General features: G+C 35.1%; 34 protein-coding genes, 3 long non-coding RNA genes and 4 pseudogenes across 49 annotated transcripts; 21 read left to right on the top strand and 20 right to left on the bottom strand.

Annotated features, from left to right (window-relative positions):
• Nucleotides 1-3,553: 3,553 nt before the first annotated feature.
• LOC114735308 (reticulon-like protein B16) lies at nucleotides 3,554-7,024 on the top strand. Of its 2 annotated transcripts, none has more exons than XM_028922998.1 (5): nucleotides 3,554-3,858; nucleotides 4,929-5,109; nucleotides 5,208-5,349; nucleotides 5,814-5,883; nucleotides 6,434-7,024. In XM_028922998.1, the coding sequence occupies exons 1-5, from the start codon at nucleotides 3,765-3,767 to the stop codon at nucleotides 6,598-6,600; spliced, it is 654 nt and encodes a 217-aa protein (XP_028778831.1). In that variant the 5' UTR covers nucleotides 3,554-3,764; the 3' UTR covers nucleotides 6,601-7,024. The 2 variants fall into 2 exon arrangements, with proteins under 2 accessions (XP_028778831.1, XP_028778830.1); XM_028922997.1 differs by having other exon boundaries at nucleotides 5,205-5,349.
• A 1,020-nt stretch (nucleotides 7,025-8,044) lies between these two features.
• LOC114735306 (macro domain-containing protein CT2219) lies at nucleotides 8,045-10,447 on the bottom strand. Its single transcript, XM_028922995.1, has 7 exons — nucleotides 10,102-10,447; nucleotides 9,823-9,871; nucleotides 9,594-9,696; nucleotides 9,402-9,497; nucleotides 9,189-9,263; nucleotides 8,896-8,965; nucleotides 8,045-8,543 (listed from the first exon to the last, which is right to left on the bottom strand). Exons 1-7 carry the CDS (start codon nucleotides 10,423-10,425, stop codon nucleotides 8,469-8,471), a joined length of 792 nt encoding a protein of 263 aa, XP_028778828.1. The 5' UTR covers nucleotides 10,426-10,447; the 3' UTR covers nucleotides 8,045-8,468.
• A 298-nt stretch (nucleotides 10,448-10,745) lies between these two features.
• Nucleotides 10,746-16,780, top strand: LOC114735304 (uncharacterized). The gene is made up of 13 exons (XM_028922992.1): nucleotides 10,746-10,876; nucleotides 10,977-11,141; nucleotides 11,488-11,586; nucleotides 11,692-11,823; nucleotides 11,952-12,020; nucleotides 12,093-12,189; nucleotides 12,269-12,371; nucleotides 12,829-13,036; nucleotides 13,992-14,105; nucleotides 14,298-14,429; nucleotides 14,629-14,709; nucleotides 14,940-15,056; nucleotides 15,973-16,780. Exons 1-13 carry the CDS (start codon nucleotides 10,778-10,780, stop codon nucleotides 16,057-16,059), a joined length of 1,503 nt encoding a protein of 500 aa, XP_028778825.1. The 5' UTR covers nucleotides 10,746-10,777; the 3' UTR covers nucleotides 16,060-16,780.
• An 8,361-nt stretch (nucleotides 16,781-25,141) lies between these two features.
• LOC114735313 (adenine/guanine permease AZG1) lies at nucleotides 25,142-27,367 on the bottom strand. Its single transcript, XM_028923001.1, has one exon. It carries the CDS (start codon nucleotides 27,155-27,157, stop codon nucleotides 25,400-25,402), a length of 1,758 nt encoding a protein of 585 aa, XP_028778834.1. The 5' UTR covers nucleotides 27,158-27,367; the 3' UTR covers nucleotides 25,142-25,399.
• A 6,019-nt stretch (nucleotides 27,368-33,386) lies between these two features.
• Nucleotides 33,387-35,804, bottom strand: LOC114735314 (CBL-interacting protein kinase 18-like). Of its 2 annotated transcripts, XM_028923003.1 has the most exons (3): nucleotides 35,643-35,804; nucleotides 33,966-35,106; nucleotides 33,629-33,888 (listed from the first exon to the last, which is right to left on the bottom strand). In XM_028923003.1, the coding sequence occupies exons 2-3, from the start codon at nucleotides 34,896-34,898 to the stop codon at nucleotides 33,748-33,750; spliced, it is 1,074 nt and encodes a 357-aa protein (XP_028778836.1). In that variant the 5' UTR covers nucleotides 34,899-35,106; nucleotides 35,643-35,804; the 3' UTR covers nucleotides 33,629-33,747. The 2 variants fall into 2 exon arrangements, with proteins under 2 accessions (XP_028778835.1, XP_028778836.1); XM_028923002.1 differs by having other exon boundaries at nucleotides 33,387-35,106; nucleotides 35,643-35,802.
• Nucleotides 35,805-36,945: 1,141 nt separating this feature from the next.
• Nucleotides 36,946-40,155, bottom strand: LOC114735288 (uroporphyrinogen decarboxylase). Its single transcript, XM_028922974.1, has 6 exons — nucleotides 39,953-40,155; nucleotides 39,232-39,353; nucleotides 38,873-38,983; nucleotides 38,586-38,774; nucleotides 37,970-38,095; nucleotides 36,946-37,640 (listed from the first exon to the last, which is right to left on the bottom strand). The coding sequence occupies exons 1-6, from the start codon at nucleotides 40,074-40,076 to the stop codon at nucleotides 37,125-37,127; spliced, it is 1,188 nt and encodes a 395-aa protein (XP_028778807.1). The 5' UTR covers nucleotides 40,077-40,155; the 3' UTR covers nucleotides 36,946-37,124.
• A 1,377-nt stretch (nucleotides 40,156-41,532) lies between these two features.
• Nucleotides 41,533-46,574, bottom strand: LOC114735289 (5-amino-6-(5-phospho-D-ribitylamino)uracil phosphatase, chloroplastic). The gene is made up of 11 exons (XM_028922975.1): nucleotides 46,349-46,574; nucleotides 46,131-46,256; nucleotides 45,810-45,878; nucleotides 45,606-45,710; nucleotides 45,308-45,362; nucleotides 44,704-44,777; nucleotides 43,731-43,814; nucleotides 43,508-43,648; nucleotides 42,771-42,836; nucleotides 42,322-42,431; nucleotides 41,533-41,830 (listed from the first exon to the last, which is right to left on the bottom strand). Exons 1-11 carry the CDS (start codon nucleotides 46,454-46,456, stop codon nucleotides 41,662-41,664), a joined length of 1,107 nt encoding a protein of 368 aa, XP_028778808.1. The 5' UTR covers nucleotides 46,457-46,574; the 3' UTR covers nucleotides 41,533-41,661.
• A 1,179-nt stretch (nucleotides 46,575-47,753) lies between these two features.
• On the bottom strand, nucleotides 47,754-50,009 carry LOC114735335 (high mobility group B protein 7-like). 2 transcript variants are annotated; one of them, XM_028923024.1, is made up of 7 exons: nucleotides 49,786-50,009; nucleotides 49,369-49,687; nucleotides 49,173-49,260; nucleotides 49,011-49,097; nucleotides 48,479-48,523; nucleotides 48,300-48,380; nucleotides 47,754-48,202 (listed from the first exon to the last, which is right to left on the bottom strand). In XM_028923024.1, the coding sequence occupies exons 1-7, from the start codon at nucleotides 49,805-49,807 to the stop codon at nucleotides 48,197-48,199; spliced, it is 648 nt and encodes a 215-aa protein (XP_028778857.1). In that variant the 5' UTR covers nucleotides 49,808-50,009; the 3' UTR covers nucleotides 47,754-48,196. The 2 variants fall into 2 exon arrangements, with proteins under 2 accessions (XP_028778857.1, XP_028778856.1); XM_028923023.1 differs by having other exon boundaries at nucleotides 49,369-49,665.
• A 2,026-nt stretch (nucleotides 50,010-52,035) lies between these two features.
• On the bottom strand, nucleotides 52,036-55,893 carry LOC114735287 (WEB family protein At2g40480-like). Of its 2 annotated transcripts, none has more exons than XM_028922973.1 (2): nucleotides 55,290-55,893; nucleotides 52,036-53,940 (listed from the first exon to the last, which is right to left on the bottom strand). In XM_028922973.1, the coding sequence occupies exon 2, from the start codon at nucleotides 53,696-53,698 to the stop codon at nucleotides 52,454-52,456; it is 1,245 nt and encodes a 414-aa protein (XP_028778806.1). In that variant the 5' UTR covers nucleotides 53,699-53,940; nucleotides 55,290-55,893; the 3' UTR covers nucleotides 52,036-52,453. The 2 variants fall into 2 exon arrangements, with proteins under 2 accessions (XP_028778806.1, XP_028778805.1); XM_028922972.1 differs by having other exon boundaries at nucleotides 52,036-53,926.
• A 9,010-nt stretch (nucleotides 55,894-64,903) lies between these two features.
• On the top strand, nucleotides 64,904-65,843 carry LOC114735285 (uncharacterized). The gene has a single exon (XM_028922969.1). It carries the CDS (start codon nucleotides 64,968-64,970, stop codon nucleotides 65,517-65,519), a length of 552 nt encoding a protein of 183 aa, XP_028778802.1. The 5' UTR covers nucleotides 64,904-64,967; the 3' UTR covers nucleotides 65,520-65,843.
• Nucleotides 65,844-70,816: 4,973 nt separating this feature from the next.
• Nucleotides 70,817-73,033, top strand: LOC114735284 (LOB domain-containing protein 15). Of its 3 annotated transcripts, XR_003739255.1 has the most exons (4): nucleotides 71,157-71,259; nucleotides 71,370-71,619; nucleotides 71,757-72,721; nucleotides 72,842-73,033. XR_003739255.1 is itself a non-coding variant. In XM_028922967.1 (3 exons), exons 1-3 carry the CDS (start codon nucleotides 71,028-71,030, stop codon nucleotides 72,156-72,158), a joined length of 666 nt encoding a protein of 221 aa, XP_028778800.1. In that variant the 5' UTR covers nucleotides 70,817-71,027; the 3' UTR covers nucleotides 72,159-73,033. The 3 variants fall into 3 exon arrangements, 2 of the variants coding, with proteins under 2 accessions (XP_028778800.1, XP_028778799.1); XM_028922967.1 differs by lacking the exon at nucleotides 71,157-71,259 and adding an exon at nucleotides 70,817-71,041 and having other exon boundaries at nucleotides 71,757-73,033; XM_028922966.1 differs by having other exon boundaries at nucleotides 71,757-73,033.
• A 5,881-nt stretch (nucleotides 73,034-78,914) lies between these two features.
• On the bottom strand, nucleotides 78,915-80,504 carry LOC114735311 (peroxidase P7-like; annotated as a pseudogene).
• A 9,178-nt stretch (nucleotides 80,505-89,682) lies between these two features.
• Nucleotides 89,683-90,429, top strand: LOC114735331 (uncharacterized; the record flags this gene model as incomplete). Its single annotated transcript, XM_028923018.1, has 3 exons — nucleotides 89,683-89,785; nucleotides 89,880-89,973; nucleotides 90,068-90,429. Coding segments are annotated over 3 exons (363 nt in total), but the record flags the coding sequence as incomplete, so codon positions are not given.
• A 733-nt stretch (nucleotides 90,430-91,162) lies between these two features.
• LOC114735329 (protein NRT1/ PTR FAMILY 5.1-like) lies at nucleotides 91,163-95,186 on the bottom strand (annotated as a pseudogene).
• Nucleotides 95,187-99,935: 4,749 nt separating this feature from the next.
• On the bottom strand, nucleotides 99,936-103,954 carry LOC114735312 (uncharacterized). Its single transcript, XR_003739257.1, has 3 exons — nucleotides 103,400-103,954; nucleotides 100,084-100,382; nucleotides 99,936-100,055 (listed from the first exon to the last, which is right to left on the bottom strand). It is a non-coding gene; the product is annotated as an uncharacterized LOC114735312 (long non-coding RNA).
• A 3,260-nt stretch (nucleotides 103,955-107,214) lies between these two features.
• On the top strand, nucleotides 107,215-111,864 carry LOC114735296 (BTB/POZ domain-containing protein At3g56230). 3 transcript variants are annotated; one of them, XM_028922982.1, is made up of 5 exons: nucleotides 107,215-107,227; nucleotides 107,626-107,634; nucleotides 109,753-110,593; nucleotides 110,775-110,951; nucleotides 111,039-111,864. In XM_028922982.1, the coding sequence occupies exons 3-5, from the start codon at nucleotides 110,414-110,416 to the stop codon at nucleotides 111,483-111,485; spliced, it is 804 nt and encodes a 267-aa protein (XP_028778815.1). In that variant the 5' UTR covers nucleotides 107,215-107,227; nucleotides 107,626-107,634; nucleotides 109,753-110,413; the 3' UTR covers nucleotides 111,486-111,864. The 3 variants fall into 3 exon arrangements, with proteins under 3 accessions (XP_028778815.1, XP_028778816.1, XP_028778818.1); XM_028922983.1 differs by lacking the exons at nucleotides 107,215-107,227; nucleotides 107,626-107,634 and having other exon boundaries at nucleotides 109,660-109,814; nucleotides 110,330-110,593; XM_028922985.1 differs by lacking the exons at nucleotides 107,215-107,227; nucleotides 107,626-107,634 and having other exon boundaries at nucleotides 110,448-110,588.
• LOC114735297 (uncharacterized) lies at nucleotides 108,023-108,772 on the top strand. The gene is made up of 3 exons (XM_028922986.1): nucleotides 108,023-108,087; nucleotides 108,187-108,280; nucleotides 108,372-108,772. The coding sequence occupies exons 1-3, from the start codon at nucleotides 108,042-108,044 to the stop codon at nucleotides 108,535-108,537; spliced, it is 306 nt and encodes a 101-aa protein (XP_028778819.1). The 5' UTR covers nucleotides 108,023-108,041; the 3' UTR covers nucleotides 108,538-108,772.
• On the bottom strand, nucleotides 111,795-115,144 carry LOC114735295 (uncharacterized). Its single transcript, XM_028922981.1, has 2 exons — nucleotides 114,873-115,144; nucleotides 111,795-113,977 (listed from the first exon to the last, which is right to left on the bottom strand). The coding sequence occupies exon 2, from the start codon at nucleotides 113,842-113,844 to the stop codon at nucleotides 112,060-112,062; it is 1,785 nt and encodes a 594-aa protein (XP_028778814.1). The 5' UTR covers nucleotides 113,845-113,977; nucleotides 114,873-115,144; the 3' UTR covers nucleotides 111,795-112,059.
• A 2,488-nt stretch (nucleotides 115,145-117,632) lies between these two features.
• On the bottom strand, nucleotides 117,633-119,437 carry LOC114735334 (uncharacterized). Its single transcript, XM_028923022.1, has 4 exons — nucleotides 119,214-119,437; nucleotides 118,538-118,663; nucleotides 118,222-118,392; nucleotides 117,633-118,085 (listed from the first exon to the last, which is right to left on the bottom strand). Exons 1-4 carry the CDS (start codon nucleotides 119,292-119,294, stop codon nucleotides 117,990-117,992), a joined length of 474 nt encoding a protein of 157 aa, XP_028778855.1. The 5' UTR covers nucleotides 119,295-119,437; the 3' UTR covers nucleotides 117,633-117,989.
• A 9,757-nt stretch (nucleotides 119,438-129,194) lies between these two features.
• On the top strand, nucleotides 129,195-132,256 carry LOC114735324 (uncharacterized). Its single transcript, XM_028923013.1, has 6 exons — nucleotides 129,195-129,295; nucleotides 129,451-129,511; nucleotides 129,854-129,961; nucleotides 130,053-130,151; nucleotides 131,068-131,193; nucleotides 131,665-132,256. Exons 1-6 carry the CDS (start codon nucleotides 129,266-129,268, stop codon nucleotides 131,808-131,810), a joined length of 570 nt encoding a protein of 189 aa, XP_028778846.1. The 5' UTR covers nucleotides 129,195-129,265; the 3' UTR covers nucleotides 131,811-132,256.
• Nucleotides 132,257-133,770: 1,514 nt separating this feature from the next.
• LOC114735328 (protein LURP-one-related 14-like) lies at nucleotides 133,771-134,409 on the top strand. The gene has a single exon (XM_028923017.1). The coding sequence runs from the start codon at nucleotides 133,771-133,773 to the stop codon at nucleotides 134,407-134,409; it is 639 nt and encodes a 212-aa protein (XP_028778850.1).
• Nucleotides 134,410-135,056: 647 nt separating this feature from the next.
• LOC114735293 (amino acid transporter AVT6C-like) lies at nucleotides 135,057-137,493 on the bottom strand. Of its 2 annotated transcripts, none has more exons than XM_028922978.1 (6): nucleotides 137,095-137,493; nucleotides 136,588-136,737; nucleotides 136,293-136,496; nucleotides 135,742-136,210; nucleotides 135,470-135,643; nucleotides 135,057-135,383 (listed from the first exon to the last, which is right to left on the bottom strand). In XM_028922978.1, exons 1-5 carry the CDS (start codon nucleotides 137,453-137,455, stop codon nucleotides 135,517-135,519), a joined length of 1,311 nt encoding a protein of 436 aa, XP_028778811.1. In that variant the 5' UTR covers nucleotides 137,456-137,493; the 3' UTR covers nucleotides 135,057-135,383; nucleotides 135,470-135,516. The 2 variants fall into 2 exon arrangements, with proteins under 2 accessions (XP_028778811.1, XP_028778812.1); XM_028922979.1 differs by having other exon boundaries at nucleotides 135,489-135,643.
• Nucleotides 137,494-143,683: 6,190 nt separating this feature from the next.
• Nucleotides 143,684-148,364, top strand: LOC114735286 (alpha-soluble NSF attachment protein 2). Of its 2 annotated transcripts, none has more exons than XM_028922970.1 (10): nucleotides 143,684-143,698; nucleotides 143,837-144,001; nucleotides 144,603-144,652; nucleotides 144,769-144,841; nucleotides 145,489-145,568; nucleotides 145,816-145,967; nucleotides 146,868-147,027; nucleotides 147,118-147,165; nucleotides 147,422-147,502; nucleotides 148,088-148,364. In XM_028922970.1, exons 2-10 carry the CDS (start codon nucleotides 143,857-143,859, stop codon nucleotides 148,166-148,168), a joined length of 870 nt encoding a protein of 289 aa, XP_028778803.1. In that variant the 5' UTR covers nucleotides 143,684-143,698; nucleotides 143,837-143,856; the 3' UTR covers nucleotides 148,169-148,364. The 2 variants fall into 2 exon arrangements, with proteins under 2 accessions (XP_028778803.1, XP_028778804.1); XM_028922971.1 differs by lacking the exon at nucleotides 143,684-143,698 and adding an exon at nucleotides 143,727-143,741.
• Nucleotides 148,365-152,657: 4,293 nt separating this feature from the next.
• Nucleotides 152,658-155,156, top strand: LOC114735290 (uncharacterized). The gene is made up of 3 exons (XM_028922977.1): nucleotides 152,658-152,872; nucleotides 153,176-154,702; nucleotides 154,794-155,156. The coding sequence occupies exons 2-3, from the start codon at nucleotides 153,244-153,246 to the stop codon at nucleotides 154,850-154,852; spliced, it is 1,518 nt and encodes a 505-aa protein (XP_028778810.1). The 5' UTR covers nucleotides 152,658-152,872; nucleotides 153,176-153,243; the 3' UTR covers nucleotides 154,853-155,156.
• Nucleotides 155,157-159,636: 4,480 nt separating this feature from the next.
• LOC114735320 (wound-induced protein 1-like) lies at nucleotides 159,637-160,573 on the top strand. The gene has a single exon (XM_028923010.1). It carries the CDS (start codon nucleotides 159,902-159,904, stop codon nucleotides 160,229-160,231), a length of 330 nt encoding a protein of 109 aa, XP_028778843.1. The 5' UTR covers nucleotides 159,637-159,901; the 3' UTR covers nucleotides 160,232-160,573.
• Nucleotides 160,574-164,790: 4,217 nt separating this feature from the next.
• LOC114735323 (uncharacterized) lies at nucleotides 164,791-174,694 on the bottom strand. The gene is made up of 3 exons (XR_003739259.1): nucleotides 173,779-174,694; nucleotides 165,757-165,761; nucleotides 164,791-164,803 (listed from the first exon to the last, which is right to left on the bottom strand). It is a non-coding gene; the product is annotated as an uncharacterized LOC114735323 (long non-coding RNA).
• Nucleotides 172,200-174,817, top strand: LOC114735318 (uncharacterized). Of its 2 annotated transcripts, none has more exons than XM_028923009.1 (4): nucleotides 172,200-172,550; nucleotides 172,887-172,956; nucleotides 173,250-173,327; nucleotides 174,691-174,817. In XM_028923009.1, the coding sequence occupies exons 1-3, from the start codon at nucleotides 172,221-172,223 to the stop codon at nucleotides 173,300-173,302; spliced, it is 453 nt and encodes a 150-aa protein (XP_028778842.1). In that variant the 5' UTR covers nucleotides 172,200-172,220; the 3' UTR covers nucleotides 173,303-173,327; nucleotides 174,691-174,817. The 2 variants fall into 2 exon arrangements, with proteins under 2 accessions (XP_028778842.1, XP_028778841.1); XM_028923008.1 differs by having other exon boundaries at nucleotides 172,201-172,550; nucleotides 173,250-173,323.
• Nucleotides 174,818-176,087: 1,270 nt separating this feature from the next.
• LOC114735321 (protein SODIUM POTASSIUM ROOT DEFECTIVE 1-like) lies at nucleotides 176,088-176,803 on the top strand. Its single transcript, XM_028923011.1, has 3 exons — nucleotides 176,088-176,214; nucleotides 176,320-176,395; nucleotides 176,475-176,803. The coding sequence occupies exons 1-3, from the start codon at nucleotides 176,206-176,208 to the stop codon at nucleotides 176,612-176,614; spliced, it is 225 nt and encodes a 74-aa protein (XP_028778844.1). The 5' UTR covers nucleotides 176,088-176,205; the 3' UTR covers nucleotides 176,615-176,803.
• Nucleotides 176,804-178,016: 1,213 nt separating this feature from the next.
• LOC114735317 (arogenate dehydrogenase 2, chloroplastic) lies at nucleotides 178,017-180,539 on the top strand. The gene is made up of 7 exons (XM_028923007.1): nucleotides 178,017-178,325; nucleotides 178,405-178,573; nucleotides 178,663-178,818; nucleotides 178,911-178,993; nucleotides 179,085-179,154; nucleotides 179,485-179,559; nucleotides 179,675-180,539. Exons 1-7 carry the CDS (start codon nucleotides 178,150-178,152, stop codon nucleotides 179,759-179,761), a joined length of 816 nt encoding a protein of 271 aa, XP_028778840.1. The 5' UTR covers nucleotides 178,017-178,149; the 3' UTR covers nucleotides 179,762-180,539.
• LOC114735315 (protein RETICULATA-RELATED 5, chloroplastic) lies at nucleotides 180,459-186,638 on the bottom strand. 2 transcript variants are annotated; one of them, XM_028923005.1, is made up of 8 exons: nucleotides 185,851-186,638; nucleotides 184,844-184,973; nucleotides 183,718-184,239; nucleotides 183,099-183,206; nucleotides 182,444-182,992; nucleotides 181,738-181,851; nucleotides 180,822-180,969; nucleotides 180,459-180,739 (listed from the first exon to the last, which is right to left on the bottom strand). In XM_028923005.1, the coding sequence occupies exons 1-7, from the start codon at nucleotides 186,588-186,590 to the stop codon at nucleotides 180,823-180,825; spliced, it is 2,310 nt and encodes a 769-aa protein (XP_028778838.1). In that variant the 5' UTR covers nucleotides 186,591-186,638; the 3' UTR covers nucleotides 180,459-180,739; nucleotide 180,822. The 2 variants fall into 2 exon arrangements, with proteins under 2 accessions (XP_028778838.1, XP_028778837.1); XM_028923004.1 differs by having other exon boundaries at nucleotides 180,487-180,969.
• Nucleotides 186,639-187,544: 906 nt separating this feature from the next.
• On the bottom strand, nucleotides 187,545-192,962 carry LOC114735316 (biotin carboxyl carrier protein of acetyl-CoA carboxylase, chloroplastic-like). The gene is made up of 9 exons (XM_028923006.1): nucleotides 192,745-192,962; nucleotides 191,454-191,660; nucleotides 191,221-191,294; nucleotides 190,757-190,810; nucleotides 189,893-190,153; nucleotides 189,731-189,793; nucleotides 189,186-189,254; nucleotides 189,059-189,104; nucleotides 187,545-187,938 (listed from the first exon to the last, which is right to left on the bottom strand). The coding sequence occupies exons 1-9, from the start codon at nucleotides 192,776-192,778 to the stop codon at nucleotides 187,877-187,879; spliced, it is 870 nt and encodes a 289-aa protein (XP_028778839.1). The 5' UTR covers nucleotides 192,779-192,962; the 3' UTR covers nucleotides 187,545-187,876.
• Nucleotides 192,963-196,672: 3,710 nt separating this feature from the next.
• LOC114735327 (uncharacterized) lies at nucleotides 196,673-200,079 on the bottom strand. The gene is made up of 2 exons (XM_028923016.1): nucleotides 199,208-200,079; nucleotides 196,673-197,309 (listed from the first exon to the last, which is right to left on the bottom strand). Exons 1-2 carry the CDS (start codon nucleotides 200,077-200,079, stop codon nucleotides 196,673-196,675), a joined length of 1,509 nt encoding a protein of 502 aa, XP_028778849.1.
• Nucleotides 200,080-207,057: 6,978 nt separating this feature from the next.
• On the top strand, nucleotides 207,058-208,245 carry LOC114735303 (PRA1 family protein B1-like). Its single transcript, XM_028922991.1, has one exon. It carries the CDS (start codon nucleotides 207,219-207,221, stop codon nucleotides 207,864-207,866), a length of 648 nt encoding a protein of 215 aa, XP_028778824.1. The 5' UTR covers nucleotides 207,058-207,218; the 3' UTR covers nucleotides 207,867-208,245.
• A 3,593-nt stretch (nucleotides 208,246-211,838) lies between these two features.
• LOC114735301 (probably inactive leucine-rich repeat receptor-like protein kinase IMK2) lies at nucleotides 211,839-213,947 on the top strand (annotated as a pseudogene).
• An 8,277-nt stretch (nucleotides 213,948-222,224) lies between these two features.
• LOC114735302 (laccase-5) lies at nucleotides 222,225-224,970 on the top strand. The gene is made up of 6 exons (XM_028922989.1): nucleotides 222,225-222,380; nucleotides 222,491-222,642; nucleotides 222,770-223,014; nucleotides 223,179-223,307; nucleotides 223,542-224,501; nucleotides 224,607-224,970. The coding sequence occupies exons 1-6, from the start codon at nucleotides 222,270-222,272 to the stop codon at nucleotides 224,735-224,737; spliced, it is 1,728 nt and encodes a 575-aa protein (XP_028778822.1). The 5' UTR covers nucleotides 222,225-222,269; the 3' UTR covers nucleotides 224,738-224,970.
• Nucleotides 224,971-226,519: 1,549 nt separating this feature from the next.
• Nucleotides 226,520-228,636, bottom strand: LOC114735326 (cation/H(+) antiporter 15-like). The gene is made up of 3 exons (XM_028923015.1): nucleotides 228,394-228,636; nucleotides 227,360-228,233; nucleotides 226,520-227,061 (listed from the first exon to the last, which is right to left on the bottom strand). The coding sequence occupies exons 1-3, from the start codon at nucleotides 228,634-228,636 to the stop codon at nucleotides 226,520-226,522; spliced, it is 1,659 nt and encodes a 552-aa protein (XP_028778848.1).
• Nucleotides 228,637-230,601: 1,965 nt separating this feature from the next.
• On the bottom strand, nucleotides 230,602-233,325 carry LOC114735325 (cation/H(+) antiporter 15-like). The gene is made up of 3 exons (XM_028923014.1): nucleotides 233,083-233,325; nucleotides 231,956-232,963; nucleotides 230,602-231,849 (listed from the first exon to the last, which is right to left on the bottom strand). The coding sequence occupies exons 1-3, from the start codon at nucleotides 233,323-233,325 to the stop codon at nucleotides 230,602-230,604; spliced, it is 2,499 nt and encodes an 832-aa protein (XP_028778847.1).
• A 2,452-nt stretch (nucleotides 233,326-235,777) lies between these two features.
• LOC114735299 (SNF2 domain-containing protein CLASSY 1) lies at nucleotides 235,778-242,419 on the top strand. Its single transcript, XM_028922987.1, has 6 exons — nucleotides 235,778-235,989; nucleotides 236,078-236,328; nucleotides 236,946-239,324; nucleotides 239,518-239,664; nucleotides 240,006-241,960; nucleotides 242,215-242,419. The coding sequence occupies exons 1-5, from the start codon at nucleotides 235,935-235,937 to the stop codon at nucleotides 241,920-241,922; spliced, it is 4,749 nt and encodes a 1,582-aa protein (XP_028778820.1). The 5' UTR covers nucleotides 235,778-235,934; the 3' UTR covers nucleotides 241,923-241,960; nucleotides 242,215-242,419.
• Nucleotides 242,420-247,937: 5,518 nt separating this feature from the next.
• On the top strand, nucleotides 247,938-249,111 carry LOC114735300 (abscisic acid receptor PYL4). Its single transcript, XM_028922988.1, has one exon. The coding sequence runs from the start codon at nucleotides 248,020-248,022 to the stop codon at nucleotides 248,680-248,682; it is 663 nt and encodes a 220-aa protein (XP_028778821.1). The 5' UTR covers nucleotides 247,938-248,019; the 3' UTR covers nucleotides 248,683-249,111.
• Nucleotides 249,112-255,547: 6,436 nt separating this feature from the next.
• Nucleotides 255,548-259,773, bottom strand: LOC114735298 (protein trichome birefringence-like 33; annotated as a pseudogene).
• A 55-nt stretch (nucleotides 259,774-259,828) lies between these two features.
• Nucleotides 259,829-262,135, top strand: LOC114735292 (uncharacterized). Its single transcript, XR_003739256.1, has 3 exons — nucleotides 259,829-259,912; nucleotides 260,582-260,585; nucleotides 262,126-262,135. It is a non-coding gene; the product is annotated as an uncharacterized LOC114735292 (long non-coding RNA).
• The last annotated feature ends 495 nt before the right edge of the window (nucleotides 262,136-262,630 follow it).

Raw genomic sequence — 262,630 nt, 5'->3', positions numbered from 1 at the left:
GTTAATAAAATTTTATTACACAGGGAATAAAAATAAAATGACAAAGAGGTGACATATTTACGATTTACTTTTCAGATTTTTATATAAGACCTATTTAACTAATTTGATTAAATAAAGAAAGTTAGGTAAGTTACTCTTTTTATTTTTTGGTCAAAAAAAGTTTAGGTGAGGTGAGTCCCGGGAGCTCACAGACTAGCCAGGTAAGTTACTTAATTATGATAAATATAAATATTTTTCCTAAAATACCATAATCATCTCTCTTAATATTCCTCATTTTTCTACTTGATTATGATTGAGGGAATATCAATTGAGACAATTTAGAAACAATTTATAAATATGAGAAATAATTTTTATATTTAAAATTAAGATCAACTCAATAATTAGTTTTTATATTAAGAAGAGAGAAGCATCTAATTGCTATATATTTGATTGAGATTTAACAATATTTGTCTGTCGGCACTCAGCCCATTTCCAGATATAAAAGTCCATGAGGTATAATAATGTCTGGGGCCAAATTATCATGAGCATAACCATTCTTTAATGCAAGTCATCTAAGATTAATGACTTTTTTTTTCCTTTGTATGTATATTATAGTTGAGAAGTATTAATAATAATAATTCTAAAAAATTATTAAATATGATAAATAAATCTTATATTTAAAATTAAATTAACTCGATAATTAAATCATATATTAAGAACCAAAAAAAATAATTACCATATATTTGATTGAGATTTATAAATATTTGTCTGTCGGCACTGGGCCCATTTTAGTTATAAGAGTCCATTAGGTATAATAATGTCTAGAGCCAAATTAATATATTATCACGAGCTTATCCATTGTTAATGCAAGTCATAGACGAATTGATGACTTTTTTCTTGGGGGAGGGATGCACTCAATATTCTGACCCACCCTTCAAGAATTACAAACCAGACACATCTGATAGAGTCATGATGCAACCCATATGGATAGCGATCCTACTATTTACGCTGCTAAATTCCCAAATAATCAAACCCGTGACCCTTTGTTAAATGGAAACAACTCTTACTAGCTGATCTACGTGCTCGGTGGTAATGGTTTTTTTTCGTTTGTATCACTTATAAACATATTTTTAATTATAATTTACAAAATACAAAATAAGTTTACAAGAGAATTTTGGTCTCAACCTACATAAAAATACTTATAAGCATTTAAAATAAGCAAATGCAACAAACTCTAAGTTTATCAATTCCCTGACCAGGAAAATGCACTTGGTGCCAGATTTTTTCCTAGATGTTCTGAGTCTTTTCATGTGTTCTTTTTAAAAGGTGTGGTTAGAACTTTTTTTTTTTTAAGGATATATAATTTAAGTTTCCATCCTATTTCTCATTGTGTTCTCTAACCGATCTTTTTAATTAATATCTGTTTGTCTTCTATATAAAAGAGGAGAGAGTCATACATCATGTCCCGTTCATTATGCAAAAGTTCAATAAAAAAGGGTAAAATGAATTACTAGAAATAAAATGTCATATGTATGGTTTTTTTTAAAAAAAAAAAAAAAAGAAGAGCAAGCAGTCACAGTCTCAAGTTACAAATAGCAGTAAACCTGTCATATCCTGCTTATAAATATATTCTCTTGCATCACCCAAAAAAAAAAAAAAAAGTTCTCTTGCTGTTAAGTGATAAGGCTACTGGATACATGTATGTGTGTGAAAGAAACAAAATCGATCCAGTGTGAATGATAGGGATTTGATTCTTACCTCATGGAATAACTTAGTCCTAATCTATGACTTAACCTTGTGCAAATACGACGATCACTATTATTGCGATGTTTTAAATTCTAATGATCTTTCAGTCAGTTTAGCCATATATTCTAAACACGATTCATGCGTTTTAAACCCCAAAAAAAAAACCCATGTTAGGTCTATTAAGAGCTAGATAACTAATTAAAGATATAAAAAAATTAATTAAAATAGTTATTTATAATAAATAAATTTTGTATTTCTTAAAATATTTTTGTCAATCATGTTTATATGCACCGAAGATAGAAACTCCTAAACATGTGCAGTTACCATAAAAATTATTGGGAGACAAAATGAATAAATAATTGAGATCAAGTAGATTAAGATTTATATTTAAAATCAAATTGAATTTGTAACTAATAAAAAATATTGTATATTATGTTGTCCGTAGTTCAACTAGGTGCTCTTTTCACAATGCTGAGTATAGTGGGAGACAACCCCATGACCTTTTAAAAGAAGAAAAAAAAAAAAAAAGAGATTTGCACAATTGACCAATTCTCCATAAATAGAAGTAAAATTTACATTCCAATTCTTAGATGGATCATGGATGGCCAGTTTTAGTAACAATTCCCATAAAAAAGAAGATCTTTTTTCAAAGTCCCTTAAAAATCATGCTAATGGCTTGTGCGCAATCAAGTCAGCCATATTTGACATGATTTGAATTCATTATCCCACAAATTCAAATTCCTAATTGCATGTGTGTCATTATGAGTTGGCCAAAAAAAGAAAAAGAGTGTCATTACAAACTTCTAAAACCACCACTTTGATTATTAATATAAGTGACTTGCAACACAATTTCTTGTATTAAGAAATATATTAAATTAAATTTAATTTTTTTTTCTTTATTAAAGTCTTCTCGCTTTATATTTATAAATCATTCACATATATCTCTTTTTTTTTTCCCTCTCTTTTTAATGAGGATTAAATAAATAAAAAACTAAAAAAATTAAATATATCATAAATGACGTATACTTAAGATCAGAGTTGTGTATCATATTTATTTTGCTGAACCAAACTCACTTCTCATATTTCAATGCATCAACTTCATTTAAAGTTCAAATCCTATGTTTAATTATACGATTCATATAAAATATAAGAGGGATAAACATGATTTAGAAAGAAAGAAAACACACGCTAAAATAATCATGAATTTTAATTCGAGATCAAAGACTAAACAGAGTTAGATAAAAATTTTAAAAAAAAGAGTAAACAAAGTTCAAAATAATCAATCCTATTCAATTAGGCTTCCTTAACTAGGAGTTTAACAATGTATATAAATCAAGAACACAATCATGGCCCAAAAAAATAAATAACACAATGACCACACTGTAAAAAATCCGAATCATAGAGGAAAAAAGTGCAAGAAGAAAGTTCTCAATGTTCTTAAATAAATGATTACATGCTCATAGAAAATCTGTATTGTTAAATATTTGTTTTATATTATTAAATATTATGTTTTGGTCTTTGAGGGTAGGCATTATGAGAAATCTGATTTTTTCCTTAAAAAAATATTTTATTAACCACCTCCTCTTTACTGAATATCTTTCATATACCACAATGTCATTGGCTCATTTTTTAGTTTTTACATTTAAGAAAGGATCAATCTGGTCAAATTTATCAAAAAATAAAAAAATCAGGTCAAATTAAAAACTAAGAACAAAGGCAGTCAATATCCGAATTAAATTCAACTATAAAAACAATTAATAATTTAAAGTGGAGGGTGCCTAATCACGTTTATAGTAGCTGACGTTACATCTGGGCCCTTCTCGCGTTGAAAATCCCCTGTCATTCGATGAAGTTCTCGTATTAAAAGTTTCGTTGTTTCTGGGGGTTCCTCGAAGACACAGAGCCAGGACTCTCGTGAGTCGTGACAGTTTATTTTTCAACACTTGTTTCCGGCGAATTGTTCAACATAACTCTCAAATCGTTCTGAAAGAGCGAGAGCAATACCAAAAATTTCTTCTTGTATTTGTGATCTCCGATTCATGGAGAACTCACAAGACTTGAACAACATCGAGGGGGATGGGGACGGAAGGAAGTCCTCTGCAACTTCATCGCCGTGCAGCTCCGTGGGATCAGGTGAGCTGCTGCCTTTTGACCTACCTTCTGTGTATCTCTGTTTATGTCGAATTATCGCAATTGATCTCCTGATCTCCTACTGGGTATCTTCTTTGTGGGATTCTGTTTGGGTTTGACATTCCAAAGTTGTAGCTCAAGTCTTTACTGTTCAGTCCTTAGAGATTCCGAAGTTTATAGCTTTCTTTTCTTTGAAAGAATTTCCTTTCGCCGTCATATCTATCACTTCTCCGGCTGTTAGTGACAAATGAACGAAACCTTCTTAGTAGGCTAAGGCAGGTTACTTTTGATTTAGGCCCGTCTTTTGGTCCCAGTGGGCTACTAATCTGTTCAGCTCGCTTATTTTTCTTTCTAAGACAAATGCTATGTCGGGAGACCCAATTTAGTATGCCAATACTACATATTGATGGTTTGAATTCGAAAGTGAAGCAAAAGATGAAACTATGAAAGCAAGTCACAAGAAGGTAAGATGCAGCAATTGTGATATTTGAAGTTACATGGAGCAAGTGAAGCAGATTGGATTAAATTTTTATAGCGAGGTGATAGGCAATTTTTGTAACGTAAAAAATTGAGAAACCTGAAAATTTCTATGCATAATTTTCATCCCTTTTAAAAACAGGAAGCAAAAGGCTCAGGAAAATGAAAATTTTTCTGATGACGTTAATGCTTATTTCTGTGCCTATTCACTACCCACCAACTCTCGTTTATGCTACGTTGCTAATGCTAACATTGTAGAGGCAGTTGTTCTTGTTAATGTACTTTACAAGTGATTGATTTTGAATCTTCTGCAATTCCAGTTAAAATGGTCTCTCTGCTTCGTTTTCTAGCTATAGTTACTCATGTTTGATTTATCTTCTTTGCATATGCACACGTTGCATTTTATGGTATCATCTCTGGCCAGAATTTTGGATTTGAAATATTGGGTTAAGGTTTTACTTAGCTTACATGGTATTGGATCAAACATTTATTCATTTTCTCCCCTTTTGCTGGAAGAGCATTCTTGTTTGCTTGCAATTCAATGGGGATATGCATATTTGACTCCTGCTTTCTCCCTTTTCTTTTTTAATCTCTAGTTGCTGATATTCTACTGTGGAAGAGGTGGCATATTTCCCTTGGCGTCATCGTTGTTGCAACAGTTGCATGGGTCCTACTTGAGTGGACCGGTTTACCATTTTTAACAATTTGTTCAGATGTCTTGTTGATTTTGATCGTGCTATTGTTTCTCCATGCAAACTATGCTGGCCTTAGAAACAAGTATGGCTAAATTCCCTTTAAGTAGTTATGTATGTTTCTAGTTTATAATTGTTGTTGGCACTAACAGTGTTAATGGGCACCTTTTCCTTATCTAGCAGACAACCACCGGCATTACCTGAGTTAGTAGTATCAGAGGAGATGGTTAATAATGCAGCAGCTTCCCTTCGGGTTAAAATCAATAATGTGCTCCTTATGGCTCATGACATCACTTTGGGAAAAGATTTTAGAATATTTTTCAAGGTTAGTTTTCTATCCGTTCAGCATTTTGAGAAAGCTCAGAGCTCTATACTTTAGGCATTATGACTTGGATAATGCGGTCTAGGCCGTTAGTGGTTCTTTTTCTAAAGACGGATTTTTGTCTTCATAGATAAGAAAACTAGGTTGAGTGTGACAATGGCCAAGTCCCCATCAAGAACAATAAATACTTTTTTAGTCATTGTCATGGGACATCTGATGTATGATTACTTCCCGAGAGCCTTCACGGCTGAATCAGGTCATAGTAATTTTTCATTTTCTCCCAACGGTATCAGGCCACAATCTGGCCCCATAACCCATTTTATATAATTCGTATCTTGTATTTTTGCTGGATAATTGCAATTTTGTTTTTAAACAGGAGATCATAATAATCCTCTGTAGTGTTTTAGACTGAAATAAATAATGAATCAACAGAAAGGTAAATTAATGAGCTGTTTTGTACTTGACAGGTAGTGGTCTTTCTGTGGCTCTTGTCTGTCATTGGCAGCACCCTTTCTTTTTTCACTCTGGCATATATCGGTATGCTTTCTCTGTAAATCTGTTGATTAAATGCAGCTTCCGGTGTCTTCCACTGGGACTTAAGATTCTTAATAGGTTTTCCTGTTGTTTTCTTATTATTTTTACAGTTTCATACGATGCAATGCAAATAGATGTATTCCACACTCTTGTGAGGTTTCCTTGTTTTTCTCTGTTTTCACTTGTTTTTGAGGGGGGACGATGGTGGTCAGTTGTGTAGAGGGAAGACATGCGCCGTACTATAGTGTAGTAGATGCATGACCTTTTCACTTTTCAGTCTCTTGCTCCTTTTCCGTGGTTTTCAATTGAGCTGATTGGATGTTTAGACGCTCATAAGTATGGGCAGGTCACAGTTGACTAATCATGATCTATTAGCAGGTCTATTTGATATATGAGATTGGACTGAGTCATTTGCTTTAATGATTTTATTGAGTAGCATTTCTATTGTATATCTTTTTTCCCCTTGAAAGTTGATACGGAGGAAGGGATCTACAAGGTGCTTAAACTATTTTAACCATCTTATTCACGGTTATCCCTTTTTTAATGGTGACAGGAACACTTATAGCGTTTATTGTTCCAGTACTGTACGGCAAGTATGGAGGTTATGTAGATAAATGCTGTGGGATAATCCACAAACAATTTTCAAGACATTACAGAATAGTAGATGAGAGCCTTTTCAACAGACTCCCGCGGAACGCACCTAGAGAAAAGGACTCATAATTCAAGATTCACCTACTTGTATGTTTGGTGTTTGGAAATCAGCTAGTTCTCCATGTTGTTACGGTTGTTAACTTCTTTCCTTCTTTTTCACCTCGCATGTAGGAATCATTTTTTTGTAGTTAGATGCTATTCTACAGCTCTGGATTCATCTGTAAGCTGGGTGCTTTCATTTGCTGGATCCACGACTTAAGAGGAATGTACATAGGCTTGTATTATAGATGGTTTGAGAAGTTAATGGGCAGATTTTTTGTCTTTTATTTTATCTTATCTATTTTTGGGTAATGGAAATAGCAGGAAATTGTAGTGTTTTTCATTGGCAGTGCAGTAAATTGCTCAAATTTCACCGTTTTTATGATCTAACGGGCTAACGGCTTTAGAGGAAGATGCCAGTTTAATTTGCAAAATGTGTCGCTTTGTTAGTTGAGCTAAAGGGAAGATATTGCATTTGCTTCGCCTTTGTTTTGCCATTTGAGATTTTTTTTTTGGTCAAAAGTTTTGCCATTTGAGATTAGAGTCGCATACTGTGTGACTTCGATTTCCTCCATTTTTGAACATCAATGGCTGCACATTTAATCTCTAAATTACACTATCGATTTCTCGTCTGTTTGTATATTGAAATGTGACTCGTCCCACTGTTCCTGATTTGACATCGAAGCAGTTACCTCCTTGTCATTTGTATTCACCATCCCCTGACAGATGATCATTTTTTCGTCTGAAAACCCTTGTGCATTCAATTGTTGATTTTTCTATATTTCGTAAATTAAGTCAGATTTATTTCCAATTCCAATAACCTCGGCCTATACAGTTCGAGAGAGAAGAGGATAGTTTATGAGTCAGGAATGTCTTTAACCTTGAGCGCTTTTGTCTAAATTCGGATTCACAGCCCCAAATGGTTTCCAACATCATCCAACGCGCGTTTGGTTTTCCCGAGCAAATGTGGAGACTCCATATTCTAATACTAATTTTATTCTGCCTGTACAATAACAATCTTAATATCTTCCATTTGTTTATATGACTTCTCTTTGAATCTGAGTCACGAATGCAGTTCCTTGGGGTGAGTGACTGGCGATTTTAGTTAATGGTGTTTTTGAGGAGTAACATGACAGCTTTTTTCAAAGCCATTGGACTGCATGAACAGTGGAGATTTGACCAATTGACCGAACCGCACCTCTCCGGCAATCACCTCTCTGGCAATCAGGCGATCCACTTCTAATCATTACTCAATAAGATTAAGATCAATTTAAAAAATCCCATAAAAAAGAAACTTAAAATTACTAAATTTTAAATAAAAAATTCCTACAAAAATATATTATTATTTACGAATCTAGTGCAATAAAGAACCATTAACATCTAACCACAAATGATTTAAAATTTAATAATTTCAACCTTCTTTTTGTGGGATTCTTTTCTTTCTTTTTAGAGCCATATATGACATTCCAAGTTCAGAAAATCACTTTTTTCCCAACATTCCTTTTATCCTCCCATTCCATTTCACAAATCAAACATGCAACAATAAGAAAACTCTGTAGAAGATAAAAGAGCATGAATTTTCATGAAACAGAAAACTGATGCTCAGTTGCCGAGTTTCTACATAACAGCATCATGAACATAGGAGTTCAGGGAGGCTCCAGTAGGTCTTGTTTACAATACCACAAACCATCGCACAAGGTAGCTGCCAGCCAGCATAACACCAATAAAGTCCAATTAAAGAATCCATTCTCCCTCACTGGAAAAGCAAAAACCAAATTCCCAAGTATAAGGTCCTTAAGCTTCAAGTTTCGTTTTTCTAGTAAAGAAACTTCTGAAAATTGACAATGGAAGCAGCAGGTCTCCATATTATTCAGGTACTCAATAGTTGATGAATCCCACTACTCTTTCAGCAACTCGCTCGCTTTGTTTATCCAAACATGATAGATATCAGGCGAGAACAGAACGAAGTGAACCTGAAATCAACATATCAATATCAACATATAAAATTAAAATAACTGAGCATTATTACTACAATGGTCATTTATAGTACTGCTCATTTACTGATGTGATTCTTTTTTTTTTTTTTGTAACAACTCATTTTCATTTTAAATTCAAATATTTTTTTGGAAGAATTATAAAACCAGTCCGGATAGTGCACAGGAGTCAAGCCTGCCACACTGTAAATAAGATTCTGGAAAATAGGCCCCATACAATCATAAATACAGGATGTTGGGAGTGTGAAGTTTTACTACATCCACAAAACCAAAAAGTGCAGGCCTCAGATACTGATACCGATAAAGAAATAAAGCGAATTGGACTTAATACCTCCTTCAAGTCATCTCGAAACTCTCTGATGGTAGATATTGCCACTGCGGCAGCTTCATCAAAAGGATATCTGAAATTAAGTACCAGTCTAAATGAGTTACAAACTTGCCACAAAACCTCATTTCCAAAGTTCTGACTCTCCGCATAAACTTAGATTCATTCATGAAACGACTATGATATTAAAACTCAACCCAAACTACCAACACTTATAGTCAAGAACTTTCCCGTCGGCCTTGCAGTGTGATCATTATTGATAATCAGGCATGCCAAGGGATTTGTTTACGAGAACTCACCCATAGACGCCACAAGATATGGCTGGAAATGCTATATACTGAATATTGTTCTCTTTTGCAACCTTCAAACTATTCCTGTAAATCAATTTGAAGATGAAACATATTTACCATATAAGAAATGAAATAAACTACGGCTGATAGCAAAAAGAAGAGTTGATTTGAGAGAAAAATATGGAAGATGAACTGCAGTCTTTATGAACATAATAGAACTACCTGTAAGCACTTGCTAGAGATGCAGCAGCATTACTATCTGAAGTGTAGACTGGTCCAACGGTATGAATAACATGAGAAGCAGGCAGCTTAAAACCTCTGCATATTCATAAGCACAAGGCCTATATCACGCAGACAGAAAATGATGGAATCTTAGACATTATATCAACTTAGAATCGAAAATCTAGAACTTACGGTGTGATCCTAGCTTCCCCTGTCGGACAGCGAATTCCAGGTCTAACTTCTGGAACATTTAAGCACGCTTGAAGAAGATCTGGCCCAGCAGCTCTGTGAATGGCTGAAAGAGGGGTAAATAGTGTTAATTGTTTCAGTTCAATTTTAGATTGATTGGCCTTTCCGGTTTGGCGGTTTTACTTTTCTCGGAAAACTACAGTACAAAATGAAGCAGTTATAAATAAATCACCTCCATCTGCGCCGCCACCTCCAAGCATTCTCTCATTTGCTGGATTCACCTACGAGATATCAAACAAGAATATTCGATTAAATCATACAAAGGTACAAGGTTTCTCCGATTTACTTTAACTGATTCAAGCCGCACAGTAGCAAATTATTCGGCCCACCATTTATTAGATATCAAAGAGTAGAAGGCCAAATTTTACTGATCAATCAGTTCATAAAGTTCATATAGGGCTACTTTAATTTATCATATTCTTCAAGTAAGAGTATAAGGGAAAAAATATACTATTGCGTCGGAGGAGCCGTTGATAGACCACTTGGTGATGTCTCCTTTCTGAATGACCAAAGCATTCGATGGAGACAACGGGAAGCGAACAACATCGTCCCCTCCACTGGACTGAGTGGAAACCCTAGCTGTATCGTCCATTCTACAGAGTACAGTCGAAGGCGATTTCGATCGAGATGATGGGCAAATAGTTAGAGAAAATCCAAAGTAGGTCCGAAAATTTCTCGCGTTAGAGTTTCTATTTGAATAGGTCCGGTTATTTTCAAGAAATCTGAAACCCAGAGCTGCAACAACACGAACTGTTCTGCAGCAAATATTCACCATCCTTCACTGGGCTTCTTTTGTAGTGCGAGGTCTGCTCACTTACTCAGAAGTCAGCACTGACGAGAATGGCGAGCGAGAGGATTATGGTGTGGGTGAGAGTAGCTTGCGACCTCTACGTGGAGGGCTACGATTTGTTGATTTCGTTGAAGAGTTGGGCGCAGATCACATGCGGTGACTATTCGTTGCTACAAAATTTATCCACCAATGTATTGCCACGTGGATCCAGGACGTTGACCAACTGGCTAGCTTCCGACACAGAGGTCCGACTATGGTATGGATCTTTGAGGATTGAGGCCGCGCCAGCGCGGCAGTTTCCTTCCCTTCCGAATAATCCATTTTCAGGGGAACGAAAATGGGACGATCTCGAATAGATGCGCTCATCTCCGTGTTCGTTACAGTGCACCCGCACGAGACCTCGGCCCTGTTCCACTCCTTCTTCTGCTTCTTCTTTGTGAGCCTTGCCTCGGCTTTCCTTTCAATGAGAATGTCCTTGTTCTTAATCTGTACGTGTATTTTCCTTATGGTTGCTGAATTGTTGATTTTGACCGCAGATTTTGAGTGCCTATTTTGTGGTTCTTCCGTTGCGGGATGAGGGGGCCATCTCCTTAGGCTTGTCAAATTTGCCTGGTCTATTTGTGGGATCTTTACTGCTCACTCTAATTGCAGCGCCTGTTTCAACCCTCATATTCTCTCTACCTAATCTTTCCAAAAACAAGGTATGAATATACTTCTGGAGATGATTCCTTATTGCCGCTTATATAGACTGAAGTGAACTTCTCTCCATTAAGTTGTTGGGTTGGAGGTGACAAGGTTAAGGTTACCTTTACTGCGTTTGCCTGAAACGATGAAATGTTAATGTTACAATAAAATGCAACCAAAGTTAACAAAATATAAGAGAATAGAAAATCACTGACATTTTTGTTGCATGCATTTGATATTTGACTATTTCCATTGTGGTTTGTCCACGAAGAAGCATTCTTTAGAAGAGTCAAATATATAGGCCTATTAGTTTATGTTCTTCTCACATCATGTTCTTTTGATTGGTGCTCGTGGGAATTCCAGGCTTTGGTTTTGATACATAGGTTTTTTAGTGTATCACTTGTACTGTTCTTTTTCCTATGGCGCTCCTCATCAGCTGGATATTCAGCCTCCAAATTGATGGTATGATAAGAATCTCTCTGAAAGATAATTCATCGTATTTTGTATTGCTCATGCAAGATTGGTTGATTGTTTGGTCCTATGTCAAATTGCTCTTTTTGTTACCAGGAGCCCACAGCCTTGACTTTATCCTTAAAACATGAAGGTAAGGTTGATGACCAAGGCAACTTTTCATCTTCAACAGGTTGGGGAAACCATGGATGGTTCTATATCACTGTTCGAATAGGATTGTTTCTTTGGGTAATGATATGTTATATTTTATTATTTTCAATTTTTTGGTTTTAATTTATAATTTTTTTAGTTTCTATACCCTGTTACTAAATACTTGAAAAGACATTTCAATGATACAAATTTCTGCTCTTGTGAAGGTTGCTTTGCTTAATCTGATTACAATTTCTTCAACTTGGGCTAGGGTAATTGATGTGACGGACAGTGAGGTTTGTACAGAGCTGCGACATTTGTTGTTGTGTGTAATTGTTAGTTGCCCATTTAACTTGTTTTGTGTTCAGTCAGGTTCAAGATTATTTGGGTTTATTGGTGCTGGTGCCACACTTGGCCAGCTTTTTGGGTCATTATTTGCGACAGGAATGGCTTGGTTGGGCCCATGTAGGTTTGCATGCTCCCTATATGGACTATCTTCTTCTTTTATTCCGTAGGCTTTAAACTAAGGATTCATCTACTGCAGTTCTGCTTTTGTTTGCTGCATTGTTAATGGAATTAGCAGCACAATCTTCAAAAGGGATAAATATGCACATGTTCCATCTCCAAGAGGAATTAACTCCCATCAGGTCATTATAAAATTTTGTATGGTTTACTCTATTGAATACTGGACATAAGCTTCGAGTTTTAGGGTTCCTTTGGCGTATAACAATTTTCTGAGCTGGTTACTATCTGAGTCTTAATGAGAAGTTTTCCTGTGTAATAAAGTTCACAGGGTTTCTAGTGCACTCCCATCCAATTTTCAATTCACCTTTTCAACATCTGAGATAAAAATGGAGTATAATTGAGAAATTACTTTTATTGCATCAGTCCGTGTTTTAGTAGATTGAAACCCTATCAAAATGCAAGCTTTATTTACATATTATTAAAGGGATTATATTGCCAAATGTAATTGATTATTTATGCTACTTGATATGTTTAGATTTACTTATAAGGCATGATGTCATTTTGTTACAAATTTATATTGTATGGAAACTATAGGGTTACGTTTGTAATTTAATACTTTAATTATTATTTTGAATTTAGAGAAGCTGATCCTGACCATAAAAATGAGGTGCATGAGAAGAGTGAGCATACTGTCGGAAGTTCTCCAAAGTCATCTACTTCTGCAGCAAAGCTACAAATTTGGGCCATTTTAGATGGCCTCAGGCTTATACTGTCATCAACTTATCTGTTGCACGTGTCATTATTCCTCTGGCTGAGTGCAGTTATCTCTTCATTTTTCTATTTTCAGGTAAGATATTCTGCCATGTGATCCTAGCTATGTTTTTCATGATCCTCATTTGGGTCAAGTTGTATGAAGGAAGAACAAATGTGTTTCTGTGGACTGCCCTTGAGTTTAATATTAAGTGCACGCACCCCCGCCTCAAACCCCCCCCCCCCCAAACCACAAGAAAAAAACAAAAAAACTACACAGATGAAGGTGTGAATTTTTGCCTCTTGACTTTCAGTTGATTCTTTCCTCTGGACTTGCATCATTTTATCTTTCTTTCCCTCTGCAACTTGTTACATAGGGCCAAAACTGATATTTACTAAATTCATGTATATTGACGGTAATCCTTAGTTAGGCCTAACATTTGGTTTTGGGGGAAGAAAAACAGAGAACTGTCTAGCATTACTACCCATGACTTATGAACATTTGTTTCATTCTTCCATTGAATAGGAAATTCTAGAGAAAGTTTTCCATCCATTATTTGAGGTAAAAATAACTGGAAAGAGAGAGATGATGCAAAAGAATGCTTTTCTTTCCCTTCTCCGATTTAAGAATGTAATATTTGTACAGCTTGTAGCTGCTGACGAGTTTGGCAACAGTAAAACCAGATATTTGTTTCCTCCAAAATTCTTGTCTGAAGTACATGACGGGACAATTTGATTAGATGAAAGTTTTGAGGTGTTCCTAAGTGTTGAATAGGGAATGATTCCCATAAAATTCAAAAGTCCGCATGCCTAAATGTAGACCTTGTGTCTTCACTTATTTTCTATTCATCTTTTTTCTAGCTTGTTTTGGAGGGGCATTCTTGCAATTACTGTCATTTTCACCCCTATCATGATCTCAAAGTTGTCCTTGTTTTCTTTCTTTGCCAAGAAAGTTGTCCTTGTTGCTACTTGGTTTTATGACATTAAAAACACACACAAACATATGCCCATATCATGTCTTTACTAAACTTTCCCCTTGTCTGCAATAATAGAAAGTCACAGTGATTGCCGCAACAGTTACCAGCTCTGTTGGGAGAAGAAGATTGTTTGCCCAAATAAATAGCTTTATTGCTGTTTTTATCCTTGTTGGACAACTAACCTTAACGGTATGCAATTTTCAAAAGGACTTGGTTCTTTTTGCTTGGTGTTGAATATCCTTTAGGGTTGATTTTAGATCTCTACTTTAAAAAGTAAATAAATAATTACCACATTTTTTATGCAAAAACTATTACATTTTTGTATTTTTTAAAAATTATTTGTAGCTTGACTACATGTATCTTTCCCTTAATCTACTACAGGGGCGCATTCTAACTGTTGCTGGGGTGACTATAGCTATTTGCTCTGCTCCTTCTGTTGGCTTTTTAAATTTGGTTGCTCTATTTATCTGGCCAACTTGGGTGGTTGTTGCTATTTGTGAGACGCTTAGGAAGGTACTGCCAGGCATTTCTTTCTGTTTTTTTTTTTTTTTAATGCTTATTGATGCTATTGTAATGTGTTACACATTGCATTCATCTTTTGGATTTAGTGACTAACATTATTTGTTGGGAAATGCCGATTTGGTAGATAAAGCAATCATCTGTCCAACTTGTGTTTATGTGGGTTCCATAGTATGTATCTATAATTTTCCAGGTTGTTTCGTATGTTGTGACGAGGCCTGCTAGAGAACTTCTATTCACTGTAGTGTCACAGGATGAGAAATACAAAGCAAAAGTATGACCTCCTTTTCTTCTCTTTAAATCAATGGTATATAGTGGGCATCTTGGATGGCATCTTCTCAGCTTGTAGGATCTGTCATTTATTACATTTTAATTTTTTAAAGCCAAATAATGGCTGTTACTGGGATATTTTTCTATTGCATTATTAAATTTATTTAGCATGAACAAAGAATTCAATGGCCAAATTTGTCAAGAAAGCACTTCAATGACTATATGGTGGTGCAGGTATGCATAGATGTGTTTGTTCAAAGACTTGGAGATGCTACAGCAGCTGGAATGTACAAGCTGCTACTTGGAGCTGTTGATGGGAAAACATCAGCCGTTTCCCTTTATGCCCTGCCTGTATGTGTGAACTTATCCTTTTGAACGCCTTCTCATAAATAGTTGACATGCTTATAGATAGGCTTGGCCTACACAAAAAAGGAGGGAAAAAATAGACCGAACTAACTAGGGGGAGAGACATTCAAATATGCCCCGAAACTTGTTATTGACATGTTTACATCTAGCTTGACTTAGGGCCAAAAATGAATTGAGCTATTCATGAACAGTTAAGGCTCGGCTTGTATAAAGAAAACTGTTTCAGTTCAGCTCATTTATTAAATGAATGAAATTGAGCAATATTAAGCTTTGTTCAATTGAAGAGCTAAGCCTGAAATCCTGATGCCTGGATAATTTATTTCACAAATAGTTGGTTAAATATAAAGCAATATAAATATTCCATTGTTGTGTGCTTATATGTCATTATATTTATTCTATATTCTGTTAAATATAAATATTTTTTTAAGTGTCATGAAAATTTATCAAGCTCATATGGCTAATTTGTGTATTATTTTAAGCGAGCTAATAGAAGCCAAGTCTGAGTTCTCATTTAAAAAAGCAGGCCCAACTTGATCATTTTTCTTGGCCCAAGAAACAACTTGATCATGTTTTTGAACTTGTTTAATTTCACAATCCAAGCTCAAAACAACTTGTTTATCAAATGAGCCAAGGTTGATTACATGGGGCTCCGGCTCTGCTCTGCTTTGTTCAAATCTTTAACTTGACCTACTCATCTGAAATTGGGAGGGCCAATTTAAGACTTTTCTTTTCTTTTCTTTTTGATAATTTTTTTTTATAACAATAATTAACTTAATTTTTTGGTTTCCTTATTGCTTTAGCTTTCCTAGTTATATGAATGCTCTCAAATTGTAAACACCCATGACTTTTTAAATTTTCAATATCTTATTCCTGATTTTCTTTTTCCTCACTTGGTCTTCAGTTGTGTTCATTGTGGATAGTCACGGCATTTTATTTGGGTCATCGGCAAGAACAACTTGCAAAGCCCCAGACTTCCTCCGCTTCATAGAATTCTTTGGAGGGTACATCTACTGTTGCTGCTATATACATAATCAGTGAATCTAATGTGCAATACTTTAGTCATGATACATGTGATGAATGTTTAGATAGTTGAAAAGTCCTTGCTATCAAAGTTAATTTCTGCATACTCTGTGATCCTTGATTGGTCCAGATGCATAGAATGCGAAAATTGACTATAGCTGCGAAAAGAAGTGCTTGGTATCCCTGCAAGTATCTCGCTCTCCATGTGAGTAAGATTGGCTTTATCATGTATGCGCTTCTGAGATTCTTCTTTTTCAATTGAGAAGGATCCCCACGAGGAAGCCAAGGTAGATTTTGGGTTAGGTTGATTGTACTGTACATATATATGTTGATTTAACATACCTTCAGAGGCAGATCTATTTCCTAATGTCCTATTAACAAGGGAGCTTCAGCTTTAGGATATCTCACTGCAGACCAGGCATTGTTATCCGAAGAAGTCCAGAATTATGAGGAGTAATGGATAAGACAAATCTAATATATTTCCGGTTTTTTATTCATTACATCAGAAATTTGATATTGCCTTCTGTACATGATCAAAGAATCTCCCTCCTCTTTCGTTATAGACTCTTGACACAGAGAAGCCTGTAGCTGGCCAGTCATGTACAATTTTTACTGATCAATTATTAACGAAAATCCTGTGACGGCAGCTTGGCAATTATCAAATCATATTTGGTCATAAAATAAGGAAATGGATATGACATTGAGTCCCACTGATTCAATTTGTGCTGTAGAGCAAAATAATGATTGTTGCCCCTCTAGTTTACCCTTTCTTGTAAAAAAGAAATTGGGGTTTGGGATCATTCTATTGTACTGCAGAATTAATTCAGAAATTTTCAGGGGGTGGAAGACACACTTTCAAGGCATTCTGGGTCTTGCCTGTGATCTTGTCCTACACAAGAAAGCATTGAACCACTAAGCTAGAGTGTTTCTCTATAAGGATGTTCAGATTACAGCGAAACATTATTAAGATAGATTTTTTTCCCCCATTACCAGACGTAGATATTGCTTTGTCGCAGGTCCTTCTTTGTGGGGACTATCAGGAGCACACTACAACAATTCTTTCTTTATCTCAGTAATTTGTCTTGACACGCCAAGACCTGAATGAATAAACTATCTCCTCCTGTTTGAGTCTGATATTTTGTGAAGAATGAAAGCAAACTGAGGAATCTATGATATGAACGTATGTAATGTCTATGGAGGGGGATAGGATTCCTAATCCCACTGTCTGTCTCTCTCCCTCATGGACATAGTGACAGGTAAGCAAGCACTAAGAGCCTTGAAAAGCTTTGTGCCTTACCCCACTCTTGAAATTTGTACCATTGTGCTCCTAAAAGGCGTTGGCTACTTGGTGCCAGCGGTAATGCCTCTGTTCTTCCTCAGGCCGTCATCATATTTATAACTCAACATCCTTTTCAATCTTACTTGTTTACTGAGCGAATGATGGTTTTATCCATTAAAAAAGGTGAGAGAAAAAGAAAGGGAAAGAGCAATTATGCATAGTACTCGAAGCAGAAGGTCTACGTCGAAGCACTCAGCAGAAAAGAGTTGCCAGCACTATTGCCATTCCCCCCCCCCCAAAAGAAAAAAGAAGCTTTTTTCTCCTTTTTAACCATTTTAAAGTGACCCCGAAGTTGCTTTCTTTATCGTCATCACCTGCTACATTGACATGGAAGCTCATGAAGCAAAAAGAAATGAAAACGGACCCCGCATTGCTGTTACGACTACTATTTCTTTATCCATTAACTCTCTTGTGTTTAAAATTTGAAATGCTGTATTTGTTTAAAAATTATTGCAGCCAGACGTAGTTTATTATATGAAGGTTCATTCAGTTGCGTGAAGCATTTTTCCAGATGTGTCCAATATTTCGTGATTCAAATGTTTTCAGGTGTGCAGCAATTTAAAATACTGTCTCAATATCTTGAAGTATTTTTCCTAGTGTGCCGGCGTTTTAATGATAAAATTAAATCACAAAATATTTTAAGATGTTGAATGTATTTAAAAAAAAAGCTTTAAGATGTTGGATAAATCACAAAATATTTTAGAATACTATATACTTGAAAAAAATATTTTAAACTGCTAGAGAATCAAATAATGAGTCTGAGCTCCATAAAGTGGCAGAGCGATAAATTGTAATAAAGTTGTTCCGGGTGATAAGAAACCAATATAACTTTGATGTAATTTGTTTGAGACTTGAAAGGGGGGAAAAATCACCGAGAAGAAAAGGTCTATTATAGACTTTACAAAGTGATGATATGATGGGGGCAAAGTGTTGTAAATAATAAGAGCCAAGGCGTGTGTTAGAAAAGATGGTGTCATCTCAGATAAGAATCGGAGGAGGCGTCGCTATGAGCAACAAAGAGGCCATCCCCAAAACACCCAACTGTGTGTCCAAACAGAGGCTTTCGTGGTTGAATAAGCTAGCGACACGTGTGCACACACGTCTCATGCAAAATCCCCAATTTGCATTTGAGATCATCAACTAACCAAACTGGAATATGTCCCCCCCCCCCAAAAAAAAATTCCTTCCTTTCTTTTAATTCTTTTTATTTTTTGGGGGGTTAATTTTCTTTTCTTTTGTTTTGTTTTCTGGGTGTGGTAATGTCAAACACAAAGACAGTTGAGTGACAATGCAATTTGATAAGCCCAAAATATCACACTTGGTTTTGAGGCCAACGAGGGTGATGAGAAGGAGAGAGAATTATATGCATATGCCATATCTCTTTGTACCTAAGGTACGTGTTCCTCTTTCTTTCTTTCTTATCATTTGCATTGCCTCATGTCATGGCTCTTGTGTTTTCCTTTGGTCACAGAATCCCATTCACCTCACCTGCTTGGATGGTCTTCATTTCTTTGCTTGACTTAATTTTATTATTGGCCCCCCACTAACGTCTGTCTCTATCATTTTTTTGACCCAGTTCACACTATAAGATACTTACTCTTCCTGTTCTTAATATAAGATTCATTTTGTAATGAGTCTTACATTTAAAAACAGGAGAGTACTATATAAGTGTTTCAAGGAGAAAAAAGGTGTTAATATATTCATCTTTTCTTAAATATATGAACTAATAAAGGTGTTTGTTTTGGTCTTAAACATATATATACACTTTATCTCAAACTTATAATTTTTTCAAACTATCCTTATTGATTGCATGTACAAAAGAAGATTTTCATTCATGAGATAATGATCAACAGGGGTATTTTAAAGAAATTAAAATATATTTATTATAGATAATTAACTTAACCATGTTTTGATCTAATTGTTATATTTAAAACCGAAAAAAGTATTCCTCCTTTTACACTACAAAATGGGTTTTATATTTAGGACCAGAGGAGCATATTATACGAGCACCATGTTCTCGGCTCCTTTTAAGCGTAAAACTACTTCTCATGCTGCAGGAATATTCATATCTTCCTTTAACTTTTTATTTTCCCCCTTTTAGTTCTTAATGCTACCATTCTTCATCAACACCAACATATATAATACTCCTCCTCTAGTTCCTAACATAAAATCTAATTGTTGAGTTGGTTTTAGTCCTAAATGTAAGACTTAACTTATTGTTATTAATACTTCTTCAACCATAATCAAGTAAGAGAAGGAAGGAGGATATTAAGGAAGATGATTATAGTATTTTAGGAAAATATGTCATATTTTTTATAATTAACTAATTTATCTAACTTTCTTAATCTAATTAAATTAGTTAAATAAGTCGTATATTAAAGACGAGAAGAATATCAATTATATAACAAATTTTATCATAGTTCTCTACCAAAAATAAAATTGTATGATTCGTAGTTTATAAATATTACACTTTGTTTTACAAATTTTGTATCTAACTTTTTATGAATTTGTGGGGCAACTTCATTTTCCCTCCCGGTGTTATTTAAGCAGCAAATTGCAAATATCTCAGACCAGCCAGTCTCTGGTTCTCTCTCTCCCCTTTTTTTCTTATCTTTCAGACTTCACAAGCTAATATGATGATTTAGATACTAATGTTTTATAGATATATTATTCATTTGTTAAATTTTAAAATAAATAAATAAACAGTATGAATTATTATAGTTGATTCGAACACTCTGAAACTAGAATAAGAAGAAAATGTAGACAAATAAAATTAATTCCGTTCAACTCAATAAAAGAATCCAGCTTTTTCATTGTTATAGGATTCCAGTATGATCTTTGTTTTTATTTTCATTTCTAGTTTCTATTTAATGTTTTATATACTAAATAATTGTTTTTTTAATATATCACACATTCTGTTCATATTTCCTTTTTCTTCCACATTCTGCTCCTGAGTGTCGTTTGATAGAGAAGAAACTTGACAAGCTCTGACTTCCAAGGGTCCCCTCACGTAATTGGAATATATATAAATATATATATATATATATATATATATGCGCGCATAAATTAAGAAAAATAATGATTTTTAATATAGCAATTTTTTAAAAAAATACTAATTTTTTCTGCTCAGTATTCTTAATTGATTATAAATTTTCCAACTAACAACTTTTATTGCGGACAATTTTAATATTTTATGAGAAATAACTAAGGCTAAAGTGAACTAAGGAGTAGTAATCACTATTCCAATTTTTCATTCTTGGAGTAGAATTAATTTACAGGGACCACAAGTCAATCTATATTGGATAATGATAGTCTACCCTTCAAACCGTCTTTATCTTAATTAATCATTCAGTGGAAGATACTGAACACGTCTCTGAAATGAAGTTCTAATTTGGAATAATCAAATGGTTTAAATTAAAGATTGTGTGATCCCAAAAATTAAATGTCAATTTATCATTTTCACGAATGTGGGTGTATTCATTTGGACTCTCTGATTGGTATTAGCTTTAGTCATGATATGCATTGCTTACCTAAAGCTGAGGTGTTAATTCAGCCACAGAGCCCATAATTTTTTTTTTATTTCTGTTTTTTTCCAAAAAAAATAATATTGTTGATTTTGATCCGTTGGTTCTTAAAACTTACTTTTTATATTTTAGGAGTATTTAAGTTATAAAGTTCCACATATATCAGAGCAAGGTTGTAAACTCACGAGTTTAAACAAACTCGTGATAATGTTATAAACTCGAATCATAAATTTGGATCGTAAACTCATAAGAGTTTACTTTTCTTAATAAACTAGTATTAAAAGTATATAATCAAATAATTAATATATAAAAAATGACAACGATTTCATTTACATACGTTTTAAATTTAAATAATTAAAATTATGTCCATCAATATTCATAATCTATCACATTCAACAGAGAAATTTCTATAAAATTCATATATAAAGTTATTAAACAGAATTAAATTCAAAAATTTAGCACAAGTTTAAGAACGAGTTGACATGATTTTATAAGTTAAAAATGTAAAAACAGTAAACTCGGTAAATGAACTCGTAAATTTAACCGAGTTTATAGTTATCACGAGTTTAAGAACAAATCAACACGATTTTGTTAGCTGAAAATATAAAAACATTAAACTCGAAAAGTCAACTCGCAAGTTTGACAACAATACATCAAATATTACTTACTTTCTATTTTCTTCAAGTCCATAAATGATTAGACTATTGAATCACAAATATATATTGAATTTCAAATTCGTATTCCTGTGCATGAAGATTCAGATATGAACATGGGAAGCTTTATAAATGTTGAGGCTGATAATTCATGCATGTAATCATTTTTGTACAAACATTTATGTATTTTTTTGGTGAAGCATTATGTATTATATATACAATACTTATATATCATTATATATTTATATGTCCTAACAATTTAGAATATCAATAAAACCATGTAATTATGTTTAAATTTTTAGTTTTTAAGATATTTACTTGATAATTGTAAAATTTTGAATATAAATATATAAACAACACACATTGTTTCACAAGGGATTATCCAATTTTTAATATAATTTCAAACTGCTTGGATCACGTTTTTACGCTGCAGGCCAATTTATGTTTTAAAAGATAAGTAAATCTAAATCATTAAATCAAATATAAGCATATCATGTCAGTGATCCCACTAACAAAAGAGTTTTTTTTAAAATGGAGAGTCCAATGGTGGCCATTTCCCTGGCATTTGGAGCTTGCTATGAAAGGAGAATTTTCATCTAAATAGGAAAAATATTTATTTTTGAAATATTCATTTATTTCACTTTTCCCTAATCATCTCCGCAATTAAAGCTGAAAAATCATCTCACTTCGCCAAATTTCTATTCCCACGTTATCCAGGCTAAACTACCTCTCTATTCCCTTCCCCAAAGGGTCAGTTTGATATTAAAAAAGAAAAAAGAAGAAAGAAAAATTTTAATGAGCTCAATTTAAAAAAAATGAAAAAAAAGGGTTATAAAATTTTGATAAAAAGAAAATGTGAGATAAAAAAATTAATTAAAAATTTTGCTTCCCAATTTTCCCTCCATTCATTTTTCTCAGAGCAAACATGGGGTAAATCTTCCACTTTCCACCGTCCCATTGGTCACAAACTTCCTTTTTTTTTTTTTCAAACTGATACAACTAGACTAGTTAAATAAAATGTTTGGTGATTAATAACAAATTTCTTTATATAAAAGGTAAATATTACATTTCTTAATATTCACTAACATAGACATATAGTACCTTTAGTCATATCATTACTTGTGACTAATCCCTTCTCATGCTTAAAGATGGCTTAATACATTTTTTTAGTGTTTTTTCCCTCCTTAGGCTCGAATTGTTAGCCTTTGATTATTATTGGCACACGAGCTTTAACTTTGAATTGTTAGCTAGACTAATATAGCCTCTTATCAACTAGATTGTTTGCTTAAAATGAAAATTTTGATTTTAACCGGAAAATAAATCTTATATACATATATCATACAGGGAAATGATATGGTTTTGAGTTATATTGTAAAACTGATAAATTCAAAAACAAAATAATCAATAAAAATTTTCAATATCCCTTTCACAAACAAATCAATAAAAATTACAGTCTGCGATTGAAGCAAAAGCATTAGCAGGTAGTGTCATACTTGTCACTTCAAGTGAAATAATTCCAAGGAAGAAAGGGTTATTAATCAAAATTTTAGTCGTCACAAAATCAAAAATGTGACGGCAAATTATTATATGATGCAATAGATGGAGAAAGTATATGATATAATGCAATATCCTTCAACGAATCATAATCAGAATTACTATATAGCATGATTAATTAAGATTACCTCTATTTCATTATATGATTGTAGCACATCAGACATAATCCAATCAATAAATCATCAAATTAGACTAAATGTACAAGGATGCAAAGGCAGAGGTGAATAATAACAAAGTGATGAATGTCAAGGATCTTGGCTAAAAAGGCAGAATTGAAAATTCAAACCATTTCAATATTAAATTTTATTAATATACTTTTTTTCAAAGCTCTGACAACATATTCCTTATAAAAGTTGAAAAATCATAGTATCAAAGTAAAGGGATTTTATAAAAGATAAATCCACCTAGTATAATCTTAGTAAAACTAAAAAGATGTATTTGTATTTATTCATACATTATATTAGCCAACAACAGTATAAAATACTAATTTCAAAAAACTCTAATAAATATGGTTATGTTCATTAGTTGTAAAAATATCAATAATATAGTAAATTACTCATCATATTGAGCATAATGCAAAACATAACGCACACCAGCATGTTTGTGCATGATTAAGATTGATTTACGTCATGTTGGAAATTAGAATAGTTCACAAAATTCAAATAACGTGGGAATATAACCATCCTCAATATTGACACATCAGAATAATTGAAGAAATACGGAAGGCTTCGAATAGTTAATTGCTTTTAAATGTCATTTTCATTTTTGTGTCATCTCAAGAGAATTCCAGGGCTTGACAGCTTTCTATTCCAGTTAACCAATATTAAACGAAAGAAAATATTAACTGCTTTGTCTCATATTATTTTTTTACGACCTAAAACAGTTAAAAGTCATAGTCCCTTGTGTTCCTATTCGGGATCCATGGACTCTAGAAAGTTTATTTAATTTGTAAATCCGGATTTTATGATCTGATTGAGAGGCAATGATGTTGGAGAAATTGATCAAATGATATAAAAATAAGAGGAAAGAAGGCAACACAAATGTCACAAGTTGTTTTTGAGTGATTTGTGGAAAACTATGATGAAAGGCTCAACATACAATTATGAACAAGTTGGTAAATTTTTAAACCAATATGATGGCGACAACTTTGAATATAAGCGTATGCTTGTGATGTAATTTAGGTGGCTCATTTGACCCAAGGTTTCCAAACACACTCGAGGGAAAATTATCAATACTTGTCAAATTTTGTGAAATCTAGATTGGAAAATATTAACATTTATAATTATCTTAAAAATTAAATCTATTGACATTTTTATTAAAAAATTAAAATGAATTATTTCAAAATAAATGCTCCTTAATATTCCATAAGAAATTAAATTTGGTCTTTAATTAAAGATAATTATGTTTTAAACCATTTTCCTTCAATATATGTCCTGAGGTGTAGTTTTTCTTAAATTCAAAACTTCGAGATCTAAACTAATGATATCACAACATTTATTTGTAAATCAGTCCGATTTTTCCATATTTTTAATTAACAGATAACTCGCTTACAATTTTCATTATAATATAGTAATTATATAACTATTAACATGTTTAACTTTTATATCATAAGCATGATTGAATTTCTCCTTATGAAGAACAAAGATTGATTGAAGTACACAATAACTGGTACGGCATATATGTTGTATATTTATCTTTTTAAACTCTGCAAGTCTACTTAATATTCATCCAAGACCTATGTGGCTAGCTAGCTCCTGAAATTTTATACATATTGATTTAATTCCAAGCCAATTAGTCTAGTCCAATACTATATTGAGTACCGGTTTAAAATAATTTATAAATAGTTTTTAAATCATAATTTATAGAATATAAAATAAATATATGAAAACAATTTTATCTCAGCTTACATAAAAATTATCTATATTTATATTTTTTAATGTCATCCAAACAGGTCCTGAATAGAAATCCATACACCAAGGCTTATCTAACTATGTGAAAAACGAAGTATAACTTTGACTTCATTAGGGTCTGACATCTATCATGCTTTGCCAGCTACAACTTGGAGGGGGGAAAAGAAAAAGTATTCATACTTACATAAACTCCCAAAAAGAAGAAGGGAAGGGGAAAAAAAAATGAAATGTGGGTGAAATTTATGTATGAGCCAACAATGAGTAAGAAGGGAGAAAGAAAGGAAGAAAAAGGAAAAGGTACATGTTGTTGTTGTCGTAGGGCACTGCCCTAAACTTCTAGTGCCTTTGGGACTGCATCATTATCAGGAAGTTGATGAACCCCATTGGTGGCAGTGACCCCAGAAGCAGGAGATGGTGCCTTACTTTTTAGGACCCCAAACTTCCTCAAAAGTTCTTCTGCCCAGTCCCAAAGATTCAACACTATGAACGTCCCGATCCCTCCGATCAGCCCATATGCTATCGAATACGTCAGCGGCATCAGAATCAACGTCATGAACGCCGGTATCGCCTGCTTCATGTCCTCCCATTCTATCTCCACCACCGACCTCATCATCAGCACCCCCACTAGGATCAACGGCGGTCCCACCGCCCACGCCGGTATTGACGCTAGCAACGGCGTGAAGAACAGCGCCATGAAGAAATACGCCGCCACCGTCAGGGCCGTTATCCCTGTCCTGCCTCCCTCGCGAATCCCCGTTGATGACTCTATGAACGCTGTTACTGGTGACGTGCCCAGAAGGGACCCCACCACGATCGACGTGGCGTCCGACATGAAGGCGAAGTACTGACCCTCGAAGCCCCCTTTATCGTCGGAGAAGCCGGCGAATCGGGCCATCGAATACAACGTGCCCGTCGTGTCGAGAATATCGACGTAGAGGAAGGTCACCAGAGCTTCCCAGAAATACCCTTTGCCTATGTCCTTGAAGCTTAACGCACCGGCCGTGCTCTTTATAGTGTGTACGTCCACGACTTTCTTGAAATACTCGTGGGCCGAGTCGCCGGAGACGGTGTTCGGGAACGCCGTCACTTTGGTGTTACGGAACCACGACACGACGGTGACGAACAAGATGCCGTAGATCATAGCGCCTTTGATGTTTTTGACCAGACAGTAAGCGATGATAACGAAGCCCACCACGCCGAGCCATAATGTCGGGCTTTCCATTCTATCTCGCAGGCATAGGATATCGCCAGAGACAGTCCCTCCGGGGAGCAAGCTAATGGTGCCGTTAGCGGCGGTCATGACAGGCGCGAGGGAAGCCCGGGAGGAATCGGGGCATCCACCGAGGGTGAGAAGGGTGGACGGGCTGTACCCAATTAAGCCGATTCCTTGATTGTTCTGGAATCCGATGAATGCGAGGAAGAGTCCGATTCCGGCGGAGGAGCTGATTCGGACGGGTTTTGGCACGAGTTTAGCCAGTCTAGCGCGCAGACCGACTGCGGAAATAAGCAAGAAGATCAAACCTTCAATGAAGACGGCGGCGAGGGCGCTCTGGTAGGAGATATTACCCGACCCGTGAAAGCCAACAACGGTGTAGGCGAAATAAGCGTTGGTGCCCATACCCGGTGCTAGACCCAAAGGAAGGTTAGCGAAAGCACCCATTATGATGCAGCCAATGAGGGAGGAAGCGGCGGTGGCGACGATCAAGTCTTTGCGAGTCTTCTCGAGGCAGGCGGCGTAGCCCGGATTAACCGGGTCGAATTTACAGGAACTATCGGGCTGAATGACACGGAGGGACGAACCAGTGCAGTTTGAAACAGGGACGGTCGGGTCAGAACAGAGAGGGACGCAGTCGGAAACAGAGCAAGTACCGCCGGAATCAGTCAGGATGGAGGCGTTGACGGCTAAGATGTAAGCCATAGTAAGGAAGGTGGCGGTGCCGGCTCGGAGCTCGGTGGTGAAGGTGGTGTTGCGCTCGGAAAGCTTGAACTTTTTGCCTACTCTGCTATTCGCCACGTAAGAGTTGAGGCGAGACAGAGGCCTGGGACGAGAGTCCACTGGCAGTGGCGGTAACGCCTCCATCTCCATGAAATCCCAGAGCAGGATTGATTTCCTAGGCTTTGTACTTACATATCCATATATATATGTGCGCGCGCGAGCATGATTCCCGATAATTTCTGATTATATCGGATCATGGGATGGTGCGATTATTTTAAACTAGAAAGTAGAAACAGAGTGGATTTACAGAGACAGAAAAATGGCAAGTTTTGATCTGTGAAAAATATTTTTCTTTAGAGGGGATAGATTCCGGGTGAAGGGTATCTTTTCAATATGGAGAGGTATCTTCTCATGGGCAGAGTCCTAGTTTTTTTTTTTATTATTATTCTGTTTCTTAATTATCTGATTGTTTTATTTATCTTTTTTTTTAATTATATGCTCACAAACGTGTGTGAACAGAGATGGACGTTTCTGAATTTGACATATCGATTTGTTTATTCTTCTTTATCCTAATTTCTTTTTTGCATTATCTATTATTAACCGTTGGATGAATAGTGCGATAACCAGAGAGTGGACCACATTGGAGATACTGTTTAGACTAGACGACTTGTTGCGGCTTGCTGCCTACTTCCTTGATGGGTTAGGTTTCATGCATTTTGACTCTGACTTTCTTTTCTTGCGTGTTATATATTTATTTATATATTTATTTGTTCTCTCAACCAAAATTAATGTGAACGTTAATACAGTGTTTCTCGCTAATATATGACTTCAAAAAGAGACGAAAACGTGGGACAATACATAGGCTACGTTTACAAGGGATGTGTAAGAGGGAAGGGGACAATTCAGAGCAACATGTTTAGTTGACTTTTCTTTTGTTTTGTCCATCTATTTTGTAGGTCGAGGTTTTTGGTTTTTATATACAGGAAAAGAGAGAGGGACTTTGTTCTGATTCGCTGCTTGCGAGGTAGTATTCCATATATGACGATTGATCCGAAATTCATGGTCTTAAAAAAGGGCTTCCTATGTTCTGTTTCTGTGTTCTGTTTCAAGTACGTGCTGAGAAGGAATGGCATTATTAAAATATGGGACACTTTTCTGTCATGACGTGATTAATCAAATATGATATATGGCTATTTCCCCTCTGGCTTTGATAATTAAGCAATAAAATATAAGGGGTCAAACCCAAGAGCACATGTTGATGAGTTCTGCGAGAAATGTGTAAAAAGAAGACAACTTTAAATTGAAGCGATAGTGTGAACTGTGAAGAAGCAAGCAGCCGTCTCTTATTGATAATTGTCTTGTTTATTTTCAGGAAATTAGAAATTATTAAAAAAAATTACAAATTGTATATGGTGTGGATATATCATACTTGACGATCTTATCTGGTTAGGAAAGCATTTATTGTGAAGAGATACAATAATTGAAAAGGGGGCAGTAAGTTGAACTACAAGTGCCCCATTGAGGCAGGCATTGTAGTTTTCAGAATTGAATCTTGCAGCTACTTTTGTACATCAGCTAAGGATTGGTCTGCCCATCTCTCTGCTTTTTCTCATCTGGAAAACTTTTCACTCACATATCTCATTATTAAGTTTGATCGCTTTTTAACCCAATAATATATTAACTGATCCTTAATATAAGAACAAATTAGAGATTAAATTTTATTTTAAATATAAAATATTAATCTATTTTGTTCTCCTCATTTTTTAGTTTATTCTTTAAATTATCTTTATTAATTGTATATGTTAAGAGATTTTCATTCAAAGACATGATTAAAATATATATATAAATAATTAATTTAACTAATTTTTTTATCTATCTAAATTAATTAAGTCATTTTTATATTAAAAAGAGGAAGTAATATGTCACAGACCTTAAAAGTCTACTGAATTGGATAAATCATACCCAACTGGGACATCTTTTTCTATTCAATTAATTGACCTTTTACAGTGCAATATTAATCTACTCCTATTTGGCAAAAGTAACATTATTTGCTTACCAAACCCCAAAGAATCCCAACATCAATAAATGCTGAGAAGCATAGGATCCCAAGCCTAATAAATGAGCAAAACCTAGTAACATTGCTGTTCTCCTGCAAGATCCATTAGGCTTTTTATCCACTTGGTTAATGCTATCATGTATAATTTTTTTTTATACCAACTTTTCGTACTAATTTATGGTAAAAATTACTTAATAAACAATTCCCAAAAAGGAATGCCCTTGAGAAAGTCTCAATGTGAATTTGGTTCTAATGAGTACATGTTTTGTTTCAATCCCATATTAAGTTTCAGCGGCTGCTAAACTGGGATTTGAATTTGAGCCATATAGTTAATTACATGATTTCCAGTTTTTCCTCCGACTTTGGATTAAGAAGGACATTGAAAGAAAGTAATAAAAGGGAAGCGAATTTATAATTTTTGATATTTCATTCTTGTCAGTCTTCGTTCCAATAAGAACTCGTCAACAAGATGGGTCTAGCTACCTCCTTAGATAAACATAGGTGAGTCGGAAGATTTTGGCTATTGGAAGAAAAGATGAACCAGAAAAGAAAAAGACACATGCCAACCACAAGTGTCAATTGGACACCCGAGATAACTTATTTTAGGAGCGATGGTATTAAAGTTATGGTTATTCTGTTTTTTTTTTTTTTAAAGGGTGTTTGTTTCGACTTTCAAGTAGCCATCCAATTATATCTCTGTCCTCAAACGGTTTGTAGGCTTCCCTATCCTAACTTTATTGATGGCAGAAGGTATCATAGTAATGCAAAATAGTAAAATATTATGGATAATCCCTCCAATTAATTCTGGTTCCTCATGCAGTAGCTTGCTAGTGCAAAACTTTCCTCTTATTGATCATGACGCGCACAAGGCAAAAAAATCTAGAGAGATTCACCAAAAAGTAGAAATATTTTTGTTGAGCTTATTTCAAGCCATTTCCCCCTTAAAATACGATTGGATAGGCTTTTAAAAGTTATATTAGACACTGATTGCTATTAGAAATTTAAAATACCTGGAAAATAAAAATAAACTCAGTTTAAGTTGTTTGGACACTTCCTTTAGAGTTATTCTTTCACACAAGATAAAAGTATGTTAACTCCCAAAGATTTAATGAACTCTTATTGCGAAAAGTTAAAAAAAAAAAAGAAAGAAAGAAAGAAAAAACATCAATAGGGAAGAAAAAAAAACTAAAAATTCAAGGGCTGGCTTGCTAGCATCATATATTACTCACTTGAATTCTCTTGAGAATAAGCGATGTGACACTTTTACTGGCATATATCACGCGTTAAATGCAACGATTTTTCTATGGAAGATTTTTTTTTGGACACAATACACAGGATAAATACAACAACTTTAGATCCGGTTGGAACATATATGGATATAAATTTTTCTAATATATCTCTATTTCCAAAATTTGAGTTTAATTTGGAATCTCACATAAGAAGATTGATCAAGCGTGGAACCACTCGTAAGTAAGATGGGTTGTTTGTATAATTTCCAAAAGCGGGTGTGTCTGCACTAGAAAATGTTGTATATAGGCTGGGTGGGGGTCATGGTGATCTAGAATTGGGACAAACATCTTCAATTAGAATATCTTTGGAAAGTGATGGTATTGGAATCAAGAAAGGTTGTAGGAAGCAAAAAATCACGAATTTGAGATATGATTAGTTCTTGCCAACTAGTTCATAATCATGTCTTTAAGGACGTAAACATGCTTCTCATTTGTTTTTCTAAGAACTTAATCATTAATTTCTCCCGCTTTACTTGACTGCTTTTAATGCATGATCAAGTGGGATCACTTTTCTTTTCTTTTATTCTTTTTTCTTTGCCCGTCTCTTTCTTAATTCGTTTATTTTAACACTAGAGAATTCACTAAGAGATTTGTTGTTACCCTAGTTGAAAAAAACAATAACAATAAACAAAGATTCGAGTATGATTAAATGGGATCTTTTAATTTCTCGAGACATTTCTTATTCCTAAATCATGAGGGGTTTCACTGAATCCCTACCAACTTTAGACAAAGCGAAAAAGATCCCACTTCAAATCAAAACCCAATATGAAGGAAAAATGATAGTTTATTCTGATAAGTGTGCCCCACTGTCTTTGCGTTGTGGGTGTTTGAATGGTCCTCAAGCAAATCCAAGCAGCATAAGGGATTAGAAGCAAGAAAATTTTAAAAAAGGCTAATTCCCCTCCCCCCCTTTTCTTTTCTCTTTCTTGTTTGCAACTAATTTTTCTAACTTTCATTTTTTTTTAAAATGAAAATTTAGGCCAGCTGAGTTTTATGGATTCACAAAACAAAAAAAACGAAATTGGATTTCATGATTCAAAAAATACCCATTTATAAATTACTCATCAACGACGTCCTCATAAGTGTGTATCAGACCAATCCTTAAACCAGCCTCTGGTGCCACTAATACTTCTGGCTTTACTTAGTGAAAGGTGATGGAGGTGGCGTGAAAGTATGGGCTGGCTTGAACCCTCTTAAATCCATCTATCATGTGTGTGTTTGTGTCCATCTGAAAAAAACCAAACTTTCTTTCTTTCTGGATGTAACATGAATTGGTGAATCATGTGAAGTTGGAGATGACTTTAAGGTCGTTGTCTTTGGAGTAGTTAGATTTGTACCTGTGAGTGCTTTATATCACCCCTAGAATTCCATGGATGCTAGTAGTCAATTGAGTGAAAACAAATCCCAGATTTTGTCACAGTGATGAAGTTGTACCAATGTTCATGATCTTGATTTGTCTTCTTCTCCACTCAGTTAGTTACCATCAAATGTCAAGCTGATGAGAGCTTTTTCCTACAATCAAGGAATACAACAAGGGATAACACAGAAACTTGATAAAGTTCAGTTCTTTCTCTGCCTAAATTATTTTTCAACATATGTGATACGTATTGAGAATAAAATAATAGAAAACCCTCCTTTCGGCCCATCAAGTTTCAACTTTTACATCTTTTGCCAGCTACCCACACTCATACAAGTGCAATGTATATTAATATTTTAGTCTCAAAGGAAAACAGTCCACTTTTTTGCTGAGAGGATTGTGCAATTAAAACGCTTCTAATAAAATAAAAAATGGCATTTTAAATTTGTTTAAATAGTCAATTAACTGTTAATTAGAAAAATGGGAGACAATAAAACCAGCTCCCACTAAAGCAGAGTCTGAGTTTGGCAATTGACAAGTGGGGAAGACTTGACAAATGGATTTTATACTTTAGATTTGTGGTTTTATTGGTTGAAGGGGTACATTTATATATGTGGAAACAGAAGGAGCACCAAGGGAAAAAGGGATAAGTTGGAAAATAAAAAGAGGAAGAAGGGATATGTCTTTGTCATTTCAAAGGCTTGGCAAGTGAAGGGGGATCCAACGGTTCAGGATGCTTCTGGGGTTAGTGGCATACAATCATCCCATTAGGGATCACATCTCTCGTTCTCTGCCTCTTATTTTTCTTTCAATGTGGGCATATACAAGAGAACATTTTCTTTATTCATTTATTTATTATTCTCCAGGTATTTCTCATCGTTTTAAGGACATGTGGGCTCATCATTACTTCCTCTGTTTTCTTAAACATTATCACTACATTTTATCAGCAGAATGGTTCAGTACTGCTCGCTTACTTTTCAATCCACGATCAATAATGGAACATCATATCAACATATCAAATGATTAAAGAAATTATTTTGTTATTATTTTCAGAATGATTTAAATATTCCCTGTGCAATACACAGGAGATTATTCTAATTCAAATAACTTCTGGTTATCTCCTGCACTATTGATTGTGTTTTTAATTCGTTGACTGTCTTGACAGTGTTTTCCTGGGTCTGGAATGCCAACTTTGGTTTGGGAGATTGATATGTCTCGCACTTTTGCAATGGACTGAATAGATATCAAACAAGGCCCAAACTTGGATTTTGACTTGAAGTAATCAAGAAGGTATAGCGTCCTAAGAAAATGCAACATTAAGGCCCTTCTAGTAGTAAGGATTTATTTTGAATGTTATCATTTTTTTGGCTTAAAATAAGGAAATGATGATATTTTTCAAAATTTCTTTTTGTTCTACTCTCGATTTGTATCAAACAAGCCAAATTTTAGAACTTCCACAACCAAAAGTTTAATTTCAGCCTCCAAATACAACAGATATGGAATCCTTTGTTAAAGACCAGAAATTCAATTCTGCCAGTCACACATGTGCTCAGCTTCATGTTCATTAAACGAGTGATGATTATACTATGCGTAAAAGATGATCCGCCCTTGATCTCAAAACAACAGAGAAGATTCAATTAAATATTCAAGAGTCTAACTCAGTGATAAGGATATTTCAATGGCTCAGTGATATTTCACCATTCAGTAACCCATAGACAATGAAAAATTATGTATACTGTAAATATCAACCGATCCAGCAAAACAGTAACCTATTGTCATAAAGATTAAAACTGATCCAGAAATTGAAACTAATGGCATCATGAAAGAGTATAAAACAATGGTTGCCACTAACTACTACTGTTGCTGTTCATCTTGCCAAGCCCATACAATTTCTCTGAGAGCTGGTCTGATCTCCTCTTCTAACATCTTCTGGTATTCTACTGTGTTACCACTAGATTGCTTCATCTCAATCAAATGGAAAGATGGGGTAAACTCAAAAATTTCAGCATCAATGGACAGAGGCTCCATTCTCCCTTCACTAGATTTCTCTAAATTCAGCAACCCTCCATCTATTTTCGTTATCTTCAGCCCCATAACATGAGCCATACCCTCTATCACAGAAACGATAGACAAGGCAGAGTGCAGTGACGTAAATTTCACATCTTTCCTTTCCTTGTTTCTTGCAAAAAGCCCAGACAAATCAAATCCAGCTGATAGAGAAATTATATCAAAAGCATTCAAATTAGTAGGTTGCACCAATGATTGCTTAGCCTCAGAAGTAGCACCACTTTCATTCTCAGATAGACCAAGACTTGGATCAGCCTTGACTGGATCCTCCACATCTGTAACTGATGTTTTCATTTTATCAGCCTTTGAACTGAATCCTCTTTTAAACCAAGAGCTTTCCTTAATCTTTGATATGGGAATTCTAGTATCGGGGTTAGGGTCAAGGATTCTGAACAACAGCTTGCGTGCTTCAAATGAAAACCAGATTGGACATCTGTACTTTGCTCTGCATATTTTCCTGTACAATTCGATAAGATTCACATCACGGAATGGCAACTGACCAGCCAATAAAACATATAAGATCACCCCACAAGACCATATGTCAGCTTTCGCTCCATCATAGCCTTTTTTGTTTATAACTTCAGGAGCTACATATGCAGGAGTTCCACAAGTTGTGTGCAGTAAGCTTCCTTGGCGATGAGAGTCAACAAGGGCACTCAATCCAAAATCTGCAACCTTGAGATTTCCATTCTCATCCAAAAGTAAATTCTCTGGCTTCAAATCCCTATGATAAACCCCATTGCTGTGGCAACAATCTATCGCGCTGATCAATTGTTGGAAGTAATGCCTTGCCAAGTTTTCATGGAGTCTGCCCTTGGCAAGCTTCTTAAAGAGTTCACCCCCTTTGGCATATTCCATGATGAAGTAAATCTTGGTTTTGGTGGCCAATACCTCATAAAGTTGCAGTACATTTGGATGTTTAACCAGTCCCATGACTGATATTTCCCGCTTTGTTTGATCAACTAGCCCAGCTTTTAGAATCCTCTCCTTATCAATCATTTTAATGGCAACATTATCACCAGTTCTAAGGTCCCTTGCATGGTAAACCTTTGCAAAATTTCCTTGACCTAGTAGCCTGCCAAACTCGTACTTTTGCATCAGCACATTCCCCCTTTTCTCCATTTCAGGTACCACAAAAAATAAGACACAATTTTTGTCACTTCTGTGTTTGTTAGCTAGAGATTCTCAAAAATAATTCTTTCTTCACCAGTGATATCTGCCAGCACGAAAGGAATGCTGCCAGAAATTCATCCTGTATTTGCAACTAGAGAGTCATCTGACTGTTTCGAGCCTTAATCTCATCAAGATGCAGTATGGGCTGCCTCCCAAACTGAGATGACCAAAAAGGCGTATTGAGATGAGAAACTAGGGAAATTGCGAGGTGAAGAGAAAAAATACTCGAAACAAAATCAGAACAGGAAACTTTTCATAATCCAATAGCATGGAGCATTTAAACAATCAGATGGGTGGTGATCACACAATCCATTCAAGATAAAGAGTAAACAAAAATAGAATGAAACTCAAAAAAAGAAGTAATAACAAAGAAAAAGAAGTACTCCAATGATCAAACAGAATCACAACAATAGAAATTCCGTAAAGCAATCACGTAACATGTAGAAACACTCAGATACGCGATCATTATAATCCCACTGAAGGAAACAAAAGAGAACAAGAGAAAACCACAAAATTTGACGTGACATGGAAGAACCGTCAGGATCATTAAATACCAAGCAAAGAGAAACAGAACCCATCTAACTCTATGTATGATCATCCAAGCACAGTCTAACCATGAAACTTTGACAGCAAGCATATAAAGTTAAAGCTACAAAGATAGAGAGAGACGAACCAAAGAAAAAAAAAAATTACCGTTGAAGGAAAGGAAAAGGGTGGAAGAAATCGGAACGAAGGATGAGAACAAAGAAGCAAAAACCAGTGCCAGTATATTGCATCTTGGGAAGCCAAAAACTTAAACGTATTAATGCAATATGAATTTGTTCTATAAAAGGAGAGATATGTTTCAGGTAAAACGAATACGGTGAAGGTGCCGTGCGTGGGTAGGTCACCGCACTGAGCTTTCTCTACCTTTCAGAGGTTCCATCATTCGCGGAATTTGAAGGAATGTATTTTATATAATTTTTAATGCGATTAAGTGTCCATTTTTAAGGGTACATGCCCCAAAAAATAGTGTTCCGTGAAAAAGGGGGGACAAAAAGGGAAAAGGCCTTTGTTTTTCTTCTCAAAATACAGGGAACCTCTTCTAGGGTGTGAAGTCACCACCAGATTGCCATCCTCAGCAAGTTGGATTTTTGAATTTCTTCTTCTATTGCTTTTCTGCTGTCCATGTTATCTGCACGTTTCATTTTATTTTTATGATTGTTTTCCCTTCTTTTGTGTTCTTGGTGAAATCTTGTTCTTCTTATATGCTATTGTTTTTTTTTTTTTTAGCACTGTTCTTATATGCTATTGTTGATTACCCTTTTTACCAATTTGCATAGATTTCAATGTCCTTATTAAATCAATCAAGATATGTATAATCTTCATGTGCAAATCCTCATTTATTTTTTTCTTTTTTTAATTATTTTAGCATACACTTCATTTTCGTATCACATATTTGTAAATTTTTATTTACGACAAGTTTTGAAGACCTATCTTATCTAATTTTTTTAGTAAGAAAATTTGATAATTCCTAGATCAAAATTTTAATGCTTTCTCCATTCAATTAATTTTTCATGCAGCTTTGGGAGTTAATTAACCATTAATAATTTTTCCCAAATAACCACACATGATTATCAACTCGTGATGAAGCCATCTGACCTGTTTGTTTAGTTTAATGATAAGTAAATTTCATATTTGAATAAATAATGTGTTGTTTACAGATCGGATGAAAAGTATAAGTTATTTTGCATTTAGTCAAATCATTAAAACAAAAAAACATTTTAAGTAGAAGGTGCTTCTCAAATAGTGACAAGGTACTCAAAACATAAAAAATCTCTTTTTTTTAAGATTGCAGTTGTTTTTCAGACAAGCATCGAATATTTTGTTTTCATAAGTACACTTTTCCCTACAAAATGTAAGTGATTTTTCATTTGGAAAATAACCTGATACAAACGGATCTACAGTCTACACCGAGGCATTACATGATATACGCGCGCGTCACAGAGAGAGAAGGTAGGCCTCAAGAATTTTTCTTCTCTTTCATTAATTCTAATACTAAAAATACAACCAGATTGATCAATGAGCTCGCGGATTTCAAAGAATAAACCCTTACCTAGTAGTTTCCTTCCTACAAGAAGAATGACACAAGAAAACACAAAGTTTAAAAAAATAACAATAATCAAAATTTGCCTCTTAGTATCTGATTCCTTTGGCAACCTCAAAGAAATGAGCAACATTCTCCTCAGGCGTACCTACCCTAATGCCATGACCAAGATTCAATATATGTTTCCCCTTGCCAGCTTTTATCACAGTGTCATTAATACGCTTGGTGATGAAGTCCTTTGAACCAAAAAGAACCCCAGGATCAACATTACCCTGAACTGCTATATTTGGTCCCAATCTCTTCCTACCATCAGCCATGTCAACTGTCCAGTCCAAGCTAACTACATCAACACCTGTCAAAGCCAGCCTCTCCAGCAAGCCACCCGATCCGCTTGCATAGAGGATTAGAGGAAGTTGGGGGTGGGTTTTTTTCACAGTATCTACTATCTGCTTCAAGTAAGGCAAACTGAATTCTTCAAAATCCGCTGGACTGAGCTCTGTTGCCCATGAGTCAAAAATCTGAACAGCTTGAGCTCCACTGTCAGCTTGGTATTGAATGTATCTTGCCATTGATGTTGTAAATTTTTGAAGTAATGAGTGGAGGATCTGTCAACATGTCAAAGTTCGATATAAATTGAAGAATCTATTAATTTCAAAACACAATACGTGATTTGTCTACAGAGATAGGTAAAGTTATCAAGTGATAATAAGATTCCCAAGCCTAAATCTACAGTACTAGACCTCTCTATCTGTTAGGGAATATCACCCAGTTTTACTTGATATAGCTGCAGCACCAATTAGAGTGGAAGGGGTTGGTAATGGTCAGTACAGTTTTAGTATGTCAATTAATGAGATAAAAGAGGCACAAGATTAAGGGCCCAATGCAAGTAACGGTTTTAGGCCGGCATAATTACTAGAGACGGTTAAAAGATTACCTCAGATTCTGAGAAAGCCAGTCTCTTAATTTTTGAGAAGTGTTTTGAAGAACCACCCTCAACTACATATGAGGCTAGGGTGAATGGAGCCCCAACAAACCCAAGGACTGCAGCTTTGTTATCAACCTGAAAGCAACACTAAGGTTGTCAGATTAAAGAAGACAATAAAAGAAAAGGGCATTTTAAATTCATCGGTCATACAGAATAGCTTTAAAACAACAATGATATAAATTAAACGGTTAGATATTTGAAGTCTCTGCTAAGCTCCACAAATTACTTTCGAGACATGCAACAACAACAAATTAACACCAGTGAGACAGACATACAGATTCAACACATCATCTTGATAATAGCCACATGCAGAATGGATAGTTCATTTATTGTTCATCACCTATACCCTTATAAGCCTTTAATAAATATTTTAACGCACTACATCCCAGCACTCATGACAGCCATCGGTCATTCATACAATGCAGTGTGTCGTATCCTCAAATATACATGAAGAATTTCCAGTACATGACGAAACTAAAAAGCTTTTGTCATTAAAAGAAAAGTAGTGAAACGACAGATAGCAGGCATCCAAAGATGGAAACTTCGAAGAAAAGATCAGTCAGACCTCTTTCCTCAAAATTTTGAGTGCCTCTCCAACATAAGGAACTGACTCTTCAGGAACAAAGTCTCTCAATTGATCAACCTGGGCAGCTGTGTGAATAGGATCAAATATGACAGGACCCTTACCCTTCACAATATCAAAGGGTATATTCATTCCAGGAAGCGGGGTAAGAATGTCTGAGAATAAAATCACCTGCATTAAAAAAAGCCAAGGAACTTGATGTAAGCAGAATCCTAGCAATTACCCAAAAAAGTATAGATACATTAATGTGAGCCATAAAACCATCTTACCCCATCAGGCTTGAAAACATTCCATGGTTGTAGTGAAATTTCTACAACAAGATCAACATTTTCTGATCTTTCACGAAATGAAGGGTACTTCTCACAGATAATTTGGTAACTCTGGTTAAAAAAGATTGATGAATAAGATTTGTTATTAGTAAGGAATATGTATATATGTCAATTGTAAAATGCAACCACAAAGAGCAAAACACCTAGAATTAAATTTGGTCGACATGGATGATATAAAGTTAATATAATAAGCTGCTGTCTTTCTAAGTGTTCCCAAAAACATGATTATTGAAAAACTTCCGAACAGCCAAGACCCAAGGTTATTTATACAACCAGAACCGTAAGCTGCGCAAACCTGCCTTCATGTACCTCCCAGCTTGCCTCATGAGCCAAACCGGTGGTCTTTCAACATCTATCCCGCGAACAGCATTAAGCAATAGCGGTTCGGCAGCAGATGTTTCTTTTGGTTCAGCAATTGTCCCTGGATGTGATTTTCCAGAATTTAGCTCAGAAACTCAAACCAATATGCCTTGTGAAGGGAATAATTGATATATTAATACAAGTTTGATATAAACTAAATGATAGTTGGAATGTACTGAAAACGACAACTAAGAACACAAGGGAAACTGAAATAATATGTCTATGCAACTACGGTTAGCTGCATTATGTTATATAGTTTATTTTTTGAAAAGAAATCTTGAGTTATTAATTAATCCCAGGACTATTTGATAGCATAAGAAATTTCAAATAACTTCCTTAGACAATGGTGCCCGGTCCCATTGGCATGAGTAAATCATTCACTTAGTTGAAAGCCTAGGAAATTAACAGATCGAATTAGTGAAAGGAACAGCTTTTGGATAATAAATATACGTCATATCAGATTTCGAATAAACTCATCACTGAGGGGAAATTCACAGAGCTCTAAACTGAATGTTGATGTAAACATGATTTAGTTGACGGGGACACAAGTTCCAAATATCCCGGAAAGGGGGGAGAGGATCAATCAGAAATTACAATGGGCTTTCTCATAGGAGCGCATTTCAAATCGCGAAAAGGGTCGCAGCGCAAACAAAATATTACCTCTCAGAGAGCAGAGAATTGGGGACCTGGATTTGGAGGAAAAAGCGAACCGTGATCCTCTAAGCGTAGACGAAGGAACAGAGGTTGGTGTAATGGAAGCGAAACTAGTGTTGATGCAGGACATGGTTGAAGCTGAAGCAGGACGCGAAGTGTGCTGATTGCATTTGGGTCAGCTTCTTTCGAAGGCGCGAAAGAGGTCAATGAGAAAACAGGAAAGATAAGGGATATCGCTAACCTAATCCCTGTAAGAATCCTTGAGACAGTGACCTTCGCCATGTCAGCAACATCATCAACGAATTGAAATTAACCAACCCTTTACGCTCTCTAAAGTCCGTTTGGTACGAAGAAATATGAGAGAAGAGGTGGAGGAAAAAAATTTTAATAAGCTCGATTTAAAAAAATTAAAAATAAAGTTAAAAGTTTTTAATTTATTTTTATTACTTTTTATATTACTTTTTCTTTTTATTAAAATTTTAAAATTTTATTTTTTAATTTTTTAAATAGAGCTAATTAAAATTGTTTTCCCTTCCCCTTCCCTCTATTTTCCTCATAGTAACAGTAGTTTGGGGAAAGGTTATGAATCCCACACAGTGTCACCCGTAAATGAAACAAGGATAAAAATATTCATAAAGTACTTATGAATCTCCTCAACCATAACACTTTTGACAAAATGTTGTTTTGGGTATGTCAAGAGGTGGTTGGCCAAAAAAAAGGTATGTTAAAATGTAGTTAAAATTTGCATTTTTAATACTACTTCCGGTTCTTAATATAAGACCCTGTTTGATTTCTATTTTGATCCTAAATATAAGACCCCAATTCACTTCATCTCTCATATTTATTCAACTTTTTTCAAGATAGTCCTTTTAATAATTATAGTTCTAGTTAATACACTTAATTAGCAAGAATATTTTAGAAAAAACAACACCTATTTAGGACAAATAACTAACTCAACTTACTTCCTTAATCTCCTCAAATTAGTCAACTGGCTCTTATAATTAGGACGGGAGGTAGTACATGTTAAAAATTAAGTATTCCTAGTTATTATTAACATTAACTTTTCATCGTCCTTATAATAAGCATTGGAATGGGACTATAATGGCTACTAATTTAACAGTAATAATTATTAAAATAATTAGTAGAAACTAAGTAAAACGTCATAAATAATTCTGCTTTTAAAATATAAGTGACTATATATTGCTGTTAAGAGCAACTAATTACTAACATATATATATAATTAATAAACATCAATAACCCCCCTTTCAAAAGTCATCGCCACTATTACAAACGACCATTACTAACATGAATGCATTTAATTTTTTTTAATGTGGATAATAAATTTTGCCTAGTCTCTCTTTCCCACTCACGCACGCGCATCTTTTATTTGTGAGTACAATTTTAGCATTATTCCTTCCCCATTTATGACCCCACCAAAAAAAAAAAATTGGAAGATGATTTATGGAGAGACTATCAGACTACGAATGTTTAACATTCGCTCTTTCGTTCCCCGGAGGCCATGTCAGATATATACCTGAACCACCACATTTCCCACTACTAAGAAGCAAAGTCAAAAGAAAAAAACAGAAATAAAATGAGTCACCTCAGACCGAACCGATTATTGCAATAGAATCAAAGTACATTTACATGAAAAACGAAAGATCACCACTACATAATTACAAAGAAAAATTTCAGGTTGGAGATGGAGAAAAATATTAAAAAATGGTGTCAGTTGTGAGTTTCCTTTTCGGAGGAGCATTCTCTATGAACTGCTTCTGCAGATCCATAAATGAGGAACCCTTGTTAGCAAACAGTCTACGCAAGTTGATCACAGAAAGTTCACTAAAGCTAGCAATAGCAAGATCAGCCTGTCCCAGATGATACCTGCAGGGTGAAGGAATTTCCAAAAGCCGCATGAGTAATCTCATCAAAAGTTTCAGTAATGAAGTGCTCAACAAAATGAAAACTGTTAAGTGTTTTTCATTTCAATGGGACAGAAAAACCATATCATAGATTAAATTTAGTCCTTGCATACTGATGCTGACCCAAATACTAAATTTGAATACGATCTAACTCCCATGCATCAAAACTCTATATGCGCATGCCTGACATGTCTAAGGAAATTAATTTGGACAAAAGTTTAGGTATAACATTTATGTACCTGCTATAAGTTCTCTAATAAAAAAATGGCAAGTAAAAATTTCTACAACTTGTATCATGTGATTGAATCTTTTAAAGAATCCCTCCATTGCCATGTATTTTATTAAAGAACTGGATAAAAAATACCTCAGTAAAACTTTATCCAAGTTTTGTGCATTTTACTTTTGGAGGAACATCTTGTTAGCTACTATTGTACATAAAAGTGAACTACTCACGCAGGATGTGCGCCAATCAATGCTACAGCCATCATGGTACAGTTATGGGCAGCAGTTACTCCACGAGGATCATCTTCAAAAACCACACATTTTGAAGGTTTCCGATCCAGCTGAAAGACATTTACTCAAGCAGATCAAAGACTAGCAAAATATTGTATCAAGAATGAGAATATATTCGTTCACATTGCATGTTCACAGTTAACCTCCTCAATTATGACGTTTAACTTCCCTAATTATAATGTTGTCGCAAAGTATAACACTTGCAGACTGACTATGAACAGAAACTGTAAGATTAGTTTCAGGCTGCCATACTTAGGTAAGTTGCTAATGTGTTCATTGTTAAAATAAAAACAGGTAATAATACCTTAGTATCAAGGTACTAACAATAATTAAAAATGTTCCGAGCCTCAAATGCTTTATCAGGATATAATCATCAGGCTAGAGAATACCTTGACAGCAGCAGAAAGAAATCGGTGAGCTATAGACTCCATTCCATCTTCTTCTGTCACAGTTGCCTGCAACCCAAATTGTAATCAGCGAAGAGAACATAAAGAGAGAATGTAAAGATATCAATCATCTTCAACGTCGAATTCAAACAAGGTGTTAAAATTCTAGCTAAAAAGTGGCATCCATTGGTTGAACCCTGGAAATATGTAAGACATTCGTTGAAAACGTTCTAAATTTTCCAATCTTACATAGCAAAACTTGGAATTTGTTAGGAGCAACAACCGATTGATTTTATTCAGGCATTTAAAGCTTTTCATAACACATGGGCCAAAAGTCAAACTGAAGTGGAGCTCATTAAAGGAAAAGAACAACAGCCACATTCAACTTGCAACATAATTTATATATATTACAACTCTAAAATGACAATTCTAGCCTGAAAATAAAATGACATGATCTTTTGAGTCCACTATAAGATTAAAAAAACACTAGTACTCAATACTACCAACTAATTTAGATTCACACTGGCTCATGCCTTAATGGGGAAAAAGACTCTCCTAATGTGGTTTCTCTCATCTACAAAGCTCAAGACCTCACTTAAGGGGTGTTGACTCTCTTACTACGCGACCCAGCTTCCATTAGCTAAAATCAAGTGTCATTTGTTATTTATATCAAATTGCTATTTCTGCAATGCTATAATTGTGAAAACATGGTGTTTTAACCATTCTCATGTGTTACCAACCTGGAAATACTTTTGGAGTCCCATTCGTTCCAAAGCTTCTGTCATGCTTCTTCTATCTAGACTTGAAACAACAGCACAGGGGATACGAGCTGTATACACAGCTTCCAACCAGTCCTTAAGTCCTTCCACAGGTGTTTCAAGCTAGAGAAAAATATGGGCCAAAAAAATGTCAGGTTCTTGGGTCCATGAGGCCAAACAACATCATCAGGGAGGAAAAACTTACTTTGAGAAGATTATCATGATATAACTGTGAAAACCTCAACTTCAATTTGTCCAGTTTGTTTTCTGTCTCATCGCATAGAAAATGCTGCAAGTTTAGAAAAGTGAATCAGAAAATATAAGATGTGCTGAAAGCAAGATTGGAGAATTTTGATAATAAAACCTTCAGAAGAATATTCTAGTAATTGAATGCCACCAGATTCAACAGACCGTAACTCAGGACAAAAGATAATGTTTCCATTTCCTGTTCCCAGTTGTGGAAAATAAATTTTTTTTTTTCGTTTTCTTTCATAAATTTTATAAGATATTAAGATCAGAAGCAAAGATGATTTATTAGGTGACGAGATAACATACACAGATAATTGAGACAACCATAAGATCAATGTCAGATTTCATAATGAGAAACCTGGAATTACATGCCCAACAGCAAGGCCCTGGACTAATTGACAAACTGGTCAAGATCAGATATTTTAAGCAACCCGAACCAATAAACAAGCACAAAATGAAATTTTGGGCAACCTGAAGCTCCTCCGCATTTTATTTGTTATTTTTCAAGAAAGGTACTCATTGGGCTAAAGTCGGTCTCTAAAATTGGTTTGCTCACTGTCTTCAATAAAAGATTACATTTAATGGCTGTTTCCAGCCCAAATTAGCACGTTATCTCGAGAATTTTAGTGTATTTGTGATTTTCACAAAATGAAAATTCTTGGCACGAATGCAAAATAATAATAATATCTATCTATAATGGTACAACCACAATGAACTTCATTAGTTGCAGAGTCATAATAAACATGACCATGAATTAGTTGTCATAACTGCAATGTTCTTCCTTCTAATATCCCTTGCTTCTAGTTGGGGATAAAAAAAAATCCCTACTTTATTGACCCGAAGGGATCTGTAATTTATAATCAATAGAAATTGTGTGATTGATATGTTATGCGATACACGTTTAGATAAGCAAATGCATGTTTCCGAACCTTCTGCAACATGTGATCAGCACCAGAATATAGCAATGATCGTTCCACATCACCATCTACAGGAATATCCTTCCCTGCATCAGAATCAAAGTAAGACTCATAATAAGGCGCATGGACTTCACAGTTTATTTAGCCTGTTTAATATAAAAATGGCAATGTCATTTAGCTACTTTATTTATAAAGATGCAATAAAAGGGAACGATATTGCAAACAAGGGACCCGATCTCTTGTGGAGGAAGGAAAGAAAGCCAAGGAAATGGTGTTCCCTGTGTATCCTTAACATTTCTTTCCTTCAAATGTGGCAAAAAAGGAGGATATAGAAAATCATTTGATTAAGTTCTCTGAGTTTCCATTTTTATATACAAACACCAGCAGTAGAACAAGTAATAAAACCGTTAACATGGTAAAACTTTATGAAACTCTTTCTTTCCCTTCCTATCATATTACTATCCAAACAAAAGATTCTATTCTATCCCGCTCCTTATAGGCTCTTTTAATAATTTTTCTTTCCATGATGTTCAGTACATGGTCCATTAAAATCAACATAGTCAAGCTCTAAAGGCCATCTCATTATTTAGAGTCCCATGATAACAACTTAACATACCCTCTTCTGAAGCAAGCTGCTTCCACGCATTCCATCTAACAGCTCGAGTATCAGCCTGAAACACATCACATACAGTTATCATGGAGAAAATATAACTCAGTTGCATGATATCATGTGTGGTCGTGCTCTTCTTATCTCAAGAAATATAGTGATAGCCCCCAAAAGCAGTTAATAACTGAGGCAATACAAGTCTCCGCAATTGCAACAAATACCACAATCTTTTTTCGTCACTTAAACATTTACAAAGCATGCCTAGCGTGATAAATCTCAAGAACATTCCTAAAAGCTTAAAACTAACCAGAACGTTGTCCCAAGAAAAGATAAGACCATAAGCTTCATCAGGCTTCATAGCATAGCGTATTCGCTGAAGAAATCCATCTTGCAACTTCTCATTCAAATAGTCCTGTTTTCAAAAGAAAATAATAAATAATATTAAAATTATCCATTCATAGACTAAGCAATTCAACTTAATTTTAGGGGAACGGCAACCAAAGTTCATTACCACATCAACTTTTAATGGCCCATCAGCTCTAAAAGTCTCAAAGCCCTCCCCATATTCAGCTCCTATTGCCTGGCAGAGAACATAGAGAAGAATTATGGCAGTAAGAAACCTTGGAGTCCTGGATTTCTAATAAGTTAACATCACTAAAGTCACTGTTCCAATAAGATTGCATAACGATGACCCAGGCCGATAAAAGATAAACCTTCAGCGTTGGTTACGCCGAGAAATAAAAAAGAATTAGTAAAAACGAAAAAGATAAAGTAGGAATCCAAAAACTCGACAACCAGCATATTGAATCAAGAAAACGGGAAGACTCCGTACCTCCTGCATGAAAAGTTTATTGGGGGTAAATGGCAACCCATTACCATTCACAGAGCCATCGCCTTCGGACCCAATAGAACACCGAACGACCAGACGATTCCTGTCCACACCCGATCGCTTCAATTTCTGGGAAAAAGCACATATTATAAAAAATGATAAAATCACAATTAAATGAAGAAAAGAAACAAAGGCATGCATAAAGAGAAGAAATTGCGCACCAAAATGTTGAGCTGGAGGGTGGGAGAAGAAGGTTGAAGACGAGACGAGAGGGAGGGAGAAATCAAACGAGAAGAGGCTTTGAAATTGTGAAAAGCGACGCAGTCCATGGCAAGAAAGCACGGCGTTAATGGTGGGGAAGAAGCTGACAGCTGAACAAACAAGACGAAGAAGAAGCTAGAGCCTTTAGCTGCTGCTTAATTTTTCCCGGCTCATTCGGTGCCAGTTTCAGAGTTTTTGATGACCAAGGCGTGTTGCCACTCACGTGACGAGCTCCCTCCTTCACTGTGCTTGTGGATAAGAATTTCTTATTCTTTTTATTTTTTTCCTCTTATCCCCTCTTTAGTAATATTTAAATATAAATATAAATGCATGCATGACAGACTTTTGTGGTTTTTCAGTCTTATGCTAAAAAAAAACATAATTGTCATCCCATACTTATTGGAAAAATCAAAATTTTAAGTAATTGTAAATGGTTGTATGTATATGGGTATTATATGACCTCCAATCTTAAATGTAAGAACTAATTGACTAATTTAAGTAGATTAGGAAAATAAGTTAAGTTAGTTATTTGTAATAAATAGATGTTGTCTTTTTTAAAATATTCTTACTAATCAAATTTATTGGTTAGAATTACTATTATTAAAAAAACTATCTTGAGAAAAAATAAATAAACATGAGAGATAAAGTGATTTGGGATCTTATATTTAGGATCAAAATAAAAATCAAACAAGGTTTATATTAAGGACCGGAGGTGTCATTATGTTATTAATTTATGATAATAAATTTCACAAAAACATATGATAATACTAATATTAACTGCTGATAATAAATTAATAATGCATCCTTCAGTCATTCATTAGCAAAATTGATCAAATCAAATATGATAAATTTCAATTCATTATTTTAAACATTCAACAACACAAAAACAAAATTTAATATAATCATATTTTGTTTTAACTCTTAAAGAGAAAACGAAAGGGTCTTAATTCTAAGATACTGATCGATAAGCCCATTAACTTTTTCTTTATAAATCAATATTACTAAATTTCATAAGGTGAGAAAGGATAACGTGGAAAACATAATGTGAGGAAGGACAAGCATGGTATAAATTATGATTAGGTTTTTTTTTATAACAAATATCCATTATATATGTTTATTACTGTTTAATAGTGTGGCAAAAAAATTTGTTGAATTGTAATTTTTATTTTTTATTTTAAATCAGGATTAAAAAAAAAAACTAGTTGTCAATTCTTATCCATATGTATTGTTTAATTTTTCATTTCACTTCCATTGCATACCTTATATTCTTATGCACCAAACATTGTCTTAATTCCGTGCACAAGCTTCCTTTGTTAATTTCAGGTTCACTAAAAACCATGAAAAACAGATGGAGTGGGGCGCAGATGAAGCCAAGTATTATGCATCGCTTTCACATAGAATATCAGTCAGTTGACCAGTTTCCATAAAAGATGTAATTCTATAGCAAAACGCAATCTCTACACTGACAAACAAAATAACGCTGGAGGAACATCTCACCAAAACATAAAACTCCTGTGTTAATCAGCATCTTCTCATTCCAAGATCACATTCACATGTCTGCAAGGAGCCTCAAAACAAAAACTCCTCCAGCTTCAAAATGTAAAAGCTAGCTCCTCGCTGGAAAGAAAAGAGAAGTAGAAATTGTTGACTGTAACTGTACAATAACCAACAGACTCGCTTTTGAGAAACTTCCTGCAGCTGAACTTTCCAACTGTGCATATTTGATGATGGTCCCAATACACAGAATGTTTAACGTAAAATGTTGTCTCCGAGTTTACTGAGATATCTCCTCGAAAATCCATGATCCCTTATTCCTAGTTCAAAGTAATAAAGTGGTCAGGTTCAGGAAACAGTGACGACACTTTAAACAGGAAGAATTCAGATTCAAAGAGAATGGAGGACGGCATATACCTCCAATGTAAAGCAGACATCTGAGTCTTCTGAGTAGTATTCGGAGTAATCTGATGGTTCGTCACAACAGAACTGGTAAAACTGTGAACAAACCCATAAACAACAGTTAGGACTGGAAAAATGAATAAACAAGTAGAAAATGAGAATCTAAAGTGTTCTAGCTTTGGAAACAGTCAAACCTTATCAATCTTCCCAACCATCGCTGAATCAGCCTCATCATCCACCTGAAACCAGCCACTTGTCATATATATGGTAGGAATCTCAAATTTTGAAAGAATAAGAAACATATGATTAGTAAATGGCTTTACTTAGTCCATTTCAGCTTGATATTCAGAAGGGAAAGTTTTACTGCTATCATTAGTAAATGAGAAGCTTGACTCCAAGTCATTGCCTTCTCTCTCTCTGTTTTTCTTTTTATTGCAAGAAACAATGACGCATAATTCGGCGAACAAAAAGGGAGGAAATTAAAGCCTCTGTCAAACGAAGTTACAAAAACAAGTTGGCCAAGAAGTACTAAACAAAATGACTACTCGGTTACCTAGATTGATTGATGTACCAAGGCCCTTGCATAAGTGTCTCAAAAACCCATAAATGATATTTTTCCAAAACCTCATTTCAGAGTTTCGAAGGACCCTCATGTCAACAAGATACAACAAGGTTTCAATGGGAGAAAGGGGAAAAAAACCTTGAATAATAACAGTGTCCATTTACCTGTATCATATCATTAGCCTCTTTATCCAAAGCTTGTTGGTATGCAGATTCTAGTTTTGCAGCTTGAAGAACATACGGTTTCCTTTCCTGATGAGAACGGAAAATTAAGTCCCAAAAGAATTATATTTTCCAACTTACAAAACGAGAATGGACTGGGCTTACCTCCTTGGACATGTTTTTCCAGATCTCAAACCCTTTCCTATCAATTTCAATCATATTTCCACCATTGCAGGTCTTGAAAAAGCTCTCGCTGAAAAGGAAACCTCATTAGCATCCGACCACTATTACCATATTCCAAACAGAACTCCAATCAAACATTTAAGTTCACTAATAAAAACTTCAGGGGGTGAGATTCTACATAAACAAGCGGAAAGGTGATACTGGTTGGTTCTCAAAACGTTTATCTGTCGCATGTTGGTTCACATCTTCAGAACTTCTATTCATGGCATGTTGGTTCACATCTCCAGAACTTGTATTCGTCACATGTTGGCTCCCATCTTCAGAGATTGTAATCGCCACATGTTGGTTCACATCTTCAGAACATTTATTCAATAGCTGGTTCACATTTGTTCCCCTAAACCTCTTTACGCCCTTCTTCGGTTCACATTCGTGCATGTCAGCCAACGCAATAGCCACCGATCTCCCACAGCCCTCACTGAAATGTACAAACATTGAAACTAAGAATGTGATAGGAACGGTGATCAATGATCCTTGAATTAGTTAATAAGATGAAAGAAATCACGAAAAGGAAATAACAATGCTATATAGTATATACCACTTGTCAAAAGCGCTACCATCGGGAGCACGGCGAAAGGCGCAGACCCTTTTCCTGTTTCTATGCACAGTCGCCATTAAACCGCTGCGTCAAGCTTTTCGACTCGACTCTGCAAATTTGTCATTTTGAGTGAAAGTTTCTTTGGTTCGGATATCCCCAAGCTGCAAATGGCGCCGAAGCCTGCAAAATTTCACCACCGCGAGATTGCGAATTTGCAAATTTGTTTTTCCGCCCAAAAAGTTGCATTTTTTAGCATGGAAAGTTTGTAACAGTGGGGGAAAAAAAAAGTTGAGCAGCTTTTCGTGCTGTAATCCAATAGTTGGCTCAAAACCCGCTGGTGGCACATTCCACGTAATAGTGGGTTCTGCTTTTTCGAGGAAAAAAAATAAAAAAAAAACTAAAGTGGTGATGGAACCCATCATTAATAAGAGATCGACACGTTGCTAGAAGGAAGCTCATGCAGGAACAGATGAGATCCAATGGCTAAAAATGCGCAGGAGTTCTTATACGGGATGCTAAGGATTTTCAGGGATTTGGGGTGCACAAACATTTTTAATGATATACTTTTATATTTTTTAGTTATAGACTCATTTTGCAGAATAAATTACACTATAAAGCAAATTTTATATCTAAAATTAGAGGAGTAATAAATTATTATTTTTTTGCAATAAGTTGCAATTAAATGTTCAAAAAAAATGTATTGTAAGAAATCCAAATTTCATAGAGTTTTGTTTTAAAAGTCTGTGTGATTAAAAGAAAGGAAATTGTATTAAAAAGGAAATGATGCCAAAGGAATATACAATTTTTGATTGGGGTGTTTGATTAAACTTATTTAAGATAATTTTATATTATATAAAATAAACATGTAAGAACACGTCTATTCCACGAAACGTGAAAATGATATTTTTGGGAATGATCCAAACACACAATGTTTGGTCCGCAATATATGCGGTGTTTTTATACCGTAAAAAAGAAAAACAGTAAGGCGGCATGACTCTGAAATCTGGAATTTCTATTCTTTTTCTCCTGTAGAAAAATTGAGATCCACGTATAATTACGAGTTGACATAATGTTTGATCTGTAAATTTATTTTTATTTTGATTTTAAGCTCTCAGGTTTCAAGTCATATGTTTTGATTTTTTTAATGAGTAAAATGATTTAAGTTTTTATTATATTATAAAAATTAATATTTTAAATAAAAAGAAATTTAAAGAATCACAAATCTCTAGTTTAAAATTTTAGGAACCAAAATCAAAATAAGAATAAATTTGAAGGACTAAAAATAATATCAATTATATAATTATATATCATTTTTATATATACTCCATCTCATTCTTATTATAAGTGTCAAATAATTAGTTCATAGATAAGAAACAATTAGTTAAAATTAATAAAAAAACAACAAATATGTTACAAATATATTTTTATTTCTAAATATATTTTTATAATGAATAAGAAAAGATAAAAAAAATGAAGGAATGTGATAAAAAAATTAAGAATAATATTATAAAAAGTACATTAAACACTAAGAAAAATTCAAATTAAAACTTTTAAAATAGATTACACACTTTTTAAAATTTGAAGTTTTCTAAATTTAAAGTTTATAAATGGGCAGGAAGTAATTAACAAGTTCGAAAAATCCGCAGTTTCTTTGGTTTAAATCAAGATATTCAAATTCCTAGGTCAAAAAAAAAAAACAAGATATTCAAATTCACGAGCCATCTCAATTTCCCGTGCTTATTTCCTGTCAGGATTATGCTCCACGTGGCATTGAAATGGGCAAATGGCTCCTTCGTACTGGCTGCGTGGAGTCGTAGGGAGTTGGTTCGCTTTCTGCGTCACGTAAAAGAAAGGACAATTTTTTCCCCCAAAAACAAAACTAATTTTACCAACATTTGACTCAAGTCAAATTCAAATGATGCCAAGCTCTCTAGTCACAAGTATATGATTAAAAAATTTAACATAATAAACATTAAAAACTTGATATATTTTTCTTATTTAAAAAAAATTTATCGATAAACAATTTTCAATATAAATGATTAAAAAGATACATAAAAAATCAACAGAAATAAAATAACAAGCTAAACTCATTTTCTAATATTTATAAATCAATTATGTAAGTCCTATATTTAGAATCCGAGCAACTTTCGAATTAGTTTGCAAAGCAAGCAAATATATGAAAAGAGGTTCTTCTCATTACATCAAAGCATTTTTTTTTCTTGGTAAAAAAAAAAAGCACTTTTTCCCCCCCAAGTGCTATGGGTTTCCCAACAAGCACTAATCAAATATTCCTCCAAGAATACTACGGTAGATTATAGACCGCCATCAAGCAAGCAAATCGCAACCGTTCGTTAGGCGGAAGCGACATGTACATCGACAAGTAAGCTGATACGGATAGCAAGGTCTGCATACCCATAATCGTTTCATTCCAAACCAACTGCTCAAGCACAAAATCCTTTACAAAATCAAACGCCAACACAAAACAGAATTAACATATCCAACACAAGAATCTAGTTATAAGGGACATCATTGAGTGATAAGCAGCAAGAGATTTTGAATTCAAACATCTTCTATATCATGTACTGCCCAAAAAAAAACGCGGGAGTCGGTACACATCAGCACACTAATGGTGGTCATTCATGCATGCATATGTATAGAGCTTAAAAGTTCATGTCCTTTTCTTACTTGGCCTTGTCAATGGGAGTGATATTTGAATGAATCCAAACTTCTTCCTCTGGCCTATGAACTGTTTCTGATCGCTATCATCTTTCTCAGATTTTGGAGGAAGAGCAACATCTTCCCTTAGTGCACGCAGCATTTGGCTCAAAGCAACCTTTTGTCTTTCAGGATTCTCTTCCATATCCTTTCTTGTGGCATATTCTTCAGGAACTTGCTTTCTGCTAAGCACATCTCTCATTGAAACTGTTGGCCTTAAAGCAGGCTTTGGATTGTTGTTCAACGGGTTTGATCTTGTTACATCTGGTAGAGGAGAATCTTGACAATTTCCAGCTAAATCGAATTTGTCACACTTAATAGAGTTATACATTGCTTGTCCCTTGAGATCATTCTCTGGAATCAGTCTCCTCAGAGCCTCTTGAGCAGCGTGTTGCTTCCTGTTTGCAGTGTCAACTCTGTTCAGAGCTTCTGTCAAGATCTGCTTGCTATGTCGAACTTCTTCTGTTGCTTCCTCCATCCGCCTCAGAATAGTCAATTTAGAAATACTCACATCATCAATTTGAAACTTGGAATCTGCGACCTTCTTTGCCATAGACTCCTCGGGTATTTTAGTTTCAGGGGTTAGAGATCGCTCCCTCAAAGGCAAAGTCACTTTTTCAGGCTTTGGTAGGACAAAGCCTGATGATCTCGCAGTACTGGATAGAGCCTTGATTTCGGCAAGAGCAATAGCTTCTGCTGCCATTGCAGCTTCTTCCATCTTCTTAGCAGCCAACCACCTCATCTCTGCAGTCTTAATACCAAATACATTCTCTTCACACAAATTGAAGGGAGTTGAAAATCTTGTTTCAACCATTCTATTGTACTGCCCAGCATCAGAATTGAAGCTCTTCATTATATCCATGGGATCATAAAAAATGCTACTTGTTTCTAGAGGAGCTACAGGCGGATTTAATCTAGTTTTTTCTTGAGCTCTGTCTTGAATAGAAACAGCAGCATATTTTGGTGCTTGCATTTCGAGTGTCCTCTCGAGAAAAATATTCTCCTTCTTCATCTTCTTAGTCAAAGATTCAACAGAAGATTGTATCATCTCAAGATCATTCATGGTCTTACCAAGATTAACTTTAGCTTGTTTTAACTCCATTAAGATCAGATCAGGTGATGAGATAGAGCAGGGAGTTGAACCATGCAATATCTGTTCTTGGTTATTGACAATATTTCCACATTTTTCCTTATTCATCTCCTTAATAACAGGAGGTCCACCCGGTTCATAGGCATGAACTTCATGAGTTGCAAAACATTTCAAGGATTCTTTCTGCAGCTGCTGCTTTAATTCCTCCACTATCCTTTTAGTGGCTCCCAGTTCTTCAAGCACGTCAAGTGTTTCGAGCTCTTTCACTATCAAATCTTTCTCCAACTCAGCTGCTTGTTCCTCCACTTTCTTTATGTCAAAACCATCAATGCCATTCTGTAAATGATCATCTTCTTCAACATCAGAAAGTAAGCCAAAGAAGTACATAGATGTCAAGAATGCATAAGGAACAATGCAACGTAAGATTAGACGAGTGATGCATCGGAAGTATAACCTGATCACAGAAATTACAAATTAATGATATAAATGGCTTCCTACAGATGATAACTTTGGCAATTTAAAGTTACTCATTTGGCTACAAGTTTAAACCTCAAAAGTACTCATGCAAAATGTGTACAACAAAGTGTCAGCATCTGGCACGAAAATTCTGAAAGGTGCATGTGATCATCGAATCTCGAAATCATATGTATTCCACTGCTTCTCCATCTAGTCTGAGATATCAAAATCAGACATATAGTTTTGTGCAAAGACATATAGTTTTGCTGCAAATCCGCTCTTATTAATATCGTATCAGATAACAATCATATAGTAAACTAATACCCAGCTTTGCAATGACTGGATTTGAACTATAAGTGGTAAAAAACAATTCCGCAATTGCTCGTTTGCTCTGATAACCGAGTACACTAATGAGATGAAAAGAACAATTAGAACATTACAGCTCGTAAGCATGAATTCCGTCCTGAAATTGTCTAAATGCAACAGATAGAAATTACAAATTACTAATGTAAATGGCTTCCTACATATGATAACTTTGGCATTTAAGGTACTCATTTGGTTGCAAGTTTAAACCTCAAATACTTATGCAAAATGTGTACAACAAAGTGTCAGCATCTGGCATGAAAATTCTGAAAGGTGCATGTGATTAGCGAATCTCAAAATTATATGTATTCCACTACGTGTTCATCTAGTCTGAGATATCAAAATCAGACATATGCTTTTGTAGCAAATTATCAAAGTGAAACTCTACCAGAAAAATTAAAAATCTGTCTCTGAAAATGACAGACGAGGAAAAGGACCGAAAAGAAATCTAAATTGAGGATACGATATCCGTACCAGATAAACATCATATAGTAAAACTAATACCTAGATTTGCAATGACTAGATTTGCAATGACTGGATTTGAACTATAAGTGGTAAAACAATTCGGCAATTGCTCGTTTGCTCTAATAACCGAGTACACTAATGACTGAAAGAACAATTAGAACATTACAGCTCGTAAGCATGAATTCCGTCCTGAAATTGTCTAAATGTCTAAATGCAACAGAGTATTTCAGTTAACTTCACGATATGATTTGCCACTTGGACTTCATCCATTGAATCTGATGGAAAAATTTTGCTAAAAAAACACTAGCAAATAAATGTGCTATCACCAATAGTTAGCCCCAAAAAAATAATGTTTATAGCTGAAAAACAATAAATGGAAAAGTAGCAATGTGAATTTTGAATCAAGCGAACTTACAATGGCCTCCCCAAGCTTGTAAAGAGGTGGCCAAGGTCCACTACCTCCAAAACGGGTCACTACTGCCTCCTTAACAGACCCAATGGCGGCGATGTGTCAATCTCAGCTCTCAAATTAACTCTTTTTGACGCCAAAACTGGGGTTCCCACTTGACCCGTTTCCAGCATTGAGCTTTTCGGAACCCTTATCGGGTCTCACCTCCCTTATGGCAGGCGTTCCCGGAACCCCCTCGACAGTTAATTCCTGGGTTTCGGCCATCTCACCGACTAGTACAAAAGCGAGACTCAGAGAAACACCCACAGCTAAAAAGGCCAAGAGGCCTGAGCTTGGACTTCCGGGACGGATCCATTCTCCAATTTATGCAATTCCAAGGAAAATGATGATGTCTCATAGGCGAGTCACAGCTCAGGTGAAAGGATGGTGAGTCAGGACGAGTGAGTAACAGGGTCCACACACTCCATAGCCCACTCGGCGGATAAAAGTGATCGCAGAACGGGAAAGCAGGAAAGGCAAAAAGAAGGCTTTGCGCTTTTGGGAAGCCTTTCTCCGGCAATAATATTATGGGGCTGAAGTATTGGATTGCGAGTAGCCTTCGATGTGGTTGGTCCCTGAAATCAAAAGTCAAAGTCGGTAGGAATAAGATCCAATGACAAAGTAGCACGTAAGCGGGTGTAGATTGGGCCAGCTTGCAAGGAAGATGAGTTTGCGTTAATTAAGGGCGTAATATTCGGTTTCCGGCGAAGCTTTGACAAAGTCGCCGTAATGATGACCTTTCGGACGGGGAAAGACGGAAAAGTATACAGTCGCACTCGCACAACGACGACGTCTTGCATTGCTGCTCCCTTGCACGCCTCTCTCATTTTCATTTTTCGGTTTCAGCCTTTCAGGCTGCCTGTTAGGATGAGCCATTTAATAAAAATTTACCTAGTTGGAATAAATTTTCATCACATATTTACCTCTTATTTCATAAATCATCAATTATTCATTTAATTATATTTTTAAAACTTGTAATACCTGATTCATTTAAAAATGAGTCGAGTATAATATTATTAGATTTGAATATATTCAATTAATGATATTTCAATCACATATTGATTGAAATTTGAATATATTAAATTAAATAAAAAATTATTAAAATAAATCAAATTTAATTGGAGGTTCAAATGGCAAAATTAATAATTAATTTTGATTTTGAATAATATCTTAATTAGGGTTTGAATATATTGCATTAAATGTGAAGCGTCATAATTAAATAGTATATCAAGTGGAGGCTTAAATGGAGAAATAAATCATTACTTTTAAATTTTTATCTATTCTTCCTAAATTTCATATCTCTAATTCAAGTTCTATTTGAATAGATAAAAAAATCATACTCCTATAAAAAGTAAATATTGAGTTACAGTAGATAATGTGATTTATTAAAATTTTAAATCTAATCAAATATGCTAATCCGTGCATTGCAGGAAAGAAATTTCTAATTATTATTAAAAACTACTTATAAGTCATTTTAAGCAAGTCTTCAATGAATCCGCTGATATTAAAATAAATGGTTAATAAATTTTAGTCAGGTTTTGGTCTTTTAAGGGATGTTTCGATAGAAACCAAATAATAATTTTAAAAATACTTTTACGGTATATGAAATAAATATGTGAAGAAATTTTTTTTGTTTTGTAGAAAGTATTTTTTAAAAGCACTTATTCACATTACCAAACACCCCTTAAATTTCTATTCATTTAAAATATTAGTTCCTATAGTTTGATAAAAAACTAAACCATTCTACCTTAAATGGATCAAAACTTATGGTTTAAGACTTTAGAGACCATCTCCGGTCAAAAAAAAAAAAGACTTTAGAGACAAGGCCAAGATAGAACAACTTAAATGACCAAAAATTATTTAACTCTAAAATATAAATAAATAAAAATAAATGTGGTTAAGTTTATGAGAATCTGTTATTATCGATTATTTTTACGAAATCAATCCTTTTTAAAATTTTAAATTCTTAATCTAAAAATTATTTTAAAAAATCTGACAATGAAGAAACATTAATTGTGATTTTAATGACTGTGAATAATATCCTTAAAAATTACTCAAAATAAATAATCATTGTGCAGTTTTTAGTTTCAGACTCTATACGATAGCCAAATTTAATATATCTAATTTCTTACCATTTTAAAAGAATAAAATTCTAAATATTAGTTATATTCACTCTTATAAGTTCTGAGTCTTTTAAAAACATTATTTATAAGAAATAAAATAAAATGTTTTCATCATGTTTGTTGATTCCAAAACAAATTAAATGTACATTCTGATTCTAATATAATATTTTATGTTAAATATTTCAAATTCGGCTGAGAGAGTTGTCACCTGTCTCAAGTGATGAATGATCCAGTGGCAAACTTCCACCTTAATTAACTAGGGCATGGGGGGAATTTCTTTTCCAAGTCATATAAAGTTTCTTGACAATCATAACTAAGTGAATAACTGTGTGCTTGAACAAAATTAACTGCAATATTAGTCTAAACAATCACCTTCTTAGTTGTGTCTCTACGCGTTATCCTTCATGCCTCTTGTCCGTTGTTAAATAAATAAATAAATGTACTTGTGTTAGAAAATGAATTTACTTTACCTGTCACAATGATTTATATTATTACGCAGATGAGAAATTATCACATGCAAGAAACGTATCCCTTCAAATTTAATTTCCTTATATATATATAGTATTAATCCATTAATCTACTGGTTAAATGAGATGATATAATTATGTTTTTAGAGACAAAATGTTATAAGTGGAAAGGGGTAAAACGTGCATACCAAAATGATGAAGACGAGTATTATTATTATTGTAATTTGTTAGGAGTTGTAAATCATGATTTGTAATTATTAACCCTTTTCAGAAGCAAGAGGAAAAAGGCATGCACTGTTGGAGGCTGGCATGGCCAGCAAATTATCTCCTTTAATACTTTTTGATTATATATGAAGTCAATATATATGCTTCTTTCCCCAGTAATATTTCACATACTTTCTGAGGTTTAATTTAAAATCATACTAGTATTTTTTTGTGCTTACATATTGACTGAATAGGGTCATATCTAACATAAGGATTGAACCCTTGTCGACAGTGTAAATATATACTCTTTTGATTTTTAATGTAATCTAATTTGAGAATTAATATTAATCTTATGGGTTAAGAAAAATACTATAAAATAAAGCGTTGCATTTATAAAGCCGTTGTTAGAGATTAATAGGTCAGCTTGGTCATTAGCTTTTTTTTTCTCCCTGTTTTAAAGAATGAAAGAAAGAAATTCTGGCTCTTCCTTTATACTGTCAGCTCTTTTTTACCACTTGAACTATTGTTATAGCGCCTGATGGCCTGATTATTGATTAGTGATATCAGGCTCAGTCTTCAGCCCAAAAAAATTATCCGCCCACTTATTCTTTTTTTGTTGTTGTTGTTTGGGTGTTAAATATTCACCGCACTTAAATGATTATGACGTTCTAGAATCATTAGGTTGATTATTAGATGCAATGATATAATTCATCAGGCCCCCTCCATTACGGGAAAAAAAAATTAAAAAACAATACCTCCAGTACATGGAGTTAACTAATGTAATTAGATTAAAAAAATTAATTAAATTAACTATTTTTTTAATAAATGTGTGTTGATTTTTGAAAATATGTTTTTTAATCATGTGTATTGTAGCTACTCTTAGAAACCTGGTTACTATGCATAATCAATAAGAGAGGAAAGTTATAAATTTCAGAAATAAAATAAATTAAAGTATTATACTTAGAATCAAAATAAATGTGTATAGCTCTTATATTTAGTACGGGGATAGTAATAATTATGAAATTCCACACAAACAATCTAATTACTGCAAATTAGGAATTATGCTTACTTAGAACTGTGCAGTAACTTCTTTTTTTTTTAAAAAAAAAAGCATAGATTGTCTATTTAAACCTCAAGTAAAATACAAGAGCATTTTGAATTTGTTTGAAATAATTTATAAATAATTTTTTAATTATGATTTAAAATACGAAATAAATATGTAAAAAATTATTTTAAACTACATAAACGTGTTTATTGTGTATGTGAATTTTCTTCTTCCTTAGTAATAATTATGAAATTCCACAAAAAAAAACATCTAATTACTGCAAATTAGGAATTATGCTTACTTAGAACTGTGCAGTAACTTTTTTTTTTAAAAAAAAAAACATAGATTGTCTATTTTAAACCTCAAGTAAAATACAAGAGCATTTTCAATTTGTTTGAAATAATTATAAATAATTTTTTAATTATGATTTAGAAAATACAAAATAAATATGTAAAAAATTATTTTAAACTACATAAACGTGTTTATTGTGTATGTGAATTTTCTTCTTCCTCCACAAGGAGTGAGGACAGGTGTGAAAAAAAAAAAGACGATCATATATTATTGGACGCAAATTATGAATCCAACGACATTTATTTGTTAAGGGGCCTATAATGACCTTTCAAATATCTTTCTTTCATTTATATAAAATTAAATTTTTAGATGATGGGACGATATGAGGCATTTGAAGCTCCACTGCCCTTTGCTACGCCGTTGTCCCTGGGTCTGTTTGTGGTTTTTATTACATAAATAAGGTGAAAATCATCACGATCGAAGTGTCTCTTAGTATGTATCTAAATCCATGCTACAATTACGTGGGCACGTGACTGCATGCAATCAAACCTGAGAAGGTATTATATCCATACGTAAATTATAATTACAGCGAATAGCTATTTAATGTTTACAAGTCGTGGAGCAGTGGCTTATTTCCCACCGATAAAACATGCGACATGCCTAATTTAAATGTTAGATCAAGGTTTTTAATTTTTTTAATAAATACTCCTCCGGTCCTTAATATAAGACCCATTTAACTAATTTGATTAATTAAGGAAGTTAGGTAAGTTAGTTAATTATAAAAAAAAGTGACATATTTTTCCTAAAACATCATAATCATCTTTTTTAATATCCATCTCCTTCTTCTACTTGATTATGGTTGAGAGAGTATCCATAGGGGTAATTTAGAGAAAATTGATGAATATGAAAAAGGGGTCTTATATTTAGGACCAAAATCAACACAAGAATTGGGTCTATATTAAAGACCGGAGGAGTACTACTTCCGGGCTTAATTATAAAACTTATTTTGTAGTCTATAAATGAAATTTTATTATTAGAATTTGAGGTACATGTATTTTTGGTATTTTCTGGTAGTCATTAATAATTACCCTCAACTAACGAAGTTCCAAAAATATTTATAATTGGCTTTAACGCCAACACCGATGCGAGAAGACGCTGTTTGGTTTTTTTTTGGTTTTGGGGTGGGGGGGGGGGATTTCCCTTGCACGTGGAATTGGGCCAACGTAATAAATGGGGAATCTTTATTTATTTATTTATTTATTTTTTTGGGGGGACAATGGGTGAAAGGGGTCATGATTTGAGGGAAGGAATGTGTATTTCAAGGACTGATCACGTGATTTTTGGGCGCTACATGCCGCAGATGCTGCATTGTATCACGCTTTCGCCATAGATTGAGAAACTCGTGCTCCAAAACTTCACATCTAACCAACAACAAAAATTTGCCAGGGTCATGTCACCCAAAAAAAAACGAAGAGAAAGTTAGCTAGAGTCATATTGATCTCTCTCTCTTTTTTTTTTTTGACCAGAGATATTGATATCTCACAACTTCTTCAAATTCGTGATAAACAATTTGTAAGCAAAGCATATTATGATCCTAATAAATTCGTGAGACCCAACTCATATAGATTTCGATCCTAAATATGAGAGATAGTTAGAGATTTAATTTAACCCTAAATATAAGAACTCAACACATTTTGTGTCCTAAATTTATAATTTTTTTTAAAAAATACTCTTATTGATTATGAAGAGTTTTTACCAAAGAGTAATTTTAAATTATACGATTAAAAAGAGTAAATTAAAAAAATCAACACACATTTATTACAAATAATCGGTTTAACTTGTTTTCTTCATCTCTTCATACTAATTATTTAACTGTTATATTAAGAAGTGGAGATAGTATTTCACTAGAATATTTTAGAGAAATCAAATTATATTTATTAGAATTAAGTGATTTATTTAAATGCTTCAATTTATTTAGGTTAGCTAAATAGCTTTTAGACAGGAAAAGTATTTATCAATAAAATCTTCAAGCATTTAGATTTATGTCCTTATTGCGGACAAAAAAAATATTCTTATTAGATATAAGCCACGTTCTCAACAACTTGATCAACTTTCCTCGATCAGCAACAATCACCAATAACTATCTACCAAATGGTTTTCCTTAACGCTTTGTTTGGTTCGACAGAAGGGAGGGAAACGGAGGTTAATTAAAAGAAAGGGAAGAGAGGTCATGGTTTTGTTTGGTTGAAGGAGAGAGGAAGAGAGGGAAAATTTCTTGTTTGGTTCATAAGATGATGGGAGGGGAGGTAATGATAAATTGACAAATATGCCCTTATCTCTATATTTAGACTGATTTATTTTTTATTACGATATTTATGTCAAAATTATTATTTCTTAATTTATCAATTAAAAAAAACCAATTACCTCACTTACATGTGATAAAAAAATGATAAAACTATAAAAAATTAGAAAATATGATAAAAAATTTAATATTCTATCTCATTAATTTTATAAATATATGTATTAATATATATGATATGTATATATTATATAATTACAACACGTAGGTTATGATATGTATATATTAATATATATGCATGTTATCTGAGATTATAATACACACAAGCTATAGTATATAATTATAATACGCACATGCTATGATATGAATACATTAATATATATGATATGTGTATATTATAATATTATAATCATCAAATATTATTAGTGGCTAAAAAGAGAAAGAAGTGAAAAAAAGGTTTTTAATAAGATGGACAAATTTGTAATATTAAAAAGTTAGTATAGGTAGTTTAGTCAATGTTAGACATAATATTTCTCTCCCCTCCAAAAAACCCCAAATTTGGAGGGGAGCATGCAGAGAGGAGGGGAGCACTAAAAGGTAAATTTCTTCCTCCCTCTCCCCTCTATTTTTTCCAACCAAACATACTTATCTTCTCTCCTCCCCTCTCCTCAAAAACCCTCCAACCAAACAGAGCCTTGATCTCACTCCAATGCAAAGCAATTAGCTTCCTTGTCGGGTATGGCCTTCTCAAATCTCTAAATCCAGTTAAAAAGAGAACACACCCATATTTATTAATAATTTAAACTATAAAGAGTATTTTTTTAAGAAAATAAAAAGTTAGTTGTCAAAGGATATAAAACAAGAATAAATTTTATTTTACCTCAAAATGATTAAGCGTGTATCTTAAATCACTGACATAAATTACGGTTGAATTCTACATTATTTGAGGTTGCCTTTGAATTCTCCATTATTGAAATTACAAAAAAGTTTACTTGAAACAGATGTTTGCAGTATCAAATTTTTTTATTGAAAACATTAAATTATTTTTAACAAATTCGAATCGCTCAGATTATTCAAAGGATAGAAATTGGTTTTAAGAAATAAAAAAAGATTAATGCGGACGACAACAACGCATTGTTTGATAGATACCACATAACGGAAAATACGCATGCATCAGTATATCATCGCACCGAAAAAGTTGTGCAGAGAGCTTAATGATCGTCCATTAATGACTCCCAAGCATGTGGCTCAGACCTCAGACCTCAGAGATCGGAAAGAAAAAGAAGAAGTTCAGACCTGGGCCACTAGCCAGCTACCTCTGGTCCTTACTTTCTACACTACACGTACTGTTCAAGAAGATCACAGATTGCAATAAATTACGATCCTTTAATAGCAGGGGGCCACGTTACAGGCTGCATCTAATAAAACCAGTAGCAATGTGAGGGATTTAGCACTTATTTTAATGCACAGATCAATCATACGTATTATCTTCAGCACTAGTAGTAGCTTCATATTTGGATCCAAACAGAAAAATATTTAAAGCTATCTCATTGTGGGGTACTTTCAAATCTGATCGATCACTTGCTTCACATTTGGAAACGTGTATATATATGAAGGTTTAGAATTGACACAACCAACAATTGCAACCAAAATCGCTCGCGGAAAGGAAAAGCACAGAGAGAGAGAGTTAGTTTGTTGCTGTGTTTTATATGCGTATATGAATATACGTGTCATTCAATTGCCGCTCTCGTTAATGTCTCTGTCTGAATATATGTATATATATATATAAATATATATGAAGACTGAAATTGCAGTTCTGCAATTTAATGAGGCTGAATTGTTAGCATCAGGCTCGTCCCATATCATCAAGAACCAACCAATATTAATAATATTAGCTAGCTAGGTGGGAGGATAACGTGATGCCAAAAGCACAGGAAACTTCAATTTATCTAGCCATATATATCTAGACCAGAAGTAGTTCTCTGGTTTGTTTCTTATCTTTTTATGCTCAGAACAAGATATGTACAGAATTGAATTCTCTCGTGATTCATCAATATGAATCAACCTCTTGCTTCAGACTGTGCCTGTACATAGTATATAACGACTCAATCATCTTCATATGACAGATGAGACACCGTACCACATCCATGACTGTGATTAACTAATCATTAGGCTTACCGCTTAACCCCGTTCTTATATAGGATTTAGTATTCTATATGCTTTTCGTCACCACTTCAAATGGCAGTGATGGGATTGATTACTTTAATCCAAGATGTGTGTATTACTCCTCTGGTCCTTAATATAAGACCCATTTAACTAATTTGATTAGATTAAGAAAGTTAGGTAAGTTAGTTAATTATAAGAAATATGACACATTTTTCCTAAAATATCATAATCATCTTTCTTTCTTAATACTCTATCTTCCTCTTCTACTTGATTATGGTTGAGGGAATATTCCTAGGAGTAATTTAGAGAAAATTGATAAATATGAGAAATGGGTCTTATATTCAGGACTCAAACCAGCTCAACAATTGGGTCATATATCAAGAATCGGAGGAGTATTATATATATTGATATATAATATTAACAAACTGTTGAATTTAATTTAGTGTAGAGCGAGGAAGTGGTCTATATTTGCATGTTCATCTACCAATATTTCTAACGAAGTTCCTTCTTTTCATCCACGAAGCATGGACCACAGCAAGTCCTCATTTATTATCGTTCATCCGTGACCAAAATCTTCATTTGCCCTTCTCATTAACTCTAGTTTAATTTACTTTCTTATATCCCAAGAACACTGTCTATGAATTACTATCTAATGGCAATGAGGCCTTTGGTCTGCCATGAGATAGCAATAATAATTCTACACCAAGACTCCAAGATTTATCACAAAATAAATTTATAAACTTTCTCGTGTGGGACCAGCCTGCTCATTTCTCAAACAGATGCTTCCAAAAACAATAGGGGAACACCCCATGGAATTTTATAGTTATATCTACCACAAAGCAGGGCATTAAATGTGGCCACAATTAAATAGGTGTGCGTAATTAATAATTCATATATTTTTATTAAATTGAAAAGAAGCCCACCCATATATTGCTTCTCTTTCCTTGACTTTTACATGTTACATATAGAGTTCAGTAAAACATAGTGTTGTTTTGAGGTCCATTTGGGGATCTTGAGAGAGAGAGAGAGAGAGAGAGAGAATTGAAGAAGATGCCAAGTGATGTCTCATCAGCTGAGCAGTCATTCAGAATCAAGGAAGATGGAGGGTTCTTCTCGAGGCTGGTGGCGAAGGAAGCGTCCGTGGGTAACTCATCTTCAAGAGTATTATACTATGGAGAAGCTTCTGTGGGAGTTCCTTTCATGTGGGAATCAAAACCAGGAACTCCTAAGCATCCTCTGAGCGAGACCTCTCTTCTTCCTCCATTAACACCCCCACCTTCCTACACTTCCAAGTCCAAGCCAAACCCTAGAAATCCAAATAAGAAAACTACCCATAGGATTATCTCAGGCATCTTGAGGGCACTACTTGCAGGCTCTGGAGGGAAGGTTCATGCGTCTTCTTCATCTTACTCGTCGTCGTCGTCCTCATCTTCGCTTTCGCTGGGATACTATTCATCATCTCCTTCATTTTCTGTGAGGTCTGCGACTTCAAAACTGGGCATTGCTTTAAGGTACAAACATAGAATCTCTCCAGGCTGCACTCCTTTTGGGAATATAAAGAATGTGATTCTGAAAATCGTGCGACATGGTGGAGCGGCCTAGCTAAGCTAGCCAGTTAATCTTTCTACGTGGTTTTAGTTATTGTAGAAGTCTGATGAGGAGTTACGTTGTTGTTGATGAAGATAGTTGTTGAAAACTATGAACGTGTGTGGGCTCAGTGGGTCAAACATATTGATGTGGATCATAGCTCATGATCAATATATTCACAATGTATATGCAGCAGGAGATCTGGAATCCGTCATTTCCCCCAATTATTGTGTCTTTAATTAATTTATATATATAGCCTGTATCATTGAGGAAACAGATTTTAATCATTTGTGTTATCGATGGAGTTATTTTAGTTTATCAGAATCGATCATTTGAATAGTCTTAGTTTTTGCAGCAAAGCACACATTTCAATACTCTCTATCTGTGCCAAGAAATGCGGGCTTCCATGTGCAGCAAAATGGCTACTAAGAAGTAAGAACCAACTCCATCTCTCTTCAGCAGAGAAAAATGGATGCAAACTAGGTGGTTCTGGTCGTTTTATTATCGCTAACTTGCAGATAAGTATCGTTTAACATGAAATAATGTTGGTCGATCACTCCTTGGCTATGAAATTTCCAGTTGCTTCCTTTTTGTGTGGGTTCTGATGAGTTCATGTGATTGAATCTCTCGATAGTGTCATCTTCTCCAGAGATGGCTGGAGCTGGAAGTCTGGAACCCGAAGGCGCAAGATTTCTTTAAAAAGAATAAAAAAGGGCAAATTGCTGTTTGATAACCGACTTCATTATTGCGGAGCATTTAAGCTTGTCCCCTACGTGATTATAAAATGTTTTAATTACAAGGCAACAAATAGTAGATAGGAAAAATATTGGATGCTCTTCTTTGCCATATTTTAGTCATCGAATGAAATATTAATTATTTTTTAAATATGGCCCCTATTTAAAGTTATTATTTATGAGAAAGAATGTATTATTCTTTTTTAATGCATGTGTTTAAATATGGGTGAATTGAATTTTTTTTTCCATTTCAAACGAAGTCAATAATTTAACCACTTTTTTATTTTTGATAATTAAATGTGCCTTATAATAAAAACTAGACAAATTACGTGTAAATAATCTAATTATAAACTAGAAACAAAAATAGAAAAAGCTCTTGCTGGGGGAAAAAACTGTAACTGATGGAATGTGTCCTCGGGACAAATGAGTATGACGGCTTGGTAAAGTAATTAATCAGAGCATCTTTGAAGCGATGAAACAGTGGATCCCTACCTGAATGAAGAATTTTCAATTTTCCAGTAATTGTTCACTTTGAATACTAAAAAGTTTAAGCTAATTGGATATTGCATTAGGACATACTTCTACGTTTAAAAAACGTTTACAAAAGAATTTATAAATTGTCTATCAATAAGATCTCCAAATCACTAATAAGATTCAAACTCACAATTTTGCTAGTTATGAGCTAACTACTCTTCAACGGAACAAACTCTTGTTGGCTTTCTCTGTTTTCTGTCTTTTTTTTTTTTTCCTGTTCTGCCGTGAAAGAGCCGTTTGTTTTCCCAGACAATGGACCACATACTTCCCTTTGTCTGTTCGGGATCCAGAAGACACACAGGCCCAAAACAGTCTCAATATATTCCATGGTGCCTCTGGGACCAGTATTAAAAAAATAAATCTCACTATTCATAATTTATACATATTATTGTGTGATTTGTTATGTTTCCTGTTCTTGTGATTATGAAATTTATTAGCTCACCTTTTGAAGTTATAGATTCCAGACTTAAAATTTCGGGCATGTAATGTAACTCATCATTTCATTGAAAAGTACCTTAACTAATTCTTAATGTTGGCTGCAATTAAGTGCCTGTTTGGGATTATAGTGGAAATTCTCTATAAGCACGTTTCACGTAAGCTGAGACCAAATTCTTTTAACATATTTGTCTCGTATTCTGTAAATCACTGTTAAAAAGCTACTTATAAACTGTTCCAAATAGGCTCTAAAAATGTCTTCTTAGGATGACATGCCACTACACTTATATGTACTATTGACTTGTCCTGTTTCAAAGTGCACGACCAAGTTTTTGAAATTAATTTTGAACAAACGCATAAGAGTTACGTAAACATATTACTTCTCTGGTGTTTAATGTAATATATATTTAATTAGTTTGATTATATTAAGAAAATTATATAAGTTAGTCAATTATAAGATGATATTTTTGTTCTAAAATACCATAATCATTTTTCTTAATATCTTTTTTCATATTTTATTTAATTATAGTTGAGGAAGCATCAATAAGGATAATTTAAAAAAACTAATAAATATGAGAAATCGGTATTATATTTAGGACCAAGATCAACTCAATAATTAATTCCTATATTAAGGACCGGAGGAGTATATTATTAAAAAAAAAACTCTTGGTCAAACGAGGTCTATATTGCACTTATTATATACTCTATTATAGGAGAGAAAAACAAACCACATTATTGTTCGATCACAAGCTATTAATAATACGATTTATTTATAAATTTTGCATTAAACCACATAATTTAGTTAAAATAAATTTATGTTTAAGGCAGTGGAAGAAAAATTTGAGAGACTGTTAAAATAAAGTCAAAGGTACGTAGCTAGCTAAAGTAGTTAAATCCCATCTTAAGAAGAGGAAAAATCAATTTATAGCCTAGATGATATTTTTTCTTCAACCTGATGAAAAACTCTCTCTTGTAAAGAAATCTTTCAATTTTTTTTAGGCAATTTTCACAATCTACATAATGCAATGTTATTGAAATTCTTAAATTGACACACATAATTATTTTGAGACACGAATTTTTTTATCATCAAATACCAACTGTGTAAAGATACTCTCTCTGTCTAGCTATTTCTTTTGAGCGAGATAATATTTTATTTCTGCGGAACTGCTTCACCCAAATGCTAACTGTATTGAGGTTTATACTCTGTTTACTTCTCTCCGATATATAAACAAATACGATTTCAGAACACAAAACACACCACGATTTTTTTGGATTGAACTTAAGATATTAAAAATCAAAGCTTTTTTGGGTAAATGCACCTTGTATATATATAGTTGACCAGAGCCATCTCCTTCTGCAATCCTTCAATGGCATGGAGAGAAGAGGGAGAGGAAAAGAATAAGAGCCAGCCAGATAGTGACAATAGGGTAAGACCATATGTGCATATGTGTGTGTGTGTGTGTGTTGTCGAAGGTTCAAGTCTAGTATTCATCATGACAAGACTTTCAGCTATGATACGTATAATTGACCCTATAGAAGACTTGATGTATTTTCAACCGAATGTTTGTTTTGCGTTTAAAAAAATCGAAAACGATCCAAGGGAAGAAGAAATATCAGTTTTTATTAAGGTTTATGTATTTTCAAACACCGTTAAAGAATCAAGAGATTCTCTCAGGTCCGATGATCACCTGGCATTTATCAATAGGCCAACCAGCAGAAAGGGTGATGGCCCTGGCGGGTTCTGGATTCGGGTGCAGTAATGCAGAAAACTGATCATATAATATATATATATATATATATATATATATTGAAGTTAGGTTTGGGAAGCTGAGAGGAGAAATATAAGGCGGCTTGTAAGGCTCAAAATACGGGTCAAACAAGAATGGATGGTGCCACCTTGCTTAGAGTCTAAGCATTGCTTTTACGTAATTTACTTATATAATACCAACCCTTTCCATTTCAATTTCCAAATACACTCCTTCTCTCTTTCACCACCCACTTTGATAGATCACTGCTCCTCAATTAATATCATCCTTCCCCCACAAATTAAGTGAAACTCTCGTTTTCGTAATCCGTAGTAATTAGGGTTTATGGGTCAGTGAGCCAACTTTGATTACTCTCTTTTCTTTTACCTGTGATAAATCACTGCTAGGTGGAGTAACTATATTGATTCTGAATGATACATCAAATAAAAGGAGCCGATGCTTTTGGTTCCTTTGTATTATGTTAAGGTGTGCTTCAAGGGAAAACTACTCATGAGAGTGTGAGTATAGAGGACAAATAGTTAAGCAGTTAAGCGTCGTAGTCATATTACAGTATTGGGATTTTGATCGATTACTGCAAAAGAAATTAATTGGAGGTTTTGAAATGAAAATCACTGTGCTAGATTCTTATTATTACATGTGTCTAATGATTTCTCTAACATGAAAAACTTGCTGGGTGAGATGTCCCGAATTAGCATACCTCTATCCATCAATATAACCATCCATCACGCTACAGAAGTCATTTTCTATCTCTAAGATTATCAACTTATCTTGAAAGGTGTCCAATCTTTTCCCTCAACCCTTAATTAAATTCATATGCTTGTATATTAATGAAGTGATGATCATTTAAAAGATGAATGGCTCTTTATGAAATATTTTAAGCAGTTTTATGTAATCATGAACTGCAAGTCAAAAATACGAGTATCTATAACCATGGAATTGGTGGAAACTCTAAACTTCTGCAAATTAAGAACATATAAATATACATGAAGTTAAACAAAAAGAGGAGAAATGCTTGTTTTCTTTGTTGATATCCAAATAACCGTAAGATTTTATGCCAAAGTTATCGATCAGGGAATTTATGATGTATTCGAAATCAAAGTAAGAAATTACTTTGCTTTGAAGACTTTAATTCCTAAATCAATTACTCAACTACTAATCCCTATGTCCTAAGCAGAATCCTAAATATGTTAGCATATCATTCGTGAGTAAGAATATGAGGATTCCAAATATTACTGATCTAAAGGAGTCACTAAAAGTCGTAATAAAGATAAAACCTTGAGATCAACGTTGGTACATCTATGGATTGAGAATATAGATAGAATTCGTGATCTGCAGTTGATTAATGATTGTTTAATAGAGAATCACTTGAACATATGACATATGAGGTCTGAGTGGAAGGCAATATATCAACACAGAAACATGCTCAGCTTCTTCATAATATATCGTTTATAAAAAGACTAGCAAGTTGGTAAGGTTTGGCCACAGTAGGAAGCAAGTACCACATGCATGGCGGCAATCGAATCAGAAAGTTTATTAAGAAAGTCAAACACATTTAAGAACTCACACGTGAGCAACCAGTAATAGAGCTGGCACAAATTCTATATATATATATATATATATATATATATGAGAAACTCTTCTTCCCCCTCTCTTCCTCTCTCCTGCTCTTCCTCTTCCTCTTTCATGAAATTCTTCACAAGAGTACCCAACTTAATCTCCTGATAGTTAAAAGTCTCTATAATTCCTGAAATTCTATTACACTCATTTGCTTCTCACTCTCTTTCAGCTTCTGTAGATATAGATGTCTAGCTAACTATATCTATTATTATCTATATCTTTATGCAACTGAGATATAATATATATTCCTTTTTGTCTATTTCTTTGAAATTAAATATAGCTGGACCGCTTTGTATACCTTGCCTTTTAAGCACACTCATTTTCTACTCTTATTTTCCTTTCCTCTCCTCTACCCTTTTGGACTCTATCTCTCTATCTAATTATTCTCTCCCAAGCTCACTTCTACTTCATAGCCCGTACTGAGAGAGCATGCCTGAATGTCCAGAGAAAGGTAATCAGTCACACAAGCATGATAGATCTCCCTCCATCTCTCAACTATACCTTCTTAACAGATACCTTTTCTACTGTTTTACTAGAAACTTTTCATCCCCTCCATCTTAAGTCAAAATTTCTTAAACATATTGGATGCTCTATTATATATATTTAGACCTGGGTTCTAGTTCCTTAGCGATGGATAAAAAGGGCGTGCATGATCAAACTAATGTTCCAGTAGCTTTCTTTCTCCCCTTACAAAAATTAAGATATAAATACAAAATAAAACAGTTTGATGTGTGCGTTTATAAGTTTGCTGATTAATCTTGTGATTGCTCTTTCTGCAGGGAAAATTTTGAAGAGATAGGGAAGAAGATCAAGAGGGAGGGAGATGTTTCATCGCAAATGGGAAGAAGACACATGTTGGGTCCTCCAGGAACCCTGAATACCATAACCCCTTGTGCAGCATGTAAGCTCTTGAGGCGAAGATGTGCTCAGGAATGTCCCTTTTCTCCTTACTTTTCCCCTCATGAGCCCCAAAAATTTGCTTCTGTTCACAAGGTTTTTGGTGCTAGCAACGTCTCCAAGATGCTCATGGTATACAATACACAAAATCCTAATTAACTCTCGACACACACACACACCCCAACTGCTTGATGATTAGAAGTATCACTTTCCATGAGCAAAAAGAGATTAATGAATATGGCTATATATATATGGTTTGTTTTTTATAGGAGGTACCAGAGAGTCAAAGAGCGGATGCAGCAAATAGTCTAGTGTATGAGGCAAATGTGAGGCTAAGAGACCCAGTTTACGGATGCATGGGTGCAATTTCTGCTTTGCAGCAGCAAGTTCAATCTTTGCAAGCTGAACTTAATGCAGTAAGAGCTGAAATACTTAAATACAAACTTAGGGAAGCTACTAACATCATACCCTCCTCTCATCATATTCCTGTCCTCCCTAATTCCTCTCGGGCCGTGTCAATCGCCGCTCCACCGCCACCGCCACCTCCGCCGCCGCCGCCTTCTCTTCCTTCTGCTTCTGATTCCTCTTCTTCCATGTATACCCAAGTCCACCAGAGGCCTCCCACCAATTATACCACAATTTCAAGTGACAATATTTCCTATTTTGGTTAAATTTCCAGACACCAAATAATAATTCTATTTATTTTTCCATCTCTGCTAGGCACCAGCTTGGGGGAATAAAGTAAGGGAGAAAATGATGAGAATATAATTATTGGAGATTAATTGTTATGGGCTGTAAACTTTTCTTCTTCTTATTTTTATTTATATGGTCTTAATCCATGATTATGCCCAAGTTTTCCCCTTCATATATGGTTAATTTAATGTAAATTTTCTTTTCTCTTTTTAAATTTCTTGCCTCATTTGAGATTACTCTCCATCCCCCCTTTCTGCATTATTTTCCCTACAGTCCCATTTACGACTCAGGCAGACAAATTGTCTCTTCATTACTTGATGATGAAGTGAGAAAAGGGAAAAACCTTGCACAATTAATGATGTGTAGAAGCTACTGCAACTTGAATAGTGGAAAATATGTACGGCCAAGAGGGCTTGCTTGTATTGTTAGGTATGGAAATAAATTGGCACGTGCCATCTCTGGTTTGATATGGACAGTCAAGCATGCTAATCCGTGCCACTGAAGGGTCTAAATTGCTGTCTGAAGTTGCGGGAGACAAAAGGTAAGGTTGTGTGAGCTTGTGATCTTCACCATATATGTTGTATGTTAACATGGGAAGCACAAACATCTCAGCTTCTTCTTTTTCTTCTCTCTCTCTCTCTTTTTTTTTTTCCTGTTTCAGATTAGCTAGCTAGCTGTCGCTTCACTGTTTCCATCCTTCTGATATTGTTCTTAACAGTAAAGTGGTGGCGATTTTAATTAATATTTGCTTTTGGTGTGTTAATTTATTATATGTATGTTATCGTTGATAATGACTCGTAATCAGTAATGCGTCTGTAGCAAAATTTTCATATATCAGTTAATGGTTTTCCAACTGATATGTTCTCTTTCGAAGTTCCCTTATATGTTCTTTATCCGTTAATCAAATTGGGTTTAAATCTACAAATCAGACATGAAATCTGTGTGTGTGTGAAGCAGTACTAGGAGTCATTTTTGGTAATCAGGGAGAATTGTGTGATTCACTATTTAATTGACTAGACGAGATCATCATAGATTTAGAAAATATAGAGATAGATGTCATAGAAAATCTGTCTCCTATTAACTTGGACTGTATATGTATACAGACTTCTCCTAAAATTCTCTCAGAAGATATGATTAAAAAGCAGAATTATTAGTTATACTTCTTGTATATATAATAATGGGCATGTATTTAAGTTTGATTATATTGAGAGAAGCAGCTAAGTTCAATATTGCAGTAAACATCAATTTACAAATAGATATGGTGTTGCATATGTTGATGCCAGCTATGTATATCTTTTCAATAATAAGGGCTTACTTGGCGTGAGGATTTCAGCCTGCTTGTGAAGGCTCAAAGAGGAAGACTTAGTCGTATAAGCAAGAACTACATAGAAAAGAATATTACACTTTTCTATTTTATTAATCCACCACACACACACATATATGGACCCTTTCTTTTTCAGAATGATGTGCACAATTCAATTAAAACGCACAAAAACAAACACCTATCCCTGATTCAGAATTTTCCTTGTTAAAGAGCTCTCTCTCGATCGAGATGTGACATGTATTGGTCCCATGTCATGATTGCTTAAACTCGTGGCATCTTCCTGGTGTTGACATAACCCCACTTCATTCCTAGCTTGTATTCGAACGATTTGTTCCTTTCTTTCTTATACATAATTAAATCATAATATACATATATATATATATCTATAGTTTTTGGGAAAACTATATATATATGTAGCCCTTCTCCATATGCTTGCCTGAGAAAACAAAAGGAGATGAATGTGAAAGTCATCGCGAATAATATATATAATACGAAGCTCTAACCATACATATATTCAATTAGGTTCAGTCGTGGATATATATAATATATATATATATATATATATATGGTTGAATATTTAAAGTTTTAAGCTAAGTGGGCATGTTGAGTTAGGTTTAGCTGTATCATTTATTTCAGAGTCTCGAAGTTGTAAAAAATGCATGTGATGGAGGACTCCCAAGGTTTAAGCTAGCATGCATACTCTTGGATCTCACTCAACTCTCATTCCTATTGCCAACATTATCAATAATAATTGCTACATTGATTTCATCAATCGGATCATGCGATTAGATTTGAAAGCATTATTAACTATATATGTTTATCACTATTCAATTCATTACTTGATCCACTCATTTAATTTATTTGTTTTGTTTTAACATAATGAACCTAAAAATATGATGCTTCCATATTATCTGATGTAACAACTTTAAAGGTACAAGATTAACAGATACACCTCTTGTCCTCGTTATAAGTAAGGAGAGAAGGATTTTTTTTTCCAGTCATATTTATAAGTCATTTCATTAAATTTTTAGTAAGAATATACTATTTTGTCATTCATTTATTATAGTGTATATAATTTTTTTAAGGTGTATATATTAAACAGTGGTAAAATTGAAAAGTTATTATATTTTAATGAAAAATTAATGCAGCTTAAATTTTTTCAGCATGTATGAAACATGTTAGAAATACTCTATAAAAACAGGACTTAATGAGTATTAAATAGGTTGAGTAGAAGAAAAAGTATGATCTTCTTTAGATTTTATTTAGGACGTCATTTCGCTCAAATTTAAGAAGTTGGTTCAAAATTAAAAAAAAAAAGATTGAGTTTTTGTAATAATCTATGCTTCGAACAATAATATATTACGAGATAGACCATACACAATACTGTCTACGACTAGGAATTACAAGAGGACAAAGAAAAGGTTGGATGGGTTTTGTCATATCGTTATACCTTAATTGCAAAGCTAAGGCCATAACAGTATGCCTTCATGTTATTATTAATTCATGAAAAAGAAAAACATGTAGAAAATAGAAAGTTTTTTTTTTGGTACAAAGAAAATAGAAAGTTAAATAAATAATAAAGATATATCACGCTAACAACAGCTACTTTTCTTGTTCCGTTTGTTCGTTTTTCTCCCCTGATGATGATAGGATACGCATATTATCGTCATACTTGTATGGGGAATGAAGACAAAATATTCCGTTAAATAATATATGTGCATTAGAAATTGGGAGAATGACAAAAAAAAGAAGATGAAAATTGTAAATCCCAAATTAAGTTTAGTAACATAATTTTATTTGATATTAACAAGTCTAAATTTGTAAATAACAATAAATTTTTGTTGACATTTTTTGTTTGACATTTACAAAATTCCAACTTCTTTTTTTATTATTTTCCCTTAGAAATTGGAGGGGATCGAGTATAGAAGGTTCTGCTTAATCAATCAATTAATAGATTAGAAAAGTCCAAAATTATAGTTGTTTTTAAGAATAAAAAGAATATACTTATGCATGCATGATCAAATTTGGTCGACCGCGTATTTGAGATTTTAATCTTAGGTGGAAAAATAAAATAAAATTACAGGGGGATTCAAATGGTTAAAGTTCATAAAAATATATTATGATCGAAGAGTACTCAGAAGAAAATGAATCAATCAACTGTTGCACCGCAAGGCATAGAAACGATATATGTGTATATGTGTGCGGGTGGCCAATGATGAGAAATAGATAGTCCACCAAACCAAAAAATAGAAAACTTATATTTAATGAATCGAATTATTCCATAACTAAATTATTGTTACCATGTGTGCATTACCCCAAAAAAAAATTACTGTATGTTATCATGCATACTATATAATGACAAGACAGTAATTTTTGTTTTATTAACAGTTAACTTGAAAATAGCTCTTGTACGCACACACACACATATATAGCTAGACACGATATATAGTATCTTTCTTTTGTTGGGAAAAAATAGTATCTTTATGTATTTATTTTAGTAGATAACCCATTTATGTTAATACATTAACTTATTTTATCCTAGCTAGAAACGAAATTTCTTTTGGAGTTCATGGGATCCAATTGGCTCCAAATTCAGTCAAGCAACGTCATATATATATATATATATATAGAGAGAGAGAGAGAGAGAGAGAGAGGCAATCATCTCAATTATTATGACTTCTGAGTAATGATTAACGAAAATTACTGTTAAACTGATTGATTAGTTCTAATTAAGCAGAGAAGGTTCTATTTATTTAGTAAACCCTGTTAAGGTTAGGTAAAGTGACAGCAATAAAGTAACATATATGCCAACCTCCAACCTAAATAGATACAGTGACCCAAAATCTAAACAAAAGTCAAAGAGAAGGAATATGACATAGAAATGTTTTATATCAAGGGAAAAAATAGTTTGAGAAAATAAATTAAGATTAAAAAAAAAATCAGATAATCAAACAAGCTAAAGATCCATTTATTTAATTAGTGAAGAACTTAAAAATTTCTAAGCCACATGACCTGGAAGAAAAATATGGGGTTTGCCGCTCCCATGCATGGCTTTTACTTTCATGATCAGGGTTGACTAATAGATAAAATTTTTTAAAGAAAATAATTAGTTTATAATAAAACATTAGTAAATCGGTGGAGTTGTCACTGTTAATTATGTTAAATAATAATATCTCACCGGCAGTGTTCACTTAAACAAAAAGCACTGAGCTTCACTGATCACAATGAATGCATATTTATGTGAGATTCCGAATGTAATTTTATTTTCCCTTTTTAAAAATTAAAAATTCGGATTTGCGATCTGACTGATCTGTTTCACTAAGAAAAAAATAATAATAAAAACCACGAAAAAGATTCTCTGGTAATTTAAAAATGAATAGCATTTTTGTTGGTCATGGCCATGGGCGACCAATATCAGATCACACTAATTTTTATATTTTTATGTTAGTTAGAATACTGGTAATGAAATTTGAGTGTTGCGTGTGGGCATCAGTGAGTTGTGTGTCCTGAATCCTTTTCAGAAAAATTAATCGTCCTGGGCAACACCCACGGTAAGGAGTAGACTTGATTTGAGCCAACAATTCGGGCTGGACCAAGCCCAGTTCATTTAGGCTTGACCTGAGCCCAATACGCTGTCAAACAGTTTCCTTGACCGAACCGATCAGTTGATTTGAAGGATCCATTTCAGCCACTTGGTCTGCTTGTCGTTGAGTTTTAAAATTTAACACTCAACTAAGAGTGTGTTCGGCTCAATAGAAGGGATGGGGTGAGAGGGAGATTTTAATAGAGAGAAAAGAGATAAAAAAAAGAAGAAAGATTTTAATATTACTTTGTTTAAATTAATATGAGAGGAGAGGAGGGGAGGAATTTTAATGTTACCTTGTTTGGTTTAGGAAGGGAGGGGAGGCAAAATATTTTTATATAGACAACTTTGCCCTTATATTATTTTAAGTTGATTTTTACAAATTTTATAGAGTAATTAATAAAATATAATTATAAATAATATTTAATACATGAGATCAACTTTTTATAATTAGCAAAATTAAATAGATATAATGATAATACATAATTAATAGCTACTATATATCCAATAATTATAATTATATTTATATCCAAAATCTGGTCTAATGAAATAAATATGTTTAATTTGAGTATTTTTTTTCAGCTTCCATTTTTTCTGTGTTTTTTATACGAATGGTCAAATAACTTTTTTAAAGATGACAACGATGACTTATTTGTACGTTTTTATTTTGAATGCTTGATTTGTGTTTGGAAATTAAAATATATTTGATAGCAACTTTATATATATATATATATATTTGATAGCATATAAATGAGGGAAGAGAGGCATGATTAAATTCATAAATATATCAAATCACATACAATTTGGCAGTGAAGGGTAGCATGGGATTATTAGAAAATAATATGGGCATATTAGTTAACACAAACCAAAATATTACTCTTTCCCTCCAAATTCACCCAATTTTGGAGGGGAGGCTTATGATGGGAGGGGAGGGAAAATGTTAAAAAAATTTTCCTCCCCTCCTAAAATTTGTATCTTACCAAACAAAAAAAATGATTAAAATCCCTCCTCCTCCATCTCTTCCTTCAAATCCTTCATACCAAACGGACCATAAATGACTTTTTAATTTTGGATAGTGTATCAGATATTACTTCTAATCCTAATTATAAGACTTTATTTATCTGGAAACGTATAATTAAACATAATTGTCTCCAATAGAAGTATAGTAAGGCAAAAAAAAAAAAATCAACTGAATCTGAATAAATGAAGATAAGCATTTATATTTATCGATTTATCGTCCGATACAAGTGTTAACGATCTTTAAAGCAATCTATTAATTCTGTCCTTTGTCGTAAGTCGTCACTTATTTATGCATTTGAAATTGATACCATCAGATTTCAGTGAGTTGACTTGTTTACCGATTATCCTATAAGTCAATGATCAGCTGATTCAGAACGGATTAAAAAAAAAAGAAAGAAATAATTGGACGGCAACGTAATTTTGTCTCTCTTCAAGTCGGGGAAGCAAGTTAGAATTGAGCCCTTTTACAGTGATATTAACCGTGTGGGGTCGATACCTGCCTAACGAACCCCCCGGGGGCGGATGGTCTAGATGCCACAGCATAGTTGAAGGACGAAAAACACACGCAATAATAGAAAAACTAGAAAGGAACATATAGGTCGCTACTTGTATATTGATTGAGAAAACAAAATTAAACGAAGGACGCTTACATCACTGTTGAATTTAATAAACACACTTGATGAGTCAAATAAAGTCAACAAAGAAATGAAAGGAATAAGCAAAACAACTTAATTATTATTATAATTATTATATCGCAAACTGATGAAGCCACCATATATAAAATGGACAAACGTAATTAATGAATAATTAATTAGTTGGCCCTCCTGCAGTTTTTCCTGATCTCGCCCTGAGAGCCAGTGAGGGGGGAGATGTCGCCCATCTTGATCATGGCTCCAACGAAATCCTCAGCGAAGGATCTGGGTTGGCGCTGTAGCCTTGCACAATGGAGTCGACGGATCCGCCATTGAAGAGCTCCTGATCGGAGTGAAGAAGCCCTTTCTTCTGAACCAGGTTCTTGAAGTAGCTGTTGTCGAAGTAAGTGGGACTCGCTAAATCAAGAGGAGCCAGATTGTTGTCCCCTGTACCTGAGACCCTGGGGCAGTTCGTTTGCCTGGTGCGAGCGAAACCTGCGTCTATGTTGCTCTCGTTGTATATGTGAGCCCTGAAAGTAGTGCATCTCGCTTGTCCAATCGTGTGCCCACCTATACAACGGTGGAATAATTATATATGAATGTTAATTAGAAGAGAGCGAGATCAATGAAGGTTAGAATAAGGGAAAGTGAAAAATATATGTACCAGAGAGACGACCAAGTCCTTGGTGGAGAGACCGAGTGAGGAGAATCTGGATATGAGTTGGTTGAGGTTAGAGGTCGGTGGTGGGATACCGTTGTTTGCGGCAGAGAGACTGGTGGTTCTGGCGTCTCTTCTTCCGAGCTTCACGTCCCAGTATGGCCCTCCAAGCTGAAATTTTTATTAAGTGTCAACACACAACGTAACGCTCCTCCATTAATATGTTGGCATGTGAGGATTATTATGTTAAACACAGAGAGAGAGAGAGGGGGGGGAGGGAGGGAGGGAGAGGAGAACTCACAAAGTGGACGGAGTCTCTGGAGGTGACGGCGAGAATGTCGGCGCAGGAGACGATACCTGGGCACCCTTTCTCGACCTCCGACTTGATGGCGTCGATCACTTCGAAGCCGCGAGCTGAGTTCTTGTTGGGCACTGCGCCCTTCTCTCCCTTGAAACTGGATGTGTCATCCAGAAGAACCGAACCATCACATCCCTTCCATATTTACGCCAGACAACAACACTCTATATTAGCTTCATTGATTTGTTATTACCATCTTCATAATACTTGAAGAATCTTTTTACCGTAAAGTTTAGAGTTCAGATAGAGAAAGCCGCAGGAGGAAGTGAAAACTTATGCATGCGAGTGCATTTGATGCAATAATTAATTAAAATATGAAAGTAAAGCATAGAAGAATTACATTGACAAAGCAGTCGTGGAAGAACAAGCGAAGAAGAGAAGCACCCATGCGTGCCTCCTTGGCAATGGCGGAATGCACTGCACGATTCACAATGTAGGGAAGTTGAGGGCAAGATCTCGCGTAAAAGTCTGCAGAAAGCTGTGCCTTCACAGTACTCCCCAAGAGCAGAACCACCAAAACCAGAACACAACGGCTCATTGAGCTCGGAGAACCCATAATGAAAAAGGAGATGGTTTAATTTGTTGTGTACGTGACTTTGTTGTGGCTGTGAATGAATTGTGAGAATGTTGTGCATTGCAGGGGAGGGCTATTGGAGGTGTATATATAATAGATGAGGATGGGCTAGCTTGAAACTTCGAAGTGGCCAGACCTCAAGGTGGTTTGGGTCGGCAGGTGACCTAACACGTAGAGAAATAAGTGCATGGGTGAGTATAGAGGAATATTTCCAACTTTCAAAGCCAGTTTACGCTGTTTCATACTCGACAATAATCATTATAGAAATTAGAAATACCAGAAGGGGGGTGTGTGTGATTTTAATTTAAGGAACCAGAAGGAGAAAAAAAGAACCGGCGTCATACTGTTGTTCGTTTGAAGCAAAGAGGTTGGTAAATAGTGCATATTTGTCAAGGTTGGGGGGCCCATTAATAAGTTAACGCTTTGATGAGTGACGTATGGGTAATAATATATTATTTTATTTACATGCGATACAGCCAGCGGCAGATCAGAGCAGTACTTGAAGATATATTATATAAAAATAGAAGGCGAAATTTGACTGGCTCCTTGGAGGTTCCAGAAACCAGAAAAGCTAAAGCGTAAAGAAGAGGAACCATCTGTTCCTGGGCATTGACTTAGTTTAATTTACAAAAGTAGAGTTTAATTTGGTGAGGAAGCTTTTGTAAAAGTTCATTATTAATTATCTACCATTTGAAGCAACGCGTGGTTTATTTTATGGGATCAAAATAGAACAACTCAACAACCACCCTCTGCCCTCAAATTAAGCCCTTTTCAAGTAAGTGCCTGGATCAATCATATAATTACGTTCAACCCAGCAGAGGAAACTTGTTATATGTGTATATGGGAAGCTGTGTGACTAGTAATAATTTGAATATTTCATTTTTTTAAAGACGTGCGTAAACTTCTCAAAACAGTACCGTTGTCATGAACATACAATTCTATGTATGAATTTCTTTCCCTAAAATATCAGCAACTATTACAAATAATAGAAGACGTCAGTTGTATAAATGATGTGATAACTTTGTATTATTGATAATTGATCACTACCGCTCATTATATATGATTATTAAAAATTCAATGAGCTAGGTGGTACGAGTTGGTTAAACTTAGTACCACATCAGTAGTAGTACTAATTAAGATGGAAATTAGTTTTAGTACAAAGGAAGGAGGTGATTGTTTGGACCACTAGGGGAGGGTTCAGACATTCTTTTGACCGTCCAATTTTGACCTTATAATGGACTCTCTCTCTCTCTCTCTCTCTCTCTCTCTCTGTGGATGTGCTTTATTGGCTGTGTCAAAAGGAGCAGTTGAGTTTACAATTTAAAAACAATAAAATATTAACGCGACCCACACACACACACCCACAAATATAAATGTAAATATGTTTGCTTCAATTAATTCGACGGGTCACCTTGTCACTTTTGATAGTGGTTGGAGTCAGAGCCCTTCCTTGCGCTGCAAAACAAGAAAAAGTCGTACAAGCACCGCCACATGCACCTTGGAATCCCTTTTTCTTTTTTTTTGGAAATTAATTGTACTACATAGCTCAACAGATGAAATGTTATAATCCGTGGAAATTTTTGAAACTAAATTATTGGTCGGAAAAAAAAAACTAATTTTTTTTTTCAGGATTTAGGTCCGATAACCCTTTTCAATTGTCATGAAGCATGCTCTAATTACTACCTCCGGTCTTAATTATAAGACTCAGTTGACTAATTTGGAGAATAAGTAATTTAGTTAAATTAGTTATTTGTAATGAATATATGTTGTTTTTTCTAAAATATTTTTACTAACCAAGTTTGTTATCTAGAACTATTATTATTGGAAGGATTATCTTGGAAAAAAATAGATAAATATGAGAGACAAAATAGATTGAGATCTTATGTGTAAGACCAAAATAAAAATCAAACAAAGTGTTATATCAAGGAGTAGAGGTAGTATTAGATATTGCTGATTTGAAGTATTTTGGACACAGTTGATTTTGTGTTATGTGGAATGCGGAATTTGATGGGATTTCATTGCGCAAAATTATCAATTTGAGCCTCTGGGTTCCTAATTGAGAATTTAAAATTTTAAGTTTAAGCGTCTCACTGCCATCAAGAGATCAACCACTCCTTCAAAACTTCAGTCAACAGGATTTAAATATTTGCGGACACAAACATCCTGTGTATGCGAACCATAAAAAACAAAAACACATGTAGCATTCCATCATTGACAGCCTCATTTACACCATTCTTTTTTTTTTCTTTCTTTTTTCCTGTCATTATCTCTATTGATTGAACTTGGATCCTTTTTTATAATATGGATAATTTTCGCTCTTTCTAGAAGAGTCATATTAATTTTAGATTTGTGATTATAGTTTGTGATCTTTGAACCTTTCAATTTATTTTAGATTTGTTATTGAATCATTCAGTTATCATATGCTCTGGATATATGTGAATATTAGATTAAATTTCGGTGAGCACCAAATCTGGATGGTTCCTTTTTTATTATATCTTTTTATTTTTAAAAATTGTTTTAATGACTACAAAATTTAAAATAAAGATAATATCTTGATTGTTATTTTTTAAAAAAACAATGATTTTATTATTTGAAAGCAACCAATTACAAATTTTAAAAACTGACTGTCGAAACCATATTTAGACTGCGTAAATCATATAACCACAATAAGTATCATGATACCAATCACTGTGAATCTGTGATAATTAACTTGTTCACTTAAAAGTATATAATTTTTAAAAAAATCTTATTCCTTTTCTATGAAGGGAATCTTAGATTTTAAAATTTAAATCAAACTAATGGACTTGTTGAATTAAGGATTCACCCGTCAGAATGGGAAGTATGTTCTCGTAACATCTAGTTAACTTTATATTGTAGGCAAAGAGTTGTAACTTGGTTTCAACAAAACGTTGGCGTGGTGTAACTTTTAAACAATAATTCCCAAATCTTCTTTGTTTTGTGTTCTTGAGCTACAAAGTTTTGTTTGGTCAAAAAATGCACCATAGATACAAAAAAAAATCCAATAAATCAATACTTATCTCTTAATTTTCATACAATGCCTGGGCCATATCTAATTAAGAAGAATGGGGTGTGTGTATATATATAATCTGAAAAGGTATTTGTTGTCTAAGAAAAAAAAATAAGAATAAATTAAGGAGATGTTTGGAATTTTCGTTTTTGAATCTCCGCTAAATGGTGCGGTGTGTGAATTACGGTACCATTAAATTATAAACTGTTAGGGGATGAAAGTTGAATGATTGCTGGTGAGCAGTGGCCTAAAAATTAGACAAAATGACCCTTTGAGATCATTTAAGGGAGGTCGACATCAGATTTAAAAAATCACAATTAAAAATTAAGGTCTTTAATTGATCCAAAATTTCTGCGGACCATTGCTTGGCAGCTGGAAACGTATAGCTCGCGACGTTTGAAAACCCATATTCAATACACTTTTAAATTAAAAAATGAAAATTTAATGGCAAATAATTATCTAAAAGCGGAATTTAACACAGGAATATATATATATATATATATATGAGACAATAATAAGGTTTCTTATAACTTATAATTATAATTTAACTTACATTATTTACAAGAGAATAAGCTTTCAATTTTTAGAAGTCGTCATACTTTCTGATTAGGTAAGGATACTTTGTAATTAATAGCGGGAGATTTTTCTTTCCATGGATATAAACTTTTTTCACAATATATAGGGATTTATTCATCACGATATTTCTCAAAAGAAAAAAAATAAACGTATGAATCTGGCCAAAAAAAAAAAGCAAGAAGATAAACGTATTAAAAAAAATCCATGAAGTGAAGTTGAAAATTGCTCCGTTTCGTCCAATAACCCAATTAAGTCACGTAGCGTGAAGTATTTAGTAAATCTACTGGCTGAAGAAAAAATTAAAGAGACAAATCTTTTAAGTTTATTTTGTTAAATAGCTTGGACTTGTATGAGCAAGCATCTTCCCGTTAATCATGCATGTTGAAAGTGAGTTACGGGAAAGATTACTTCAATAGTTCGAAATATGTATAGTCAAAATCATGTGTGTAAAGAATCTCCCATCCTTGTTCATTTTTAATACAAGGCCAAAAAAACTCAATAAATTATTTTGTTCTAAGAAAAATATGGTGCATAATCAAATATATTCACAATATACATTTATCTATGGAGTGGTAAAGAAAGATTAAAGAAAATACTCAACGGCATTATCGAACGAAGCATTAAAAATTTAATTATTGTTAAAGCATAATAACACTTAACGATCCATATATGTAGGCAACTTTGCCTTATAAGAATTGCTGTTGTTATATACGTCACACCAATAGTTCAAAAAGATGTCTAATGAAAGAGCATTACCGTTTAGAAGTGGTTGGGAAGAGTTCCATTTGGTTCCTGCAGTGGTAACATAAGGTCCTACTAAATATCACAATATTGGTTTAGCTATAACCTTTTCATTAATCAACACCAAAAAATTCAAAGCATCATGAGATCACAACCCTGGTTTTCAACACCAGAATAAAGTGTCACTTATCATAATTACGTCCCAGGGATCTTTTATTTAGGATGGATACAAGTGAAGCCAATAGAGCAGGCCATAGAAATTTTGATACTCCAAGAGAGTAGAATTTTCTTCTAAGAAAACTAATTAACAGCGACGTTTTGCTTTTGCTTCAAATGAGGTTGAGAATTGACGTACACTTGTAACATACTCGTACATCATTTGGATATGAAACATTATGCGGCCTAATTTGTCTGCTGCAATAATGTTCCAGAAGAGCATATTTCAAACTGCTTAGCGGTTTCACATTGTGGAAACTGGTTCACTATTTCAAAGTTATTCCCATTCATCACGCTCCATTGCTTGAAATTTCTACTCCTTGGTCATAAAGATTAGATACGCTTTAATTATTTTAACTCAAATTAGTCAAAAAAAGCCATGTGCTGCTCGCCGGCCTCATTGCCTTTCATTTCAATTAATTAATTGGTTTTTTTGGCCAACCAATTAATAAGTTGTTAGACGACATTATAATTTAGCCTTACATACATATGTATACTATAGCGTGGGATGAAAACAATCGCAGGCAATTTATTAGATGCTGTTTTTATTTTTAAAAATCATTAATGTAGGAGCTTGATAATTAATCTATAAAGATCAAAAAGACTAGTTAAATTAATTATTTGTAAAAAATGTGTGCTGATGGTTTTAGTGAAATTCTTAAACTAGGCTTTCTGATTTGAGGGAAAAGTAATTCGTAGTTCAATTAAAAAGATATTAATAAGTTTGATTTTTTTTACTCTACAAATCAAATGTTAAATTCTTAAACTGCGCTTTATGGTAGAATATGCTCGGTTAAATTATCGACGTGAGATTAAATCGTCTGAAAATGAGCGTATATAAAGTTAGCATGCTATGTTGATCGATACTTAATTTTAATTAATACTCTATTTAATCTTAAATATAAGATCAAATTACAAAATTTTATTAATTAAATTAGTCATTTAATGAAAATTGTGTGTCGTTTTCTCTAAAGTGTCTCTATATCTCTCTTTCAACGATGAAATTAAGTGTACAAGACAGAAAGAATAAAAAAAGCAGTAAAACTAATCAACAAAATATTAAAAAAATTATAAATACAAAGTGAATTAAAAATTTATATTTACAATCAAGCCTATTAATTATATAAGTTCTGTAAGAAATTAATTTGTCTTTGTAGCTCATCTTTTTGTTCGTTGACGACTGAATGAAATATTTGTAAATAAGAAGTGCCAAAAAAATTGTTGCGCCACTCCTGTGATGGAATGTTGACTAGTGGTTAAAGTAATAGGAATTAGGATAGAGTCATTATCGTGGGAGACATTGAAATTAAATTGGCTTCCAGGATATGAAACGAAATTCGATAAGGCCATTGACTCGAGCAGCATAACATAAAACAAAGAGATACTCTACCGCGATTTCTTAACTACCTACGAATTTAATGTTGTTGATATTTTGATCTCAACGGTTTAGACTTAATGACTTCCAATGATTGATTTTATTTTATTCAATTTTATTTTATCTAATTGGAGGCCATCTACACAGGTTTTTATATAAGTTTTAATTGAAATACCGTCTCTGATCATTAATATAAAAGCTCATTTAATTTTTATTTTGGTTCTAAATATAAGATCTCAATTCATTTTTTTCTTATGTTTATTCATTTTTTCTTAAGGTAGTTTTTTGTAATAATAGTAGTTATAACAAACATATTTGATTGATAAGGATATTTTTAAAAAGATAACATCTATTTATTACAAATAACTAATTTAACTAGTTTTTTTAATCTACTCAAATCAGTCAACTAGTTTTTATATTAAAGACTAAAGATAGTATCAGTTTAAACAAATTTGAGGAATTTTAGCATGATTTTATTTTATTCAGTTTCGAGAATGTTAGAATTGATTTTTGTGCTGATCATTTTTACATTGTATTCATGGGTTGCATGCCATGTAGTATCAATATATTGCAAACTTGCAACCAAGCTTAATTCAAAGCAAAATCTCTCATGTGTGAAACATTTTTTAAGAGGTAATTTATATCTAACAAATATTAGATATAAATTTAATTTTAATAAGTCTCTAATTTGGCTTGAGTATATATGAAAGATATAATCTTTCAATCTTCACAATATAATCAAACAATTCGATGGACAACATCTTGAAGACATAATTTCTTTTTCTCGAAGCCGGAGGAATGTCTCACACTTTCTATGTTTTATGATGAGCACTATGAATTGTTTTTTTTTTTTTTCTATTTTACACTGGTAAAATTTTAAAATTTAAATTATTCAGATTTAGTTTTGACATTCTTTATTAAAAATATGTAAATATATTGATAAGGGCTTAAGTGAGGCCTAAATATAAATGGGCCCTGTTTTAGAACCCAGTTGGTTGCGATGAGTTTAACGCTTTATATTCGTAATTCGTAGAGCCTCAATCATTAATGCGATCTCAGTTAATGGGCTAATAGCCGCCTAAGGAATATTCTGGGCCAATACTGTTTAACTTTTTATCCAATGGGCCTTTTTCTGTTCACACCCAAAAACCTACTGTCTTCGAATTTACTACTTTTTTTTTTTTTTCCATTTCGTATGCTGGTTAGTCTCAAAACAAAAAGGTGATTTCTGCCACTTGTCATGTTGGATAATATTAACGTTGATATATTTGTATGTGTGCGTATATTTAATTGTACAAAAATAAAAATAAAGTATCATTGATCATGCCACTCTTAAAAAGGAAAAAATCACCATGAGATCTCAGAAAAGGAATTCAATTACTAAGAAAGTCCAACAATAAGTGACCAATATGAATATATTGTCATTTCTTACTTTAAATTTGTTATTGAATGTTCTTCAGTTGTTGATAAACTTTAAGGTAATTAAATCTCTTTATTGGGACTTGATTGTAATTTTTCCTTAAAAATGCATGTGTATGTCACATCGTTTTTCTTTTCTTTTTCTTTTTTTTTTTTTTGCTCTCCGACCCCATTTGATAACGTGTTAAAGCTTATATTGGTTGTCACACCAAGCCAAAAGAAAATAAAAAATAAAATTTGTAAGTCCTTATAGTTTTAACTGATTTTGAATTAGGTCCCTATAGTTTTATTTCTTTTTATTAGGTCCTTATACTTTCACATCTTTTTAATTAGGTTCTTGTATTTATTTTTCTTTTTATGAAGTCCTTATAAGTTCACCTCATTTTTAATTAAGTCCCTGAATTTTTTACTCTTTATTTTATGAATTCTAATAATACTATTCTATAATATAAAATAGTATATATTATTTAATATTAGTTATATATAGACAATAATATTCTAAAAATATAAAAATTAAAAAAATATTCTAAATAATATAATACAATAATTTTTTTTTTGCCAGCAAGAAAATATTATTTGTTCTAAAAAATTTATATGATTAATTAATTATATTACTTATATTAATTTAATTTAATTATTAATATTTTATATCTCAGTAATCTAATTAATTAAGTTTATATTTAACTAATAAATAAAAATTAAAACAACATGGACCTGATTAAGAATTTAGGAAATTATAAGACTTTATAAAAAGAAAAATAAATGCAAGGACTTAATTAAAAACATGTGAAAGAATAAGAACACTAATAAAAAAAAAAAACTATAAAGACCTGATAAAATTAAAATTGTTAAACTATAAGGACTTACAGATTAATTAACTCTTAGTATTTCTCTTCTTATAGTTACGCCTTTCTATCTGCTGAAAGAAAATTGAATTTCCGTGCAATTGTCATTCTACGTTCTGTTGGCCGTTTTCAATATTTAACATTTTTTAATACAAGTTCTTTTTTTAGCAAAAGAAAAAAAGTAGTCATGTTCTTTATAAGCATTAATTAATCGTATGCGAGAAAGGAAGCAGAAACAAAAATGAACCTACTCAGAAAAAGGACATACCAAAAGAAATTGATGTGTTATGCAAATCCGAATTCTCCGTGATACGCCTTGTCGTCTGACGTTGTTTCTTTCTTTCTGGGTAGTTGGTACAGTTACACCAATCTTTGCCCGCACACAGCTTCGTAGGGATTTAATTAAGGGAATCAACACGCTTTTCCGTATTCAATGTTTATTATCAATTTTAATTATTTCACATTCCCTTTTAATTAGTAACTGTTTTTTTCCTTGTATCTTATATTTTAAAAATAAAACAAATTTATGTATAATTCATTGAAATTAAATATAAATACCTCGAATATCACAAAAATGTTCACAGCGCCCTTATCCAAAAGCGTCGGCCATTATTTATTTCTTATTCCCAGTTCCCACGGTTTTGTCGTTAACCATCAACGCATGTGCAGTTTTACATAAAGATCAGACACGTGTTGAAGTGCATGTGCATCAATTAAGTATGCGACAGAATATCTGAACAAAGCTTTTTACCAAAAGAAAAAAAATCCGTATTAAATCAAAGTTTTGGATAAACTGATTCGCCAAGGAAGATTGTCAAAGAGGTTTTATACTATTAAATGTTGGTGGGGCAAGAAGGAGAATCAATCAAGTGCAGATGCAATGAGCTCTGGTCAAGGAAGTAAAGGACCTTGTGAGTAGTGAAGCAGGCTCTATATGTTAGCTCAAAAGACGCAGGAGCAAAACCAAGCACCCAGATGAAACCAGGCCAAGAGAAGCCTGTGGTTTTAAGGCTTTCGGTGTTCCCTCCCTCGGCAACAGAGTCAGTCAGATTCTGAACCCGGGGGCCATACCCTAAATCAACGGCAATGTCTCCCAACTCGACTCTCACCATTCCTTGCCTCTCTTCTATAAATAACCAACCTTTTCTTTCCATGGCTTCTCATTCGCAATTCATTCAACACCTTCCGCACATTTACACAAAAACCAAATGTCAGTCTTCATTGGTGGGTTTCTGAACACAAGCTTGCTTCCATTGGTATGTCATCCCACATTCATAACCTTTCTCTTTTTCTGTCAGTGAAGGAAATTACATAACTTGCTCATCGTGGGGGTGTTGATTGGAATTGCAGGGGCATTATGGGCCACAGGAATAGGGGCATCCTTCCTGGCTAACTCTCGCAAAGCCTCTGCTATGAAACCTAGTCTCAGGCTTATTCATGCCAGGTAACATTTTGGTGTGGCTTTTATGCTCTGTTCAGTTTTGATTCATTATTTATTTGCTGAAATTGAGGTGGGGTTGCTTTGGTTTTGGATGAAGGATGCATGCTCAGGCATTAACACTGGCTGTGCTCTCCGGCGCCGCCGCTTGTCACTACTATGACAATCGTCTTTCTTCTGATGCTCAGCCCCAAAAACCACAGGTGGAGACTGCTCGTTCCGATATCAGAGAGGTGGTCGAATGGGAGCTTCTTTCTCCTTTCTAATAATTTCTTTCATAAGTGATTTTATGTATCGGTGTTGCTTTAATTTTGTTATCTTATCACTCCAAGTTATCGCCATCAGTCTGCATGGACTATGGATATGTAGTGATAACCCACTTTATAATGTAGATACAATTTTCTCTCACCTTCCTGCTTCCCTCTTCTTCAGCTTTCTAAAGCATAATTATCTCATTGGAAACTAATTAAGGATTGCAGTGCTTCCTTAACCCTCCCGTGGAAAACAAAAATAAATTAAAAGAAAAACTTACTGATACAACAATTTTTAATTTAGTCCCTGCAATTTATTTTTTCAAAATACTCAAACGTTTTTCACAGTTTGAGTTAGTTAATCCTCATTCTCATCTACACCAAATGTCTAAAACTCAAAACACAAGTGTACCTACCAATGCCATATCTGATAAGAGTGGCGGAGACAGGCAAATAATAGACGGGCTGGGAAGAGAGTGTAATTGTATGACGGAGCCACTCGAATCAACACGCTGACGATTGACCAATCCGCTTGCTTTGCTAGTAATACATTACTTCATTGCTTAATTCTCTCTGTAGACTTAGATTTTATTTGCATACTACCAATAAGATAACTGTAAAATATGGACATTTGATTGATTATTTCTCGACCACAAATATTCGATAAGGTCTTCACAGGCCACATCATCAAAATTTAAATGGGCTGAAAGATTAACAGGCCATTTAAAACGTACATCCATATATCTATAAGGGTCTTCTTCTTTCTTTCTTTTTTTTATTTGGGGCCTGAATATCTATAATGGTCTTCACACCTCTGTGTGTTTCGACATTTCAAAGTACCTTGCACCCCTGTTCTTAAACCACAAGTCAACAACATGTAAAGTACGTTCCTTCTAGTGTTTTCAAAATACATGACAAGTCTTAAATTGTTCACACTTTTAGTTCTAGCAATTCATCAAAGTTGGTTTGCTTTTCATCTGAAGCACACGCTGATGATTAATCTCGTTCACCTGTACTGGCTCCCTCTTGTAAACGTACCTACTTGATGCCCAAAGAAACGCCACTAAGTTGGCAATTGATATCACCAACAGAAACCCATAGTAGTAATCCAAGTGGCAATTATTCAAGTTGTCTCCGATCCAGCTCTTCCTCCCACCAGTTCCTGTAATCTTGGCAGCCATGGTCACCAAAAAGCTTTCAAGAAATTCCCAACACCGATCCCACTTGTGAAGAACGTTGTGCCTAGGCTCTGCAACTCATCTGGGGATTGATCATAGAAGAACTCTAGCAACCCTATGGCATTGAACACATCTGCAATTCCAATCAGAACGTACTGAGGCAAAAGCCAGAAAATGCTCATAGGGACTATGTCTTTTGGTCCTTCCAACCCATGTGAGGATATGACGCGCATTCTCTTAACTTCAATGGCGTATGCAATTGCGATGGCTATGATTTGGATCGCAAACCCAATACCCAGCCTTTGAAGCAGTGTGATCCCTCTGGGATTTCCTGTTCTCTGGCGCATGAACGGCACGAAGAAGCGATCATACATTGGCACAGAGAGGAGCATAGACAGAGTCACGAAGCTCCCAAGCGAGGCTGCTGGGATTTTGAAGTCAGGACCCAGGTTTCTGTTCAAGGTGGTTCCTTGTTTCACGAAAAGAGTGTTGATTTGTGCCCAAATGGTGCTGGGAATTAGTGTCACCAGCCATATGAGCATCATTCCACAGATAAGCTTGGTTTCTTCTACCTGAGTCACTGTCAAGGGCGTACTTGAGGAACTTGTGCAGCCTTCTTTTATTGCAGCCTTGTCCAGGAACCTAAGTATACCAGTTTCATCCAATTAATCCATCGTCTGTCTAAATAACAAAACCTACCTAACACACTAGGTCTTCATCCTTGTTTCCGCATGTTACTAGTGGAAGAAGTTGTATCACCAAACAGTACAGTTTGTTCAAATCCTGTTTTTCATCATATGTATTTAGTGTAAGTTGAGGGGAAAGAAGCTAGCCTGTTTCACGTGGATATCATTTTTGATGATATGAAGTGGTGATTTTGAAACACTTATGTGTCGGTCGGGTGCAAGTTGCTTGAAGGATGGGACCAGTCATCTAGATGGCCTTTTTGGACATATGTGTATGAACTATGTAAATGGAAGGAATGGATTGAAGTGAATGGCCTATACCCAATCCCCAGAAAAGCCCCACCCTTCGATTAGTGGATTTCCTACCTACGCAAGAAACCAAAACTCGAATCTTTTGAGAATGGACCGTTTTGTTAGATACCTAAGCTTAGTGGCGGAAGTTGCCATTGCTTCGATTAGGTGTGTTTGGTATGAGGGATTTGGAAGGGAGGGGAGGAAGGGAGAAGGATTTTAATTATTTCTTTTTGTTTGGCAACATATAAATTTTAAAAGGAGAGGAAAAATTTTAAAAAATTTTCCCTCCCTGCCCCCTCAACCTTCCTTCCAAAATTGGAAGGATTTGGAGAGAAAGAGTAATATTTTGTCATGTTGTGACTATTATATCCATATTTTAAATAAAATAAGGATAAAATTGTCTATGTTAAAATATTTTTCCCTTCTCTCTCCTCATGAACCAAACAAGGCAATATTAAAACTCCCCCCTCCCCTTCCTTTTTATAAATCCAAACAAGATAATATTAAAATCCTTCTACTTTCCTCTCCTCCCCTTCCCTCCATTAAAATCCCTCCCCTCCCTTTTAAATCTCATTTTCATCATTAGAATGACAGAAAAAAATTTTAGTTTGTTTTTCATTCTAATAATGAAAGATTTTTTGACTTAATCTTATTATTTCTGTTTGGCTCCTGAGAGTTTAAACTTCCCGGGCCACAACACACACACGCACTTGATCTCAAGTTGGTGTTCCAGAAAAAGATGCTTTAATTCGTGTTCCATAATTCACTGTACGTTACTATCCCACTAGGCCACTAGTAGTATCACGCTCGGCCTTACCTAAGTTGTGAATCACCTTAAACAGTTCCTTACAACTTGGAATATATGTATGTAGGGGAATATCAGTCCCATTCCTATTATAGTGAAAAAGAAATTAAAACACACGCACACACACACACTCTACTGCAACTTGTGTGATTAGATAGATCAGCTTCCATGGATATTCGATGAGTATTATATAGAACTGTGTTTCGTGGTTAAACAAGCTGTGTATAATTATTGCATTAATTATTCTAGCTAATTATATTATTTATCTGCATCAGATTGTGTGAGAAATGATTAAGACAAATTAAATATTGGAATAATATGGTGCTCACCTCAGAAAAGGAGTGTGATAGACTTGGCGTTTTCCACTGCTAATGTAATGTTGAATCTCATGCTCATGAAGCTTTGAGGGGTCATTAGGGAGCTTGAGTTTTCTGTTTCTGAACGCAGCAATAGGGACTTGAATTATGCCTGAGAGGACTCTTGGTTGTCCTGGCTTTGTGGCGATACGTTGGGGTCCCTGCGTAAAATATCAGCAGGGATAATAATAGACCAACAGTTGGGATACCATAGCCTAGGCCCCATCCCAAGTTTTCTTGCACATAAACGAGGCCTGCTGTGGCGCTCAAAGCTCCTAGGAACGTGGTGAACATCCACCAGTTGAAGAATGAGGCCTTGAGTTCTTTCTCACTGGGATTAAAATCATCAAACTGATCAGCACCAAAAGTTGAAATGTTTGGTTTTGTCCCACCAGCCCCAATTGATATTATGTAGAGTGCTGAGTAAAAGAATGCAATCTGTGAAGGAGAAGCCTTGTCGCAGACTCCACTGGTGCAATTTGGCCTCAAGCTCTTGAGGGATACAGCTACAGTCAGAAGAGTCATTCCCTGTACATGAAAGGGGGTAATTATAAGCTTGATGAATTCTAAACTTAACTGTCTAAACTCTAAATCCATGTTTTATGAAGTGACAAAATTGTTTCCTGATAAACTATAACGTAAATGGGATTAATATCGGTTCATTTTCATTAGTTTGGGCCTATATTAATGATATATTTGTCTAGTCCACACTGGCTGGGGGTACTTTAACGTGAAATAAAGTCCGAACTGGTGTGGGTCTTCTTTTGGTTGGAAGATAGAATGGATTGATATGTAGATGCAATTTAGCAGAAGATTCTAAATCTACCACTCATCTCTGGGACGAGGAGTTCTTGGGCTTGGTTAATAGACCATATAGTTTATGTTCAGAAAATAAATATATAGCAGTTAGATTTTAGCTTAATTACCAAGACATAAATGAGAGACGACAGAGTGAAAGTCCAGAAGCGACCCAAGTAGAAATCTGCTATGAAGGCACCAAAAATCGGTGTTATCCACACAGATCCTGACCAGTTATTCACGTTCCTCACAGATGAGACAGTGTCTTCATGGAGTTGGGTTGTGAGATAAATGACCAAGTTGGAAGCAACTCCATAGAAAGCCATCCTTTCAAATGCTTCGTAGCCTTTAACAACACATATACACGAAAAAGGAGCAACCCAATAGTTAATACATGTGATGATAAAACCATATCAACATATTGGCAAATTTTCACGAGCTGGTCGATGAGGTTAAAAATAACAAAGTTAGCATACATACAGTTCAGACTTTTTGTTTAATATGAAAGGAAACTAAAGCCAAACACGCAAGGGAGTCAGACGACAGAAGAGCACGAGTGAAACTGGAAGTTATATAATTAAACTCTAAGGGTAGACATAGATTTTTCAGTTGGATGACACTGAACAAAACTAAACCTTCATAGTCTGAGAAAATACACTGAAAAAAGGAACAGAATATGAATAGAAAGATGCTGACCAACGAGGAAAGCGCAAGCCCTCCATTTGCCTGTCTTAGATGAAAGCGCAGGACGACCACGAAAGTCGATAGTGCCATCTCTGGTATACTCTGATGATTGGGGTTCCATTGAAGAAATTTCAAAGAAGAGAGAGTTAAAGGCAATGGAAGCTAAAGAGGGGGGAAATAATATGACTGATTAGGTTCTCAGGGTGTACAGATTTATATAAAGAGTGGAGCTATAATATAATAGAGCCAAAAGGTTCGATAAGATTAGATCATATATATGTTAAAAAGCGTGCAGCCAAAATAGAAGAACCACTGAGAGATACTTGGAATCTTCAACTTGATGATGATTAATGTTTATTAAACACAACATAAATGCAATGCTTTGTTTGTGGGCTTACTGTCCAACTGGCCAATGGAAGCTAAGGATTTAGCAACTCGTACCCACCGCCCTTTCTATCACTGCCTTGTCATTATATTTTGTCTCCCACTCCTCCTTAGCTTTGGGTCCATTTTAGTATTTATTTAATTTTTTTGGGTTGACTTTATGAAGCAAGTGCACATATAATACTACCATTGATACTTAACATAAGATCTAGTTTAATTTTTAATTTAGTTTTAAATATAAGACCCTAAATTCACTTTGTCTCTCATATTTATCTATTTTTTTTTTAAAGTAGTCCTTGTAGTAGTTGTAAATGTTAAAGATTCCATTAAATAGTAGTTCTAATTAATATATATAATTATCAAAGGCATTATATAAAAAAAAATATCTATTTATTACAAATAATTAACTTAACAAACTTTATTAATTTACTCAAATTAGTTAATTAGCTCTTATATTAATAAGAGGAAGTAGTAGCATATTATCAATGTTTTACTTTTGATAGAGATTGACATACATATTTGCGATCGAGTTTTTTTCTCCTAGCTAGTAATATGAATACAATGTACATAACATCTGTATATGGTTCACGTTTACTTAGCTTTTTAGATAATTGAAGTTTTCATTCGAATATGATTATGTATATGGCCATCGATACTGACACTAAGTGGTAAATATTTTAAAAAAGCTTTAATTAAGAGTTTTTTTTTTTAGCGTCTCATCCTTTAATTTAACATACCATATATAATACAAAATAACAAATACTATCGTTGGAAGGCTTATATAAAAGTCGTTTCAATTTATTGCATACTTATTCTAAATAGCTGGCTATAAACACATGAACATGAGATATTGGGCTAGTTTAATTTAATATATTCAAGTTGAAGTGACGCTAATCCGATTAGACAAGTCTTTAAAATGTTTGTATAATGTCCCAAATTGTATATATATCGCTCAATCATTTGGGATGTGTCCTACCAATGGCTGGTGTATGTTACGTTATTCACTTTTTCCAAGTGGAAGTGTGGTAGTTCCTCTAATTTTGTTTTAAAAACTAAAAATTATATTAGGTACATTTATATATGTCCCATCAATGACTAGTATTGTGACCAAAACAAACAGGTAGATATAATATTGATCAAGAAAATTTGTAGATTTTTTTGGGTTAATATAATCTTTAATTCCTCAGATTTGTTTTTATTTTGATTTTGGTTGCTTAAATTTCAAATCATACGTTTTAGTTTCTCAAGAGTAAAATGATTCAAGTTTTTATTAGATTATAGAGAATAATGTTTTAAATAAAAAAAAACTTAAGAAACTAAAACTTATAATTTGAAGCTTAATAGACCAACATCAAAATGAGGACAAACATGAAGGATCAAAGTTTATATTAACACGATTTTTTTTATACATCCACTATACAGTGTTATGATTCTTTAAACGCCTTAATTGTGATTAATTGAAAAGGGGAAGGCATGTCAAGCAAAGGATGCTTGAACCAGCACCGAAAACTCATCCACATTCATTCAGCTGTTCCAACTGCAACTTGCATAGTTCCTACTTGACGCCTCGGTTACCAGTCATAATGAGGAAACAAAATAACCATAAAAAAGAATAATAAAGATTATAGACTAGAGATGTACTCATACTACCTCCTCCAATCCTCATTAAGACTCAGTTAATTAATTTAAAAAAGTTAAAAAAGTTACTAAATTACAGCATATAATAAATGATCTTTTTAAAATATTTACATGTGTCATTAGATTATGTATCAATTTATAAGTGAAGTAAATTAGTTTTAAAAAAATGATGAATATAAATAGTTTAAAGTGATTTAATAACTTTTTTAATCTTTCCAAATTAGTCAATTGGGTCTTATATTATGAACTAGAGGTAGTATTAAAATTATTTTCAGCTTCAAAATTATTTTGAAAATTGGTGGATCATTATTTTAAAATTAAAGTTTCACTGAACAAAAATTTTATAGTTCAGAAACATTAAATTGGTTTTTTGTAATTTCAGAATTTCGCAATGTAAACATCAATATAAATATTGATGTCTTAGAAGCGAAACTATGTATATCATGTCTCTTTGCAACCGAGGGGTGAAAATATCTGCATGTTTTATCCATTATGAGCATTTAATTCAGCTTGTTGCAATTGTGCTCCTACTTTGCTAGAAGTTTTAACTCCAGCATTATAAATTCATTGAGAGGGCACCAACAAACCAGATACAGCTGGTAGATGACTGAGTTCCTCAAATATCAAGTTTTGGGATTGAACACGTACATAAAAATAACTTTGTTGAAAGAAGCAAAACTCATTTCAGCTATCTCTATGTCTTGAGAGGACTAGCCTCCAGCTATTTGTTGAGAGATATCATTCCAATCGGGAAATAAAATCATTGAGAGAGCTTCATTACCCTTGCAATCTTAATATCCGAATGATGTGACAATAAAAAAGATCTGCATGTCCTCATCATAAATGTTCTACTATATAGCTTTTCATTCAAGGAATCAATACAAGGAATGCATTGTACGTTATTAATAGATTGCGAAGGGAAACGAATAAAGAATAAGTTGTTGCATAACAGGAACGGCACATAAAGATAATACCTCTTATATATATCCAAAACCAAAAGAGACAAGAAAAGAAGCGAAGTATATATGAGACAAGCCTTATTCCCCCATCTATCATCCTATTGGCGGTGAGTTGTGCCTTGACACTGAGATTACTTTTGGACATCGATCACTTTCACGTACAATATTGCCAAGCTACTGAAAGAAAACCCTCATGAGCAGGTTATTTGTTCTTTAAAACAAAGAACGATATATATAATAATTAACTAATAGAAGTTAATTTAATTTGTTGGATTGAACTGAATGATATTGACACTATTGTTACGTTGTCTCTTCTTGTGCTGGCCAATTGGATGAATGAGGCATTAGCATATTGATAGGAAAGTTCAGGGTCGACTCAAATTAACGATTCAAATCATCTGTGTTCTCCTTTTCCATCCTTTGGCGGGACACATTATATCTGAACATGTTTGATTGGCTGGTTCCCTGCGAATCATTATTATTTTTTAATTATTCTTTTCACTGACGATAATCGTTATCTCTAAAAAGGGCTTGATGATATACTCCTCTGGTCCTATTTATAGGGTAGAGAGAGAAAGTTTTTTTTGGTTCTATTTATAAGTCACTTCATTAAATTTTCAGTGTGAATGTACCATTTTGTCCTTCATTTATTATAGTGTAAGTAGTTATCTTTTTTGAAAGGAGCATATATTAAATAGGGGTAAAGTTGAAAAGTTGCTATATTTTAATGGAGAGTTAATGCAGTTTAAGGTTTTTCTTGGTCTATGTGAAACATGTTGAAAGTGCCTTATAAATAGGACCAAAGGAGTATAACGTTTTGTATGGTAAGGTTCATACAGCTAAGTGCAATTATGGGTTAGATTGAGACATGGAATTTATTGGCCAGCTCACGCACAACGGCAAGATAATGGGGAAGAGAGAGTCAATTGCAAAACCAACATGGATATATACAAACAACTTCCAATTAAATTGATCTCATTTATGTTTTTCTCAAAGAAATGTCACTCCATATTTTACATATCGATTTTACACTAAAACATAAGTTGAAGACTTGTGTGTGTGTGTGTGTGAGTGTAATCAAATCAAATAAAAAGGTTAATACATAAGAACTAAGAAGTGTTTGATAAGTGTCGTGTCATAAGATTGATAAAAGTAAAATAGGCAACTGAAATTATAGGTTAAAATGATGAGAAGTCGAATTATTGGTCGGTCCATCCACAAATTGCAAAGGTAGCTATTTCGGAGAAGGAAGAACGGAGGAAGGAACATTTTTGGGTTTGGTTGGGAGGGTAGGAAGAAAGAAAGAAGATATAATGATAAGATTTGAGGTGGAAACAAAAGTAAATTAAAGCAAGAATGGGCCGGCCAGAAAGAAAGCAGAGGAAACAAGTTGTCATGAGTGGACCACTTTCATAGGCATTCATACAGTCAACTCCTTTTTCCAATTCAATCATATTCAAATAATAATCATAAATACTACTGTCTCGATGGTAGGTGCTAAAAAAAATTAGTTAAATTAATTATTTATAATAAATACATATTGATTTTTTTAAAATTACTCTTGAGTGGAGATTTTTGAGAACACATAATAAATTTATAAAACAAAATAAATTAGAATATTATATTTATGACCGTTGATTAACTTTTATATTTAAGATCAGAGGTGACATATTGCTTTTTACAATTGAAATTTCTCACTTGTCTTTCAGATATGGTTAATTTAGTCTAAGAGGAGCAAGAGCAATTTTTTCTTTTTAAGAAAACACAAGATTATGGAATACAACGGACCCTTTATTGCCTTAATTCATTAAATCTTTCCCATCTAGACAAGGATTATGAGACGCTTGGATATTTCATATTACTCCTTTACCCGATCTTTAACTTCAAAGCTCAGATTCTTCTCCTGGGGTGGGGGGTGATGTGGAGAGTAGTTTCTAGAACAAAAAATTGACACTTTTTAATAGGAATAATATTCAGTTTTGATTTTTTTTTTTTTAAAAAAGCATATTCCAATGTAAGGATGCACATGAACAGGGTTGGGCTCCTGCCTGATGTCTTGCCTGAAGTAAGAGCGGGCTGCAACCTGGCCATAAATGCCCTAATCATTTTGGACAGGGCATGGGTAAGGCTGGGCAGGGCAGGCTTTATTACCCAAAGAGTGATGCCTTGCCCTCATGTTATGGGCAAAAAAATTTTATCCACACCTAAAAATTATATCTTATAATTCTACATTTTGGCACATTAAAATCATTCAAAAATAATCCAAATCAAGTAAAATCATCCAAAACAGACGGGGTGTTTGAAGAGGGGTTGAAGCAGCTTGAGACCTTCCACCAACAGTCTGGGATGGTAATGTAATAGAAGTTTTATGATCCATTGCAGCTGCAATATCATATTGTAACATCCTAATTTTCATATATCTAATATTTAAACAAATTTTTATAGAATAGGTAGAGGTTAAATATACATATATGTAATTAAAATAATTCTGATTTTGTGTGTGTGTATGAGAAAATGAATAAAATAACGATGTTAAGAAGTCCCACATTGATTAAATGATAGGAAGTGGATAAAATAGCAATGTTAAGAAGTCCCACATCGACTAATCTTTAGAGTGAAGGAGTTTGAGGAGCCTATTTATAGGAGATAGTGAGTGGAGCTTGAAGTGAGTAAATAATTTTCGCACATATCTGAGGTAGTTTCAGAAAAGTGCTAGTTTTGAGTTTATTAACCGTTGTATCGGACTAAAATTTGGTCAGCCCATTTGGGACATCCAAATCGTTAATTTCAACGGTTAGATCATCATTTTGATCTCCGAGTTACAATTTATTAGGTACGTTTTTAACTTATATCTTTTGGATTTAGCAAATAGAGTCCTGAATAGTAAATTAGCATTTTAAAGTCCATTCACCGTTAGATTGAGCTATAATTTGGAGGATAGTATCATGATAGATAGAAAATTAAATTCAATGGTTAGATTAAGGGTTTAACTTCTGTAGTGAGAATAACCTGGTTCATACTAAGTCTATTTGTCTAAGTCCTTTGAAGATGGAATATAAGATATAAATTTATAGTTTGTCTATTTGCATTATGAATTTGATGATTCTAATAATATAATCTAATAATTAAAGGATATTTATGTAAGGGAAAATTCAGGAAATCGAGTCTAAATCACACACACACACATATATAAATATATATATATGTTCTCATTCCAAACCTTAGAGAAATGTCTTTTAGGCTAGAGTTCTGAGTAAAATTAAAGCTTTTAGAGGAGGAGTTAGAGGCTAAAATTTTGTGAGTAGCCTACTCTAATACTATAGAGATAATATTTTAATTTTGTTTGTAGATATAAACTCTATTGTGGCATTTTCGAGGTTGGACTCTGGTTGTAGTTGACTGTTAGCTAGGAGACCAGGTAACTAAATTTCTATCTGTTGCATGCTCTAGTATGAAGTTGGTGAGCGGCTTTATAACTAATTCTATAAAAGTATATTACGTTTTATATGAACTGTCTTGTGGGATGCTATTTAAAAAAAAAAAGATTGACATAATTTGTATTGCAAGAAATTGGTGATCATGATTATGATGTGCTATTATGAAATTCTGTTGATTATGCATATAAATGTGTCATTTTGAACCCTGTGCATCTATTTTGGGTGAGGAAAGGAGGTGATTGGAGTTATTGAGATTTATATACTTACCACGTGGTATCGGCCTCCATACGGAGCTCTATGGTTGGCCACTATTATTGTCCCACTATTTCTTCGAGGGACTGCGACACCCCACTAGTTCTTCAAGGGGGGACCCATGGTCCACCGAGTGCTCTGTGGTCTTTGGCCGGTCCATATCACTCGAGTGGTGAGCTTGTCAGAGTAGCCAGTCAAATGGAAAGAACTTAGCCCATGGGTCCAGTCGGCGGAAATAAGGAGGATATAAGGATGGATTTGGGTTCAGGAATTGCATATGACATGGGATATTCATTGATATTTATATCTGTTAAATAAATAATAAGTATGTTATTTCTTTTGAAATATATCAATTGCATGAGAGTGGTGGAAATATTTGTCTTATATGATTATTGTGAGTTTAAATGTTAAATAAATGTTTATCAATTATTATTAACTCTGTGTATCCTACCTGACACCTCGCTAGCCATGCTATGGTGTGTAATAGGTAGGGGTTTAGTTACTGAGATGTTGTCTCATCCCTATTATTTAACATTTTTCAGGTGAAAGCTTTAAAAGAGGGACGTCAGGGAAGGCTCAGGAGGAGTAAAGTTACATCAGCAACTTGTAGCGTCTCCTCGGTTTATGAGCTATGTTGTATCCTGTATATTGTCACCTTAGGACAAATTGGTTTTAATTGATTCATGCATTATTATTTCTTATGTCCTTTGAGTGTACTATTGTGGTATGTGTGCTGATAGGCGGCCAGAGGCCTAGGATCGCATATTCCCATGTGATTTATTTATGAATTTATTATAAAGTATGAGTTAAGATTTAATTTTTAATATTTTGATTTATGAGCTATATTATATGTTGTTTTATAACCATATTAGATAAGATTGATCCTTTCTTATATAGTGTGTATTTAAATGAGTTAAGAAAAGTTCTTTTATCCGTGATAGGATGTATGATTGGGTGCTGCTCTTTTCTATCACGGATAACAATATTATATAATTAGTTAGTGTAGATGATTGTGATATAATTTGAGTTTGTATTTAGCATGGTTTGGTTATAAAAAGTTATTTCTTAAAGTTACTATTAAAAAAAAATAGGTTTATTTGTTTATTTAGGAAGGTTGTTTCACATATAATTCAACAAACCATTTTTTAAAAATATATCAATACATAAATAGCAAGAAATTTGAAATGAGTCGAAGCAGAATCATAGCAAGAAATTTGAAATGATACAATAATACTGATATAAAGTACAACTCACAATATACCATTTGATACAATTGATTCATTTCAGATGACTCTGTTATTCCAAATACTAAAATAAACCCACAATGAAACAGATGAAACGATGAAACCCATTTGATGTAAGAAAATGACTGAAAAAGTGAATAGAAAAACGATGAAACAGAGTGCAATAAACTAAACCCACGATGAAACAGATTGAATCCAGAGTGCAATAAACTAAAACGATTATAGCAAAATTTAGAGTTGCATTTGAGTAAATTCATCACCTGAGGATTAGGCAAAACAGAAAACAACAAAAGGAATTCAAAATTGGTATGCAAATTGGACCAAGACTGATAATATAACTTTGCAAATTGGTATGCAAAATTCCAAATTAGGCAACTGAAATAGAATTCAAAATTGTAAACAGACAAACCCAACAAGCAAATCAATATGAAAAAATAGGGCAACTGAAATAGAAATGAAAACTGACCTGAGATGGGAGAGACGGACTGGTTGGCTTGCGCCTTCCTGTTTCATTGTCACTAGTCAAAGTGAAGACTAGATCCCAGTGAGGAGTCGATCATGGTGAGTTGAGGGAGACCGAGACTCTAAGAGGGAGACCGAGGGGTTGTAGAATTTCTGAATGGTTTTCTACCATATGGCGACGGAGGGTGGGGTTGTGGAGGGATTGGAGGAGGAGAGGGAGGTGATGAAATAGGTGACAAAGAGAACTTACTGTACTAGATGAGGTGGACAGAGATGGGGCCAAAAAGGAGAGGCTGCTTGTGGTACTGGAACTTGAAGTTCTGGGATGATTGGGAGAGAGTTCTAGAGGCAAAACTGAAGTGGAAGAGCTGCAAAAGTCAGGGACTGAACTGAGGCAAAACTGAGGCGTGAGTTGTGACTGAACTGATAGAGATTAGAGAGACCGAGACTTTCAGGGAGACAGGAGGCCGACACTGTGAGAGGGAGACCAAGCAGAAGTCACGAATGGGGGGGAAGGGGGCGGCTAGGGTTGGGAAGTAATTTGAAAGAATTAAAATAAAAAATAAAAACTGAAAATATAAATATACTTATACTCTTCCGGTCCTAAATATAGGACCCAATTATTGAGTTAGTTTTGGTCTTAAATATAAGACCAATTTTTCACATTAATCAATTTTCTCTAAATTACCCCTATGGATACTCCCTCAACTATAATCAAGTAGAAGATGGAGATGGTGTATTAAGAAAGATGATTATGGTGTTTTAAGAAAAACGCATCACATTTCTCATAATTAACTAACTTACCTAACTTCCTTAATCTAATCAAATTAGTTAAATGGGTTTTATATTAAGGACCGGAGGAGTATTATATTACATATTATCATAATATATAATTATAAATATCTCGGTCACGGCAAGGCACCCTGCCTGCGGCCCAATCATACCTGTGATCAGCCCTATCCAAAAGTGTTTTTATTTTTCAAGTTTCAAATTTTCGGGTTAGGTAGGGTTTTTTTGACCTTAAGCTCGGGCGACACACCGGGCCAACGAGCACTGTGAACACCCCTATTCCAACGTATCAATGAATGAGATAAGTCAACTTTGGCATCATTTTCCCTCTGTTTCTTTCTTTCTCTCCTCATTTCGTCTTACGAAAACACGTGGCGGAAGGAATTGTCGCAGATCCCTCAGAAGAACATCGTCTACTGCGACTTCACAACGAGAATAAACAGTGCCAAATACAGAACCCAAATCCTGGAATCAGACCAAGACACGTAGCAGCTTGTTAAACATAGAGACAAATCAAAAGACATGGAAGAAGCCAAATAATATAGAGAATAGTCAAACGATGAGCTAGCCACAGAGGCAGCCTTCAGAGGGTGACAGGGCGTAGAAACAATAAATGGCAGAAGATATTTAGATGGATATGCTTAGAAGCAATACAGGAATTGCTTGCTGTGTTCTGAAGCAAGTCTTCGACAGTAAACTCACAGAAATGGGCTCACAAATAGGTTCTGTTGGAACAGATTCATCTCTTCGTAAAAAAAGGATAAGGGATGATCAGGATGAATTTATGAAACGTGCAAGGTTTTATATAGAGAAAGCAAATGAGCATGCCAGTTTCACGATTCTCATCCTGGCTATATACCACCTGCTAGCTGAACCTCTTTCATTAGATATTTTTCTGTTAATAAACTTGAGTTAGCTAGTTATGAGCAATACATGAAATTTTAACCCCTGTTTTTTTTTCTTTCCTCTCCTAAAGTTTGTACTCCTTTCTTCTAAAACAATATTTAATGCCCTCACCAGGGCAATTAGTACTCCTTTCTTGCTTGTATTTGTTTGTGGATTGGTCGTGTCCATATATATATATATATATATATATATATATATATATATATAGTTCATGGTTAAAAGAAAATATACTCATTTCAACCGTAGGATAAAAAAGATTGGCGGAGTGAGCCTCCTTTAAATACTCTACTAAACTCCTCTTGCTCTTAATATAAGACCCATTTAACTAATTTGATTAGATTAAGAAAGTTACGTAAGTTAGTTGATTATAAGAAAAGTGACACATTTTTCCTAAAACACCATAATCATCTTTCTTAATATCCCCTCTCCCTCTTCTACTTAATTATGGTTGAGAAAGTATTTATAGGGGTAATTTAAAGAAAATTAATAAATATGATAAATAGGTATTATATTTAGGATTAAAACTAACTCAATAATTGGGTCCTATATCAAAAACCGGAGGAGTACAGATAGTGCAAAATCTGCGGGTTTCTTACATCATGATTTTGTCATGGGTATGACAATAATGTTTCTGAAGTGGAGGATCTTTGAATTATATCTGGGGATTCAAATTTTGATAACTTATACAAATTTAAATAAATTCGTGAGTTAAAATTTGATCTGAAAAATTTAAAATTATAGTGACGGTGAATTGAAAATATATATATATATATATATAAAATAAAGAGAAACCAACCTCTGGTATTCCGTCTATCTCTAAATATAGGTCCCAATTTTTAGTTTTCCCCCCTCTAAATACAATGCATATTTCTTTTAATCAAAGTTGTCAAACTCACGAGTTTAAATAAACTCGTGATAATGATATAAACTCAGATTATAAATTCATAAGAGTTTACTTTTATTAATAAACTGGTATTAAAAGTATATAATCAAATAATTAATATATAAAAAATGAGAACAATTTCATTTAAATATATTTTAAATTTAAATAATTAAAATTATATTCATCAATGTTCATAATTTATCACATTCAACAAAGAAATTTTTATAAAATTCATATATAAAGTCACTAAACATAATCAAATCCAAAAATTTAGCATGAGTTTAAGAACAAATTAACACGATTTTGTAAGTTAAAAACGTAAAAATAGTAAACTCGGTAAATAAACTCGTAAGTTTAATCAAGTTTACAATTATCACAAGTTTAAGAGTGAATCGACATGATTTTGTTAGCTGAAAATGTAAAAACGTTAAACTCAGAGAGTCAACTGGCAAGTTTTACCATAGCGCTTTTAATATTTTCTTAGTGTATATGAAATCTAAATTACGCATCCCATTCTTTTTCTGACAACAACAATAATAATAAAATTAAAAAACCAACTTTTAGAGATCACATAGATTTTTATAAATATTTTGTTAGCGTATATTAATTTTTTAAATTAAGACTTATATAAGAGATGAAGCGAATATAAGAATGCCAAGTAATGCTTATGATGCAAGTTGTTTTATTGGGGGGGGGTGAAAAGTGAAAAGCTTATGTTAGTTGCATTTACGTGTGTGTTTATATTTGTTGAAACAGAATTGACTTCCCCGCTATTGGAAATTCACAATCTGTTGGCCATTATTCACAGCGAAGTTCCCCTCAATCAACTTTTGAGACTGCCTTCATTAAAAAAGTTCATTTAACTTTTTACGCAATTGGATGTTGCTCCTTTGACATGACACTGTTTCGGCCGCACATAGCTCCAAAGCAAATAAACTTTGAATCTTGAAAATATCCATCCATATGGTTACTATATTTTTAACTATTTAAAGTATCCATCCATATATATTAAAAAATAAATTACACATTTTTTGAAATTTATGAACTAAAATTTTAAATAATTAAAATTAAAAGATTGAGTTTCAACTAAATTAAAATTAATGAGATTAAATCGTATCAAAACAAAATTTAGCAACTAAATCTCAAACAGAGTATAAATTGTAAAAACTAATTTTGTTTATAGGTTAAGTGTTAAAAAATACTCATAAACTTATGCTAAAAATTCACCAAATACCATATAATTTTTTAATAAAAGTATTAGAATATCATGGGTATTTTTAATATTTTCATTAAAAATATAGTGGGTTTCACCATTAAAAGTAACTGACGTTTTCTTAATTTAATGGCTTCATCATTGTTGGGCTGTTTTTGAACTTACCTTAGTAAATTTAAGCGCAAAAAAAAAAAATTTATAGCCTCGGGTGAAATTTTTTTTATATAAGTTTATGATATTTTTTTAACCCTTACTCCTCTTAATATTTCTTCCCACCTTTTTGTTGGGAAATTCATGCATGTGCGGCTTTACATGAAAGCTAAGACACGTGCTAAAGTGTATCAATCATTTACCCATGTTAGGAAATTGCTGTGCCCACCACTTCTTTTAATCCACAGATTGCATCTTCCAATTAAAGAACGTAGATTAAGGGGCTGAGAAGAGAGAAGTTATATTATTAAAAATTCCGTGGTCAAGGACGGCCATTGAGAGTATGTGAGAATCAACTATCTAGTATAAATCCATTGGCTCGCTGAACCTCATGCCTCCTGTGTCAGTGAAAAGAAAGAAGGGATTTTGACAATAAAGCACATACATGGTCTGAGCTGAACTGAACGCACCTGCCACCCACAAAGAAAACCAGCCAAGGAAGAAGCCTCTGGTTTTGGGGGCTTTCAGTGTTCCCCTGCCCTCTGTAACACACTCTCAATGAACCCTGGGGCTATACCCAGCATCAACTCTGTTCTATAAATAATCAATCTTCCCCTTGCATGCCACTTCACCAAACTCCCACTCGTCGCCTCTCATTCGCAATTCTTCGAACACCTTACCGGACATTTACAGCACACAACCAAAATGTCAGTTCATTCCTGGGTTTCTGAACACAAGCTCGCTTCCATTGGTATGTCATCTTACATTCACGACCCTCTTGTCTTTCTCCTTCTCTCTCAGTGAAGGAAATTACATAACTTACTCATGGGGGTGTTGATTGGAACTGCAGGGGCGGTATGGGCCGCAGGAATAGGGGCATCCTTCCTGGCTAACTCTCGCAAAACCTCTGCTATGAAACCTAGCCTCAGACTTATTCATGCCAGGTAACATTTTGGTGGGGCTCTTATGCTCAGTTAACTTTTAACTAATTTCTTTGATGAAATTAATTTTGGGTTGGTTTGGTTTTGGATGTAGGATGCATGCTCAGGCATTAACACTGGCTGTGCTCTCCAGTGCTGCCGCTTATCACTACTATGAGAATCGTCTTTCTTCTGATGCTCGGCCACCAAAACCACAGGCGGAGACTGCTCGTTCTGATATCAGAAAGTTGGTCGAATGGGAGCTCCTTTCTCCTTTCTAATCCAAGGCTCTATCTCATCATCGCCCTAATAATTTCACATGTGATTTTTGTATGGTTGTTGCTTTTGTTATCTTATAAGTTATCACTATCAGTCTGCATGGATTCTGGATATGCAGTGGAAACCCCCCCCCCCCTCTTCTTATAATGCAGATACAATTTTCTCGCAAGTTTTGCTCTTCTCTTCAGCCTAAAACATAATTACCTCATTGAACCTAATTAAGTGTTCTTGTGATTGAATTTCGCCACGGGCATTTGAATATATATATATATATATATATATATATATTACACACACAAACAGAACCGAGTCAGGTACTCATCTCCAAAGCTTATCCTCTTTGAACCGTCAAGATATGATCTCCAGATTTAATATTTTCAATTTTTAATTTTTTAAAATAATTATTTTAATAAGTATAGAATGTAAAATGAAAGTAATCTTTTTACTATCGCTTTATTAAAAATGCTTTTATTTATTTAAAGATAACTAATTAAAAACATTTCATTTAGATTATTCAGGTCAAATCTAGATGATTTAAAATTCTAAATGGGATGAGTTGTCAATGCTATGAGCACCGTTCTCATGAGAGTACACAAGAGAGGGAAAATCCAAATATCTTAAAATTCAATGTAGAAGGTTTATACCTTATAGCCTAGTAGGCTTACCGTACTAGAAGCTCATATTAATTTTGTTGTAAAAGCAAGGCGGTCTAATTATGCGTTTGAAAAGATTCTTTTTGCACTTTAAAATATATAAAAAAAAAAAAAAAAGATCGATGAGTAGTGAAATAATTGACTCTAATTATTTTATTTTTCTGGTCACAGGTTTTATTTGAAATTCAAAGTATAAGGTTTGTACGTTATACCCTTACTAGTTCCTTTGTTTTTGTTTTTTTTCCCCTCTTTTGGCATCGGACTAGTTCCTCTGTTTAGCTCAACCATTTATTGTAGAGTTCTTATATAATTTCTGTGAAATTATTTTTATTTTTGAAAAAAAATATTGTGTAGATCAATACATAATATTTAAAAGAGCAAGGATTAATTAAGCAAATGATGGGCTAGGTTTTTCCTATCGTCCAATTTTTCATTAACTTTTTTCCCTGGCTAACCAATTTCTCAACTGGATTCAATATTGTTGGACACCTGGGGGATGATCCATAGAGATATTATTGATCCATGCATGCATGCTATCGGTCCCTTTTTTTTTTTGAAAAAAAGAAAAGAATAAGAGCGTGTTTGGTTGATCTAATTATTCCCTCAAATGAGAATTAACTATCCAGGTTGGCCTTGTTCAAAGACCTCATTGTGATATGAATACTGAATATATAAATAAGGCTTAATCAATGCTTTATTATTGGATCCCAAAATTATTAACAAATGGACACAGAAGTTGTTAAAGATAGATGGATATATAATGGTTTCCTTGCAAATTTGTGCTGTGAAAGTGGTTGCAAAGTCTTCTTCCAAACTGTCTGATTCCTTCTTCTATATATTCCTCTCTGCTTTCTTAACAACTTTTCTCCATCACTACTCTAAAAAGATGCACTACCAAACTTCTTAACTGCTTTCTCTTTTCTCGTACCCCAGTCTGCCCTCTCCCTCCATCATCTCAGGCTAAGAAATTGAAAGTGAGGGGTAGTTTGGACATTTCAGATGACTTCCAAACTAAAATATTCAGACGATGCATACAGGATAATCATGATTGTGTCCGTGTAAAAGGATAATGAGTTGGGAAATCACAAGTTCCTAACAGAAACAATATTGGAAATAAATATTATATATATTGTGTTTGCAGATTCAGAACTAGAACTTCCATTTCTTCAGGTTTTAAGAAACAGCAAGGAAAGAAGAAGCAGGAGAAGAAGAAAAGTGATCAGAGATGGATTGCTGTGTATGCACAACAATGCCATTGACATTAAGGCCACCCAGGAATACCATATGTGGGGCCTGCTATGAAGGAGCCAGGAGCATTCTTAATATGATGAACAAGCTTGAATCTGATGAAACAATGGATAATCCTAACGCCTCTCCAGCTTCACCCTCCCATAATTCGAGTAAGGCAAGCTCTTTTCTTCACGCCTTATATTTTGCTTACAACTAAGTCCATCGCTTTCAGTTGTTCAATTTTACATCATGATGAGGTTTCCACAAACCTTGTTATAATCGAATACTGTCATAATTTCTGCAATGATTTAAATCAATTGCTAAGTCAGAATGAGATTATTATTTGTGGTGCGCAGTCACTTTCGACATTTAAAAGATGGTATACGCAGCAGTTGGATCAGATGAATGAACATAAACATCAATTAGCCTTCCTTGAAAGCTTTGTTGATGCATTTAGATCACAAACCCACACTGATATAACTGTCACTCCTGGCAACCATGGCCCTCCAATACCTTCCCATAAAGCAGTTCTGGTGAGTACATACATGCAGACACACACATATGTTTAGGTTCATGAATTGGTGGTGGGTAATTATATTTTGCACTTGATGATGTTACAGGCGACAAGGTCAGAGGTCTTCAAGAACATTTTAGACTCAGATGAATGCAAAGCGGCACCTACTAACAACATTACAATACCCGAATTGAACTACGAAGAGCTAGAGAGTCTTCTGGAGTTTCTCTACAGAGGGAACTTGGGTCCAGAGAAAATGGGGAAGCATGTATTTGCTTTGTCATTGGCAGCTGATAAATATGGGATTGCTTATTTACAGAACCAATGCGAGCAGCATATGCTGAATTCGCTAAGCATCTCTAATGTCCTTGATGTATTGGAGATTGCAGACACCTGTTCCAACCAGAAGTTGAAGGACACTGCTATGAAGTTCTCAGTTGAAAACATTCAGGAGATAGTTTTGTCCTCAAGATATGAAGTCTTTGTGCACAGAAGCCCTCATCTAACGGTGCAACTTTCCAGGGAATCATTGAAGGCTGTCAATGTCAAATGATGATCGTCTCAGCTCATCACACTTCATAATTTGTTCGGTTTTCCTTTTGGAAAAATTTCGTTCAGCAAGAACTGTATGGAAGACTCTTTATTGCTTTGGATGATTTTTTCCTTCCCTCAAAAATGCCCGAGTTATGTGGAGTTTTAAAGGCAAATCGCTTTTGGCACTATTCAAGATTATAATTTTCAAATTAAAAGACTACAATATTATAGATGATGCCGGAGATTATTCCTCTTTGGGCGGCTTAGAGTAAAGGTATATCGTTTACGGCACCCAATGAGTGACGTCTACTGATCATTGAAGAAAAAATGAGTCAATCTCGAAGATTCATCTTTAGAAGAACATTACAATAAAAATGTTTGCTGCAGCTTTATACAAATAATTCTGTCCAGAGCAACACTATCATTCCCTATCCATACATAGAAATGCCACGAAGCTACCCTGAATAGTGGCTTAAGGCATACATATAAATTACAACAGAAACACTAGATTCATTCTATTTGGCCTTCAGAAATCTGAATACCTAAAACAACAAAATGAAGAGGTAAAGTTGGGGAAAAACAAGTAAATGTTGTCAAAGGGGCATCATGCATTTCTTTTGAGAATGTCCTAACATATGGCAACGACCACACTGAACAACTCTTTTGGGACGTTTGAAGTTCTCCACCCTAAGGACCTTCTTTTTAGGCCTCCCAGGTGGTCTACGAGTTTTTGGTGGTCGTATTATGATGTCCACCTTGGCACCTCCACCTTCTGCTCCTTCCCCAAGTTCTCTCCATTGACTCTTGTCCGGAATAGGATTTATCATCTGCGAATAGGTCACTCTGTAACTTTTTACTGTGAAGCAAGGTTCGGCAAAAAGATGAGCATTGTGCCCACAAGAAATAAGTGCTGCAGCAGCATGTGCACAAGGTAAACCATACAGCTGCCAACGGCGACAAGAACACACTCGACTTCTTATATCCACAATATTCGTCCTCTCTGTAGACACAATCTCAAACTCAACTTCATTAGCTCGGAGCACTTGATAGCAGTGAGCATCAGCAAGTGCTTCCAAAATCCGCTTCTCAGCAGATGGTACAAGCATCGATGTCCACCTCATGCCCATATCTTGGCGTTCATTAAACCAAGATGCAATCTGCTGGCGAATGTGTTCCATCATCTGCACTATAGGGAGCTCATGACATTCAAGGGCCCAGTTATACAACAACTCTGTCACTCCCAGCGTGAAATGCCCAAATCGAACACCCTCAAAGTATGCCACAGCCCAAAGTTGGGGAGGAAAATCTTGAAACCATGGTATAACGTCCTGTGAAATTTCTATCATCTCAGCAATCTTACTCTCAAATTCAGCAGCTGTAAGGGCATAAACAGCATTCCAAAAGATGTTCAGCAATTTTGTATTTTTGAATGTGTCGCGGAAATTTTCACTAACATAACGTAGACAAAAGCCATGAAAAGCACTTGGAAAATGTGTTTCTACTGCCTCTACAATGCCCTTCTGCCTTTCAGAGAGTATTGTAAGTCTAGGCATGTTCTCGGTGTTCACTCCTAGAAGCTTTCGTAGTTCTGACATAAACCACATCCAATTTTCATCACTTTCACCATCAACAACAGCTATTGCCAAAGGAAACAAAGCATCATCAGCATCAACAGCTGCAGCACAAAGTAATGTTCCCAAGTATTTTCCCTTAAGATGTGCTTTGTCTAGCTCTAAAAGTGGCCTACAGGCGTTTATAAACCCATAAATTGAGGCACGGTAAGAAATAAAGAGGCGTTGGAAACTATTTTCTTGTCCAGTGGCAACCACAGATGCAATACTACCAGGGTTTGTTTTCCTTATTTGCTCACAGTAAGCAGGAAGCAGTCGGTAGCCTTCTTCAAATGTTCCATGAAGGGCAGCCATGCTTCGCTCCTTCCCGCGCCAAGCTTGCATGTAAGAAACAGCAACTCCATGCTGATCACGAATATCTTGAAGGATTTCCCTTGGTTTATATTGTGGATTATCTCGAATTCGAGCCTCAACAGATCTAGCAACCCAACCCACCGATGCCTGCTGATGATGAAGGTTGTGAACTCCCTCGCATGTATGCTCTCCATGTAGTGTTCTCACAGTAAAAGTTGGACCACCTGGACATTTTGCTACGTGAACACGCCAAGGGCACCCTTCTTTAGAGCATTTTGCTATAAAACGACTGCGATCAGATTTTACTATACGAAGATCAAAATGCATAGCAATTGCGACATCTTTCATTGTTCTTCTGCAGGTCTCCACATCAGGAAACTCTTGCCCAATGACTAATGGATGAACTGCTAAATCGAGAGGAGCATCATTAAAAACTAAAGAATGATTAGCCATGTATCCGCCAAACTTGAAAAGAGCAATGTCATGTGGCTTTAAGGGTCCCCATCGTGCTTTTGAATTATTAAAGGTTCCAGAGAGGAGGTATCAAAAAACATCACCATATTGATCTTCCTGCCTAGTACAGACTCTGCAGTACATGAGAGGAAAAGAATGAAACTCTAAAAATAGTTACGGCAGGACAAAATTCCAAAGGACCCATCAGGACACATAGGAATCAAATCAACATTATCACTTAAAAATTCTGTTACAGATATATACCTCTGAATTAAAGTCTTCTTAGAGGAATAAAATTCCAATTTTCCAAGTATCACATCCGAAACCCAAAAGAAAAAAAGAAAAAGATTTTTACTAAGAAAATCATAAGTAATGGAAAACTGCTAGACCTAAAAGAATATCTTCAAAGAGATAATCTAAATGATAAATTTTAGTTAGTGGCCAAAACCAAAGGAAAAATTGATAAATTTTAGTTGCCAAAGGAAAGCGGATATGGTATTGATAACTATTGGAGAAAATCTGCTTGACCTAAAAGAACACAAGTAGGAAAGGCAACGGGCAAATATCCGCTAATTTTTTCACTATCAGTATCCATTCCCATCCAATAACACCAAAAACCCAGAACTACCAGATTCCCATGTAAAACAACAACACTTCCATCATCTGTATCCAAAACCATCCGATAAACGAAATACCTCATTTATTCAAAACAACTGAAAAATAAAACATTTTTGCCATCAACTTTTAATCACAGCAAAGAAAACAGATCTGATTATTGTCTATTTCTATGTTCCGCACTACTGACTCTCCATCATTACTCATTTAAAGGAAGAAGTTCAAATTCAGTCACAAGTCAACTGCCCCAGTTCTTAGGTTCGAATGGATACCAACTGGAGACAGCAAAGGCATGAATTGGATTAACCAGACGATTCAAATGAATACTAGCGCATCAGTACATAAGACGAGTAATAATATACAGAATCTCAGCATCCACAGGATTAACCAAATAAGGAGAGAAAGATTGAAACCTAAGAATCCACGGCGCTCAGACCGACGGTGGGTCCTCCATTGGTGAAGGCAGGATGCAACGCAAATGAAATTGGGGAGAAGGGGGCTTGCGAACCCTGGAGCTGCGATGAGTAAAGAAATCGAAATAGGAAAAAGAGAGTGCTCAGATCGACGGCGTCTTCTGCCTAGACCTCTGTCCCTCACCAAGACGGCGAACGCCTTCGCTCAGATCGACGGCTGTCTTCCACAGACAAAGGCAGGGTGTGTATAGAGCAAAAGAAATTTGGGAGAGCTGCGATCTATATCCAAGGAAATAAGATTACGAAATAGATAGTATTTTTTTCGTATTTTTTGGGTATTTTCATTTACATGGTGTATGGAACATCTAAACATTTTACATTTTTCTTTTTATAAAAAATATATTTTTAAATAAATATTGAAGATAATACAGATAATTTTATCGATTTTTTTATCAATGCAATAATTTTATCGACTTGAGTATCTAATTTTTCCCCCTTACTACTCGCCCACTGATGTCAAATCATTCAAAATATTTGACAATTAAACGCGGATCCCCGTTTAGATTTCAATTTTTACCACCCATTCCGCTTTTTATTTCATATAGGATATATAATAAATACTATCCCGTCCTAATTATAAGAGTTAGTTGACTAATTTGAAAAAATTACGAAAAAAAGTTAGTTAATTATTTATAATAAATAGATGTTGTTTTTCCTAAAATATCATTACTAATCAAGTATATTGATTGGAATTATCGTTGTTAAAATGACTATTTTAGAAAAAATGCATAAATATTAGAGACAAAGTGGATTGGGATCTTATATTTAGAACCGAGATAAAAGTCCAACGAGGTCTTATATTAAGGACCAGAAATAGTATTGAATAACCTTAAGTATTATACTCATGGCATGGATTATTTAAAGTGGTCATATTTAATGTTTAATAAACATAATGTATTGTAATTAGATTTTGAACAGTTAATTGGGCTAATCAATTGAATTTCTTTAATCAAAAAGCAATAATCCAGATGGCAACATAAAGTTACATGTTTGCCACACACACAAAAAAAAAAAAAAGTTAAACAAATTCTTATTCTGGGTGGGCGTGTGATATCTAATTATCAGGGCAGGGGATTAATTAATTCATCTAAAATATCCTGCGATGAAATTGTGAAAGATTCAAATAAAATTTGTCACTTCCATACGAATGGCAGCATTAAGGATCCCTTTGGTCATTAAATTAAAACAACCGTTAAAGAAAAAAGAAAAAAAAAGAACAGAATATTACATTATAATCTCATTTGAATTATCCATATGAAATTTTATAATTTAGGCCCCACTTTTTTTGCTATCTTCTTTTGATATTTTTTAATTAGGAAGAAATATCTTGTAAAACAAATATAATTTTTAACCGTATAATTAATACATCTAAATATTGAAAATAATAATAATAATAATTAAGCAATAAGAATTCGAGTAACTGAAATTTGATTTTGTCATGCAAATGCCATAATGATTGGCATACCCATCTGCGTCTACTTTTTATAAGTAATTTTCTTTAAAAATGAGGCGAATCTTTACCCACAAAAAAAAAAAAAACTGGAATTATGTTAACACCTCTTTAATGAATTGAATTAGGATGATCAAAGTTAAAACATAGTTTTCATGGCTAAACAAGAAGGCTATCCATTTTTTTTTTGAAAAAATTCTAAAAGAATGATTGTTGAATTTCAAAATTTTAAATTAGTATTAATTATTGTACTTATAAAGAAAATGACTACACTCAAAAAGTAAATAACAACATATATTTATAGTAATTCTTAATTTAAAATTTGAATTTTAACAGTTATTTTTTTGAGATTTTTTCTTTCTTTTTTCCTGTCATCACGTTTAAACTTGTTCTTGGTCTATTATTGAATTTTCATTTTTGAACTTAAGGGTATTTATGAGGCCCAAAAGCCTGTAATGCCTACCTTAGCCCAGTGAAATTATGCCCAGCATAGCCTTAAAAAAAGCAGCCAAAACAATAAATAAACATTTTTAATTAAGGCCAAATGTTGGGTAGGGTCGGGCATCAAGCAAGATATCCTACCCTGCCTATTTGGCTTTGCCCAGAATTTATATATATAATTATATTTAACATATATAATATACATATATTGATTATATATAATTATATTTAATATATATGCATACACATGTAATATTCATATACATATATATATATGGTAGAATTATATATTTTAATATTTAAATTGTTGATATATTTGATTATGGATATTGTTTGAAAACCTATCATGTTGTGTTTGATTATTTAATTATAAAGAGATATGGAATGATAAATAGACATATGAATTTGTAGTGTATTGTTTATATTTCTTCTCTTGAAATATTTTAAACTATGAAATTATAAAATACATCTAAAAAACAAAATATTATTTATTAGATTTGGTAGAAATCTTCACCTAATATGAACAATGCATAACTACATTACTTAGGGTGGGCTTCTCTAACCACCCTATCCTGCCCTAAATAACTCGGGCTTTTGTTGGGCTGGGTTGGGGAGCAGGCTCAAAGATAAATCATAATGATCCAAGCTAGGCATCAGACAAGAGTCATGTCCTGCCCATATGTAGCCCTATTCAAACTTCTCACGTAACCAAAAAAATTAGACACACAAATGATGGACATGCACATACCCGTTTTCCAGTTAAAATTTTCAGTTGCATTTGGGAGAGAAGATGGAGACGCAATAAAACGTTTATATCTAACACAAAAGAAATCATTAGTTAAGTAAGTATACAATGCATCAGTTTAATTATAATAGTAGTAACATTGTCTGTCATTTTGCTCATAACAATTCTTATCATATCATCATGCCCTTAATTAATTAGTTGATTTGACTGCCCAATGTGTAGGTGATTGCACCAAGTGTTGATCATGGACCAACCCATATTCGGATAAAAGAAGTTTACAGCATTAAGAGAAAACGATACTATATATATATATAAATATATATCACTCATGAAAAGACAAAAAGATCCTAATGGCAATAGCGTTTCTGCACTTAATTAATCACCAGAGAGAAATAGCACAGTACTCTTCAATACTATTTGATCATTGCTGGCTCGTACTCTCTCTCCAATTCTTTATGGCTCTTCCCACTGCTCGCGTCACTGTTTCTTCATCCATGCTGTCACCTTCTTCTTCTTCCTGCAAAAAGCTCATCACGGAACACTTAATCCTGTTCAACCATTATTGGACCATATATGTATAATGAAGCATGCATATACACATATCATCGTGAAGAAATTGCTACACACACACACACACACAACGTGAATCTTACTTCTCCTCCAACTGCCTGAAATCGGAAAGTGTCTGAACAGGAAACCCTAGCTTCCGTGACGCTGAGACCCATCTCATCGAAGACCTCCAATATGGGAACTAGCAGACCTGGGCAACTCTTGGCTGAATATACATTTATGAGGAATCCCTTTTCTAGGGTTTCTACTGTAACCTGCACGGTGCCACTCCATTCACATTATACATTAAACAATACACATTATGTTAATCGTGTTTTGGGTTAATTATTATTGTACCAAGGGAAGTTTAATAGCAACAAAAGCTGTGGAAAACTTATAATAAATTCAAGAAAAATATACCATAGGCAAATGATTTTGGTCTTTCGAAGTTTCTGCAGTGGCAATGTCTTGATTCAGTCTTTCTACCTTTTGCTTTAGCTCTTCGATATACTTTGTTGCGTCCAATATGATCGACGTTTTGTCCAGCTGCCATTAAACCATAAATAAACCCAAAAAAAATTCATAAATTAATAATCCAAGAACACAAAAAAATGAGAACCACATATAAAATACATTGATTGCAGATGATTGGACCGCCGAAAGTTTTCGAGATAAAAGAGATATACATGTCTGAAGCAAACTGCCAGATTACTATACAGTTTATTTTACCTTATTTCAAATTAACTGATTAGATTGTGAATGTTTTACCCAGATATGGGATTATAATATAGAGAAAAGACCTTATCGAAGACCCAGAAAGCACTTGACAAAAGATTTGGGGATAAAAAAGAGAGCACAATCAATGTGTGTGTGTGTGTGTGTATGGAAATTGGAGTAGAGGATAATTAATCCATATTGTAATCCATGACTTCGTTGACAGGAGAAGAATCAAGATATAGGAAGAGAGGAACGAGAGAGAAAAAGGCAACAGTATTATGAGAGATATGAATTAATACTGTTTTAGAAGATTGTGTCTGTGGTTTCATTCAAGTGATGGAAATCCAGTGAAAAGCTAACATATGTAAGAGGGAATTACAGCACGAGAGTTAGTCATAGAACGAAGGAGTTGGAGCTTCTCATGCAGAGCGGCTCTCTTGTGCTCCTTATTAGAAACCATGTTGGCTTCTCCTTTTGGATGCTTGATGATGATGAGCCTTTCTTTCCTCTCTGATGCTTTTCCCTTCCTTTCAACTCTGCTGGTAGCTCTGAAGTATAAAGCTGGGGATGAGTTCTCATGTCTGTGTGGTTTCCTTTTTAATTTCGTCTTCCTCATCACTCCTGCAGTTTCTTCCCATGAATAACTACAACATAGAGCCAGCTGTATTTACAAAAATGCCCTTTTACATCTTCATTTCTTGGCCCCTGTATATATGCTTAAAATCAATTGAATTTTTGTAAACCATTCATTTATGAAAAGTCTCCCATTGTATTAAATTAAGAGATATTATTTAGCATGCATATGCTCCAATTGTTGTATTCTTTTCCTTAATTACATTTGGAAAATTAATGTACTGTATCCATTATAATATAAGAAAATTAATGATGAGCTCGTGACGTAGTGAAAAATTAGGCCATCGAAAGAAGTGAATGAGAAGTAAAATGTTGATTGGTTGTGACTTTGGAATGCCCCCAAACACTCCTCACGGGGCCTTTTCTTCAGTCTCTCCCTCTTCTCCCTCTCTCTCCACACGTGCCATCTTCCCTTTCCCTCGAAAAAGACACTCTTCTTGATTTTCCCTCTTCTTTCACTTGCCCCTTCAAAAACCTCCATTTTAAATTGCTATATATCCCCCCATAGCTCTTTTGTTAGCAGATCTCAGTTCCCTTTTCTTATATAATTATCTTAGTTATTTGCCAATTATGTTCAAAGCTTCAGATGTAATCGTACGTTCCCATACACAGAATCTGAATATGATATTCCCGTGAATACATGCTCCATTATCCAGCAGGCATCAATCAAATTCAAAATTAAATCACTCAGTCACTACTCATCAATAATAGTAATAGTGCCCAACATGAATCATATAACTACAAGATTCCTCGGTTACTCCAATGATTGAGGGAAAAAACCCATCATGCTTATCCTTGCATGATCCACGTTCAACAGTTCTTCCGTGATCTACTTAATAAAATTTACAGTAGGCCAAATGTCCGAAGAATGAATTGCCAACTGCTGTTTATGGTTTTTGTTAAATATGTTTCAATTGGATACATTATTGAAGAACTAGAATATATAAAACGCAGACACACATATATGTGAACCAATGTAGTACATAGGTGAATAAACATAGGCCTGGACATATATATAATGCCATGGATCGTGTCAAATGTAAGTATTTAAGAGAGGTGCGATGAATCTTATTGTTGCTTCCCATATTGTCTGCATTGCCACAAGGACAAATCACGTACCCACCTATATTCACATGCGTGCCCATCAATCATCACAAGAAAACAATATCCTCCATACTCATAACTCTGATCCTACCTTGTCCGTATAGCTGTTTTTGCTTTTGTTTCTCTGAAGCTCATCTAATTAACTCTTCTACTTTCGTCCCTACTTCTAGATTCCGTTAATCATTTCATGCTCAGCCAATAATAATGCTCATATCCTTCGTAATCAAATGATTAATTACGTTCTCGACATATCAGAGAGTGTTTTTAAGAGAGCAAACAAGACTTGGGATGGCTTCAAAGTATATATGAACCCAAATCTCTTAGCTTCAAAGTTTACATCATTAAGAAAATTGACAATACTGAGGTTGTTATACAAGGTCGAATGGAGGAGTCTAAGTCGTTATCTATATATACATGTACACAGACACGCAACGATGGTGTCCTGATAATTTACCAAAAATACAAACCCATACAGGTAAGCGGAGTTTGTCCTCACATTTCAGGAGCCTGTTTCCCGAGTCTACTACTCTATTAACCTTAACGGCACTGTATCTTTATTCGCGATTCATTTCAATTAATATTATCCAGGATTCAATATAATAATTGAGTTGGTAATTTCCTGATAATTCATCGATATACAAGATAAACATGTAGACCCATAAACGTGGCCGTTTATTGGAGTTAATGATCAATTATCGGGATGGAAAAAAAGATTACTTTTGCTGTTCTTTCAAGAATGTAAATGAAAAATCATCTAAGTCATGCATGGCCCTCTCTTAATCTCTTTCGCTATTTTATGTTGCGCCCTCAAATCCTATTCATCATGCTGATTCGCCTTAATCACAACAGGGTCCTAGCTCAACCTTTTCAGCTGGAGATTAAGGACTAAAAAACAGTGTCCTTCACAGACTGAGATTGGATTTGATTGTTCTTACACTTACTCACATGTCACATGATGAACATGACTTGCTAATTTTGATTAACCACGTACTATATATAATTCTAATTGATAGAAGAGACAGAATATATAGGTCAGGAACATTATAGTGGACAATAAATTATGTCAGGAGTATAGGATAGCAATAATAATTAATATAAAATATGCTGCTGCTGCTGACCTGTACTCGTTTTGATGTCCATTTGTATAATGTCACGTGACCAAATGGGGCACAGAACAAAACCAGAAAGAGAAAACATTGAAGGGGGTCCAATTATGCAGAGCAATTCTAGTGCTCTTAAACCAGAAAGGTTTCTCGTGACATTCCAAATTATTTGTAAAATGAATCTGAGAGAAGTTTGTCTCGTTGTGTGAAAATGAAACCCATTATTGTTGCAGAATTCACGCTTTTCACAGAGCCAGCCAGCCAGCCTGCACATTATCTACTTCGCTTAAAGCAAAAACTACATAGATGTGTGTGTGAATCGTATACCATACTGTGAAGGATAAAATCAACTGAGTCTACCAATATTGATCTTTCTGCAGCCAAATTATCCATATTCTTTTATATATCTTTCTGTTACTGTTTTCTTTGCTTCTGTGGTATCTATGCCTCTAAAGAGACACATATGTATGTAGTTGTTTTGTCGTGAAATATAATGTTACTTCTATCTGTGTGTGTGTGTATATATATAGTGTTTGTGATAATGCATGGTGTTTTAGGATTCTTGTGAGATGGGTGGCAGCCAGCTATATGAAGACTCACGTGAGTTGGCGCTTTGGAAAAGTACACTCACATGTCAATATGTGACTAATGGAAACAAAAATCCATTTGGAGTATAAAGTTGAGTGATAAGTGCTTGTGCATGTTGTTTCTTCATGGACAGCGTAGACAGAGAGAGGGGTTTATGTGCATGGTGGTGGCAATTCAAGAATCAGTATGCAGATAATATAAAAAGGATACATGAATTTGGATGCTATAGTACTTCCAAATATATGATCACGAGTTGTTGTCACGCCAATATATATGAATATGTATTCATTATCAATAAGGCAATATAATAAATTAAAGCTTATGGAGTATATTACACTGTTAAGCAAAAAAAAAAAATCACACAGTGTCGTTTTCTTGAAATTTTTTAAATTAGACAACTGTTAATTGCCACGAGTTTTATCTTGATTTAAAGGCTTATCTGGCCATAATCAATGAACTAGTCGCTGCTCTCAGCCATTTGTATTACGTACTACTTGAGGAAAATGAGGTAAAAATTATATCGTTTATAATTTATGAATAATTTATTGACTTTCTTATGTATTTTATTGAGAATGTATAATAAATTAAGGAATATATCAACCAGCTTGAAGAATATTCATTACCTTAAAAAAATCAATTCATTCAAAATGGATAATGTACGTCCATGTGCTTTAATATTGGTGAACAAGGCAGATTGAGTAAACAAATAATAATACTACCTCCGGTCCTTATTATAAGATCCCGTTTGACTTTTTGTTTGGTCCTAATTATAAGACCCCAATCCATTTTGTCTCTCATATTTATGCATTTTTTTCCAAGATAATCCTTCTAATAATGATAGTTCTAGCTAATATACTTAATTAGCAAGGATATTTTAGGAATGACAACACTTATTTATTACAAATAACTAACTTAACTTACTTCCTTAATCTCTTCAAATAAGTCAACTGGGTCTTATAATTAGGACCGGAGGTAGTAGTAAGTAAAAAGACGGCAACATATATTACTTGTCAAGACTCACCAAATAAAATCCCATGTCAACGAGTTCAAATCTAAGATAAACATTTCCATCAGATATGTTATTGTGAAAACTTTAATTTCGTAATTCGTAAACGCGAATTTAAACAAGCACCAACTTGATTGATTCGAATTAGTTAAAATCTAATCTAAGTTAAAAAAAAATATCACCCATCAAAAGAAAAACTTGCTCTACATTTTTGAAGAGGTTGGAAAAGAAGTCGTTTTCAAGAAGCAAAACTCAGCCAGTAGATCTCTTTCTGGTCTCCTGCTTCCCCTCATTTCATTCAAGGCAGCATAAAATAGTCGCTATCCCTGTCGACTGCTGTATAATTACAATCGTATCGTTCGTCAAATTACAGCGTAAGTTTTATTTTACCCAATTTTTTTCGATGCATAAAAAAGAAAATACTTGTAGCAAAGTAATAATCTCACGTTTCAGCTTTCAAGTGAAGCCCGTTGCACAAGGCTGAAGGCTTCTATATATAAACATATATCGGGTGAAGTCTGAGGAGGTACAGGTGTCCACAGTCTTATTTTCATAAGAAAAGAGACTAGTATTTTTATGATTTTATCTTGCGAGCTTCACATCATGTTAGCATGTTAGTGGGAATGGTTCTCTTGAGAGTATAAAAAGAAGAGATGAAGAAAAAAGTTGTGCATGATATTTTCAAGGCGTGGGCAATACTTTCCTTTAGGATTAATTCGCCTCTAAGTATTTATATATTATAGGGTGCAAGTTGAGTTGACTAGTGAATTTTTTTCAGATTACAATAAAGAATCTTGAATATGAATTGCACTTTCAAGATTCAAGCAAAGAAAATAATAGCCTTTATAAAGTGACAATTTGATTCTATCTCTGCGTGCACTTAAAAACAAAGGCAATGGTTTTGATCTTCATGTGTTGTGTTCTTACAAATAAAGTGATGGGGAAGGGTTTATATAGACCATGAGATGAGGCCTGGAAGAGATGCTTTTTAGAATAATATCTTATTAAATAAAAAGTCATAATCATATGGTAGTTCATAAACCAACATAATTTAAATAAATAAAATATATTTAATATGTAAGGTCTTTTAGTATTGTAACTTCCTACATAACTCTTCATATAAATATATTAATTTATATGAAGACACAACCTTTCAAATAAATTTATTAATTTATATAAAAATATAACCTCTCATATAAATTTACATAAGGATGTGACTTTTCAAAACATATCTCTTTATTTTAAAAATATTCCAACTCGTCACAGGACAGCAATCTTATCATTGCTCCAAGAAATCTCCATTTATTTGAAGAAACTAATTTTAAGAGAAGGTACAGTCTACATTGAATCCAAATTCCGTGAAGGCATATAAATGTTGGAGTACATGGGAAGAATACAAAGGAGGTCATCAGATAGGTTCAGGGGGAAGAGATGGAAGCAGCAGATAAATGAAAGGAGGTCATCATCGAAACAGTGACAGCAAGATATTGGAGGAGGAGAGTGTTGAACTCCATTGATGGTGACAAAAATACTTATATAGCAGAATTGAGGCTTCACGGGGGCACCATTGAACACGGATCTATGTATCTCTCTCTCTCTCTATATATATATGTATGTATAATACCATCTTCCCATACATACAGTTCCAATTTTAATTTAGAATATTATTATGTGTGTGTGTGAGGTGTTCTCTTGTCCCCTTCTACTACTTCTTCACGTTCACATGTAAAGAGAGAAAGCCATGGCAGAGATAAAACCATCCAAAACACCGCACTGCTTGTGTCTTTTCTCTGTGAGAGAGACGCTTCACAAGCCCTTTTCCAGCTCTTTCTGCCTACTTGTTTCTTGTTCCATAGCATTTCTAAACCAACATAATATTGCCGCTTCCAACCTCTCTGGTTACTATTTAATGACTGTACCAGACCAAAACTGCATTTAATTTCCAAAGGTCACTTCTTCTTTTTTTTTTGCCCCTTTTTGCTGAGGTATCCTCCTCCGATTGGTGACTTTTCTTTTACTATGAGAAGTGATAGTGATGATTTGGCTTTTTCTCGTTACATTTATGAAGAGCCCAACTCACAATCTGGCGTTCGAGAGAAACTCATATTATCAGTATTATCGGGAGGCAAAGCCATTTGCAATATGACAATATAAAAGATAACTTGACGAGGTTCACCTACTTTTGTTTTGGGGTCAGCCGGGCTTGGACAAAAGCCCAATAAAAGAACATGTAAATGCTTCTTCAGCAACCTTATACTACCTCCAGTCCTAATTATAAGACATTGTTTGTAAATTATAAATAAGGTTTTATAATTAGAACCAGAGGTAGTATATAACATTATAGTTTTTCCTTGTACCCATAACTATTCTTCTTATTGGAACCAAATTTATTTGAGACATTACTCGGTATTAAATGTGAGCATTTCTCTCAACGAAAATTTAAATCTTGATTCACCATGTTATAAAAAAACTAATCCTTTTCATTAGATTCAACACATCGGTAGCCTTATTGTATTCATATTGATTGATAATTTGATACAGTAATACCTTTAAACCCATTCATATTATTTAAGGGTTTATTTGGTTGGAGAGGAGGGTAGGGAAGAGGAGGGAAAATGAGCCCCTCCCTTTATTTGGTTAAAAATTTTGAAAGGGAGGGAAGCCAAAATGTCCCCTCTCCTCCCTCCCCCTATTTTAGCTCTCCTGCAAATTGGGAGTTTTTGGAGGGGAGCTAATTTTTTGAACCATTATACTCTTATGGTTTTTTTAATATTCTACTACTACCAATAAAATATATTATTATAATATTTATTTCAAATAAAAAATATATTATCCTTAGTAAAAAATAAAAAATATAAATTATTATAATTAAAAAATATATTATAAAAAAATATTTTAAAAATAAAAAATTATTTAAATAAAAAATTATAATATTATAAAATTAATTGTTTTGTATAAATATATTATTTATTAAATATATTTTAAAACTGAAAAAAAGGATAGCCTAAAGAGAATAAAATTTTATTTTTCTTAGAGCATATAAAATTTGTTAATTTGATTATTTTAAATATATTATTATATTAATTAGAATACAAAATTACTGTACCAATTTTTTAATGCACGTATTAAAATGATAAGACTGGATTTTTATTAAATTATATAATTTAAATTAAGATGTAAATTAATTTATATAATATATCAATAAAAAATATAAACTAATATGTAAGGGTAAAATAGTAAATTGATTATTACTATCTCTCCCTTCCCCTCCTTGAACCAAATAAGGGATCATTAAATATCCTTCTCTCTTTTTATTTTTAATCAAACCAAATAAGGTAAGAATAAAACCTTCCCTACCTCTCCTACTCTCTCTTCAAACCAAACATACCCTAAATATCTACCGAGCACCCAAATACAAATCTTTCATCCTACTCTCTTTTACCACAGAATCACTCTTTGTTCGATAGATTCTAACTTGTGACATGACTGAATTCCATATATGTCATTACGTACGCCTAAGAGGCTTTGACTATCATTCAACTTTTATTTTTTGTTGACTACTATCATTCAACTCATCAACAATATACTACCTGGCGTCCTAAATATAAAAATTAGTTAGGAGTTCTAAATATAAAAATTAGTTGAGAGTCCTAAATATAAGCTCCGATTTATTTTGTCTTTTAAATTTATAATGTATTTTCAAAATATCCCTATTGATTGTCAGGTATTTTCACTCAGATGTAATATCAATGTACATAATTGAATAAGAATAATTTAGAAAAGTTAACACACATTTGTTACAAATATCTAACTTAATTAATCTTTTTAATTTCCTCAAATTAGTTATTTAACGTTTATATTAAAAATCAGAGATAGCATTATCTAGGCTTGTGTGTTTGGTATCCTACCTATTTAACCTCCGGTTTGTTATAAGGGAATAGATGAGAGGAAAGAGGAGTGAAAAACTTTAATGAGTTTGTTTTAAAAAATAAAAGAGTAAGATTAAATGTTGTCAATTATAAAAGTTACATAACTAATTTAGATATTTTAGAAAAATTAGTTAGGTTAATTAATTGTAACACATGTGAGTTGAACTATCTCTTGGTGGAAACTTCTCACGGGAATATTTTAGAGAAAATATTATAAATTTGAGAGATTAAAATCCTGTTTGCCATCACGATTAAAATCACTAATAAACACGTTTTATGTAAATCGAGACAAAACACTTCTAATATATTTATCTTGTATTTTATAAATCATGATTGAAAAGTTACTTATAAACTATTCCAAACGAGTCATAAGTAAATTAAAGTTTTATATTTAGAATCAAATTTAAAATATTTTTTCTTTACTCTTTCTTCTTATATTTTCCCCCTAGTGTTGTTTTATAACTCGTGTCTATTATTTTTAAAATCGAAGTTAATAAGGTCCTCTTCTCCTTCCCTCTCCTCCAACCGAAATTAGGGGTAAGTGTTGCATCGGGCTTCAGACAATCCATATCATATTTTTAAAATTTTCAAAATTTCAGGATGCAGATGCGAGAGAGAGAGAGTGTGTGTGTGTGTCATGTATTTCAGCATTTTCGAGAACGAACGCGGGTATCTTGAGTTTCAAACAAATAATACAAAGAAATTTATAATAATAATCAACCAAAATATTATTTTTTTAAGCTTTTTAAGTCATACAGGAACATTTTGACAAAAAAAATGTAATACTCCTCCGGTCCTTATTATAAGACCCAATTTGACTTTTTATTTGGTCCTAATTATAAGACTCAATCCATTTTTTCTCTTATATTTATACATTTTTTTCCAAGATAATCCTTCTAATAATGATAGTTTTAACCAATATACTTAATTAGAAAGAATATTTTAGGAATAACAACACTTATTTATTATAAATAACCAACTTAACTTACTTCCTTAATCTCCTCAAATAAATCAATTGGGTCTTATAATTAGGACCGGAGGAGTAATACAAATGGCGGAATATATGATACTTATAAGTTATAACGAAGCTCTCACTACTGTATCGTATCAGAGATGAATGCGTCTACTCTTTTTAATGCATCAATCAATGTTTTGTAAATGATATTTAAACATGTACTTGTTCCCCTATATATAGTGAGGATTAAAAATAATTATTGGTTAGAAAAAAGTCAGTCTTTGGTATAATTATTGAGGATCAAAATAGTATTTTTCCTTTTAAGAATTATACATGGCCAGAATTAATTGAAAATATAACTAAATTCTACTTCTTTAATCATCGATATTGAAAAAAGTCTAGGCTGAATTACCATTTATTTTTGGTTCAATTAGGCTGCATTACTTAACATTAATAAACAGTGACATTTTTTGGGTGTGGCATGTCGCATGTTTTGTAAATTTAAGACAATTAAATTTAAATTCGCACCAGCACAGTATATTAATGTTTATTTATTTTTCAAATAAAAGGGAAATAAAACGATGTCGTTATTTCGCGCAACCGCCGTTCCTAAGCCTGGAGCATTCGCGGGTTCAGAATCAGCGGCTATTGTCTTCTTATTCCTGTGGAAGCTTTAAATGCTATCCGTTCAATTGATCTGAGGGATCACAAAAAAACACGTCATGTAACTTTTAAAATTTTTCATGGTGGTGACGTATAATCCATGATGGGTTCTTTGGCGTACGATTGTTATTCTTCGTCATTCTCCTTCACTTCAGGTTTTTCACAGCATCAGTGCGTATGAAATGGACGGCCTAGATTTAATAGAATAAACGGTTCAGATGAGCTTCTTGGGGATGCTGAGTGCCGCTGGGAGTTCAGACGCAGCCCTCGGAACAGCGGCCACCAATATTTCGATGTATGATACATTCTCGCAATTTCACCATTACCGCGCCGTGCGAATTCTCGTGATCGAAAATTGTCGGTCCGACGCATGGCGGAAGTTTAACCCAAGGAGCTGCCTGACGAACTTATAATTTCGTAGAAGAAAAGAACGGGCTGAAATTTGATATCATGCGGGCCAGAGCAGTTCAACTCGCTAATGTAGAGTGATATTTAATCTTTGTATTTCCCATGTTTAAACCCGGAACTGTTATCTAGATCTTTTCGTTTCATATACCATTTTACAACTTCCTCGATAGATAATTAGCTGTTGTGGGTGCTCTTTTGCTAATCATTTACTTGTATTCATTTTGCAGTACTTATGTAGAAGAAGAGCTGGGGGCAGTCTACAATTCCGCACTTTTTCATCTGGAAAGGGTAATTCTGTGCTTCTTCATATTTAATCGCTTATTTGTGGCCACACTTTCCTTAAAAGAACATAATTTGGAGAAGCCATAAACAATTAGTTCAGCTGCGAGAACACTATACTGAGATATGGATACCCAGACATTATAGGACTTGTCTACCGTGAGAGTAATTCTACGAAAAAGGTCGTGATCGCAACAGAAAATCACATGACTGAACCATGTATCAGATTTCATCAAATATAAATAGAAAATTGTGTTTGGGGTATTTGATTTTGTTACGGTGCAATTATGTTATTCACTGTTGGGACAGCTTCACCTGTAGCTTTTTTTTTTTTTTTTTTAAAATTTCCAGAGGAACTAACCGTTGAAGAAGAAGCTGAAAGAAAAATTGGATGGCTCTTAAAACTGTTGTTTGCTGGGACAGGATCTGTAGTGGCATACCAGTTCTTTCCTTACATGGGTATCTGTATTCTCGATTTAATTGTTAACTGTAATGCCTGCATTTGCTGTTGGATCAAAGCTGACTATATTGCTATCGTATATAACTATAGGAGATAATTTGATGCAACAGTCTGTATCTCTTTTGCAAGTCAAGGATCCTCTGTTTAAAAGGATGGGAGCTTCTAGATTGACCCGTTTTGCAATTGATGGTAATCCTTGTTTTCTATACTTTTCTGTTGGACCTTGCTAAATTTATTGACATGACACATTTACGCTTATAGCAGGTATTACCTATGGGAATAATGTTGAAACACTTTGTGACGTGCACTATTATTCACTTCTTAGTGTGTTAGATAGCCCTTTCCTAAACAGATTCTTTTTCTCTGGTATATCAATGTTGTTTTCATTATATCTTTGCTTTATACTATTAGTTAAAGCCTGGAACAATCTCAAATAGTTTATGCAAATACAAAATATGGGTGAATTGAGTTAGTAGATTGGAGACTTTGAACTTCAGAAGGTTCTGCTAGTAGAGTTTGTTCTTATATACTGAACATTCATGGGTTAGTTTATCTTGATATATATCTATAGGATAAAGAGAATAATTCTTAATATCAGCGTCAGCAACTCAAGAAATTCCCTTAAGCTATTTGACAAGCTAAAAATCTTCCTGATGCTGATACTTCTGATACTTCTGCAGAATTCACAATGTGCCTCTTCTTTCTCTTTTAACCCTTTTAAACCTTTCTTATGGCAGAATGACTCTCAAAACTGTTACTGTCACATACAACTTGCTCACCATCCCCCTGTTTACGGGCCTATTATTGTGAAGTCTGACTGCTGAATAGGGAAAAGGGCTACATTATTTGTAAACTTTAGTTCTTTATTGACACAGAAATTAGAATTGACAATCCAATGACGAAAAACTGAATTATATTTCGAAATGGAAACTCAGAATTTCCTTGATCATTCAGCTAATCTGGGTCTTTGGCAATTAGTAATAACTTGTTTAGTCTCCTGTGCATCCTCTCCGCTTGATGATTGTTTACTTTCTAGAATGTACACTCTTGCATACCTGCATATCTAACATCTATAAGGGCTTTCTTTCGTTTTTTTGATGAAAAGATGAGAGAAGGGTAAAGATAGTTGAGATGGGTGGAGCCCAAGAGCTCTTAAACATGTTGAACACAGCTAGTGATGACCGAACACGGAAAGTAGCTTTGAAGGCTCTTGATGCACTCTCACAATCAGGTAACAAATAGAAATCCCAATGTTCTTCGTCTTCAGTTATAGCTTCTTTTTTGTACATTAGGGCCAACCATGGTTGTAACGGTTTAGTTATTTATTCATATAATATTGTGGCTGGGAACCAGTTATATGAAGCAAGTTTGTTGTGGAGTTTAGAAAGCTTTGACATGTTTTAAGTAATGTCATCCACATTCATTGGTACAGCCTTTTAATGATAAAGAGGAAAATGAATACTTTTGTTTTGATTTTGAATTATTAAATCTGTAAGGGGCAAGAGCTCTTGATAACCTGCATCTCCACGCTATTGGTGCCTGTAGCTGCTTTTTTTCCCCCCATAAGCCCTCTCGCTGCTTGTCAATATATAGCAGAGCATCTAATATAATTCATATCATGAGGTTGAGAGATATGCAAGAGAAGAATCTGATAGTATTTTCTTCTTTTTTCTGTTGGGCTAATTGTACTTAATTATTGTAGATGAAGTTCTTGCATCCTTATATCATGCTGGAGCAATCACAATTATTAGGTCTATCCCGAATTCTCTCGAGGATGCGGATGTTGAGAGATTCAAGTTGTCCTTGATGAAAAGATTCCAAGATCAGAGATATGATGGACGATCGTGACTTTTAGCTGAGGTGGTTGCCTGGGTTTTTTCAGGCTCAAAGCATATAATATTATAATGAATGAGCTGGCCATTAATGCGGGGATGAGGACAAGCAATCTCCAACACATCTTTAATTCAAATATAATAAAGAGTAATATGGATCGAGCTTCATTTGGTTCACATCAGCACCACGTGGAATACCCCACTAATCGTTGTCCATTTTTATTGACAGTATGCGATGATTCATCTTTCATGCTTTATTGGCTTGGGTTATTTCTCACACAACTAAGTCCTTTTCATTTTGTTTCTAACCACATGGATCTAGTAGGGTGACACGAGGGCCTGAGCTATTCGCTTCAATTTAGGCTGAAACTTGTGTTCGTAACTGTACCAAGAGAAACTGCTGAACATACAAATTAAAATGTACCTGCTATTGATGGTTGAAACCTTAAATTTCTGATTAAAGCAAAAATCTCAGAATTATGTTAATTTGATTCAGCTTTACATGCGGTATGCGAGTAACCATCTTTTTCTTATGTACCGAAAGTTTTATAATCAGTAAGCAGCTTCATACGTGAACACACAAGATACGGCAATGTTCTGTATGAAAAAGTTTTCAGTATTATCGCCAAGAACTTCCGAAATCTAAAAGTGGGCCTATTTAAATTGTTGGAGAAATTTATTCACCCGGCATGAAGTCTAATGAAAGGATTCTATTATTTATGATCTATAAATTCTGTGATGATATGTGGTTTTTATACGTATATTAATGACTACGAATTCATGAAAATTTTCAAATTATTTCATGCTTTTTACCCTCTACATGCCCATTTCTGAATTACTTGGAGAGGTTCCTAGTAACTTTTGTTTTTATTGGAAAATTTCCTAGTAACTTGCATGGACGTTAGAGTAAATAGTCAATCCTGGGAAACCAAAGAAATTTCGCAGGTGATCATATGATATGAGAATAAGATTAACAAATGATCAATTGAACGATAAAAAGTGATACATCGGCGAGTTTCTTCAAAGAGGAGGAGTCAATCTTTTGTGCCTGAATTCTGCCCCCCTGGGGCCCCTTCCCCCAAAAGAAAATTCCTTTTTACCCGAAACCTCAACAAACAAGACTTACCTAAGAAGAGGAGTTGATATCGACGTTTATGACGAAGTTGTTTTTTTAATCGTTTTACGTGCGAATTGCTTGAGTCTTCTAGATAATTTGGTTGAAATTCAGAATGTGCGTTCGACAGAAGATTTCGAATAAAAATATATGTCAATAAGCATATTTAAATTAGTGTCCATGGTTTGAAATTAGAAAATGTGAGGCTCTTAAACGGGCAGGGCGACTTGGATTTTAGAGGGACGGACTCGGTCAAACTTCAAAGTGCCAAGGTGTCTGCTGATGCAGAGGCTTCGGCTACTTCCAAATATTACTCCCTTCATTCTTACCTATAAGATTTTTTTCATCTAATTAATTCGTGGAAATAAGAAAAAAAAAAGGTATGTAAATTAGTTATTTATAATTAATGTGCATATAACTTGTGCAACTTTTTAAAATTAAAAATACTCATATCATTTAATGCATAGAAATAGAAATGCGCCAATATGAGTGACTGTATCATTGGACGGAAACAATTAATATAGGAAATTTGGGGGAATTGGATAAAGACTATTTGTTCTTAAATGAATGTTGTACTATAGTCAGAAACATAATTTTGTGAGAAAGGATTATGCTTACATAACAATATTCATTTCCACGTGGTCAGATGGTGGACTGCAATATAATGCATAACATGGATTAAATAATTTAATAGGTCCCTTGTCTTACTTTGCTACCGCGTCATAAGTAGAGGCAGCCAAAGAGGTACGTTTCCAAGAAACCTGATATATCACTTTGGCTAATCCTATATTAATGTCAGTGTCCCTTAACAAATTAAAATCTGCTTTAACAAAATCAGTTCATTGGTTACAATCAATATATAATGCAGCAAGCAGTTGCAGAATCTGAAGAAGATGGATTTGGCATGACGAGCAGTGTGGTTGCAGATAGCTTCTGCGAACGCAACACAAAAGAGGTCATAGTGAAGAAGAAATACGACAGATTCTTTATACGCCAACGATACGAACTGTCTGACACAAATGGCAATCTTCTGCTTCAAGTGGAAGGACCAAGCCTGAGCCTCCATAAGAGGAGAGTGATGCGTGACGCTTCAGGCTCTTTGGTTCTCACGATGCGTCAGAAGGTGAATCTGCTAACTCTCCGGCACCGGTGGACGGTTAATTCAGGCAAGAGCTCCGATCAGAAGGATCACATATTCGGCGTCCAAAGATCGCACCCTCTTGAAATGAAGCCACGCCTTGACGTGTTCATGCCTGAAACTGGTATTAATGGAGACGATGATAACAACAGGACGTCCAGGTTTCAGCTTGTGAAGACTTACTCTGATCTTTGTTGCAGAGTTTACAGAGACGATAGTGTCATCGCAGAGGTGACGGAAGGTTTGCCAAGCAGAAGCTTCTTCAAATACAAAGACAGGTTTCGGGTGAAAATTAGTGGAGGGGTGGATTATGCTTTCATCTTTGCGTTAATTGTAATATTCACCGTTAATGACTACATTTAATTATCTTTAATTTGGCCTTTCATCATTTGTATTTTACAGTACTTGTGAAGATCTCCACCTAATAATTAATCAGTTCTATGTACTTCCATATTTATTTTATAAAAAAAATTCTTTCTTTTAAAATTTAAATTTAATATTTGGATAACAAAATTCTGAAACTGTAAGCACTATGGAACCAGCTGAGGTGAGTACCTTAAGCTCATTAGATATAAATCACTTAGACCTTATTTGAATGGTCCATGGTTAATTACAATATACCCTTTTTAAACTGACCCAACAATATATTTTAAGGATAAAACTCAAGCTTAACATATTATTGCGACGTGCGCCCACGCCAGACGTGCTTATTCTTAATTATTTTCAAATTATTATTTATGGTGGGGACTTTTTCCAGTGGTAATTAAGGAGAAAAACTACTTGAAACTTTTTATTTTTCTAATGAACTAGAAAATATATATATATATATATATAAAAACTTTCAATCCTCAGTCTATTCTTAATTTAATTTATCAAAAATAAGTTCTCCTAATTTGATAATGGTCCGCCAAAAGAGAATTATATGTGGATGCTTCCAAAATAGGAAAATGTTCAAAAGACTGAATTTAAAATAATATTTCTTCTTTATCAATGAAACGACCCTTGATATCATTTATTTGATAGCAACCTCTGATTAACTTAGCACGTGCACGTATGTGACATGTTGCCTAAAGCTGGAGAAATAATATCCATACAAAATACTATGGGTAGATCATGCCCCGTATTAAAAATTGATACCACTACTTGGCATCACATCAAGATCAAATCATGATGGACATTTAAACAACACTACTTGTATAATCACAGAAATATTCTCAAATATCCGCATCCATTATTTATTTAGCCCACAATTCTACACATAGCTCTCTCTTGTCAATTATAGATGCCAAAACTCTAGAAACAAACATGCATCGTCATCATCAACCCACGCAATGGTCCTGTAATTACAAATTGACATAGTGAAGCATTAACACAGTACCCCAAAAAAAAAATTACAAAAAAATTTAAAGTCGCCCCTTTGAACCTTAACCCTGTGTGCTTGCCTGATCAAAACTTCTATATCAACCAATTCTATGATTTGCTGCTGAAAAGGTGGTATATGTTGGTGGAAATGGCGATGACACTTGTTATTATAGCCAGGATGATCATTATCAGTGCTGTGATCTTGTCGTTTCTTTTCGATATACCATGAGCATCCCTGAAATTTGGGAAACAATTAAAGAAAATCAAATCGAAGAACTCAAAAATGCTGTCTTAGTTTCCTTGAGGACAATGTGAGATGCATTTAGTATTTACCTAAGAGCGAGAGAACCAGGAAAGATGAAGGCGAGGCACACTGCGGAAGTTGATCCCACGAACTGAAAGAAGTACCAAATATCAGGGAAAGCGATGGCGATGAGGTAGCTGAAGACGAGGAGAACCAGAGTGAGGATCACAAATCTTTTGTTGTCTGTGGCAAGCAGAGGCTTCTTGGGGAAGAGAAGCTCGTCTATGTTGGCTCTCAGAGAGAAGTTCAAGAGAGGAAACACCAACATGATATGAAAGGCATAGCTTAAACGGACTAGGGTATTGAGCAAGGACCCAGTCGCAGAACCAGCAGTATTCTGATCAAAGTTTATGAGTATGTCTGATTGTGTTGAATCCCCAAATAGAAGGTACCCAAATAGGCCTATCGCAAAGTATATGGCACCACATAAAACTAATGCTATTCGAACTGCTACTGTCATATCAGATGGCTGGGCAAGTTCAAACCCAATTGGATGCACTGCAAAATGAAATTCATCAAACCCCATTGCTAAGAGACTTCAAAGCTTTCTTTGAAGAGAAGTTAATAAAAAGTTAGGTACCGTTGAAGTGAAAGGTGAAGGCAGTGACTATGACTGGAACAGCTGTGAATAGATCAAAAAAAGAGGTGTGGCTGTTTAACTCGGGGAGCAGTCTCGGACGATATGTTTTTCCTGCCATCAGAGCAGTGATTGCCATCCCAGAACATATGCCCACGAACGCCACTGCTAGAAGAGTTGATATTGCAGAACTGAACCTTAAGGACTCTGAAAACAAACAGGACATTGAATTTGAGCTTATGATTTTTAAGCCAGTGTTGAAGGTAATTGTTGTTTAAAACGAAGGGATAATACTGACCCAGACGACGATACAGGACCAATGGAAGCATGACGAAGACTATCACGAGCAGAGCAAACTCCCGTGAAGTCCACCAGTGAATTCCTAACCATTGTTGCAGAATCCCCAAGTGAACCTCGCCTCCAGGTGAATTTCCAGATAGCACATCCCCTGTTCCGTTCATCCAATGTCCACAAACAAGCATACATCAATGTCGATTGCCACTGATTTCTTGGCTAAGAATCCCAGTAGCATAAACACGGGATTCAACATGGATTAAATGTCTTTTTTTTTAACACATTTTTTCATATTTTGTGGCTGGCTCGAATATATCGTCCGGTCTCTTCCTGACACTTTTTTTTTTCTTCAAACAGAAAGCGAGAAGCCAGATTTCAATCAGCTTTTTGCAGCTTTTCAAGTTGAAGATTTAGAAGAAACTTTATTCTTCAAAATCAAATATTTTGTCTTTTTCCTTGACATGTAGTTCTCTAGCACATTTCAGGTCCAAAACAGAAAAAGCATACTTACCGATGATAATGAGGTACATAATTAAACACCCAAGATTTGTGATCATTACACAAATTTGCGCGGCAAATGCTCCGGCCGGCCCGAAAGCCTCCCTCATCACTCCAGCATAAGTGGTGGTGTTGCCGGAATGCGAAAACCTCATGAGGAAGTCCACTGAAACTTCGGCAAGGAGACCGATGACCAGGATCATCACGAAGGCCGGGATTACACCCAGAACCTTCAAGGTCGCCGGAATCGACATGATCCCGGCGCCAATTATACTGGTAGCCACATTGAAGACCGCGCCAGAGACGGAGGCTGGCTTTACTAAAACTTTGCCTTCTGGCAAGAGAGGGACGTGCATTCCGGCTGCCGGCGACATACCGGCGGCAAATTTATGAACTGAAGAGAAGGAGCGCGGAGAATCGTATTGTCTTCTAGCTCATAACCACACTACATAAATTGAAGCATGCTAATTATTGTGGGGTGTTGAATTACCAAAATGCACGTGGTAAAAGTAGATGAGTCGAAAATATGAGAAGGGCAGTATTGGGATCAAAGGAGTAGGATTAAGACGGGATCTTGGCGGACGGGCTGGATGAGAAACGGAGGATGGTGGATGGAGAGTGCCACGTCAGAAGCTCATAACCAAAACAAGAGAATGAATGTGGACGGGAAATGGCTTATCACGGATGATCTCACTGACACGCGTGTTTGGTTCTTCGTTTGACCTCAAACTCGTCTGGCTCTGGAGAACTCTTTTTGCTCTTTTTCATTCTTAAATACATTCTGAGTTATATAAAAAAAAAAAATTTATTATTATTATTATTTTGATTGAGCATAGGATATCCACAGCCAATAACAACTAACAGTTCTAACATCCTAAGTCTTATTGGGTTTTAATAGCCTCTTTTGGTTGATTTTGAGGATAGATTAACAATTTAATCTTGATCTTGGTGTTTGGGTTGGATTTAAGATATGTTGGAGGAATAGGTGAACGTACCCCTCTCAGGGTATGTTCGCCGCGGCGAAGTTTTACTTCGCCACGGCACACCGGAGGTTTCAGAGGGGAGTGTCTTCTCAGGAAGGTTTGGCTGCGGCGAAGTCTTGGGGACGCCGCGGCGAAGTTGTTCAGGTGAGCGAGGCTTCCCTTTCGGGAAGGTTTCGCCGCGGCGAAGGTGAGAGCATGTTGCGGCGAAGTTCTTCTGGGCGAGCGAGAGTTTCCTTTCAGGAAGCTTTCACCGCGGCGAAGATTGTAGTTCACCGCGGCGAAGTCGGGTTTTCAGGGGAGTAATCCCTCTCGGGATTAGTTCGCCGCGGCGAAAGTTGTCGAATCTATATAGACGCTGGAGGGTTCAATTGTGCGAAAATTAAAAAATCTGAAGGAGGAGAGAGGAGCTCTGCTAGGGTTTCGGTGTTAAGGCTTGGGAAAGACATTTCTAAGGATCCATTACCTCAAGCAAGTGATTTTAACCTCTAATCTACTTTCTTTCTTGGAATTTCTGAGGATTTTTTGTGGAACCCTAGGATTTTCTAGGTTGTGATGGAACTGAGGTTTTTGACCGATTGTTTTGAATTTAATTGATTGCTTTGGGTTAGTCTAAGTATTTAATCGGTGTAGTTTTCTTGGATTTAAAGAATCTTGAGTTTTTGAAGCTAGGGTTTATGGAAATAGGTGATTTGGGATTGAGGATGACAATGTAGAGGTTGATTCTGATTTTTGTGATTTGGGTTATGTTAAGGAGGGTTAAATTGGATGTTTAATCGGTTTAGATTGTTGTTAGAACCTCAATTGTTCAAATGGGATGTTCGGGTGTTGAATTCTTATAGTGGGTCCTTGAGGTTTGAATCCTAAATTGATATTTGGAGAGGAATTAAGGTTTTAATGGACTTTTTGACTTTAGAGTGTTGTTTTGGATGGTTATACCCTTTGAGTTGGGTAGAGTTTTGGTTGGAGCTAGGAATTTTGTGTCCCCAAATGTTGTGTTGGCCACATTATTAGTTTGAAAGCTAATACATGATGGTTGTGTGTTTGTATGCTTGTGTAGACCGATTGTGAGTCTTGGTGGTGCACGGGGCCACATCGTTGATTTGTTGTTCTTTGCTCAGGCGAGAGGTAACCACTTTCCAATCCTTAGTACTTGCTTCTGTGGTATTGTGAGTAGATTTATGTTTTGTGCTCCAAGTAGTAATTATGTTCAAAGTGTATGTTGTGTATAAAAAGGAAAACCGTCTTGTGGGGTTTCGCTTGATGATGAATGAAATCTTGAAATTGTGAAGGATATGCCACTGAATGAAGTTAATTATGAAATGTTCAATTACTATTTGATTATGGTTTGAGCATGATGCATGAATTGGGAATTGGTGAGAGTTTTGATAGTTACTACCACGTGGTAAGGCCTCCATTAATGCATGATGGTTGGCTCAGTACGTCCCCCATAGTGAGGGATAGGCATTTTGGCTCCATACGTCCCCCAAAGTGAGGGATAGGCCTTTTATGGCTCCTTACGTCCCCCAAAGTGAGGGATAGGCGGGGTTCGACTCTTGAAAATCCCCTAAAGTGAGGGATATGGTTGATGGGATTGCATCATTGCACTTGCATAACTTGTTATGGCTATCATGTTATCATATTACTTGTGAACTACCCCACTTGACACCTCACGAGCACCTATTTAGTAGTACCTTGAATTGGAAAGGTTGGTTACTGGGACTTTGTCTCACCCCGTGGTTTACAATGTTTTCAGGTGAAGTTTCTAGGCGTGCGCCTTCGGGAAGAGACGCAGAGGCTTGAGCTTGGTTAGCTTTAGACCTCTAGCCTTTGTTTATGTATGAATATGTTGTATATTGCCACAGTTAGGGTTCTTTGAAATATTTTGATTACCCGGCCTAATTGTAAATTGGAGAATATGTTATCTCCTCGTTTTAGTTGGCCGGAGGCCATTTCTATTGTGTTATGGAACTTTGTTACATGGTTGAAAACTAACTGGATGGGCTTCTTTTGATGTATGTTGTTAGCCGGACCGGAAGCTCGGAGGCCCAATGGATTATGAATAAATGATTTCAGTTGCATGCAACGGACTTTGAGTTGGAATCGAGTTTACATGTTAATTCAAAATTATGCAAATTTCTTCCTACTATGGTAGTTCATTTAACAGATTTCCTTTTCTACCATAGTAGTGATTTTGTGATGAGTTATAACGTTATGAGATAAAGGGTTTTTACAACAGTAACCAATTTTCTCCTAATAAACTTTAATACTAACCACGAGATCCTCTCTAAATTATTATCAAGGTTAAAATACAAATGTATCCTAAAAGTTTTCACCTAAGATGTTGGGCACTCAAAAAATTTTTTTATACAAATTTGTTTTAAAAATTTAAAATAGTACGATTTTGTCCCATCGTTAATAATGTTAACTATTAATGTTATTATTTTAATCGTTAACATTAATTTTTTAATAATATGAAGTAAAATTAAGATAAATTTATACCCAATAAAACTTTTGAGTGTGTAGCATTTTGGGAAAATTGTATCAAAGTCTCACATAAGAGAATTAGATACAAAAGGATCTCTAAAATAATCAAATTATTTTGAAACCCTAAGAGACCTTATTGCAAGAGAATTCATTTGTTTAATTACCAAGTTATCTTTATTTTTTTCAAATTTGCATTGATAATTAGAAGAGCAGTTATTGACAACTTAAAGTGTAAGGATCGACAATTATCACAGCAGGTATTGACAACTCATATATCCTGTGATAGTTGTCTATCTTTACATCTTAAGTTGTCAACAATTGTTCTTTCAGTTATCAATGCAAATTTAAAAGAAAAAGGGGACAAGTTGATAATTAAACAAATAAAATTTATTGCAATAAGGTCTCTTGAAATTTTAAAATAATTTGATGATTTTAAAAAAAATTTTTACATTTAATTCCCATAGATGGGATCTTATTACAATTTTTTCTAGTATTTTTTAGTGAGTATTCGGTGTTACCTAATAATGTCGGTCTTTAGTGCTGCAGTTGGTAGGCCTGCTTATTTGCTTATGGTCTTGCCTGCATTTTGATGGGCGATATAGACAACGATTTTCACAATTAGATTTATTTTGAGTGCGAAAATCATGTCAAATGGGAGATCCAATTCTTTTTTTTGTTTTTTGGGCCAAAGAAATGTATTCATATCATTCAAAGAAAAAGTCTACAGAACATCACCCCGAAAACCAGGAAGAAAAAAAAAACTGAATCCAAGGCCAAAACGTGTCAGCAACAGGGAGATCCAATTCTCAATTATAATACTACCTCCCGTCCTAATTCTTAATTATAAGACCCAGTTGACTGATTTAAAAAAATTAAAAATTTAGTTAAGTTAGTTAATGGTTAAAAAATAGCACTTGTTTTCCAAAAATACCCTCATCAAATTTTAAAAAAATATCCTGCACGATCGCGAGCTATTTTTCTGACCACGCCAAACTCCAGTTTTTCAGCACTAATCGATCTCTCTCTGTTCATTGCTATTTAAACAAGGGCGGTTAAAATTTAACAATTTGAGTCATTTATATATTTATTTTAATAATTTAAAAGTTTATTAATATATTTATAAAATATTTAAACTAACCTAATCAAATTTTAATTCCAAAATGAGAAGTGGAGAGAGGATTTGGGAAAAAATAGAAAAAGATAAGAGACAAAGTATTTGACTATACTTAATATAATACAAGTAGGGGTAATTTGGAAAAAAGTAGATAAAGATAAGAGACAAAGTGGATTGAGATCTTATATTTAAAACCAAACTAAAAGTCAAACTGAATCTTATAATTAGGACCGGAGGTATTATTTTGCATATAAAGCATTAAGAAGGCACTCGGACGGTACATTGTATTATGAGCTCATCATTTATCTAGTGGCAGCTAATATATTAAATCATTCCACGCCTAAAATTTTTTTCATATAAGATTAATTTATAACTTAATCAAGTTTTGAAATAAGATTACATCTTGTTTATTTTTGTATTAAATGTCTTCTTAATTACTCCTTCCGTTCCTTATTATAAGAGACATTTAATGCTTATGGTATGTTCCCATATATAAGAGATACTTAAAAGTTGTCTCTATTTTTTTGTATTGATTTCCTATTTTATCCCTATTTATTTTGTCTCCAACTCATATTCTCTCTCCCTCCCACTTCGCTTTCTTTTAATAATTTAGTTATTCTCTCTCATACTCTGTATCCTTATTAATGGGGGCATTGTTGAAAAAACATTGTACTTTTTACACGTTAATTGTCCTCAACTAATTTTAATTTTTTTATCAACATAATTTAATTATTTGTCTCTTATAATAAAGAATGGAGGGAGTAGTAAACATGCACTCATAATTTATTTTTTCAAGTCGATAAAACATATAAAATTAATAAATTCACGAGATAAACACTACAACCGGCTAAGATACCACGTGGTTTTGGCGCTTGAGCAAATCCATGCCTTGTCTTGATCGTTCTTAATTTTTCAAAATTAAAAATGAGAACAAAAATCAAACATGTTGTTCACGTGCTGTATTTACTAATTGGATTCTGGGTCGGGTACCTGGTTTGGGGCCAGATGTCAGCGCCATATGATTTGCCGACTTCCTTAGTACAGAGCCTAGCCCATTATACAAGGAAGCCCAACTAAAATTGACGAAGCCATCCTTACCTACATCAATTTATTAAAATATATTCTGTAAATATTTTTTTAATGATAAGAAGATTTATCTGAAAAATTAAACACTTCCTGTGAAAAAGTGTGTATGTAAATTAAGATATCATTATTTGTAACCACAATATAATGATTTGTTAGTACAAAAATTTCAATCATTTTTAATATACAATATAAAATTTATAGCAACTACTGACCAGATTTCATGTAACATCGTTACATTAGTGGTTAAGGTGTATACATAAGCCTGTGGAAAAATTTAAAAAAAAACATTTTTATTATGTAAAAAAATCAAGATATGTTCTTACCCAAAAAAAAAAATCAAGACATGTAGTATCCATATTATATTCTTTTAATTAGTACCTAGCGTAACTTCTATCCCTAAGTAAATAATTTTTCTTTTATAACAAAAGAAAAATGCTCCGTTGTTTCTCAGCGTAGGAGCTGACCAAGAAATTAAAGCATAAGCCTATTTTATCTTATTTATCACTCTTCTTCACAATAATTTATCCGTTTTATAAGTTCAGATATAATCTAATATTATACAAAAACATTTTAAGAACATTAGGTAATATATGTTGGAATTAAGTAATTTATTTAAAATTTTTAATTCACGCAAATTAATTAGGATTTTTCTTGCCAACAAATTAATTAGGAGTTCTTATGTTAAGGATCAAGTAATATTTTTCTCTTTGATAATTTCAATTTTTCCAATACATTTCGTTTGTATTTTTCTAAAGAATATTCCTTTTCTCATTCTGTTTCCCTTTTCTTTTTTTTTTAGTCCCCTGTCCATAACATTTTTTTTCCAACTTAAAGGAAACCCAGCCCAAATTCACGAAGCGATCGTTTTCCACGGACCGGTTCCTCCTATACGGCGAAACAAGCAACAACCAGAACAATCTGCCTCGGGAAAATACTAAAAAGCGTTCCTTGTGAGTTTTTTCTTTTTTCCCTCAACATTCCTTTTGAGTTCTGGTAAAAAGAAAAATCTTTCTCCTCACTAGCTGCTGTCTTCCTTATTAATCTTTTCTTGCAACTCACAAACATCTGAAATTGATTAATTCTCGAAGAACCAGAAGAAATCGGGGAAATGGCGGATCAGTTAGCAAGGGCTCAGGAATTCGAGGCGAAAGCAGAAAAGAAGCTTAATAGCTGGGGATTGTTCGGTTCCAAATATGAGGATGCTGCTGATCTCTTCGATAAAGCCGCCAATTCCTACAAGCTTGCTAAAGCATGTAATTTTCTTCTTTATCTCTATTTCGCTCCGTCTTTGTTTCCGAGGAACTTTTGAGTAAATAAATCTTCTTTTTCTGTTTTCTTATCTTGCATTTCGTCGATTTTCTCGTACTTAACACCGATCAGAAGCACCTTCGCTTCCTTTGCTCCTGTTGCTGTTAAATGGCCGATTCCCGGTTTGGATTGCGTTCTCCTGGACCGAGTGCAAAAATGGCTTGTCCAGGACAGGTGTATAAATTAAACTACAGATTTTTATCTGATTTTTTCCGAAGAAAAAACAATTTTTTTAATTGATTAACCAGTTGTATAACATCATAGAATTCTGGAGAGGTTGACCTCGACTAGGTCATACGAGGATTAAATATTAAAGGTTTGAGGACATCATCCACTTATTTTCGCTGCTTTATATAAACTTTTTTTGTCGCTATTAGGTAGAGTTACTTATTGGAACTGATTAGTCCTGCTGTCAATTGAGCCTGCTAATTCTATGATCAATGAGCGTCACCTTGGTAACCGAATTAGTTTAGATGTAAATGGGATGAATCTTGTAGCCAAAGCTAATTCTGCAATTTGTTCGTCATTCTATCTGTGGCATTTCAGGGGATAAAGCAGGCCCGACGTACATCAAGTTGGCAAATTGTTACTTCAAGGTAGACCCCCCCCCCCCCCACAAAAAAAAAAAGAAAAGGAATCACCCGTCCAGCTATATCCCTTCCGCATCCCTTCTCTCATTCATAAGCCTATAAATATTGTCTTATGCTTATAGGTGGAAAGCAAGCATGAAGCAGCCCAAGCTTATGTTGATGCTGCTCATTGCTATAAAAAGACAAATATAAGTGGTATGTATGCTATTGGATATGTACAATCGTATTCTTTTCTTATTTCCAATGGCATTATTCTCTTTTGACACTGCTAACACATGGGAATCCGTTAACTTATTTCTGATTTATGCATTAAATGGTTCTCATGCCTCTTCCTGGAGGTCGATTCTTCCTACACTTGCTACTTTCTGGTGCAAACTTTCAATGTAAATCGTGTAAAACAGTTGTAATCTTCATTCATTGTGAAATACTTTTAGTAAATTTGCTGCTATCTTGCTCGGAGTGTCCCATTTCCGTTAATTAAATTTAGCTTCTTGTCTTTACCCGCACAATGGACTGAGCTCAAAGTTATGGGTAGTTGGGTACATACTTTTATCTAGATATATTCAAAATTCAAGTGAGCTGCTGAAAATAATTTCTGTATGTGCAAATTGTCAGTTTGATTTGATCTTCCTGTTTCTCTTGATGGCTATCTATGAGTTATCTTTTGATTGGTTGTCTTATCATCACTTTTGGAAACTTACTGGTATTCATTATTTTATTGACAACCTCTGTTCATTTTTAAAGCAGTGAGGAATGATATTGTTTGTCAATTGTGTTTATTGGAGAAGACAGAAATTTACATATTGGGCTCTTTTTTTTTTTTTTTTCTTTTTCATATACAGAGGCTGTATCTTGCTTAGACAAAGCTGTTAACACTTTCTGTGAAATTGGAAGGCTCAGTATGGCTGCTAGATATTTTAAGGTATTAATCACTACAGTCAGCCTTTGAGTTTTTGTTTCAGTACGACCATTTAATTTAATTGCTTTGGAATGCATGTTTGGTTAAATTATGGCATCCTTCTCTTAGATATTCCCATGTGTAGTATTTCATTTTTGATACCCCTGCTGCTAGATATCGATAGTATAATTACATCATATTTATTGAGATCACAGAAATTACTAAAGACTTAAGTGTATCCTAACTAGGGTTTAATTTCTTGTGCGTACAGGAAATTGCTGAATTGCATGAGTCTGACCAGAACATCGAGCAGGCTATGGTTTACTATGAAAAGGCGGCTGATTTTTTTGGAAATGAAGAGGCAACAACTTCTGCTAACCAGTGCAAGCAAAAAGTTGCTCAGTTTGCTGCTCAGCTTGAGCAGTAAGATTTCTGTTATACTATCGTCTTTGTCACCAAGAATTTTGTAGGCTGGAATAATCGCTCTTCGTCTCAGTTTATGTTTGTTTCTTCTTGAACTTATTTATTTACATTGGGTGTTTATTCTGCAATTTTTCTTTGTGGCCTTCCTTTGGTTTATGCGAAGCAAACCTGGCATTTTTCTTCTCTATGTTTCCCACTTACATTTGATCAAGTGACTGTAAACATTTTTTCTTTGGGAATTTATTTGTTTGCCTATGATCTTGACTGAACTCTACCAATGTTTAACGCAGCTTAGCTTTGCTTGGCATTGAAAATTCTCTAGGCGCGTAGACCACTTCAAATTTCATATTCAGCACTTTTCGTATGTTAGTTTTGGGATGTTATCTCTGTACTGAACACCTTACGTTGGGAATATAAAGGGGGGAAACGAGAAGTTATTCAATTTCTGCTTTTGGCACTGGTCATACAATGACAAGCATGATGATCTAAGAAGCTTTGGTACTTCAAAACTGAAGCTTTGTGTACAATACATATGCGGCGCTTCAAGCACAATATACCTTGTTCTGTCACGGATCCATGCCAATTTCATTTCTTCTTAGATGATGACCAATTTGTGTTCTGGTGGTAGTTTCATGGTTTTTTTTTTTTTTTCTGGGACACAGTTCTTGAATTCTAAGAAAAAAATTCTATGGAAAGAAAATATTCCATATCAAAGATAATGATTTCGTAACATTCATTGTTAGATTTTCCCCCATACTGGGGGTGATATGCTCCACATGGAGCCTGAATTTAAAGATTATTGTAAAGATTGATTCATTTTTCTAACTTGGAAGGAATGTTATCGTAGCTGTTATGTCTAAGTAAAAGTGAACATTGACTATTTCTATTTTATTTCACCAGATATCAGAAGGCAATAGAGATTTATGAAGATATAGCTCGCCAGTCTCTGAACAATAATTTGTTGAAGTATGGAGTTAAAGGGCATCTTCTTAATGCTGGCATTTGCCAACTCTGTAAAGGGGATGTTGTTGCTATCACCAATGCACTAGAGCGATATCAGGTCCAAGATTTTTGAACAATTAACGTTTCATTAGTAGAGTCTGGACATTCACTAGTTGCTCATTTTTTGGATATGTATTTATTTCTGCAGGAATTGGATCCAACGTTTTCAGGAACACGGGAATATAGACTTTTGGCGGTTGGTCACTGCTTTTGCTTATTCACTTCTGATTTTTTATGACCAATTAAATTGGATTAGAATGTGGGGGCGTTCAAGAAGTGTCTTCCATTATTATAATTTTGTCACTAATGTTTTGCATGTTACTGTATTATCCTTTTCTTCTAACTATTCTGTTTCAAATTAGATCAACATTTTGATCAACAAAGTGGATGATCAAAACCTATGCGACGGTCAAATGAAACACTCACATTAAAAGCTTTCCCCCTTATGGCAGGATATTGCTGCTTCGATTGATGAAGAAGATGTTGGGAAGTTTACTGATGTTGTCAAGGAGTTTGATGGCATGACCCCTCTGGTAAGCCTCAAAAGTTGAAAGATGTTGGCATGTTTTTGCTGAGAAACTGTCGTTATTACTTAGTAGTATAATATTGCTCTGTTCATTCTGAGCCAGAACAAAAGGCAGCTTTTTCAATGTTGACTGCTAGAATATATGATTTGATTACTTCAAGCAGAATAGAATGGTTGTACAGGGCAGTAGGACAGCGCCGCTGCAGTTCTGAAGAACTGACCCCGGTTTTCATCTTGATCTGTTTATTTGGTCGGACATTTCAAGTGGTGGTTGAATTGTTTGTTGGTTCTCTTTAATGGGAAATAAAATATCTAATTTGCTTTTCTTTTTGAGGAGGAAACTAGATTGTGGGTGTAATGCTTTGCATAGAATTTAAGTGAGCCGTATTGTTTATGGCTTATAAATAATGTGATTTCCTATCATTTTAAATTATTTATAGATATACTGATTACTCAACAATTATTATTTATGAGTGTTGTGCTTCATTTTGTTTCCAGCCATACCTCTTTTCTGATTTATGCGAGTCATCAATCTTTATTCTGTAATTTCTCAAATGTCTCAACAGCGCCTGTTTGCTTGAATGTTGTGCAGGATTCTTGGAAGACAACTCTACTTTTGAGAGTGAAGGAAAAGCTGAAATCTAAAGAACTCGAGGAGGACGATCTCACCTAAATTGTTTGCACTCTGTTCTCGTTGTTTGAATCAAATGTCTGAGGGGTTGCATTGTATTGTCATATGCTTATTATACGTGCAGTTGCTTGTGGGTCTACTCATAAATTGTACTTTATATTTGGGTATCATTTGAAGTGGTGGTTTGATTGAATTCAAGAATTGAGTTCGTGAGTTTATATGTTTCTGTTTTGTGTTCTCTTGTCTTTTGTTTTATTTTTTTCTCCGGGAAATGAGTACCATTTGTACTTTGTTTGTTAAAGTAATTACCTTAGGAAAAACATCGATTTATGTTTTATTTTCCACACACAATTCATCCTTAATAATTTCAACTCAGAAAAAAATTCATCCTTAATAATGAAAAATATTCTGAATGACCAAGCCATGCAGTTAAGGGGTGTTGTTTTAACACTATTGACGAGGATAGAATGGAATGAGAGAAAATAGCGAGAAAAGAATAACAAAGACAATGATCTCTTTACGTGTGTTTGGATAAACACAATAAAACATTAAAAAGGGATCAATTTCATAATAACAACATTTGTGGTTAGAATTGTGGCGTCATGCCTCTTTCTTTTTCTCTAAGGCAATTTTAGAAAGCATGTTTATTTTCCTTCAAAATCGTTTAGTTGGAAAATAAAATTAAGGGAAAACGCGAAACTCTTTCTCCTCCTCTTTTCTTTTGTTCTTATTTTTTTACTAATACCCCAATAAATCTATACTCCAGCTTTCCCCCAACGTGCCACAACTCGTGCTCTGCTCTTCCCCTCTATACCAATACCTTTATAATTAATAGAGCTGTCAATAAAGGCTAACCCAGCCCTAAAGGGCTAGCCCTTGAAGGGCCAGGGCCTAAAAGGGCCGGCCCTTTAAAACCCACATATCTTAAAATTATCTAATTATTAAAGCCCGGTCCTTCAACATGCGGGCTCAGGGTTTAAAAGAACTGGCCCTTTTATGTTATTTTTTTTAAATTTAAATTCTTTTTAATTATTTTAAAATAAAAAATAAAACAACAAAACTTCTAAGATTTTTTATTCAAATTATAAATATAAGTAAAATAAATTAGTGGTGTATAGAAAAAAAACTAAATGCCAATAAACTATTGTCCAAAATAAAAAAAAAATCAAAATCTAACAAAACACGAAACACAGAAAGATAAAACCTAGTAGTTAAAGATTAACAAGAAACCAAGGAGGTAAAAACAATGTTCCCCACTCGCTACGTCGCAACTTACGGTCATTCCCCGAAATTTGTGACCATAAGAAGCACGAGGTATTATTGAAATTCTAATATGTTATTAAAGCTAAATAGAGATTCAGTCGATTTGCTGCGGTACCATCTAAAGAAGGATGAACTCAGTTTTACATATCAAATAACTTTAGCACCAACAGACTTCCTAGTCGCCTCATCTAAAATGCTATACGAGATTGTGAGGATACACGAATCTAGATCAAATGGTAACAAACCATATGAAACAAGAATACACTCCTGCTATGACTCTTTTCACCTTCAAATTTATCTGTTAATGTCCCCACAAGACTAATGTGAACACCCGACCTTTTTATTCTAAGACCTAAATTTCATACAGGGTCGAATCTCCAATAATGGATCGAGTTCACCTCCACATAATTTTAGCAGAGTGACACACGAAGGGAAAGCAATGAAGAGAAGGATGCCAAACGATGCGTCTATTACAACCAGGAAATCCGGAACTCAAAACAGCCAACTCCGAACGAATTTTATTAGACGACTGAGAGCTCAAAAATCATAGCACCGACCATTTCGTTCCCAATCACCATATCTGGTAGGCTCAGGTCCTTTGGGCCCACCTACCTCACCGGTTTCTTCATTCACATGGACATCATCGTCATCGCCACTGTCTTGTTCTTCTTGGCCTTGAGTATTATCAGTAGTGCGATTCTCTTGCAAAGCCTTTGTTTGTTCCTTAACTGAATTGTCCTGTTGCGATTGGAAGTGTCGAGTTGTAGAACAGATGAAGCGTGTCACTGATGCAGAAGCAGAACAAGCCAGTGGTTGGGCATTGGTGCAGTTAAGTGCATGATTGGCGGCTGAGAAATTTGTTACTGATATAAGCAGGCGGCTCAGAGAGGTGCTCATTCTTAAACTGACGAGACAGAAGCACCCTGACTGTCCTGATACTGAACATAATGATCAGGTTACGAAAAACATCATTTTAAAATTAATGATTTAACTAAATAAAGCAAGGATTTGGGAATCAATTTCTTTCAAAGTGCACGATAAGATCAAAAAGCATTTTTCTAGAATTCACGCACACACCCTAGCCAGACTTTTTTATTTTTGGAGTGGAAAACTCTAGCCAGCTTTTTTCATTTCGAACCATAGGCCCTCCTTATAGAAGGGACATGCAACGGGCATTCTAATGCAATATTTTGCTCAAAAACAAAGCTAAAACAACCAATGCTGATTCCACCTAAAAAAGGGACAACATGCATGTTTCAGACAACAATTCGACCCAATTTAAGATAAAATATATTCTAGATCATGATAAATTTAGTGCCACAGCAACCATGCCTTAACAACATTTGAACCCAACTTAAGCCCAAAGAGATGCTACATCATGGTAAATTCATCAATGGGACGCAGCACCATGTACATACAGAGTTTTGGCATGACAATTAGATTAGGAATTCAGATTAATTCCGTGCTAAAACAAAAGGGATAGGAAAATGCCAACATCATATTAATCAAGATTTTAGGCACGAAACTTAAGTTAGAAACCAAGATTAAGTGACAAAAGAGAAAGCGTCATACCAACATCATATTAATCAAGACTTTTGGCACAAGAATTAAATTAGAAAGCAAGATTAAGTAACGAAAGAGACAGCATCATGAAACATCATGTTAATGAAGATTTTTGGCACAAAACTTAAACTAGAAGCCAAGACCAAGTTGTGCTAAAACAAAAGAGACAACAAGATAATATCAACCCAGAAATTAGGCACATAATTGATATTAAAAGAAGGATTAAACAGGAGATACTAGAAGTTCTACCAAGAAGTTTGATCCAAGCCCTCACACACAGAGGACCTATATTACAGTCAGTGGGGGCATCTGTGCCCTAACTGAAATCTTTGAAATATGCATAGTTAATATAATACACTTCTAATTTTTGTTCCCAACATTTTGACACAACTTGAGCCAAGTTATTTACAAGATCATACAGAACAAATACCTTGAGAATTTTCTAAGTTGAGGATAATATAATATAAAGAGAATAATAAACAGAATGCCAAAACACAACAAGTCCAACATCGCAAAAACAACACAACCCAGATTATACAAGTCACTGGAAACCAAAATGAAGAGGGCAGAAATATAATAGCCAATTACACACCATTCAAGCCGTACCTTTTTTTTTTTTTTTAAATCAACCTGTAAATATTCCCAAATTCAAAAGCGTCAATGTTCAAGCAATTACTCAGACCAATTCAAAGCTCTTAAATGAAAAATTTGGATCAAAGCAAGAACAGACACGCAGGTAATGATGACGCGGCGAACAAAAAAATCCAGATTGAACAAATCAATCTCACCCGATTTTGGGAGCAGACAAAGCCCTAGGGTTCGAACCTTCTTCACTACTTTCCCGATAAAAACCACGCACGGCTGACAACGGTGGACGTCCGGCGGAGCGTGGAAGGTTTGTTCGTGGACGAAGAAAAATGGATTGGCTCCTTTGATTGTCGGCAATTTTCCCGATAATTAATTTTAGGGAGAATTACGTTTTTTTTTTTTCCTGTGACCACCGCATTTTGCTCGGCACTGCATTTATTTATTTTAGAAAATAATTAAAATAATATAAATTAGCTGATAAAATATTTTTGACCCTGATATTAATTTTTAAGTATAATTTTGACTTTGAGGAGTAAAATTATACCTAAAAATTAAGAGCAAAATTGTACTTAAAAAAAGATCATAGACAAAATTGTAATACTGAAAGATGAAAGATCAGAGATAAAATTACACTTTAGGAATAAGATTAGAATCAAAATTTCACCTTAACCCAAAAATAAATTTAAAAAATACCACCTATAAATTTATAAAATATCTTTAAAATAATAAATAAATATCTCAAGATTAAAAAATTAGTGAAATTTACAGTTACGAAGAATGTGACTGAATTTTTAAACCGTATGTTTATATGCATGCACCTTTAAAGCGCACGCACTTATTAAAATGTTTATGTCAAAAAATAAAAGAATTCATTCAAAGCCTTAAGTTAAAAATATTTTTTTAATTATTAAAAACTTCTAAGACCAAGTTAAATTGTTTTTTTATATTTCGGACAAGAAAATCAAATTGTTTAGCATAAAGTTTCCATGGATGAAAAATTCCTACATTATTTTGTCTTTGCCTGCTTTCCTCTTTTGCTTAGTGGAAAAAACAAGTATTTCTTTTCTGTAGAAAGCGACGAGTATTCATCCCACATTGGAGAATCAATTCTATGCATTCTGTTGTTATTCGCTAATCATCCTCACTTTGCCAACTCATTACCTGCAATTGATCTTTTTCATCTTATAGTTGGAGTTTCGGTTCTACTTTCGGTCCATATTGTTCAACTACCATTAATTTTGTGGAATTTGAACTCTACCGATTAGCTCAGACGAAACCATTGGGTTTCAACGCCTTCTTTTGCTTCTTTCTTATGTTGGAGTCTGTTTAGAGGTATGTTCAACTTCCTTCCTCCTCTTATACTTCTGATTCTTTTACTTTTTCCATAAGCTTCTTCTTTGACTGTCATTAATAGCATTTGTATAGTTCGGTCAGTAAATTGACGGGTTCTGATTGATCGAACTTCATAACTAGTCTATTGGATCGTCTTTAAAACATATCAGCTCTTAGGGTTCTGTCTTCGTTGTTGAGTTGCTTATATAAATTTCCTTCTGCTTCCCGTTATCATTTTTTTTTTTTGTTGGTTGGCTTTGAAAACTAAGCCGAGTAATAAACTTCACTGTACTCTTTTCGCAGTATTGTCGCTTAACTCCTTGATGACATCATTCTGATTTTGATTGGAAAAGTTGAGACTCCTTCTGAGAATGGTTTCCGTTGATAATGGTAATGTCAATAATGAAATCGAGGAAAAAAAGGGTACTGAAATAAAGGAAATTTCAGCTTCTCCAGAGACCGCTATAAGCGGTGAAAATCCTGTGCGGAAGTCTCAAAACACGTTGAGCTGTCATCCTCCTAGTGGGATTAAGTTCCACAAACTTGGTTCTGCATTAGTCAAATCCATGACCGAGAGCAGCCAGATTTCACAATCTGTGCCTTCTGGTACATATCACTTGGGGAAACGGTTCAGTGGCGTGTTTACGCAGAAACTTGACTGGAGTTCCCTCAAGAATATGTTCAAGGAATGGATTAGAAACCCAATGAACATGGCTCTTTTCGGGTGGATCATCTGTGTTGCTGTTTCTGGTGCAATTCTCTTCCTTGTTATGACTGGAATGTTGAACAGTGTGCTTCCAAAGAAGTCTCAGAGAAACACGTGGTTTGAAATTAACAATCAGATACTCAATGCTCTGTTTACACTTATGTGTTTATACCAGCACCCCAAAAGATTCCATCATCTTGTACTTTTGTGCAGATGGAGACAGAATGATATCTTTGCGCTTAGAAAGGTGTACTGCAAGAATGGAACCTATAAACCACATGAACGGGCACATATGATGGCAGTGGTTCTTCTCCTTCACCTGAACTGTTTTGCTCAATATGCGCTTTGTGGTCTAAATTTGGGGTACAAAAGATCAGAGAGACCTGTCATAGGAGTTGGAATTTGTATATCTTTTGCAATAGCTGCGCCAGCAATTGCTGGTCTTTATACCATTCTTAGCCCTCTTGGTAGGGATTATGATTTTGAGATGGATGAAGAAAAACAGGTCCAAACCACTTCATCTCAAAAACCATTGGAGAAAAAATATTCATTTGCAGCAAGAGATGAACATAATAGGGTGTTTGAGAATGAACCACGGTGGAGAGGAGGAATACTTGACATTTGGGAGGATATCTCCACTGCATATCTCTCCCTCTTCTGCACTTTTTGTGTGTTTGGTAGGAACATGGAGAGACTTCGTTTTGGAAACATGTATGTTCATATTGCTACTTTCATTCTGTTCTGTACAGCTCCATTCTGGATTTTTATATTCGCTGCTGTTGACATTGATAATGACACTGTTAGAGAGGCTCTAGTAGCCACTGGGATCATTCTTTGTTTTCTTGGTTTGTTGTATGGTGGCTTTTGGAGGATCCAAATGAGAAAGAGGTTCAATTTACCTGCCTATACCTTCTGTTTTGGTGAACCCTCGATTTCTGACTGCACAATATGGCTCTGCTGTTTCTGGTGCTCGCTTGCTCAGGAGGTAAGAACTGGGAATTACTATGATGTTGTAGATGAAAAATTCTGTAGGAAAGAAGGGGATATCAATGACCAACCTTCAATTTTGTCACTGCCTCGTGAAGATGGAGCATTGACCTCACCTGACACAAGTTCCTCTCTGGGTAAAAACTCTTTCCCTCAAGACCATGACATCTAGATCTTTAAGTTCTGATACGCCGCTATCCACTGTAAAAGACAACTCTTTTGAAACAGGTAAAAATGGAGCAATGAGCCTACCAAGTCCAGGCTTTATTAGAAGGGATGGCCCGTAGGCACCAGGGGAACCGGGGAAAAAATGCAGAGAGAGATCTGTTTCACTGGCTTCAAGTGACTTTGAATAGGAGAATCTCTTGAATGTTGGATGGTGACTTTTTACTGACTCCTTTTTGCACGCTTTTCCTGGGTTAATAGTGGGTTATATGGAAGGTAAACAACACATCTGTAATTGATGATCACAGAATTGTAACCTTGTTTCTCTAATTTTATTTGAGGGAAATTGAAGATTGTCAATTTTTCATGTGGCTTGTTTATACCAGGTTGAATCATTGAATGTTACAGAAAGAGACAATGGATGTTTAAAAAAAGAGGGAGAGAGACGAGAATCTCACATGCAATTATATTATTTTTTATTTATTTCATCAGTGGATAACCATTAATGATTAAATGGTGGCTGGTAGGGATCGAAGCAAGTAATTTTTTTCTTGGCGAACAACGCTTTGTTTGGGTCAATTCTCATCTCCATTTGCTTTGAGAAGGCCTTTGTGTTTTGTCGGTGAGCAAAATAGGTGACACCATCGATCGGGCGGGCCTTTAGCACCTGCCACCGAGCGTGGTGAGCGAGAGCATAAGCTGGAGCGTTGGACTACCTGTCAGGAAAAAAGGCAGGTATAATGTTGATTTGGAACCGCCCCCCGGGGGGGTTCTCCTCCTATTTTTTAATATAAAATCCTGTTTGATTTTTATTTTGGTTTTAAATATAAACCTTAATCTACTTTATTTCTCATATTATACATTTTTTTCTTCTAAAGTAGCCTTTCTAATAATGATAGTTCTAGTCAATACACTTGATTAGCAAGGATATTTTAGGAAAGACAATACCTATTTAAGATAAATAACTAACTCAACTTACTTCTTTAATCTCCTCAAATTAATCAACTGGCTCTTATAATTAGGATCAGAGATAGTATAAGATCTAATTAATTAATTTGAATATATTAATTATATTATTTAAATTAGTTGATATGATGTTTTTTCTAAAACATCCTAAATATTTTTTTTAATTCCCTTCCTCCTCTTCTTACGTGATTATTGTTGAGAAAATATTAATAGGATTAATTTGAAAAAAAATTGATAAACATATGAATTAGGTCTTATATATAGAGTCAATAATAACTCTCTAATTAGATCCTATACTAAGTACTGAAAAAGTACTAATTTTTTTTATCCTGTAACGGCAATCAAACATTAAGTATGCGTTAATTTAATAGAATAATTGTTGCTCGATATTGAGACGCATAAGACCTAAAGTATTTGGTACGTAAGACCTTGGTTTTAAATTATGCATTAACATAATAGGCCCCCCTCTTTCACACGGAAAAAAGAAAAAGAAAAGAAAAGAAAAATTACGCATTAACATATGGTAACATATGCCACAGTGGAACACCTAAGCCAAATTATTCCATTGATAAGCTAAATTCCTTATATAGATGAGCTAATTCCTATTTTTACCCCAACAATTCCCTTATATTTTAATCAACCAAAATCATTTTTTTCCTTAATTTTAAACAAACTCGCCCTAAATTTTAGCTAAATTCGGTTTTTCACTCTGATCCTGATCTCCAATGACCGGTGTTATATGCGTTTTTAGCATGCTCTTCTATCATATTTTTCTTTTTCCCATTTTGACCTTGGCAACTCAAGTGCTCGCCTGCATGGGAGGAGGGGCTCTCTCTTTCGGCTCGCTGCCACATTGTATGTTTTGAAGGACAATAACAGGGCAGCCTAAAGTGTAGGCCTTTTCTTAGGGAGAAGACCTAAAGCGGACGCTTTGTGTTTAATAAAGACAGTGCACTTGGTTTTCCGGGGTCTGTGGGGTGGGACTCAAAGGCGTCCCTATCCTATTCCTAATCCACATACGCCTCCAATGAATGGCGTGATATGTTCCATAACATTGTGGGGTTAGCGCTTTTATATTATATATGTGTGTGGTTACAAATCATCATCCCAGTTCAACCCTAGGTTTTGCTGCATCAGCTGGAGGGAATAGTTATAACATCCATGTAACCCCCTTTTCTTTTCTTTTTTTTTTCCAATTTCTACACAGGGAGGGTGGAAAATGAGATCCAACGTGGTCCACTATCCCAGCTACCAGTTTAATATTCAAGTTTACTTTTTTAATCCTGATGGAACTTTGCCAAAATAATACTGCCGCAGTTGAAGTCTGATATACCACTACTGCATTAAGTCGTGGTAGTGCCAGTCCTAATCAACAAGAATTCTGATTCTTGGGTCTTGCTTCCTGAGAACTTTTAGAAAAAAAGGATCATTCATGATGAAGCATCCATTATAAATTATTTGAGAGCTTCTGTGAAGAATGGTGACGCACATGAAGAATATCTACTCCTCCGAGGGGGCTCATTAGGTGAGTTTGGGTGAGAAATAGATCACATCGACGAGGAAATATTGAAAAAATTATTTGGGACAGCAAAGAAAGATACGAAAAGCCTTGTTGGACGCATTCAGTTGGGTGGGCGCCACAGGGGGGGAAAGTGGTCCAGCCTCTGCCTCTGCACTCCCTCGGTTTCCTAAAACAAGCTGACTTTTCTCAGTGCCGCTTTTAGTAGGATGGTATTCATTCCTCTGTAAAATATAAACTAAATTTTATTTATTACGTTATCAAAAATCAATTTAAAATAATAAATATGTTAAGTATATATTTGTTTTCCTGATATACTTTTATTAATAGAAAAAATAAATAAAAAATATAATAAAAATTTTAAAAAATATATATGTGAAGAAAAAATTAGAAAAAATTTATTAAATATTTAGATAAAAGTGAATATTATTTTATAAAAAAACTAACTTTTTTTTAAAAAATTTAGCTTATATTTTGAATGGGACGAAATATAAGTCCTGTTTGGCAGAGCGGTAGAAATTTCTTATAAGTATGTTTTACATAAATCAAGACAAAATTCATCTTATATTCTGTAAATCATTATTAAAAAATTATTTATAAATCGTTTCAAAGGGTCCCATAGTTTTCTTTCTCCCGCCGTTTCCGATTTGCGATTCTGCGATCCCAAATCCCCTAAACTGAAAAGTGAATCAGTGCTATCATAAGAAAAACAAATAAATTAAGAGTTTTTTGCCGCCCATTCCTTTCTCCGTCGATTCGCCTTAAAAAAAAAGAAGTCAGTGTGTTAGGATTTGTGTATGGGGGCCGGTGCCGACGGTTGAATAGAGAGAAAGAAGGCCGAGGGTTGTGGTGAGACGTAAAGATACGGAGGGTGTTGATGGGCGACGGCGTGAAATTAAAATGCAGTGAGTATTTGTTGTTTGGGTTTGGGTGGTAATTTTCTTTGGTTAGAGGGGGCACGGGGTTTGAGGTGGGCATGGTCTCATCTTCGTAGCTGTCGCCCGTTAATTTGACCTGTCGTTTCGGCACTGCACCCATTTATTGACTCGTTTTCATTCATTCATGCTGTGCTCATTACTATTCTTCCCACTTTGCTGTGCTATGCTATGCTGTCACCTTATCACATCTCATTACACTTCTTCGCCCCTGCCCGGGGAGGGGGCTAACAGTTGCCTCCTCTGACTTACTTCTTCCTTCCCACTCCCCACCACTCCACTTGAATTGGGAACCACTTCCAACCTAACCACATTTTGAATTTTCTGTCTCAATACTCATTTCAATCACGCTCCTTCGAATTCTTTTTATGCCTATAACTTATTATTTCTGATTTTTAATATAAGATTTTATTTGATTTTTATTTTTATTTTAAATATAAGATCTCAATCTATTTTGTCTATTATATTTATGTATTTTTTTCAAGACAATCCTTTTAATAATAATAGTTTTAGCCAATATATTTAATTAGTAAGGATATTTTAAGAAAAACAACACATGTTTATTATAAATAACTAACTTAACTTATTTCCTTAATCTCTTCAAATTAGTCAACTAGCTCTTATATTTATAATCCGAAGTAGTATAATTCTTTACTAGATCTCATTATCTTTTACGAGTGACGTTTTACAAATATATGGATATTTAATATATTTTTTATTTTTAATTAGTTATATCATTGATTTTTTCTTATTTTTGTTTTTGTTCATTGTCTCTCACTCGCATTCTTTTATAAAGTAAGAGTGTTTTCATAAAATATGTCACAGTTACTTAATATAATCATTGCATTTCACTACTTTTTTCTTTTCTATATAAGTAATTTGATTTTTTTATCTTACGGGGAGTATAATTTTTGAATTATTACTTTCACATTCTACTCTTAGTGTAAGACTTAGTTTGTTGTTGAAAGTGAACTATAAGCTAAATTTTACGTTAATGGTTAAAGGTGTTTCCTTTTGAAAATATGGTATTTTCTTTTGAAAATATAGTCATCGTTGAACGAGTTAGCGTGCTGAATGAGCACAATAACGTACGTATCCCTCAACCAATGTGGGGGTCCTCTTAAGATGAAATGGGTTTGCTTGACTTTTTATCTTTCTTTGCCCCACCTACAAGTTGGGCTTCTTCCGTTCTGAACCTTTCCCGCGGAATAGTATGCAACCCGCGTCCGTTATGAGATACCCGATCCCAACATATGCTGTCATTTTCACCCAATGACTCCTCGACACGTATTGTATCTCGCGAAGCTGGATCCCCGTAATATGCAAACGCTCCCCTGATGCTCCACGTTTTCCCTCCATCATGGGACTGCTTCCACGTTCTCTTTTACGAGGTTGCATCACAGACAGGTGCTATCATACACCCGCACGTAGCGTATCCCAAGTTCGCCCCACACTCTTTCCTATATAAACTCCTCTCGACCCTGACTTGAAATCCCAACCAGACCCTCCTGGTTTATCTTCTGCCCCTTTCCCGAAAACTCCGTCCTCACACTCTCTAGAAACCTCCATCTGCTTCCATTCCCCAAGAACTGGCTAACTCTACGGCAAGTCTGGACGCTGATTCCAGCAACCATAAGCTGGTTCTCAAGCTATATGAGGCCTTAAGCTCGGGAGACTCCGACACCGTCGTCAAGCTCGTCGCACCTGATCTAGAGTGGTGGTTCCATGGTCCTCCGTCCGACCAGTATTTGATGCGCATGCTCACCGGTGAACACTCGTCGGATACCTTCCGGTTTGTTCCCCAATCGATCGCCTCCTTTGGGCCAATCGTCATCGTCGAGGGCTGCGACCACAGCCGCTCGATCTCGTGGATTCACGCCTGCACCGTCACTGATGGGGTAATCACCCAAATCAGGGAGTACTTCAACACTTCCCTCACCGTCACCCGCATCGGCGATTCCAGCTCGTCTCCGACGTCGGAGATCACTGCCGTTGCGGACGCGCTTCCTTCCTGCGTGTGGGAAAGCAGCCTCTCGCACCGGGTCGGAAAATCCGTGCCGGGACTCGTCCTGGCGATTTAAATACGCGTGACAGTCACGTGCAGCCATATTAATAATTCAATATAATAAATAAAGGACTGCACCGTGCCTACGTGTCTGTCTCTGACTCGCTTGGCTCGCGGACACGACCTTGTGGTGTATCGTGGACCGGGAGAGATGTGAGACCCTACCAGTTTCGTCGTTGTCTCGTTGGTGTGTTTTCAGGTTCCGCATTTCCGGTTGTTTGGTTATATTGTAGTTTTCCGTTAGTTTGGGGGTTGTTTGGAACGAAGATGGGGGTTTCCCGGATATCGTATCCTCACGAACGTGTAATCTGGTATTTGGATGGTCCAATAATAAAATGCGCGTGTGATTGCTTTACTAGTTGTGTGGGGACATATTTAGCAGCAAAGTTGCTGTCTTTGGATGCTAAGCATGTTTATCTGCACAGACGAAGATTTGACGATGGCTGATCATGAGCTGCTTATAATAATAATGGGGATAACACATGATTCGGGATGCAATTTTTGCTCAGGGAATAAATTATACCAAATGATTGTGTTTTAAAATTGTTGTTTAGGAAATTTAATCACTGTAAAGAAATCACTCCGTGACACTGATAAGGGCAAATCATGGTAGTGTTTCTTTAACAAAATTATTAAGAAAGGGCAATAATTCCCTTGGGTCTGATTAGTCACACTGTATTACTTTAAGAATATAGTGTTATTTTCAGCACAAGCAAAATGACAAAACTCTCCTCTCTTTCCCCAAATAGTATACTACTCTTCCTTTGCTAGCAAATGGAACCAAGCGATAAGAAGAATGGAAATTAACAAGGAGGAAAATGAAGCTGCTATAAGGTCGAAATGCCATAGGCCATCGGTAAAGCATTAAGAGACTCAAGAGTCTGTTTGAAATAGCATTTACAAAAATTTAAAAGCTTTATTAATTATGATTAAAAAAGTATTTATAAGTTATTCCTTTAATCTTTTGGTGGCCCGTCCTAAACTTATTTCCAAAGTTACGCAGAAGAGTTTATTTAACTTTAAATACAAGTCACTTTTAATTAATTTATATTTATTGATAAAAACAATTAAAAGTTTTAGATTTATCATAAAATTTAAATTACTTATAATATTATTGTTATTAAGAACGCTAAAATCTAATATTATCTTAATTTTAACTCTCTCTTATTATTCTTATTAAATATTGGCATAGGCCAAGGAAAAAAAAATCATTTAATACTTACCAATCTATCAAATACCTTACCGAGAGATATTAGAAGCATCTTCTAGAAGGCGTCCTATCATAATGATATATCACCTCTAATTTTTAATACAAAAATTAGTTTAATATTTAATATGATTATTAAATTTTAATTTACTTTTATCTCTAATATTTGTCTATTTTGCTGTCAACTAATCTCTATACTAATTGTATATGTTAAATAATTATTATCAATAAGTAACCTAAACACATATAATTCATGAGAGTATCTTAGAAAAAATAATATCTATTTATTATAAATAATTAATTTAATTAGTTTTTTAATCTTTTCAAATTAATTAGCGAGATCTGTTTAGTAAAACCAAGTCCGAGATCATGTTGGAGAATGGAGATCTGTTTGTTTAAACTGCAACTTAAAGTTCACTCACAATCTTGGTGAGAATGACTGCCAAGTTTTGAGGGACTTCCTTCGAAATTTAATTAAATTTGTGTGGCTTAATCGACACTAAACTTTTAAGATGGGATTAAATTATTAGTTTTGTGTTTTTTCCAAAGGGTCGTGGGCACCATCTGACGCTGATTGTCCTAAAGAACAAAATTCGAGCAGGATGATGTGACATGGCCGCTTTTCATGTCAAGCGCAAATTTTATTATCCATGGGGGCCCGCCCATTGCTTTTGAGCATCATCAACAAAAATAAGCTTTATCTCGTCGGATGGGATCAATTATATAAGTCATGTTGTGCCAGTATACTGTATTAACAGCTAAATTTGTAGATAATATATTGATCAGGAGATCTCCTTTAATAATTTTATTGAGTCATTTGAGCGTTTTTCTTAATCTTTCTCTGTCTTTTTTATAAAACTCTAAACTATCTTATTTATTCTTTTTGCTTATGCCTTCAATGACCTTCTCCGCCGCTTTTAAGAATTATCATTTTTGTTAATTGCTATTTGTGATTAAATTATCACGAGGTTAATTTATAAATAATAAATAATTATTTAAAAATAATAAATATATTAAAAATATTTTTTTTATTTTTAAACATGTCTTTATAATAAATGAAAAAAAAGATAAAAGACAATTTTTAAGGAAATGTGATAAGAGGGAGTATGACAAAGGAGAGAGAATAAATAATTAAAGGCATAATAGAAAAAATTGTATTAAATATTAAGACAAACTCAAATTAAAGCTTACAAAATGAACCACGCTTCTCTCCAAAATTGAAACTTATGGAGAGGACCGGATGGAGTCTAAATTTATAATACCGATGTTGACCAAATTTAGGTTTATATGATTTATTATGTTTATTAAATGTCCCAATTTTTTAAGTTAATATAATTTTTAATTTCTCAAAAAAAATTATTTAAAACACTAATTCCTACAATCACTGTGTTGAAAATCAGATTGAAAACCGGTGAACAGTGGGAATATGGCCCTGAATAACTCAGGAGTAGTCCGGTTAACTCGACCGATCTGGTGGGTTCGCCAAATTTTCTCCTTCTTCTTTTTTTCAAAAGCTATTTTGATGTAAATTTTTTTAAGTTGTTAGTAATTATTACTTAGTGATTAAATAAGTATAGGATGGAATATTTTGATATTTTATATATATAATATATGTGTTATGAAATTAATCAACAATGAAAGTATATTGGAGAAGAGAAGTAGACAAGAAAATGAGAGAATGATATTGTATTCCTTTACTTGCTTCACCTGCATCACAATACAATAGCATGCCTTATTTATAGGCATAATCTTGCACATAAGTTATATTTGTACTTAAATGATAGATAGTGGACAATAAACCACATGAATATGAGTGGAGGGAGTTACAAGATTAAAGGCATAGTGGAAAGGTAATAGAGTAGTGAAAGATTAATGTCTAGTGGAAGTAGTGGGAGTTGATGATGAAGTTGAGAGGGAGAGGAAGAAGAGGAGATGGACATCCACATGTTATAATATTCACAACAATATGGAATATTATATGCATATGATTTCAATTTGTCAAATAAATCGCAAAGAAAGTTGGGAAAAAATTATAAGTATGTGATTATTTTATTAGTGATTCAAGGTATTAAATTAATATTTAGTCTTTTCATGGTATGTTGAATATTTAAATTACTACCTCCGGTCCTTAATATAAGACCCCGTTTGACTTTTTGTTTGGTCCTAATTATAAGACTCCAATCCATTTTGTCTCTCATATTTATGCATTTTTTTCCAAGATAGTCCTTCTAATAATGATAGTTCTAGCCAATACACTTAATTAGCAAGGATATTTTAGGAATGACAACACTTATTTGTTACAAATAACTAACTTAACTTACTTCCTTAATCTCCTCAAATTAGTCAACTGGGTCTTATAATTAGGACCGGAGGTAGTAGTTCTTAATTTTTTTATTTTTCACTGGTTTGATCTCCGAGTTGACTTTGATCTGACCCATTAACTCTTTCTCCACTGCTTTGACTAGTTCAGTCCATTTTTCAATAGTTTGCATATAATTCAATAAAAACATGGATGGTTTACCCATTGTAAGATAAAAATATATGATTTGAAACTTGAAGAATCAAAACCAAAATAAAGACGAATTTAAGAGACTAAAGATTATATTAACCTTATTTTTTGGGGCCAAAATTAAGTTTCTCAATTGAAAATACAACAAATTAAATATATATTTTTATAGTGGGACAGTTAGTTATTTAATTAACAAAGATATAGTTATATTATTAACTTGTGTCTTTTTTTTGCCATAAATTTTAAACTTATATCTAAAAATCATTTGCATAACGCGCTGTGGTTTTAAAAAAATTATATTCAACGTTTTTCAATTGAACAACATACACTCATGAGTATAATCAAGGTACATGTGATATAATTTGTATATTCCTGTGGTATAATCCTAGTGATAAAACTATGCTAAAACAAGCTTATTAGGTTAAAATAGGCTTTATCTTTTAAAATTTTTGTTGGATTGTTTGATACGGAACTAAAACTCAAAAGCAAATGTCTGACAATGTAAAATAATAAAAAATGAGTTTTTTTATTGTTTTGCTTTTAGAAAGATAAAGTGATAAACACTACTGCAAGCGCTTCAAGCCGGAAACGAGGGAGGGCCCGGCCGCGGAGAGGTCCCATCCTCGTCTTTTTCCTCCTCTAGGGTCACCGACCACCACGGTAAACCAACCGATAAAAAAAAAAACTAGTTTTTCACAGTATAATAAATTAGTATTTAAATTTTTATTAAAAGATATGCTCATATTTAATACGTAACAGTGTCTTGAATAGAATTATCTTTAATAGAAGAATATATGTGCCTAAAAAAACACCTAAATGAATTATTTTAATTCTAATGATAAAAGATCATCGCCTAATCCATTTGTCACGAACTAATACTCCACCGTCTTTGAATATAAGAATTTTATAATTAATTAATAACATTAATTATAAGACTTCTGTAATTAATTAATAACATGGATTTAATTATTATTAAAAAATATGTATTAATTTTAATTATTTATATTGAAAATTACCTCCATTCATGAATATATTGAAGCAAGCCTCACAGCTCATAATTAACTCCTATGTGCAGGGGAGCTAGGGAGATTTATTTTATTACCCTGATAATTGCAATGAGGTGGGATATGTTTTTATTTCCCATCATTCCGTCACGTCAGCTCCTATATGGGCAATAAGAACCTAGTAATTCCTTCTGGAAGATGAACTTTTGTTTTGTTGGATGAATCTGATTAATTATATGCATGGAGCATAATATCTTAATGGTGAAAATATCTAGAAAAAACAACAAATAAGTAATTTTGATAAATTTAAACATGTCAAAATCATTACGAAAATAATAAATATCATTGATTTTTTTATTTTAAGATTCAACAAGTATTTTTTGTCATTTTTCTAAGAATTTATTTGACGCATATTAAAACTTTCTTTATCAACAGTTATAGTGATTTGTTTTTTAGTGAAGATTTTTTGCAATGAAGTAGAGAATTATAGTCATAAACTACATTAATATTCTAGGGTTAAACGAATTTAAGAAAACAATTGCAACGTCGCTCCGATGGAGCTTTCATGAAGAAAATGTCACATAATACAATAGCAACAGGGCATAAGATCTGATAAGAGAGGAGCTTTTTATCGAATCTGATTTGTTTATACTACCTCCGATATTTAATATAAGGCTTTGTTTGATTTTTATTTTGATCATAAATATAAGACCCCAATCTATTTTATCTCTTATATTTATGTATTTTTTTTCAAGATAATCCTTCTAATAATTGTAGTCCTAGCCAATATAGTTGATTAGTAAAGATATTTTAGGAAAGACAACACCTATTTATTACAAATAACTAACTTAACTTCTTTCCTTAATCTCTTCAAATTAATCAACTGAGTCTTATAATTAGGACTGGATGTAGTATATAATTACGCTTCATGTGCATCGATTAAGGGTATTCCTCTTGCAAGAAGAAAATGAATAGAACTGCATTTAAATAAATTATTAATTATTAATATATTTAGCGACAGAATAAAGTAGAGAATAATAACTTGATAAGAGATACTGCAGTCGACGAGAAGCCTTATTCGTATAACATTGCATTGGCACATGACATACGTGTCTGAGGGAATAGTCTAGACAAAGCTGAATTTGATTTTTCCTTGATGCAGGTGGAAAGCAGCCAAGAGGTCAGTGTCAAAGGAATAATTCAAAATTCGATTCCCATAATCCTGTTCATATTTATACATATATATATATATATATATATACACACACACACACTCTTTCCACTCTTGTGTTGCACGGAAAAATATTAAAAAAAAGAAGAAGAAGATTATGATGCCAATTGTATCATATATAAAAAAGCATCGCCAGCAATATTCAATCGTCTTTATTTGGCTTATTCCTTGGAATCTGGCGCATTTTAGTGACGATAAGAAGATTAGTATATCAGAGCAGTTGAATGTAATGCTGTCGTGTTGAACTTGGTTATGTGTTTTGCATTATATTATACTGCTAATTAATTACTCTGATGATGTGATATTATTGCGTGTTGCGTTTTTGTCCTGCTCGTCAGTTTCAACGTCCCGAGTTTGCTCCAGCCTGTGAGATGTCATTGCATGCAGCTGGGTCGCCTCGTCAATCACAACTAGCTTTCAAACACAGCCGCCATATAAAAGATATTTTGTCTAAGCTGAAAATTACATAATCAGGGCCTAAGTATTTACATTTTTTATGAGTTCGATTTAAAAAATTAATAAAATGGGATTAAAACTTGTTAATTAATTTATATTATTCTTCTGTTTTACATTTTTTCTCTATTAAAATTTTATAACTCCATTTTTTTAATTTTTTAAATTGGGTTCATGAAAATTTTTCCTCTTTTCCTCTCTTTTCATTTTTCTCATACCAAACATTTGTAACAGAGGGGTGGCGGGGACAGGAGGGGGAACAGAAGAAGGTGGAGGCTTTTGAGGCCACTGGGGATTGTCTGGGATTACACAGAAACAGAATCCACAAGCGTGGCAACAACTGAGAGCATGTTGATTGTATTATTAATGCATGTGAGAATATGGTTTGCACACGTGGGTTTATTCTTGCTTCTGATGCATGTTCCTGCATCTTAACACTCCTCTGTTGATTCCTGCATAGATGTGTGCAAGGTGACTATTTGTAGAAACCATGTCACCGTTATATATATTTATATATATATATATATATATTGGGAGTTTCTTGGTGGGCAGAAGAAACTAAACTCATATGTGACATCCTATAGAAAGCATGCAGCTTCCCGATCTGACAATTTAAACCCATAGTGATCACTAGGCATTGAAGAATTCTGCCTTATAATCACTGTTGAACCGGTACCTACTATCATATAGTATAGCATATATTACCTCCGGTTTTAATTATAAAATTTTATTTGTAGACTACAAACAAGATGTTATAATTAGAACCAAAAGAAGTATATAATAAGGTTTGCTTTAAATAAACAGGTGTAATTTGGTCATAGTTGTGACTTTAGGGGATGACATTGTTACTTAAACAGGTAGGCTATAGGCCTTATATGCCTCCTTACCTTCTTTTGGGTCTACTTCGAAGGACTCAACATATATGCTTCAGTTCTAAACATAATATTTATTTTGTAATATAAATTACACTACAAAATGAGCACTTCTTTTCTGTGCAGCATCATTTATATAGCTTGTGGCCTAAACAGTTTTTGAAGAGCGTGATGATTAGCTTTCAACTGGCCGCGTGAAACCAGATGATTCTTCGTTAATATGCGTTTGAAATCATGTAAAATATTGGAGATGATCTGAAACTTTGTGATCAAGTGGCATATAGTAAAGCTGTGCTTAGTATTTACTTAAAAAAAAAAAATCTTCACGTAAGTCAAGATAACTTTTTTTTTTTAACATATTCATTTTTAAAAAATTAATCCCAGGATCTTTAAAGCAAGAGATGGTAGATTCAATTCCTCCTATAAATTTAAACTGTTAATACTTTCTCTTTAATTTAAAAAGAAATTTTATTGGGAATGAGGTGTCATTATCATATTGAATGTTATGGCGGGAAACCCATCCATTTGATATTGGCAAGAAAGTCCAGGCCTATAAAAGCAATTAGTCATGAAAATAGTAGGATATCCGCTGTTTTTAGGCCCCTACTTATGGTTTTGATTCTTACCTTTGCATACAAAGAGTAAACACAGCCAAGCGAGATTTACTATGTACCCCACGTCCTTACAAAAGTAATTGGTGAAGGATACTCTTCTAGTCCTATTTTTTAAGGCACTTTTAACATATTTTATATAGATCAAGAAAAATCTTAAATTACATCAACTCTCTATTAAAATATAGTAATTTTTTTAACTTTATTCTTATTTAATATATACACCTTTACAAAAAATTATTTGTATTATAATAAATGAAGGATAATATAGTACACTTATGATAAAAATTTGATGAAATGTCTTATAAATAGGATAAAAAAATCTTCTCTCTTTATCTTATAAATAGGACCAGAGGAGTATTTTGGATGATCTGCCTGAAATAAATGAATTAAAATAATACTGATTTACTCTATTTTTATTTCATAATGTAAATAAACTGTTATTCATATTAAGGTTCAAAGTTCACATTTTGACGATTAATCATTACATGAATCCTCTCAATCAAGGAGACTGTGTGTGTTCATAGATTGAACATGCCTATTTCAAATTTTATGATGTTTATTTTGTTTGGAAAAAAATATGTACTTTTCATGTGTTTCTGCCGTTTAAAATTTGGAATTGATCTGTGCAGCCATCCATCCATAGTATCGATTGTTGATTAATGATTATGACCTTTTATCTAAAAAAAACAAAGAAAAAGAAAAGAGAGTTGATTATGTCAATTGTATGTATGATTGATTAGAAAATACGTATAGAGACGGCCAAATTCATCTTAATCTTATCTGGTGAGTGACATCGTTGTCTTTGATTTTTTTCTTCCCCATATTAGAATCTCCCGTCTTCTCATAATTTCATCGTTGGAACTCAAAGGAGATTAAGTCAATTCAGTGTTTTGAGTCCAAAAAAAAAAAAAATTCAGTGTTTGAAAACATCCTCAGATCCAGCAAGCACGTTATTGCACCCTTGCACCTGCTTTACGTATCGGTTTCGTTGGCCTTTTGACAAAAACAAAAAAAATCTGCGGCCTTATCAGTTATACTGCTCTGGATCTTTAATATAAAAAATTAGTTAACTAATTTAAATATATTAAAAAACTAATTAAATTAATTATTTGTAAATATTATCTTTTTAAAAATATTCTTACTAATCAAGTATATTGGCTAGAACTACTATTATTACAAAGATTACCTTGAAAAAAAAATGATAAATTAAATATGAGAGACAAAGTGGATTGTGATTTTATATTTAGGACCAAAATAAAAAATCAAATGAGCTCTTATATTAAGGATCAGAAATAGTACAACAATATGCCTAATTAAGTAGCCACTTAGTTCATAACCGCAAGTGTGGGCTTGATTCAAAAATTTTTTTTTATGCTAAGGTATAGGTATCTTCTTATTGGAGGCGATCCTATTCGAGGTACTGTCGGGCACTAAATGTGAACACCTCTTTTAGCAGGGATTTAATTTTAGTTCATCATATCATGAGAGACTAGTTTTTTTTTGTTAGACTCAACCCTATTGGTTTGATTCAAATTTTTGTAATTAAAGTCTCCATGCTTCAATATGCTGAATGAAAATTGGGGCCGTTCAGAGAGCCCATTGGGCTGAATCGATGGCCTCCCATATTGTTGCAGAGCATAATTTGGCACTTGGAAGCACGGGCCGAAGCCTCATCTTCTCCTACAAAGAGGACCCAAAACAAAACTAACCACTTGTAGTAGCAGCTCTATTCCAATCCTTGTGAATTAATTCAGCATCATGGATCAACAAGGAGTGAAAGGAGCTGGATCCCCATAACTTAATGAATTAAGATTTCAATTCTAACTAAAAGATATGCTTATATTTAGTACTTAATAATATTTCAAATTGGACTGCTTCTAATAAGAAGATATTTATGCTTCCCTAGTAATCCGATGGATGACATGAGTCCATACATTCAACACAGTTCCTCATAAATAATACATATGTCATTTTTTTTTAGACGTGAATGTTATTTTTATTGTTTACTCATAAAATTATTTTTTAAAAAATTTTAATTCGCATAGTATATTACGTGTGAAAAGTGATCCAGGTAACGGTGCCCATGAGTCAACCTCTAATCTATGAATCTCAAGGGCATGATACTCAAACGCAGTCGTTTAAATGTACATTTAGATTGGATTGAGAGAACGAGGCATTGGTTTACTAAGGAAGTTGTAATGGACTAATAGTCCACATTTTTAATTGCCACCAATGTAATCGTCCACTGTATCAATGCTTTCCCAACTCATAAAACTTCTGACCCGTTGTGTCTTCACTGAGGCGTTGACATGATTTATGAATTATGAATATATATATATATATTCGTTTTAGGTAAATATTAGTTATTATAGATTGGCTTCAATTTAGTTAAATGACTTATTATATAATACTACCTCCGGTCCTTAATATAAGACCTTATTTGACTTTTATTTTGGTATTAAATATAAGACCCTAATCTACCTTGTCTCTCATATTTATATATATTTTTTTAACATAGTCCTTCTAATTAGAGCTGGTAATATGGGTCAACCCGCTGGTTATGTGTTCGCCTGCGGTGGGTTTGAAGCTTGGCGGGTTGGGCTTTTTAGGACTGTTTTTTGACGGGTTGGAATTTTTTCAACCAAGCCCGTTAGGCTAACCCGCCAGCCCACCAAATTTTGTAATTTTTTAAAACTTTTTTTAAAAATAAAATATACTCAAATTTCTAAACACACAAAATAAAACATGCAAATAGAAATTACCATAAATAAAACATGGAATCCAAAGTTTCAACTTTCAACTTTCAAATATATCAGAATATTAAATATATGATCATGATACATCCTTAATAATTTAACAAACATCTCAAATTAAAAGGGGAGCTTGGGGCTTGGGACTGGGAGTTTGGGAGAACTCGAGACTCGGAGTTTGGGAGAACTACGAAACGTAAGCAAGAGGGGAGTTAGGATAGGAGGTTGATGACTTGAATCACTTGATGGCTGATGCTTGATGCGGCTGCGTTTTGACGGATTTTTCAAGCTGAAAATTGAAAGGAAAAAAAAAACGAGAGAGAGTAGGTCATGGGGATTAGGGAGGCAAAACTGCATAAGGCTCTGAATGAACTGCTACTATGTTGGACTGCTGGTTTGGACCGAGAGACTAGAGAGTAAAAACCAAGAGGCAAAGGAGTTTTTTTTTTTAAAAAAATTTAAATAGATTGGCCCATCAACCCTGCGGGTTAGCCTGCTGCCGGTTTGGTCTTGGCGGTTACGAGCTTAAAACTTCCATTTTAAAACGATCCCAATTTTTATCAACCCAACCCGCCACTTATTGGCTGGTTGGTGGGTTGAGCCCACGGGTTCAACTCATATTAACGGCTCTACTTCTAACAACGGTAATTTTAACTAATATACTTGATTAGCAAGGATATTTGAGGAAAAATAATACTCCTCCGGTTCTAATTATAAGACCCAATTGACTTATTTGAGGAGATTAAGAAAGTAAGTTAAGTTGGTTATTTATAATAAATAAGTGTTGTCATTCCTAAAATATCCTTGCTAATTAAGTATATTGGCTAAAACTATCATTATTAGAAGGATTATCTTGGGAAAAAATGTATAAATATAAGAGACAAAATGGATTGGGTCTTATAATTAGGACCAAATAAAAAGTCAATGTGTCTTATAATAAGGACCGGAGGAGTATATCTTTATAACAAATAACTAACTTAACTTCTTTCTTTAATCTCCTCAAATTAGTTAATTAACTTTTATAATTAGGATCGGAGGTAGTAGCATCAAAATAAAAATATCAAAAACTATTTTTCCAATAGCCTGCTTTAATAAAAATGATAATTCAGTTTTTAAAGAAAATTTGACGATATTTTGATGACGATGAGTGTGTTCTTAAAAATCCCTCAAGGTTGTGTTGCCGGCATAGGATTCAAGGACTCTGCATATGCATTGTGCAAATGAAGCCTAGATAATCGTACATTACCATCTGAAGAATTCCCATCAGAATTAGAAATCCAAATGCCCACCGGAAGGTCTTGAGCCAAAACCTTATCCATCGCCGCTCCACAATTGCTCTGGGTTTCTTTACCCCTGTATGGTTTGATGGGAATTTCACACCAATCTTCGGCTAGGCTTCAGGAGTTATCGAGGATTGTCTCGTCCGCCAAAGCCCCTAAGCCCAACAAAGCTCTCCCCACGTCGCCGAATCGAGTTGCGGGCCCGGCAGCTCTCAAATCTCAGGCATCGCAGCTGAAGATGGAAAGCTCCGAGGGGAAGAAGAATCGGATTCCGCTTGCCCACGTGGTCGCCGATTGCGCCAAGCGGTGGTTCCGGGACACTCTCAAGGAAGCTCAGGCCGGCGACAGCAGTATGCAGCTCCTGGTCGGCCAAATGTACTACTCTGGCTATGGTGTTCCCAGAGACCCTCGAAAGGTCTTTTTTTTTTTTTTTACCTTCATGCCATTCTGTGTTTTCTCATTATCTGAATCCCCACAGACGAAGCTGAGATAGTGTGTCGGCAAGTCTTTTGGTTTTCTTTTGAACATTGCAGCCAAGGGGATCTTTTTTCTCTGACTATTTGAGAGGAATGATTGAATTGACTAGCTTGTTTAGAGTTATAAAGTCGTTCAATAGGATTGGGCTATCAATAGGGACAATGCAAGTTTTCTGGCCGGCTTGCTCACATAGTAATGAAGTTCCGTGACTCCGGTGGTGTTCAATGATCTTTGAATTTCTGACAGCTGAATTTGTCACAAACTTGTTCTGAAGGGACATGCTTGGATTAGCAAAGCATCAAGGACTCGAAGTTCAGTATGGAAAGCTAGCGAAAAGCATCCAGGTAATCTCTCACTCTTCTCTTGTCTAAAGTATAAGAGCTAGTTGACTAATTTAAGTAGATTAAAAAAATAAGTTAAGTTAGTTATTTGTAATAAATAAGTATAATCTTTCTTAAAATATCCTTGCTGATCATAAGGACTATTTTTGAAAATAATGCATAAATATGAGAGACAAAGTAGATTGAGATCTTATATTTAGGACCAAAATAAAAGTCAAACGAGGTCTTAGACCGGAGGTAGTATATGAATTTTGGCTTCACATGTTGTAGTGACAATTTACTTTGTTTCCGTTTAGGTTATAGAGCAAGTGACTCTGATTCGAATGAAATGGAGAACAAAGATAGATGAAGTTGTCTTCCATCACAGTTTGTAAGTACGGGGCTAGTGATTAGACTATGGAATTTCCTACCGTCATTTTCGGTTAATTCAGATTTGCTTGCTGGAATTGTTGTTATTGGATGTCTTACATTTTAATTATCACCGGCTCTTACTGACTATAGCATCCTCACCATCTTTATAAATATAATCTTGCTTATACTGTTGTTCTTTATAGTGCTGTCTATTATGTTTTGAAAGGTTGTCGTGACATTTATTTTAATTTCAGTGTTATGATAATCTGAGACGGCAAATTGATGATCTAATTTCGGAAGCTCTGAATAATGAGTACCATGCTTCTAAAACTGAGAGTAACTCTTGCATTATGGCTTTCTTATTGTTACAAAAATGTTATTTATTGACTCTGGAGCTTACCGGATGTCCTTTTTTTGTTTTAAAAATGAACAGTGCTTTCATGACAAATGCGATTGCTTCTGTACTTCAGAGACATTTCTCTTTTGAATGTCAATTTTTCTATTTATTTCATACGAGTCTTCCAAAATAGATGCCAACTTCCTTTTCCCTTGCCAGTCTCCCTCTGCCTGGCCTTCACGACCACTTTATTTGATTTGCGGAGTTATTGCCATTAGAAAAGCAGTGTCACATTCAGATCTAAGTATAAAGATTGCAACATAGTTTGAAAAGAAATATCATTCAATCAATGCGTAACTTTGCTCATCTATACATAATTAACATCTTCCGAAATGGGAATTAATGGAGTCCTGGCATTCAGATACAAGTTTGTTTCTTCTTTTCCTTTCCTCCTTTTTTTTTCTCCTTTTCCTGGTAGGCACAGATATCTTCCTATCAGAGGCAATTTTTCTTCTTTTCCTTTCTTCTCATGTTTCTTCTTCACTGTTTTGTCTATTTATAGTCACAGTAAAGTTAAGTTAGTTTCTATTTGATTCTTGTGCTCATAGAAGTTCTAAAATATCTTTATTACATCCCGATTGTATCAACTGTCAAATGATAGTAATCATAAAATTTCAAACAATGTATTTGGTTACTATTGTCTATTCTTGGGCAAAGTTTTCAAGTCAGATCAGAATGAATATTTTAGTTTAATGATTATAACTTGTGAGTGCATTCACGAGGCATTTAACTTTTCTAATGATATTACTTGGTTGCTAGAGCTATCAAACTACGTATATTGCTTGGTAAATTCCTAAGAAGCATGGTTATTGATAATGATATGTACATGAGGCATGACACCATGAAAGTTGATGTGCTGATGGCAATTTGAAGAGCTGCATTGTGTTTGATGCGGGTTTTTAACATATTTAAAGCGTGTCTAGAATGATACAGGTGTTCTTTCTTTTTTGTGTTTTTTCCCCTGACACAAGGTTCTTCATTTTTTGTAGTGACCTGTTGGGCGTTATTTTCGCGTGCTGCCATGTTGTATGATATCCGGCGTGATTTGTAATTTTTCTCTTGAATTCTCTGTCGTACAATTTTCTGTATTTTTACTCCGACTCTCCTATATTGTCACTGCAAATGTAACTGTGGGCTGTAGTTTTAGCTACCTGGTTAGCTCTCATCTTCTCTGAATGAGCCAGTGACTACCATGATGGCTAATAAGGAAAAAAAATATTTATTTATTTTTTTTTTTCAAATTGAAGAATTCGTTTGCGTGAAGATTTAAAGGTTGCTAGTCATACTCACGACATTTTGCAGGGGCAGAAGTACTGACATAGTTGCCAAAGCGCTTTATGCATATTTGTGAAAGATAATTTCTTTCAAATATATTGATAGATATTTATTTTCAATTTTCGCTATGAAGAAAAAACGTTAAACTAAGGTAAGGAGAAGGTTCAGGTTACTTCTTAAGTTATACACCAAACTTGCAGCAATTGCCCTTGTAGGAATCCCAGGAATCTGAACATCTGGTGGATGAAAAATTGGCAAAGGATGAGCTTTGTGGTGAATAGTAATGAATGTGAATAATAAAGGTTGTGAACAGAGTCGTGCACTTTGAGATAAAAAGGTCTGATATGATCAGAACAGATGATTGTGAGAGAAAGTAGGTTTAACGTTGTTCATTCAAACCTGTAATCGGCGCCTTACCTTCTCATTTCTTCTCAATCTGTGTTTTCAGCAGCTCAAAGGTTTCAGTCTTCATAATGATGGAGTTATAGTGCTCCGTTTGTCTGGTAAAAAGGAGAGATCTTTTGTCGTCCATTGATAAAAATTACTGGACACTCCCATTGCCTCAAATTTGAGATGAACTGTTGCCTCCGTTATTCAAATGATAAGTGAATAATTGTAAACGTCACCGAGTTTTAACGCATAACATCTTGAAATTTTAATAAATTTTACTTGTTTCCAAGGGCACAAAGGGGCAATTACAATTATATAAGTGATGATATTTGCGTTATGCATTGCTATGCAGATTAATGAAGAGGTTTGTATATTTATTTTTGACAGATAGGAGATTTGTTTATAAAGGACAAAGAACCAAACAAATTAACTAAAAATAAATACTTTTATGCTTGTTCCTGTCATTAATATTTAAAACATCACTTGTTAAAAGTAAATAACCACGTCTAGTTTGAACTAAAATTTGTAGCGACCAGAGTGAGTGAGGAAGAGAATCCACATCATATCAATGCATCGCATCATGCTTGCCTGCCAAATGCCAACCCTAAACGAGTGAGTGGAAGCCACTCACTTCCAACCCAACAAAAAAGGGGAATAATTTGGGCTTGACCTTTATTCCAAGCAAACCAGAAGTTTCCTTTCAGAATCCAATTCCTTCCTCACTACTCATCTCCACTCTTTTGTGTGTGTGTGTATATATATATCATATCTCTTTTCCCCTCTCCCCCCTCCTGTCAACATTATTTGATATCAGTTTCCGACCACCATAGTCATTCAGAATGACAAATGTAAGTGCCCATCAATTCTGTGTTTGATAATTGATACGGACGTGTTTCTCCAGAGCCAGATAGAGGAGCTGAAATGAAAGGGTGTGTGTTGTTTTGTGTTTGCAGGTGGTGGAAGTGAGAGTGGGCTTGCACTGTGATGAATGCATAAAGAAGATCCTGAAGGCCATCAAGAAGATCGAAGGTAGGTACTTAAGAAATTGAAGTGATTAATTTATGGGTGTGATCTATGAAATCAAAATTAAGCAGTGTGAATGTCGCAGAGATCGAAACGTATAACGTGGACACAGAGCTGAAGAAGGTGATCGTCACCGGCAACGTTACGACGGAGCAAGTCATCAGAGCTCTTCAGAAGATTCGCAAGAATGCTACCCCCTGGCACCAACCTCAGCCCAACTCCTGAATCTCTCTCTATTCTCTCTTCGTTCTATAGACTACATGTATACATATGCAAGCTATGAGATTTTCAGATTGTAGGAAGTGACTATTTAATTTTTGGAGGCTTACATACCTTTGCCTCAGTTTTGTAGCCCCTGAGATTTATCTGCGTATTATCGATACTCATTATTTTAAGTTTTTGATTCAAAATTTTGACTATTTGTCTCGTTCGTTAGAGTTCGTATGGTTTCTCGTTTTGGTTATTTCTGCAATATGCCTCGTGTTAGTTTCCCAGGGCTAGTTGATGAAAAATAACACATATTTGAAGTGATTCGATCTTTTAAAGGAAGTAACATAAGCAATCATCCTATATCTTGATCACTATTGATTCTTGAATAGAAAAATTGCAAATAAGATTCTCACACAATTTTGAATGGGAAAAAAAAGAATCTAAACAGCTTTTTTATTTAAAATAAAAAGAAAGGAAGAAAGAAAGAAAGAAACTTGCTAGAAATTATCCCCTGAAACAAGTTGGGCTGTCAAGATATTGACCCGGTCCAATCTTATGATTGTACTCAGCCTAGCTCATCCGTTGGGTCAACTTCCAGTGCAATGTGTATTGATCCAACAGGAATAATTAGTCTTTCAAAATATGGTGAATCAAAATTTAAATTTTTATTATAAAAAGTGTTCATATTTAATATATGACCATGCCTTAAATCAAATTGCCTCCAATAGAATACTTGTGTCTAACTGGAAAAAAAAATGTTACATTTCTTTCCTCTTTGACTCTTTTTTTTCCCTACAAAAAAAAAGGTGTTCTTGAAATATATCCTAATATTAAAAGAAAGGGTCTAGTTTTCAAATTTCAACATAAAAATATTACTCCTCCGGTCCTAATTATAAGACCCAATTGACTTATTTGAGGAGATTAAGGAAGTAAGTTAAGTTGGTTATTTATAATAAATAAGTGTTATCATTCCTAAAATATCCTTACTAATTAAGTATATTGGTTAAAACTATCATCATTAGAAGGATTATCTTGGAAAGAATGCATAAATATAAGAGACAAAATGGATTGGGGTCTTATAATTAGGACCAAATAAAAAGTCAAATGGGGTCTTATAATAAGGATCGGAGGAGTATTATATATGATGGATGATATTCTAATACGCATCCGCGTGATGAGAGCTTATGAAAATGAAGAACAAAGATGAAAATGGAACAGAATAAATTGTGTTTGTTATAAAATAGAAAAAAGAATAAGAATATATTCCCATTTATTTTTAAGAAATGAAAGAAGGGAAAAGACTAAAATAACCCTTATGCGAAACATGAAGGGCACTTGCCTACCCAGCCAACCCCCCCCCCCCCCCGGGGAGTTAAAAATGGTCAAAAAAGCACCAGCAAATTGCCATAACGGGAAAGATTCTCTCCGTTTTTTCCTCATAAAGCCAGGCGTCCCTTCCTAGCTCCTTCCTCGAGTAGTTAACCCCCATCCCATCGGCTGCGGTAGGCCGTAAAAGCCGCTTCTGAGGTCCAAAAGCTTCTCAGAATCTCATGTCAAGTTCAGCGTTGTCGTCATCTTCCACAAGCATGAAGATTGGGTTTGTGGGATTTGGCCGCTTCGCGCAATTTCTGGCGAAGACATTTGTCAGACAAGGGCACACTCTTCATGCTACTTCTCGCTCTGATTATTCCACCCTCTGTTCCCAATTAGGGATTCAATTCTATAGGTTTTGCATCATATATATATTATCAAACCCTCCCTCCCCCTCTAGTTATCGTTTTCATTCACTAGTATCTTTCTTGTAGGGAAGTGACCACATTCCTTGACGCCGACAACGACGTCGTACTCATCAGCACATCTATTCTTTCCCTACCAGAGGTTCTCAGATCCATGCCACTTGATCGACTCAAAAAACCTGTACTCTTTGTTGATGTACTTTCAGTCAAAGAGTTTCCAAGAGAAGTTCTACTACAGGTATACCAGACAGGCATTGCTTCGTATCAGTGATTTCACTTAACTTTATTTGATTTCCTCGATGCAATCTTTGTATTTCTGGCTGTAAGGTTTTGCCGGAGGAATCGGATATTCTCTGCACGCACCCAATGTTTGGACCAGTTAGTGGCAATGATGGGTGGAGAGATCTCAATTTCATGTACGAAAAAGTTCGAATCAGAGATGAAGATATCTGCTCCAATTTCCTCAAAATCTTTGAAAGCGAAGTAGGTTTCATAGCTTATGGAGTCATTGATGAATGTTTCACCATTATCCAAGGTGGGTTAGGGGATATTTTACAGTAATTTGTGTTATCCAGGGTTGCAGAATGCTGGAAATGACCTGCGAGGAACATGATCGATTAGCTGCCAAGAGTCAATTCATCACACATGCCATAGGCAGGTATGGAGCTTTCTACGCATTATCTAACATGAACAAGTGGCATAAAATGCTCACCAGAGATAGATTCATCTTTTGACTTCTCGTTGTGTAGGGCACTGGGAGAGATGGAAATCACGTCCACACCTATCGACACCAAGGGCTTTCAGACACTTGTTCAAGTGGTACGCCATATATTTGCTCAATTATTCACATTCCCCATTCTTCTTACTCAAGTTTTCCTCTATTCAGTCCAATTTTAGCCACAATAATTAATTTAATAGTTATTTTACTGTCCCAGAGTGATGTTATTCAAATTGAAAGAATGGACGATTAATTTGGTTCCAGCTTCCAGATTTGAATGCTTCTTTACTTCTTTAGTTTTCGTACCTGATTTTCTTTTTTTGCGGCATGAGTTAATTTCTCAAAATATTTAGTCAATAAAAAATAATCATTCGATTTGGTGTATCATACTTGTCTCGTACGCTAACTGATGTATCATGACGTAATTGCAGAAGGACACCGTAATGAGTAGTAGTCTTGACCTCTTCAGCGGATTGTTCATGCATAACAGATTTGCCAGACAAGAGGTAATCAAACTGCTTGCCAATTGCTTATTTCCAAATATTTAGTATTAAAAAAATTATTCACTCTTTAAAATCACTGAACCAGGGAACTAACCATTGACTTATGACCAATATGCAGCTGGAAAACCTTGAAAATGCCTTGCACAAAGTCAAGGAGATGCTGATTCAAGAGACGAATGAGGAGCAAGAGAAGACTGAATGTTGATGCTTTGTATTGTTGACGATTAAGCAGCATTCCTGAGCTATGTATCCTCTTTTTCAATTTCTATCCCATCCTATGCCCTACATCAGTCTAAATCTTTCATATTTCTTTATAATAAATTTCTCGTAGGGCTTGGAGAGATAGGGACAAACTTCTTAGACACTTGTTTTTATGTTGCATTATTTCCGAACTCTACAAGATGTTCACCATCAAGATTTGTAAAAGATCCTTCTACTATAAAATTGATCTTATTTCTATTTTTTTTTGGGCAAATTAAGCTTCTGCACAAGGCTGAACAAACAATGGGGCAGCTTTTGAATAAAACTCAAATGGCCGCAGGCGAGTTTCAATAATAACCATCAATCACTTGTTACCATTCCAGGATTTCTGCCCACAGACTGCAGGATGTACTCAGTAAACTCAGATTGTTCATCCTTGCGAGAAATGCTATCTGAGCATCACTAAAAGTATGTACTACCCTGGAGGAAGGTGCACTGCTCCATAATCCTGGATAAAGACGTTAAAATGTAGACTGGACAGTCCAACGTCGCTCGTGGTCACGTAGTTTTGTTGGCTAAGAAAATAAGATTTATCAAGAGGCGTCACTGGAATTCAACAACATCGTTTCGAGACTTTTTTTTTTTTGTTCACGTGACTTGCAACAATAATGTTTGCTGCTATACTCACTGAACTGGGAGAATCATATAAAATGGTATACAATTGAGTAGTGAAAGGAATATGTGTTCGTCATAGAGATATAAATAAACATGAAATGAAGAAATCCTATTCGGTTGTGCCTATTGTACAAAAAGTAAACTTAATACGATCCTTTATGTTTTTTGCTACCAGGTTTTCCAATAAAATAACATCTATGATTTAAAAAAAAAAAAAGAAAGAAAAGAAATCAGTAAAGCTGAACATAAAAACAACAACCTTGTCCTGTTATTATGGGAACACCACACACTTATTATCTTGAGGAACCTGATAACAAAATATAAAGAATCGTATATAAGTTTCTCCTTAGTAGCACAAGCTACTGAAAATGAGGCAGGAGTATTGTCACCTCATTTGCTTTGGATATCGTCAACACCAGCTTCTTCTGTTTCGTTGCACACAACTGCAGCTTGGTTAGGAGAATCTGGTATTTGTAGAGAGGATGATTCGGTCTTTTTAACTTGCAGTCCAGTAGACCGGGCAAGGTCAATCCATTGCTGCAGCAATTTGAGAGGGGAAAAATGGTAAAAATTAGTTTTTCTAATATATGGATGCTCAGTACAAATGAAATTCGATGATAAGCTGTAATATTATAGAGTACTGATTTGTGGTTGAGGTGGTTTCCAGAGAATAAATGCACAAAAGAATTCATCCACCATCCTAGAGCCGCCAAAAGCTTTTGTCTTTTTTTCCCTTCCAACTCCACAGAACTTTAATCATGCTAAATAAAGTCTTCCACCAAGACATGATTATACTAAATCATTTTACCTTACAGAATATTTATTACTATGAACATTACGATAAGAAATGGCCCACAAATGGAGTAAAAGATACTCTCTCGGTCTTTAATGTAAGACCTAATTGTGAAGTTAGTCTTGGTCTTAAATGTAAGACTTATTTTTTATATTTATTAATTTTTTCCAAATCACTCTTATTGATACTCCCTCAGCCATAATTGAGTAGGAGAAGGAGGGAGGATATTAAGGAAAATTATTAAGATATTTTAAAAAAAAATATGTCATATTTATTATAATTAATTAACTCACCTAACTTCTTTAATTTAATCATATTAGTTAAATAGATCTTACATTAAGGAGCGAAAAAGTATTTCCAAATCACTGGCTGAATGTTTAACCGAGGAAAAAGAACTGGCCTTCTGAAGATGGAATTGTGGGCAAGTTGGCATAATGCAAGCAAAAGCACAGAAGCATACAATAGAAAGTAGAAAAAAGGGAGGGAAAAAAAAATAAAAAAAGAATACTAACCTGAGTTCCCAAATAAGAATTGATTGTCCGAGCAACAAAAGATATTATATTAAGAAGAAGTGTTTGGGATGAAAACTGCTCAGAAAGCCGGTGCTCCACAACTCCAGCGATAATCTGCAAAACAATTTGTTCCCATTTCAGTATCCAACACCGGAAGACAATCACAGATCTTAACTTCCTTCAAGAATGCAAATAAAATGGAACAGCCTAGCTAGTTAGCTGCAATTACTATCAAGGAAAATATTTTCAAAACATTAGCCAGTCAACGCAAGAAGTACAACGGAGAAGAATAAATCATTAGAAACATGGTTATCTTTGAACTAGTCTTTAACCAGAACTTTTTTAATGGTCTTCACTTCCCTAGATTTCAAGTCGGAGGTAGGTGGTTATCCCATATTTACAAGTTTGATAACCGACAATATATATATGAATTAAATATTTTGGGAAAAAAAAGCCTCTCAATAGTTTTTAGAAGTCTTAACACAGCACAATACACTGAAAACCTCAAACTCTTCCTTAACCTCAAACACCGGAAAGAAACAGCTTTCCACATTAGAAAAGCAAAAACCAATAACATGGCAGTATAAGATGGCATTTGCCACAGAACAAGTAGGTCTGATTTTTCTTGAACTCTTCTATAAAACATTGGCTACAGTCAAAATATTATAATTTGTATAAAGTCCGTTAGGGTTATCACTCTCCATACCTGATAACGAAGATTTGCAGATATTCCAAGAAAAGACGCATACACAACTGCTGTTTTGAGTATCGGTGATCTTATAATCCGTTGATTAGAAACAACTGCTGGATTAAAGAATCTACGAATTGCAAACAATGCATTTGACGAAGCCACAGTTCCTATACTTGAGATAAACCCAACACTAGCAAGTTTTAAGCCACCAAATAAAACAGATGCAACTCTATGATTGAGATCCCAGTTAGTCCCCACAGGACTTTTCTGAAATGCATTGTCAGGGATGGAGCCCAGAAGACCTCTCAAAGCATCAATGTTGTCAGGTGCATTCATTTCATCAGCATAAGAAAGGAATGACAAAGTCGGGGCAGGAAGCCACACTGTGAAGAAATCAACAACTGAGCCCCTGACTGCGTCTGTTATAACATAGTCAAGCTCTTCAAAAAAATTTTCCTTCCGCTTCTCATACTGTGCTATTAGTGTAGTTGTTATTGATATGGCTTCCTCTATGGCTAATCTATTCAAGAATCTGGGATCTGCCAATAATCGTTCCCTAAATCCCTGCATCCAGGACAGCCGGATAGAGATGTAGGAATATGAGTAATCACAATGATAAAATAGTCTCATGATTAAAATCAAAGCATTCTGATTTTAAATCTGAAAATACCTGGAATCGATGAGTGAGTTCTGAAATCAGTGGATACTGCTCTAGATCAAAAAAGTTCTGCAACACCTCAGGTGATACCAAACCAAGATCAATGCCCTTTTGAAGATCCTGAAAATACATGGCAAATTTATCGATTATATATACAGGATAAGGGAACAGTTATATACTATGCTATCTAAATATGATGTTATAAAGGCGAAAGCAGGTTCCAGAAGAACAAGAACTAAACCCACTCCAATTATCTGATGATGATAGCACAAACAATTCACACTCGGTCACACTTGCAACTACGTACTCATACTCCCTAATCCCTAATCCAAATTATAGAACAGAAAATTCTAGAGATATCAGCAATGGATTTTTTTAGCCACAATTTTGGGCATAATTTTTTTAATTTCTTCGAGGCTTATAAATGATTGCAGAAAGCTATGGCATATGGTAGACAGAAAATACAAGAAGTACTGATCTGTAACACCTAATAATTTTCAGAATGTTTTGAGTTCTTATCCTTGTGATACACACAACAGAAGACAAAGGGTTAAAGATGAGGGGTGGGAAGAAAAAGGACAAGTCAGATGAACAAAAGTGGATGTACAAATTAATAAATTCAATAGCCAACCTGTGGAAGGGCATCCCTCTTCCGACCAGCTGCATTCATAATCCGTGCAACCTCAGCACGATCAAAGCAGTTTCTACTACATGGTCTGGCAGCAGAATACCACAAGAAATCAGCAATGGGTACTTCTCCCTCTCTTCGAATGAGTTGCCTTTCAGGATCAAGTAATATGACAACTTGATTTTTCTTCTGCATTTTCCTTGAAATTCTCGCTGGCACTCCAGTTCCTCTTGATCCATAAGTAATGTGGCTTGCACCAGTCACAACCACTAACATACCACTAGCTCCTTCCTCCTGAACATTTTGTAAGATGATCTGGGACATGGTGTAATCTTCAACTACTCTTGCCTGTGCAGATAGATATGAGAAAGGTATAGATGGATTTGGAGTAGTCACATCTCCTGGTGATCTGCGCGAGATTGAAGTAAAGCCTGATATGAAGCCTGAACCAGCTGGAGGAACATAAAGTTTACGATCAGCCCTTGAAAGCCCACGAACTCCTTCTGCTTGCACAGTCCTTAAGACCTGTTGATCAAGACAGTTACCATGCCATCAACCATTGTTATGATAGTTAACACACATTATGAGCACTTAACTAGTCATATTTTTATCTTATGCAAGACAGAAACTTTAATGACTGTGAACAAGAATAGTATTTTTTTATCTGAATTAAAATTTAAATACATAGCTCCCAATTACGTGTACTTATGGAATTTGACACATGGGAGATGCCCTTTGATGCACCAAACATTTACATCTGTCATAAGCTTAACAGATTATGATGCCTTCCTGTTTTCTCCCTCAGCTGTTCTCCTTTCTACCAAACCTTCTATACATCTCTATCAATTTTTAAGAGTGAAGATATGCATCAAAAGCTTTTATCATTCATAAATACATGATAATAGCACAATGCATATATAGAAAGCTATTGGCCCATTGCAAGAAGCAAATCGTACGTTGTTATCTACCCATGCGGCTCTACGCCAAACAATAGATGATTGCCTTATATAGACATACACACCACAACCTTGGTATTTTTTTCACTAACTTCCAGTATGCTCTCCACCAGACATGTCATAGCCAAACATATTAAGGATCTGCATTGGCTTGGATGAAAACAGAAGCATACCTCTGGTGGGGTGCCACAAGCAACGAGACGAATTTCATTATCACGACAGTAGCTAAAAAGAGGTTCATACTCCTGCCACTTTTGAGGTGGCCAATGTAATGTATAAGACTTTAAGGTTTCTCCATCTATCCTGCCATGAAATCCAGGATGTAATAATGCAGGCTTGTGAGAAATATTTTGACTAAGATAAATGAGAGATTGGCCAGAAAAGAAGCTTAAAAATTAGGGAGCGAGGGGGAAAAGAGGGATAGATTCGGCAGTGTATATCTTTAACAACCTAAGATTCTGTAACAGGCGTGAAAGAAATAGACGTTGTCAGCAGTATACATACATTTATACATTAAAATTTCCATTTACATAAAATGGATACAGAAACTTCACTTATTACTGCTAAAATATTGGTTCCTAAGGATCAGACCTTTTGCACACTTAAAATGAGCACTGGAAAAGAGTAAATAGCAGCACTTCAGCCATTTTCATGTCCCATACATCACAGCACTTTAGATGGGTAAGTCATCACATGGGAACATATAGAGACGGATCGACTTCAAGTCTACAAGTGCAATGAGTACACAAGAGAACAGTACCTACAGTTTTCTTCCTCCTATTTGATATAAATAAAAGATGCTGATACTTATTCCACTTCTCAGGTTGATGGCTAAGGTCACGGAGAGAAAGGAAAACTCAACCATCTAGAATCTTACCCTGAGCAAATGATTTGACTGTAGGTGGCAAAACAAATTCATGTAAGAGCGCAAGAGACAAAGACCGCGAATTGGTGAATTTTATAAACTAAGTCTTGTGTATCCAAATGCCAAAATTAATCAGATAAATATAATAGCACACCAGCCAACTAATTTTCGATCAGAGTATGCTGTAGATTCCACAAGTAGATTATAATTTTCTGAGTCTTCAGTTAACATGGAAAGGCATTGCATGACAAATGGACAGGTATAACCATATATAAAAAGAATAAATTCTTTTCCTTCTGAAAGAAAAGGGCATACTTTTTATCGATATATTGATCGAGCTTCTCCTGCATATTAGATGGAAATGCTTCAAGGGCCAAAGATAATCGTTTCTCGCTTCCGATACATCGTCTGTGCATATTCTTCAACATTTCAAGCTCCAATTCCCTATCGTCTCGAATGGGAACCTGTTCCGCTTCCCCCAAATACACAACTCGAGCACTCATCAACTTCTCCCACACTTTCCATTTATCTTTCCCAATCGCCAATGGTTCTCCGATAACCGTCGCATCGTAAATCCTCGATGTTATCACATCCTCTTCTTCCTTCTTTTTCTCCTCCTCAGGCTCAGAAACCGGCAAATCCCCTTTAGCTTTCACCTCCGTCGGCGACGGCGTCGCATTGACAGCCACTTTATCCTCGGCCCTCGTTGTCGCCGCAAGAAGAAACGACGCCCCCATGGCAAGAACTGGCGCGGCCAACACTTGTCGCCTGGTGCTTCTAGCTCCATCCGATGACTCCAAAATTTCAGTTAAAATTTCCCTTCTAGTATCACAGTCAGAGTCGTCAGATTGACTAGCCTTGATACAAGAGGGACGGGCAGATAAACCGACCATACGCCGGCGTTTAGGGGTCCAAAATCTCCGGGAAGCATGGTTACCGGCGTCGAACAGCGGCGGCAAAAATTTGCCCGGTGGAGCAGAGGACGCGCTGCCACGCCTAAAAGTGGTTATACGTGGCGGTCCACTGCCACAAGCAGCGTGAGTCTGGGACCTCATGGCCCTTCGTAGGCTTACTGCGTCCCCTTACCCGCCACGGCCATATTGTTTGGATGAGACAGAGAGAGCCATTCGTTAATTTCGGGCATCAGGGGTTGGTATTAGATTCGAGCTATAAAATCCAGGTGTAAAATCGAGAGACACGAAAAATAAAATAATATTTTTTGTGCTGAATAAAACCGGATAAACCTTGGTCACAAGTTCTTATTGATAAATTTTCGACAATTATATTCTTTCAACTTGACGTGGAGTTGGTCCTTTCAGAATTTTTCTCATATATATGATCTTTTAATTGTGTAAATAGGTACATTTTTTAAGTTTGATGACAAAATAAGGAGATTACTCCATTCAAAAGTTAATGAAGAAGGTTTTTTGTTTTCAGTTTCATTGATTTCTTTTTGCAACACTTTCGTGTCATTTTTTTACAGTTCGGTGATTTTAAAAAAAAAAGTTTCTACAGCTAAATAAATAATAAAAAGAGAAAATGACAAATAAAGACCCCAATTAAATTAATTAATTAGCTCTTATAAGAAATTAAAGGTAGTAATAAATCTCATTGGACTTGCAGGCAAAAGAAAAAAATCATTTGACGTGCCACCATCATCTATCTGTTAACCATGCAGCTACAACGAGAAAATTCTCAACCATTTATACCATGCCTGATCTTATTTGTCTTTATTTTTATTTTAATCTTTTAAATTTCAAATTATAAATTTTCGTCTCCCAAATTTCTTTTTTATTTAAAACATTAGCCTTTATAATTCAATAAGATATGAATTTTTGCTCCTTGAAAGATCAAAACCTATGATTTAAAACTTAAGCAACCAAAATCAAAATTAGGGCAAACTTAAAAAGACCACAGATTATATCATATTAACCCATAATATTTAAGCCATAAGAACTCAATCAGGCAAACAGATAATAAATACATGCAAGATACTCATATACAGATGATGAGGAAAGAAACAGTAATGAGTTTAAATGTAACATCACATGCTAAATGGAAAGAAGATAGATTTCAGCGGTACAAAACAAATCATTTACTCAGTTACATAATAATAATAGGGTAAATATGGAATATTTATTATCTGGTTACACAGTGGCCTTCGCGGAAGCACTCATCCCCTGGTAAAGGGACAATCTATATCTTAATTATAATAGATATTATCGCCAATAATTATATAAATAAAAAAAAGGACTTCAAAGTAAACTCCCCATCTCAAAGCCCGGCAACAAATCAGTACCGACTACCGAGTGACAATTGTCAACAACAGGAAAATGCGACCTCACTTGATGTCATGGAACGAAGGAAGGATGGCAACAAGAGGGTCTCCATAGCCAACGGCCTCTGCAAATCATAATTCAAAACGGTTTTTAATTAAAAATCTATCACAATCATGCATGTCTCTAAACTAATTGGTCAAGTAAAGCAGCTAAACAACAAATGTAGTGTCACTCGTTGGAGTCATCACAAGTTAAAAAGGTCATATTCGTTGAATACAATGTATTGGTAACTGGAAAGTTCCATTAAGGAAAAACGTTGCAGCCCCTAACATCACATGGACTGATCCAGCACAACAGGCTTGACAAAGAGCAACGTACATTGCAAATCGACAGTCCAGAAAGAATCAGAGATCTTAAATGACCGGACGAAATAACAAAGAAATTAAGCCATCAGGAGCTTGTGAAACTTTCCACACGGTCAATAGTCATTAAAAACTCATGGAAACTTGTATATGCCACGAACAACCATTTTACGGTGAATGGCAAAGAACCGTGCTTAGTCTTCATGCGTATCCTGTGGTTCTCATAATTTCACAAAACACAAATCCGAAAAATGCAAACAACCAGAGGAAAGCTATCAGGCTTTTGGTATGCTGACATTTTAAGCCAGTCGGTGGACTAATGCCAGAGCGCTAATGTCCCCTAAAATAGCCAAAACCGAAGTTTAAATTCCAAACGAATTGACTATTGACCGTTATGCTGTCCATTTTCCTCTATTCTTAGTGTCTGTCTTTTCTTGCAACGAAATATTCCTAACATTACAATTGGAGACTATTAGAGCTCTTACGTGTTTTTCGAAATATTCTCCAAGTTTCATTACCGTTGACATCCTACTACATTCCCTATTTCGCGTACAAATAAGTGGGTACTGCCGTCATTTTCTTCTTTTTCTAATCACAAGAAGTTTTCAGGAGCTGAGTCTTGGGAGTTTGTCAAGGGCAAGTCCTATGACTCAAAAAGTGCTCATAAAGATACTTACAAATTACCTACTAATTATATTTTCACACTGGCAGCATGACTCAAGTCTATACCCTTATTATTTGGTCAAAAAAAGGTCCATACCCTTACTGGGCGTAGAATTATTACCAATACCAACTAGACACTATTTTTTTCTCTAGTTCCTCATCAGTAGCTCCGTATAATTGAAGACCCATATCAAACAAATCTAGACAGAGACATTATACCTCCATCCTGAAAGAGTATCTTTAAAACTTCTCCAGCCACATCTGACTGCAATATTCAATAATAAAAACAGTCAGCAAAAGCAGAACTTTAGAGGGGACAGCTATTAAAAATACTAAGGTGGTTTACCTTAACAGGAAGTTCAGTGCCAAACTGATCCAAATACCCAATAACTTGTCCAGCTTTGATTACATCACCCTGCAGATTTTAAAATGAAAACAGACAATTAAGATTTTAGAGGAAGGCTAGAAGATGTTGACAGTGATTTGCAGGCAGTATGATGAAAGTGAGATCCTTATATGACAAAATCTATTGGGCAGAAAGCATCCATCCAATCATGCCCAGCAAAGAAATGTAGCTCTTCTTATCTATATAGGAATATCAAAAATGAAAACTCAAGCTCATCTCTCGAACATGACTGTTTGCAAAATTTTCTTACTTGTAAGAATAAATCGAAATTAATCACAATTAAACAGCATGCATACACCTAAGTCTTAAGACTAATTGCTTTAGGTAGTATTAATTGATGCAACCTATAAAAGATGGAAATAAAATGCACAAAACCAATAATTGATATGTAAATTTTTATTGAAAGGGATGTTGAATGATCAGAACAAGTTAGTGACATAGAAATGCACTGTCAAGGATGGACAGAGAAAAGCATGCATGTTTACCTCTTTACATATAGGAGGTTGCCTCTTCCCTTTCAATGTTCTACCTCTTTGGAACGAGCCAACCTGAAGGGGGAGAGGTAAGTGACAGCAAACTCCACATGGTTTCAGCTAAAGCGACTGTAAATAAGCAGAGTTCAGTACATATATTACTAGATGACATACCGTAGGAGATGACACAAGAACATATGATTTAGTGCCAGAAGCTTCCAATGCTGCCAGCTTTGATGATTTCTCATGGGGAACATTTATAAATGGATTGGTCTTTTCTGGAGATGATTTTGGTGGTGATGGCGGAGGGGTATCAGGTACTGATTCAACCATGGGTTTAGTTGGAATAGGCGGTGGAGTAGTTGGTGAAATGTTGGACAAAGGAGCTTTTGTTGCTCCAACATTTCGCTTGAGATGCATTTGAAATTCTCCAACCTACCACATTAAAAGTCAAATAACAATTTGGGTGTTCATCAAGGACAAAGACCCCCCTTAAGCATCAGCAGTTAAGTATAAGACTCAACAAATACACACGGTTAAAGACTTGCTTCTTTTGATGACCCAAGCACATGAAATTCGTGTAGTACGATCGTAGCCAAGTAAATTGCCGCGTCAAATATTACACTGATACTTCTGGTTATTGTCAAATTCAAATTTCCCAAATAAAGGGGGGGGGGGATAAAGTCAGATAAGACATGAGGTCCTGAAACACCAAAATCATTTCTCATCATTTCCTACGCGGTGCCATGCGTGAATCATACTCATCATTTTCATTTCAAAAGAGGGAAAAAAAAGATTTTAAATTTCAAATGAAATTCCTAAATATTCAAAAGCAAGTAGAGAAATACGCACACATGGGGGGGGAAAAAAACCGTTTACCATATCAATAGCCTGTGTGCAACCTCATGCTCATAAGCATGCACTATATGAAGTGGGATTTTATCATCCTCCTTATCAGAGAACAATTTGCCACCATAAATTTTATAGATGCAGCAAAAAAATATAATAGGTCAAAAAAAACATAAGATAGATGGTAACCTTCAATTGCAGCTCAGCAATTTCAGTCTCATCACAGACCTCTAATACCAAATCCTGGTATGCAATGTAGACATGGTTCAAGTCAGGAGAGAGACAAAAAAGAGCACAAAGCATAATAGTATATGGTATGTAGCTATGTCCAGTCATTTTCAAAAAATGCAGTTGAGAAGTTCAACAGAAATTTCACAGCCGTATAACTTAATCTTATAAAATGATGAAAGCAAAATAAGTTAATATTATGTTGGGTCTGCTGGATCATGTTTCAGACTCAGCAGACTTATAGAAGTTTATCAGGTTCTCTTTAGAACATGACTTCCAATAAACAGAAGGGCAAGCCATTAATCAGAGTTTCATTGCATATATGGATGCCAAGAGCCACTAATATATATCAATTATAAACATATATAGATCAACAGATATGAATGTGAAAGTACGGGCATATATAGGGAAAGGTTAGCTTATACCTCGAATCCATTAGGAAAAGTACTTTTCACATGCTTCTTCGCCAATGAGTTTTGTGGACTGCTGTCCAAAGAAGCTGCCACATCATCACATAATTAGCAGGTACAAACGAATAATATACCACATCTCTACTCTGATATATAATTTCTTGAGGATAAAAGTTTAGACTCACTTAACCAGCAGCTACAAGGAAAAAGGATGCAATGAATTTATTCCAATATAAAAAATAAATAACCATTTGATTTGGCAGGCTGGGTATCTTCAGCTGTATTTGTACATAATACTCGTGTTTGCTTCCGTGTCATTCGAGAACTGATGTGCCTCTTATCATTGTCCAAGCGATGTGTTAGTGCACTCTGAGAGTTCCATCCAACGCTATGCATTGGAACTATGCCTGGCTTCTCAAGATTTGACTGCAATTGCTGCACAGTTCCTATGGAGTCTGAAATCCCAAAAACATTAATCAAGCTCATGATTGCAATAGTTTTCTCTGTGATCTTTTAATTAAAAAGTTATTAGCATGTACAAAGCCTTAATAAATCATGCATGCATACATGTGAGTGCCTAACATATATTCTTTTCTTTTAATAAAAGGATGCAGATTATTAGAAAGAAGATAGACAGAATATATAATATAGAAAAAAGAGTGTCAGTGCAATAAAGCTCTCAATTCATTTCTATACCCATGGGGGGTTAGCTCCCTTTGAGAAGAAAAGGGCATGTCAGGACAAGGTAGCCTTTTTGTTTTTAATTCTTCTCTGCCCGTGCCCCTCTCAAACTCCCAGCTCATTGCCTTTTGTTTTTATACTTCTCCCTCCATCCCCCTCTCAAACTCCCTACTCATTTTAGGCTCTGTATATCACACCAAGAAGCGACCAGGAGACCAGGCTAAGACGTGTAGTTTCTTTGGGATGAAAAGAAACATTCGTTAAATGCCCAAAAGTTTTCCAACTTTGATACATCCATCCGAGTTTTTATCACTCAAGAAAAGTAAAAGCTAGCTGAACCAGAACCTTAAGCGTAAGTTCAACATGCGATTACCGACTAGAAAACCAAAACTGACTAGCCTTTATTTTGCTAAAAAGAATTGAAATACATAGAGTGAACGAACACAAATATTGCTAAGAAATACTTCCTCTATCGTCACAAAACTAAATCGGAAGGCTTCTTTCTTAGTTTCTCCAAACTAGAATACCAGAACCGATTTAAAGTGCAAGGGAGACTGTGCCTTTGGTTCAATAACTATGTGAAAGAAATCGAATGCTAAAACCGAGAGACAGCGTGCGAAAGAAGTTACGGCTCACCTTAATTCTAAAGAAAGTTCGGATAACATTTCTAGAAATAACAACATATACGATGATTTCGGATTCCTTCCCCATAAAACAAAAACTAAAGAATGCGACACACCAAGCTCAAACCAACCTATATGACATTACATACAACTATACAGCTAGAACTAGCATTCAGTGTGTGTAAAACATTCATAACAAGCAAGTAAAGAAGAAAATAGGAAAAGAAAGACATACAGCGAACGGATCGGATGGCAGCCGAGGCATCCATGGAACTGAGACGGAATCGAAATTGCAGAGATTATATACGGTAATGACAGGGGGAGTGCAATGATGATACTGACAAGGAGCAAAATTTTTTAGTGAATTAATGTGTGGGTTACTACAGTTGAGGTGAAGGAAGATGGAATAGCATGTTATATCTTGGAAATCTCCGCCTTCTCGCTTGTTTTCTCCGTCCAGAGCTTCCTCCCCCTTGACGCCCACACTAATTCATGGTCTATGATTTCCTACGGGAAGTCGCAGCTTCCTACGATGCATTTCGCCACGTGAATGCTAAGTCCAGCTGATTGGTTGCCATCTTTCTTTACCCTTTTCGGTTAATTTCCTTTCTCTGTTTTTTTGGGACCTCAGATTTGATTAATGTGTTTGACTGCCGGCTTAGCGCGGGAAATAGATTATACTATGTCATAACTAATTATATAAGATTTTATTTATAAATTATAAATGAGATATTATAATTAAGACCAGAAGTAGTATCTTTTATTCTTTTTAATCAATAATTTGTTTCTGAAAAATTTGGGATGACATGGATATGATTTGTGAGCAATATAATTTTTTTACTCTTTTTATATGTTATAGCCGATTGATTTTACGCTGATATATTAATTATTTAGAAGTACTTAATAGATTTTGTTTTGTTTTTGTGACATAAACGCCGAGCCATTTGTATGTTATATTACTTCCAATTCTTAGCATAGGAATTCGTTTGAATTTTATTTTAATCCTAAATATAATATCTCAATTCACTTTATCTCTCATATTTATCTATTTTTTAATATGGTCCTTGTAATAATAGTAATTCTAACTAATACATTTAATTAAAAGGATATTTTAAGAAAGACAGTACCTAGTTATTACAAATAACTAACTCAACTAGTTTTTTTAATCTACTCAAATTAGTCAACTAACTTTATATTAAGGACCAAAGGTAGTAGAAGATTAAAATGGGTGAACAGTATTTATTATATATCAATACGATTATTAATTTATTTTTGTGTTATAAAAATTTTCTCAAAATTTAAACAAATTTGAAACAATTCATCCCATAGTTTGTTTCCTTTTGCAAACAAGCTAGAACAAAGTCTGGTCTGATGATATGTATAAATTTACGAGAAAGTCATATATTTAAATTATCAATACACGGCTTCCAATAATATATATATGTATTGGCCCTAAAAATATTAATTATTCGTTATGTTAGAAGTAAATTAAATGATTCTTATTTCTCAACGAGATTGTATGTATGCCTTATGTCTTCACACACGAAGTCTCAGAAAAAGCGTATTTGAATAATATAATTATTTATGTGCATGGGTTGGCCAAATAAAAAATATCAATACTGATATGTCGGCATTGTTCTTCGTTGATCTGACGGAACCTTCAGCCTCTCATTTCGTTGCCATAATAACTTTTCTTTCGATCTCCATAACACCCCCACCCTTTTACATACACTGATGGAAATAAAACCATCCAGCACACCTCATGTGGATAATATCCATCTCCCTCACGTAAATCATACTCATCCTAACTTATTGAATTGAAACAAAATTTACATTTAAACACTTCATCATTAAGCATGGTTGGCTCAAAATAAAAAACAAAATTCCCTTATCAACTATGTATAGAAAAAACGCGAAGCCAATTTATAGTTTTCTTTTCATAACTGGATTTCATAGAAAAAGAAGAAATATAATTATCACTGGTGAAAACAACACAACACCTTGTCATTTTATATTAACAAACACAAGAGAGTCGATCATTGTGCTTTTGTTTACAGGATTTCTTCGAGTGGGACAAGGAGCAAATTTTTTAGTGAATTAATGTGTGGGTTACTACAGTTGAGTGAAGGAAGATGGAATAGCATGTTTATATCTTGGAAATCTCCGCCTTCTCGCTTGTTTTTTCCCGTCCAGAGCTTCCTCCCCCTTGACGCCAACACTAATTCATGGTTTATGATTTCCTACGGGAAGTCGCAGCTTCCTACGATGCATTTCGCCACGTGTATGCTAAGTCCCAGCTGATTGGTTGCCATCTTTCTTTACCCCTTTTCGGTTAATTCCCTTTTCTTTCATTTTGGGGACTTCAGTTGATTTTAATTTGTTTGACTGCAAGCTTAGCGCGGGAAATAGATTATACTATCTCATGTCTTAATTATAATATTTTATTTATAAATTGTAAATGAGGTATTATAATTAAAACCGGAAGTAGTATCTTTTTATTCTTTTTAATCAATAATTTGTTTCTGAAAAATTTGGGATGACATGGATATGATTTGTGAGCAATATAATTTTTTTTACTCTTTTTATATGTTATATCCGATTGATTTTATGCTGATATATTAATTATTTAGAAGTACCTAATAGATTTTGAGTTTTGTTTTTGTGATATAAACGCCGAGCCATTTGTACGTTATATTACCTCTGATTCTTGATACAAGAATTCGTTTGATTTTTATTTTAGTCTTAAATATAAGACCTCAATTCACTTTATCTCTCATATTTATCTATTTTTTTAAAGATAATCCTTGTAATAATAGTAATTCTAATTAATACATTTGATTAGCAAGGATATTTTAAGAAAGACAGCACCTAATTATTACAAATAACTAACTCAACTAATTTTTTTAATCTACTTAAATTAGCCAACTAGTCTTATATTAAGGACCGGAGGTAGTAAAAGATTAAAATGGGTGAACAGTATTTATTATATATCAATGCGATTATTAATTTATTTTTGTGTTATAAAAATTTTCTCAAAATTTAAACAAATTTGAAACAATTCATCCCATAGTTTGTTTCCTTTTTGCAAACAAGCTAGAACAATATGGTCTGATGATATGTATATAAATTACGAGAAAGTCATATATTTAAATTATCAATATACGGCTTCTAATAATATATATATGTATTGGCCCTAAAAATATTAATTATTCGTTATGTTAGAAGTAAATTAAATGATTCTTATTTCTCAACGAGATTGTATGTATGCTTTATGTCTCTACACACGAAGTCTCAGAAAAAGCGTATTTGAATAATATAATTATTTATGTGCATGGGTTGGCCAAATAAAAAATATCAATACTGATATGTTGGCATCGTTGTTCGGTGATCAGATGGATCCTTCAGCCTCTCATTTCGTTGCTATAATAACTTTTCTTTCGATGTCCATAACACCCCCACCCTTTTACATACACTGTGATGGAAATAAAACCATCCAGCACACCTCGTGTGGATAATATCCATCTCCCTCACGTAAATCATACTCATCCTAACTTATTGAATTGAAACAAAATTTACATTTAAACACTTCATCATTATGCATGTTTGGCTCAAAATAAAAAAAAAATTCCCTTATCAACTATGTATAGAAAAAACACGAAGCCAATTTATAGTTTTCTTTTCATAACTGGATTTCATAGAAAAAAGAAGAAATATAATTATCACTCGCCAAAACAGCACAACACCTTGTCAATTTATATTAACAAACACAAGAGAATCGATCATTGTGCTTTTGTTTACGGGATTTCTTCGAGTGGGACAAAAAAAAAGGTGTTGAGTGTGTTTCATTAATGAAAAGTTGGATAAGTATGATTATTTATACTTTCATATATCATGTAATCTATTTTAAAATTATAATTAAGCCTATATATCCTGAAAAAAATTAATAATAGCTGGTAAATAATAATTAATCATAATGCACACCACAACGTTACAAAAAAATTAAAAAGAAAATTCATTTCACACATATTCATCCCATACAAAGCAAAAGTGTTTTTTTTTTCCAAATCTAATACACGTAAAATCATAGTAGAAGGTTTCTACGTTGAAGGGCGACAGGCTATAAATAAAATAAAATTCATAAATCATGATCTTTATCTAGAAAGCTAAGCGATGTGGAGATGGAGGGTTTCTCTGAACTCGAACCTGCGAGTTTCACTGTAGAAAGTTTTATGTTTATTAGGCCAATACGTCAACCAAATCCAACCCCTAATCTCCCACTCCATCGTCTTCCCAATAGCACCTTTATCCACTTTCCACAGCACACTGTCTCCATACTCATCGCCTGCAAATATGATCCCTCCCTGCCTCGTAAAAGGCCTATGAGCACTCGAATACCTGTCTCTGAACCATGACCTAGGGTTGAGCAATGCACACTTCGAAGGCTTGGACGAGAACACTTCTTTACCATTTATGCTGTCATGAAGAAACCAGTTCAGGTTCGCACTGTAACCGTACGTGGATTCTTCGAACTTCCATGGCTTCAAGCTCACTGTTGATGTCTCTCCAGCTGATACTTTGAGACCCAAGGGATTGTTTGGTTCCAGGGAAGCTTCTATGCTTTTGTCTATGCCTATCTCTCTTCGTGGGTTCTCTGTGGATTTGCTCACTGATAGACTCAGCACTTGGTTTTGTAGTGTGGGTGTGAGTTCCAAGCATATTCTTGAAGGGAAATGCTTTTCCCCTGCCCCTATTCCTCGTCCTCTCAGAAGGTTCTCGTTCACAAGCTTCACAACGTCACACCTGTTCGCAAATGATCTTAATGTACGTAGTTTATGTGTCGGTAACAAACCAAACGGCTCTGATAAGAAACGACCGGCAAATATTTAAAACTGTGATCAGACAAAATTTGTTAGCTGGTTCCGTATAGTGGAAGTTGTAACCTCTAATCCTGTTTGAAATGGCTTATATTTACGAAACACAAGGTTAAGAAGAGTTTTGTCTTGATTTATATAAAACTTACTTATAAATGATTTCCATTGTTATGCCCGACAAGGCCTTAGTTTAAATCTTTAAGTTTCATGAATATAGATTGATTCTGACCAATGATCAATCGATGTGCATGTTCTACATAGCATAACAAAAAAATTCATTAGGTCTGTTCCAAACTTCCAATAGAAGGATTGGGAGGAAAGTGGTCCATTTTTCTACCCTCATTTGGTAAAAAAGAATGGAGAGAAGAGAGAAAATTTGAATAAATTTTCTTAGCCCTCCCATATACCTCGAAAGAGGACAAATTAAAGAGAGTTAAAGTGAAGGGGAAAAATAAATGAAAGGAGGTGGTGTAACCTTCTACCTGAAAAGTGGGGACTACCAAAACCTTTCTCTCTTACTCTACCCATATTTTAGGCCAACATCCAAAATAAAAAGGGGCCCCTATCTCTCTCCTACAAAAATGTTGGATGATTTGGAGGGAAGAGGAGCCATTAATTTTTATAACCAAAGTATTCTTATTTATTTTTTAATTTCAAGTTCGCTCTTAAAAGTTATGCCTTGTCACACGTTAAATTATTATGTTGTGCTTTTTTTTGGTGTGTATCTACTATCTAGCCTCCTCCCTTTCTTTCTTTCTATTTTTGATAATCCTAGCCTCTAGCCCTTCTCTTCCCCTATGCATGACACATTTGATCTATATAATAATGTTTTAATTAAACTGGCTTTTTTTTTTTATAGAATTGAGCAATTCCTTTTGTTTTTTATGATCAGAAAATAAAATTAATCAAATAGCCTAAAAAAGTCCATTAATAAAAAATTTACAATGAATAATATATGGTATTTGTGTAATGAGTATAAATTAAAACTGTTGACACTTTTAAAATAAGAAAATGACACATTATTATATAACTATTTAAAATTAAAAACTTCAAATGTAATAAAGTTATTATAATCCATTTGTTATTTTTCCTGATTTTTTTCTTACGTATGAACTAACAAAGGAAGATTAAAATTTCCTTTCTCCCCTCCCCCAACCCCACATCTACTAAAATCACTGCTGTCGTTGTATTGTACCAACTACCAAACAAACCGTTAATTGCGCAAGGATTCCATCATGAAAGTTAATTAAAAACAAATGTTTTATATAAATCAAAGCGCACTATTCACTACCCCTCTTATTATTAAAAGATTACCTCCTGCTAATTGCAGTCGTGCAAGTAAAGAATTTGTGTTGTAGTAATCCTAAACAAATTACTCCCTCCGTTCCTTATTATAAGAGACAAATAACCGAAGTACGTTGATAAAAAAAACAGTTAAAATTAGTTGAGAACAATTAATGTGTAAAAAGTATAATTTTTTTTCCAAAAATGCCCTCATTAATAAGGAGAGAGAGCATGAGAGAGAACAATTAAATTATTAAAAGAAAGAGAAGTGGGAGGGAGAGAGTGTGTGAGTTGGAGATAATAAATATGGGTAAAATAGTAAATCAACACAAAAAAGTAGAGACAACTTGTAAGTGTCTCTTATATATAGGAACATGCTATAAGCATCAAATATCTCTTATAATAAGGAACGGAGGGAGTAATACAATTGACCCCTAGCCTCATTTTGCATAACAATTAACATGCTTAATTTACCTAATTATTTCAGGTGTATATATATAATAAGTCTTTCTCAAATTGAAATCAATAATCTTAATTAATTACCTTATGTTGTCAATGCTCACCACGATCTCCACCCACTTCTCTTGGACTGTAACCTGGTAATTGAACTGAAGAACACCTTCAAGCTGGTGGTATCTGAGAGAGAATTGAAGCCTCTCATCAACAGAGTGATTATTCGAATTCTCAACGTCCATGGCTATAACTGGGCAGTACAACTGAACTTTCCATAACCCAAAATCCGAAAAAGCACAAGAGAACAAGGTACAAGGCGTTCTGCAGTTACTCTGATTCACTGTTCGGAGCTCCACGACGCAAGTTGTGATAGCCAAGTTCACAGAACGCATCCACAGCTCTTCCAAGTTAGATCCCAGCAGTTTCATCAGAAGCTTTGATGCTTCTCTTGAATCAGAACCTGACAAGTGGTTCTTAATACTAGTAACGCATCCAATACGTAGATCTTCTGGGGCTTCATATATAATAACTAGGAACAAGAGGGTGAGAAATGCGAGGTTGAATATGTCTGGGAGGTTGGGAAGAATGGAATCAAGTTTGGGGAATTTCAAGGAGGGGCTGTTTTTGTTAGAACCGTAATGAAGAATGGCTTCAATGAAGTTGACAAGAACGTTGGAGGTAGTTGATTCGTTTAACAACTTGATGGATTTGGTATTATCATTAGAACTGGGCTTGAATGGTTTAGAAGTCCAGAGAGTTACTGGGATCTTAAAGTCTGCGACAATGGCGAAAAAGAGTTTTGAAGATCGGAGGCTTCTGGCTATGCTGAGATTAAGAGAAGGCTGGGACGTGCTTGAAGAACACAAGCGTAAGGTCATGGAACCTGAGGCTGGGCTCCATTCTGAGACTGGAGGAAGGTTCTGAATCCAGAAAAATACATCGGGAAATGTATAGACAGCCATGGAATATAACGAACGGAAGCTCTTTAGTTTCTTAGGTGTAACGATGATATGTTGAAGACTCCTCCTTTTTAAGGATGCAGAATCAGAAATTGTGGTGAGTTGGGTCAGGGAAAAGTCAGAAGTAAAGATGGTCATATCGGACAAGATAACTGATTGAATTTGATTTTACATCACATCCGATGTGAAAAGTTTCAAACTGGTGGCTTATGATAAACCAATACCAAAAATGAGCAAAACATGCAATTCCTTTTACTGGAAGAATTTGTATTTTATATGCTTCATAATCTATTAGTTAACATTCATTTTAGGAAAAAGAGGGGAAAAAACACTAGATGATCTAAAGTTGAAGGAAAACGCATCCATCAGTCATGTTCCAAGTGAAGAGGAAGAGCCAATGTATCTCATCGACGTCACTACATATTATATGAAGTCAGAATCTTAACCGTTCACATTTAATCTAGTCAATTTAATAAACTAATGATATGAATGAATTTCCTTAAGCGAAGATATAACTATATATGTTGTATTCCTCGTTTGCTCGTGAAAGAACTTTCAGAATACAGTTAAGGCTAAATGTATAATTTTATTCCTGATTTTATTTCTCACGTGTACTTAGCACCTGATCTTTTTAGTGTATAATTTTACTCGGAATCTGTTTTTTATGTTATTTTATTCTTGATCTTATTTAGTAGGCCCACCAAAATAAAAAGATCATAAATAAAATTACACTACTAAAAAGATTGTGACGCTAAATACGTCTAAAAAAAAAAGATTAGTGTTTTTTTTTTTTACAATATCATCCTGTATCTAGTGATTTTTTTGGATCTCTTATCAGGCATTGAAACAACCGATTAAGCAATACAGGTAGTGTTTATAGCATTGTGTAGGGATGTTTTTAAGACACTTATCTATCCGATTTGAACATCTATGTCGAAGCGGTCCATGATAAATAGAAACAATTTATATTTCATTAACCGTTTCTCGTATTTTAATATTTAAATTACTTTTCATAAATACAATTCTAGGATAAGGAATAGTTAAAAACAAAAAACAAAATCCGTATGCGAAGAATGTGTTATTCCCCTTAGATTTCGTTATAAAGCACCTTCTAATAATAAAAGAGATGAATGTTGAATAAGAGTTATTGGTGTAAATTAAATTAAAGTTGCTCGCATTTTTTGTATCCTGCTAAATTTATGAAAGATTTGACTCACAACTCTTGCCCATGCAGACCTCATCTTTATCACTTGACTTAGCTTACTTGCCTTTCTTTTAAGAAAAAAAGTACTCCTCCGGTCCTTAATGTAAGACTCATTTAACTAATTTGATTAGATTAAGGAAGTTAGGTAAGTTAGTTAATTATAAAAAAAATGATACATTTTTCCTAAAACACCATAATTATCTTTATTAATACCCCTTTCCATCTTCTACTTGATTATGGTTGAGGGAGTATCTATAGGGGTAATTTAGAGAAAACTGATAAATATGATAAATGGGTCTTATATTCAAGACCAAAACCAACTCAAGAATTGGGTCTTATATTAAAGATCGGAGGAGTATTTCGCTGCTACGTTCTGCGTGAAAATTAAGCAAAAGTTTTCTCAACTGTCAAATCTTAATATATATATCCACCTTTCATTCGTTATCTCCCAAAAAAATTAAAGGTGGCACCATTCTTATTCCTTTCAAAACTTTAGTTACGTCAATTTTCATGAAGTGTAATGATAAATGGGAAAAGAAAGATCATATTCAAGTGAAATCCCAAACGAATTTCAGCCGTGCATGAGAAACCATGATTTAATTCGCATGATGTTTCCCATACCTAGAATAAATATGAGTCCTATGATCTTATCACTTGGAAATTCTATTTTGGCCAATCAAAGACATAAAAAGAAGAGCTGGCTTGGATAAGTTTGGTGGTTGGTAAACGTGTGAAATATTGACACTTGTTGACTATATACGTGACGACAACGTACATAGCCAGAATTAACCCTTAGATAATGCAGTAAACAAAAACCACCGCTAGCTCTTTCATAGAAAAATAAAATTCCACGTGAACTCTTCAGCCAGAAGTTTCTGAGACTTTGTATGTGTATCCTATTGAAAATAGAGCAGGTAATACGGGCTGGGCCCGCTAGCCCGTCAAAAAAAGCAAGCTTAGGTTGGCATTTTGTCAGCCCACCACGGTGTAGGCTACTCTAGCCCGCACCGCTTTTGACCCGCTCCGCCGCGGGTTGGCGGGCCAACTCGCTTTTTTTTCCTCTCTGATTTTTAATACATTATATAATATAATTAGATGATTTTGACTCTCAAATTTTTATATGGACATTACCTCATTCATATTATTATATATATAATTAATTAAGCACTTCGTATATATGTGTATGGTTATATGAAGAGCACTGTCCATTTTTATTTTTATATCTATTTGTCATTACTATACACAGCTTCATGAAATTAGATGAACATGTGATTATCATATAGTCATACATACACACACATAAAAGATTTACTTTATTAATTTGGATAAAAAAAACTAGTTAAATTAATTATTTATAAAAAAAATACATGTTAGTTTTTCTTAAATATCTTCTAAAATTATAAATTAATTCTCATGTTTTTTAATTAGAATCCATTACTCAAGTTTAAAACTCAGAGCCTAATTTCAACATTTTAAACTAGGTTTAACTCATACTAATATAATAGTTTTTTTGAAAAAAAAAATTTAGGCGGGCTCTGCCAGTCCGCCAAGGTGCGGGCTACTTTGACCCACACCGCATTTGGCCGGCACCGCAGCGGGTTGGCCCGTATCCGCATCGCCAGCCTGCTTTCCCGGTTTAGTTGAGACTCCCTCGAAAACCCGGAAAGAGATCCACGAGACATGCGCGTACGTACCCTCGAGCATTCTTGAAAATGTAAAATTAATTTCACGTTTGAACATACTTAGAATGATGCCTTTTCTTACTTCTTAGAAATTAACATTGGGAACCAATGGAGAGCACCGCTGAATCACATATACGTGGCCGCAACAGAATATCTAGCACTTACGGTGGGAATCTGTCCAAATGCATTTTCTAAGTTATTTTAGCCATATTATATTCTGCTTTTCCTCCTTAATAAAAGAGTTAAATTAATAATTTATTGATATTAAAAAATAATTAAATTAATTGATGGCAACAAATGTATATTGGTTTCTTAAACTATCATCTTTAATCAGTGCATTGGATCGGAACTACTTTTGATTGGGAACTTCTTTAATATATGCAATGAATAAGGATACACCAGGTAAAAAATTATAAATTTAAGAGACTAAAATAATTTTTTTTTATCTAGTTCCTATATTCAGAACCGCAGGTAGTGTGTGTATCTATATATTAGAACCGTCGCCTAACTAAGACAAGTAGTGAAATGAAAAGGGTAATAGCAATGCAGTGGAATCTAATGATAAAAACACAATAAAATGCAAGAATGATTATCATAATAAGGCCAGGATGCTTACCAGGCTGCTCTCGAGAGACTTCAAACGTTCAGTCATTGTGCAAGGCCCCCGGATCACCGGCCAAAGATTTGCTGCGTGGCAGTGGCTTAATTTTATTCAAAGTAAGACATAATTAATTTTTTACTCCCTCTAATTTTAACTCAATATATCCCAATATTTAAATTTTAACTCGATATAACTCAATCTATATAATTTTTTTAACTCAATCTTTGAATTTTAACTTATTACAGTTCAGTCTTTACAATTTTAACTATTTAAAACTTTAGTTTCTAAATAGAGATTGAATTGTTATGAGTCAAGATTTAAGAATTGAGTTAAAATTATAAGGATTGAATTATATTAAGTTAAAGTTTTTCTTATATGAAGTTAAAGTTTGGAAAATGAGTTATAGCCAAATCAAAACTGTGGGGACTAAAAGATTACCATTTTTTTTTTGTTTTTTCCAAGTTTAAACCAGGCAGCGTGATTATAATCGCCGGCCGAAAAAAGGCATGATTGTAATGGCTATAATTTATGAAGGATTTACAGCCCTTACTTTGTTTTTCAGAAAAGGAATGGTCATATAAACCCAAAGGAGCCCAAAGAATCAAAAAGAAAAATTCACCAAAACATTCAAAAAGCAAAGCCCAAGGGCTCACAGCATTCAAAGGTATTGGATTCCTTAGACCTTAGCCACTGATTGGGTATAAGCCCAATGAGGGCTAAACCACCATTCTAAACCAAAACAAACAGTACATTTCACCCCAAAAAACAAAAAAGGTCCACCACAACTTCATAATTACAACATTTTCAAATCATCACGAAGCTCAAAAGTGGCAATTTCATCTATTAATATATAAAAGTAGAGTACAAGGCATGAGTACCTGACAGCATGACAAGTGGCATCCCCAATGATAAGATAAATGTTTTTTTTCTTTTCTTTAAAAAAAAAAAAAGGCCACACCCCATTATGCCATGAAATGTGGGTGGATAGTTTCATAATAAATGTGGGCACGATTTATAGAACTGTTATACATGACAGGAAAAAAAAAGATCCCATGTTTCAGATTTTTTTTCTAATTTATGATTACAAGTAATTTTGAATGTGTGTAGTTTTTTGAATATATGCTAGGTAATAAATTAAAATATCATCCGTTTTAGGAGTGAACGTGGATAGTTTTTTGACCAAAACATGTTAACATTATGCCACGTGACAGGCTTTTCTCAAAAATAAATATAATGAATTTTTATATGTAAAAAATATGCAGATATCATGTTACAAATTTATTTTTAATTTCCTAATTTCAAGTAATTTTGAACGTGAGCTATTTCTTCAATATATGGTGGCTGTTAAATTAAAAAAAAAATCTCTTTTAAGGATGAACGTTGGCAGTTTTTTAATTATACTTAAGTGAAGTAATATTTTTTGTTTAGTTAGGATCATTAATTCAAAAAAATGTGCCACACTGCCATCATAGATAAATAAGAAATTTTTTTGATAAAAATAAAAATTTGAAGGAATCTCTGTGGTAGTGACTTTGATTATTACATCACATTATTGTGCTCTATTTCAAATTTTACCCCCATATCATTGCCTAGGTCCCTCCCACGCCTCCTAAGCTAGCCTTAATGGATTTGAACTAAAGGTTCCTAGGAATTATAAGTTCAGAGAGGAAGGGCGCATCAAGGTAAGTATATCTTTGTTGTTGTTATATTATTAACGTTGAAAAAAAAAATAGTGATAGGTGGAGTTGGTAAGTAGGACAGGATATCAATAGCTTAAGCATATGTTTAGATGCAAGATAGATTAAGTTTATTATGCCCAAAAGTAGGTACTATACATCCATTCAAGGGGTTATTTTTAATTGATTATTTATCATCAATGCTATCTATAGGAATCAGAGAATCTTGATGAAGAAAATTATGTTCCTGCAATATCAATTGTAGAAAAATAGTATTTGGAAGGCATTAATTGGTGAGGAAGGAACAATAGGTAGCCCCATTAGTGGCACCACTTGTGATGCTATGGATACTGAATGTACTGGAGCAAATGGCTAAGTTTGACTCTTCTCTCTATGTAGGGATAGGCCACTTAGTCATGATGACAAATAAACATGTTGCTAATGTATAACATATTTTCTTTCTTTCTTCTAATTTGTAGGTATAATATATAAGGTTTCGATCACGGTTCAATGAAGGAACATAATGTAAAGTGATAACAACTATTTGGTTTTAATTATCCTACACTTTATCAGTGCTTATTATTATATTTGTATTTGAAGCTTTTGTTAGAAAATTGATGTAGAGATACCTAATTTTCATATCAAATACCGCGATGCACAAGTCCCTGTTAATACATTTTCAGTCAAATGGATCTAGTGACTGCTAATCGATATAGCTAATATACCCCGTGCTAAATATCCATCTACTTCACCTTCTATTGAAAATCACAAATGACTTTTTTTTTTTTTTGGAATTGTGAGTGGCCTGCTTCTCTAAAATTACATTTTTTTTGTGAACTTCTACCAATTTTCTGAATATCTATGTGGTCATATGCAGGTTCGGATTGTCCCAGAAGGTGTTAATAAGTTCAGCAATTTGATTGGTTCAATATAATATCTTGATGGTGAATCAGCCAAAGATCTAGCATTAGAGCTTGTGGAAAATGTATGTACTTCATTTGAGTAATGATACTACCATTATTAATTTTATTCAGTCAATTGTTATTTTATTTGAGCTTTTATATAATAAGCTACTTCTACACCACATCTTTTTAGTTGATTTATAGAAACTCTATCATGCTTGTAGCTACTAGAATATGTACGTAATTGAGGTAGCCTTATAAAAGACATGTAGTGCTTAAACTCTAAATGATGGCCATGATATGTTATTGAAGGAATCTTATATTTATTGGTTTCTACACTTGTGCTGACCCTTAGATTTAGACAGAACACATTATTCTTGCTATTCCTACTGGGCTTTCCTTTGCTTTGAGAGATTTATTAAAAGTGGTTTAAGCCTCTATGGTTTCTACAGACAATCTATTCTTAACGTATTGTTTTGCTTGACTGAAATATCATTCGTAAATATTTCTATTATAACTTTACAGTGAATAAAATATATTCCAAAAATATCTCACTTTATTTGCCTCAAATATACCCGTGCATTGCACGGGCACCAAACTAGTTAATCTAACATCAGGCCACCAAGACACGCAAAATGCCAAAATGCATCCTGAATCAATATATTAAATCATTCTCATTAATATTAATATTCAAATCATTGCATTATGTTGTTTCCAAAAGCATCGTCCGTAAGGGCCATTAGTCTCGTTAATATATTTTTTTGCACCGACTACTGGTTCGTGACTCCTACAGAAACTAGAATAAATTATTATACTTGTCTTTCTTTTGCTATATTATTAGACTTGCTCTTATTAATATATGTTAATCATCTTATTTAAAGCCTAATTTTAATTTTAGTTTAACTAAAAGGTGACCCAAGACACACTTCCATGTCTTCGCATTGCGGAACTGGCAGCAGGTTTAATTGGAGCATCCAAGAAACGCGTTCGTCTCCATATCGTTGTGCTTCCCTTTTGCCCCTCGCTCTCTTCCAGTAGGGTGACCTCTCGCGGTGGTCGGAGATTCACGCGCCACCCATGGCTTCTCCACCGACACTTCCGATCTCCAACCCCCAATCCAATAGCGGCACCACGGCTTCCCAGTCTCAGCCTCCAATTGCTACGCCGGCCTTTCGTTCCTTCATCTCACGCTTTTCCTCTTCTGTCCGCCAGGGATTCTCCCAGCGCCGCCCGTGGTCGGAGCTCATCGACCGCACTGCAATGTCTCGGCCAGATTCTCTCTCCGAAGCATATTCTCGGATCCGCAAGAACTTCTCCTACTTCCGTGTCAACTACATAACCCTACTTGCCCTCGTATTGGCTGTCTCTCTCGTCTCCCACCCGCTCTCGCTCCTTGTTCTCTTCGGCCTCCTCGCTTCATGGGCCTTTCTGTATCTCTTCCGGCCGTCGGATCAGCCCCTTGTCCTTTTTGGTCGCACCTTTGCGGATCGCGAAATTTTGGGTATTCTGGTGGTTTTGACGGTGTTCGTTGTTTTCCTCACCAGCGTGGGATCTCTCTTGATTTCTGCTTTGATGGTTGGGTTGGCAATCGTCTGTGCGCACGGTGCGTTCCGAATCCCTGAGGATCTGTTTTTGGACGATCAAGAACCCATGAATTCCGGTTTCCTGTCGTTCCTCGGCGGCGCTGCCTCTTCTGCCGCCGCATCGTCTGTTTCACGAGTGTAAACAGATCGGGGCTCCCATGTATGCTGGTTGGACTTTAACGAGGTTTAATCGGGCCAGTCTTCTTGTGCTGCCTTACTAAGCCAGTTACCTTATTCATAGGAGGACATTTTTTTTGCTCATTTGTATGATCCAAAGCAAATTGCTTAGGATATTGTCTTTTCCCTGGTATACGTAGATGAAAACTTTTGCAGATTGAATTACTTTACGCCATTTTATCAGTAGCAAAATATGCTTTCGATCTATGTAGTTTAGATTCCAATTTTGCCTCTGATTATAATTGTCACCTTCGCTATCAATATGTCTTCATTCATTTCCCTGATTGTTTGTTCAGGATGCTTCATTTGTTTTGTTGTCACAATTTCGTTTGAGATTGTTTGTTTCAGCGTCTGTTTGTCTGTTGTCTTTATGCTCTTTTGGTTTCTCTTTAGGTGCATTTGGTATAAAATGGGAATGGGAAAGGGAATGAGAATGGGCTTTCCACCATAAACCTGGAAACTCTCTTATAAGGAGTTCACTTTGCTCCTTACCAATACTTTCTCTTATACTTCTTTCCTCACGCGGTTTCCCTTTCCTCGAGTCCCTTTTCCATGTACTGAATGCAGCTTTAGAGAAAGGGATGGACGTGGAAGTTCTCCTCTAATTGCATACTTTGAATTTAATGCATACGTGTGAATTTTCATGTTGTTAAACTTGAACATAATGTTTACTAAAGAAACCGTTGTAGGTAATAATCGGTAGTCAACTGGAATTTTTAGGTTCTGTCGGTTGTTGAATTATGTAGCCTTTGCTAATGTAAGACTAATGAACAAGACAGCGTTTCAACGATTTAAAATAACTTCCTGCAATGCGGACTCTACTTTTGCTGTTTCAAAAGTATTTTTCCACTCTTCAAGTTCTTTTTTCCCATGAAATTTATGCAGCACTCAAGCCTTATGTTGCTTGTAAGATAGGTAGGATATTTTGGGGTACAAATTGGTGAGGAAAAAATTGCAACTTTTTTGGGCTGTGCTGTTATAGTATGACATCATCACTTAAGCTTCCGTAGACTTGAGGAAACGAAGAGGCTTCCCATGCCTGTTTATGAATTTTACCCAAGGGAGGAATTGTACTCTTTCAGATGAGGGATTGGAAGAATGTAGTGCATGTGACAGCTACCTTTCATTTATTTATACAGGGGTTAGGGACTCCATTATTGAAGACCTTTTCCAATTGCTCCCCTTAATACAGTTGCCTTAAAGAACTCGAGTACGGGGTCCAATTTTCATCAAGGTGTCATTCCGTGGCAATTCGTTTGATAGCTAATACCCAAGCTGGCACAACTTTTAGGATGATAGATCATGCTTTGTTGCTTCTGCCGATCAAGTAGGGTTTTCTGAACTTATCTTGGTGGCTCCAAATGAAATTTCTTAGTTCTTTACATGGCAGTACAATTATCATGAGTAACCCTATTGACCGCATGGCATAAGTAAGGATTGAAGAAATAATTGTGATTCTTCGAGTCATGAAAATGTAGCCGATCTTCCATTCAGCAAGATGCTTTCTGTTTTCTTCCACCAGAAAGTATATGTACGTCTGTAGAATTTGCCTTGAAGAGGCATGCCACCAAAATAAGATTGCTGGTTCTAACGAACCTTGTGCTTGAAACTTATTCTTGCATGGAGTCACTGATATTTTTAGAAGATATGATCAGCTTGACTGGTCGTGACTTAGCAGAACGGGCTGGCGTTTTCGCTTTGATCTGCCTTTTCACTTCCTTAGTGGACATTCCTCACCAAGGTGGTCACAACGGGCACATTCAAAACAAATAAGATAAGATGGACACTTTCATACTATGAAATTCTTATTTTTGTTTGGCTTGGACTTTGTCAGCAATGACTTCGGAAGTTCTATCTCGAAATATGACCAAGCATGCAGGCCTTCGGGCCCACCTGGAGGGTAACTGTCTTCTTTCTTCTGAAGCTTCTTGTGCTGACATTCATGGAAATGGGTTGCTATAAGGAAAATATAAAATGTGAAGAGATGGGGGGAAATTTTAACTGGTTAACACGTATTCCTTGTGCAGAAAAAGAATACTTAATTTGCGGAAGTTTTTACCACACAATGATTCAAGTTATTAACAGCACGTATGGCCAAAGGTTGTGAGCGTGTGTACTGAAAGTTGAAAGAATACTTGCTGCGTATTTGACTTCAATAATTCAAGTAGTATATGATTTTCTGCCGCTACAAGAGGTTGTAGCCACTTCTGTGAGCAGGTTTTCTGGCAAGGACGTGAACAGAAGCGATTCCCTTCTCATTAGATTTGTCCAAAAGTCTGGTTGCGACTGGATTGTGTAGAATACTGAATCTGCATATTTCAATAATGCAGTCAAAGCAGTCAAGAACTCTGCTCAAGGAGACTGAATTGGTGATGAGTTCTTTATGAGCTCGTTTGGAATAATTGGTTGGACCCTTCCTTCAACGTGCTTCAATTTTGCGTTAACACTCTCTTGCACCTAATGTGTCTTTCCTTTCGATTTATTTTCGCGACACTTTCACTTGGCTTTACGGGGCTGATAATTACTTGATATAAGACTGATGGGTCATATTATGGTTTTGTGTCCCATCTTTCACTTGGCAATCCCCCATTATGGCACATTGGTTTCTAATTTCGGCTCTAATGAATGTACTGCTTTGGTCCACTAAGTCATTGAAGGATGGATGAGAACGCTATTGATACTTTCGTTCACATGCCTTCTTGATATTTGGGGCAAAAGTAATTAATTATAATAAGTCCTGTATATTATTAGATTATATATATTAATATGTAAAATTGATAAATTAATTTGGAAAAAACGTTAAACATAAAAGATAAAATAGATTGAGATTGTATATTTAGATTAAATTTAACTTCAATACTAAGATAGTATTTCAGAAGAGAAATTTTCACAATACCAGCTATATCTGTGATATCTAGTAAATGCTCAAAGGTTAGAACCGTCAAATAGCTTGAGAAGTGTGTAAGCAACTGAGAGTCGAAGATGTCCAGAATTAAACTTTAGGAAAGTTCAGATTTTAGCATTTATTATATTAAAAAACTTAAAAATGTGATTAACTTAATAAAAATATAAAAGTTGCTAATATATTTTTTGCTGATAAAAAAATTGCCGTAAATTCCTCATGTCCAATAATAAAACAAAATTGACGTAAAATTAGACAAGCCGTTCGTATTTGATGACATCTTTGAACATTTGTGCTAATACCGAAATGGTCCCTTTAACATGAAGAAGACGACTTTAGTCATTATCAGATTTTCGGGACGGCTTTGACATGTATTGGACCATGACCCCGTTGAACTTTACCAAACCCAGCTCATCATTTAATGCTAAAAAATGATGAAATTGACCAACCCTTTTGGAGGTTAAAGTCCGATTATGAACATGCTCTTCTTCGTGGAGTATTATAAAATATAAATTGAAATTGAATGCTGCTTGCAGTTTGCAGCAAGTGGGAGGAAGCCACGTCATGAGCCTGACTTGGTTGTTTCGGGGCATTTTGTAATGGAGTGAGGCTGAAGACTGAGAAGAAGCAACCATGAATGTTGCAGATGGAAGATGTGTGGCGGGACCCACACAACAGATAAGGCATAGCCGTTGGGACTTCGGGGTGTGAGGAGGCAGCATTAAAAGGCCACAGGTGCTTCAATCTTATTGCATTGTTTAAAGAAAAAACTAGCCGTTAGTGCTTGTAAGAAGGAGAGCCTCTGAATCTTATTGCTCCCACCTGACATTTGTGTCCAGCCCACAAAGATTCTCCCTCTCTCTCTCTCTCCCTCTCCCTCTCTCTCTCACGCTCCAGCGCGCGCCGACACACTCACGCCTCCTCCTTATGACTATCACGTGCCCATTCTCAGAGCTCAAAACGCCGCTTACTCACTCCCTAGGTACAAAATCCTCCTTCTATGTCCAGACCCATAGCTCTTCTGTTCATTCACTGTGAACACAAATGTCGCTATAGAGCAAATAATCCACTCTCCCTTCAAAGTTCCTACCTTTTTCTCTTATTCCGCTCTAGTTTATACATCCTTACTGATTGTTTCGCTCTTCCTTATGATCATGGGGAAGAGCGATATTCTCCACCAGTACAACCCTTCTCAGGTTTCGCAACTTGGGATGAGAAATGCAGCAGATTGGCACTACATTTTGGACAAGAAGAGAGAGAAGTGGAAGAATAGTCGTAAAACCCAAAGCCCGTTTCAATGGTTTCCCTGGTTCTTTTGTTTGTGGATTCTTCTGCTCTCCATTCGTGTGAAGCCGGTTTTGGGTGAAGGAGATCGTTGGGATGGGGTGGTCGTCACAGAATCAAATTTCTTGGCACTTCAAGCGTTCAAGCAAGAGCTGATTGATCCCAAAGGCTTCCTGCGAAGCTGGAATGACAGTGGTTTCACTACTTGTTCTGGAGGTTGGGTTGGAATCAAGTGTGCCCAGGGTCAGGTTATCGTGATCCAGCTTCCGTGGAAGGGACTGAGAGGGCACATCACAGAGAGGATAGGCCAACTTGAAGGCCTTCGAAAGCTTAGTCTTCATGATAATCAAATTGGTGGGTCAATCCCTTCCTCATTGGGACTCCTTGCTAATCTCAGAGGGGTCCAGCTATTCAACAATAGGCTAGAAGGGTCCATCCCTCCTTCATTAGGTTCTTGCCTTTTGCTTCAGTCCTTAGACCTAAGTAATAACTTACTCACAGGGAGAATCCCTGATAGCCTATTCAATTCTTCTAAGCTTTATTGGCTTAATTTGAGCTTCAATTCCTTCTCTGGTTCAATACCGGCTACCCTCTCTCGCTCACCTTCTCTCACCTTCGTTTCTCTCCAACACAATAATCTTTCTGGCCCCATCCCAAACTCATGGGGCGGGGCTCTGAAAAATGATTTCTTTCGGCTTCAGAATTTGATCCTAGACCATAACTCATTCTCTGGAACCATTCCTGCTTCTTTTGGCAGCTTAGCTGAACTCAAAGAGATTTCTCTGAGTCATAATCAGCTTAGCGGAGTTATCCCAAATGAAATAGGGAGCCTTTCTAGACTAACAACGTTAGATTTTTCAAATAATGCCCTGAACGGAAGTTTGCCTGCTAGTCTCTCTAAGTTGTCATCGCTTACTGTGTTGAATGTTGAGAACAACCACCTTGATGACCAAATCCCTGAATCTCTAGGTAGATTACGTAATCTTTCTGTTCTTAGTTTGAGGGGAAATCAACTTAATGGTCACATTCCTGAAAGTGTTGGCAACGTTTCCTCGCTTAAACAGATTGATCTGTCACTGAATAATCTCAGTGGTGAAATCCCATCCTCCTTTAACAATTTACGTAGCCTTAATTTCTTCAATGTTTCTTACAATAACCTCTCTGGTCCTGTTCCCTCCTTACTTGCCCAAAAATTTAACTCGAGCTCATTTTTGGGTAATATTCAACTATGTGGGTACGACCCTTCAATCCCATGTCCTTCTCCAGCACCATCTGGGATTGTCTCCGCTCCATCTTCTGAAGCATCGAAACACCATCATCGTCGGAAACTACATATCAAAGACATAATTCTGATAGCAGCAGGGGCTCTCCTCGTACTCCTCGTAATAATATGTGGAATCCTGATCTTCTTCTTGATCAGAAGAAGAGCAGCATCGAAAGCAGAGAAAAAGGCAAGTGCTGGCACTTCTGGAACCGGAAAAGGAGTTGCTGCAGCAGCAGCAGCAGCTGCAGCTGCCGGTGAAGCCGAGGCCGGCGGTGAGGCTGGAGGGAAACTAGTCCATTTTGACGGCCCCACAGCCTTTACAGCCGATGATCTTTTGTGTGCAACCGCAGAGATAATGGGAAAGAGCACCTACGGAACAGTGTACAAAGCCACCTTGGAGGATGGAAGTGAGGTTGCAGTGAAGAGACTGAGAGAAAAGATCACCAAAGGCCAGAGAGAATTTGAATCTGAGGTTAACATTCTTGGGAAAATTCGTCACCCAAATCTTTTGGCACTGAGGGCATATTATCTGGGACCCAAGGGGGAAAAGCTTCTGGTTTTCGATTATATGCCCAGAGGAAGTCTTGCTGCTTTCCTGCACGGTGAGTTCAAAATCCAATCAGCTTCATATATTGGAAAGTTTGAAACTTTATTGATTCATATATTTTCATTATTATGTTGCAGCTCGTGGGCCAGAAACAGCCATTGATTGGCCAACAAGGATGAGAATAGCGCAAGGCATGGCTCGTGGCTTGTTCTACCTTCATTCCCATGAGAATATCATACATGGGAATCTGACATCCAGCAACGTCCTGCTGGACCAAAACACAAATGCTAAAATAGCAGATTTTGGTCTTTCTAGGTTAATGACAACCGCCGCTAGTTCTAACGTCATTGCGGCAGCCGGAGCCTTAGGCTACCGAGCGCCGGAGCTCTCAAAGCTGAAGAAAGCAAACACAAAAACTGATGTGTACAGCCTGGGTGTGATCTTGTTGGAACTCCTAACAGGGAAGTCACCAGGTGAGGCCATGAATGGGGTGGATTTGCCTCAATGGGTTGCCTCCATTGTGAAGGAAGAATGGACGAATGAGGTATTCGACGTGGAGCTCATGAGAGATGCATCTACCATTGGTGATGAGTTGTTGAACACACTGAAGCTTGCTTTGCACTGTGTTGATCCTTCTCCATCAGCACGACCAGAAGTTCAGCAAGTACTACACCAATTAGAAGAGATTAGACCAGAGAGACCAACCAGTTCAACCAGTGATTAGGAGCATTGTTGGAGGAGGAAATTAGTCTTTAAATTACTTCTTTTTTGTGCTCAGTAGGACTGTCATTATTCTTTCATTCATATTTTATTACAACTTGGCCTGTTTGAATTGCTTGCGTCTGTAAATACTGCTGTGTTTTATAGCGGCAAGTGTTTCCTCTTTTAACACTTCATTTTTTATGGAAACTACGTCTTGCCAAGCTTCTTGATTCCTCTATTTTTTTTTTTTTAAATCAATATTTTGCCCCACACATTCCCCAATGGAGAAAGAAACGATGGGAAAAAAAAACAATATTTACATAGGAAACAAGCCACAATGCCTACACTCACTAAGAAGTGGAGAGTAGCCACTTCCGTTTACACTAACTCCAAGTTAAATGAAAAAGAAGGCAATACAGCATGCTGCCTACGTCCTACAGTACAGGGAATTTATGGACAGAATTCTGGCGAACTTTCTCTCAAGAGCTGCCATCTTCTCTGCTATGCACAACAGCCAGTGAAATGCATTGTTTTCAATTATTTACTCTGAATTACAAATAGCCATGTCTGATGTCAAACTATACTGAAAACAGCAGATAAATGCAGGCTACCTTGTGTCTCTCTTTCAATTCTTTCAAGTTCATTCATATTATTTTCCTGCAAACATTCCACAGTAAATCCTGAAATTTTTACAGAACCTTCCATGAAAACGATTCCACTTCTAAGGGTCGGTAAAATTGAATTGACCTGAGCAAGTGAATCACGTTTTGACTTCAAAGGCCATATAAATGTAAGGAGGGAAGGGATCAGAAGGAAGGAGGGGTCAAATGACAGAGTGAAGGAACTTAAGAAATTGCAGGCAAAAGGTTAAACGACAGATTATATATCCAGGATAATATGATAACCATGCTTCCAAAATTCAATCAATTAATTGAAGATGTTAACTATCTAGAAAGCAAAATTGAGAAAGTATACTCTACTGGAAATTTATAGATAAGATGCAAAAAATGCAGATTAAATTGCGCTAAAAGGGCATTTTTGTGAATTTATTGAAGCTGCAAATCTAACCTCAACAAAACACAATAACAGAAGTGCAAGAATAAAATAAAAAATGTAAATCAGGTCGCGAAGATACGGCTGCACTATAGGAAACATGGATATTATTGTCATTTTTTTGGACGGTACAAGGGTGTTCAATTTTTAAGGTGACACATCCATTAGCTTGAATAATTGAATGGAGAAATGAAACAAAGAAATTGAGACAAAAGAATTCAAATTTTGTACAAAAAAAAAAAGCTTTGAAATTTTGATTATTACAAGAACCATAGATAGTATCATATGTCAAATAAAATATAAAAAAGTCATTTTCATCTGAAAGTGGATATATCCTTTTGTGCGTAGGAAAAAGACTCGAGAACTGAAAGTATACAGGCAACCTACGGACCCCTATTGAAAAGGAACAGGCAAGTTACCTTGATTTGATCAGATTCATTCTCCGCACAAATCTTAGCATTTTCAGAAGCTTATTTCAATTCTTCTATTTCGTGTGTGGTCTACCTGTTTCCACCAAATATTTTGGATGAAGCAGATTCAAGCTTCTCAATCTGTGACTTTCAAGCAAGATATTTCTGATGCAGGTGTTTGAGCTTTCAGTAATGACTTTGATCGGTCTGAAAATACATACATTGTTGATTACTGGCACTGCTTCAATGTAATCACGCAGTATTCCTGCAGCATATCATATCATAGAACATTAGAATTTACATGACCAACAAATTTGGCGTATCCAGGGACGAATAAATTGGATCCGAGACCTCTATATTCATGTAAATCGGAAATGAAGGGGTTCAATGTAAGAACTAGAGGGGGATTTGAGGGTTTGATTAGACCTGAAACTGAAAGACTCCAGCTACGAGAGAGGGGGATTATCGGATTCAGTCACAGACTGCGGTAGTTGACGGTTATCTGGAACAGATATGGCATGCCGTTTTTCGAGGGAAGAAGCCGCCGTTTCTGCTGATGATTTTTAAAAGAACAAAAAAATCGGCGGCTGTTCAAGACAGGAATGCTGCAACTTTCTCTTAATTTTCTGTGTAGCTTGAAATTTAGTTGCACTTACTTTTATCGGCGATTTTGATTATTGTGGATAGCCTTGGGTTTGTCTTGGAAACCAGTTTCAGCTATGAATTGATTTGGGAAGCTTTCCTGCTGCACACTCCTTTCCTTCTTGTAAGTTCGTGTGAAAAGGCAAAAAAGGTTGTTGAAAGTAGAAACTGTAGTTTATTGTAACTTTTGATTATTACCCTATCTGGTCACTGTAAAGTGTAACGTACCTGTCTTTTTAAGGACCCATGTAAAGTTTGTTGTCAAGTTCCTAGGCCTGTGAAACAAAGGAGAAAAAGTTCGGTGCCCGGTTTTTGCATCATCGATGTACTTCAGAGGAAGATGCCGTGAAGTAACATCTCATTTGTTTAGTAGAATAATCTTTAGGGAATTAAGATCAAGGTATCCCCCATGAATAAGAGCCGGCCTAAGATTATTCACAACGAAGTGATACTTTCTATGAATATTACTCCTCCGGTCCTTAATATAGGACCTAATTGTTGAGTTGGTTTTGGTTCTAAATATAAAACTCATTTCTCATATTTATCAATTTTCTCTAAATCCTCTATGGATACTCTCTCAACCATAATCAAGTAGAAGAGGAAGATGGGGTATTAAAAAAGATGTTTATGGTATTTTAAGAAAAAGTGTCACATTTCTTATAATTAACTAACTTACCTAACTTTTTTAATTGAATCAAATTGGTTAAATGGGTCTTATATTAAGGACCGGAGGAGTATTAATTAAGCAGTTTTGTTATTCAACAGAATCACATACTTACATATGTGGATTTCGGAAGATTGCTTATATTGCAAGCCAAACATCTTTGAAATACTCTTGTGTGAACACCCCCTCCCAAAAAAAAAAAAAAAAAACCAAAGTTTTACTAGCTCCCTTAGTTTGTTTACGTTTTCTTTCCTCAATCACATGACAGATTGGCACAACCCATCTTTCTATCCTCTCGGAAAATTCAGGGACCTGGTAACACTTCTTTTGTTGATCAGACAGCAAACAAGAATGTAAACGCGTTGGCTATCAAATAATCAAGCACAGTCCAGTTTCAAATTTAATGGAACACTAGCTGGATGTCAGCTGTGATTAATTTGGCTTTTTGCATCAAGGATTGGTGCCGTGATTATTCATTCCCAGTTTGTAAAGATTCGAGTTGAAGTTTTACTCCATATGCTGCAAATCAACCAACGATGTGGCCCTGAATGTTTCTCTGTCACTCTTGAAAAGTAGCCTGTAGCCATATGCTTTAGCTAGCTAATACTTGCTGCTATAAAGTGAATAGTTTTTTAGGCAAAGTCACACTGATATGACAACTATTAGTTGGTTGTCTTTGTTCCGTAAAAGAACTTCTGAGCAAGAATCAAATAAGTCAATGTATAAACCCAGGCATATTATGAGATAAAAGAAAAAGCTATCGAGGATGTGGTTGTGAGGATGAGTATCTGATAATCAGGCTAGTTAAAACAGACAATGAAAGGGGAAGGAAATAAAGTCGAAGAAAATGGAGAATTTCTGTGTCATGTGTTCTGAAGTGTGAAAGGAGAGGAAAGAAAGCAGAGAAAAGATTACTCAAAAGTCATATACACATATATGAAAACGGAGAAACGAATGCTCAAAAGTCATATATATTTGTATATATCTAAAGACACACATTTTGAAGAAAGAGATAACCATCTGGCTGGATTCTGTTAAGTGGAATGTATGCATGCAGAATATATTTTTTGTACGTGAGGTGCCATTGTTAGGATCATCACCTCCATTATCCTCTGTTAAATGAATGACTATGACACGGATGAGTTCTTAATAGTTTCCAAAGGAATTATGGATATAAAGCCACGATCATTTGGATAATTTCTAGTTACTATCAGCATTATTTTCACAGCCAATTATAATGTCACTGCTTATCACATCATAAGTTCAGCCACCTCTGAAGATTATTGCATGCCACAGAAATTAAAATCACTTTAATTTGCTTACAAATTAGCACCCTAAACAGATCATCAGTGATTAAAAGCAAGAGAGAAAACCAAAGGTGGAATTTTTGGGCACTTATGCCCCCAATAGGACAAGACATTGGATCCCTTAAAACAGGGAATTAGTGCAAATAAAAGTTTGATGCAACAGATTATAGCGACTTTCGACCTTTCACAGGGAGGGCCACATGCAGGCTATGTGAAGAACTTGTTAGTGTGAAATTCAAAGGCATTATATGTTATAACATGTGCACTCTCACAGAAAGTAAACCTCATAATGCATGTAGCTCTGAGCGTGAACTTCAGCAAGGCCCCATCTTCAGAACCACGACAATATTATGGGTTTGTTGTTCAATCTCGTGCAATCTCCATAATCATTGCTTTTGGCTTGCATCCGTCCATCAAGTAGGGTAAAATTCAAGCAGTAACTAAATTCACTTTTTTAAAAAAAAAATTTTGGGATACTTTTAGGAGGCCAAAATGTACTTACTTTTTTTCCAAAATGATAAGAATCACACAAATCAGGCTTATCTCTTTACTGCAATATATTAAGAAAGTTATATAAATATTTTGATCAACTGCACGTGGTGGGAGGTTTATTATCTATTTTTGTGATGCAAAAATTACCATATGTTGCAACATATTCTTTACTAATTTAATAAATATTTTTGGCCCGAAATTAATTTAATAAATATTGCTGAACCAGCGAGGCAGAAACTCCACCAACCACTATCGATGGCCTATACGCAGCACTGGATAGAACAGAAAATAGTGATAATAATTAAGCTTAAGTTTACAAGTACCTACTTGTAACTGCCCAATAAAATATTGACAAGTCAAATAACGAAACTGAAAATTGATCAGTAAAGATTGGAAGGTTTAAGCAAACAAGGCACCTGCAAAATTTGACTTGGAAACAATGCATTATTTTCTGCTAATCTGTCAATTTTTTCACCACTCTTTGACATTATTAATAACGACTTGAGAGTGATCACTTTAATATGTTTCATTCTCAAGAATCTATGAAATGTCAATAACAAACTCCACCAACTTAATAATTTCAATAAACATGGTTCTTTCTTGTTCACCAATCCACTGCTAACCATTTTTGTTGTCTGGTATCTCTTACCAGTTTGACATGCTTTCATTCAAAGAGACCAAAGATTTGTGACATAACCCACCGATGTAAATTAAATCTCACCAATATAATCTTGTGTGGGGACTGTTTTAATCAAATCACAAGAATCCATCCTCGAAGGGGTCAGACCAGGCTCTTATAATGGATATGGGTTGACGTAACTAACTATCAGAGGTAGCATTATTCTGTGTTGCTTGTGGTTTAAGTAAAGAAAGGGCATTTTAAGAAGTAGAATAGACTAGTCCAAGGCTTTCCCATACCCTATATATCATGCCATACCCCACTACACGTTCATTTGTATAAGCTGGAGGGAGCTTTCTGACGCCAAAAGCAAGGTTTGGTAACTAAGTTCACAGTACGTAGCTGGTGAACTAGCTGACTTAGAAAGAGACATGATCAACATAGAGCAAATTAGATAAATCCACTAAGAACTTAGTAATGAATTGACATTTACTCTTCAAAAGTCAATTATCTAAGTTTATTATATATACAATAAGACTCAATGGTCATACGTACTTTGCCATTATTCACTTGTCCTCGTTAAGGATATTTTGGTAAACATATGCTAACTTATTTACAATTAATTGATTATTTCATTAGTTGATATACACTAATTGATTTATGGGTCAAAGAATACTATTGAAAAACCATGGCCAGACATTTTGCCCAATACGTGGCAATTTGGTGACCTTCTGAAATTTTTCTTTCTGGGATGGAATATGTGGGTACATAACGATCTTTGAGTGTGACATGTTTGTCAGTATTCAGGAAGCAGATTCATCATATCCAAGTGTGAAATGTTTGGTGATAGGTCACCTAATTTAGGGCTCCAAGTTGCTTTTTATGAGCTTGTGTAACTAAATTCTTGTTGGATCCAATTAAATCCCTTCCATTATCATCAGTATATTAGCTTGTTTGCCAGTAGGCACGATATAGTCCACTTTTCACACATAACATTTCTTCCAAAATTAAAGGGTCGTCCTACTAGTTTTTGAGTATTAAGTCTCATATAATTACGTGTTTATCATACCAAAAACTCTAGGGGGAGAGCAGGTTTTTTCCTTGAATAAAAACAAAAGAGTAGGCCTGAATAAGATGTCAGTTGGCAATGCCCTTTAAGTTATAGCCGAGCCAATATCCTGTTGTTTTTCAAGCTTCAATGCAATATCCTAATGTTAATATAAATGCCCATAAACATATTGAGGCTAGAATTTGGGACTTCATCTATATGTGACGGGTGGTACATGGTAATATGAATTTGGTCCTCTATGAACTTAAAGTGGGATATATAGTTATCATATTTGATAAAATATCTTATTAGACGAATTATTATCGTTTTATCAATTATGTAAAGCGAAGTCAACTGTAAATGATTAGTATGATATATTTAGTAGTAATAAACGTAAGAAAAATGAAATGATAATATTCTTTCTCTAATATTTTATTTATTATTTTATATATATGTCATAATTGATGTTTATGATGGAGTCAAGTTGATAGTATGATTGACTTTGAGCATTATTGAAACAGTCGGATATATCTTTATGCTTTAGTTTTATAACGACCTAGAACGTGGGAAAATATAAATTAAATAATTCTCGGTCTCTTTGTGATAACTTCTAAGCATTCAAGTGTTATAATGTATAAAAATATTATTCTTTCCACTGGCAAAAAAATACTTCCGATTCTAAATATAAACACATTTACACTACAAAATGGGTTTTATATTTAGGACCGGAGTAGTATTATTGTTTCTAATATTTAATCATAAAATGCTGGAACTATAACTTCCTTAATCCAATTGTACTAGTGAGAAACATATTCTTCCAAAACAATAGTCTCATCCCAAATTTTACAAGAATGACTTGGATTGATTTGTTGGATGTCGGCATGGTTAGTTTATGTTTGCTTTCCGCGGGTGATTTGTAGTATAGTCCGTTTCAAACATGTCGCTCGTATATAATTTTATATTGAAAACTTGACTTCATGCTGAGCAAAGATGAAACTAATTTCCTTTTTGTTTATCATTTGGAGTTAACGAAATGGGTAAAAGAAAAATTGAACTAATCCTCATCCTTTTCACGCGTAAGCCAATAGAGACGAAGAAGGGAGGGGGGGGGAGTTTAAAAAACAGGCAATTAATTAGTTGAACAAAATTTCAAAAAGTAATGATGCTAGCTCTTGGAAAAATTGAACCTTCAAAATGAAGACTTGTGAAAGAAGCATTAATGAAAGACACTAAAAACTAGTGGGTGCAACAACTACCATAGGTTTGAAGGAAATTGCCCTCCACTCTGACCTTCTATGTCGTATTAACCTCATTAATCTGTCTGTTCTCTATATAAAGGGCCCCCTGTTCTCTTCTCTCCCACCATCTCCAACACAACCCATTATCATTCATTCACATTGAAGTCTATTTCTCCTCATCACTCACAGTTCAACGATGGAGGCTCTCAAGATCATTCATGGTTCATCCCTCCTCTTGGTCATTCTAGTTCTTCTAGCTTCGGCATTGTCTTCTGCAAATGCCAGAGTTCATGAGCACCAGTTTGTTGTACGTTCTCTCTCTCTCTCTCTCTCTCTCTCTGAGGAATTTCTTTTCTCTCTATAAATGTTGTTTTTTGTGGCTAACAGTTAATGAGGTATTGGAATTGATGGGTGCAGGTTCAAGCTGCAAAAGTGAAGAGGCTCTGCAAAACCCACAACACCATCACAGTAAACGGTCAATTCCCTGGCCCAACTCTGGAGATCAATAACGGAGACACTTTGGTCGTAAAAGTCACCAACAAAGCTCGTTACAACGTCACCATTCACTGGTACATATCATTTTTCTTTTTTGGTCCCTGCATCTATGTTCTTGCAAGTGTGTTATTACGGGGTGTCTTTACACACACACACACACACACAGAGATTGATATTGGGTGATGTTAACTAATGGATCAGGCATGGAGTTCGACAAATGAGAACTGGCTGGGCAGATGGACCAGAGTTTGTGACACAGTGCCCTATTCGTCCAGGAGGAAGCTACACGTACCGTTTCACAATTCAAGGTCAAGAGGGCACACTGTGGTGGCACGCTCACAGCTCCTGGCTTAGAGCCACTGTTTATGGAGCTCTCATCATTCGTCCCAGGGAAGGAGAGCCCTACCCTTTCCCTAAACCAAAGTGCGAGACACCCATTCTTCTCGGTAATCATCATCAATCATTTTAATTATTACCTTTTCATCGCTTAGTGAATGTGTTTATCAGAGCAAGAGAATAAAGGTGGCAAACAGTGATATAGGAAAGTCAAGTCACGACAGGAATTTTCGTGATTATTGATGATGATGATGACAATGATTATACATTGCAGGGGAATGGTGGGACACAAACCCCATTGATGTTCTGAGGCAGGCCACTCGAACAGGAGCCGCTCCAAACGTGTCCGATGCTTACACCATCAATGGTCAGCCTGGCGATCTTTACAAGTGCTCAAGCCAAGGTTTTCTTCTTTCTTCTTTCTTCTCTCTTTCTCCTCCAAACCATACACATCAACGTATCATGTTAATTTAGCTTTTAGTTTTCATACACCGGAAAGTGACTGAGCTTTTTATCACATGCGTTATATTTAATATTTTTATAACATCCGGGGACGAGTCGTTTTGTTAATTAGCTTTTAACTGCACAGTAAAAGTGAATTGGCTTTTTTTACGTGGTCGTTGTCAACGCTTTGCAGATACCACTGTTGTTCCGATCGACTCCGGCGAGACTCATCTCCTCCGAGTCATCAACGCTGCACTCAATCAGCCCCTTTTCTTCACCGTCGCCAACCACAAGCTCACCGTCGTCGGCGCCGATGCCTCCTACCTCAAGCCCTTCACCACCAACGTTCTCATGCTAGGACCTGGTCAGACCACCGACGTTCTCATCACCGGCGACCAACCCTCTTCCCGCTACTACATGGCGGCGCGTGCTTACCAGTCCGCCCAAAACGCACCCTTCGACAATACGACCACCACCGCCATTCTCCAATACAAATCCGCAAACCATCACGCAAAAGGAGGCCCCAGCATCAAACCGGTGATGCCCCAACTTCCCGCCTACAACGACACCAACACCGTCACCGCCTTCAGCAATAAATTCCGAAGCCCGCGAAAAGCCGAAGTGCCCACCGAAATCGATGAGAACCTCTTCTTCACTGTGGGCCTTGGGCTCAACAAGTGCCCGCCCAACTTCAGAAAGAGAAGATGCCAGGGGCCCAATGGCACTCGATTCACTGCGAGCATGAACAATGTGTCTTTCGTCCTCCCGAGGAACATTTCCATCCTCCAGGCCCATCAGCTCGGAGTCCCGAACGTGTTTACCACTGATTTCCCGGCCAACCCTCCGGTGAAGTTTGATTACACTGGCAACGTCAGCCGCTCGCTCTGGCAACCCGTTCCGGGAACCAAGGTGTACAAGCTCAAGTACGGATCGAGGGTTCAGGTTGTTCTGCAGGACACCAACATTGTGACCCCCGAAGACCACCCGATTCATCTTCATGGATATGATTTCTACATCGTAGCAGAAGGGTTTGGGAATTTCAACCCCAAAAAAGATACCGCGAAATTCAACCTTGTTGATCCGCCTCTCAGGAACACCGTCGCTGTTCCCTCAAATGGATGGGCAGTAATCCGATTCGTTGCTGATAATCCAGGTATGTCATAAGGAATCATTTTGTAGCGCAGCGTCTTCAAAATTTATATAAAATGTGGCAACAATAATTGGAACTGAATTTGATGTCGTTGATTATATAATGCAGGTGCTTGGATTATGCATTGTCATTTGGATGTTCATATAAACTGGGGCCTGGCCATGGTGTTCTTGGTAGAGAATGGAGTCGGGAAATTGCAATCCATTGAGCCACCTCCAGCGGATCTGCCTCTTTGTTAGGATCTTCTTCGAAGCGTCAGCCCAATGATGAGAGCTGTGATATTTCTTGAATTGTTAGGAATTTCCCTGCATTTGGGGAAAGTTTGTTTTTGCTCTGTTTCTTGTTCGTTACATAGATAATTTGTGTTGTCGCCATCAGATAGGCAAATCGCAGCTTGCTTTAATTGTATTCAGTGTATTCTTTTCAATATTTGATGATGCTATAATAAAAAATGAAGTTTCCGAATTTAAAATGCTTGGCTCTGGCATTTAACTCTATTCAAAACTTCCATATCATTGGGTTTGTAATTATCCATCAAAGCCTTGTCCCCGCTATACCAATTATTCTCTAATAGAGCCATCATAAGTACAACATCTACTGTTACTATCCCAAGGATTGCAACACACACACACACACACAAAGTTTCAAAAGCCCATAGTTTCCAAGAACAGAAATATCAATCCCGAACCACTAAGCTCGGACAAAAAGACATGAAGTAAATAGATTGTTAAAAATTACTCGAGATGAGTATGATAATTGTTTGATTCTATAAGCAAGAAATTCCAACTGAAATTTCAACACCATCCATATTATTTCTACAGTTCAACGTTAATCGTCATTAATGGTGACAAATCAGAGACAAAACCTATCCGGCTTCATTTGTGAGGGGGCAATTTCAATCTCCAATTCGCCCTAGGAAGAAAACTGATATTATCCCCCCCCCCCAAAAAAAAAACAGCAGCATGCTCATCCAAACTTTTGTTTGTTTGTTTGTTTTTTTTTTTTTTTTTGCTAACTGAGCATTTGATTTCTTAACCTTTCTCTAACATCACCGAAAGTGACCAGTGTGTCCACAGTTTAAGCTCAGAACAAACAGTCTTCAATTTAGATCTTAATAACAAAGACAAATCAAATTAAAAGAGCCCCATGTGTTTATATTCTAAGGGTTAATATACATCATCATCATAGCGTCCATTCAAAGGCACATGGCTTCAAACCTGAAGGGTATCTATCTACAAGGGAACCCTTTAAGTTCGCAATGAGCGAAATTAGATAGATGCTCTGTCAAAAAAAAAAAAAAACAACATGAAAGGGATCTTCTTCATAATTTTTTTTTTTGGGTAATTAAACTCTAAATTCTCTTCCACTGTACTATACTGTGAATATGTGATTGTGATGAATTGGGTTATATAAAAGATCGAGAGCTGAAACTTCCGAAAGGCTTCATCTTTGATAATGGAGAAGTTGTATGGTTGCTATTGAGCCAATGCCCGTACCTGTGTCCTCCACACTGCATCACCACCACCGGAACCCTTCCACCACAGAAATCTGTGGACGACAGCATATCTCCAAACACCCCTAATGTCTCCACATTCTCCATCAAAGTTGACATTTCCTCGTCATCTAAATTCACCATGTTGTGTCTCCTTCCTACCATCACAAGATCATGTTGTCCTTCCAATTTCGGAATTTCCTCCAACACCCCAATCCCATCCTCCATCGTTATCTCTTCAATTTTGACTTTGTCGTTCCCGATGCTCTTCACCTTGAACTCGTCAATGAAGCTATCGTCCAACATGCTCTCCATCTTCTCATCTTCTTCCTCTTCTCTTTTATCAGATATTTCATCTTTATTCCCATCCTTCTTCATCACAAAGGAGAACAAGTACACCTTTGTTTTCTCGTTTGTTGTCATCCGAATACCCAAAGACAGTGCCTCTCGGTCGTCGGGTCCACCGACGAGGAAAATCCCCACATGGAAAGAGAACTGATCCGAGCTGTTGACGCTTATTTGGGAGTATCTATCGCACGAGGATTCCCACGGTGCAGGGTGCGTAAAGTTGGAAGTTGGAATTCAGATCGTGAATGGAGGATATCATGTGACTACCAAGTGTTTGATTATTTTCGTGAAAGGGTATAATGAGGAAAGGTACGTTCTCGACCTGTGCCAAGTTGCATATGGCCTCGTGCATTTGCTTGTAAGGAGCAACGTTGACATAAGGCCGAGCCTTGACCTGACCATTAGAGTTTTGGGCATAGTTCTCGAAGGCTCGCACTATATGATTAGTGTTTGGGTAATTGATGGACAAAGTTTTTCTCATGCGTTTGCGGTCCAAGGGCAGCAGAAAAGGTGTACTTTTCCCCAGCAGTTCCACAAAGTGCACCATGTAGGTGCAAATTGGGCTCTGTGTGGTTGCAAGTTTCCAGAAGTGCCACGTGGCTGTGTACATGTCCCTCGTTATATACACATGAAATAATGCGGAACTGAGTTTCTTACAGTGTCTTGGATCATCCTCATCTTCATCCCTCCATGCTTGGTAGATATTTCCAGTCGAGCATGAGGCTTGTAAAGCACTTTAATCAAAGGTTAGATGATCGAAGTCATTAGCAACACAGAGAGTACCAAGTGACTGAAGCTTTGTTCATCCAACACCTGCAAAAGCAATTATAATAGCACAAGTTAGAATATGAGATATTAACGTTCTTTGATATGGACAATATAGAAGGGAAAAAAAAAACAGTCAACCTTGATTCTCTTCATTCTTATAAAAGCCATATGTTCAACTATGCCCTTCACACTCAGCATGAGGCCAAGCACGAGGCCATGTTTTGCCCTAATATTGTAAGATGCAGCGACTAACAAGCAAGCACCTTCACTACGTACCCAACGAGTATAATCCAGAAAAGCGTCGTGATTTCCGACCATCTCTGAAGCTCGTAGATGTTTGAATTGGTTCCTATGTAAATGAAGAAGAGAGGCATGAGAAAATCCGCCATTATATTTTGCGTCTTCTCTATTAATGTTGTGCCTAAAGGGGGTCCATTGGGCATGATCAAACCAAAAAGCAAAGGACCCTGAAGAAAGGATAAGCCCATCACATCTGCCGCAGCTGCCATGAATAAGACCCCAGCTAGAATACGCATTATGTACACTTCTTTCACTGGTTTACCTACTGGTGTGTTCCTTGCAATCATCAGCATTATTGGTCGTATGCCAAATATACAGAAGTATATTAATAGCCAGTAGCAGATCAAATACTCAACGGAATGTTTTAAATCGGTGGTCCTCACGAATGACATAAGTAAAAAGGTTAGCCATTGCATGGTGGCATTGATCATAGCGGAAGACAGAGCAATTTGGCCCAGTTCCGATGATGCGAGATTGAGTTCCTTTAAGGAATCGGAAATGACGATGAAGTTACTAAATGACATTATGGCGCTGAAGAAGGTACGAAGGCTAGGAGATCTTATGTTTGGGAGCGATCTGTCATTTGCATAGACGAGGCTTGAAACAACGGTTAGAGAAGAGAGGAAAGGTACGATCCCGAATCTCCAAGTTCGTTTTGCTGCTCTTAAGGTGGTGGTTACGTCCATTTGTAGTGCGGCGATGAAGATGAAATAGGCACCGGCGATCGTAGACGCCGTTCCCAGAAACACGGCTTGTCTCGGTGGATATAAAGTGTTCCCGAATTTGCTGCTGTGCCCAAGAAACGAAGGCCCTAGCAACATGCCTCCCTGTAAATTCCAAGAAGAAAAAAAAGGTAAAAAATTTATGACTGAAATTTCACGCCAACTCAATTATATCAGCTAAAAAAGAATAATTCATCATCTCCATCGACAGCGAATCAAGAAGCTAAAAAGGATCGATGATGGTACATGGATGAAATGGACTTACAAGGACGCTGCAGACAAATCTGGGAGTTCGAAAAGGGCGAAGAAGAAAGTAAACGAGCTGAGAAGCAACAATGGCCAAGACGATTTGGACCAAGGTGACAGGAAGCACGAAATCGAGTGGATTATCCCCATTCCAAAAGCCGTGAGACCCCACATGTTTATCATTTCTTGCACAGATACGTAATTGCCCATCTGACTCCACTATGATTGAAGAGTCGGCTTGTGTAAAACTGTAACTCTCCATATAGCCCATATAATCTCAAGACGATGATTATGTTGTCTGATACAACTGAAGTATATTAGGTGATGACCACAATACCGAATCTTAATCTTACATTCCAGCAACAAAAGGCATGGGCTGGAAAAAAAAAAAAAAAGACGGCTTTAATCAGGGTTCTTAATAATCTTGAGGTTAAGATATCAAAAAACAGGCGTCTCCTGTTATTTCCTGGGCATTTAAAGATGGGTAACTAGAAGTAGTTAGTTTTCAATTGTCAATCCTACAAGAAGATTGATTCTTACACGTACATGATCAACTGGCACCTAACCATTTGACATAATTAATTTGCTTGATAAGAAAGTGGGATTGAACAGGTGGATTAAAATATATGTGAAATATGCTTTCGTTATTTTATCTTGCTGTTTTCGACCTTTGACCTCTGCCAGGTTCCAATTATAAATGCACGACTGTAAATTAACGTTAAAAGTAAATGGTCCATGTAGACGTTTTGTATGTGCAAATAGGAAATCAATTATGGTATGCTAGTACCATGCGTATGGCACTATATGTATTATATTGAAATATTTGCAATATGATGGAAGGACTTATTATCTTGTACTCCTCCGGTCCTTAATATAAGACATATTGAACTAATTTGATTATATTAAGGAAGTTAGGTAAGTTAGTTAATTATAAGAAAAGTGACATATTTTTCCTAAAACACCATAATCATCTTTCTTAATACCCTCTCTCCCTCTTCTACTTGATTATGGTTGATAGAGTATCCACAGGAGTAATTTAGAGAAAACTGATAAATATGATAAATGGGTCTTAGATTTAGGATCAAAACAACCTCAAGAATTGGGTTCTATATTAAGGACTGGAGGAGTAGGTGTTTATTGTCTCCCTCCACATCATCCGTGGCTTTATAGACATTTAGTTGATGCTTTTTTTTTTTGGTAACATTTAGTTGATGCTTTTCTTCATACTGGATTTTTTTTTAACGAATGTGAACTAGCTAGGAACCAAAATTTTCCACATACTTAATTATAAGAAGAAATCAATAAATTCATTATTTCTTGAAAATTTTGAGACGACTATATGGTTGACCTACATCTAATTGGAAAAATTACAGTTATCAAGTGATATAAACTTCACTATTTTCGCCGAATATGTATGCGCGCGCAACAAAATTGGTAAATGGTAATTACTTGAGAATTTATTTAATTACTTATAAAGCCCAAAGTGCTGATTAAGATTTGTCTGAATTTGCCAATAATAAACCTGCAATCTTTTTTACAATTCAACGCAAATAATTATCAGCGAAAGAAAGATGAGATGCCCAAAAAAAAAAAAGAACAAAAGAATGGCAATGGGATGGCAACAGCATTAATAATAATTAGCAAAAGTTATTTTCTGTTTTATATTTATTGTTTTTATAGTATGATTACTCTTCCCTCTGTATAAACAAAATAAATAAAATAGTAGCTCTTAGTATGGGGAATCAAACAAATCATCAAGGTGCATGGAGGGATTCAAGATTTGTGTTCAGTTTGTTCCTGATCCTCTGTGAACTGACAGAAACTAAAGAATCTGTAAACTGTGTAACGAGAGATAATAAAAGAAAGGAGAAATCCACATAGGGGGGATATGTATTGAAATTGAATCCGAGTCCTCTCTTTCTAGTTAGCTAGCTAACTCTTTCTCACTGCAGCATTAGAATTAATTTTTTTTCCTCTGAAAAAATTGAAGTCAATCAGCTTCAAGCACACGAAAGTAGTGCTTTCAAGTTTATCACCTTGAATTTTGAAATCTTTGGAAAAATAATCCAGCTACCGTCAAAGAATATGTACAATGATGAGCTAATTAACCGAGGCGCAGGAAGAATATATAGAACCTTGAAGTTGAAAGCTGAAATCAACAACTGATCTAAACCCTATAAATGACAAATGAAACTAAGTAAGCTAGTGAATACATATACATAGAAACTCAAAGAAAACTGCCTTGAGAGATGGCGATGGAACTTAAGCTATTATTCCTTTTCAATTGCTGCACAGCAGATCGCATGACCAAGATAGGAACCATGCCATTACAGAACTCTGTGGACGCCAACATATCCCCAACGATCCCTAAGGTCTCCACATTCTCCATGAAATTGCACATCCCTTGATCGTCCAAACCCTCCATACTGTGTCTCTGCCCCACCATGACCAGATCATAGTTTCCCTCCAATCTTCTTATTGTTTCCAATACCCTTATCCCATCCTCCACCTCTATCTCCTCACAAAACACATTCCCATTCCCTAAGCTCTTCGCCTTGAACTCATCTATCGCACTCTCGTCCCACGCCCTTTCTTCCTCTTCACCTTCTCCTTCATATCTGCAACTAAACATGTCACTTTCATCGTCCTTTTTGCTGTAACTACTTCCATCTCTCAAGTAATCGTTCCTCACCACAAAGTAAAACAACGAGATCCTTACGTTGGGCCGGTCTGACATTCGGTTCCCTAATGCCAGAGCCTCCCGGTCGTCGGCTCCTCCGAGGAAGAAGATGGCCACGTGGAAGGTGAGCCCTGCGGACGTGCTGATGCTCAGCTGCGAGAACCGGTCCACCAGGATGCCCACCGTGCATGGCGCGTAGAACTGGAAGTTTCGGTTGAGGTCGCGGATCGTGACGGTCATGAGACTGCCACGCGACTGGTCGTTCTCGTGGAAGGGAAGGACTATGAAGGAGATAAGCTTGTCCTGTGCGAGGTTGCACACAGCTTCGTGCATGTTCTTGTAGGGCGCGACGTTGATGAAGGGCATGACAGTGACCAGACCATCGGTGTTACCTGCGTAGTTCTCGAAGGCTCGCATGATGTGGAGGGTGATGGGGTAGTTGAATGAAGAGAATCTTCTTCTTTTCAAGTTCACCGGGAGGAGAAAAGGCGTGCTTTTACCTAGGAGCTCGACGAGATGCACCACGTAGGCACAAATTGCACTTGACAGAACTGGGTTGCAAGCTTCTATTAGGGTCATGAGGCTTCGAACATTGCCTTCACTGTGTATGCAACATATGATGCAAAACTCAGGGTTTCTGTAACTATTTTGTATCGTTCTTATTGGTCGGTAACGTTTACTGTGATTATCCAATCGAGTATAAGGCTTGTATAGGAGGTCAATAAAAGGATGCAGAATTGCACACGTTAGCACCGTAGAGAAAACCATAAAATAGTACAGTTGGTCGTCCAAGATCTGCAAGATCGATCAATAGCACCAGTTAATATCATAGTTTTGCAATAATGTTACATAACATACAATGAGGTAATGAAGGAAGGATAAGAAATATAATAAATGAAACCTCAACTCTCTTCATTCGGGTATAATTGATGATCTCGACAATGCCCTTCATGTTGAGTATGAGACCGAGGATGAGGCCATGTTTGGGCCTAATTTTGTAGGTCAGTGAAATTAGAATGCACCCAATCACTTTGGCGACGTATCCCGCGATAATGACGAAGTTAATCCTGGAAACCACATCCCAATTCCAGATTCCAAACACATTAATCTTCTGGCCCACGAAAGCCCAGGACAAAGGGAGAAAGAACTCGTTCACCAAACTCTCAGTTTTCTCCAGGATCGTGGTACCCAGAGGAGGGCCATTGGGCATAATTAAACCGAAGAACATTGGGCCAAAGAGAAAAGACAAACCAATAACGTCCGAGATAAATGCCATAGCCAGCACACTCGTGAGTATCAACACAACGTATGCCTTTTTCACAGGTTTCCCCGTCGGAGTTTTTCTGGCAATCACGAGCAATGCTGGGCGTACTATGAATACGCATGAACCCACGAATCCCCAAAAGCTCACCAATATGAGAAAAAGTGAATGCGCTTGGGATCCCTCTTCTTTGCTGTGGACGAGATACAATGCCAGATAGGAAAGCGCGTGTACTATATCGTTTATCATGGCCGCAGATAAAGCGATCTGACCTAGTTCGGAGGTTATAAGGTTGAGATCCATCAAGGATTGGGAGATGACTGCGAAATTACTCAACGAGGCATTGACACAGAAAAGGATGCGATCACGTGCGCTTGGAAGATCTGGGAGGCTCTCGGGGCTGTACATGTAGATAAGCCCTAACATAACCCAGAAACTGAACAAGGAGGATATTATACCCAGCTTCCATGTTCTTCTCGCCGATCTTAAAGTCAATATTATGTCCATTTTCAGTGCGAGGATGAAAAGTGCGTATATGAGTCCTATTAATGAAGCTACCGCCAGCACACTAACTTGTCTGGCCATGAACACTTGCTCCTTGAATACCCTGTTGTTCCCCAGAAACGAAGGTCCCACCAAAATGCCGGCCTGTAAATTTTCAGTAGTGCTCATAAGCTTTTTCTCTGAGCATGCATGAAAATTACAAAAATAAAGTAAGAGAAGGAAGGAAAAAAAATTCAACCGAGCGTGCGCGCACATACAATGACCTGGCACATGTATCTGGGTGTTCTGATAGGCCTGAGGACGAAGAAGATGAGCTGGGAGAAGAGGACGATGAAGAAGACTTGGAATAAGGTGACCGGAAGTGAGAAGTCGAATGGTCTGTCCCCAAAGAAGAAGCCGTTAGAACCTGGACTTCTGTCATTGTAGACACAAATGTTCATGTTTCCTTTGCCGTCGAAATCGACGGAGATTATTCCATTTCCTGGACGACGATGCACCACCCCCATTCTTTCTCCTTCTTCTTCTTTCAATGTTTAAATTCACAGATTCCCAACTTTGTCAACTTTTGGCAGAAAATCTTGCAAGATGGCCTCTCAAGTTTAGGAGATTGTTGTTGTTAGATTCTTCGAAAACGTTTCGCACATACTTTCTCGGAACTGTTCGAACGTACGGACGTGCCCCTAGTGATTCTCTTGCTCTACCATTACAGATTTAATTTTGGCCTAACGTTACGAGAACACTTAAAACAGAGCATTGATAGATGAATGGCCACTAAGACAGAAGTGCATGCCACCGTCTACTAAATAGAAATATATGTAACTGATTAAAACCGGAAAAATGTCGTCAGGATAGAGGTTCATTATTTGTGTGTGTGGGCAGGGTTCAAATATATATAGTCAAAATCCTGAAATAGACCAATTTTTCAAACACTTCATCAACAATATCACTGTAGAGCTCCCTTGACATTAGAGATAAATTTTAATTTATCATGGTAATAAATATCCAAATTTTAAAATGAAGAAACTCCTCCATGCGCTGGGCTACTCATAAATAAGGCGAAAGAAATAAATACGAGTACAAGTTGTACAACCCCGGGACGGTATTTATAATTTATTATTACCTCCAGTCCTAATTATAAGAGCTAGTTGATTAATTTGAGAAAATTAAGAAAAGAAGTTAAGTTAGTTATTTGTAATAAATAGGTGTTGTTTTTCCTAAAATATCCTTGCTAATTAAGTGTGTTGGCTAGAATTATTATTGTTAGAATGACTACTTTAGAAAAAAAATATGAGAGACAAAATGGATTGGGATCTTATATTTAGGACCAAAATAAAAATTAAACAAGGTTTTATATTAAAGACCGGAGGTAGTACTACATTGTATCTTATGCTTAATATAAGAATTCATTTTATTTTTCTTTTATTTCTAAATACATGACTCAAATTCAATTTGTCTCTCATGTTTATTTATTTTTTTTAAGATAATCCTTGTAATAATGACAGTTATATCTAATACACGTGACTAAATGATATTTTAGGAAAGACAATATACATTTATTACAAATAACTAATTTAACTAGTTTTTTTTAATTTATTCAAATTAGTTTATTAGTTATCATATTAAGAAGCCAAGGTAGTTTTTTTTTTTTTTTAGGCCAAAGAAGGTAGTATATTCATTAACTTTTATAGGAGTTGACCCTGTGCGTTGATAAGTATAAAAGGGAATTAAATTATTGACTATCAGAGTCCAAGGGGCAGGGAGGAGAGCAAAGCCTCAGCCGCTCGTATATCCATTTAGCTGGTAAAAAATAAATGTATCATTTAGAACCACCATATTTTGCTCCGTATATATACGATTGGCAAATTTGTTTCTAGTTCTAAGTATAAGTTATTTTTAATTAATTACAAATTTGGCCTAAGGCTTCAAAACGGATGGGGTGCTTTCATACCGTTGCAAGGGGGATTTTCTTTTCGAGTGATGCAAGGTGGATTTTCTAGTTTCGAAAAGAGGAAAAGAAATGTCAAGTCACGGTCACCAAAATTTGGCTTGCTTCTTCTTTTTGTCGTTTTACTTCACTGCTCTCAGAGAATGCAGGTTCTATTGCAGCACTCTCAAGAGCAACTCGCAGGTGGTACCGAACTTTCAGTAGTTGGTTTTGTCTGCAATCTCCTTGAGATTTCCGGCAAACTTGTAGATTCTGTCTTTTCTGCATTTTGAAGCTAGGATAACATCAGCTATTGTTAAAGTGAGTGACCATTCGGTGAAGTCGAAAAGTTATTTTACCCGACGTGCGCTGTAGGAATTGTATTCAAGCTCTAACCCCCCCCCCCCAAAAAAAAAATGCCATGAGAGTTAAATTCTGTGCTTGTCGTCATTTCCTATGGTTGGAAGTTTGATTTTCTCGGGGAGATGAAAGGGAAGGTTGACTAGTGTTCTATTTATTTTCTTTCTCAGCCCTTAATGCATGCTTAAAGCAAAGTTAATGTTATTAGGCGGAAATATTATTTATTTGCGGATTTGGTCCCAAACCAAAGCCATGGCCTTTTAGCATTTTGCAGGAATTTATGTGAATATTAGGGATACAGCATTTTAACTCCGACTTTCCTTTTTATTATTTTTCCTGATGGAATTCTTCGGTGGGGCGAGTAAAGGTAAGAAAACATGGTAAAGAACAAAGGAGTCATTTGTGGCTCCGTGTTGCAACTTTGGTCTGAGATTGAAATGCACTGATACAAAAACGTCAAAAAGAGAGAAAATGGTACTGTTGGCTAACTATTTGTCTAGAACCGCATTTTTCCTTCAGTTTGCCGAGGAAAAAAAAAGACTGAAAGACTTTGGCATCCCTAAAACAAACACATTGAGTCGGTCTTAGAGCTGGTAGATCATAATGAATGAGGGATGGAAAGATGTTTCAGGATTTGAATGATCCTCTTGGCTAAATGAAGCCCTTTTTTTTTATTTGCACATTTTAATGTTTCAGGTCAATGTTTAGCTGGTTTCTCCAAACTTGGTTGAAGCCTTTATGTTCAGGAGTCTGAATCTATATTTGCTGTGGCTAGTCGTCTCCTGTAGATCCTCAATGTACAAAATCACAGTGAATTAGCTGTTACAATCAATGTCGCACAAAAAGAGGAATTTACATCAATCAAAGCATCCATTGAAATCTCACCGTAAGCCTTCCTCTTCCTACCACTTCCATTCACATTCTTTGGTAGAGACTCTTGTATAATATCATCTTCATCAAAATTCTCTAAACAGCCTTTGAGGCATTTCTCTCTGATTCATGGAAAGCTGTGGAACTCATAAAAATTGAGGGGGGAACTTCAACCCTACATTTTATCAATAACCAAAACAGAGTTTTGAAGAAAGGTCCTGATTCAGACATTCGGATAAGGTCAAGAAAAGCTACTCTATCAGATTGCTCCTGTTTTCTAAGACCTGGAATTGATGTATGTGTGTTATCATGCTCTCAACAAGATAATAGTTCAGGGAAAATTTGTCTTGAACCTGTAAGTGATCTTTTTAACTTGTAATTCCCTTAGTTGAGGTCCTTGAACTTTATGGATTTCTTAGCTGAATCTTGAAGCTATTTTTTTATTGGATTTATTAGACTTGCAAGGATAGGAGCAAAACACTCATACCATCTCATTCGTTGTAAATCAACTTTCTTTGCCCGTGGTGATGAAAATGATGAAAGCATGTACTGATGTACTTATGCGGTTGATAAGTTCTGGTTCTTTCTTGATTTTGACATTGTTCTCACTAATCTGTCTAGACAAATTATAGATTCACTTGTCGTTCAGTCTCTCCTCATCTAGATGATAGCCAAACAAAACTCATCTAGTTTATGAATGAGACACATTCGTGTTAATATTTGTCACACTGCCTCGTTCTTCATTATGGCCTTTTGTAATGTTATCTTTGCACAGGATTAACCTGCTTTAGGAATAAGAAATATTGGTGTTAACTTTCCACATTACTCAGCTCTTCATTTATGGTCTTTTGCTATGTTATTTTTGCATGTTACTTGGTCCACTTGTAAAAGTCCTATAGATAATATTCCTCAAGTTTATGAGCTGTGGCTGCTTGATTTTTAATCTTGACCAACCAAATCTATTTGTTATAGGGGTGGGTTGATGCTAGAATAAGATCTGTACAGAGAAAGCCCCACGTATCTGAGTGTTCATGTGAATATTTTGTCAACATCTATGTTAATCAAGGTTGTTATGATCCAGAGATGAGAATTCTTAATAAGGAGATTAAAGTGGTTGGAATAAATCAAATATCCATCCTTCAGAAGCTTGATAATCCCTGTGAAGATCAGCATTACCGCTGGGATTTATCTGAGGATTGCTTTGAAGCACGAAAGACTAAATTGTTTTTGGGAAAATTCTTATCTGATGTTTCATGGTTAGTTGTTGCATCAGTTTTAAAGCAGGTCTCATTCTGTATAAGATCTGTAGAAAGCAAGATTGTGTATCAAATTTTGGGACGTGAATGTTCTAGCTCTTCATTGAACTATAATTCTCTTAAACATGTAAATTTCAGAGTAGACAACGGGATGTCAGTACCCATTATTTCTCAAGTCTTTCCATCTGACAACAATAAGGTAGACCAAACAAAAGTTACATATGAAGATGAGATCTCACCAATTTCTCACATTGAGGGCTTACGGCGTTCCAAACGTCGTAACATAGAACCTGAACGCTATCTTGGTTATGATGATGTCTCTAAGTTGGATTTTGGTCATGTTCGAACCAGTTTACCCAAGTCCAACACGAGAAACAACGGTGACAAAGATGATGTTGATTTACTGGCAAATTGTCTAGAAAAGGACATAGATGCTTGTCAAAATATTAAGACAAATACCTGCCAGGAGGTCCTAGCGAACAACAGTAGGACTGCAAGTGGGAAGGTGGGGTTAGATAATGTTGATAAGAAAGGTCATGAGACTCAACTTGCTAGTGATTCTCTGCCTGGCGGAGGTGGTCCAGTGGCCCTTGACCATTCTTTTGTCAATACCATTAGTACTGGAAATTCTGGGCATGAAAATTGTGTCGTTTCTGAATATAATCACCAGATTCATAGCCCTAAACTGAACAGGAAAATTGTTGATCCATGGACATTTGATCCCTATGATCATCAATCAAAAGTTCCTGATCCCGAAAATTCTGCAATCAAGATTGATGATAAATCTTCTTCACGTTATTACTTTGGTACGTGTAATGTCCAGCGGAAGGATTTATCTGGCCTGGAGGACATGGATATTGAAAAGAGGTGGGAAGGGATACATTCCAATAAAGAAATTCAAGAAAAAAAATATCATTCACCAATGACAAGAAGTAAAAGTCGTGGGAAAGAAAGAACTTACAAAGACAAATCCTCTGGTGATGCTGAAAATTCTGCAAAAGAGATTGGTGATAAATCTTCTACAGGTTATTGTTTTGATAGGTGTAATGTCCAGAGGAGGGATTTATCTGGTCTGGAGGACAGGGATACTGAAAATAGATGGAATGGGATCCATTCCGATAAGGAAATTCAAGGGAAGAAATATAACTCGCCAATGACGAGAAGTAATAGTTGTGTGGAAGAAAGAACTTACAAAGGCAGATCCTTAAGTGACGCTGAAAATTCTGCAAAAGAGATTGGTGATAAATCTTCTAATATCCAGAGGAAGGATTTACCTGGTCTGGAGGACAAGGATGCTGAAAATAGAGAGGAAGAGATGCATTCCAATAAAGAAATTCAAGGGACAAAATATCATTCACCAATGACCAGAAGTAGAAGTCGTGGGGAAGAAAGAACTTACAAAGAAAGATCCTTAAGTGATGCTGGAAATTCTGCAAAAGAGGTTGGTTGTGGTGATAAATCCTCTAGATGTTATTATTTTGGTACCTGTAATGTGCAAAGGAAAGATTTACCTGGTCTTAAGGAGGTGGATTCTAGAAATAGATGGGAAGGGATATGTACCAATGAAGGAATTCAAGGGAAAAAATATTATTCACCAATGGCAAGAAGTAAAAGTTGTGGGGAAGAAAGAATTAAGGAAGACGGATCCTTGAGTGATGCTGGAAATTCTGCAAAATCTTCTAGAGGTTATTGTTTTGGTACCTGTAATGTGCAGAGGAAAGATTTATCTGGTCTGGAGGGCATGGATACTGAAAATAGATGGGAAGGGATATGTTCCAATAAAGAAATTCAAGGTAAAAAATCTCATTCACCAATGGCAAGAAGTAAAAGTCACGGGGAAGAAAGAACTTACAGAAACAGATCCTTGAGTGATGCTGCCTGCAAGGAATTGATAGATTTTTACTTAAAGAATACTGACACGGCGCCAAATAAGGGGGGGCCGCCTATAAATAACCAGTGGGTAGAATTTAAGGCAGCAAGCGACTTTGGGCAAAACAGGGGAGCAGAAGCTGATGGAGAAGTTTCTGAAATTGATATGTTATGGAAAGAAATGGAAGTTGCATTAGCATCAAATTATGTTTTTGATAACACTGAGGTACATTAGTTATGCCCTTCTGATTTTTTTTAGTGGGTGGGGTGGGGGAGGATTTTTTTTTTTTTTTTTAATTCTGTGGGAAAACAAGAGTTTGTATTAGTTTCTGCGATTCTGTCAACCAGCAATCAGCATTTCTTCCATTGTCATATTCCTTTCTAATGATCATTCAATTAAATTTAAAATATCTTATCAGGTTTCGAAGTCTGCCATCTTTTCTGAGACTGAGGAAAATTCCAACGAAGTTTGTCAACACAAGTTTAGATTGAATGAAGAAATTGGGATTTACTGCTGGGATTGTGGCTTTGTGAGCACAGAGATAAAAGACATCTCACCGCCATTTGTAAGTTTGAATTTGAAACTATTGAAAATTGTGTGCGCGCCTGTGCGTGTGTTAGTGTTGAGTTTTTCCCCCATTCTTGCATTCTGGTTTCTCTGCTTGTTATCTAGATTGAGATAACAGGCATCTTGACAATTTCTGCTTCATGCACTGATGATCAAGCAAAGGAAGATTTGCAAACGCATTGTAGAATAGAACGAAGAAAATTGTTATCCTATGGCTTCTTTATTCTGCACTTGCCAAAGCTCTACCAATTTAAATTAAATTGACTACGATATCCTAATTCTGGCTATCTGTTTTATGTGTTCTCACTAAGTGTTTGAGAGCTTTGTTTGTTTTACCAGGTGCAGAATTTGGGATGGCAACAAGATGAAAAGCAGTGGAATGCTGAAAATTTGGAGGCGAGGGCCGATGAGAATGATAGTTTACATCTTTCCTCAGGTCACACTTCAATTGATCCGCCTGTATCTGAAGAAAATGATATCTGGCGACTGATCCCCGAACTTACTAGTAAGTTGCATGACCACCAGAAAAAGGCTTTTGAATTTCTTTGGAAAAATATTACTGGATTTGTGGAACCAGCCTCTGTGAAAGGTGCATCTAAAAGAATAGGTGGCTGTGTGATATCTCATTCACCTGGAGCTGGAAAAACTTTCCTAATTATTGCATTTCTTGCAAGCTACTTGAAGATGTTCCCAGGAAAGAGACCTTTGGTCCTTGCTCCAAAGACAACACTTTATACGTGGTACAAAGAATTTATCAAATGGGAAATTCCTATTCCAGTGTATCTGATTCAATCTCAACGTAGAGCCCAAGGAGTATCCAGGGAGAAGTCAGTGGTTATTCCTGGTGTTCCGAAGCCCACTGGTGATGTCAGTCATCTTTTGGACTCTCTGGAAAAAATAAAGAAGTGGCTTTCGCACCCTAGTGTTCTAGTCATGAGTTATACTTACTTTCTTAGGCTGATGGGAGAGAATTCAAAGTTTTCACACAGAAGGTATATGGCTGAAGTCTTGAGGAAAAGTCCAGGGGTTCTTATTCTGGATGAAGGGCACAATCCTAGAAGTACAGAATCATGTTTGAGGAAAGCCTTAATGAAAGTAGAGACAGAATTGAGAATTCTACTTTCAGGTACATTGTTTCAGAACAATTTCTGTGAATACTTCAACACTCTCTGCTTGGCAAGACCAAAATTTGTTCATGAAGTGCTGAGAGAATTAGACCCCAAATACAGGAGACAAAAAGGTGGAGCTGAAAGAGAACTGAACTTTGTAGAAGCACGAGCCAGAAAATTCTTCTTAGATAAAATTGCAAAGAAAATAGACTCTGATAATAATGATGAGAGGCTGCAGGGTCTAAACATGCTAAGAAAGATCACAAATGGATTTATAGATGTTTATGAAGGTGGAAGTTCTGATAGTCTTCCTGGTTTGCATGTTTATACTTTGTTAATGAATATTACTGATTGTCAAGATCAGATTTTTCGGGTACTCCATGAGAAAAAAGCCGACTCAAATCGTTATCCTATGGAGGTGGAGCTTTTGGTAACCCTGGCAGCAATACATCCGTGGCTAATCAAAACGGTTGCATGCTCTGGTAAGTTTTTAGCTGAGGCTCAACTGAGGGAGCTGGAAAAATGCAAGTTTGATTTGAAGATAGGGCCAAAAGTACGGTTTGTTTTGAGCCTTGTATTTCGTGTCGTCAAGGAGGAAAAGACTCTTGTCTTCTCCCACTACACTGCACCTATGAGACTGTTTGTAGAACTATTCGAGAAATTCTTTGGGTGGCAGAAAGATCGTGAGGTTTTGGTACTTTGTGGGGAACAAGATCTCTTTGAACGGGGGAGAGTCATGGATAAGTTTGAGGAACCTGGAGGAGCATCAAAGGTACTCCTTGCGTCAATTACAGCCTGTTCTGAAGGCATTAGTCTGACAGCAGCTTCTCGTGTGATTTTGTTGGACTCGGAGTGGAATCCATCCAGAACAAGGCAAGCTATTGCCCGTGCCTTTCGTCCTGGTCAGCAAAGGATTGTTTATGTGTATCAGCTTTTGGTGACAGGCACAATGGAGGAACAAAAGTATAGCAGAACCACTTGGAAAGAGTGGGTTTCAAGGATGATTTTTAGTGAGGATTTTGTGGAGGATCAATCCCAAGGGCAAGCAGAAAACCTTGAAGATGATATCCTACAAGAAATGATTGCGGAAGACAAGTCTAAAATATTCCATGTGATAATGAAAGATGAGAAGGCTTCAACCAACTGATGTAAGCTAAATGCTCTTTTTCCCCATGCTCTGCAAGTGTGAGTAATCTTTTAGCAGTTTCTTTATGTTCATATGCGCTAAAGTGCGTACATGTTGCGTTCATACACTTTCATGTGTTCAAAATTGCCATGACCTGCTCTTGTTAATCCGAACAGTGTTAGCTTATTATTTGGCATTTTAGATATGGATTGCAGTAAGGTGAAGATCGAGAATATAGGCAGAGGATATTTGCTACAAATTGATTATCTGATGAAGATTTCTGGCTAACTGTATCTTTCTGACCTAATTTTAGGTGTAATTTACTTGGGAACTTCCCCGTAAGAAGCAGCAGGGGCCTGCACTTCTCTCGGAATATCAGTGGATTGCTTCGAAATGCCTATATTATATTATTAGTTTGACTCTTTCTCTCTTGGGTATGGTTAGTCTGACTTTTTCTGTATAAATGTGTAAAGAAAATAATATAATATTTTATCAAGCAATTTGCTCGAGGCTATTATGGCACTGCATATGCAATGAATGTACTGTGAAGTATCTCATGAGTGCATTGCGAGTCCAGAGAAAAGTGATTCCAAGAGCCAGCGAGCAATATATTTTATTCTTTCGTGATGAATTTACTTTTTTTTTCTTTAATACATAGGTTTAAGTGAGTTGGGTTTTATAAATTCACTAATCACCAGGGCCAGAAGCATGTTTCTAAACTCAAAGAACACTTACAGAAATACTTATAGATTGCTTATCAACAAAGTCCTTATATTGGCAATGTGATTTGAACTCTTGATCTTATAATTTTGGAATCAACTCCTTTCTAAATAGATCGACTCTTGTCAGGGAAATTACATATTTATATATTGAATTCTTTTTTAAAAGGAAAAAAAAAACTCTTCCACATAAAAACTACAAAATTAGGATCAACTCTACTCTATGTATGATTTTAGCCCATCCTAGGTTTATAATTTCTCCCCTCTCTCTCATCTTGAAAGGGATATATACATACATATATATATATATATATATATATATATATATAAACGCAGAAAACATGCAAAAGACGCGCGTGGAAAGAAGAAAGAAAAACAAAGTTGGTGCTGGCGGAGGCTAATTCATTGACATTGAAAGGAAAGAGAAGACAAAAGAGAGAGTTCAAAGGAGACATGGAATGATACCAAAAGTTGGAAGAGTAAAATCGACGGGAAAACCTATGTATGCCCTTCTGATTGGCTATTTCTTAGTCTCTTTGCGTTGTTAACGTTAGCCAATGATATGGATGATTAAAGTGAAATTGAGTATAATTACCAAACCCCAAAAAAAAAAAAAGTATGCAAATGGAAAGAAGCAATAAGATGTGGGCTAGTTGATTGGGACAATCATGGAAGAAAACACGAAACAGATCGTCACGAAAGGGTTTTCAGCCATTTTATTTCTCCCCACCTTTTTTCATTATTTTAAAAATAATTGTTTCAGTTAAATATTAACTGCCTGAATTTATTTACTTTTTAAAATTTAAAACTTTAATATTCTGGTAATACTTTTACAAAATCATAAATTAAATTTCAACTGTCCACATTTTTTCAAGGATTCGAGTTCAATCACTGATTTCAATTTGTTTTCCGGCGCAATATCTTTGTCTCTCTCTCTCTCTGTGTCAATTACTTTTCTTTTCTTCGACCACAATATTGGCTGCATCCATGCAATCATGAAAATAATGCTTTCTCTTCAAAATTCAACCTGCTTTGGTAAGGAGATATATATATATATATATATATATATATAACCTAAAAGATGAGGCTATTATTTTAAAATAAAGATGATACTTTCGATAGAAGAGCAAGGGAAAATTACATTCAAGATCTGAACTTGACAAAAGTTGAGGGCACGTTTGGTTTGAGAGATGGAATGGATGTTAAGACACTTAATTTGAATAATAATAATGTTAAAACATCTTTTTGTAACTCTAAGAAGTCCAAGCAATATAATAGCTTTATTCTAGAAGAAACAATTTAAGAAGTTTTTTTTCCTCGTTTTGCTCAATTATCCAAAAACATATTTGCAAAAATAATAGAGAGGGGTGATGTCAGATATTCAGATTTGTTTTTGGAAACCAATGAAGTGTGACTAATATGAAATCACCCTTTGTTAATCATAGATATAGTTGAACTCTAATTTGTATTGACCAGGACTTAGAACTTCTAAACAGAGGAGGCTTCCAGACAATTCAAGACTTAAAAGCCTGTGGGAGCTGATGTCATGATCAAAAAATAAAACTTGAACATCAACTTAACAAATCAATATCAATCTCATTAATTAATATAAAATATGAAGTTAATACTAAGCCATATATAGTATGACTCATTTTTCGAATTCTCTCTTAAATAATGTGAAAAGCATATTTTAAGATATATTATACATGAAGCCGAAGATTCTTTTTACTGTTTATAAAATGTGTATTTGTGGTGGTGACTTCTTAGCCAATTTAATTGTCTTGTTCGTCCTGGACATACGGGTTCGGTAAGTTTTTGCATAATAGTTTTTGTCCTTTTTTTCACTTACTATATACTCCTTCTAATTTTAATATAAAATTTATATAACTAATTTAATTAAATTAAAAAAATTACTCGAATTAATTATTTATAAAAAAAATTATGCTGATTTTCTTAAAACACCATCAATTGTATCGGAACTATTATATGAAAATTTCTTATTATATGCATTTGATAAGAATAGTTAAAAAAGTTATAAATTTTGAAGATAAAATAGATTAAGATCTTGTATTTATAATCAAAAGTTTATACTTAGGATCATAGGTGGTATATTATTTGATCTTTAATACAAAATTTATTTAACTAAATGGAATAGATTAAAGTTAATCATAACAAATGTAATACAATCTCTTTAAAATATTTTTTTTTATGAAAACAATCTCTTTAAAATATTCTCATATGACACTATATTATAAATTGACTTATAAGTTAGATAAAGCTGACTGAAATGTACTGAGTTTAACATTCCAAACTACTCCTCTGGTCCTTCATATAGAATCTAATTGTTGAATTAATTTTGATCCTAAATATAAAATATATTTCTCACGTTTATAAATTTTTCCTAAATTATTCCTATGGATACTCTCCAACTATAATCAAGTAAAAGAGGGAGGAGGATATTAAGGAAGATGATTATGGTGGTTTAGAAAAAACATGTCATATTTTTTTATAATTAACTAACTTACATATCTTCGCTAATCTTTTTTTTTTTTTGAGCTGAACATATCTTTGCTAATCTAATCAAATTAGTTAAATAGGTCTTATATTAAGGACCGGAAGAGTATTAAATTAAATATATTGATATACATATATATATACTCCTTTGGGTGAAAAAACCGTCATTCTTGTTGATTTTCTTTATCTTTCCTTGAGTTTTAATGTGCTTAACACATTTGAAAAATTAAATTATATATATAATTTATTGATAAAAGAAGATAATTTTGAGTTGTCGTTGTTACATTTTTCATTAAAAAAAAATTTGGAGGCCAGAATAAGATATATACTTTATTCAATTTCTTCTTTTTTTTTGGTCAAAATACTTTATTCAATTTCATCGTCACGTGAATTTCTAATTTTTGACCCTCCATAATCATATTGAATTTTCAGCTTCATTTGAATTAAAAATATATATAATACTTCACTCTCCCGTGATTAAGCTCCAAATCAATTCAGTGTCTTTATTACCTTCTGCTCAGATGATTTTTTAATCATCATCGAACTGTTTAATGATGTTTTATGCATTTCTACTAATTACTAAAGAACCGCATAAATGTTGAACAGTTTGGAACCGTGTCATTGATAATTACGTGCTTGTTTTAAATATTTTCTGAATATTTTCTGACAATATTTTCATATTATTTCCTAGATTAAATGAAATTTGAAATTATTTTTTGAAATGACGGACTTTGAAAGCGTCTTAAAGTAAAATTAACCCTTATTTGATATACTTATCTAATTTGTGGAAATAACATCAAGTTAAATTCAAGTTTTGTCAAATCTAGCTAAAATTAAATTTTTTCTTTTTTTTTCCGCATCTACAATGTTCCATTGTCAATCTTATTTTAAAAAGAATGGAGTATTTTCTACCCAACTTAATCACAGTTAATAAATAAAAATAACATTAATTCTTGTTTACATTTAAATAAAATTAATTCTTCTGCCTTCACATGTTTTGGTTAAAAATCAACCAGAAGGCCCCGGTGGGAGTTGGATTTAATGGAAGGACTAGTCTTCCGGAACATAATGTCTACGTTTAGTATTTGATAATATCTTGAATATGATTAATTCTAATAAAAAGAAACGCTTAGTTGGATCTTGTGTAAATAACAAATTATAGCAAGGAAAAAAAGTACTTGTTCTTTGCTTCTTCTTTTTTCTCTATTATCTATGCAAGATCCACTTATAAGCTATTTAGTGAGTCCACATCATTACTTTAACACTATTTATTTTAACATTATTTATAATACTTCAGCAAATTTTAATAGCGTTACACCTCTCTAAACTAACATTTTAAGATGGATTAAATTTCAGGGATTAATACCTTGAGTGAATCCAATATATTGGCGGTATCCGTATTTATAGAAGTTTTAATTTTCATGTTTATCCTAATTATTGGTTTAATTTATACATGGTGAAAATGAGCACTAGAATGTCTTAATTTTTTAATACTACCTCCGGTCCTTAATATAAGACCATATTTGACTTTTATTTTGGTCCTAAATATAAGACCTCAGTCCACTTTGTCTCTCATATTTATACTTTTTTTCAAAGTAACCCTTTTAATAATAAGAGTTCTACTCAATACACTTGATTAGCAAGGATATTTTAGGAAAGACAACACCTATTTAGGACAAATAACTAACTTAACTTACTTCTTTAATCTCTTCAAATTAGTCAACTGGCTCTTATAATTAGGACCGGAGGTAGTATTTAGACAATAAAAAGAATATTGTGACAGTTATAAATTGAGAGATTAAAATTAAAATAAGTTCAAATTTTATTTTAGGTACTCAAAATTCTATTAAACCACGAAAGGAAAAAAAAAAAAATCGAAGCATGCGGGACTTATCAGATAAGAGTTGAACGGAACAACCGCAACGGAAAGAAATTAAAAAATTAATTAAGGACCACGGTACCTATTCTTTGGATGGTACTTATCAATTATAAATATATACTTTTCTATAGCAGTAGTATTATAATAAGATGGCGCAGCGCCATTTTCGAGCAACTAAATAACTAGTGTTCATCTTATTTATGCAACCTAATTTTTTTTATATAATTCTTTTATAGGTGTTATATACACACACACAGAATGCGAATATTATTTTTTTTCCAAGATTTGCAAAAAAAAATTGGACTGAAAAAAAATCTAATTTGTTCTTGAGTTAGATCTAAATTTGTCAATACTTCTTAGTTTTATTGTATAAATTCTTAAAATAATAAAATTAGACAAACTTAATAAATATTGAAACTATTATTTGATGATAAGAGGATTTTTTGAGAAATTTTTTAACAAAAAGTCATGAGTTTAAATTGTTTTCTTAGAGAATATAATGGGTATGCGAATTATGAAAAGATAATAAAATTACTATTTGACGGGGAGAGCATTAATTGAATGGATTATTAAATTGTTGGTGGCCAAAAATAAAATAAATTGTGGAGACTAGTTATTGGATTAGGCAAGAGGCAAGTGAAAATAAAAAAAGGAAAATGAAGTGGAAAAGTTGGAAGTTAGAACATGAAAAAGAAGAAAAATGCTATAAAATCAAATCCAAACAAGTGCAACTTGCAGCATCCACTTGCAACTCCCGCGTAAGCGTAAGCTTCCCTTTTCCTTAAAATCATCTCTCTCTCTCTCAACCATGCCATAACCAACCTATAAAAAATAAAAAAAAAACAAAAAATACTAAAGACTTGATGCAACTTGCACTATAACAAAAATAAATTAATCTCTACCTTCCACATATAACTCCATCTATGCTACTCTCCCCTCTTCAACCTCCTTATTTTTCCCACCCCTCGCCGGCCGGATTTATCCCCTCTTCTTCTTCTTCGTCATCATGCCTTCTTCTTCCCTTCAACTCCACCACCCCTTCAATCCCGGCACGGCCTTGGACTGCCACAAGCAGCCTCCAACGCTCTCCACGCGCCGCCTTGTTGTTCCTCTCTCCTCTTCCAAGCTTGATCTTCCTCCGGTTCCGGACTCGGTTCTTTTCCAGCACGCGCACGAGGTAGGGCCAGGCCAGTGCTGCTCCGTCGTGATCCAGTCCATCCACGCGCCCGTCTCCACCGTCTGGTCCGTGGTTCGTCGCTTTGATAACCCCCAGGGCTATAAGCATTTCGTAAAGAGCTGCCAGGTCATCGACGGCGATGACCGCGGCATTCACGTCGGCGCCGTCCGAGAGGTCCACGTGGTGTCCGGCCTTCCCGCGGTGTCCAGCACCGAGCGGTTGGAGATCCTCGACGATGAGCGCCACGTCATCAGCTTCAGCGTCGTCGGAGGGGACCACCGCCTGAGCAACTACCGTTCCGTCACGACCTTGCACGCGCATGGGAACGAGACGGTGGTCATCGAATCGTACGTCGTCGATGTGCCGCCGGGCAACACGAAGGAAGAGACATGCGTGTTCGTGGACACCATCGTACGGTGCAACTTGCAATCCTTGGCTCAGATCGCGGAGAACATGGCCAGAAGGGACCAGAAACCGCCATTATCATCGTAAATTCACACATTCTCAAACTCTTCTTCTGTTTCAGTCAGTGGTGTATGATTCCGGGTTTTTTCTGTTTCAAATGCGGGTACGGATCTTGTATCCATTTGAGTCGGGGCATAGATCAATGAAATACACCCGTATTGGGAACGAATGGGTAGATCTCGCTTTAGGTTTTTTGGCAGGGTCTCGATCGGACGGCAATGGTTGAATGTGATATATGTGCATATATAATAAATTAGTTATATATGTTTGCATATAGTCTTCTTCTAATTTTTTTTTCATTCCACCGTTCGCTCTGATCGAGGATTGCTTCTATTTGCCCAAAATGTTATCCCCATCAAACTTGGTCGATCCTTCATGTCGTGTTCCTATGTAAATTCTGTTTTGTGGTGAAGCCATGAAATTAATTACAAGTTAAAGTGATTTTTATTGGATTCATTTTTTAAGGAAGAGGTTGTTATAAAAGTATGAGATTACAAGCAGATCCAGCCTCCGACCTCCCACTTACCTTTAAACCTAAAAACACCTCTAAATTAGAATGAGCTAGACTTGTCAAATGCACTCCGGAGAGCCACATGTTTTTAGCACTCTTACTAAGAGATAATTTACCAATATGATGCGAAAATCAATTTGGCAAATTATCTCATGTCAAATCACTCCCTTAGCTTCTTTATCAACAAAAAAAAACAACAAAAGAGAGTTGGTTATGACTATTGGATTAATGAACAAATGATGACGGGAAACATGTGTTTATGTTATTGGGAAAACAAAGTGAGGGGTCAGAAATGTAGAGACCCGCCGGGAAAAGCGCTGTAAAGTTAGAATAGTAACAGCCAAAAAGAGGAGGATCAAAAACTTGGCGAGCATTTTTCAACTTTGAAAGATCCTCGCCTTGCTGATAATCAATTTCAAATTTGGAAAAATTTTATGTCTTTGAATCCATCCTTGCTTCCAGTTCAATTAATTTGCAAGACATTTTTAACTAAATCAGGTTTTTTTAAAAAAAAAATGGTTAAATTTATTGAAGAATTTTAATTTTTCCCCCAAAAATTACTGTAACATTCTCCAAAATTACTGCTATAGTTAAAATTGTTAACTTTTATATTTCAAACCAGTAAAAGTCAGAAAAGTCCCCTGATATAAAGTAATTAGATATGTGAGTATTTTTAAAAATAATACATAAATGCTTCACTAAGTGTTTCTCATGGGAACAAGTAAGCAAAACTTTAATGAAGTGTCAAATATCAGAAAAGATGACAGACAAGTCAGAATTATATCTGCAATTTTAAGAGTTTGTTTGGAATGGGTGATTAGAGCCTTCAAAAGCATCTTCTAAATCATGATTTGGAAAATATGAGATAAGTATATAAGAAAAATGTTGTCTCAACTTAGGTAAAAATACTTATAAGCACTTAGAGATGCAAACAAGCCCTAAGCGAGGGCCTGGCTTGAGCGAATTAATGTGCTAGTTAGTTTAGAGTGCTTTCAGGAACAGAGAGGGAAGATTTAATTCAGAGAGTGAGCAGAAATAGGAGATCAGCATTATTTAGCATTAAATGATTGAGCGATTAAATGAAAGGAATGAAAAAGGGAGCCAAGTTTGAGGCTCAACAATGCAATGAAATGCACCTCTGTCTAAGTTTGCTGCAGATCAGAGTTCGGTCCCCCCCCCCCCAAAAAAAAACATTTGGCTCAACTTCATTTTAATATCTTTATTGAGTTTTTTATGCTCGTCTTTTCATCTTTTTTTAAAATAAAATATCATCAACTCGGCTCTAAAACTTGTATTATTTGTAGCTCTCTATAAATGCTCAATAGGATGACTTTTAGCAGTTTTTTTTATATATATACTGATTGTCATTATTACTATGTTTATTGTAAAAAATCCAACTATATAAACTTGGAATTTTTGTTTTTATACTCATATTATATACCTATATTTACTTTCACAATTAAGTATACGTTTATTAGTTATGGTCGTCTTTTCACGTCACCAAGCTGTGTTTTCAATTTATCTAGTCTTGATTTGATGATCATTCCTTACTGCCAGCATTTTTATTATAATATACTTTTATTTTATGGTTCTTTTGGCTTGACCTTTTAAACCTTGTTGTCCCTGATACGTAGCGCTTGAAGTTTGAAGGGTCAACTCATGAACAAAAATTGTTAATTATATTTCTTTAACAACATATGTAAATTGTTTTTGTTTCGTTTGCTTTGATTATGACTGGGAGCACGCGGTTTTAGAATGAAGAATTTTCCCGTTTCACGTTCAATTTTTCTAAACACTTAATATTTAGTTCAACTGATCTTTAAGCGACAGATGAATAAGCAAATTCATGAATAATAGGTGGCTGGTATTCAAAATTTGATGTGGAGGATTGTTTTAAATAGAGAAAAATGAAAATAACATATAAAGTGATCAATAGTTAAGGAGAAATCGATCAAAATTAATCCCTAACTTTTGGGGAATGAAAAAGATATTTTAACAAAAATTGAAAGGAGAAAAAATACTGGCCGCAACAACTCAATGAACATCGTAGTTGCATAGAGAAGGGAGGAAGAAACCCATCGTCCGTGGGTTCAGCTGGCGAAGGGGTGAGACATATGATCAAGTTGGCATGTGTTCGATCCCTGGGGAGTACTACTTTGTTGTGGTTCCAGTCGCGGCGCTTGGGGAGGCATCCTAGCTCTTGGGTGCCTAGGTAAACGCCTGAGGGTAATTGACGGCTCGCCCTGCCCAACATTGGTATGACTTAGGAGGAAGGGAGATTTCGCCCTGCCCTTAGACCGTGGGTGAGCCCAACCCCTTTCCAAAAATTTTTCCATCAAAAAAAAAAAGAAGGGAGGAAGAAGGATTATAATTATAATTATTAGTATTTAATTTGTGGGATGGAAGGAAGCTATGATGATTGTGAATATAAAAATTAGGATTACGACGCCATTTTAGTAGTAATTAATTTAGTACTCCTCCGGTCCTAATTATAAGACCCAATTGACTTATTTGAGGAGATTAAGGAAGTAAGTTAAGTTGGTTATTTATAATAAATAAGTCTTGTCATTTCTAAAATATCCTTGCTAATTAAGTATATTGGCTAAAACTATCATTATTAAAAGGATTATCTTGGAAAAAAATGCATAAATATAAGAGACAAAATGGATTGGGTCTTATAATTAGGACCAAATAAAAAGTCAAATTGGGTCTTATAATAAGGACCGGAGGAGTATTATGGCGAACGAATCAAACGCAACTTGCCTTTGCCTACTCAACTTGATTTGTAAACTAAGTCAAGTTGTTATTCTTTGCCTCCTTCTCAATATTCCCAATCTCTCTCTTTCTCTCTCTCTCTCTATATATATATTTATATTGTGGTGATTGAAAATATATATTATATATACACACAACGATGTGAGTTGTAACAGGGATATAAGAAATGCAAGTTGGGGTGCAAGTGGGGCAATCAGGAGAGCCTAGCGTCCATATCCATGTTCCTTTAATCTGTGCTTACAATTAAAAAAAAAAAAACAAAAGCCACCACATTAAAACCCTTTTCTTCCTCTTTTTTTTTTTTTAATCTTATAACAAGCAATTTAAATACACACACAAGCCAGCTTCAAACCCGAAACCTTATCCAAACAAGGCAAGTGACGTTACTATTAAGACAGCTTAGGGTTGACCCCTCGTCTTCATCAAATTTTGTTACCCTCCCTTTTTTTAATTCCTTCTTTAACCCTCTAATCCCTATATATATAAACTAGTTTTTTTTAAATAAAAAATACATGTTTGTGTGTGTGTGTGTGTTTTCATTTAGTAAGTACATAGCTGGTTCGAGATTGTTTGCGGAAGTTCCGGGTTCTGAATAAGGCAGAAAGGCACAGCACAAAAGCGATGAGATTGAAGAGGGAAAAATATCACTAAACTATCTAAACATGTATATGCAAAGAAAGATCTTTGAATATGTTTTCATTTTGTTTTGTGTGTGTGTGTGTGTGTGATAAATAAAACCTGAACGTACGTGCCGAAGCAAAAACAATACATAGAAGATAAAAATAAAATACGTTAATGTGTGTGTCCATGGAAGGAACCTATATATATTTGTGGTGGCGTTCATTGTCAGCCACATCCCAAAAGCACTTGTGTGTGTGTGTGTGTGTGTGTAAATAAAGAGTTGCAGGTGGTGAGATTTTTATTTAGCAGCAATTAAGAAATTATTTGCAAGTGTGATGCTGGACTCAGCAAGCACAGGCCAATTTGAATTGATGAAAATGAGATTTGTTCATTTGAAATCCATCCATCGGTGGGGTTGATATGCATGCGCCGACATAATGTGCCATTTTCACGGGCGAGAAAGGAAACCGAAATTATATTACTTTCACCGCTACTTAATATTCGCACGAGAGCTAATTAATTAATTTGAATAGATTAAACAAACATGTTAAGTTAGTTGTTTATAATAAATATATATTACTTTTTTTAAAATACTTACTGATAATATGTATTAACCAGAACTATAATTTGATGAAACATTTAATTTGTGTAACTACTACGAAAATCATTTTTAAAAAAATAAATAAATATGAGAAACAAAATGTATTAAACTTTATATTAAAAATTAGAAGTATTATTATTATTATTATTATTATTATTATTGGAACGAAGAAGTGGAGAAAAACACAGAGAGGATTAAAAAAATTTAAATAAAAAAAATATTGTAATGATAAAGAAGGTAAGGAAGTGAAGTGATGATGGGGAGGGGACAAAGGAAGGAGAAGAGAATGAATCCGTTTCGTCGTGGAGGGAAGATGTTGACGTGTCATTTATAGACCGCACGTGCTTTTCAAAATCTCCCCCTCTGCCACGCCTCTCTATATCCGATGTTATTAGTCGTTAGAAAAATTCATCATCTTTTTTTTCAGTTTTGATTTTGTAGTAATTCAGTTCTTAAATTTTTTACTTAGTGTAACTCAATTTTTATAATTTTAATTTAGTTAAATTTTAATCGTAAACCATAACTTATCACAACTCAGTTCTTATAATTTTAATATCAAGTATTATTTAATTATTGATTATGTATTTATCTTCATTTGCACCCATGTGGAAGATAATAATGCCATATAGTTGCTTGAATTTAAAAACATACAACACAATAATTTTATGCTTTTAAGAATATCATGTTAACCATTAGTATAATTATTGATAATGAGAACTATTAAATACATAATGATATTTTATGTATTCTGATGAAACTATAATAATATACTAGCTCCAACTCTTAGGGGTGTTTAGATAGCACCAGAAGTGCTTCTGAAAAGCACTATTTCGCAAATCGAGATAAACTTCTCCACATATTTACTTTATATACCATAAAAACACTTTTAAAACTATGGTTTTAATTCCATCCAAACACTTTCTTATTGTAAGATTCATTTTGTTTTACACTACAAAATGAGTCTTATATTAAGAAATGGAGGTAGTAATATTTAAGCATCCTTGTTACTTACATAAAATAGCATTCTGTGCTAATAATTATCACACAAATTAGTGTTTCTCATCTCTAAACTCATCCATGAAACAAAAACTGATGATGGTAAAACGACCAAACTTTGAAAGAAAATTAAAGAACCATCGCGCTAATAATAAACATGTAGAAGTAGAGGCCAACTGTGAACACCCATGGCATCCATGGCATATTTATGGATTCTTTGCAAAGTTCATAATGATAAAGCTATCAGCTGTTTGGTCTTTCGGAGAAAAGGGCGGACCCTATTGCGCCTTTTTTTTTATTTTTTATCCTATAGTACTTACGTAACTGATGACGTAGGCGTTTTATGCATTTTGCAAGGGGGACTAGGGCACGGGCCAATGACCATCCGGACATCAAGCCCACTTAGGCCCATTCCAAGAGCTGCAGCCTTTTTTTTTTTTTTAACTTTCATTGTTCAAGAATGAGCGAGTCCTGGTAAAATATACTACTCCCTCCATTTCTTATTATAAGAGACGAATAACCGAATTACGTTGATAAAAAACAGTTAAAATTAGTTAAAAACAATCAATGTGTAAAAAGTATAATTTTTTTCCAAGAATGCCCTCATTAATAAGGAGAGAAGAGAGAGTATGAGAGAGAACAATTAAATTATTAAAAGAAAAAAAAGTGGGAGGGAGAGAGAATGTGAGTTAGAGACAATAAATATGGATAAAATAGAAAATCAACACAAAAAAGTAGAGACAACTTTTAAATGTCTCTTATATATAGGAACATGCCATAAGCATCAAATGTCTCTTATAATAAGGAACAGAGGGAGTACCTTTAATCCTTAATATAAGACCTCATTTGCCTTTTATTTTTATCCTAAATATAAAACCCTAATCTACTTTATCTCTCATATTTATTCTTTTTTTTCAAGATAATCCTTCTAATAATTGTAGTTTTAGCCAACACACTGGATTAGCAAAGATATTTTAGAAAAGACAACACTTATTTATTATGAATAACTAACTTAACTTATTTTTTTAATCTTCTCAAATTAGTCAATTAGGTCTTATAATTAGGACCGGAGGTTGTGTGTGTATATAAGAATGGATAAGCTACATTTTTAATGAGTCGAGAATAATAATGCAGCGCCTTCCGTGGTAAACACCCAAAAAGGGGGGCGGGGACACTTCATTTCAGATCAAGAAGTATTTGAATGAAAACCAAAATATTATTTTAAAAATAATTTTATCTTATACAAAGTAAACATATGAAAGGGGTTTTGTGTCAATTTCCATAAAAACATTTTTAAAAAGTGTTTTTGGAAGTATCCAAAAACCTGCCAAATCATGCCACAAGCCCAATTCAGTTCGACGCACCCATCATACACTTGCAAGGAGGAATTCCAATTATAAACCGAGTTATATTTAAAACTTAATAAATGTCCTATTTGCAATTAGAATTCTTAAATCTGCAGTCATTTGAATTAATATTTGCAACTGATTTTTCAAAAAAAATTTCACCAAGAACCTAATCGTGATTAATTTGCTCTTTCGGCACTTGGGTGTCATCCTCCCTATACATTATCCCTCTCTTTCAATAAATCAATAGTACCTATCGATTTTTTTTGTTTTTTTCTGTGGACACACGGTGGCATCAATTAAGAAAGAATATAGAATTGAACTTTAAGGGTAGAAGAGCTTGGCGAAGAGAAGCTCATTCCAAGTGTCTTGGAGGCCAGGCAAGCACCAGTGAACACAATCAGCGTAGGAAGCTGGGTTAGCTAACTGCTGAGGAGTCAAAGGGTTCCATTGTTTCTTGTGGATAGCAGTGTGCGCATCTTTGCGATAACCTGAGAGCCGAGTGATGTTGAGGAACGAAATGGGCACTTTGGATTTCCCAAACACTTGTCCTATCACTCTCATTATGCTCCTCTCTGCCTCCCTCCCAGTCGTACGCCCAATCCTCGATCGGTCTCGTTTCATTGTAGCAGTTCCCTTCCGCTCTCCCTCCCCACTCTACGCTCCTGCATGATGATAAGCCCAGACAATTAAACTTTGATATTTCTACCACGTGATGATGATATGCATGCATGCATGTGCAGTACTCACTTTGTGTGAGAAGGAGACATGCTGGTGAAGAAGACTCTTGTGCTGTTAGGGTCCATGTTCTGCTTCACCCATTTTAGCATACTCTTCATGGCCATGCGATAAGCATCATCGGTTGACATGTGTGCTATGTCTTTCACTTTGTCATCAAAAGATCCGAGCCTGAACTTTTTGTTGTTACATATGTCAGTTTTGCAAAAGAAAGAACGAATATGGTTGGGTAGGTAATTAGTTTGGCTGTTAGTTAAGAATTGAAGGAACTCACAGGATCTTCATCTTGGAGCCGGTCATCCACCAGAGGTAGGTGTTGAATACTATGATATCAGCGCCTTTCCAATTCCGACCGTGCTTGTTGATGGAGCCCTTTCTGACGATCCTGTCGGTTATCCTGTGGACGACGGCATCGTCGGAGTTGGACTCAAGAAGAAACGGCGCCCAGTAGAACTCGATGGTGGCGTTATAGTTCTAAAACGAACATATGTAGAAATGCAGAGTCATACCAGTTATGCGTGATTGTGTTGAACAATACAAGAAGCAAGCAATGCAAGGGAGAAGGATGAATAATAAGTTACCTTGGCGGTGAAGACGGTGAGGGAACCGAAGGTTTCCATGGATTTGGCTTCTGGAGGAATGAGGCGATGCAGGAGACAGACCATGGAGACATACTGACCACGATTCAGGGAGTCTCCCACGAACATCATCCTCTTCCCTCGGAGTGTTTCCAGCATCAAGCTCGCATTGAATCTGTACCCCTTGATCATTCATTGTGTTAATTCCGAGATTTTAACCATATCAACTTCTAAGTTTATAATTAGTTATAACATCAATCTCATGGGATCGGATACATAGGGAAATTTTGAAGAAATGCCAAGGCTATTTTTGGCATTGGCCGGAAAGCACGTAATTCCACATTGATATATAAGTACATGATCTGCGCATTACTGCATTTGCCTCGAACATGGGCCCATAGTGAATTTGGTCTATGGATCCTTAAACGCTTCTTTGGTAAAACTGAGAAACACGTCACTTCCCTCAAAACAATTCTTTGGGGAAAAAAAAATTGCAGTTTCCCATTATATTAGATCTAGCATGAAACAGAAATCAAGTAAGAAAGGTTAAAAACTGTCACTAAACGAAAGGCAAGATCCTAATCAAATTTCCAACTTGGCGTTTTAATCCTTTGAATTTTTCAAAAGTGGGTTAAAAATTACTCCTGAACAATGGCAGGAGTGCAGGACAACCGGGGCATACTGATACTGGGTCCCACATAAAAGAACACGCCTAACTTTTCCTTTGGACCAGGGTGAGGGGCCTAGCTGGCAATTTGCCCATGGGCATTTAAGCTTAATGTCGCATGAAAAAATTTTATAAAAAAAAAAAAAAATTAGCACAATAAAACACACGTACCCAACACACTTACATATACACCCACTCCACGCAACCATTGGGCTCAGAGACCGTTGATACTTGATAAATTCTAAATGCGATCGATTTTATGTCTAAAGGAGCATTTCATTTTTATATAAATATTATTTTATACGTGAAAGAATCAAATAGTGGTAATATATATATATATATATATATTTTCTAAACACATCAATGCAACCAAAGGCACATTTCACTAGGGCTCTTTTTAAGGATGATGGGACTACATTTTGCCGCCTGTTCCCACTCATGTTTATCAAAAGCCTGAGTTATTTTAGGCTATACAAGAGCAAGCTGAGCAAGGTAGGCTTCTCTATCCGAACAAAGACATCTTACTTATAATATTATATATGAAGAAAATTTCAGTCAAGTACTAAAAAATAACATTTTAAACATTAAATATACTCCATAATTTCACAACTTGTAACATTAAAAAAATTAATATAATTATATAAAAATATTAGTAGTTCACATCTGTTCACCTAAATTTCATAATAAAACACAAGTACACAACACAGTCTTAACACAATATCCATTCTTAAACAAGGAAAAAAAAAATCATCCATAAGCTATTGAAAATAAGTCAACTAAAAGACTATAATGCCACAATAATAAGCATGCATATTATAATTTTTTAAATAAAATTATATATATTTTATAAGCAGAACAGCATATTGTGCCTGATGCCCAACCTAACCAACAAATGGCTCTACTTGAAATGGCCCAATATTTCCTAGGGCCATTTTTTTGGGTAGGGCAGGGTATTTCTTTTTTATTGGTGATGGCAGTCACATGAACACCCCCTACATTTCACAGAAAAGTCCAGCAGTAACATTTTATATTTTTCAATTAGAAGCATTTTCTAAACAGTATTTAATTTGGCACTTATGAAGCAATACCAGAGGAATCCTACGGTAACTCTACTTTCTTTTTAAAGCCAAAAAAAACACTAGCTAGCCGGTAGCGCTTAAAACATACATCTAGCTATTTCTTAGCTCAAAAAAAAAAAGAACATATAGATAAATTACTATTAAAGCCTTGTTTTTAGTAGTGATTAAATTATAAAAAATAATAATGATATTAACTCCAAAAAAAAAAAAGCAAATCTGCAGTGCTTAAAACATCCAATGCTACTGCTTAGTTTAAAAAATTTAACATATAAAATTTAAATAAAAGGTAATACTTACTATTTTTCAAAGAAAAAAAAAACTTCTATATATAGATGTATTGTAGTGTTTGGATTTGGTGGTGAAGGCTTCTTCAATATTATACGTTTTGTCTCGTACGAAAAATACTTACATAAGAGGACAACTACAAATTCCAATGAAATGTGTATATACTTAACGATAAAATTCATTTGATATATTCATTAATTTCATACACATTCGAAACCCGTTTAACCAAAAACTAAGACTGTACATTTTTGGTTCAAAACCTGTAATCATCTTAGGATTAGGATCGCAGTAACAAAAATCTTTTTAAGAAATCACTTGGGTCAAATATTGATGTGATACATATATATGATAATATTGAATATATTAACTATTGTAGCTGGCTTTTACTTGTCAACCACATTGTCTCTTCACAAGGACGGCCATCAGTTCACACGTGCCAAGCACGCACATTTCCGGTCGGCCCCTCCGGTTTTCCACTTTCCCGAAAGTTGTCGGCAATGGATTTTCAAGCAATTGAATCCGATTCACCGATGATTGTTGCGGTAAATCAGAAGGCAAGCAAAGTAAAAGGTAAAAGGCAAGGCAAAAAGCAGGAAAGAGGTTCGATGGGGACACTTACTTGGGAAGATCGCAACCCTCGGGCTGCCATCTCCAGTGCTGGTACTCCTTCTCCGGCCGCCCATGCTCCTGACACGTCAGCTGTGGCTGTATGTACGGACACTCCGATTCCTCGTACAGCGGCCTCGCCGCCTCGTCCCGCACCCAGCTCCCACTGAACACATCGCACCCCTCCTGCGTTCTCCCGACGGCGAACGGCACTGCTTCCTGCCGCCGCCTTATAACCCTTTCTGGTATCTGAGAAGAATGATGAACATCGGGGCTTGAATTGAAGTGGTGGGACTCGCCGGAGGGATGAGGATGTGACGAGAGATGAAGAGGAGATTGTGGGCATAGAGGACGGAGACGAAGAGGATGAAAGCTAATAAGGTGAGGAGAGAAGCGGAGAGAGACGAGAAGAGCGAGAAAACGGAGGCTTCATTTGCATGAACACCCCAGGCCTGTTTGGGGTCAGTGGATTCTTCCTCATCTCACTTTCCCCCTCAATTAATATTGGCCTGGGATGGGAGCCCTAAATTGTTCATTTGCTGTGTACCTTTTATTATCATTACTTGTTCTAGTTGTATGCTGCTTTTATATTTAGAGCATCATTTTTCTTCTCTCGCCAATTTCACCTTTTTTTCTTTTTTGGCATGACAATTTTATTTTGTTTTCGAGGAAAAAGTTATTTTACAAATATTTATACTCTCTCTATTTTAATTCGAATATTTGATACCTTTATATGGCCATTATTTTTTTTATTAAATCGCTTAATTTTGCTTTAAGTTAAAGAATTTCATTTAAAAAAAGAAAAGACAGTACTACTCTATATCGAATTAAAAGTTGAAAAAAAATAATAAATGCCTCCAAAATAATTTTCCGCGTGTATGGAAGCTAAGTCGCGAAGACTGCCATTTCTCTACATCTGGTATTTAGAAGTTAGTTTAGTAACACCGGTCTCGTGCCCGAATGAAAATCAAAAGATAAAATGGTCGATATTGGCTAAAATAATTTAAATTTGAAGGCGTGCAACTAAAATCTATGGGTGTAATTTTTCTTCCATTATGTGTAACATGTCATCAATGATATGTAACAATTATTAATATAAAAAATCATTTACACACAGCGAAAGATATGTTGTATAAAACGGATAAAAAAGTTATACTTACGGATCTTATAGTTGTATGCTCTCAAATTTAAATCTTTTTAAACAGTTAAATTTTTAAACAGGAATTTTGTACCAAATTTCCCAACTTATTATCTTTGACCGGACAAATTTAATCTTTTTATTCTGATTCACATTAACTCTTGTTTGTGGAGTATAACGTAATTATTCTCATTAAAATAATCACAGCAAATATACAATTATTTCCTTGCATCAGGCATGAACATGGCCCTATATAATTGAGGTGGTTTGATGCATGTGATTTATTAGGTAAGTGATTCCCCCTAATTTTTTTAATCAAGTGCCTCATTTGCCTTCAGCGCAAGCTATTTTTTGAAACGAAAAAAAAATATTGAAAATGAATGGGGATTATTGTTAGATGACAGTAGGATCAAACTGATCATATAGCAATTCGTGTTCGTCTCAAACATAAAATCTCAATCTATTTTGATTCCTAAATTTAGATTTTTTTAATATCCCTATTAATTTCATATAATAAAGTTTTTTGTGAAGGTTAATTACAACGTGCATATTTAAAAAGGATAACATAAAAAAATCAGGCATCCTTCTTATTTAACTAATTTTTAATATACACAAATTAGGTATTTAATTCTTATATTAGTATTACCTCCTGTCCTAATTATAAGATTTCGTTTATAGTTTATAAACAAGATCTTATAATCAGGATTAGAGGTAACATTAAGAATTAGAAGGAATGTTTAGATTATTGTTTATAAAATGGGCAGACATTTTCCACTACCTTCAGGCATCCTTCTGCATTCCACTCATTGGTCTGGAATAATCTATCTGTAACGCTGGCAGAATTAGAATTTAAAAAACAAAATAATATAAAAACAGATAAAACCATGCAACCTGGAAAGCAGGGTTGGAGGATGTGAGTTACAACAGTGCGTGGTGAGAACATGGGGTTAGCGTAAAATTCGAGGATGTTTTATTGTAATTTAAAAACATAAAAAGGGTTTATATATATACAAAACAAATAATTACTGCTGAAAAGGCTCTGCACTTGTGATTATAATTTAACTTTAACTCGGCTCAATCCATGTTTATAATAGTCGCAGAAAAAGCTTTGCACTCATAGAATCCAATCTCTCCAGAATCTTGTTGGTGTTAAAGAGAAAATAAAAAGTCTAAGTTTGGTGTTAATAATAATAATAATAACAACAACAATAATAATAATATTTTTTTAAAAAAACAAAGGATTTGGAGTTTAGGTACGTGGCAGGTGAAAAATGTATTAGGTCGCATTAGCTTTCACGTGCACCTTACTCATGGGACTTTAGTGTCATTGGCGGATTATGTGCTGGACATTCGAGCTGGACCATGATTGATCAACTAAATTCCAATTAATTAATGATTTTCTCCAACTAACCGAGATTCCTAATCCATAATCAATCCATTTGACTGCTTATATTTGAGTTAATTTTGGAAGTGATCTACGTTCATAGTGTTACTTGCTTCAATCTGTCAGTTGGCCTATGCGCGCAGAGAAATTGAGGAGTCCATCTCTTGGCAACTTCCATGTCCCCTTTACCTGTGAGGTTTGATGAAACATGCTATCAGCATATTTAACTTTCAAGTCAATATACTCCTCTACCTATTGTTATAAAAGAATAACAACTAAAATATGGACCTGATAACTTGTTTTTTTTTTTTTTGCTATCACAGTTATTCTCTCGCTAAAAACAAACCCTTTTTAAGTATTACCGGGTACTAAATATAGATATTCCTCCTAATAAAAATCAAATCCTAATTTGTATATTGTGAGGACTAACCCTTTTTTCCCCTAAAAATATAAATATCCTCATATTGGAGGTAATTTTATTTGAGATATATTAGGTACTAAATGTTGGCATCTGTTCCAAATGAAATTGAACTTTAGTTTGTCATATTGTGAGGGATAAACTCTCTTTACTAGACTCAATCCTGTTGGTAGCCCATGACTAATGAGACAAGAAGCCACAATTAACTCTTTTGGGTTTTTGGCGAAATTAA

This window comes from Neltuma alba, unplaced genomic scaffold (assembly GCF_004799145.2).
Source record: "Neltuma alba isolate B1F8T4 unplaced genomic scaffold, ASM479914v2 tig00013202_pilon, whole genome shotgun sequence".
Taxonomy (NCBI): Eukaryota; Viridiplantae; Streptophyta; class Magnoliopsida; order Fabales; family Fabaceae; genus Neltuma; species Neltuma alba.
Note: the sequence above shows the minus strand (reverse complement) of the source record. Positions and strands in the feature narration are given on the sequence as shown.

Excerpts from the sequence above, each read along its gene's own strand:
- LOC114735308 (XM_028922997.1), top strand. The coding sequence starts at position 3,765 with ATGGAGAACTCACAAGACTTGAACAACATCGAGGGGGATGGGGACGGA. Across the intron at positions 5,110-5,204 it reads TATGCTGGCCTTAGAAACAA|CAGACAACCACCGGCATTAC; the intron begins GTATGGCTAAAT and ends TTCCTTATCTAG. Across the intron at positions 5,350-5,813 it reads ATTTTAGAATATTTTTCAAG|GTAGTGGTCTTTCTGTGGCT; the intron begins GTTAGTTTTCTA and ends TGTACTTGACAG.
- LOC114735306 (XM_028922995.1), bottom strand. The coding sequence starts at position 10,425 with ATGGTGAATATTTGCTGCAGAACAGTTCGTGTTGTTGCAGCTCTGGGT. Across the intron at positions 9,498-9,593 it reads GGGGAAGCTAGGATCACACC|AGGTTTTAAGCTGCCTGCTT; the intron begins GTAAGTTCTAGA and ends ATGAATATGCAG. Across the intron at positions 9,264-9,401 it reads TCTCTAGCAAGTGCTTACAG|GAATAGTTTGAAGGTTGCAA; the intron begins GTAGTTCTATTA and ends ATTGATTTACAG.
- LOC114735304 (XM_028922992.1), top strand. The coding sequence starts at position 10,778 with ATGGGACGATCTCGAATAGATGCGCTCATCTCCGTGTTCGTTACAGTG. Across the intron at positions 11,824-11,951 it reads GAATAGGATTGTTTCTTTGG|GTTGCTTTGCTTAATCTGAT; the intron begins GTAATGATATGT and ends GCTCTTGTGAAG. Across the intron at positions 13,037-13,991 it reads CTTCATTTTTCTATTTTCAG|AAAGTCACAGTGATTGCCGC; the intron begins GTAAGATATTCT and ends CTGCAATAATAG.
- LOC114735313 (XM_028923001.1), bottom strand. The coding sequence starts at position 27,157 with ATGGAGATGGAGGCGTTACCGCCACTGCCAGTGGACTCTCGTCCCAGG.
- LOC114735314 (XM_028923002.1), bottom strand. The coding sequence starts at position 34,898 with ATGGAGAAAAGGGGGAATGTGCTGATGCAAAAGTACGAGTTTGGCAGG.
- LOC114735288 (XM_028922974.1), bottom strand. The coding sequence starts at position 40,076 with ATGTCCTGCATCAACACTAGTTTCGCTTCCATTACACCAACCTCTGTT. Across the intron at positions 38,775-38,872 it reads ATGTTTTCAAGCCTGATGGG|GTGATTTTATTCTCAGACAT; the intron begins GTAAGATGGTTT and ends TTTTTAATGCAG. Across the intron at positions 38,096-38,585 it reads TCAAAATTTTGAGGAAAGAG|GTTGATAACAAAGCTGCAGT; the intron begins GTCTGACTGATC and ends TGTTGCTTTCAG.
- LOC114735289 (XM_028922975.1), bottom strand. The coding sequence starts at position 46,456 with ATGGACTGCGTCGCTTTTCACAATTTCAAAGCCTCTTCTCGTTTGATT. Across the intron at positions 45,363-45,605 it reads TTTCTTGGGACAACGTTCTG|GCTGATACTCGAGCTGTTAG; the intron begins GTTAGTTTTAAG and ends GATGTGTTTCAG. Across the intron at positions 43,815-44,703 it reads CTGATCACATGTTGCAGAAG|CATTTTCTATGCGATGAGAC; the intron begins GTTCGGAAACAT and ends CTAAACTTGCAG.
- LOC114735335 (XM_028923023.1), bottom strand. The coding sequence starts at position 49,862 with ATGGCGACTGTGCATAGAAACAGGAAAAGGGTCTGCGCCTTTCGCCGT. Across the intron at positions 49,666-49,785 it reads GGTAGCGCTTTTGACAAGTG|TGAGGGCTGTGGGAGATCGG; the intron begins GTATATACTATA and ends TGTACATTTCAG. Across the intron at positions 49,098-49,172 it reads GGAAAAACATGTCCAAGGAG|GAAAGGAAACCGTATGTTCT; the intron begins GTAAGCCCAGTC and ends CGTTCTCATCAG.
- LOC114735287 (XM_028922973.1), bottom strand. The coding sequence starts at position 53,698 with ATGAATAAGGAAAAATGTGGAAATATTGTCAATAACCAAGAACAGATA.
- LOC114735285 (XM_028922969.1), top strand. The coding sequence starts at position 64,968 with ATGCCAAGTGATGTCTCATCAGCTGAGCAGTCATTCAGAATCAAGGAA.
- LOC114735284 (XM_028922966.1), top strand. The coding sequence starts at position 71,240 with ATGATCAAACTAATGTTCCA. Across the intron at positions 71,260-71,369 it reads ATGATCAAACTAATGTTCCA|GGAAAATTTTGAAGAGATAG; the intron begins GTAGCTTTCTTT and ends CTCTTTCTGCAG. Across the intron at positions 71,620-71,756 it reads ACGTCTCCAAGATGCTCATG|GAGGTACCAGAGAGTCAAAG; the intron begins GTATACAATACA and ends TGTTTTTTATAG.
- LOC114735297 (XM_028922986.1), top strand. The coding sequence starts at position 108,042 with ATGTCAGTTCATTCCTGGGTTTCTGAACACAAGCTCGCTTCCATTG. Across the intron at positions 108,088-108,186 it reads ACACAAGCTCGCTTCCATTG|GGGCGGTATGGGCCGCAGGA; the intron begins GTATGTCATCTT and ends TTGGAACTGCAG. Across the intron at positions 108,281-108,371 it reads CTCAGACTTATTCATGCCAG|GATGCATGCTCAGGCATTAA; the intron begins GTAACATTTTGG and ends TTTTGGATGTAG.
- LOC114735296 (XM_028922982.1), top strand. The coding sequence starts at position 110,414 with ATGGATTGCTGTGTATGCACAACAATGCCATTGACATTAAGGCCACCC. Across the intron at positions 110,594-110,774 it reads CCTCCCATAATTCGAGTAAG|TCACTTTCGACATTTAAAAG; the intron begins GCAAGCTCTTTT and ends TGTGGTGCGCAG. Across the intron at positions 110,952-111,038 it reads CTTCCCATAAAGCAGTTCTG|GCGACAAGGTCAGAGGTCTT; the intron begins GTGAGTACATAC and ends ATGATGTTACAG.
- LOC114735295 (XM_028922981.1), bottom strand. The coding sequence starts at position 113,844 with ATGGCTAATCATTCTTTAGTTTTTAATGATGCTCCTCTCGATTTAGCA.
- LOC114735334 (XM_028923022.1), bottom strand. The coding sequence starts at position 119,294 with ATGGTTTCTAATAAGGAGCACAAGAGAGCCGCTCTGCATGAGAAGCTC. Across the intron at positions 118,393-118,537 it reads ACCAAAATCATTTGCCTATG|GTTACAGTAGAAACCCTAGA; the intron begins GTATATTTTTCT and ends GGCACCGTGCAG. Across the intron at positions 118,086-118,221 it reads TTCAGGCAGTTGGAGGAGAA|GAAGAAGAAGAAGGTGACAG; the intron begins GTAAGATTCACG and ends AGCTTTTTGCAG.
- LOC114735324 (XM_028923013.1), top strand. The coding sequence starts at position 129,266 with ATGCGGGCCAGAGCAGTTCAACTCGCTAAT. Across the intron at positions 130,152-131,067 it reads GACCCGTTTTGCAATTGATG|ATGAGAGAAGGGTAAAGATA; the intron begins GTAATCCTTGTT and ends TTTGATGAAAAG. Across the intron at positions 131,194-131,664 it reads TGATGCACTCTCACAATCAG|ATGAAGTTCTTGCATCCTTA; the intron begins GTAACAAATAGA and ends TAATTATTGTAG.
- LOC114735328 (XM_028923017.1), top strand. The coding sequence starts at position 133,771 with ATGCAGCAAGCAGTTGCAGAATCTGAAGAAGATGGATTTGGCATGACG.
- LOC114735293 (XM_028922978.1), bottom strand. The coding sequence starts at position 137,455 with ATGTCGCCGGCAGCCGGAATGCACGTCCCTCTCTTGCCAGAAGGCAAA. Across the intron at positions 136,497-136,587 it reads GGTCCTGTATCGTCGTCTGG|AGTCCTTAAGGTTCAGTTCT; the intron begins GTCAGTATTATC and ends GTTTGTTTTCAG. Across the intron at positions 136,211-136,292 it reads CTTCACCTTTCACTTCAACG|TGCATCCAATTGGGTTTGAA; the intron begins GTACCTAACTTT and ends TTCATTTTGCAG.
- LOC114735286 (XM_028922970.1), top strand. The coding sequence starts at position 143,857 with ATGGCGGATCAGTTAGCAAGGGCTCAGGAATTCGAGGCGAAAGCAGAA. Across the intron at positions 145,569-145,815 it reads TGGCTGCTAGATATTTTAAG|GAAATTGCTGAATTGCATGA; the intron begins GTATTAATCACT and ends TTGTGCGTACAG. Across the intron at positions 147,166-147,421 it reads GGGAATATAGACTTTTGGCG|GATATTGCTGCTTCGATTGA; the intron begins GTTGGTCACTGC and ends CCCTTATGGCAG.
- LOC114735290 (XM_028922977.1), top strand. The coding sequence starts at position 153,244 with ATGGTTTCCGTTGATAATGGTAATGTCAATAATGAAATCGAGGAAAAA. Across the intron at positions 154,703-154,793 it reads TGACACAAGTTCCTCTCTGG|GTAAAAATGGAGCAATGAGC; the intron begins GTAAAAACTCTT and ends CTTTTGAAACAG.
- LOC114735320 (XM_028923010.1), top strand. The coding sequence starts at position 159,902 with ATGCGCATGCTCACCGGTGAACACTCGTCGGATACCTTCCGGTTTGTT.
- LOC114735318 (XM_028923009.1), top strand. The coding sequence starts at position 172,221 with ATGGGAATTTCACACCAATCTTCGGCTAGGCTTCAGGAGTTATCGAGG. Across the intron at positions 172,551-172,886 it reads TTCCCAGAGACCCTCGAAAG|GGACATGCTTGGATTAGCAA; the intron begins GTCTTTTTTTTT and ends CTTGTTCTGAAG. Across the intron at positions 172,957-173,249 it reads AGCTAGCGAAAAGCATCCAG|GTTATAGAGCAAGTGACTCT; the intron begins GTAATCTCTCAC and ends GTTTCCGTTTAG.
- LOC114735321 (XM_028923011.1), top strand. Across the intron at positions 176,396-176,474 it reads GGCCATCAAGAAGATCGAAG|AGATCGAAACGTATAACGTG; the intron begins GTAGGTACTTAA and ends TGAATGTCGCAG.
- LOC114735317 (XM_028923007.1), top strand. The coding sequence starts at position 178,150 with ATGTCAAGTTCAGCGTTGTCGTCATCTTCCACAAGCATGAAGATTGGG. Across the intron at positions 178,326-178,404 it reads TTAGGGATTCAATTCTATAG|GGAAGTGACCACATTCCTTG; the intron begins GTTTTGCATCAT and ends TCTTTCTTGTAG. Across the intron at positions 179,560-179,674 it reads ACAGATTTGCCAGACAAGAG|CTGGAAAACCTTGAAAATGC; the intron begins GTAATCAAACTG and ends ACCAATATGCAG.
- LOC114735315 (XM_028923005.1), bottom strand. The coding sequence starts at position 186,590 with ATGAGGTCCCAGACTCACGCTGCTTGTGGCAGTGGACCGCCACGTATA. Across the intron at positions 182,993-183,098 it reads AACTCACTCATCGATTCCAG|GGATTTAGGGAACGATTATT; the intron begins GTATTTTCAGAT and ends TCCTGGATGCAG. Across the intron at positions 181,852-182,443 it reads CTGCAAATCTTCGTTATCAG|ATTATCGCTGGAGTTGTGGA; the intron begins GTATGGAGAGTG and ends ATTGTTTTGCAG.
- LOC114735316 (XM_028923006.1), bottom strand. The coding sequence starts at position 192,778 with ATGGATGCCTCGGCTGCCATCCGATCCGTTCGCT. Across the intron at positions 189,794-189,892 it reads TTCTTGTGTCATCTCCTACG|GTTGGCTCGTTCCAAAGAGG; the intron begins GTATGTCATCTA and ends CTCCCCCTTCAG. Across the intron at positions 189,105-189,185 it reads GCACTGAACTTCCTGTTAAG|TCAGATGTGGCTGGAGAAGT; the intron begins GTAAACCACCTT and ends TGAATATTGCAG.
- LOC114735327 (XM_028923016.1), bottom strand. The coding sequence starts at position 200,079 with ATGGCTGTCTATACATTTCCCGATGTATTTTTCTGGATTCAGAACCTT. Across the intron at positions 197,310-199,207 it reads GTGAGCATTGACAACATAAG|GTGTGACGTTGTGAAGCTTG; the intron begins GTAATTAATTAA and ends ATTTGCGAACAG.
- LOC114735303 (XM_028922991.1), top strand. The coding sequence starts at position 207,219 with ATGGCTTCTCCACCGACACTTCCGATCTCCAACCCCCAATCCAATAGC.
- LOC114735302 (XM_028922989.1), top strand. The coding sequence starts at position 222,270 with ATGGAGGCTCTCAAGATCATTCATGGTTCATCCCTCCTCTTGGTCATT. Across the intron at positions 222,381-222,490 it reads TTCATGAGCACCAGTTTGTT|GTTCAAGCTGCAAAAGTGAA; the intron begins GTACGTTCTCTC and ends TGATGGGTGCAG. Across the intron at positions 223,308-223,541 it reads TTACAAGTGCTCAAGCCAAG|ATACCACTGTTGTTCCGATC; the intron begins GTTTTCTTCTTT and ends AACGCTTTGCAG.
- LOC114735326 (XM_028923015.1), bottom strand. The coding sequence starts at position 228,636 with ATGGAGAGTTACAGTTTTACACAAGCCGACTCTTCAATCATAGTGGAG. Across the intron at positions 228,234-228,393 it reads GATTTGTCTGCAGCGTCCTT|GGAGGCATGTTGCTAGGGCC; the intron begins GTAAGTCCATTT and ends TGGAATTTACAG. Across the intron at positions 227,062-227,359 it reads CGTAGTGAAGGTGCTTGCTT|CCTCATGCTCGACTGGAAAT; the intron begins GTTAGTCGCTGC and ends GTGCTTTACAAG.
- LOC114735325 (XM_028923014.1), bottom strand. The coding sequence starts at position 233,325 with ATGGGGGTGGTGCATCGTCGTCCAGGAAATGGAATAATCTCCGTCGAT. Across the intron at positions 232,964-233,082 it reads CACCCAGATACATGTGCCAG|GCCGGCATTTTGGTGGGACC; the intron begins GTCATTGTATGT and ends GAAAATTTACAG. Across the intron at positions 231,850-231,955 it reads CCCGAATGAAGAGAGTTGAG|ATCTTGGACGACCAACTGTA; the intron begins GTTTCATTTATT and ends TCGATCTTGCAG.
- LOC114735299 (XM_028922987.1), top strand. The coding sequence starts at position 235,935 with ATGTCGCACAAAAAGAGGAATTTACATCAATCAAAGCATCCATTGAAA. Across the intron at positions 236,329-236,945 it reads GGAAAATTTGTCTTGAACCT|GGGTGGGTTGATGCTAGAAT; the intron begins GTAAGTGATCTT and ends TATTTGTTATAG. Across the intron at positions 239,665-240,005 it reads AAGACATCTCACCGCCATTT|GTGCAGAATTTGGGATGGCA; the intron begins GTAAGTTTGAAT and ends TTGTTTTACCAG.
- LOC114735300 (XM_028922988.1), top strand. The coding sequence starts at position 248,020 with ATGCCTTCTTCTTCCCTTCAACTCCACCACCCCTTCAATCCCGGCACG.